At 43.2% G+C, this 288,358-nt stretch overlaps 4 protein-coding genes and 1 pseudogene across 9 annotated transcripts; 3 read left to right on the top strand and 2 right to left on the bottom strand.

Annotated features, from left to right (window-relative positions):
- The first annotated feature begins 14,383 nt into the window (after window positions 1-14,383).
- On the top strand, window positions 14,384-36,103 carry LOC137352693 (nectin-1-like). Of its 5 annotated transcripts, none has more exons than XM_068018414.1 (8): window positions 14,384-14,484; window positions 25,060-25,401; window positions 26,828-27,121; window positions 28,504-28,621; window positions 29,884-30,035; window positions 30,844-30,957; window positions 33,740-33,780; window positions 35,501-36,103. In XM_068018414.1, exons 2-8 carry the CDS (start codon window positions 25,203-25,205, stop codon window positions 35,615-35,617), a joined length of 1,035 nt encoding a protein of 344 aa, XP_067874515.1. In that variant the 5' UTR covers window positions 14,384-14,484; window positions 25,060-25,202; the 3' UTR covers window positions 35,618-36,103. The 5 variants fall into 5 exon arrangements, with proteins under 5 accessions (XP_067874515.1, XP_067874514.1, XP_067874512.1 ...); XM_068018413.1 differs by lacking the exon at window positions 14,384-14,484 and adding an exon at window positions 17,776-18,508 and having other exon boundaries at window positions 24,988-25,401; window positions 26,828-27,046; XM_068018411.1 differs by lacking the exon at window positions 14,384-14,484 and adding an exon at window positions 17,777-18,508 and having other exon boundaries at window positions 24,988-25,401.
- Window positions 36,104-50,515: 14,412 nt separating this feature from the next.
- Window positions 50,516-65,000, bottom strand: LOC137352911 (uncharacterized). Of its 2 annotated transcripts, XM_068018758.1 has the most exons (6): window positions 64,885-65,000; window positions 62,240-62,596; window positions 60,749-61,057; window positions 55,639-55,758; window positions 53,331-53,350; window positions 50,807-51,105 (listed from the first exon to the last, which is right to left on the bottom strand). In XM_068018758.1, the coding sequence occupies exons 1-6, from the start codon at window positions 64,934-64,936 to the stop codon at window positions 50,995-50,997; spliced, it is 969 nt and encodes a 322-aa protein (XP_067874859.1). In that variant the 5' UTR covers window positions 64,937-65,000; the 3' UTR covers window positions 50,807-50,994. The 2 variants fall into 2 exon arrangements, with proteins under 2 accessions (XP_067874860.1, XP_067874859.1); XM_068018759.1 differs by lacking the exons at window positions 53,331-53,350; window positions 55,639-55,758 and having other exon boundaries at window positions 50,516-50,887.
- A 30,945-nt stretch (window positions 65,001-95,945) lies between these two features.
- LOC137352839 (titin-like) lies at window positions 95,946-199,206 on the bottom strand. The gene is made up of 26 exons (XM_068018694.1): window positions 198,934-199,206; window positions 197,951-198,331; window positions 196,420-196,737; window positions 195,163-195,420; window positions 193,992-194,279; window positions 193,266-193,359; window positions 190,393-190,480; window positions 186,157-186,317; window positions 185,456-185,581; window positions 153,925-154,092; window positions 150,437-150,810; window positions 147,935-148,222; window positions 146,088-146,181; window positions 142,847-142,934; window positions 136,047-136,186; window positions 131,822-131,865; window positions 125,357-125,464; window positions 120,866-121,222; window positions 118,303-118,626; window positions 116,038-116,298; window positions 114,737-114,997; window positions 101,001-101,258; window positions 100,198-100,488; window positions 99,317-99,410; window positions 98,483-98,528; window positions 95,946-97,157 (listed from the first exon to the last, which is right to left on the bottom strand). Exons 1-26 carry the CDS (start codon window positions 198,974-198,976, stop codon window positions 96,942-96,944), a joined length of 5,169 nt encoding a protein of 1,722 aa, XP_067874795.1. The 5' UTR covers window positions 198,977-199,206; the 3' UTR covers window positions 95,946-96,941.
- Window positions 199,207-260,965: 61,759 nt separating this feature from the next.
- On the top strand, window positions 260,966-264,303 carry LOC137352840 (probable G-protein coupled receptor 139; annotated as a pseudogene).
- A 9,927-nt stretch (window positions 264,304-274,230) lies between these two features.
- LOC137352841 (probable G-protein coupled receptor 139) lies at window positions 274,231-278,912 on the top strand. The gene is made up of 2 exons (XM_068018695.1): window positions 274,231-274,306; window positions 278,014-278,912. The coding sequence occupies exons 1-2, from the start codon at window positions 274,231-274,233 to the stop codon at window positions 278,910-278,912; spliced, it is 975 nt and encodes a 324-aa protein (XP_067874796.1).
- The last annotated feature ends 9,446 nt before the right edge of the window (window positions 278,913-288,358 follow it).

Raw genomic sequence — 288,358 nt, forward strand, 5'->3', positions numbered from 1 at the left:
GTCCTGAGCTTGAAGCCCGTATAATTCCCGAATATTGCTGGTGTTTTGGGCAGTGCCGTGAATTTAAGGGTGAAATGAAATGTGCATCAATGCCCCGCAGCATTTCCAACATTGCAACGTTGATGACCACTTTACAATAAATTCATTGAGTGTCAAATACTTCTGTGAATCAGCAATGAAAAGGCTGAAATGGGAAGGTTTGTAATGGCTTGTTCTCATTCGCAAATAATGCTGGTGTTTCAGGCTGTGGACTGAATTTGACAGTGAAATGAAACACCTGGGGAGCATTTGAATTCAAATTTTCTATGATGGGAATGTGTATTTCTCTCTTTATCCTGCTGCAGGAGAGAGGATGTGGGTCACCAGTCTTTGTGTGTTTTTACAATGAGGCAGAAACAGATGTCGAGAGACACAGAGAAATCGCGGGAGAGAGAGAGAGAGACAGAAGGAAATGACAGGGTAAACACATCCACACTTCCCAGTCTCTGTCTATGTCGGGGGATGTATTTGCAAGATGGGGATTCACTGAGAGATTGTTTTCTGTCAGAGAGTCAGAGAAAGAGCCCTGGGCTCTTGCCGTGTTTTATTTCTGCTCATAAATGCTTTGCTTTGTTTGAATCAATTTTATTTCTCCTATTCCCAAGGAGAATCTTTTCGGAATCTGCAGCTGTGATGATGCCGAGGGAGAATCTTTTGGCTACATGGAATTCTCAGACAAGAGCTTTAACCAGAGAGGAAAATAATAATAAATATATATGTGTCATTGTCAAATTCATTTCCAGATACAGAAAGGACTGTGAGATTTCGGGGCTGATCGAAAAACAAAGTGCTGGAAATGCTCAATATTTCTGACACAGTTTTTATTTCAGATTTCCAGCATCCGCACTATTTTGATTTTGTGTTTTCCGGGGTCTGTGGATTTTTTTTACCACAAGGGAGGGGGCTGGAGGGCTCTCCGAAGGAAATTGTTTGGGAAGCGCTGCTCCAGAACAGTCAATGCAATCCCGTAGATCTCCCTCTCTCCATCTCTTGCTGCAACTTGTTCCCTGCACCTTCCTCCTTGTTCCTAGCTCTGTTTCTTCACATCTTTAAATCCCTATCTCTGTATCTCTCAACATCATTTCTATCTCTGCCTCTCTCTAGAGTCTCGCAGGTTTCCATTGTCACTCTTTTTGCGACTCTTTGCATCTTTATCTGTCTCTCTCTCTCTCTCTGTGCATTTCTTCTCTCAGTCACTTCCAAATCCCTGAATCTTTCCATCTCTGATCCTGCTTTCCTGCAAGATTATATCTGCATTTCCCTCCCCCCTGTCCTGGGACACCCCTCTATTCTGCAAACACATCTTACTTTGTATCTGTGCACCTCCAAATCTTTCTGTCTCTGCATATTTCTCTTTGTCTGGGATCTTTCTCAATATCTACATCACTGCTGCATTCTCTCTGTACACCTCCAGCTCTCTCTCTCTCTGTATGTCTCCATTTCTCTCTCTCTGCCCTTCTTGGTATTTCTGCCCTCTGTTCTCAGTTTCTCTCTCACTGTTTCCGGACTCCCTGCATGTCATTCTCCATCTCCCTTTCCATTTATTTCCCTCTCTTTGTTCTGTCCTAATCCCGGGATCTCTTTTCTGTGTCTCTGTCCCTCTGTCTGGGGGTGGATTTGAACTCGCTGCCTTGGTGTTGTACAGGACGATTGTGAAGTGGGATCCTGCTTTCCATCTCTGCCCAGTTTTGCTCCCATTGAGGTTAAAACAAGGGATAGATGCTGAACGGACAGCCGATTCACAACCACCCGAACAACCCTGGTTTGCACCATTGGCACCTAGTCCATGTCAAGCCCAGTGTTTCTTTGCCTCTGTATATCCGCTCCCTGACTGTCTCTGCCTGTCTCCTTGTGGCTCAATGGGGAGAGGGACAGATCAGCCATGATCTAACATTGGTGGGACAGGCTCAAAGGGCTGAATAGCCTCCTTCCATCCCTGTGCCAGTCAGTGTGTGTGTGTCTCCCTCTGTTTGATTCCCTGAAGCCGATGGGGAGAACAGGTGAAACACCTTTCTGCAGCTAGGGGAGTCTCTGAGGCTGGTATCTTCCTGTGTGTTAAAATCTCAGAATGCCAGTTAGTCTCTGGGGGCCCTTGCGCTACGCCCGGCCCTGTGTTTGCCCAGACATAAGTTAAAGGTGCCGGGGGGTTTGGGAGCCAGTTGATGGAATTCCAGTGGCTTATCCAGATCAGGAATTAAAGTGAATGAAAGACTGTCGGGAGACTGAGCCAAACCCAGGAAAGTGATGCAGGTGGGAATTACACGGGGGCGGGGGGGTGGGGGGGTGGTGGTCTGTTATGAGGGAGTTGATACAGGGTGGGAATTAGTATGGGGGGGCTTTTACAGCACAGTGAGGGTATTTAGAATGGGGGGAGTTTACAGTGGGGAGGCAGGGGGAGAATTAGAGGGCAATATTCACAAAGGAAATGAGTTACGTTAAAAATGAGAGAGGGGAGGATTCTCCAAGTTTAAAATCGGAGGGGGCAGTGGGGACTCTCCAGGTTTAAAATGGGAGGGGGTTGTGGGGATTCTCCAGTCCGTTAATGGGGGTTAGATGTGAGATTTCACAGGGAGGATAGGGCTATTTACATGGGGTATTGTTCACAGGAAGGGTATTAGTTGGGAGTCTGTCCCTGGGGGTATTTAGATGAGGGACTGTTCACAGATGGGGTATTTAGATGAGGGTCTGTTCACAGGAGGGGTATTTAGATGGGAATCTGTTCACAGGAGGGGTATTTAAATGGGAGTCTTGAGATGGGAGTCTGGTCACAGGAGGGGTATTAGATGAGGATCAGTTAACAGGGGGATATCAAATAGGGGTCTGTAGACCAGGGGTATTTAGATGGTGGGGGTGGGGGTGGGGTCTATTCATGGGCAGGATATATGCAGGTTGGAAAAATATCCCGGGGAAATTTGCAGCCGGGGGTGGGGACGGGGGGGGGGGTGCGGGTGGTGGCAGGATCAATTGCAGGGGGGATTTGGAGAATATATTCCGGGGGGCGGGATAAATTGCGGGGGGAGATAAATTGCGCAGGGGAGGAATAAATTGCGCGGGGGGGGGGGATAAATTGCGAGGGGGGATAAATTGCGAGGGGCGTGATTAATAGCGAGGGGAGATTAATTGCGAGCGGGGAATTAATTGCGTGGGTGGATTAATTGCGAGGGGGTCATTAATTGCGAGGGGGGATTAATTACGAGGGGGGGATTAATTGTGAGGGGGGAATTAATTGCGAGCAATTAATTGCGTGAGAATAGCAATGCATGGAATTGAAATCCAAATCATTATAGTCATTTTGAAGTAGGAATGACGGTCCTCATTCCTTAATGAAGTGGAAGAATGTGGCACTTTGGAGAAAATGGTTCCTTTCGAAGCAGATCAAATTCTTCTCCTGTGCCGAGTACTTTCTCTTCCGTTTCAATTTTCAGAGAGAAAAAGGCAAGTCACCCAAAAGAGCCACAGTGTGTGGTCAATTTCCACATGGAGTGGCATTTCACAAGTTGGTTTACACAATGACATTTGCAACATTGAACAGGCTTGAGGCCTATTCCTGTTCCCAAATTTATTGATGCTGCGATTTGCAGACCAGTAGGATGTAGGAAATAGATGTCAGGTTGAAATAACCCCTTAGTCATGTTACAAGATTCCATATTTTGTTAAAACTTCGAATCAATATTTATTTTAAAAATGAAATTCGTTTTCATGGCTATTGAAACATTTGGAGATAGCTGAACTTTATGGATGCTTTTGAAGAAAAAGGCCAGGCCAAAAAGAGGCTCCAGGTTTTGACCAGTAAACAAATACTGGAAACCTGGTGATTTCAAGAAACCACAGTGTGGATTTGAACTAAGAGCTACCCTTTGTTGTGACAACAGAGAATTTATGACCTGCTTGAGATCTGCTTGGAAAACTAGTTTCACTTTGAACTGTTAACAAATGCTGTTTTTGGACTAAAAGCAGACAGTTAGAATCTGCATCTGGACCTGGCAGGAGATCAAAAGAATGACCAGACAACTGTTACCTGCGTCTTTGAAGAATACCTGCTCTGGAAAAGCAAATGCTGGTATGAAGTGGCACTTTGCCTCCTGTAATTTTGAATATATCCTGAATGCTTGCAGAAACCTTGCACCTTTTAAAAAAAGGACTTTTGCATCGAATGTGTGTGAGAACTGACACCCCTGTTGCTGCATTCTGATGGGAGACCTATCTGAAGCCCCTGGAGTTGAATTTCTTTGAACACCTATCCAAAAACAAACTCATCATCAACTTCACCTGTAAATACTCAGAGCTGCATCCAACTATTAGACTTTGAGACACCTCGCCAAACCAAAGGACTTCCTTCCAGTTAGAGGCAGTCTAAGTTTTTTTTATTCCTCTTATTTCTTTGAAGTAGCTGTAAACAAAAATCTTTTTTCCCAGTTAACTGTTTTGTGGATATATGTGCATGTGTGTGAGGGCTTTGACATAAAAAGGGGGTTTAATATTTCGATTCGCATATATATTTGCTTCATTACTGGTTAAAACTTGGTTTTGTAATAAATGGTTAATTTTGTTGTTGATTAAAGAAACTTGGTTGGTGTGCTTTATTCTGGGAACAACTAGAGGATCTAATTGGCTGTTTTGGGAAGTGGGAAAAATTATTACTATGTTTCAGAGACATCTTGACAAATATATGAATAGGACGGGAATAGAGTGATATGGGCTCCGGAAGTGCAGAAGGTGTTAGTTTAGGCAGGCATCAAGTTCGGCGCAGGCTTGGAGGGCCGAATGGCCTGTTCCTGTACTGTACTGTTCTTTGTTCTTTGTTCTTTGTTTTTTGTTATGACCTGTTGAGCAGTGGGACTGAATTAATAGCGCACTCCTGCCGCCTCGGTGATAACAAATATGAGGAAGAAATGACATTCACAAGACGTCTTAATGTATAGATTTTTTTTTTGTCTGAGCTTGTCTGTAAAATAGCTAATGCAGTTGTAGAATGGATATTCGAACGTGTTTGCTGGACCAGGCCTTAACTGCCTGTTAAACGTTGCTTAATGTAGATTTACCAAGTGCGGAAAAGCAGAATAAAATCCTGCGATAATGTGGAATTTCAATAAAACTCACCAGACACTGCAGTGTGTTGAGTATGTGCATAAACCCTTTGAAAACCATTCAGTGTGGAAATAGAACTTCAGGGGCTATATAATGGAAAGTTACAACTTTGCTTTTTTTCATAAATTCTGCCCATTTCCGGCATTTATGTGTGAAACCATCCCTCCCTTGAAGTCAGACAATTGCAGTTAACCAGTTGCCCTATCGATTTAAAAGACATAACGGACAAGGATTACTTGAAACCATAAGTCAAAGACATGTTGGCAACCAGGGCACACGTCGCATCTGCTAAGGGCCACAGACTGGCTTTCACCTTTCTAAGATGTAATCGTAATCAGAACAGCTGAGTGGAAATTATGCCTTTTATCAAATTTGAAAAGAAAAATAGACAGAGAGAGAGAGAGAAAGGCAGGAGGCAGAGGCAAAAGACACACCAATCACGGCGAGAGGTCATTTACATGCCTTCCATGCAAACAGCAAAAGAGCTTATCAGGGAGATTGAAACATGGGAAGAGGGTGTTTTTTATATTCTTTCATGGGAGGTGGGCCTCGCTGGCTGGGTCAGCATTTATTGCCCTTGAGAAGGTGCTGGTGAGCTGCCTTCTTGAACCGCTGCAGTCCATGTGGGGTAGGTACACCCACAGTTAAGTTCGGAAGTGAGTTCCAGGATTTTGACCCAGCAACAGTGAAGGAACGGCGATATAGTTCCAAGTCAGGATAGTGTGTGACTTGGAGGGGAACTAGCAGGTGATGATGTTCCCATGCATTTGCTGCCCTTGTCCTTCTACGTTGGTTGAGGTCGCGGGTTTGGAAGGTGCTGTCTGAGGAGCCTTGGTGCGTTGCTGCAGTGCATCTTGTAGATGGTACACACTGCTGCCACTGTGCGTCGGTGGTGGAGGAAGGGAATGTTTGTGGATGGGGTGCCACTCATGCGGGCTGCTTTGTCCTGGATGGTGTCGAGCTTCTTGAGTGTTGTTGTAGCTGCACCCATCCAGGCAAGTGAAGAGTATTCCACCACACTCATGTCTTGTTCCTTGCAGATAGTGGATAGGCTTTCGGGAGTCTGGAGATGAGTTATTCGCCACAGGATTCCGAGCCTCAGACCTGTTCTTGCAGCTACGGTATTTAGATGGCTTGTCCAGTTCAGTTTCTAGTCAATGGTAGCCTCTCGGATGCTGTAGTGGGGGATTCAGCGATGGTAATGCTATTGAATGTCAAGGGGAGATGGTTAGATTCTCTCTTGTTGGAGATGTTCATTGCCTGGCACTTGTGTGGCGCGAATGTTACTTGCCACTTATCAGCCCAACGCTGGATATTGTCCAGGACTTGTTGCATTTCTACACAGACTGCTTCAGTAGCTGAGGGGTCGCGAATGGAGCTGAACATTGTGCAATCATCAGCGAACATCCCCACTTCTGACCTGATGATTGAAGGAAAGTCATTGGTGAAACATCTGAAGATGGTTGGGCCTAGGACACTACCCTGAGGAATTCCTGCACTGATGTCCTGGAGTGCAGATGATTGACCTCTAACAACCACAACCATCTCCCTTTGCATTCGGTATGACTTCAACCAGTGGAGAGTTTTCCCCCTGATTCCCATTGAATTCAGTTTTGCTATGGCTCCTTGATGCCAAACTAGGTTAAATGCTGCCTTGATTTGGGGGATAAGGGGGATTTGAGGAAGAACCTTTTTTACCCAGAGGGTGGTGACAGTCTAGAATGCACTGCCTGGGAGTGTGGTAGAGGCGGGTTGCCTCACATCCTTTAAAATGTGCCTGGATGAGCACTTGGCACGTCATAACATTCAAGGCTATGGGCCAAGGGCTGGCAAATGGGATGAGGTAGACAGGTCAAGTGTTTTTAATGCATCAGTTCAGACTTGATGGGCCGAAGGGCCTCTTCTGCACTGTATTAATCTGTGATTCTGTGATTCTGTGATTGATTTCAAGGGCAGTGACTCTCACCTCATCTCCAGAGTTCAGCTCTTTTGTCCATGCTTGAACCAAGGCTGTAATGAGGTCAGAAGCTGAGTAGCCCTGGTGGAACCCAAACTTAGCGTAACTGAGCAGGTTATTGCGAAGCAAATGCTGCTTGATGGCACAGTTGATGATATCTTCCATCGCTTTACTGATGATTGAGAGTAGGCTGATGGGTGGTAATTGGCCGGGTTGGACTTTTCCTGCGTTTTGTGTAGAGGACATACCTGGTCAATTTTCCACATTGCTGGGGAGATTCCAGTGTTGTCACTGCACTGGAACAGCTTGGATAGGGACGAGGCATGTTCTGGAGCACAGGTCTTCGGTACTATTGCCGGAATATTGTTAGGGCCCCAAGCCTTTGCAGTATCCAGTGCCTTCAGTCGTTTCTTGATATCACGTGGAGTGAACCGAATTGGCTGAAGTCTGGCATCTGTGATGCTGGGGACTTCAGGAGGAGTCCAAGATGGAGCATCAACTCGGCACTTCTGGCTGAAGATTGTTGCAAATGCTTCAGCCTTATCTTTCACACTGATGTGCTGGGCTGCCCCATCATTGAGTATGGGGATATTTGTGGAGCCACCTCCTCCGGTTAGTTGTTTAATTCTCCAGCACCATTCATGGCTGGATGTGGCAAGACTGCAGAACTTAGATCTGATCCGTTGGTTATGGGATCCCTTGGCTCTGTATTTTACATGCTGCTTATGCTGTTTGGCACGCATTTAATCCTTTGTTGCAGCATCTCCAGGTTGGCACCTCATTTTGAGGTATGCCTGATGCTGCTCCTGGCATGCCCTCCTCGTGAACCATGTTTGGTCTCCTGGCTTGATGGGAATGGTAGAGTGCGGGATATGCCAGGCCATGAGGTTATAGATTGTGGCTGAGTACAATTCTGCTGCTGCTGATGGCCCACAGTGCCTCATGGGTGCCCAGTTTTGTATTGCTATACCTTTTCGAAATCTTTCCCATTTGGCACGGTGATAGTGCAACACAACCCGATGGATGGTATCCTCAATGTGAAGGCGGGGCTTCGGCTCCACAAGGACTGTGCGGTGGTCACTCCTACCAATACTGTCATGCATCAGCGGCAGGCAGATTGGTGAGGACGAGGTCAAGTATGTTTTTCCTTCTTGTTGGTTCCATTACCACCTGCAGACCCAATCTGGCAGCTATGTCCTTCAGGATTCGGCCAGCAGTGGTGCTACCGAGCCATTCTCGGTGATGGACATTGAAGTCCCCCACCCAGATTACGTTCTGCGCCCTTGCCACCCTCAGTGCTTCCTCCAAGTGATGTTCAACATGGAGGAGTACGGACTCATCACCTGAGGGAGGGCGGTAGGTGATGATTAGCAGGAGGTTTCATTGCCCATGTTTGACCTGACGCGAGGTGACTTCATGGGCCCCTGAGGTGTTGAGGCCTCCCAGGGCAGGTCCCTCCCGTATACCACTGTGCTGCCACCTCTGCTAGGTCTGTGCTGCCGTTGGGACAGGACAGACATGGGCTGGTCATACACAACATAAAAGCAAAATACCGCGGATGCTGGAAATCTGAAACAAAAACAAGAAATGTTGGAATCACTCAGCAGGTCTGGCAGCATCTGTGGAATGAGAAGCAGAGTTAACGTTTCGGGTCAGTGACCCTTCTTCGGAACTGACAAATATTAGAAAAGTGACAGATTATAAACAAGTGAGGTGGGGGTGGGGCAAGAGATAATGGGGCTGGTCATGGTGGCGCTTGGGACGTTGTCTGCCATGTATGAGTATGTCAGGCTGTTGCTTGACGAGTCTATGGGTCAGCTCTCCCAACCTTGGCACACTCCCCCAGATATTAGCAAGGAGGACTTTGCTGGTTCGACAGGGCTGCATTTGCCATTGTAATTTCCCTTGCCTTGGTCGATGCCGGGTGGTCTGTACAGTTTCATTCCTTTTTAATTGACTTCGTAGCGGTTAGATGCAACAGAATGGCTTGTTCGGCCATTTCAGAGGGCATTTAAAAGTCAACAACATTGCTCTGGGTCTGGAGTCACATGTCGGCCAGACGAGGTAAGATTTCCTTCCCTGAAGGACATTCGTGAACCAGATGGGTTTTCAGAACTATCGACACTGGTTACATGGCCATCATTGGACTCGCTTTTAATTCCAAATTTATTAACTGAAGTCAAATTCCACCTTCTGCTGTGGTGGTACTGGAACCCATGTCCCCAGAGCAATACCCTGGGTTTCTGGGTTTCTGATCCAGTGAAGCACAGCACTACGCCACCGCCTGCCCTGATGCCGATGTGGTTGGAAGGACAAGGAGGGGCCCCCACATCCTAAAGCGTGAGAACATAAGAAAGAACAAGCAGATAATAAATTATAATTAATTTAATGTTCGTAAAAAATTTCAACCACGAAGATTTTGCAAGTTACTATTTGCAAAATCGCAAACTGCTCCCACCCTTCTAATAAAAGGTGAGAAAATCCTGCTATTCTTCCGAATTTACTGCTCCTCAGTTTAAAAATGTGTTTGCATCTATACGAGAAAACATGTATGCCTGCTTGTTGAATTGTATTGTCACAGTGGTGAGTTAGACTCGCTGTAATGTCCCTCCTCTATAAAATGACTCACTGTCTGCCAAAAAATGGAGTTGAGCCCATGTAAAAATAAAAGGAATAAAATAGCTACTAGCTACTGAAATAACACAGCTCTTTGCTTTCAGCAAACTGGGGATTATTTTCTTCTTGCTGGATGGAATATCAGTTGAAAGCCAGTGTTGATCTAGTTACAGTTCGTGGTCAAAAGAGGAAGCAGATGGTCTGCTGAAATAACAAGGAAAGACGTTGCTGACACAAGCAATTCAAGATAAATGACAGCTTTACCGGACTGAAATGAGGAAGGTCAATAGATCAGCCACAAGATGAAGCACGGGAAAATAATTCAGTTATTTTATTAAGATATAGGCTGATCACTCCCAAAAGCAGCTCAATGACTATCAGCGCCTGGGGCAAAGTATAAACTATGTTGAGATGTTTGCATATGGTGGCTGGTCCAATCTTCAGCAGTGTTCAGAAATGGTGCTTCTTAGATAACCCGGCCCTGTAACCTGACCATAATGAGCAAGGCGGAAAACAATATATTAACACCTCTGACATTGTGTGTTGTAGGCTCGGCTCATGCTGTCGTTGCTGGGGCCTGCCGCCCTGTGGTCCCCAATCTGTGAGCTGTTGTCTACGTTCTTCGGCGAGATGACCTTTAATGTGCATGACCCACCAGTTTAGATTAGTGCAGCAGTTTGACTGTAAATGTCACTGCCTCAGCTCTGGTGTTAAACCGCATTCTGAGTAGAAATAAAACGGCAGGGCTCTTAAAAAAACAAACAAACATTGCTCTTTGGTGGATTGTGGCACATTTTTCTCTGCTTCCTCTATGAAATTTGCAACGGTACTGGTAGCACTTGTGGAATAGAGCAAAATGGAATCAAATTTACAATGAGGTATTCTCTCTGAAGTGTCACTTGCGTCCGTTCCATTGGAAAATTGCAGATCGGTTTCCTCATTTTTCATCTGACTTTTTTGGCGTGCATTTCCTCTGCATGCATTGCTCTTCTCTCTGGTAAGTTTGCACATGATTTTCTGGGTGATGTGTTTATTTTCGAAGATACTTCTATCGTCTTCCTTCAAGCTTGAAAATTTAAGGGGCGTCTCCTGTCTTCAGCAGTCCAGAGGCCCGGGTCCTCCCAAAACGCTAGGATTATGGCAATTAAATATATTAAATAGGTGACCGCCCCTGCATCTTTCTGCACTGTCAGGGCTCATTTCTGACTTAATATCCCAAATTACGAGGCAGAAACGTTGACTGGCAGCGAAAATGTCCAAGCACCAAATAGAGAAATGTGATTGGCAGGTATTTCACCAATTCAAACAGCTAGAAATGATAAAATCGTACATCATCCTGCATTGAAGGAGGCCATTCGGTCCATCGGCTCTTAGCCCCAGGGCTCAGCTCTTTCCCCTCAGAAATTCAACTTTACACTTATTTATCCAATTCCCTTTTGAAAGTTTCTGCAGAATCTGCTTCCAATCCCCTTTCAGGCAGCACATTGCAAATCACAACAACTCACAGTGTAAATAACATTCCCTTCATCTCCCCCTCTGGTTATTTGACCAATTATCTTAAAGACGTACCCTCTGGTTAATGACCCTCCTGTGACTGGAAACAGTTTCTCTTTATTTGAAAAATCCTTCATAATCTTGAACACTTCTATTGAATCTCCCTTACCCTTCATTGTTTTCTGACGAAAACTATTGCAGGTTCTCCAGTCTCCCAACGTAATGGAAATCCATCTGGCACTGGTACCGACTAGAAAATCTGCACGATACCCGTTCCAAGGTCATGACAGTCATCCTAAAGTCCGGTCACAAGCATGGATGCAATATTGCAGCAGAGACCTAAACCGTGGTTAGGTTCAGAATAAAGTGTTTGTTTTTGTACAAGATGTCTGTCTTTATAAAGCTCGGGATCCCCAGGCTTATGAACAGCTTGATCTACTTGATCTGTCACCATCAAGGATTTGTCTGTGTACACCTCCAGCTCTCTCTCTTCCTGTACACGCTTTAAAATTATACCATTTAGATTATTATCGACTAACCTCATTCCTCCTTCCGAAATTCAACATCTCATGCTTCCCTTCCTTTAAATTAATGTGTCATGTGTCTGCTCATTTCATTGTGCTATCCTGGGTCTGGTACCATCCTGTTCACTGTTTACTGCATATTCGAGAGCTGTGTTAACTGTAAACGTTGAAATAACCCCCTGTGCCCAAGTCCAGGTCACTAATACATGCCAGAAACAGAAGTGGTACTAATACCAGCGCCTCACACTATATAGTTCCCTCCGCTCTCAAAAACAACCCTTTTTAACTTATCAGGTATTTTAGGAACCACACCACCTCTGAAAAAAAGTTCCTTATTTCCTGTTTGTCAATGTAAGGGGCATCTCATATACTGAGCAGTTCAGATTCGGGTCCCTTACAAAATGATGTGAATATGCATGTTTTAGGCAGATGGCAGTTCTCAGCATCATTCTGTCCTGTCCACGGTGACTTATAGATGTTACTATAAGGAGACACAAATATTGACTGGTAGCTAAAGTGGCCAATAACCAAGTAGAGAAGTGCAGCTGACAGACAGCTCATCATTTGAAACAACCAGAAATGTTTTCAGCCAGAATTAATCTGCCTTGCTGAAGGTACTTCGTTTAATAGCACAGCCTGTCTGTTCGTCTTTCTCTGGATCGATCTATCCATCTATCTATCTATCTATCTATCTATCTATCTATCTATCTATCTATCTATCTATCTATCTATCTATCTATCTATCTATCTATCTATCTATCTATCTATCTAACAATCTATACACCTATCATAACTTCTTGGAATCATATAGCACAATTGTAGGCCATTCCACGCATTGTACCTGTACTAGCTCATTGATAGAGCTTTCAATTCTCTTTCACCCTGGCCAAGTAGTGTTTTCAATTTCAAGTACATATCCATTTATTTCGGATTCAGTCTCTACTTTCACCACCCTCCAGGTGGTGCATTGCCGACCTTAACATGTTACTATATGAAAGGAATTCTCCACATCTCCCCGACTGATTGTATTGCCAATTCTCTTAAACCTGTCTCCTCTCATTCCCAAGCATCCTGCCACTGAAAACAACGCTTCCCAATCTACAATGTTAAAAGCCTTCAGCATTTTCACACTGCTATTCAATTTTCCCTTAATCTTGTCTGCTGGAAGGCGAAGAACCCCAGCTTCTCTGGTCTCTCCACATTAACTAAGTTGCTAATCCCTGGTATTACCCCAGTAAATCTCCTCCACACCCTCTCCAAGGCCTTGACATCCTTTTCAAAATTTTGTGCCCAGAACTGAACAGAATACTAAATCCAGGCTCAACCAATGAATTATGAAATTGTACCGCAGCTTGTTGGCTATTGTGCAACGTATATTTCCACTGAGAACGCATAGGATGTCCTATGCTTTGAAATGAACCTTCTCAACTTCTCCTGCCACCTTAGAAGATCTGTATGGGAGCGTCCTGGTCCCCCTGTTCCTGCCATCCCTTCAAAATTGTGCGATTTAGCTTGTATCTCCTCTCCTCCTTCTGCCTTTGACAATTCAACATCGCACACCTCTCTGCACTAAATTGTATCTGCCATGTGTCTGTCCACTTCACCCGGGTGGCAACTTCAAATTGAAGCCTGATGCAATCCTCATCATTGTTTACTATTTGCCCGAATTTTGTCTCTGCAGAAAACTTTGAAAATATGCATCTTTATGCAAGTCTAGGTCATTAGCATATATCAAAAGGAGCAGTGATCATAATGAACGCCTGGGAGACACCACTGCTCAGGTCCCGCCACTCTAAAAGGAAATGGTTCACCCCCACTCTCTGTCTTCGGCTTCTTAACTAATATCGCCCCCATGCTCCAAATATCCAACTGTATTTCAGGCGCGTTATGGAAATTTCTCTGATTCCTTACTTCCTGTTTGTCAATTTAAGGGGCATCTCCGATCTTGAGCAACCCAGAGTCAGTCCCTCGCAAAACGCTGCGAATATAAAATAGGAAAATATTTATTTTAAATATTTGGCGGTTTCCAACATCATTCCATGCTATCAAGACTTACTTGTGATAGCTATATGTCGCGAATAGCGAGGCGGGTCTTGATTAGCAGCTATTAACAGTTAATAGTAGCTGAAGAACCACAGAACTGTGATTGACAGCTATTTAGTCCATAAAATAGAACACGAGAATTTCTTTCAGCACGAATTAATCTTCTTTGTTTAAGTAGCACAGTTTACAATGTTTTTAAATCTGTCTGTATGTCTGTCCGTGTAACATCATAAAAGAACAGAATGTATTGAATAAACGTAATAGAAAAAAACAAGCTGACAAAATTAAACTCAATAACTTTAACGAACAAACCAAAGTCAAAATAAATTAAACATGAATTAACAGACAAATAACCGTCCATATGTATAATCACAAATTAGACCTTATATATTCGACACAACAAAGGTAAATTTCATGGATTTACTGGGCAGTCCACTGAGCATTTTGGAACCAGCTACATCCACAAAGTTCTGTAAAGCTCTGCGCTTCCTCAGGTGGATCTGCAGCTTCTGTCTTTCAAGATTCAGCCACTGCTTCTCATCCAACAGCAGTTCCCCATCAACCCAAGCTCCACGGGTACTGGTCTTCACCAAAAACAGCGCATTATTCCAGAACCTCCTCAGCTCTGCTCAGGACAGTTTTGATGGTGTGGATCCACCAATGTTACCTGAAGTAACTGAAACAGCTGCAGCCTTTTGTTTCGGAGGACCAGGGTACTGCTGGGTAAGGGAAAACTATTTATTTGGGCAGTTTTAAAATCATTTTCTTTTTTGCGAGGAGCAGCTTTGACAGAACGAGGTGTGGAGCGAACTTACAGCTGAGCGGTCAATTTCAGTGTAAGTTACAAGTTAATCCCCTTTTGTTTCGGAGGACCAGGGGACTGCTGGGTAAGGGAAAACTATTTATTTGGGCAGTTTTAAAATCATTTTCTTTTTGCGAGGAGCAGCTTTGACTGAACGAGGTGCGGAGCAAACTTACAGCTGAGCGGTCAATTTCCGTGTAAGTTACAAGTTAATCCCCTTTTGTTTCGGAGGACCAGGGGACTGCTGGGTCAGGGAAAACTATTTATTTGGGCAGTGGCAGTACCCGAGACACTACACGTGCAGTGTCTCCCACCCACCCTCCTCCTCTAACCAAAAAAAAGGACTCTGGTGTGTTGATAAGGTAAGCTTTTTATTTAAAAAGTTCAGTCCGTCGGATTGCTAAGCGAACAAGTTTTGACTTTTTTTTTTTGTTTGGTTTTTCAGTAGATTTTTTGGGAATCTAGAATAGTGGGAATGGAGGTAAAGGCAGTTGTAAGTTCCTCCTGCAGAATGTGGGAGGTAGGGGTCCCCAAGAGTGTCCCTGCTGACTGCATCTGCGGGAAGTGCACCCAACTCCAGCTCCTCGCAGACCGCGTTAGGGAACTGGAGCTGGAGCTGGATGAACTTCGGATCATTCGGGAGGCGGAGGGGATTATTGACAGGAGTTATAGGGAGGCAGTCACACCTCAGGTAAAAGAAGTAGGTAGATGGGTTACCGTCAGGGGAAGGAGAGGGAACCAGCAGGCAGTGCAGGGATCCCCTGTGGCCGTTTCCCTCAACAACAGGAATACCGTTTTGGATACTGTTGCGGGGGACGACTTACCAGGGGTAAGCAATGGGGTGCAGGTCTCTGGCACAGAGTCTGTCCCTGTTGCTCAGAAGGGAAAGGGGAAGAGGAGCAGAGCATTAGTCATTGGGGACTCCATAGTTAGGGGAACAGATAGGAGGTTCTGTGGGAACGAGAGAGACTCACGGTTGGTGTGTTGCCTCCCAGGTGCCAGGGTACGTGATGTCTCTGATCGTGTTTTTGGGATCCTTAAGGGGGAGGGGGAGCACCCCCAAGTCGTGGTCCACATAGGAACCAACGACATAGGTGGGAAGAGAAATGGCGATTTAAGACAGAAATTCAGGGAGCTAGGGTGGAAGCTTAGAGCGAGAACAACCAGAGTTGCTATCTCTGGGTTGTTGCCCGTGCCACGTGCTAGCGAAGAGAGAAATAGGGAGAGAGAGGAGTTGAACACGTGGCTGCAGGGATGGTGTAGGAGGGAGGTTTTTGGTTTCCTGGATAATTGGGGCTCTTTCTGGGGTAGGTGGGACCTCTACAAACAGGATGGTCTTCACCTGAAACAGAGGGATACCAATATCCTGGGGGGGAGATTTGTTCGTTATCTTCGGGGGGGTTTAAACTAAATCAGCAGGGGAATGGGAACCTAAATTGTAGTTCCAGCGTACAGGCTGTTGAGAGCAGTGAGGTAGGGGATAAAGTTACAGGGACGCAAGAGGGCACTGGCAAGCAAGAACTTTTTTTAAAGTGTGTCTACTTCAACGCCAGGAGCATCCAGAATAAGGTGGGTGATCTTGCAGCATGGGTTGGTACCTGGGATCCTGATGTTGTGGCCATTTCGGAGACATGGGTAGAGCAGGGGCAGGAATGGATGTTGCAGGTTCCGGGATTTAGATGTTTCAGAAAGAACAGAGAAGAGGGTAAAAGAGGGGGGGGGTGGCATTGTTAATCAAGGAAAGAATTACAGCGGCAGAAAGGACGTTTGAGAACTCGTCTACGGAGGTAGTATGGGCCGAGGTTAGAAACAGGAGAGGAGAGGTCACCCTGTTGGGAGTTTTCTATAGACCTCCGAATAGTTCCAGAGATGTAGCGGAAAGGATAGCGAAGATGATTCTCCACAGGAGCGTGAGTAACAGGGTAGTGGTTATGGGGGACTTTAACTTTCCAAATATTGACTGGAAATACAATAGTTCGAGTACTTTAGATGGGTCTGTTTTTGTCCAGTGTGTGCAGGAGGGTTTTCTGACACAGTATGTGGACAGGCCAACCAGGGGCGATGCCACATTGGATTTGGTACTGGGTAATGAACCCGGCCAGGTGTTAGATTTAGATGTAGGTGAGCACTTTGGCGATAGCGATCACAATTCGGTTAGGTTTACCTTAGCGATGGGCAGGGACAGGTATATACCGCAGGGCAAGAATTATAGCTGGGGGAAAGGAAATTATGAAGCGATTAGGCAAGATTTAGGATGTGTAGGATGGGGAAGGAAACTGCAGGGGATGGGCACAAACGAAATGTGGAGCTTATTCAAGGAGCAGCTAATGCGTGTCCTTGATAAGTATGTACCTGTCAGGCAGGGAGGAAGTTGTCGAGCGGGGGAGCCATGGTTTACTAAAGAAGTTGAGGCGCTTGTCAAGAGGAAGAAGGTGGCTTATGTTAGGATGAGACGTGAAGGCTCAGTTAGGGCGCTTGAGAGTTACAAGCTAGCCAGGACGGATCTAAAGGGAGGGCTAAGAAGAGCAAGGAGAGGACACGAGAAGTCATTGGCGGATAGGATCAAAGAAAACCCTAAGGCTTTCTATAGGTATATCAGGAATAAAAGAATGACTAGAGTTAGAACAGGGCCAATCAAGGATAGTAGTGGGAAGTTGTGCGTGGAATCAGAGGAGATGGGGGAAGCGTTAAATGAATATTTTTCGTCAGTATTTACAGTAGAGAAAGAAAATGTTGTCGAGGAGGTTACAGAGATACAGCCTACTAGGCTAGATGGGATTGAGATTCACAAGGAGGAGGTGTTAGCAATTTTGGAAAGTGTGAAAATAGATAGGTCCCCTGGGCCAGATGGGATTTATCCTATGATTCTCTGGGAAGCCAGGGAAGAGATTGCAGAGCCGTTGTTGTTGATCTTTATGTCGTCATTGTCGACAGGAGTAGTGCCGGAAGACTGGAGGAGAGCAAATGTTGTCCCCTTGTTCAAGAAGGGGAGTAGAGACAGCCCTGGTAATTATAGACCTGTGAGCCTTACTTCGATTGTGGGTAAAATGTTGGAAAAGGTTATAAGAGATAGGATTTATAATCATCAAAGCCACTGTTGGTCCAGTTACAGTTCGTGGTTAAAAAGGAAGCAGATGTTCTGTTGCAATAACAAGGACAGATCTTGCTGACACAAGCAACTCAAGATAAATAACAGCTTTACCGGACAGAAATGAGGAAGTTCGATAGGTCAGCTACAAGATGAAGCACCAGAAAATAATTCTGCCATTTTATTCAAATACAAGTTGTTCACTCCCAGAAGCAGTTCAAGGGCATCCAATGCCTGGGGGCAAGTATCAGCTGTGTTGAGATGTTGGCATATTGTGGTTGGCCCAATCTTCAGTGGAGTTTGGAATTGGCACTTTTTAGATGGACCCGGCCCTGTAAACTGACCATAATAAGCAGGGCGGCAGCCAATATCTTAACACCTTTAGCATTGCGTGTTGAAGGATCGGCTCATGCTGTCGTTGCTGGGGCCTGCAGCCCTGTAGTGTGCTCACTGGAGCCACCAGTATTAGGGCAGATGTCTAAGTTCTTCGGCGAGATGACCTTTGTTGTGCATGGCCCACCAGTTTAGATGAGTGCAGCATTCTTACTGTAAATGTCAGCCTCTCAGCTCTGGTGTGAAACCGCTCTCTGAGTAGAAATAAAACCGCAGGGCTGTTAGGGAAAAAAAAAATACTTAAAATGTGTTGCGGTACATGTTCCTCTGCTTCCTTTCTAAAATGTGCAACGGGGCTGATAACATTCGTGTAATGGAGCAGAATTGAATTAACTTTGCAAGGAACTATTCTCTCTGAAGTGTCATTTGCACCTCTTCCATTGGAGAATCGAATACCGGTTTTCTCATTTTTAACATGACTCCAGTGGCATGGATTTCTTCTGCATGCATTGCTCTTCTCTCTGGTAAGTTTGCACATGATTTTCTGTGTGATGCATTTATTTTAGAAGATATTTCTAACTTCTTACTTCAAGCTTAAAAATGAAAGGGGCGTCTCCTGTGTTCAACATTGCAGAGGCCCCGGTTCCCCCAAACCGCTAGGATTATGGTAGCAAAATATATTAAATAGGTGGCGGCATCTTGCAACTTTCTGTACTGTCAATACTCATTTCTGACTTAATATGTCCCCAATAGCGAGGCAGAAATGTTGACTGGCAGCGAAAATGTCCTTGCATCAAACAGAGAAATGTGATTGGCAGGTATTTCACAATTTCAAACAGCTACAAATGATAAAATCATACATCATCCAGCACAGAAGGAGGCCATTCAGTCCATCGGCTCTTCGTCCCAGGGTCCTGCGCTTTCGCCTTAGAAGTTCAACTTTCCAAGAATTTATCCAATTCCCTTTTGCAAGTTTCTGTTAAATTTGCTTTCAATCCCCCTTCAAGTAGCACATTCCAGATCACAACAAGTCACTGTGCAAATTACATTCCCATCATCTCCCCCGCTGGATCCATTGCCAATTGTCTTAAATATGTGCCCTCTGGTTACTGACCCTCATGCCACTAGAAACAATGTATCCTTACTTACCAAATCCTTCATAATCTTGAACTTCTGGCTTAAATCTCCCCTTAAACTTCATTGTTTTCGAACGATAACTATAACAATTTCTCCAATCTCCCCACATAATAGAAATCCGCCCGGCCCTGGTGCTAACTAGTAAATTAGCACTACACCAGCTCCAGGTTTGTGATCGTCATCCTAAAGTCTGGTCCCAAACATGGATACAATATTGCAGCTGAGACCTAACCAGTAATATATAAAGTTTCAGAATAAAGTGCTGTTTTTTGTACGAGATGTCTTTCTTTATAAAGCTCGGCATCCCTATGCTTATTAACAGCTTAATCAACTTGACCTGTCACCATCAAGGACTTGTCTGTGTACACCTCCAGCTCTCTTTCTGTATATGCTTTAAAATTATACCATTTTGATTATTATTGACTCACCTCATTCTTCCTTCCAAATTCAACATCTCATGCTTCCCTGCATTTAAATTAGTTTGTCATATGTCTGCCCATTTGACTAGTGTCATCCTGAGTCTGGTACCATCCTGTTCACTGTTTACTGCATATCCGAGCTCTGTGTTAACTGCAAACCTGATAATAATGCCCTGTGCCCATGTCCGGGTAATTAATATATTCCAAAACGAGCAGTGGTGCTAATGCCAGTGCCTCACTGAGACCATTATATACGACCCTCCACTCTGATAATCAATTCTTTACAACTGATCAGTTATTTTCGGAATCAAACCACCTCTAAAAAAGCGTTCCTTATTTCATTTTTGTCAATGTAAGGGGCATCTCATATACTGAGCAGTTCAGATTCGGGTCCCTTACAAAATAATGTGAATATACATGCTTTCGATGGATGGCAGTTCTCAGCATCATTCTGTCCTGTCCACGGTGAGTGATAGATGTTGCCAGTAACGAGTCAGAGGTATTGACCGGCAGCGACAGTGCCCAATCCCAAGTCGAGAAGCGTGGTCATAATTTGAAGCAACCCGAAATGTTTTCAGCCCGAATTAATCTTCCTTACTTAAGATAATTATTTAATAGCACAGCCCGTTCTTCAACTAACTAACTATCTATCTGTATATCTATCGATCTATCCCTCTCTCTCTCTCTCTCTATCTGTCATAAAATCTGAGCATCATGAAGCACATTAGTAGGCCATTCAGCGCATTGTGCCTGTACTAGCTCTTTGACAAAATTTTCAATTCTCTTTCACCCTGGCCAAGTCATGTTTTCCTTTTCAAGGATATATCCATGTAGTTCAGATTGAGGCTGCTTTCGCCACCCTTCAGGTAGTGCATTACGGACCTTAACAAGACACTGTATGAAAGGGATTCTCCACACCTCACTTACTGGTTCTTTTGCCAATTATGGGTTAAATCTGTCTCCTTTCATTATCGAACATCCCTCCACTGCAAACAGTTTCTCCCGATCTACTCTGATAAAAACCTTCAGCTTTAGAACACTGCTATTCAGTTTCCACTTAACTTTCTCTGCTGGAAGTAGAACAACACCAGCTTCTCTGGTCTTTCCACATGAACTGAAGTTACCTAACCCTTGTATTACCCTCGTAAATCTCCTCAGCATCCTTCCCAAAATTTGGTGCCCAGTCTGAACCAGTGAATTACGAAATTGCAGTGCAAGTTGTTGGCTTTTGTACACCGATATATTTCCACTCGTAAAGCAAATGATCCCGTATGTTTTTAAGTCAGCATTCTCAACTTTTCGAGCCAACTTACAAGGTCTGTTTATGAGAACCTCCGGGTCATTCAAAATTGTACCATTTAGTTTGTATCTCCTCTCCTCCTTCTGCCTTTGACAATTAAACATCGAACACCTCTCTGCACTCAATTGTACCGGCCATGTTTCTGCCCATTTCACCCATGTGCCAATTTCAACTTGAAGTCTGCTGCTATCCTGATCAGTATTTACTCCTTGTCAGAGTTTTGCATCAGCTGCAAACTTTGAAAATATGTCTCTGCATGTACGTCTATGTCATTAACATATTTCAAAAGGAGCAGTGATCCTAATGAACCCCTAGGCGACCCCTTTGTACAATTCCCGCCACACTGAAAAGCTACGGTTCACCACCGCTGTCTGCATTCGGCTTCTGAACCAATATCGTCCCATGTTCCAAATACCCCATTGTATTTGAGGTGCTTCATGCAAATGTCCCTGCTTCCTTTCTTCCTGTACGTCAGTTTAAGGGGCATCTCTGATCTTGAACAATCCAGAGTCAGTCCCTCAGAACACGCTGTGAATACGCAATTGGAAAATATTTACTTTAAATAGATGGCAATTCCCAACATCTTTCCATGCTGTCAAGGCTTACTTGCGACTGATAGATGTTGCGAATGAGGGGGTGGTATTTGATCAGCAGCTAAAGTGTTGAATCACCTCAGAAATGTGATTGGCAGCTATTCAATCCACGAAAACCACTGGAAATGCTTTCAGCACTAATTAATCTACTTTGCTTCAGGAGCGCACTTCACAATGTTGTTTTTCAGTCTATCTCATGTGTCTGTACGTGTGCCATTTCCCGATCTATCACTCAATCTATCTATGCATATTGTTATGATCCCGTGGATATTAACAGCACAAAAGAACAGAATTCATCGGAGCTATCAATAGAAAAAAAAAACAAGCGACAAGATTCAATTCAATAATGTTTATATTAACAAACAAACAAAAATAAAAAAATATCAAGGAGGAATTAACAGTCTATATATATAATTACAAATTACACCTAACTATTCGACACAACAAAGGTCGATCTCATGGATTTAGTGGGAAGTCCACTCTGCATTTTTGCACCAGTTACAGCCACAAAGTTCTCCAAAGCTCTGAGCTTCCTCAAGTAGATCTGCAACTTCTGCCTTTCAAGATTCAGCCACTGATTCTCATCCGACAGCAGTTCCCCTTCAACTCACACTCCTCGGGTATGGTCTTCACCAAAAACAGCGCCCTACTCCAGAACCTCCTCAGCTCTGCTCAGGACAGTCTTGATGGCATGGATCCACCAGAGTTACCTGTAGTAACTGAAACAGCTGCAGACACTCGTATATGACTAGCTCTTGGATTCAGCTTCCACTACCTTCACTCCGCATGCACACTGCAATCTTGTTATCTGAGCTTGGACAGCTCTGAGTCTGATTTATCTGGTTCTATCCAGTTCTGTGTCCCCTGAACCCTGAAGTTGCTGGTTTCCTTTTCAGTTAGGGACTAACACAACATCCTTTGTCTGAAAAGGCGATTCGGGATATCAATCCTGAACGGCCAAGTTCTAATTTTAAGATAGTGCCCTGATAGTGCAGATTCCCTCAGCACAGAAAATAGCTTTGCCTGCATCTAGACCACCGAATTCCAATATGGCCTGAAACATCTCCGTTGGATCACTGGTTCGCCTTTTGCATTCAGTGGAGTACAAGGCAGATTTACGCATCATGCCCTCGTAATTCAACCCTTGAACCACCGGTGGCACTTCAATAAATCTATGCTTACACCTCCCCCCACCCCCTCCAAGGCCAGTGTTTCCTTCGTGACGTGTGGTGTCCAGAATAAAATGGAATTCTGCAGTCTGACTAAAGCATATCTTTCTCCCCTTTGGCATTCCATCGTTCTTCAGATAAAAGCCTTTTTGATTGCATTTTAAACATTCGCATCAGTTTTTAGTGATTTATGGAGTTGGAGACCCAAATCCCTCAGCTCCTCCATGGTTTCCAGTCTCTCGCTATTTTTGTTTCTCTTGAATCCACTGTGGATTATCTCACACTTCCCCACAAAGCACTCCGTCTGTCTCGGTTTTGGCAGCTTCCTGAAACTGGCTTTACCGCATTGGAACTTTCTGCTTCAATCTACACGTTCTGATGATCCTACTGACTTATTGTCGCCTGCAAACGGGGAGCGACAACTCTCTCTATTCCTTCATTCATATCATTGTTGTATATGCTGAAAAGCTGAGACCCCAGTCCGGATCCCCGGGAACGCCACTTGTCATATCACCCAATCAGAGTACTTCCCCTTTATCCCTACTGTCTGTTTAGTATATCCCAACCAATTATGAACCCACGTCCTAAGGTTATCTCCAATTCAATGAGCTCTCATTCTTGCTATATATCTCATACACTCTTGTGCAGAACCTTATTTAATCTGCTTTGGAAGTAGATAGAGATAACGTTTACAGACATTCCCCTGACCTTTTTGTTCGTGACCGTTTCAAAATAAAATCTTAGTCAGGCATGGGCATCACATCCATCCATACCGACTCTCATTGTCAGCCTGTACTTGTTCAGATGCTCATCCACTCTGTCCCTAATGATAAATTCCGGTAACTTTCCTACAATTGAAATTAACCTGACAGATCTGCAGTTCCCTGGCATCTTGCTTCTTGCTGTCTTTAAAATGGAATTACATGTGAAATTATCCAGGGGGTGCCGGGCAAAAATTGAAGGACTTCATAAAATGATTGCAAGCATATTTTCAATTTCCCCGCCTCCTTTAATTAATATCTAATGGTTGGTCCTTTCAGCCCTCGAGGTTTCCCTACCTGACGACCCTTTATTTTCCCCTGTACCATTTTAAAGGTATATTAAGCCCACGAAGTTAGAGTCACACAGTCATATACAGCACAGAATCACAGAATTGTTACCATGCAGAAGGAGGAAATTTGGCCCAGCAAGTCCATTCCAGTTCTTCGTTTGTCCCCTGAACTGAGATTTTAGGTTCTCCTGAAGAAGTATGGAGTGTTCTTCCTCTATTGTGAAAAAAGGATACAAAGTAGGCACTTAACAAGTCTGAAATTTCTGTATTGTCCAATAGAGTTTATCCTGTCAATGTTTTTAATGGTTCTGTTTCCCCCTATTAGTTTCTTCATATATTTATTAAAACGAGTACTGTTAGTGTTGGTTCCCCTTTCAACTATTTGCTCATCGTCTCTCCAGAGTCCTCTTTATTTGCATCATTTTGTTGTTTGATTTATAGTTGGTCCCTACTGCTGAATTTCACTTGTTGGCATTTGTGTAAGCCTTTTGTTTCAGCTTGTTCTTTGGTACAGACCAAAGATAATGAGAAATAGAGCGTTACTTTGGTTACAACTTAATAGAAATAAAATGCAACCTAAAATCCAAGAGATACGAACGAGCCATGACAGAAAGTCATCGGAGCCAGCTAAGAGAAACTCGAGTAAAGTAAAATTAGAATGTTTATCCTACAAAGACAGATAAGCATTTTGAAACAATAGCACTTATTTCACAAAAAAAAAATGAAAACAATTCACCCAACGAAAAGTGGGTTCTTTCTTTGGCAACGGAGGAAGACAGGAATAGGAGGAGGCAATTCATCCCTTCTTGCCTCTTCCGACATTCAATTAGATCATAGTTGATCTGTAGTTTATCTCCATCAACCCGCCTTTATCCCCTGACTCAACCAAAGTGTATCGATTTCCATTGGTTACAAAACTAGAATTATCCAGGGTGCTGGCATCCATGAGTGCAACGCCATCTCAGTCCCTCGGGCTAAGTCTGCGCTATTGCGTCGACAATTTCATATGTGCTCCACCTGGTATTCCGTTCTATTGACGTCAATGGAGCAGAGTAACGGGCAGAGAGAATAATGGGCGCCCAATACAGTACTGCACTATTTAAGCCAGTGGCCAGCTTTTACCCAGGGCAGTGCCTTGTGCACAATGGGCAGGTAATCGCGAAAGTGCATCTGCACTTCCATGGTAGTTAAATGTGTCTGCTCAGGACTTTATGTGCTATTACTAATAGGTGCCTTTGATTTGGATTGGAAATATTTTAACTTCCTTTTTGTGGCCTAATCATCTGAAGAAGGGTCCATGACCTGAAACGTTAACTCTGCTTCTCTCTCCACAGATGCTGCCAGACCTGCTGATTATTTCCAGCATTTCTTGTTTTTTACGTCCACAACTCTTGTTGTTCTTGCAGTTCCGGCCAGTAGAAGTGTCGCAGTTAATGAGTCCCTCACTGCTATTGTTGGGAATGAGGTGCTGCTTCCGTGTCAGATACCAAACAACAACACAAAGTTGGTGCAACTGTCCTGGGAAAAATCTACTGAGGAGACGCCCTTGATGGTATATAACCCTCGGTTTGGGATAAATTTCACAAATGAAAACTATTCCAGACGAATAGTTTTCAGAAACCATTCTCTGCAGGATGCATCAATCATAATAAAGGCTTTGGATATACAGGATGAGGGAAATTACTCATGCCGTCTCACATTATTCCCTCAGGGAATAATCGCTAAAAGAGTTCATTTAAGGATTCTAGGTATGTATTATCAATGGAGCAGAGCTCATGTGAAGATTTCTCTGCAATGCAGTATCTAAGTGCAGAGGGAGTTGTGATGAATCTTGGTATTGTGCACCCGGGTACGAAATCATTTCCCCTGTAATTGGCATTTGTCATCAAAAACAACTGATGCATATTTTCAATTATTTATTGTAGGCACATCCTAACTTTTATTTGAAACACACAGCAGATAGTTATTATTTGGATTATCCATTATTATTTGCTTTGCGGTTTCAAGGTAAACATATATTCATTGGAACTAAGTTGTATCATATAAACCCTCCATCATCATTAGGTTCCCCTGTATTGGTATGGTGTGCTGTTCCTCTATTGTGTCAGATGTTATAATGTTCATCGCGTTGTTGACTAATCATAGCAATCAATCGCTATCAATTGGTCTGCATCTGACCCAGCATAAGGTGAGGAAACCCCTCAGTGTTGTAGCGATGTGCGGAACCATATGTCCAAAACCAGCTGTTCATCCCGATCATGGTACACTTATCCCATGCTGTGTCTCAAATTACTCATGTACTGTGTCACAGATGCGGTATTCCTACTTGTATTATTCAGCCTATTATAGCTCTTGGGTACACTTGGTCACTTTATTCCCCATCCACCATCTGTCCTCAATCGCTCGCCTTCGTGGCACCAACTTTTCACAGCTTCATTCCGCTGTGCCCGAGTATAACCTGCAGATCAAATACATTGACTTTCCCTTCCTGGCCAGAAGTGTCATCTCTCACCTCCAGTAAGGCCCAAATCTCCTTCTTCAGCCAAACACTCGGCCCAGGTTACACCTCCTACTAAGTGGCTCAGTCCAACACTAACGGTAACGCTCCTCATGGCTCTTGCTAAACGGGTAATCAAAGCAGCCAGTTTCAATTATGGGATTTCTCAGTCACAGCTGTATAACATAGTTGATCTTTCGTTTATTATTGCTGAATATCTCCACAAAGTCCATCTCAGGTGGCAGAATCTTCAGCTAACTCAGCTTTCAATTCGCTGCTACATTTCTAATCACCGTTACAAACTGCTCCGAACCGAATTCTCCGATGTTTGGTCCTTTCCCTTGAAGCCCATCGTCACGCCCATCTTGTGAAGAGATTTGACTTCTTGCACTATCTGCAGTGCATAAGTTCGAGGTGCATCTTACTAAAAGCAAAAAGCTTCTGATTTGAAAACAAATCACTTTTTCATATTATTCCTGCTCATTCCTTGCTTCCCTATTGCCTTCATCCCATTTTCCTTCCTTTTCCGCATTATTTCTTACTTCCATCCTCGCTGTCTTTCTATAATGTTATCCATTGTGCGGTTGGACCAATGGATTAATGTTTTAGTTTAATTAAACGCCGTTGACATAGTTGAAAAAGTGATTGATTTTTTAATTATTTGTCTTCCTCCCAAGCAATTCCCACAAACAGAGCGATACCCATTCTGACAAAAGCTGGTGCTTTGGTGATGCCAGTGGCTATTTGTACCTCAGCTAATGGGAATCCAGCAGCCAACATCACATGGATTTCTAATCTGCCTGGCAACTATACATCAGTCCAGATGGAAAACGACAATGGAACAATCACTGTTACCAGCCAATACAAAATGGCACCGAGTAGCTCCGATAATGGTCGTAAGCTGGCGTGTGTTATATCCCACTCGGCATTAAGCACCACAGAGAATCTCACTGTACAATTATCAATCCTCTGTAAGTGCAGAAGACAAACACAAATAAGAATGTGATCCAATTCTAAGCATAATATAGTCGAACAACAAGGTAGCCAAACAGGACAAGCATTGACATTAGCTCATTGAGTGAGTTGACATGTTCTAGATATCTATGATTACATTATTTCTGGGCGATTTACTGTGACTGTTTTTCATTGCCAGCCCTCTGTTTGTAAACTCCAACTGAATACATGTAATTATCCCGAAATCAATATATTCTTCAGGGGTCCAGATTCAATGAAGCTTGCATTATCTTCAGAATGTGACGATCAATTGACTTGTGTATCATAACACTGGGTCATTTTCACTTTGAACGATAACCCTGCTTGGGATGTAAAAGTTGCTATTTAAATGCTAGCTATTGTTAACTTGCAATATGGACGCATGAGCTGCCCATTGTGCGTCCTGTCCAATGTTGCTTTCGAGTGAAGTCACTGGATATGGCAAATTGCACAGCGGGTAACAATAAGCTGACAATTTCCCCAGTTTGTATGACCGCCCGATGCACGCTTTGTCACCATGTGGTTTTTGTTGAGGCACCACCTCAATAGGCGTGTGTGTGGCTTGACAGTGATAGGTTGAAATCTGCACAATTGTAGTTCAGGAAAACCTCTTATCTCGATATTACTTTTCACACTATTTGAACAGAGACGTTAACGTCATGCAAATAATGTGTTACTGCTCCTTTAAGCCTTCCACTGAGTGTTTGCAAGAAAGAGGCAGCAAAACAGGAAAACAGGATCCTGTTCTCATTCCACATGGAGGGTGACCGGATAGTGATCAGGAACAGCAACCTGATGGTAGACGTGACTGTCCGTTATCTGGGAGAGTTAATGTCAATTGTAATGTTCCTATAGTGCTGAGATCGTTAAAAAAAAGACTCAATGTTTGCAGACCAGGAACCAACTGGCATTTTCCTGGTTCCCATGGCTTAATTACCCAATGGGCACTCTATTACAGCCACCCAGGGCTACTGATATGAAGTTAAAAATATTAAAGCCGTTAACATAGTTAAATAAATATCTCAGGACTTTCGTGAATGGTTCTCCATTCACTTTGTGATTGTTAATAATGCTCATAGAGGTTACATGACCCCATTTCTGACTTCATTTCACAGAATATCCAGCAGATTCCTTGGTACAAGTAGAAATGTCGCATATTTCTTTGTTATTTTCTTTGATGTACACACGCAAGGCCCATCCAACGTTAAAGATAAACGATGTTTTCTGTATGTGGGTGGCCCATAGTTGGTATCTGCTTACTGTCATTGTGGTTATTTGCTTTAAATTTAAGTTAATTTAAACTGGATTATCTGATACGTTGGATGCACTGACTACATGAGCCCAACCATTTCCTCCATAGATCCACCGGAAGTGACTATAAAAGGGTATGATGGGAATTGGAGTGAAAATACAAGTGATGTTTCCCTCGAATGCGTCGCGAATGCCAATCCACCAGCAACAATGTACTCTTGGCAAGGGTAAATAAGTGTTGGATTTATTAAGGATTTCATTGTATACATTTCCAAAAAGGGTACAGATAATGGATGGCTCAGATAATTGTATAATTTCATCCCCTTTGTGATATGATTGTTTAACTGAAAAAAGAGCTATCAAAACTGTTATTGTTTATATATCAGTGTTGTTAAGGGAAATGTTTGCGAATATGTCCTGGAAACACAGCGAAAGTGAGATGAATCCTCACTGACAGGCACTGGATGCATATTCCAATGATCTTTAGGAAACCCACATTGAGAAACTGTGACATGTGAACAAATATACTGATGGATATATAGATTGACAGATCAGAGAGAGTTCATTTGTTAAATTAATATCGAAATACATTGGCGCATTAATATACAGCAATGTCAATTGAATTAACATCAAACAATCATCCTTCCATTGTTATAGCCCACTGTTTGGATTTCTGAAAAAAAAGAATTGGCAATAAACCTGAAATCATTTTCACCGCAGCGAAATGTGTTGTCTACAAAATACAACTGAACCTAAATAACCAGCTGTATGTTGGGGTGAGATTTTCCTTGACCGTTGCCAATTATGGACATCTTAAGCAAAGCGAGCCTTTCAAGTCAAGGGAAACTGTGTTATGAATGAATCTTCACTGCTTGTCAACATGGCACGAATGAAGAAAGGGAGATTTCGTGTGTGTAAGATAATCATGCATGCACTTTTATTTTGAACGACACATTGGGTGTAATTTTAATTTATCTGGCTCGCCAGGGAACTAATGTGTTTGGGCTGAACACAGGTTTTATACCCTGTCTGAGTGACCACTGTTCAAAACTATGGAGAGTAAAATAGAGTGGGATCTGAGCCCGCCAGTTTCCCGCCCTATGATTAGGTTAAAATTGCTCTAGCATTTCCTTCCAGGTCGCGCACAGAGTTTGGACCAAACAGCCAGGAAATTTTAACACTTATTTGGGGTAGTGGGGCGGGGGGCGGGGGGGGGGGGGGGGGGGCGTGGGTGGCGATGGGGAGTAGGTGGGGTGGTATGGGGTGATGGTTTGAAACGATCAATATAGAACTGGTTCCCCATTATACAGCACGCCTGATATTCCTTACCAATGCAGTCAGTGGAAGGTGCAATCCGCAGGAGCCTATCATGGATGGCTAACTCTATAAAGGCCAAAATTAAAACTACCCTCCTGTAGATAGTCACTTTGACATTTTCAAAATGTGGATTTACTAATATTATCTTCCTATGCAACTATCTGTTTCCAAGATTAGCAGAAGGACTACAGACTGAAAATGCAAAAATATACATAAAGAAAGTGAACAGTCTCATGAATGGAAACTGGACCTGTGAAGCGACCAATTCCGTTGGGATAGGAAAGGGTGAAGTGGAGATAATAATAAAAGAAGGCAGCAATGCAGGTACATGTTAATGAAGTGCAGTGAAAAGCGCCAGATTCATTCCGTTTTGTGAATTAAAGCACATGTAACGGCATTTGATAAAAGATTAGTCAAAAATGGTTCATTTGGCTAATGCATTCACTTTGGAACGTCTGGAGATCACGAAAGGTGCCATATAAATTCCAATGGTGAACGAGTCACACACTGGAACGGTAGGCTACCTTCATTTCCTTCATCTACTATTTCTCCATATTTACACTTCAATCGGTCTGGGTGTGGTTGCTTCATTTGTTGCTGTAATTCTTGGTCAGCCTGAATAATTAAGTATGTAACAATATGAAGGCCTTTTTCCGAAGGCCCTATATTTTGCCAAATGGGAGTAAAAGGCAGATTTTTCTGCTCGCATATCTTACATTACAGAGTTGCTTGGGCCTAGCGAGTACATGGTCACTGGGCCATTTTGAAAGCACACTGTAAGGATTTGCCTGCATCCCTTCAGACAAGGCAATCGAATCACATGAATTATATCATGCTGATCTAGCTGGCCTAATTATCAGGGCCAGTGTGAAACTAATGAATTAGGAGCTGAATCTTGAATTAATTATATTTCTGTTGTACTTCCACATTAATTCCTTCCGAATTGTTGTTCCCTTGTTCGAAGCAAATTACATCTCCCACCAAGAATGACAATCGACCAGAAGAGAGACGCAGTGATACAATATGTTTTGCCCACGCTAAATTCGATGAACTGACTGCATAACATGTCCCTCTGCTTCGATTCATGTTTTGAATTGCGTATTACGTAATCCTTTCAAATGTATTTCCCCAGATGACCCTGAAGATTTAAACACGATCCATATCACCATAATAATCGCTGTTATTGTGTGTGTTGTTGTAATCGTATTGGCCCTGACGTTAACATGGTGGAAGAGACGAACTCAAGGTATTTTTTTTTAGATTTAGAATTAGAACATTACAGCGCAGTACAGGCCCTTCGGCCCTCGATGTTGCGCCGACCTGTGAAACCATCTGACCGACACTATTCCATTTCCATCCATATGTCTATCCAATGACCACTTAAATGCCCTTAAAGTTGGCGAGTCTACTACTGTTGCAGGCAGGGCGTTCCACGCCCCTACTACTCTCTGAGTAAAGAAACTACCTCTCACATCTGTCCTATATCTTTCACCCCTCAACTTAAAGCTATGTCCCCTCGTGTTTGCCATCACCATCCGAGGAAAAAGACTCTCACTATCCACCCTATCTAACCCTCTGATTATCTTATATGTCTCTATTAAGTCACCTCTCCTCCTCCTTCTCTCTAACGAAAACAACCCCAAGTCCCTCAGCCTTTCCTTTATTGAAATGAAACAGTACAGAAACTAACTCTATTTACTGCATGGGAAGACAAGTAGCTCGAACCCAGTTTTTAACTGGCGTTTTTGCATTGGCCGCCTGTTACAAGCCGACTTTGATAGGCCTTGGAGCCAGGCTGTGTCAACTGCTGTTCAGTTAGTAGCACTTTCACCTCTGAGTCACCAGATTCCAGGTTCATCTCCCACTCCAGGGGCTTGAGCACAGCAATCGAGGCTGTATACTCCAGGACTGAGGGAGCACTGCACTGTCGGAGGTGCTGTCTTCCTGATGAGTCAATAAACTCTGCCTGTTTGGGTGGATGTAAAAGATCCCAAGGCACTATTTCGAAGAAAGGTGGAGCTTTCTCTGGTGTCCTGGTCAATATTTGTCCCTGAACCCGCTTCACAAAAAAGCAGTTTATCTTGTCATTAACACATTTCTGTTTGTGGGAGCTTGGTTATAATATTCCAAAATTCTCTGGATACAGGAAAGGTTCCAGTAGATTGGGGGAAAAGGGAGGCAGGCAGAAGGTAGCAAATTATAGACCAATTAGTTTAACATCTGTCGTTGGGAAATTGTTGGAACCCATTATTGAGGAAGTAATAGCAGGACATTTAGAAAGTCAAAACGCAATCCATCAGAGTCAGTATGGTTTTATGAAGGGTTAATCGTGTTTGACAAATTTGCTAGAGTTCTTCGAAGCTGTAACAAGCAAAGTGGATAATGGAGATCCTATAGATGTAATTTATATGGACTTTCAGAAGGCATTTGATAAGGTGCTGCACATAAGGTTAATACACAAGGTCAGTTCACATGGGGTTAGGGGCAATTTATTGGCTTGGATAGAGGACTGGCTAACCAACAGAAAACAGAGAGTCGGGATAATTGGTTCTTTTTCCAGTTGGGAAGATGTAAATGGTGGATTGTCACAGGGTTCGGTCTTCAAGCCTCATCTATTTACAATCTATATAAATGACTTGGATGCAGGGATAGAAAGTATTATAGCCAAATTTGCAGATGACACTAAAATAGGTGGGACAGTAAGTTGCAACAAAGAAATAAGAAATCTACAAATGGAAATGGATAGATTAGATAAATAGGCCAAAATTTGGCAGATGGATTTTAACGTAGATAAATGTGAGGTTATCCATTTTTGGTCGGAAGAATAGAAAGGCAAATTAATATTTAAATGGAGACAAACTTCAGAGTGCTTCGGGGCAGAGGGATCTGGATGCCCTCGTGCATGAATCACAGAAAACTAGTTTGCAGGTACAGCAGGTGATAAGGAAGGCAAATGAAATTTTGGAATTTATTGCGAAAGGAATAGAGTATAAAAGTAGGGAAGTGTTGCAGCAACTGTACAAGGCATTAGTGAGACAGCACCTGGAGTATTGCATAAAGTTTTGGTCCCCCTACTTGAGAAAGGATTTAATTGCATTGGAGGCAGTTCAGAGGAGGTTCACTACATTGATTGCAGAGAGATTGAGCAGGTTAGGCCTTTACTCTCTGAAGTTTAGAAGAATGAGAGGAGATCTAATTGATGTATATAAGATGATTGACGGGATTGACAAAGTAGACACAGAGAGTATGTTTCCTCTTGTGGAGCAATCTAGAACGAGAGTTCATATTTTTAGGATAAGGGGAAGCAGATTTGAAACAGAGATGAGGAGAAATTAGTTCTCTCAAAGGGTCTTGAATCTGTGCAATTCACTCACCCACAGTGCGGTGGATGCCGGGACATTGGGTAAATTTAAGGAGGAGATAGACCGATTTTTAATTAGAAATGGGTTGAAGGGTTATGGAGAACGGGCAGGAAAGTGGAGTTGAGGTCGAGATGAGATCAGCCATGATCGTATTGAATGGCGGAGCAGGCTCGGGGGGCTGAATTGCCTACTCTTGCTCCTAGTTCTTATGTTCTTGCTGTGTTCACGCTGGCTGCCGCCTGTTCGGCTTTATAACAGTGGCTACACATAAAAAAAGTACATTATAGCACTTTGAGATGTTCGGTGGCCGTGAAAGGCGCTACATAAATGCAAGTGTTCGCTTTGTTTCAATGGAATTAATTATCAGGCAGGGTGTGTAGTGACTGGTCAATCCGATACCCCTAGCTTGAAGCTTGCCTGAGATGAATGTTTACCCTGTATATCTGCAGGTTTGTGAAATCTTGGTGACTTTGACAGGGAATGAACGGTATTCATTCACAAAAAACCAACAGTTGTTAAGTAAACCTCAATTATCAAAGAAGGAATGGGGATAAAAGAGAGATTCGACACAAAGCACAACAGTATGAAATGCGAATATTTTGACTGTATCAGTTGGAAATTTATAGATTAATCACTTTAAGGCATGCTGTTCTTCCAATTTCACAGAAATAGGTGTTCACCAAGATGGCAACAGCTCCGAAACTCAGGTAAGTTAAATGCAACGTGTCTGTTGCCAGTTAAATTCTCAGCCATTGTTCCATTTGATTGGCACTTTTTGTTGTAGATTGTTATCAGAACTCCCGGATATTTAGCATCCACTGGAAGGAGGGCAGAAAGGAAAACCAGATGCGGAATCTGTGGGATTTTCTTTAGCCTACATTCAATGGAAGGAATAGCAAAAGGTTCTGTTACAGACTTATAATGGGCCCAAACAGTTTTATCCTCTGTGTGTTAATACAGTTAATACTTCACACACAAGTGAAAACGTCCAAAATATCCCCCAGTTTAGCATAACATTTCATACGGATGCACCTTCTCGGGTTAGAACGTGACTTTTTTAATTATAAGGGATGAGAAATGATTTATTATGTTGCTCAAGCTTTGTGTTAAGGGATTCTGATAGGAAAGGTAGTATGATTTCCCATTTCTCTTGTTCGCCCCTGGGTTCCTACAGTTAGATCTCGGGCTGAATTTTGCCAACTCTCCGACGTCGGCGGTCTGGCAGGGAGTGGGGGGCGGGGAGGGGGGGGCGGGCGGAAAATACTTCCGCGAGAGGCCCACTTGGGGCCTCGATGCCGGGAATGTCCCGTCCCATTTTACCGGCTGTGGCGAGGCCTCGAGGCAGCCCCCCAACCCCCTTTCCCACCGCCCCAGCTACTCAGTGGCCGAGCTTCATTCAGATATTTAAATGAATTTAAATCAATGAATTATCACCTTCCTTGACCCGATGGTCGTCCCACGTCGATATTCCGGTTGGTGGCCCGAAGTCCCTCACTTTCGGATCTCCACTGGGAGCTCCGAGGCGTGACTATGATGGGGAGGGGGGAGGAGTTAATGTTTCAAGGCGAAGTGGGTGGGGTGAGACAAAAACGACCACAGTTCTTTGAGGGGCTACTGGGAAGGGGTTGATAGCTAACGGAATAAATTTTCGGGACTGGAGTGCGGGAAGGTGGTGAGTGAAAATTTATTTTCTGGGGGGTGATAGGAACAAATAATGAACGGATTATTGTTTGTGGGGGAGGGGTTTGGAAGTGTTCATAAAATTTTATTTTTATTTATTTGTAAACATGTCATTTTAAAAACTAAAAAGCAACTGAAGAGCTTGAAGCCATTTAAAATAGCGCTGGCTCTTGCGTCGTGGCGTCGGAGGCCTTGCCGGGGTTGGTGCGCCCGCTCCCTGGGCGTCATCGAGGGCGGGTGCTCCTCCCGCTCCATGTTAATGAGCCTCTGGGGAAATATCGCGGCGGCTCCACAGCGCACCTGTCCCGCATTTGCCGTGCACATTTTGACGTTGGCCGCCGAGCAGGTCGGTGAGTTATTAAAATTCTGCCCCTCCAGTCGGAAACCAAAGGTCGAGATTTTCCCAGTGAAAGGCTTGTTGGAAAACTGAGTCCATTTATGTCAATGGATTGAAAGTCACTGACAGCGGTTTTCTGACAAGACACGCGACTTTCAGAAAATTCAGTCCATAACAAACCAATTACATGGACTGTGCATCTGTCCAATGAACGGAATATCGGGCGCTCCTGGGAGATTGCGCCCGTTTTGAACTGGCGCCAAGATGAAATTCTAGCCGGTTATTTGTCAATTTCAAGCAGTTGACCGATGTCCTCTGGGTTTCTGACATTTTTCTCCTATTATTTCAACTGACGTCTGCCCTTACTAGTCTGAAATGGAAGTTTGAAATCATACTTTCTCCCCCCACAGGCAGAACAAAGGATTGTTTATGCGGTGCTCGATTTTAGTGTACAGGCGAAGCACGTTTCTGCCCAAAGGGAAGAGGAGAGTACGGTTTACGCAGGTGTCAAGTACAGCCAGAATTAATTTCGCTTCATTTCCTCAAATAGAATAGACTTGAAAATGCTGTGCAACACTTGCGCAGTAAGGTCAAAGGTACCATGTGTTTTCATGTTAATGCTTGAGCATGCGATAATTCCAGTATCAACTCGCCTTGTTCATTCCGACTCCTGTGCCTCTGGCTATTGGATCGCCTGCGAAAAATGCAGGGAAATCGGACGAGTCTGAGCGAATCGCCTCATGACCTCGCAAACCACGGACACGAAATCAGTCCGAATTCACTTGGTGTTTGTCCTCAACTCCAGCTATTGTCAGGTCACAAGAATATAGTCCCAGGGACAAGCACATGAGCAAGAAAATGCCCACTACATGTGGGTTAATGTGATCTCAATAAATAAAAGCTGTGCCTTGCATCCGCTGCCATCTTGTAATCTGAACCTCAGGCACTGGTTTTGCTGCTTGCTATATGAAGCTGCTGAACAGAATGTAAAATAAATGATGGATTTTCGCAAATTCTCGAGCGCTCTTTAGATTCTCACATTGCCAAGGTGTGGGGAGGTGGGGGGGGGGGGCGGGGGGCGGGGGGCGGGGGGGAAGTGGTCTCCTAAAACAGTTGCTAGTGAAGGCACAGCAGTCAACACTCTGGCCATTACTACTTCCTGTTGAATTGGCTACAGCGCAAGAGGAATTTCAACTAAATATCTTTTTTTATCCAAAAGACGCTTATTGAAAATAAAAGAACGTTTTTGCGTTGGTCTGTTGTGGGATGAACTTAAGAGCAGACCACATTAAAAAGCTGTACCTGAAGGTCCCCGGAGCTTGACCACACATGACCAAGGAGTTGTGGGTGTCAACCGACAGAGTGAGATATGTTTAGATTGGCTGGTACAGTAACTGTCTGTATATATAAGGGTACATATATTATATATGTTCCAGTTAAGCTGAAAAAACAATGCTTGCTTTGGCTGTTAAACCAAAGGAGCAAGCAATATTACATGGTCCAGCTTTGATAGGTGGCCTATACTTTTGCTGAATGCGGTTGTTAGATTTCAAGAAGCCCGTTTTATTTTGTGAATATAATAGTGATGCTGGCATCTGGAACCTGCATTAATATTTTCAGCAACCAGTATCAAATTCCGAATGTATGATTCCCAGGATCAATGTTGTCATTGCGATTTAGTTTTGTGTAATTGCAGTGAGACAGGGACAGCAGAAGATGGAGATCATAGGATCATAGAACATTTACGGTACAGAAAGAGGCCATCTGGCCCATCATGTCTGTGCCAGCTGTAAAACGAGCCACCCAGCCTCATCCCATCTTCCAGCATTTGGTCCGTAGTCCTGCAGGTTATCACACTTGAGGTGCGTGTCCAGACACCTTTTAAATAAGTTGCGTGTTTCTGCCTCAACTACCCTTTCAGGCAATGAGTTCTAGACTCCCATGTGAATGGATATTTCCTCATCTCCCCTCTCATCTTTCCACCAATCACTTTTACTCTGTGCCACCTAGTCACTGACCTCTCTGCTAAGGTAAATAGGTCCTTCACATCCACTCTATCCAGGTCCCTCACTATTTTGTACATTACAATCAAATCGCCCCTCGGCCTTCTGAGTTCCAAGAAGAACAGCCCCAGCCCATCCAATCTTTCCTCAAAGCTGCGTCTTCCAGTCCCAACAACATCATTTCTGTAATGAGGTAACCAGAACTACTCACAGCACTTAATTTGTGGCCTAACCAATGACTTAGGCAGTTCCATAATAACCTCCCTGCTCTGACATTCTATACCTTGGCTAAGAAAGGAAAGGATTCCATATTATTTCTTAACCAAATTATCGACCTGTCAAAAGCCTTGCTAAAATCCATGTAGACCGCATCAACTGCACTACCCTCGTCAGTCTTCTTTGTTACTTCTTCAAAAATTCAATCAAGTTAGTCAGACAAGTTCTTCCCTTAACAAATCCGTCCTGACTATCCTTGATCAATCTGTGTTCTTCTAAGTGACAGTTCAACCTGTAATTATTCGGTGTATCCTTCGCTCCATTTTTGAACAAAGGTACAACGTTAGCAGTTCTCCAATCCTCCGAAACCAAACCTGCATCCAATGAGATGTGGCAAATGATGGACTGACCTTCTGCTTTTTTCTCTCTGGCTTCTTTTGACAGCCTGCAATACATTTCATGCGTCTCTGGCGATTTACCCACTTTCAAGGATTCTAATTCAATTGATATTTCCTCTCCCCCTATGCTTATCACAACCAATACTTCACACCCCTCTTCCTTGACTACAATATCTGCATCCTCTGCCTCTTTAATGAAGACAGACCAAAGTATTCATCAAGAGCATTGCCAACATCTTCTGCCCCAGCACAAATGTTACCTCTTTGGTCATTTATGAACCCTACCCCTTGCTTAGTTTTCTTCTTACTCCGAATGTATTGAAAAAAACACCTTTGGGTTCACCTTGATTTTGGTTGCTAATATTCTTTCATGCTCCCTCTTTGCTGTACTAATTTCATTTTTGATTCCACCTCTCCACTTTTTATATTTCTCTCGGCATCCTGTAGTATTGAGTTCACGGTGTCAGACGAAAGCTTTCCTTTTCTGCCTGATCTTACCCTGTGAGCCCCTTGACATCAATATGGCTCTCGAGTTGGCCGTCTCACCCTTTTTCTCAGAACCCCTTGAATCTCCCATTTGAATGCCTCCCACTGCTCAGACACTCTAGTACCTTCATGTAGCTGTCGCTGTCGCTTTCGCTAAATCACTCCTCTGCTTAGTAAACTTGGCTTTGCCCCAATTCAGGACTCTAACTCCTGTTCTATCTCTGTCCTTTTCCATAATTATGTTAAAACGATCTGAATAATGATCACAACCACCAAAATGCTATCCTACTACCACTCCTTCCACCTGCCCAACTTCATTTCCTAAAACTAAAGCTAAAATTGCACCCTCTTTTGTTGGACTTGCTACATTCTGGGCAAAAAATGTTCTCCTGAATGCACCTGAAGAATTTTGCTCCCTCAATCCCTTTCACATTGAAACTATCCCAGTTAATACTGAGGGAGTAAAAACCCTTACCATTACTGACCAATTGTTTATGCACTTCTCGGAGATTTGCCTACGTATCTGCTCTTCTTTGTCTGACACATCACCCTCCTTATATCTGTCAGTGATTCTTTGAGCAAAATTGTCACTGCCCCTTCTTTCCTATCACGACTGAAAGCCCTGTAACCAGGAACGTTAAGCTGCCATTCCTGTCCCTCGTTAAGCCACGTTTCTGTAATAGCTGTGATATCATGCTGCCACGTGTCTCTCTGTTCTCTCAGGTGATCTGCTTTGTTTGCTGTACTCCTTGCATTGAAGTAGATACCGTTGAGCTCTGCCAAACTCTTTATTTTCTAACCTTTGTTCCCTCTGTCTGCCAGACTCACCCACTAAGTTTCTGTCTTCCATTTTCATTTCCGATTTTGTCCCAACTGAGTCTACCCTCAGGTCCCCATCTCCCTGCCAAACTAGTTTAAACACTTCCCAACATCACTAGCAAAACGTGCCTCAAGGAACTCAGTCCCAGATCGGTTAAAGTGCAGGTCCCATCTCCCCCAGAGCTGGTCCCAATGTCCCAAGTATCTAAAGCCCTCCCTCCTGCACCAACCTTCCAGCCACGCATCCATCTGTCTTATCATTCTATTCCTATACTGTAATATTTCTATAGTGCAACTACCTGATGAGACCTTAAGAAATGCATGTGCCCTATTAATAACCCATTGGAAGTTAGTGGCACCTTCATGGAGACATTGCTGCGGCTCTTTCTGCCGACCGTGCATATGGAAACTAGTTACGTCCCATTTTTGGGGTTTATCAAGCAGATTTCTACAATAAAGGGATGAACACCTGCTTGAGGCACCGGCCCGGAAACGTACGTGAAGCTTTAACGGTTCCACAGTTAAACTGGTGTGGTTCACGTCAGTTTTACGCCCCACCTGCGGGGTGGGGGGGTGGAAGGCACCTCACTCATCCTGTGGGACATTTCCAGCAGGAAAAACAGATCAGTGTCTGATGGGTTGAGGGCTGGATCAGCAGCAGCGACTCCTGGCATTGTTCAGGGCTCTGCAGCCATTGCCTGTGCCCAGCAACATTCCCTTAACAGGCTCATGGTTTATGTCAGTGCCCAGCAGGGGCCCCCAATATTAACACCCTTAAAGGGTGAGTTACCAATGAATTGACAAGGAGAGCTAGCATGCTAATTTTAGGGATGGATAATAAATTCTGGCATTGCCAGGGACACTCACATCCCATGAGTGAACACAATCAAATCGGCACAGGGACCAATTTGGCAAGTGATTAGCGCACTGCATACACAGTAATGATCTGCTTCCGAAAGCTGGCAGCCAGTAAATTCTCCCCCACCATTCCAAGCGTGAAACTGCTTCAGTCGTCTTGTCACAGTGAATTCCGTTTATACCTAAGATCAAGTTCCTTATCGTGACTTCATTTCCTTTAGTACATTCAAAAAGCAAGACATATTTGAATTTATATGGCAGCTTTCACAACCAATGGACGTCTAAAAAGTGCTTCAGAACCCATGAAGTACTTTTGGAAGTGTAGTTATTGTTGTAGGAAACACAGCAGCCAGTACATGCAAAGCAAGATCCCACAAAGGGCATTGTGATGTTGACCAGAAAACCTGTTTTTGTGATGTCGACTGAGGGACATCTATTTCAGGACTCCAGGGAGAACTCTTTGCTCTTCTTCAAAATGGTAACAAGGGATATTTTACATCCAACCGAGCAAGTAGATGTGGCCGCAATGTAGCGTCCCATCTGAAAGACGGTGCCTCTGACAGTGCAGCACTCCCTCAGTACTGACCCTCTGCTAATGCAGCACTCATTCAGTACTGACCCTCTGACAGTGCAGCACTCCTTTGGCACTGGCCCTCCGACAGTGCAGACCTCCCTCAGTACTACCCCGTCGACACTGCAGCGCCTCCTCAGTACTGAACCTCCAGCAGTGCAGTGCTGCATCAGTAGTGAGTCTCGGACAGTGCAGCACTACCTCAGTACTGACCCTCCGACAGTGCAGCACTCCCTCACTTCTGCACTGGAGCGTTAGCCTGGATTTTTGTGCACCAGCCCTGGAGTGGGATTTGAACTCGAGCTCAACGGCGGGAGTGCTGCCAACTAAGCCACAGCTGACACACTCAGGCAGCATTGTGACATGCCCAGTTTAGTTCCGCTCAGCCCAGCTTTTTTCCCTTGACCCTGTAAATGAGTCCTCTTCAAATACATGTCCAATTGCCTTTTGAAAGTTCCTATTGAATCTGCTTCCAGTGATCGATGTAAATTGGATGAGTGAATGAAGTAACAGGGACTAAAATGATAAGCGGGCAGTGAGGGCAAGTGTGAGTGGAACAGGTTGCTCGTGTGGGAAGGTTAAATGCCGTCACAGTGTGGATGGGCCGAGTAGCCTGCTTCTGTATCGTACTGATACGTGCGTGAGTATTCCTCTGGATATCCAATGCTTTGGTGTGGTCCGTCACCCAAAGGGACACACAGCACTCCAGGTATGGACATTCAGCCTGTCCGGTCAATGCCGGCACCGCCCCCCCCCCCACCCCCCTTCGCTTGCAGGAACCTCCTCCACTGGCACACCCCGCAGGAACCAGGCACTGAGTCAAAAAGAGAAGCACACGTGCCGGCCATCCCTGCACCCGCTTGGAGCACGAGAGACATTTACCCTCCCCTCCCCTACCAATTAACCCCTCCCCCATTGCCCCTTCCCCATTCTCCCCTCCCCCTCCCATTTCCCCCTCTCGCTTTCTCCCTCCCCATTCCACTCTGCATTCCTCTCCCGACACTCCCTATCTCTTTTCTTCCTGCCCATTCATGTATCTGTCTAGACACATCTTAAAAGACTCCATCGTGCCCGCATCTACCACCTCCGCTGGCAACGCGTTCCAGGCACCCACCACCCTCTGCGTAAAGAACTTTCCACGCATATCCCCCCTAAACTTTTCCCCTTTCACTTTGAACTTGTGTCCTCTAGTAATTGAATCCCCCACTCTGGGAAAAAGCCTCTTGCTATCCACCCTGTCTATACCTCTCATGATTTTGTACACCTCAATCAAGTCCCCCCTCAACCTCCGTCTTTCTAATGAAAATAATCCTAATCTACTCAACCTCTCTTCATAGCTAGCGCCCTCCATACCAGGCAACATCCTGGTGAACCTCCTCTGCACCCTCTCCAAAGCATCCACATCCTTTTGATAATGTGGCGACCAGAACTGTACGCAGTATTCCAAATGTGGCCGAACCAAAGTCCTATGCAACTGTAACATGACCTGCCAACTCTTGTACTCAGTACTCCGTCCGATGAAGGAAAGCATGCCGTATGCCTTCTTGACCACTCTATTTACCTGCGTTGCCACCTTCAGGGAACAGTGGACCTGAACACCCAAATCTCTCTGGACATCAATTTTCCCCAGGACTTTTCCATTTACTGTATAGTTCACTCTTGAATTGGATCTTCCAAAATGCATCACCTCGCATTTGCCCTGATTGAACTCCATCTGCCATTTCTCTGCCCAACTCTCCAATCTATCTATATTCTGCTGTATTCTCTGACAGTCCCCTTCACTATCTGCTACTCCACCAATCTTAGTGTCGTCTGCAAACTTGCTAATCAGTCCACCTATACTTTCCTCCAAATCATTAATGTATATCACAAACAACAGTGGTCCCAGCACGGATCCCTGTGGAACACCACTGGTCACACGTCTCCATTTTGAGAAACTCCCTTCTACTGCTACTCTCTGTCTCCTGTTGCCCAGCCAGTTCTTTATCCATCTAGCTAGTACACCTTGGACCCCAAACGCCTTCACTTTCTACATCAGCTTGCCATGGGGAACCTTATCAAACGCCTTACTGAAGTCCATGTATATGACATCGACAGCCCTTCCCTCATCAATCAACTTTGTCACTTCCTCAAAGAATTCTATTAAGTTGGTAAGACATGACCTTCCCTGCAGAAAACCATGTTGCCTATCACTGATAAGCCTATTTTCTTCCAAATGGGAATGGATCCTATCCCTCAGTATCTTCTCCAGCAGCTTCCCTACCACTGACGTCAGGCTCACCGGTCTATAATTACCTGGATTGTCCCTGCTACCCTTCTTAAACAAGGGGACAACATTAGCAATTCTCCAGTCCTCCGGGACCTCACCGGGACCTCATGGATGCCTGTTGCTACACTGCCTGATGTGCTAAAGATCAAGGCGATTTTCTACTACCAAGTTCTGTCTTTCCGTTGAATATTCTCTGCATCCTTCCATGCATAAAGAACACATCAGGCACTTCAAAACAGGACAGTCATGAAATGCTTTGGCAATTTAACGGCTTCTAGATTTGACACTCTGTACACTTCTGCTGCACAGACATCCGGATAAAATTTTCCATCAACATAAGCTATCTGTACATCCCTGGATATATGTCAACTTTGTTACCTCGGCAGTGTAATTGGTCGGCAGTGCTCCAACAAGAAGAAAACTGTTCCTTAAGTAGTTACACGTTCTTTACAAAAATATAACTTATAATGTTGATTTTCCCATTATAGGTTGGCCACAGAATACAGCATTGTACCTAAAAATATTCACTTCAAAGCAGTTTATTTCTTATTGACAATGGACCACACATATGCTCCATTTTAACCATCTCCTGGCATTGGCATGAATAATGGCCAGACCATTTTCTGTTCAGGCTATGAAGCGTATGTACTCCCCATGTCTATTTGCTTGTCAACTTTAGCTTCAGCTCCGGACCAGAGCCCATCACTTCCATTTCCACTTTATTATTTTCTGCCCTCCATCAGTTTCTTTCCTCTCTGGTACTCTGCATTCTCAAATCCTAAATCCACCCCTTCAGTACTCTTGGACATTCCTACTCGTCAGCAGGCTTCTCAGGGTTGCCTCGCTCTGAGATAAGCCTACAGCTTCCCTCTGTGACTCTCTTGCCATTCTCTGAAGGACCCATTGATGCACACTGAAATCCCTCCGCACAAGCAGCATTATCAAATTGCCTACCCTATTCACTCACTGACATTCCCACTCAGTATCCATGCTTGGTGCTGATCTTGCCCGTTCCTCCCTATTTAGCTCACACTTCCCAGTGCTGAACCTGTGGACTCCGCCAGTGGTCCAATGATCACAGCCCCTCTCTTTATTTTGCTCCAGAAGGCTGTTTCACTCAGAAACAAAGCGTTTGGAATTCATGACCTTAAATCGGAATGATTACATCAGAATCATGGTCTTAATGGAATCCTGGCTGAAATATAATAACACCTTCCCCCTAACTGAGGCCCCTCTGTCTGTCTATACCTTTCACCACTTTCCTCACGCAGACCGTCAAAGTCGTGATGTGGCTGTTATAACCAAATCTCATCTTTATCAATCTCCTTACTCCTCTGGCTCTTTTCCCCTCCTTTGAGTACTCTTTCTTGTTCTGCCCCTTTGCCTCTAATTTAAAATTGTGTTCTTTACTGCCTGCCCAAATCCCATGCCAAATTTCTCAAAAAACTCTTCTCCCTCAGCAGCTTCTCATCCTCGGCGATTTTAACTTCTATCACAATCCATAAGGTACTCTCTCCGTTCAGATCACGGCCCTTCTTTCCTCCCTTCACGTCATCCAAACATTCATCGCCACCAGCCTGACCTTCTCATGTCACGTGGCCTTGCTTCCCCACAATATCATTCATGGATAAAGGCATCTATGATCCCTTCCTTGCCTTTCTCTCCACCTACATCCCACTTCCCCCTTCAAACCCTGCTTCCATCTGCATTTTCCCCTGGAACAATCTCTCCCTGGATTCACTTAGAAGTGCACTCTGAAATTTCCAATTGTCTATCCGTTGACCCTCCTTTCACTATGGCATTTCTGCAGCTATTGACCTGCTCAATTGCACCGTCACCTCCAGCTTCGGTGCAGTACTCCCCTAAGACAACCATTGCTCTCATTCACTCTGGCCGTTCCCTTTGTTCTAGCCTTCATGACCGATTCCTGATATATGAGGGACACAGACTTGAATAGTCTCGTGGACAAGTGGTTGAGCTATTCATCGACAGATGTGACTGAACCGCACCAAACTCTATTTGGCCCTGATTTATCTGTGGAAACAGTTCACGATTTATCCTGGCAAAGATAATCCCGGCTTTTTTTGCTCCACTGCAACCCGACATTTTAAAAGTCTGCTCCCACTCTCCTCCACTCTCACCTCCAACAACAAGTGCGAGGAGCTCGTGGATTACTTTCTCGCCAAGAGTGAGACTCACTGTTCAGTTGCCTCGATCACTTCCCTCCCTGCTCACAGCCAATCTGGGCGCACTTCATCTCAGGCTTGCACAGCCATCGCCCTGAATTTGTTTCCTTCTCTAGTTTCCCTCATATATCCCCTCATGCCATCTGCGAGCTCATCTTGACCATAAGGCTCACTTCCTGCTCTCTGATCCTATTCTCGCTAAACAAATGACTGCGTAATTTCCCTTCCTGGCTCCCATGTTAGCTCACATTGTTAATGGGACTATCTCCTCGAGCTCTGTACCTTCCTCCTTTAAATCAGCCATCATATCCCCTCTCCTCAAAAAAGAATAACCCTTCACCCATCCTCGCAAGCTTCCACACTATACCCAACCTTATTTCCTCTCCAAATTACTTGAAAGTTTTGTTACCTCCCAAATTAGTGCCCATCTTGTCCAGAACTCCAGGTTTGAATCCCTGCAATCAGATTGCTGCCACTTCCACAGTAAAGAAATGGTCCTTATTAAAGTCACAGATTAAACCATGTGTGACTACATCAAAAGTAATCTATTCCTTCCTCGACCTTCCCGAATTGTCTGCAGTCTCTGTCACAGTTGATCACACCATCTTCCTCCAACGTCTCTCCACTGTCATCTGGCTCGATAGTTTTATTTTTATCTATCTAATCCGAGCCACAGAATCGCCATCAGTGGTTTCTCTTCACATTCTCGCACAGTAGCCTCTGGCGACCCCCAAGAATCAATCCCTGGAATCCTCCTATTTCTGATGTACATTCTGCCACTGAGTGACATCATCAGAAAATACAATGTCAATTTCCATATGTACACTAGGAACACCAGGCTCTACCTCGTGACCACCTCACTCGGCCCTTCCACGGCTCTTTAATTATCAGACTGCTTATCCAACATCCAGTACTAATGAGCAGAATTTCCTCCAATTGGATGTTGTGAAGGGTTTCTCACCACAAACCTGGATCGCTCACTACCAATTCCATCCCTATCCCTGTCAATTGTTTAAGGCTGAACCAGACTGGTCACAGCTTTGGTGTCATTTTTGACCCCACGATGGCCTTTCAACCACATATCCGTGCTGTCACTAAGATCACCTATTCCAACTTCCACAACTTCGCCTGGTTCTGCCCCTGTCTCGACCCTTCTACTGTTGAAACCTTCATCCAAGCCTTTATAACCTTCAGTTTTGACTTGTCTAATGCATTCCTGGCCGGCCTCCCACATTCTCCCCTCTGTGAAATTGAGATCATCCAAAACTTTGCTGCCTATGTCCTAATTCGCTCCAAATGCTGTTCACCCATCATTCCAGTTCTGGCTAAGTGGCACAGGCTCCCAGAAAAACAATGCCTCAATTTTTAAATTGTTGTCCTCGTTTTATATCGCTCCAATCTTTGTAATTGCGTCCAGCCCTGAAACCCTCTGAGAGACCTGCATTCATCTAATTCAGGCTACCATTGGTGGCTGCACCTTAGAATTACTAGACCCTAAGCCTGGAACATCCTCCTTAAATCTCTCTTCCTCTCTACCTCGCGTTTGTACCTGAAGCCACGGCTTAAACCCTACCTCTTTGACCAAGCTTTTGATCATTTGCTCTATTATTTCCCAAGATGACCGTGTGACCTGTCTTTTACAAAACCACTGTGAAGTGCCTTGGGAGGTCTTATTACGTTAAAGCCGCTATATTCTTGCCGTTGTTCTTGCTGAAATCGTTAAGATGACGAATACCAGACACTAGGTATCTTTTTGTCTTTTCCGTTATGAAATTCTGGCACTCACAAGTCAGTTGTTGCAGTGGCTTGAATCAGGTATAATGCTCCTCCATCAAAGATTTCCAACTTGCAATTTGCCAATGAAGTTTTAAGGACAAGGAATAGATTCATGTTGGAATTTTGAGATGCTGTGCTCTCTGCTCCAACTTATCACAATACTGTCTCATTTGATGATATTGCTGAGATGCCTGTCGAAAGCAAATCAATATACAGCAGAAAGCAAGCAATCATCAAACTTAGAAAAATTCCAATACAACAGGATTCGAATTTTTTTTTAGAACATTACAGCGCAGTACAAGCCCTTCGGCCCTCGATGTTGCGCCGACCTGTGAAACCAAATGACCTACACTATTCCATTTTCATCCATATGTCTATCCAATGACCACTTAAATGCCCTTAAAGTTGGCGAGTCTACTACTGTTGCAGGCAGGGCATTCCACGCCCCTACTACTCTCTGAGTAAAGAAACTACCTCTAACATCTGTCCTATATCGATCACCCCTCAACTTAAAGCTATGTCCCCTCGTGTTTGCCATCACCATCCGAGGAAAAAGACTCTCACTATCCACCCTATCTAACCCTCTGATTATCTTATATGTCTCTATTAAGTCACCTCTCCTCCTCCTTCTCTCCAACGAAAACAACCTCAAGTGCCTCAGCCTTTCCTCGTAAGACCTTCCCTCCATACCAGGCAACATCCTAGTAAATCTCCTCTGCACCCTTTCCGAAGCTTCTACATCCTTCCTATAATTCGGTGACCAGAACTGCACGCAATACTCCAGGTGCGGTCTCACCAGAGTTTTGTACAGCTGCAGCATGACCTCGTGGCTCCGAAACTCGATCCCCCTATTAATAAAGGCTAACACACCATATGCCTTCTTAACAGCCCTATTAACCTGGGTAGCAACTTTCAGGGATTTATGTACCTGGACACCAAGATCTCTCTGTTCATCTACACTACCAAGAATCTTCCCGTCAGCCCAGTACTCTGCATTCCTGTTACTCCTTCCAAAGTGAATCACCTCACACTTTTCCGCATTAAACTCCATTTGCCATCTCTCAGCCCAGCTCTGCAGCCTAGCTATGTCCCTCTGTAACCTACAACATCCTTCGGCACTATCCACAACTCCACCAACCTTCGTGTCATCCGCAAATTTACTAACCCACCCTTCTACACCCTCTTCCAGGTCATTTATAAAAATGACAAACAGCAGTGCCCCCAAAACAGATCCTTGCGGTACACCACTAGTAACTAAACTCCAGGATGAACATTTGCCATCAACCAGCTAGCCAATTTCTGATCCAAAGCTCTAAATCACCTTCAACCCCATACTTCCGTATTTTCTGCAATAGCCTACCGTGGGGAACCTTATCAAACGCCTTACTGAAATCCATATACACCACATCCACTGCTTTACCCTCATCCACCTGTTTGGTCACCTTCTCGAAAAACTCAATATGGTTTGTGAGGCACCTATCCTTCACAAAACCGTGCTGACTATCGCTAATGAACTTATTCTTTTCAAGATGATTATAAATCCTGTCTCTTATAACCTTTTCCAACATTTTACCCACAACCGAAGTAAGGCTCACAGGTCTATAATTACCAGGGCTGTCTCTACTCCCCTTCTTGAACAAGGGGACAACATTTGCTATCCTCCAGTCTTCCGGCACTATTCCTGTCGACAATGACGACATAAAGATCAAGGACAAAGGCTCTGCAATCTCCTCCCTGGCTTCCCAGAGAATCTTAGGATAAATCCCATCTGGCCCAGGGGACTTATCTATTTTCACACTTTCCAAAATTGCTAACACCTCCTCCTTGTGAACCTCAATCCCATCTAGCCTAGTAGTCTGAATCTCAGTATTCTCCTCGACAACATTTTCTTTCTCTACTGTAAATCATGACGAAAAATATTCATTCAACGCTTCCTCTATCTCCTCCGATTCCACACACAACATCCCACTACTATCCTTGATTGGCCCTAATCTAACTCTAGTCATTCTTTTATTCCTGATATACCTATAGAAAGCCTTAGGGTTTTCCTTGATCCTATCCGCCAATGACTTCTCGTGTCCTCTCCTTGCTCTTCTTAGCTCTCCCTTTAGATCCTTCCTGGCTAGTTTGTAACTCTCAAGCGCCCTAACTGAGCCTTCTCGTCTCATCCTAACATAAGCCTTCTTCTTCCTCTTGACAAGCGCTTCAACTTCTTTAGTAAACCACGGCTCCCTCGCTCCACAACCTCCTCCCTGCCTCACAGGTTCATACTTATCAAGTCACGCAGTCGCTGCTCCTTGAATAAGCTCCACATTTTGATTGTGCCCATCCCCTGCAGTTTCCTTCCCCATCCTACGCCTCCCACATCTTGCCTAATCGCATCATAATTTCCTTTCCCCCAGCTATAATTCTAGCCCTGCGGTATATACCTGTCCCTGCCCATCGCTAAGGTAAACCTAACCGAATTGTGATCACTATCACCAAAGTGCTCACCTACATCTAAATCTAACACCTGGCCTGGTTCATTACCCAGTACCAAATCCAATGATGTCCCGACTCAAAGCACAGTCATTTCGACAATTCAGATAAGCAAATATTCAGGTAGATCACAGATGCGGTCTTACATTTTTGTGACTTGGTCGAAGTGAAAGAAAAAGGTCTTGATTTTGAAAACTTTCAACAGGCATTTGGGTGCATTCTTCCACTGCAACAGCTGTTTCACACTCAATGCTGCAAATAAATTTAAAGAAGCAGGATTTTTCATGCTCAGAATTTATTGAAAAGAACATAATATACGCTGCAATATTTTATTTCTCCAAACTCTATTCCACATGTATTTAACTATCTCTGCAATTAATTGTCAGAAAATGACCCTGAGGGATATTTTACCCTTTGCAACCAAGTTGATGTAAAATTACAATTGCACTACAAGATCATGCTGCAATTAAAGTCATAGTTACGACTTTTCCAATCGAGTGTCTACGAATTTGTAACATAAATCTCAGCTTCAATGGTTGGATATGTGGATAGTTAAATGCTAATATTGACTTTAATATACATATCAGGTTACATTACTGAATAAAATATGACAACACCTATCATGGTTTGTTCAAATAACTATAACTAATATCCCTGTTGATTCCCTAATTGTGTCACACGAGGCTGCACTCGGCCGTTAAAAATGCAATATGCTTGGGCTATAAGCATGGTGAAAATTGCTTCCCTGAATCTGAGATTTTGACATGAATGAGGAATATTCGGTCCTCTTGAATTTTCAGCGAATGGGCACACAAACAAATTTGATCATAAGCTACTGTAATTTTGCCTGGATTTAAGCAGTGGACTGCTGCATAATCTTTGCATCTGTGTGACTTGTTTGAATTTATGACGAAACTGTTCCACTGAATGTGTACTCTCGAGCAACATTTCTCAATTTCACACATTTTTTCAAAAATCTTTCTACTGTTACATTTCAAACCTTCATCGGAAATTCTGTCATTTCTGCAAACTTCCTGGTGGATGATATCAGGGGAGATGTCCACAAGATCGATTTAATCACCCAACCTCCGTTAATATTTAACTCATTTCCAAAAAATGCTGTATTCATTTTATTCTCTCTTTGGCCTCCTTGTCTCAAGAGACAATGGGTAAACGTCTAGGGTCTGCATCAGCGCTGTATCTCTAAATGAAATAAAATAAATCTAAAGGTCACGGTGGGCGCCAGAAAACCAGTAGAAACAGAACATTAATTATCCTGTCTGCATTTTAGGCTACCAGGTGACGCCAGTTGAGATAGAAAACAGCGTTTGCTATTTCGACACTGTCCTTCGCCTCGTTATTGCGATGACTGCCCTGATACAATAGTCTGTGCAGCAACCGACAGGTGGAAGGAAAAGCGACCAGGATAGGACTCCGATTAGAATTCAAGTGAGGAAAGTGAAACTGAATTAAATTGCTTGATTCCCTACGTTTGCAAAATCTGCAGGGAAGAGGAATAATTGTAGAAGACTTCAAATATATTGGTTTCAGGACATATTTAAAATTTCACTACAAATCATGATCATAGGAAGCCTTCTGTTTATTGTACAGTATAAACAACACAAAGCGGAGGAAGCAGATGGAGATTTCTCCCTGACAGCAGCAAAATCGCAAAGGCTTCTTTAGAGACAAGTTCCCACTTTGCAAAATTCAGCGCCCAATCAGCAATGACTCCGCCTATTTTACAATGAAATAGAGTTAATTCTAATTGGCCACAACTCTGAGAGATGTCCGATCCAAAGGCGCGCAAGCAATGTCAGACAGTAATCCAGTGCAACATTCGGCTAATTTGTTTTAATCTCGGCGTAGAGGATGGCTTCTTCTGATCGCTTAACACTTTTCCTGGCTTTTCCCAGTGCATACAGATTAATTGCTGCATAATTTTCCTCATTAATCTGCACCGAAGGAACAGGAAATTGAATTAAATATTCATCAATTCAGGAAACACTTTCTCGTTTACGAGGATTTATTTATTTGTTTCAACTTTTTAGCAAAATTATTAACATATTGCAAATGGAAAATCAACAAGTCAATCAAAGTATGTCGAGGACACTGATGTACTGACATATCTTTCTGGAAGCCAAACAGCAACTTAATATCATTGAATCATGGAGGAATACAGAATAGTCGGATGTCATTCGTCTAAATGTGTCTGTATCAGCTGCAAATTTGCCTTCAAATATTTATCCAATTCTCTTTCCAAAGGGTGAATGTTTATTCATGCATGGGATGTAGCGTCACCTCTTTGCCCTTTAGCAGCTGTTGGTGAGCTACCTTTTTGAACTGCTGCCATGTGGTTTAGGTACATGCACAGTACTGCTGGGACAGAGTTCCAGGATTTTGATCAATAGTGAAGAAACAGTGCAAAATTTCCAAGTCAAGATGGTGGGCGACTTGACGGGAGCGTGTAGTTGGTGGTGTTCCATGTAGCTGCTGACCTTATAGTTATAAGAAATTGTGGTTATGAAGGTGCTGACTAAGGAGCCTTGATGACTTGCTGCAGTGCATCTTGTAGATGTTACCTACTGCTGCTCTGTGCACAGGGGTGGAGGGAGTGAATGCTTAATGTGGTGGAAGAGGTGACAATCAAGTGGGTCTCTTTGTCCTGGATGGCATTGAGCTTCTCGGATGTTGTTGGAGCTGCATTCACCCAGGCAAGTGGAGAGTAGTCCATCATAATCCTGACTTGTGTCTTTTAGACGGTGGACAGGCTTTGAAGAGTCAGGATGTGAGTCACTTGCAGCAGAAATCCCACCCTCTGACCAGCTCTTATAGCCACAGCATTTATGTGGCCGACCCAGTTAAGTTTCTGGTCGATGGTAACCCCAGGATTTTGATAGTGGGGTCTCAGCAATGCTGAGGTAATGCTGCTGAATGTCCAGAGGAGATGTTTAAGTTCTCTCCTATTGGAGTTGGTAATTGCCTGGAACTTGTGCGGTACAAATGTTACTTGCCACTTCTCAGCCCAAGATTGAATGTTGTTCACGTCTTGCTGTATGTGGGCACTGACTACTTCATTAACAGAGGAGTTGTGAATGGAACTGAGCACTGTGTGGTCAGCAGTGAACATCTCACTCTGAACCATATGATGGAGGAAAGATAATTGATAGAACAGCTGAAGATGGTCGGACACTGCCGAGAAACTCTTGCAACGATGCCCTGTGCTTAGATGATTGGTTGTCAACAACCAGAACTATCATCCTTGGTGCAAAGTGTGACATCAGCCAATGGAGAGTTTCCCACCCAATTCCCATAAAATTCCATTTTACTCGAGTTCCTTGATGCCACACTGGCTCAAAAGCTGCCTTGTTGTTAAGGGCCGGCACTCACAGCTCACGTTTGAAATTAAGTAATGAGGTCTGGACCCAAGTGGTCCTGTTGGAACCCAAAGTGGGCATCTGTGAGCATCTTATTGTTGAGGAAGTGTCACTCGATAGCACTGTTGCTAGCACGAGACTGGTGATCAAGAGAAGAATACTGGGACTGTAATTGGCTGGATTGGATTTGTCCTGATATTTGTGGACTGTTTTCCCCATTGTGAGGTAGATGACAGTGTAGTAGCAGTATTGGGACAGCTTGACCAGAGACATAGTTTGTTGTGGAACACAAGTCTCCAACACTGCAGCTGGAATATTATCTCGGTGCCTAGCATTTACAGTATCCAGTGCACTCAGAGGTTTCCTGATATCCCTTGGAGTGAATTGAATTGACCGAAGGGAAACATAGTGATATCCAGGAAGAGACCAAGATAAATCATTGACTTGGCACCTCTGTCTGAAGGTTATTGCAAACACTCCACCCTTACCTTTTGCACCGATGTGCTGTGCTGGTATAAAATATTCAGGTTGAGAATTTATATTGCAAATTTTATGTGTTCTGAGTGGCGGGTGGTTGCTGGGATATAATCATGAGTTCTTTAGTTAACAATCATAACCATTTTGACCTGTCTTGCATTCTTGGTGGAGTTAATTCTTGTTTTAGGAGGTGGATGGGTGGTTAGATCGACACAACATTCCCCGATATGCCTTATTTCCAAGATCAATTATTTTCTTTTCCTTTCATTCTCGCTTCACCCCCACTTGCATGATTGATAGATCGGTCATAAAAACATAAAACTTACCTGAGCCGAATTTTGATCCGCTGTCGCAAAAGGAAAAGAAATAAATAAGTATTGGCAATATACTGTAACAAGATACAGAACCAGAACAGATTTAGATATTTCACCTTGTCTAACTCTAAACCAATATTCTGCACAGAAGGTATTGGGTTTATTTTTGGGGAAATAGAATTGAAAAGCAGAAAGGCTAAGTAAAATTTGTTTAGGAGCTTGGTTAGATCGTAATGTGCACGGTTCTTGTCTCCATTTAGAAATAAAAGATATGGAGGCAATGGAGAGTGTAGAAAAAGATTGAAAATGATAATACCAGAACCGAGAGCATGTACCTATCAGGAAAAATAGAATGGCCTTGAATATATTTCTTCGGATAGTGAAGGCTGAGAAGTGACCCAATTGATCTCTTCAATATTATGACATAATTTCATCCGACAGATGTAAAGAAGATGCTTCATCTGTGGGGGAATTTCCAACTGCAGGCCATCTACATGAAGTTGTCAACAACAAATTCAATGGGGTACGCAGGAGAAATTTCTTTACCAAAAGGCTGCTGAGCATGTGGAACTCCTGAGCACATGGAGTAGTGAGGTGAATGGTATAGATATATTTAAGGGGAATCTAGATATGCACACGAAGCATAAAGTTATATTGCGATATGCTATTGAGAGAGAGGTAGTAGGGTGGAATAGATCATTTGTCCAAATGGCCTGTTTTAGGGTTGCACATTCTATGTAATACTATCAATATTCTGAAAACTTTCAGTCCAATTCCATTTGTTTAGGTATTGGAATAATATTATAATGTTTTACATAAAATAACTGCACCAAGAGACTGACTGTCACATAAATCTCGAAACATTGCTGTTCCTGTTTTATAATGCCAAGTACAACCCTGTTTCTTCTTGGTTGCAATCTAAATGTTTGAGGATTGAAAGAGAGAGAAGCGTCATCCACATTGACAGCAGATACAATGAAAAAGATCTCTTTGTGTTTCAGAAAGGAAGAGCCCGATTACGTGATGGTGCAAGTAAGATCACAGTCAAGCGCAGTAGTTGATGTAATCAATGTGTGAGTTCATGTTCTCATCCGTGTCAACGGGGGAAAGCATTGAATCACTTCAACCAAAGGGGTGAAACATAGGGGCTGAGACATCATAGTGGTTATTGTCTCGTCTCCCTCTTGATCAACAGGATGTGCAGAGATCTGGAAAAGTGAGTAACTTTAACGTTGGGTGGTAGTCTGAAATGGTGATATCGAACTATGCAGATCATCAAATGGGCGGCGAAAATGGTATCATCCAAATCAAACTGACCGCCCGCGATGTTGCTCATCGTAACATCCAACTTAGAAGCAGGAAAAAGAGGAAACAGAATCCTCAATCTGAATAAACATCATGCTAACTCATCTCAAATTCAATGTATGATGTGTTTACATGATTTGGTCTTTTTTGTGCTTGTCAAAACTAAACTAAACCCAATTTCTTTATTTTACAGAACCCCACCATAAACTCTCCGGAATCTGGCAAAAACTAACAGTAAGTTTGAAATATGGAAGAAAGAGGAGATAAAATGGGCAGTCAGATGGCAGATGAAATTTAGGGTCGAGACATGTGAGAGATGCCTTTTGGTAGGAAGAATGAGGACAGCCAAGATGTGCAAAATTATAAAGGAGGTGCATGCACAGGGAGACCTGGGAGTATATGTACACAATTCTTTGAAATGGCAGGTCAAGCTGAGAAAAAATGTTTAAAAAGCAGATGCAGTCTTGCCTTTATGCATAGAAGACTAGACTGACAAACGAAGCACGTTCTGATAAACCTTTATTTAAAAATAACACTGGTTAAGCCACAGCTGGAGAACTGTGTCCAATATTGGGGACCACAACTATAGTAAGGATGTTAAGGCCTTGGAGAGGGTGCAGGGTGCAAGCCCCTTACAGAATTGAAGTGACAGGTAAAAGAAAATAGTCGGACTGTGAAAGTGTCTGCCGATTCTCTACCAGACCATTTCAAAAGATTGACACAGAAACTGTCATAATGTCCAGGACATCCACTTAACTAACAGAAGACGCTCCTCTGAATTGAGACACTTATTTAGCAGCTGGATTGTCTGAGCTCCGCGGAGAGCTGGGGATGAGTGAGAACGCAAATGGTTGACAGGAAAGAGAAAGCTTTTCACCTTATAGGAAATGATTGATCCAAGTGAACGGGAAGTCCAGAAGTGTGAACAGCCAGAAGCTTGAGTTCCAGCACTGAGTTGCAATACCTTTAAAGTTATGCAGCTATTGTATCTGTATGTGAGTTTTGCAACATTTACCTGTTGATTTGCATTTATTCTTGATCAGCAAACCTATTAGAAGCATGGCAAGAACAAACACTGTAACTCCAACTGCCGCACCTGTGATGGCTATGTTCCTCTTCATATTCTCAGGTGGAACTGCGAAAATACACACTCAGTGATAAAGTAAAGCAGAAGTTTCAACTAACTGTTCCTATCTAATGTTTATTAGATTAGAGATACAGCACTGAAACAGGCCCTTCGGCCCACCGAGTCTGTGCTGAACATCAACCTCCCATTCATATTAATCCTACACTAATCCCATATGCCTACCAAACATCCCCACCTGTCCTTATATTTCCCTACCACCTACCTATACTAGTGACAAAATATAATGGCCAATTTACCTATCAACCTGCAAGGCTTTTGGCTTGTGGGAGGAAACCGGAGCACCCGGAGAAAACCCACGCAGACACAGGGAGAACTTGCAAACTCCACAAAGGCAGTTGTTAAATGGATATAATGCGTGTACTAGTTAATTTTTGCAGGTATGTAAGCACATTTCATAAGTGTTAACTTTATTGTTTTGTCAGGGTTTTGGTTCTGCTTTTTACGTTCAAATTGAAGATTGAAGATGTCTTTGTGACCGGTTAAATGAGAAGTCACTGGGGTAGAGTTTAGTCTCCGCCATTTCTGGGCCCAGATCTCGCTCTGGATGAGTGGCACATACACAAAGAGAGCGGCCTGTTGTCAGTTTGAATTGGGCCTCAGTCATATAATTATTCAAGGCATGTTGGAGATAGCTTTCCATGTGGGATAGGGTGTAAAACGGTCTACATGGAATTAGCTGCCCATTGCACACAACTCTTGATTTTCTTTACCATTAAAGTCAATAAAAGGGGACACCTGGCTGGTTGCAAAATAGAAGTGAATTCAATATTGTTCGTTCTGCATCATTTATCACGGGTAATGTCCCCCACCTCAAAGACCGTCAGGATTTTCACTGCCAGGTACAATTAGCAAAAGGCAACATAAAGCAAAGAGAAAACGAGGATTTCACCTAATGTTCCAGTTGGTGAATTCCCTGTAATGATGGACGTCGGTGTAAGTTCTGCAGGAAACATTAAGAGGAGGAAAGGAATTTCAAGGAAATAGACACCCGTGATGAAAATTGGCACTATACTGATTGAAGCTATCTGTGTGGCATAACCGGCAACACGGTTGAAGCGTGTCATTCAGGGAGGACTTTGCCCAGATTAGCTTCCAGTGCTAAAGTACGTGGCTGTCTATTATTACTCTCTGGATGACTGTGGATGGGCGGTAATTGTGCATTCTACATCTGAAGAATCGAAAGATGAATCTATTTGCTATTGCTCCATTTTGCTTTGAAAGGGTGAACCCGAATCTCACTATCTGGTTCCAAGACAGGCCGTACCACAGAAAGGTGGACAATTGTGGGGTCTGATGGGATGAGAAACTGCAATCTGCTGTGGTCATTGTGGGTTACAATTTATATCAATTTATCTTCCTGTTGGTGTTTTCAATGTCTCCCAGGAAACGGATTTCACAGCTGTGGGACAGAAGATCTGATGTTACCAATGTTACCTACAGACTGGTTATGGTGAGCACGCTGAAACTGGTGACATGACCTGCCTTTTAGAACAGGCAACATTGGACCGAGAATGGCACAAAAGTATCCTGCAAAAAGAATCCCAATGGGAATCAAAAGGAATTGGTCCAGTTGTTGGAATTCCACCAGACACACAGCAGGTTGATGGAATCTGTCAAAGGTCAATCATCACAGCCCGGGATATCAGTGCGGGGATTTCTCAAAGCAACCTCCGTGGTCTATTTTCAGCCACTTCATTAATTATTTTCACTCTGTAATTAAGTCAGGAGTGGGCGTTTTCACTGTCGATTTTACAGTATTTAGTTCCAATAATGAAACAATCCATGTCTGCCTGCAACAGTCTGAACAACATCAGGACTTGATCAGACAAATGCAACATAGCTTTTACATCATATACTCCAAGAAGACCATCCATCTACCCTTGATCTTTAATTGGCGACATCATTGCCATTCGGCAATGAGGCCGTTCGGCGCAAAGGGTCTGTGCTGACCATCAACCACCCATTTATCCTAATCCTTCCGACAACTCACAACTCGTGGATCACATTTACCTGGAAGCAGAACTAGGCTGGTGCTATGAAGTCTATGGTCACAACAGAAAGACAGTGCAAACTTTTTAAAATTGAGATTCATTTAAATAAGCTGAATGGGACGTGAGTGGGGCTTTGTAGAATTTTTAATAGTTTAAATCAGAATGATTTTTTCTCATCTATAATCGCCTTGGCGTTTTGTGATAAACAGGTTGATTTCAAAGCTTTGACCATGTAGTTGTACAAAGCGGGGCATAACTCTATCCCTCCTCCCAAATCCATTTATTGACCACAGTAAGATCAAATTGTTCACTGCAAATGCACTTCCTCGGGTTTACCACGCCTGGACCAGCAAGAGCAGGTTTCTCAAAATGACTTTTGCGGGTGACAATAGAGAATAATTTTTTGTAGTTGTCCTTGAAACTTATCTCCAAGGTTTCCATCAATTTTGCCGACCGCTTTACTAGACTGACCTGTGTCAGATGTTACCTAAAAAGGGCAGCCCCATGGAAATTTGGGAGTCACAAATTATTATTTTTGTCTTTTTACAAACTTCCATCGGGGTGGTTAGTCATACAAACCGAGAAGATTTTACAGAGAACTGGAGGCTATTCTGAACAAAGAAAGTTGAGAGCAGATTTGATCCAAGTCAGAGAGCACTGAAACAGGCCCTTCAGCCCAAAGTGTCTGCGCTTACCATCAACCACCCATTTTAACTGCATTAATCCCATATTCCCTATCACATCCATGCAATTCTCCTCCCTGCATTAAGGGGATTTTATAATGGCCACTTTACCTATCAACCTGCAAGTTTCAGGCTGTGGGAGGAAATGAAAACACCTGGTAGAAACCCACGAGGTCACAGGGAGAACTGGCAAACTTCACACAGGCAGTACACAGAACCGAACTCGGGTCATTGGAGCTGTGAAGCTTCCGTGCTAACCACTGCCCCCACTGTGCCGCCCTAAAGAAGTGATTAGACTTATGAGGAGTCTGGACAGAGTCGATCAGGAGGAACTGTTCCCATTGGCAGAATGGTGAACAACCAGAGGACACAGATTTAAGTCCAATGACAGAAAAAAAATGGCAACAATTGGCTGTTTTATGCAATGACTGGTTAGGATATGGAATGCACTGAACCAGAGTCCGCTGGAGGCAGATTCCATCCTGCTTTCAAAAGGATATTGGATCATTATCTGAAGAGATAATTGATCGACACCCCACCTACCACCTTTAACATTCACTCCCTCTACAAACACTGACACACAATTGCAGCAGTGTGTACCATCTACAAGATGCACTGCAGCTACTCACCAAGCCAGCTTCGGCAGCACCTTCTGAACTTGTGACCTCCATCACCTAGAAGGAGGAGGGAAGCAGATGCGTGCGAGGTGCTGGTGGTGTGTATGCTGGTCAACCAGCAGGAGTCTTTAAACAAACAGTACTGCAGATCAGCACTTGCAGTAAAGGCTTGCTCGGGTCTGCAAAGGAAACCCGACCCGACCCCGACAGAACTACATCCGACTGAAACCCGACCCGGCCCAAGTCAATTCATTTTTAACCTGAACCCGACCTGACCCAAGCCTGACCCGGCCCGAGTTTTTTCACTTTTCTTTCCGTGCCCGACCCGAAAACCAGAATGTTCACTTTGCCCTACTTTCTTTTTTTCACGTTTTCAGTTTGTGCAGAAAAGCAACAAAACCTGCATTTGGACTTAAAAGGCTGTTTAAAAAAGATGAAGATCGGAGCCACGAAGTCAGTGATTGTTTGATCACGTCTGAAACAGAAACTCATGGAGTTGTGCCCAGACAGGTTGTGCCACACTGTACCCAGTATTGCTTAAAATAAACACAGCAATTGCCCGAAGGCTCAGAAAATATAATTATACATTACCTAGACTCCTGCTTTACAGGTTGAAATACTTACTGCGAGTTTATCCAGTGAGCAGCTGAGATGCATAGACCAGGAAGGTCCAGAGTGAATAATGATTATAGCATATAATACATTCATATGAAAAAAAATACAATGATCACTGTCAGGACTCTAGTCGACACAGATACAGTACTGAGCCTTCGGGCAATTGTGTTTATTGTAAGCAATACTGGTACTGTGTGGCACAACCTGTCTGGGCACAACTCCAAGAGTTTCTGTTTAACTAGTGACCAAAAAATCGCTGACTTTGTGGCTCCAATCTTCATCTTTTTAAACAACCTTTCAAGTCCAGTTACAGATTTTGTTGCTTATCTGCACAAACTGAAAAAGTGAAAATCGAAAGGTAGGTAAAGTGAACATTCAAATGATCGAAGAAGGGCCACTGACCCGAAACGTTAACTCTACTTCTCTTTCCACAGATGCTGCCAGACCTGCTGAGTGAATCCAGCATTTCTTGTTTTTGTTTCAGATATCCAGCATCCGCAGTATTTTGCTTTTATTCAAATGATCGAGTCGGGTTAGGTTGGATCAGGCGCGGGATAAAAATGGTAGGAGACGGGACGAGTCCGGTTCAGTCGTCTTTCTTTCCTGACCTTACCAGCCCTTTAGTGCGAACACCACCACTTGCAAGTTCCGTTACAAGCCACACACCATCCTGCCTTGGAACTCTAACGGCCTTCCTTCTCCATTACTGGGTCAATATCCTGGATCTCTCTTCCTAATAGAACTGTGGGTGTACCTACACTACATGGACTGCAGTGGTTCAGTAAGGCAGCTCATCACCACATTCTCAAGGGCAAATATGGATGGGCAATAAATGCTGGCCTAGCCAACGAAGCCTCCATCCTATGAAAGGAGACTAGAAAACGCAGGACGATAGGAACAAAAAAAAGTGGGGAAATGGGTCGAATTGAGTTGCTCTTGCTGAGAGCTGGCACACACACGATGTGCCTAATGGTCTCCTGTGCTATATATAACATTTCTATGATTCTTTGATTTTGGGACCAAATTGATGTCAAACATCACACGCAAATGGAAGTTTAAGATTCTGGCTAACCTGATATCTCCAAGAGAGAGTTATAAGAGCAAAATGACTTTCCATTCTTGTATCTGACAGTATACGTGTAACGTCCGGCATCACCTCGTTGAACATTGCTGATATTCAAACTCCTGAAATCAAACTTCCGCCGCTGGTCTTGATGAATCAGCTCGTTGTTCAACTTCCACTGAATTTCAATCTCTTTCCCAGTTATTACGTTGCTGTCAGTGCTCCAATCAATGCTGCTAAAATAAGACAGGTCAGAAATCTCACAGGTCAGGAACACGGAGCTCTCCAGGGGAATCGCACGGGCCGGAGTCACAGACACTGTGGGAAGAGGAGAACCAGTTAAACTGATAGAATGCGCCATGGATTAAACTGTGGCCTGGAAATTCGGTCACGCACAGTGGGCCGGTGCAGCTGCTGGGCCTGCCACACCTTATGGTCCAAAGCCCAACGTCATTCGAATGATTCACGTGCATGCACTGTTCAGCGGTATTGCCTGTGTTTTTAGTTGGAGAGAGAAACCAAATCACTGACGACCTTAAAGAGCATTTGCATCTCTTCAATGGGATGTGTTTTGTGGCCTGCTCACATGCTCGCCAGCCAAGAGTCAATCCCCTCGAAGTCAATTTCTACCCCAGTGAGTTTCGAGCAGAAGTGCTGAGGGGAAGGTTCCAGAAATGCAACTGATTTCCCATGGGAGCACAGAGTCATTTCGAGAACGGAAGGAGGTCATTCGCCCATACAGTCCATGCAGTCTCTCCACGAATCTCTGCTGTTAGTCCTATTCCCCGTTTGGATCCCAGTAGCCCTGCAAGACTATTTCTCTCAGGTGACCATCCAACCTCCTATTGAAATCATTGATTGTCCCTACTTCCACCACCCTTGTGGGCAGTCAGTTCCAGGTCATTACCACATGTTGTGTAATAAAGTGCTATCTCATATTCGCCCTGCATCTCTTGCCCAAAACATTCAATCTGTGTCCCCTAGTCCTTGTACCATGAGTTAATGGGGGCAGTTTTTTTCTCATCGAGCATATCTAAGCCTGTCATCATCGTATACAGTTCTATTAAATCTCCCTTCAATCTGCTTTGTTCTAAGGAGAACAAACTCAACTTTTTCAACTTAACCTTGCAGAAAATCCCTCATCGCTGGAATCATTCTGATAAATCTCCTCTTCACCCTCTCAAGAGCCCACACATCCTTCTTGAAGTGTAATGAACAGAACTGGACACAATACTCCAGTTGGCGACTAACCAAAGCTTTGTAAATATATTTCCACAAAATTTAGTGTTTACATTTAGGGTTTAGAAAGGGTTTTAGATGTGTGCAATAACTCTGGCCAGTGGCACTGTTTTAATGCTACTCTTTTCCACGAAACTAATGAACAAACATCTGGTATTTAATAAATTAGAGTCTAACAGAACATTGGTTAAAATAGGAAAAATGATGGAGCAGTTTGTGTCAGAGATATAACTGGACAATGACATGGTTTCAGTAACTTACCATTAATCACTATCAGACGAATTTCCATCCTCTGAATTAGGTCTTCTGGATACAAGAAACAGTAATAATTTCCAGCATATTCCATTGTCGCGTTAAAGTAAAGAGAATAATTCCCCATGGTGAAATCCTTTGGCTCTGCCAGTTTTATATTCGAGTATGTCGTGGAGTTACACTGATGCTTCTTCTTATCGATTGTGCAAAGTCTAGTCCCATGGTTTCCCGAGGCAGGTTCAAATATCCACTGGATCTCTTTAACTCCATGGGGAAGCGAGGAGGAACAAGGCAGTAAAACCAGGCTTGATCCGTTGGAAAGAGCCAGTTCTGTACTATCTACACCACGTCCATCCTCAGTGGTACCTATGTCGGAACAAAATATGTTACTAAACAGGACGGGACACGTCTGGATAAGTATTCAGCTTTACTCCTTAAATCCATTCCCAAACGAACGGCTCTATCTCTGTCCCCCGCCACCGTCAAAGGCTGAATCAGAACATTCACAATCATGGCGCCCTACTTAACTCCAAGCCGAGCTTCCGAGTCAATATCATCACCATCAACAAGTCTACCATAACGTCCACCACAGCAACATCGCCTGACCCTGCTCCAGCCTTAGCTTAACAGCTACTAAATAACTCAACCATGCATCTGTTCTCTCCATACTGGACAATTCCAATGCTCCCCTGGCCTGCCTGCAACTCTCATTTTTTTTTTTACAGCAATCTATGTTGTAGCAGCTGCGCTAAGCCCATTGATATGGCATTACTCTGTCCAACAACTAAACTGAATCATTAAACTATTAAAAACTTAGAAAACAGTTGAACGTTTAGTTAAAATAGTGAGTGAATTAATGTCGAACAAACAGGAGTAAACGTGACTGGTTAAACTTGACACAATAATTCCCAGCTTTCAAATTTTTCACAGTAGGCCTGACACCGACTCTGCCTTCCAGGGAGAGGCCTTTGATTTTTTTTTTGTTCTCACATATTTGGATCAATGCGCCGGCCCGCCTGCAAAGTGCTGCCCTTTTTGTGGAAAGATCCAAATTCCCAGAGCAAATTTGACATTGGCTGAAAATGTCACTTCCGTAAAACTGCTGTAGGATTGAGTTGATTTTATTATAGCACTGTTAGACCTTGTTGTCTTATCCTTAAGTATAACAGTTAAAATTGTATTTCATATGTAACATTACGACAAAGCATGATGTGAGCTAAAGTTCCGTACAATTCATGACATGCGGAGAAGCAATGGGAAGTGTTAATCCAGACCATGCAAAGACCGTTTATTTAAACGTCGTTAGACTGTGGATTACCCCAGGGATCCTGTTAGCGTTTTAATCAGAAAAGACTGTAAACATGTCCAGCGAAATAGCTGTGAAGCAGGGCAAGCACATATCAATCTCATGGAGTGGTCACTGTGGATGAATACACAGCAAGGACACACCAAGTTGCAGCCCCTGAATGACAATGACAATGACCTAAACAGGGCTTAAAGAACCATCATGGAAGGGAATTTAGGTAATGACTGACTAATCAGATGAACAGAAACAGGTTTCACCAAATATGGCACAGAACTAAGCGGGGAAAGGTACATAAATTTAGAAATTGTAAGACCCCAAAAGTGTGCAGCATCATCCAGAATAAGACAGAAGGTAGACTTCAATCAAAAGGCAAGGCGCCAAAGTTAGCCAAAGGTTGAGGACCGGTATTCCATCGTGAATACAAATGCTGACAACTGCCCTTTGTTAAGTATCACGATTTTGTGCTTATTGTGGAAAACGCAATAAAGCCTGTGAAGCCTGTGAAAGCACCCTCGTACCCGTGTCGGTTTGTAGCTCATCTGAACGGTAAGTCCCATTTAGATCTGATTTCCCAACTTAAAGTGTAATTCTGATTGACCTAAAACTTACAATGAAATTAAAGCAACTCCCAGACCTTCCACTTCCTTGACACAATCAGTTTCTTTTTCAGTAAATATTGCAGAGCCTCCCGGACTTGAGTCACTTAGCCCAGTGTGCTGCTTGTGAAATCCATGATGGGAACTGATGGCCATGACTAGGGGGAATAGAATCATAGAATGGTTTCAGCACAGAAGGAGGCCATTCAACCCGTTGTGTCTATGCCAGCTCTGTACAAGAGCGACTGATCTAGTTTCACTTTCCTGCCTTTTCCCTTTAGCGCTGCAAATTTATTCTCTTTAAATAATTATCCAGTTCCCTTTGATTCAATGCATCCACATATTAGTTAGCAGCCGTTGATAATATACTTAATGAAATAAAACTAGTAATCAAGGGGTCTAGGTGAGTGTGGGGTGTTGAAAGGTATTTGCCTCTCGGTGTATTAAAGGACACCATCTACATAGCCCCACAGTATTATCAAACTCACATTTTCACTCTTACTTGAGTTTGAAGTAGTAAAGAGAGGAATTCCATCCATTGTATTACATGTTGGTTAATACCGAACATGATGGGGATGAAATTTGACAGAGGCGGTGAGGTAAAACGGGCGGTATTGTATTCGGCACCCGTTCTCCTGTCCAGTATTGCACCCTCTGATTTCAATAGAAATTAGTCGCTCAAATCGAATTTCGCCCCCATTGGGTGCCACAACAAAAATAAAAATAAATGTCAAATTAGTTGTAAAGGTTACCTGAATTTAGAACGTGGAGAAAAACGGAAAGGCCAAGAATAAGACTCTTCATACTGTTGGCTGTTGAGTGTGGACTAAACGCAGAAAAATAGCCAAGTGTATCAGTTAGCAAAACAAGAAGCTGTTCTCGTTTCCGTTTCTGGGAAATTAAACAGACTTGACCATGTGATTATTGGTTAGAATTTCCTCAGTGACAAGGTAAAATCCAGAGGCAGTAATTTCCACATCCAAAGGCTGAAATTTAACTGGGGTACCCGGTGCGATGTCACGCATTTTGCATTCCCACCTGAGCCGATATTTACTTCCCAACACTTGGCTTTGGCATCACATGGTGTGGGAAAAATTCACACCGAATAATTCCTCGGCTATGACAATCTTCAACAGGAATAAGAAGAATAAACTCAAAAAGGCCGTTTTATCCGAGAACCTGCGGCTGGAGCCTTTGTTCTCTACCATAAGAACACAAGAATTAAGAACAGGAGTAGGTCATTCGGCCACTCGAGCCTGCTCCACCATTGAATAAGGTAATGGCTGATCTGGTTGCGGCCTGAAATCCACTTTCCTGTCTGCTCCCCAGAACCCTTGACTCCCTTTCCGATTAAAACTCTATCTAATTCAGCCTTGAATGTATTCAATGAGTCAGCCTTCACTGCTCTCTGGGGAAGAGAATTGCAAAGATTAACGACCCTAAAAAACAAAAATCCTCATTTAAGTCTTGAATGGAAGACCCCTAATTTTAAACTGCATCCCCTAGTTATAGACTCCCCCACAAGGGGAAACATCCTCTCACATCCACTCTGTCACGTCCCTCAGGAACTCATATGTTTCAATAAGATCACCGCTCATTCTTCTAAATTACAATGGGTAAAGGACCAAGCTGCTTAGCCTTTCTTCATAAGATCACCGCTTCATCCCAGGAATCAGTCGACTGAACCGTCTCTGAACTGCTTCTAATGCAGTGATATCCTTTCTTAAGTAAGGAGACTAAAATGGTACACAGTACTCCAGATGCAGTCTAACCAATGCCCTGTACAGCTGCAGCAACAGTTCCCCACTTTTATCCTCCATCCCCTTGGAATAATTGCTCACATTCCATTTGCCTTCCGAATCACTTTCTGTACCTGCATACTAATATTTTGTAATTCATATATGAGGATCCCTCTGTAACGTACAGTTCTGCAGTCTCCCTCCATTCAAGTCATATGCTGCTTTTCTATTGTTCCTGCCAAAGTGGACAAGTTCACATGTTCCCACATTGTACTCCACCTGACAAACTTTGCACTCACTTATCCAAATCCCTTTGTAGACACTTTATGCCCCTTTGACAGCTTACTTTCCTACCTACCTTTGCGTCATCAGCAACTTTAGCTACCGTACATTCGGTTCTTTCATCCAAGTCATTGATATAGATTTTAAACAGTTGAGGCCACAGCACTGATCATTGTGGAACTCCACAACTAAAAACTGGCCAACCATAAAATGACACATTTATCCCTACTCGCTGTTTTCTGTTAACTAACTAATTATCTAACCATGCCAATATGTTACCACCTGAGCACCGTGGTTGAAATATGAACTACGTAATTCATGGAATGGAGAAACTCACCCAACTTTCTTGGCATCATCTTCTAGCGACCCAACCTCTTCCACAAAGATGTTCAAAGGTCACAGGGTAATGTCACCCATGGAGCAATGAGTAACACTCTTATCTCTGTGCCAGAAGTTGGTGGATTCAAGTCTCAGTCCAGAGACTTCAGTTAAGGAAAGAACAACCTGAGTTTAAGATTGAGGATGTGCTGCAATGTCGAAGAGCTATCTTACAGATGAAACTTTAAACTGAGGCCCCATCTGTGCTCACAGATGGACATAAAATATCCCATGGCATGATTTCGAAGAAGAACAGACGAGTTCTTCTAGATCAACATTTTATTTTATCTGTCACTGAACGTCACTAAAACAGATTATTTAGACATTATCACATGCTGTTTGTGGGCTCTTGCTGTGCATAAATTGGCTGCCGTGTTTCCTGCATTACAACAGCAACTGCACTTCCAAAAGCGATTTTTTAAAACTTTCGAGGGATGTGGGCATCGCTGGCAATGCCAACATTTGTTACCCATCCATAACTGCCTTTGAGAAGGCAGTAGTGAGCTGCAGTCCATGTTGAAAAGCTGCAGTCCATGTGGCGTAGTTCAACTCACCGTGCTGTTAAGGAGAGAGTTCCGTGTGTTGACCCAGCAATGGTGAAGGAACGACAATAGAGTTCCACATCAGGATGATGTTTGGCTTGGAGGGGAACTTCCTGGTAGTGGTGTTCCCATGCATCTGTTGCCCTTGTCCTTCTAGGTGATAGAGATCGTGGATTTGTAAGATGCTGCTGACAGAGCGTTGGCGAGTTGCTGCAGTGTATCTTGTAGATGGTGCACACTGCTGCAACTGTGTGCCGGTGGTGGAGAGAGTGAATGTTGAAGGTGCTGCCTTGATGTCAAGGGCAGTCACTCTTACCTCGCCTCTTTTGATGATTTTTGTCCGAAATTGTACTGAGACCAAAAGCGGAGTGACACTTGCGGAACCCAAAGTGAGCATCAGTGAGCAGTTTATTGCTGAGTAAGTGTCGCTTGATAGCACTGTCGACAACAGCTTCCAACACTTTGTAAACTGGTTGGACAGTAATTGACCTCAATTAATTTATCCAGCTTTTTATGGACTGGACTCACCTGAGCAATTTTCCACATTGTAGGTTGGATGTCAGTGCTGTAGCTGTTGGCTCTGAGTTTGTAAGTGTAACTATTGCAGGCTGTTGTTTGACTAGACAGCTCTCCCAATTTTGGCACAAGTCCCTTTGCAGGGCTTTGCAGGGTCGTGTGTGGGGTATGTAGTTATCGTTTCGGTGCCCAGGTCAATGTCGTGTGTTCCATCCGGTTTTATTCTTTTACAACGTTTATGTCGCAGTTATCTATAACCGAATGGGCTCCTAGGCCATGTCACAGGGCAGCTGAGAGGCAAACACATTGCTGTGGGTCTGAAGTCACATGTTGGCCAGATCGGTGGATTTCCTTCCCTAAAGGGCATTAGTGAACGACATGCGTTGTTGCAACAATTCGGAGTTTCACAATCAACATATTTATTGATTAATTTAATTAAATTCACCCAAATCACAAGGATGTTGCCTGGTTTGGAGGGCTTGAGTTATAAAGAGAGAATGGGTAGGCTGGGTCTGTTTTCCCTGGAGCGAAGGAGGCTGAGAGGGGACATGATAGAGGTGTATAAAATTATGAGAGGGATAGATAGAGTAGATAGCCAGAGTCTGTTTCCCATGGTAGGGGTGACTAAAACTAGAGAGCATAGATTTAAGGTGAGAGGGAGAATGTTTCAAGGGGATCAAATGGGTACATTTTTCAGACAAAGAGTCGTGGGTATCTGGAATGAGCTGCCTGAGGAGATGGTGGAGGCAGGAATAGTAGCAACATTTAAGAGGCATCTGGACAGGTACTTGAATGAGCAAGGCATAGAGGGATATGGAATTAATGCAGGCAGGTGGGATTAGTTTAGATAGGCATTATGGTCGGCATGGACGTGGTGGGCCGAAGGGCCTGTTTCTATGCTGTACGACTCTATGATTCTAGCTGCTTGGTGGGCTTAGAACTCGGGTCCACCGAGCATTATTTGGGGCCTCTGCATTGCTAGCCCAGTAATATTATCACGACGCCAGCCGTTCCGACACAGGACATCAGGTGAACGTGAAGCACGCTAAGTAAATACAAATGATTTATTTCTTTGTCAGGTATGCAAATCCGGGCTTGATTATACATTTCATTAATCAACCAATGGAAACTATTTTGACTGGAAAACAGAGAGACCTTGTAGCATAAACAAGGATTCATGTCACATATACTCAGGGCAATTTTCAAAACAATTACTTGACAAGTTCCAGAACATGGCCCATGTTAGTAGAAGGATATCAGTCATTGCTTCTGAAATATGGTCACCCAGGGTAAATTAGATTGGGCTCCACTGGTATATGTCTAGCATGAGTTTGAACCAGAGGTCTGCCTCCATTTTTGCCACCTATCTGGCTGGATGCTGGCCAAAGCCAAGTGTTGATCGCCTATGTTTTATGCTCTATCACAAATATCACACAGCAGTCAGTGGAGGAAATTGGAGTATGTGTCCAATTCTCTACATTACGATGGCCACGACTCAAGAAAATTGCCGTGATGAGTTATTGCAGAGATGGGCAGAGAGTCACCAACAGGAGCAGCCCTGTGGGGCCGTAACTCCGGCCTAACACTCGGGAGACCTTGTCTAATTGTTGTACAGCTCAAAAAAAAACACCCTCAACGAATAAAGCCAGGAGGAGCGCCTGGCATCGACCGAGGCATCAGAGATCACAACAAATGCATAGCCAGTTCACCAAGTCCTCCTGATTAACATGCTGAGATGACACTTCCCTGATTTCAGTGAGACAGGGACACGAGCAGATGGAGATGGTGAGATGGGCATAACTGCAGTGAGACAGGGACACCAGCAGGTGCAGATGGTGAGAGGGGCAGTAACTGAGTACACTGAGACCAGGACATGAGCAGATGGAGATGGTGAGAGGGGCAAGAACTGCAGTGAGACAGGGACACCAGCAGGTGCAGATGGTGAGAGGGGCAGTAACTGAGCGAGACAGGGACACCAGCAGGGATTTAAGGTTCGCGAATTCGGCCCCATACCCCCTGGATAATTTCACATGTAATTCCATTTTGAAGACAGCAAGAACGAAGATGCCAGAAAACTCCTGATCTGTCAGGTTAATTTCAATTGGAGGGAAGTTACTGGAATTTATCATCAGGGACAGAGTGGATGAGCATCTGAACAAGTACAGGCTGATAATGAGAGTCAGTATGGATGGAAGTGCTGCCCATGTCTGACTAAGATTTTATTTTGAAACTGTGACTGACAAAAAGGTCAGGGAATGTCTATAAGCGTTATCTCTATATACTTCCAAAACACATTTGATAAGGTGCTGCACGTGGGTCAGAGACCCGAGGTTTGAAGAACAGATGGAGCAATTCAGACTCCTACTTTTATGATGTCAAGAGGTAGGAAAGGTGCCTATACGCACGGATAAGATTGATATTACCCCCATGTTGTAATCTTAGAACAATAATGAACAGCAAGATCTTTTTGAATATTTTAGGGGCATTTTCCTGGACAATTGTACTCTCAGTAGTAACAGCGTTGGTGCTTATGATTTGGATTCTGATCACAATGAAGGTACAGATGTATGTGTGGTTCAAAAATACTGAAAATCATGTGTTGGTTACAGATTTGAGATTAGTTTTGGCATCAGGATTTCTGCACATGTACATTGTAAATATAACCTGGAATGGCAAGAGTAGTGAGGCACCTCATGTACCGTATTGAAAGAAACTGATCTTTATTGCACTTTATGAAATGGCCAATTTGAATTTTTTTTAATGTATTTGTACAAACTGTTCCATAATTGTTGAAAACAATTATGAATAGAGCATATTTTTGGAATATAAATGTTCATAGTCCAAAATACAGTGCAATGGCGTCTGTTTTACTTCATATTATCAGGTGTCCTCAGGTTTTGTCAGTGTCAAGACCATCCATGCTGAAAGTACTACTTCTGTTAGCATTTGCAGGTTTATCTGCTGTATGTTCACACAATTCCTCATTTTGAACATATCATTTATGCTTGCGCAAGTTTGAGATAGTGGCAGTTGTGTACACTATCTCTTCACTGTGAGCTGGTTTTACTGATTGTGGGGTGACAAGACGAGCGTCTGTGTACTGTTCGTCACTCTGCAATGAAAGGAACTTGTGTTAGATGTGGAACTTTTGCAGACATGGAGCTAAACGCCATGTGATTATGCTCGCTACACCATAGCAAAAGTAAGAATTTACTCTGTGTTAAATTCTCAGGGATACGATCGCCTGTGCACGAAATGGGGCGTGGTGCGGGGGGGGGGGGGGGGTTGGTGCAATGCGGTAGGTGGACACCTGCCTCATCGGCTTGGACGAGGAGAAGGGCTTTGACAGGATATCGTACACCTACATGCTGGACGTGCTTTCCAAAATAGGGTTTGGGGATGGAATCCGCAATTGGATCAAACTGCTCTACACAAACATATATATTGTCATCTCAATTATTGGATGAGAATCGGAAAGTTTCCCGATCGAATCTGAAGTCAGACAGGGCTGCCCTCTCTGCAACAAAAACAAGAAATGCTGGATTCACTCAGCAGGTCTGGCAGCATCTGTGGAAAGAGAAGCAGAGTTAACGTTTCGGGTCAGTGACCCTTCTTCAGAACTGACAAATATTAGAAAAGTCACAGATTATAAACAAGTGAGGTGGGGGTTGGGCAAGAGATAACGAAGGAGAAGGTGCAGATTGGACCAGGCCGCATAGCTGACCAAAAGGTCACGGAGCAAAGGCAAACAATATGTTAATGGTGTGTTGAAAGACAAAGCATTAGTACAGATTAGGTGTGAATATACTGAATATTGAACATCAGCAAGTGCAAACCTGAAGAAAAACAACCTGAAAAAAACAATGGGTAAGCAAACTGAACAAACTAAGATGAAATGAAATAAATGCAAAAAAAGATTGTAAAAAATGTAAAAAGGAATGCAAAAAAAAAGGAAGAAAGAAAAAGAAGAAAAAATAACTAAAAATGACTAAAAATGAAAGTAAAGTGGGGGGCTGTCATGCTCTGAAATTATTGAACTCAATGTTCAGTCCGGCAGGCTGTAGTGTGCCTAATCGGTAGATGAGATGCTGTTTCTCGAGCTTGCGTTGATGTTCACTGGAACACTGCAGCAATCCCAGGACAGAGATGTGAGCATGAGAGCAGGGGGGAGTGTTGAAATGGCAAGCAACCGGAAGCTCAGGGTCCTGCTTGTGGACTGAGCGGAGATGTTCCGCAAAGCGGTCACCCAGTCTGCGCTTGGTCTCCCCAATGTAGAGGAGACCACACTGTGAGCAGCGAATACAGTATACTACATTGAAAGAAGTACAAGTAAATCGCTGCTTCACCTGAAAGGAGTGTTTGGGGCCTGGGATAGTGAGGAGAGAGGAGGTAAATGGGCAGGTATTACACCTCCTGCGATTGCAAGGGAAGGTGCCCTGGGACGGGGACGAGGTGGTGGGGGTAATGGAGGAGTGGACCAGGGTGTCGCGGAGGGAAGGATCCTCTCTGTCCTCTCTGCCTCGTGTTATTTGTTTGCTGCATCAAACATTTTGCTGAGTCCATCAGGAAGGATGCGGGCATAAGAGGGACAACAATCCCATGCAACAGAGGTATTCACGTCAAAGCCTCCCTGCACATGGACAACGTCACCGCTTTGTGCTTGGATCCGCTGTCTGTTCGCAGATTGATGAACATCTGTGGCCATATCGAACTGGCCTCGGGAACCAAAGTTAGCCACGGCAAGAGCGAGGCCATGTTCTTTGGGAACTGGGCTGACCGATCCTTTGTCCCCTTCACCGTCAGGTCAGACTGCCTGACGGTGCTGGGACTATGGTTCGGAGGGGCTGGGACTGTGCTAAAACCTGAAAAGAGCAAGTAGCCAAGATGAAACGGAAACTGAGCATGTGGGAACGAAATGGAACAATATAAAGTCAGTACAGAGGCAGGGAAAGGGACAGAGCATAGGAAAGAACAAAAGGGAAGGTTTGTGATAGTGTGGAAGGAAGGGCAGGTTAAATGGCAAAAAGGATGATGGTGCAAGGTAAAAGCGAATGGTAATGGGACAACAACAAAAGATGGCTCGAGAGGATTTGGAAATGACAATAAGCAAAAACATTACCAACAGCTGCTGCCTGAAAAAATGGGAGCAGTGAGTGTGATCTGATAATTTTCTTTTCGGACAGCTGCAGTTGGTGAGGATTCTGCTATTGCCATTTACAAGTCCTCAAACTGATCGTTTGCTTTTTTTAATTGTCCCATTGCAGCATCATCCATTTTGTCCGGTAATCTCTGCTGTCTTCCACCCTATAACACTGCTTCCTTTCTGTTCCGTCCTCCAATTCCACTATACTTGCTTAAAACCTGTTATGTCTCCCACTGTTTTCAGTTCTGACGAAAGGTGATCGACATGAACCATTAACTTTGTCCCTCTCTCCTCAGACGCTGTGTGACCTGCTGAATATTCCCCGCTTTCATTTCAGATTTCAAGCACTCGCCGGATTTTGCTTTTGCTCTTATTGAAGAAGTATGGTTTCAGAAGGAACGTGAACTGGAAACTACTTCCGAAGACCATTCCCCAGCCCACTACATGCAGAATCTGTCAACTGTTTTTTTACATTTTCATAACAGGTGGGCGTCATTGGCAAGACAAGCAACTGTTTATTGCCAATTGGCATTTGCCCTGGCGGAGATAGCGCTGAGCGGCCTACTTCAATATAACTTAATGGATTGCTTTAACATTTCAGAGAGCAATCAGCTGCATTGCAGTAGATCTGGATTCAGTTATAGGTCAGACTTGCTAAGGATTTCCTTCCCTTCAAGCCATTCATGAGCCAGATGAGTTTTTACGACATTCTGATCATTTTGTGGTCAGCATTACTGATGTTAGCTTTTTACTGGAGATTTATTAAATGAATGGAATTGAAAGTCCCTAAGTAGTGGGATTTGAACTCTTACGGATGATTCGTTAGTTGAGGCTTACGGATTATCAAGCGAATAACATAACCACTGTATTACCATACATCCACAGTCAGGCGATCAACTTGAGGCTGGTCCTGCTTAGAAAGGCCACCAAAATTCTGAAACTATAATTTATCTGCTGGGTTTTGCCTGATATTTCAGTTGCTGCTTGAAAACATGTCAATTATTCTGCAATTGTCACTGCTTCTCTGCATCACTTACCTCAGTGTTTAATGCATTCAGCACCGGACTGTAAATCACCGCATCACCAGACCAGTCCATGACAGATGTCGCCTCTCTGACTTTCTTCCTGGAGAATAACAAATACAAATGGCATGTTGCTCATAATTAGATGGCATGTTTGCTTCATGCATAACATGCCTGTTAGATGAAGGGCAACAGGAGGTCACGAAATTCTTGTGCTTCTTACTTCTCGTTATTAGCAAAGACCAGATTCGAAAGCAAATATTTACAATTTCAACTGCTAACAGTTCAAATGGACCTTGCTGCTATATCAATGGCACTTGCTCATGGTGTGGTGCTGTTTGGTCTAGGTGAAATTTGATTATGCTAACGAAAGGACATGGGAGGTTCAATAATATCCGAATACCTTTTTAAATAGCAGATGGCCGAGTTTCACCGTGCAAATACATTCCTCCCTATTACTACGTAGATGCCTTCAATCCATTGGATTTGAAATGCGGAATAAATCCCTTATTTTGTATCTCTGAAAGATGTATTATAATATTATTTATCCTGTAATTTGCTTCTTCAGTCGTCTCGTGCTACATGAGACTTAAAATATCCACTTTGTACACAGGGAAACAAACCCCAATAACGGAAGAGGAAGAATGTACAATCAGTCCATTTAATCACCAAATAATATTATTCTGTGATTGTTGCTGAAGGATAGAAGTCACTGGTCAGGGGGCAGCTGTCCCTTCTGCATTCCTCACTAGTTCAGGCAGATGCTCGCTGTTCACATGGATGGTTAGTTACATTAGTTTTTGATTTACAGCCTTTCTGATGTAGGGTCATCTTTAAAGCACCATTGTATGCAGTCAGGAAACTCACATACCTTTGTATCATCACCTTCACCACGACTGCGATTAGAACAATAAGCCCAGTGGCTGCTCCCCCTGTTACGAATACAGGTGTCCAGGACTTCTTTCCTAAAATGTTGGGAAATATTGTTGCATTTTAGGACATTGGAGTTAAAACATTCATCTTGTAATAACATTCCTGAGCATGGAAAGCAAATGTCCTTGATCTTGGAACCACCGAGCTCCTTTCAAACCTCAGTGCCGAATCTTGCATTGAGTGAATGTATTCTGTGTTGTGCCTTGGGGCAAATATGAATTAAAGAATAGAAGATTCAATATAAGTCCTGGCGTACAATTCACATCAGGAAAATTGAGCGCACACTGACGTTGTATATTTGGCAAATGAGCGAGTATTATCACATCAGAATACATGCCAGCGAACATAACAGATGCACCCGAAAAAGCTATAATCTATGCAGATAAGTCAATTTATTTAGATTAATAGAAACGAGTTTTACATAGTCAGATGGGCCTGAACAAGATGGAAGTGAGCATGTAGTTTGTACACAATGCGGTATCAGATTGCGAAAAGAAATCAGACCTTTGAAAGGGTTTATTTTCATTCTATACATATATATATATATATATATATATATATATATATATATATATATATAGATGATTGGTTATGTCTTGTGTCCAGATAACTTCATCTTACTTGACAAATATAAATTCAGCACCTTTCAGAAGACTGAAATTTAACATGGGTAATGCTGATCACTCCATTCAGTTGGTCATTGTCCATTGGTGAAAAATGTATCTTGTATTAATTAGAGATAGATTCAGAATTGACCCCTTGAATAGAGTTGTTTTTTTCTGACACGCATACTATTCAGTTAGTGACTGCATAGTAATTGACAACTACTTCATAGTATTCAATAGAATTAAACATGTACCCGCAGAGTGGAGCTGGTATTTGCTGACACAATCTCCGTGCTTGTTGGTTGCAACACATGAAATGAGGTTTCCAGTTTCAGTTGGTTGATCCAGTCTCAGGGAGCTCTGTAGCAGGTACCTATTCACCCCCCAGGAGCTGATTTCCACATCTGATCTCATCTTAGTGATGATTCTCCCGTTGAGGCCCCACGTAATGTTTGCAGGTGGATTAGCTCAGATCCTGCAGGTACAATTAGTCCAATATGCAGAGCTGGTGCAGTTTGGACCGGCTACAATTATGGGTTTATCTGTAAAAAAAAAAAGCAAGAAGAAATGATTCCATCTAACAGTTGCAGTGTCTAAGTACAATTAACTTAGTTGTTTAACTATCCATAATGGTCCTGGTATATTTTTCTTTTAAATAGGAAACAGCCGATACTGCAACAGTAATGGCTTATTATATCTTCACTTCTAAGAGGTTAGCACTTAGACACCATTTCATATCGAATGCAATGAATGTTCGTCCCACCCTTCTCTTGACAGATGTTATCAGATTCATCAGATGGGTGAATTGCAGAATGCTAATTATCTATTGGCACCAGTATGGCTGCAGGAACTGCCGGAAACATGCCAAAGGTGACACATGACCGCCTACGGGGTTCCGCTCCGGATTTTCTGTTAGGGTTTACTCCCTTAGCCTTGGTCTCTCCCGAGACGCCCACAAGGCAGTGGGGTTGTTGGGGCCCCTACACAGGTGTAGGATGGTGCCGGTGGGAGGAGGGGATGCAAGGGGGAGGGGTAGAGGGAGGGGGTGGGGGGGGGTGCAGGGGAAGGGGGTGCGGGGTGAAGATGGTGCGAGGGGGGGCGGGCTGGGACGGGGTTGTGAGGGGGTGAGCTGAGAGGGTGGAGCAGGGAAGGGGACGGGGGTGGGGGGGGTGGAAGGGGGGTAAAGGGGGGGGAGGGGGGGTGGAATCTGGTGCAGGTAATAAGCCATTTCCTCAGTGCCCACCATCGACGTCCGGAAAGCTCATCCACGTCCTTCGGGAGGTGAAGCATCATTTGGCAGACTTAGAGGTGATTACATTTGCTAAGGGTTTTTTTTTTGCAGTGGTTTAAATAAAGGCATGCAGCATTGCCGACAGTGCGCTGCAGATGCTCTCCGAGCCATCTCCCGCGGGCGCTTTGAAGTTGCGGCCGGGGGGGCCGTTCGTGGATGTTTTGGGTGTTCGGGGCACCTTTTCACAGGACTTCTCTCGGGTCCCGCAGCTCCTTCTTCACCTCAATGGACTTACCGCATGCCGTGGCTGCAGACACTCTGGACTGTGAAGACAGCAGGATCGGAGATTAAAGTATCGGCAGCTGTGCTCGTCAGTTTCATCCGGATCAATTTCATTGAGAAAACAAAGAGCAGGTGTGGCTGGGGGAGGGCAGTGGGCCCAGGTAACATACACTAAACTAACTGTTAACTTTTAGATAGGGCTAAAATGAACTGATTTAAAGAGCCAGGGGAATTTAAACAATTTAAGAGGGCAGATTGGGGGAGAAAACGTTAGGGGTGGGAGCAGATGGCCATGGATAGAGTTGAACAGCAAGGGAGCTTCCTAGGGAGCTTCCAGCCCAGGAGCCATCTTAAGTTAAGACTGGGCAACTCTCAACCTCCATAAATTTGCCCAGGCATGCGCCATGGAGAGGTCACTCCATAGTTGCCTCACAGCGACTGAAACAACACGGAAGGCAGCAGTTACGGGTTATAAGTCCAGATAAATTGGCGTAGAAACTGGGCGCCACGAGTTGCCTTTGTCGGTGGGAGAGGTCATTGCACCTCACTGGACAGCTACCGCCCGCCTCAAACCGGGCAGCCCCCGGTCAATAAGGTTCTGTCCCGCCACAGTCTGCCTGCTTCAATGGGTGCTTGGAGCTCAGGGTCATTGCCCGAAAGTTGGACTGATACACCGCACCAAACAACATGAAAAAAGGAAAGAAGGTACCAGCCCTTCGCTTTGCAAGCTGGAACGTCAGAACTATGTGTCCTGGCCTGTCGGAAGACCTTACACAAATCAACGATTCTCGGAAGACCGCCATCATTAACAACGAGCTCAGTAGACTCAATGTGGACATTGCAGCACTTCAGGAGACTCGCCTCCCCGCGAGTGGCTCTCTAGCAGAGCAAGACTACACCTTCTTCTGGCAGGGCAGGGATCCTGAAGAACCAAGACAGCATGGAGTGGGCTTCGCCATCAGAAACTCCTTGCTCAGCATGATAGAGCCTCCCTCAAATGGCTCGGAACGCATACTGTCCATCCGACTGCTCACCACCTCTGGTCCAGTACACCTACTCAGCATCTATGCTCCAACACTCTGTTCCGCACCTGAAGCTAAAGACCAGTTCTATGAACAACTCCATAACATCATTAGCAGCATCCCCAACACCGAACACCTATTCCTGCTGGGGGACTTTAATGCCAGGGTTGGGGCCGACCATGACTCATGGCCCTCCTGCCTTGGGCGCTATGGCGTTGGAAGGATGAATGAGAACGGGCAGAGACTGCTTGAGTTGTGTACCTATCATAACCTCTGCATCACCAACTCGTTCTTTCACACTAAACCCTGTCACCAGGTTTCATGGAGGCACCCAAGATCACGTCGTTGGCACCATCTAGACCTCATTGTCACAAGGCGAGCCGCCTTAAACAGTGTTCAAATCACACGCAGCTTCCACAGTGCGGACTGCGACACCGACCACTCCCTGGTGTGCAGCAAGGTTAGACTCAGACCAAAGAAGTTGCATCATTCCAAGCAGAAGGGCCACCCGCGCATCAACACGAGCAGAATTTCTCACCCACAGCTGTTACAAAAATTTCTAAATTCACTTGTAACAGCCCTTCAAAACACTCCCACAGGGGATGCTGAGACCAAGTGGGCCCACATCAGAGACGCCATCTATGAGTCAGCTTTGACCACCTACGGCAAAAGTGCGAAGAGAAATGCAGACTGGTTTCAATCTCATAATGAAGAGCTGGAACCTGTCATAGCCGCTAAGCGCATTGCACTTTTGAACTACAAGAAAGCCCCCAGCGATTTAACATCCGCAGCACTTAAAGCAGCCAGAAGTACTGCACAAAGAACAGCTAGGCGTTGCGCAAACGACTACTGGCAACACCTATGCAGTCATATTCAGCTGGCCTCAGACACCGGAAACATCAGAGGAATGTATGATGGCATGAAGAGAGCTCTTGGGCCAACCATCAAGAAGATCACCCCCCTCAAATCTAAATCGGGGGACATAATCACTGACCAACGCAAACAGATGGACCGCTGGGTTGAGCACTACCTAGAACTGTACTCCAGGGAGAATGCTGTCACTGAGACTGCCCTCAATGCAGCCCAGCCTCTACCAGTCATGGATGAGCTGGACATACAGCCAACCAAATCGGAACTCAGTGATGCCATTGATTCCCTAGCCAGCGGAAAAGCCCCTGGGAAGGACAGCATTACCCCTGAAATAATCAAGAGTGCCAAGCCTGCTATACTCTCAGCACTACATGAACTGCTATGCCTGTGCTGGGACGAGGGAGCAGTACCCCAGGACATGCGCGATGCCAACATCATCACCCTCTATAAAAACAAAGGTGACCGCGGTGACTGCAACAACTACCGTGGAATCTCCCTGCTCAGTATAGTGGGGAAAGTCTTTGCTCGAGTCGCTCTGAACAGGCTCCAGAAGCTGGCCGAGCGCGTCTACCCTGAGGCACAGTGTGGCTTTCGTGCAGAGAGATCGACTATTGACATGCTGTTCTCCCTTCGTCAGATACAGGAGAAATGCCGTGAACAACAGATGCCCCTCTACATTGCTTTCATTGATCTCACCAAAGCCTTTGACCTCGTCAGCAGACGTGGTCTCTTCAGACTACTAGAAAAGATCGGATGTCCACCAAAGCTACTAAGTATCATCACCTCATTCCATGACAATATGAAAGGCACAATTCAACATGGTGGCTCCTCATCAGAGCCCTTTCCTATCCTGAGTGGTGTGAAACAGGGCTGTGTTCTCGCACCCACACTTTTTGGGATTTTCTTCTCCCTGCTGCTTTCACATGCGTTCAAATCCTCTGAAGAAGGAATTTTCCTCCACACAAGATCAGGGGGCAGGTTGTTCAACCTTGCCCGTCTAAGAGCGAAGTCCAAAGTACGGAAAGTCCTCATCAGAGAACTCCTCTTTGCTGACGATGCTGATTTAACATCTCACACTGAAGAATGCCTGCAGAGTCTCATCGACAGGTTTGCGTCTGCCTGCAATGAATTTGGCCTAACCATCAGCCTCAAGAAAACGAACATCATGGGGCAGGACGTCAGAAATGCTCCATCCATCAATATTGGCGACCACGCTCTGGAAGTGGTTCAAGAGTTCACCTACCTAGGCTCAACTATCACCAGTAACCTGTCTCTAGATGCAGAAATCAACAAGCGCATGGGTAAGGCTTCCACTGCTATGTCCAGACTGGCCAAGAGAGTGTGGGAAAATGGCGCACTGACACGGAACACAAAAGTCCGAGTGTATCAGGCCTGTGTCCTCAGTACCTTGCTCTACGGCAGCGAGGCCTGGACAACGTATGCCAGCCAAGAGCGGCGTCTCAATTCATTCCATCTTCGCTGCCTTCGGAGAATACTTGGCATCAGGTGGCAGGACTGTATCTCCAACACAGAAGTCCTTGAAGCGGCCAACACCCCCAGCTTATACACACTACTGAGTCAGCGGCGCTTGAGATGGCTTGGCCATGTGAGCCGCATGGAAGATGGCAGGATCCCCAAAGACACATTGTACAGCGAGCTCGCCACTGGTATCAGACCCACCGGCCGTCCATGTCTCCGTTATAAAGACGTCTGCAAACGCGACATGAAATCGTGTGACATTGATCACAAGTCGTGGGAGTCAGTTGCCAGCATTCGCCAGAGCTGGCGGGCAGCCATAAAGACAGGGCTAAATTGTGGCGAGTCGAAGAGACTTAGTAGTTGGCAGGAAAAAAGACAGAGGCGCAAGGGGAGAGCCAACTGTGCAACAGCCCCAACAAACAAATTTCTCTGCAGCACCTGTGGAAGAGCCTGTCACTCCAGAATTGGCCTTTATAGCCACTCCAGGCGCTGCTTCACACTGACCACCTCCAGGCGCGTATCCATTGTCTCTCGAGATAAGGAGGCCCAAAAGAAAAAGAAAGAAGAAATTATCTATAATATGCCCACCAATGTGTCTTATCCGCCAGTGTTTTAAAAGGTCAATTAATTTTACAGCTTCCCTAGTTTTGGTCTTTTAAGCATATTCCTTTGTCAGCTAACAGACTCCAGTTCAAAAAGTCGACACTCTGAATATTACATGACTAACTCAACATTGACACATATCTTGTGGATGTTTTGAGTTCATTAAGAACAGCCAGCACGGATTTGTAAAGGTAGCAGACAAGGTTGTTGAGGGGTAAGCAACAGATGTTGTCTTTTTGGATGTAAAGAAAGTGTTCAACAAAGTGCCACATTAAAGGCTGATTAACAAAATTGAGGCTCATGGAATAGGAGGGCCAGTGTCAGCCTGGATTAAAAAAAATAGAGCTGAAGCACAGAAAACAGCGAGTCGTGGTAAATGGTTGTTTTTCAGACTGGAGGATGGTAGACAGTGATGATCCCCAGGTTCAATGCGCGGACAACCGCTTTCTTCTATATACATATGACTTTGATATTGTAATATAGAGTGAAATTTCAAAATTTGCCAATGATACCAAATTGGAAGGTATGGCAGACAGTGAGGATGATACCAGTCATCTGCAATAGGACGCAGATAGGCGAGCAGAATGGATAGACAAGTGGCAGATGGAATTTAACACAGAGAAGTGTGAGGCAGTGCACTTTGGCAGAAGGGATAGGGAGTGGCGATATGGACGAAATGGAACAGTTCTCAATTGTGTACAGCGATCGCGGGCCCTGGGGATTCATGTGCATCGATCTTTAAAAGTGGCAGAACATATTGAGAGAGTATTTAACAGAGCATAAAGGATCTTGGGCTTTCTAAACTCTGGTATTGAGTACAAAAGTAGGGAAATTATGCCAAACCTTTATAAAGCTCAGATTAGCCCAGGACTAGAGTTTGCATCCACTTCTGGCCAGTACACGTTAGGAAGGATGTAAGGATCCTTCGGAGTCTGCAGAGGAGATTTACTGGAATGGTTCCAGGGATGGGGGATTTTAGGTACAATGTTAGTTTGGAGAAGATGGGGTTGTTCTCCTTGGAGCAAAGGTGATTGAGAGGAGATTTAATAGATGTGTACAAGATGGTGAGAGGTTTAGATACTGTAGACAAACTAAAGCTGTGCCTATTAGCTGATGGTACAAGGACTAGAGGAAGCATATTTAAAATTTTGGGCGAGGTGCATGGGGGTGAGGAAGAACGATTTACGTAGCGAGTGGTAATGACCTGGAACTCGCTGCCTACAGGGTGAGGGAAGAGGAGAAGATGAATGGATTCAAAATTGGATAGACACTTGAAAGAAATAAACTTGCAGAGCTACAGGGATAGATTAGAGGAATGGGGCTGAGAGGATTGCTCCACAAAGAGCCGGCATGGACTCGATGGGCCGAATTTCCTCCCTTCGTGCTCTAATAACTCAATGACATATACCAGAGGTTGGGTTTTCACCACTTCATCAGATAGTATTCGGAAAATTTATGCTCATCAAAATGCAGGAGGTAAATTCTGAGGAATGGATGATTGTTTACTTCAGACCAGCAGCATTACTTGTGAACTATTCAATGCGGAGTAAATATGCTTCTGTCCCAACCTCATAAAGGTACTGCCCGGTGAATGTATTCCATATTGAGCTATGTTCCACTCCTAGCTTTCTCACTGAGATGACCAGGTCAATTTCCATTATTGAAGCCATGCAGGTTGGTTTGCGCTCTGTCTGCAGGAAGGGTCCTGAAATTTTCACTGTCCTCGCCTTATTCTCATTGGAGCCTTCCAGCAAGTGTGCACATGGAAACTGTAAATTAATGCAGAACTCATGAAATGTAAGGCAAATATCCAATTCAGAAATGCATGCAGACTTACACTGCACAGAAATCTGTGTGGAGCTGTTTACTGTGCCCTGGTTATTTTTAGCCACACACCAATATTCACCATCATCTTCAGAACTGATGTTGTGGATAAACTGCTTTAGTTCGCCAGTGGAAGATCTGCTCAACTCTTCACCATTTTTCACCCATCTTAAACTGAGCGGTGGTTTTGCCCTGGCCGTGCAGTATAATAATGAGGAGCTGCCTTCCACCGCTACTATAGAGGAATTAACGCTTGGTTTTTCCAGTCCACCTAAAACAGGCATAAAGGTAAAATATGAATGACGATTCAGCATGATTTAACTCCTAATGTAGTCATTATATTGGGTAGCAGGTCGTTTCTGAATTACAATCTTCAATTGTTTACTGTCTCAGAGTTTAAATGTACAATTAAAACGTATTTGGTTTGCGCATTTGCCCCTGTTCTTCCCATTTTTCTGCTTATTGGCATCGGTACATTAATACTAGTCGCAAATTCAGGCCAGTTCTGAAGCCCAACCAGAGATGAGATCTGATGTTATAGAAGTGACTAGCTTTAGATCATACTTCGCCATATCATTTGCTATAACCATTGATTACCAACTAAACTCAAAGCGTCGCTGCACGTTCTTAGAATGAAAATAACAATCACACAAACCAATCTCCTGGACTCGGCAGCACTGACGTGGGAACAGGACAGCCAGGTGAGATTCGGAGTCTTGCTCATATGGAGGATAAACAGCATCACGGACTGGTTGGGCCGAATGACCTGTTTTACTGCTGGAATTCTGATATATCTCTGTGTTTAGAATATGACCCATTGCGTTTGTCATCAGAAACTTGCTACCCTGAGTTTCAACTACCCTTAAAAGTTCAGCCGAGGAAATAACAACATTTGTCCACTTTATGCTTGGTTCATTCAGATTGAAGCATTGGGAAGACAATGTACCAAAGAAACAAAATCAAAACTCACTTAAAACAGAAAGACGGACTTCATAACAGTGAGTGCGATACTTAGAATAAATCCAACTGGAGAAAATTTCCACGATGAATTGATAGGTACCCTCAGCACTCTTCCTAATATATTTTATCTGGAGGGAGCATTGCCCTTTTGCAAGGTTGCCCTTGAGCTCAGCTCGCCCACGATAGTTAGAGTGCTGCCTGGATGAGTTTTTCGAATCATAGGTGGTGATGCCACGGGGATTATCGGACCAGGGCCCTTCTTTAACCACCTGCCGTGCAGGTTGGTGACATAGTCTATATTATTAAATGTACACGGGATCTCTGCATCCGAACCCAACGCTGCCGACACAACTTCTGGCATCACCACAGAGAACTGAACCCTGCAAATAACTGAGAACAAAAATACACAACTTTTAAAAATGCATTCAAAATCCTCTGCAACATCTTTAATAGCTATAAAAACATTATTTAATTGAGAAATAATCACCCATCGCAATTGTAATTCATGTCTCATTCAATGCATTTTCACATCAAGTTAAATACTAATTAAATACCAACCACACCTATAGAAATGTTTATTGGAAGACCTATTCGATCACTCTTTATGGGCTAATCATATGCAAATCTAATTCTCATCTAGAAACTGAATTCATGTTCACTGAAAAGCAAGTGAATGTCCAATTCAAATCCTTCTTATATATACATTAAAATTACAGTTAATTAAAATGAACGTTCAATATCCATTGCTGCTCACTTGAATTACTCAATAAATATGTATTGGCATTTTATAAATGTGCACTGCAATACTAATTAAATTTAATTTAAAAGATCAATATTCAAATATTGTTTGAATAGGTAACAAAAGGCAATAAAACATGTGTAAATCATGCGTTAATCACTCATGTAATTCCTGCTCACCAGTTTTAAATCTGTTACCACAAATCAATTCTATTATGCACTGTCCTGTTCACTTACCAAAAGATATAAATAAAGTGTTGTGGAAATTACTACAACCATAAGAAAGTTACCTTCTGCTAGTGTCATGAGGGAAACAAACACGCAAATCCACATGGCTGGAAACAATTGTCGATTTCCCTGTCAAAATGACGAACCAGTTTTGTAATGAAGTTCATTCAATTTCTGCATTCTTCTTTCCAGTCACTTCGTGTATTCCTTTGTTAGTCATCATCAGAGTCTGGGAAAAGTCAGGGATTCAGTACTGTGCTTACCCATGCAGCTTGTCTGGCTGGTGAGGTGGACTGCAGCATATTTTACACATGCAACGTCTGTCACCGACTCTTATTGAATGTGATGGCACGCTTTATCTAACAGTTGCAAAATAATATTTAATACAGAAATAGCATATATCTGTCTATGTCAAACACAAACATTCAAAATGTGCCGTTATATACGAACATTGCAAATTGGAATCTGCATTAGTGGGGCACCGCCCACGCTTGCAGACAGCTCTAACTCCCATTTTGCTCACTTTTAACTTTCTGGCAGCTAATCCTAGATGAAAGTTGTAGACTTGTGACCACAGTTAATTTTGAGCAGTTGGTAGCCGTGTGGTTTCGAGACCTTGGTTAATTTGTGCTCTGGTACCCATTTATGACGTCAGAGATAGGAGATGCTTGACATTAACAGTATTCATTGTGGTAAACGGCCTGTTTTCTCATTAATATAACTCAGTATATTCACAATTGAGCTCACCAAATTTTGCGAAATTAACCGAAATTTTACTCTATTTGTTACAGGGCTTCTCTTTCAAGTCTCGGTTTGAGGTCAGGCATGTGCAAAATGGTTTACTGGGCTAATACCTGGAATGGGCGGGTTGTCTTCTGAGGAAAGTTTGGACAGGCTGTCTCCTATCCCTTTTGTGCTGAATTGTGCACATTCCACACCATATCTCAGTCTCAGAACAAATAGTCATTGCATTCCTTTTCTCGTGGAGTAGAAACCAAGGACCAATGAGAAAAGGTACATTCTACACAAATTCCATTTGGCCCGTTGTTCGTCATCTTTTGCACTAAAGTTTATTTGAATGTCCAAAATGGAAAACATGTGCGATTTCATTAGAAAGAATATCAGTGTCATTTCAAATGTGATCTCCAGTTATTAATGGTGAAAAGGACAGAAATATCAAATGCAACTGATGCTGAGACAGAACTAGGTATGCAAGCTGCAATAGCCCGTGGGGAGAGATTTCAAAAACCCCAATGAACTATATTTCAATTTTAAAGCTAGCAAGGGCAAGAACAGAAATCATCCGTGTCATGGAGAACTTGTATTCTATTTGCATTTTATAAAGAAATTGACTGAATGAAACATTGACATATTGTACGTTGTCAGGAGTCGAAATGCCTCAGTTCTCAAACCAGAAGCTCCTCAGACCCGGTTGCATTGGTTTGTCACTTCCATTTCAATTGAATGGATAAATCCAGTGCGTAATGAATGAAATCTACCTCGTGACCTGCATCCTGGTGTGATACCAGACCCGCTGTTCTCATCTTGACCAAACCAGCAAGGTCATTGGTAACTATTGCAGTCCATACTGAATGCAGGATGTCTGTATACTATAGTGGGAAGGTTCCCTCTTTGTGTTCGTGACGATGTACAATTCCATTGAACTTGTGACACTGAAACTGGCCATTCTGATCAACTTGCCTTTACCGGTGTTTATTCTCCCCATGAGCCTCTTCCTGCTCCTTTTCATTTCAGCAGATCAGCATAACCTTAGATTCCTTTCTCTACCATTTACTTACGTAGCTTCCCTTTAAATGCATCGATACGCCTCAAGTACTGTTTGTGCCAACGAGTTTCACATTGTCACAACTCTCTGGGGAAAGAAGTTGACACAGGGAATATTTGTTGTGAATATTCCCAGTGGTCTCATCATTTCTACTTTTGCTTTACGCTATTACACTTCTGTCATGTGATCTGCTCGTGCTCTCCAACTGATCAGTCACAGCCTATTCCATCTTTATTAAATCTTTTTCCTTTTCCAGCCCACGCCCCTCAGCACCATCTCATTTTTTCCTCCCTTCCTCTGCTCCACTTCCTCACCTACCCTTCCCTTCTTCCCTCGCTCCATTCTTCCATTTCCTAGCACATCCAGTCCCCTCCCCATCTCCTTCGCTTGCTACCCACTCCTCCCAACTTTCTCTTCCCCCCCCCCCCCCTCAGCCCCATTCTGAATTATTTAAGCACGGATATAAACCCAACTGTGCGGATTTGAAAGGTTATAGGTCTGAGGTAATACTGGACAAGTTGGGGCTCTTGTGTCTTTTATGCTAGAACAATTTCTGGAATTAAATCAGTACCTGTTTTGCATCGGATCACCTTATAGGACAAATATTCTGTTTGTGGGCTTCCCCACGTCCAAATATCCCAGTAACCTTCCCCTTTTCCATCCTACTCTACCTACTCCTCATACGCCTCACCTCCTCTCCATTCGCCATTCGACCAAAGGAGCCCCCGCTCACATAATTGGCCCTGCCTGCAGGTCACAATTCCATGCTTCAGCAGAATGCGTCCATCTCGATGTGTACATCATATTGAGCCCAGAATCCGGGGGCGCACCGTCACCTCGTTGTCACAGAATTCCAACCTTATTCATCAATGTCTACAACGACCAGCTAAACAATGACACCTGACGTTGTTGTGCCTCTCTCTTGGCTGCTGTAAATACTTTAAATTCCACATCATCTCATTTTATTCATTTGAAACAGTGTCCACCTTCTATTAACTACTGGTCGCAGGTCTCAGGTTCCACGTAGAGATCAAAACTTTCAATTCAAATCATATAAAGAGTGGTTTATACTGCAGTGCGACGGAGGTAAGTGTCGCCCGGTGAGGTCTCACTAGATGTGGAGAGGGTTGCACGGAATAATCATGTGGAACAGAGTTTTAAACAGTTTCGTGGTTTGCCACGCTGCTCTGGAAGAATCTGTGTTTCACAGCATTCTGGAGTGAGAATACTGGCAACCCTTCTTCCATTATTTGAAGGAACAGCTCCTCAATTTCCGGCTACACTTCATGGCCGCCTGCTGTAGTATGGAGGCGGAAAGTCAAGGAACTCCTCAGGGGTCTGCTCCTGGGACTTGCCAAGATGTTCATTAACAAGTCCAGACAACTAGCCGTCAAGGGCACCACTCAGTTGGTCTATATGCCCCTTCGCTGCGCCCATATCAACACCCGAGTGCCCATAGAGGTGGAACGTGTGGCATCTACAGGTATATTGAGGCTTTCCAACACCAGTGGGCACTAAAAGGACTGGAACACACAGTCAACCCGGCCAATAAGGTTATCATTGAGCAACATTTTTTTTCTTTACTCCAACTTGTGATTGATTGTGCATGCACCTTTCAAAAAAAAGTAACAAATTTCTTCACCAGACTGGGATGGCGGGATTGTCCTACGAGGAGACATTGCAGAGATTGGGCTTGTATTCTCGAAAGTGTGGAAGAACGAGAGATGATCTCGTTGAAACATACAAAATTCTTACAGGGCTCAGCAGGGTTGATGGAGAAATGACGTTTCCCCTGGCTGGGGAGTCTAGAACCAGGAGACACAGTCCCAGAATAAAGAGTAGGCCATTTAGGACTGAGAACAGGATGAATTTCTTCACTCAGAGGGTTGTGAATCTTTAGAATTATCTAGCACAGAGGGCTGTGGAGACTCAGTCATTGAGTCTTTTCAAGATAGAGATCATTAGATTTCCACAAATTAAAGGTATCAAAGGATATGGGGATAGTGCGGGAAAACAGCTTTGAGGTAGACGCTCAGTCATGGTGCAGTTAACTGGCGAAACAGGCTCGAGGGGCCGAATGGCCTACTTCTGCTTCTATTTTCTATGTTCCTATGTTTCGATGTGAATGTGAGTGGTGACGCATCACCCTTACTGACCAATCAGAAGAGAAGGAATGTCCCATTTCCTTGGAAAACTACCCCTTTTTGGGATACTGCGGATATGCCTCTGTTCCACTTACAAATCGATTCTGATCCATTAGGCAGCTCAGTCGCACTAATTTACGTTCGCGCCTTTGAAAGGCTTGCGCTGAAAGCTGAACATACCTTCAACTCTTCAATACTGACCCAGTGTCCAACACAAGCTGGGTGTGTTTTGCCGATTGCAGCCTTGTGTAAACATCATTTGTAAATTGAGTGAGATAAGGATAGAGAGAGAGAGAATGGGAGAAGGCAACGAGAGAGAGTAAAGAGAAGTTACAGTGAGCAGCAAGTGGTAAAATACAAGTGGATAAAGAAAAGGTAATAATAAATTAACTTGCGAAAACAAAGCCTGTCATGAGGGTAGGTAAGCAGAAGTTTTATTATTTCATAGAGAAACTCAGTGAAGAAGGGATGCATAGGGATGAAGCTAAGACAAATCAAGCCGTTAGGTGAGGACAGACTAGGGCTTTGAATATCTGTAGAGTAGAAGAGGAAGGGAATTGAGGGAAGGCAGTATGGAAGGGCTTCACTGGTTTGAGATCATGTGAAAAGTTCGAACTAGAGCGGGAGATTATATGAAAAATGTTGAATTGAACGTAATGAGGATATAGGGAGTGAGAGAGACCTGTAAAAGAATCATTTACTAACTAAGGTGGCTCAACTGCCCGTTTCTGCAACATATTCTGAATCATTCAGAAATACCCTGCATTAGCGGTTATACTATAGGCCCAGTCCATTGCACACTAGAATATCTGATCTCATTGTGGTTTGGGCTGCAGTTGACTGCTGGAATATGTTATGTGTGGGAATAGACCTTTTCCCAATGCATAGAGTCTGTAAAAAGAACCAAATGTGTTTTGATATGTTTGAAAATAACTAATACAACCCAACATAGGCAATCCTTTTCGAAATATATGTTTATATATACATATATATATATATAAAACACACATACACACACCCATTGTGTGAAAATGCTACATAAAATGAAATGCACCACCAGTCGGTCAGCATTTGAAAGTAAACAGAGAGTTTGTGATCCATTTATTTCAATATATTTATACCATGTTTTAAAAAGGAGAGAGGGAACATTTGGGATAAAATGATAAAGGTTTGTTAATATCCTCGCAAACAGCAACATCTATGTGGAGAACCCGAAGAAATAAAGTAAGAACTTGCATTTATTTAGCTCTTTTCGCGACTTTTGGGCGCTCCACAGCCATACACGTACTTACTCAAATGGAATGGCTGTTGTAATGTAGAAAATATGGCAGCCACCATACGCACAGCATGCTCCCACAAACAGCAATGTGATAATATCCAGATTTTTAGTGATGTTGCTGGAGATGCAAACATTGACCAGGCCACTCGAGAGAGAACCTCTGTTCTTCTCCAAAATAGCAGCCAAGAGATAGTTTGGGCCCACCTGAGAAATGAGGCAGGGTTTCGGTTTAATCTTTCATTTCTAAACGGCAACTCCAACAGTGCAGCACTCCCTAAGTACGACATTGGGTGTGTCCGACCAGATTTTGCACTTGTGTCTTTCTGGTGGGACTTGCACTCACAACCTTCTGACTAAAAGACAATAGGGCTCCGGTTGATATCATATTTTCTAATAGTCTTCTGGGAAGCAGTTCATAAGGGATTGATCCCCATTCGGTAATGTGCAGCTTTGTAGTCCCGTCAAGCCTTTTTCTTGTTTGCTTATCGTTCGTTTTCAATTCTGATGACCTATTTAGCCAAAATATTCACTAATATATTTGAATATATTTTCCTCAAAGAAAGAAACTGAGCTGTACTGTCTTTGCAGCACTCTTTGGTTTTCAACACGGGTTTCGATACCGGGGATGTCCAAGCTCTTCATCTCTCTCGCATAGCCACCATACCCCTCTCCATGTTCGTATGGAGTTAACTGGGACAATGAATTCTTTTTGCTTCGTTGAAAAGCACAAGTATGAATAGAATGTCCAAAAGAAGGTAATGTGAGGCTATTACATCTGGACATTACCATAGATTTCCTCATGAAAGTGGAACGGAGGTCAGGTGTAGATTTGTGAAACAGAAAAAGGGGGATTGAGTTCTACAAAGCGGAAGGGGCTCATTTGTGGTCCTTCACTCTGGCGAATAATGTAAGGTAACGCTTTAATATGATCTATAAATTAAGGTATCGATTGATCGACCTTGGCTCAATGGTAGAAGTGACATTGGCTGCTATTCTTCCAACTGGTCTGAACTTAATATCGTCGTAAATGTGTCTAATTGAAGGTGGACAATGACGACTGAGAGTCTGGATGGATCCCGGATTTGTGTACACTGATCAATTTGAGGGGATTTGCTATTGCAGGTAAAAATATCCATATTGTTTCCTGGCACTCTGATCTAAAACCCAAAGATACGTTCACGACTCCCAGATCCAGCAATGCAATCAGAAAAAAATCAGAAACGGGTGATTACAGCAACTCAGTTATAACTGAGTTAATTTCAGCAGATCTCATATCGCTGGAGCTTCAATATAACCAGTTAAAGTAATTTCTGAAAACGGAGGATCAGCCCTGTGAAAATGTTAACTGACAAATTCTTTTTTTATCTTTGACATTTCAGATACGTGTTGTGCCCCTCCTTACTGAAGGTGATAAACCCACATGTCTGCAGACAGAGGCTACTGAACTAACCACAGCTGTACAGCACAAACATTCATAGTTTAATTGTTGATAAATAGCTACATATGTGGGAGTTTTGAGTGGAGGTGTCTAAAATTGATGTAGAAGTTTATTTTTAGAGATTGCAATTTAAAATGCCAGCGCCTGTCCTGCAACTATATAAATAGTGAAGGGGACTGCCCATATCGCTGGTCGGGCGTGTTTAGTCATAATTGTTAGCCTTTAACTGTGGGCCACACACTGATGTACATTGTCATATTTGAACTATCCCAGATTGGTCATTGACAGCTGAGGAATGCCGAAAACTGTATGAACTATCACGGTCCATTAAATCGTTGAATGATGAAGCACAGAAGGGGGCCATTCGATCCTTCTCGCCTGTGCCAGGCTTCAGTAGATCTCGAATTAATCCCACTTTCTTGTTCCTTTCCCACAGTCCTGTAATTTTATCTCGCCTTCAAGTATTCATCCAATTCAGTTTTGAATGTTAACAATAAATCCGCGTCCACCACCCTTTCTGGTAGTGCATTCTAGATTATAACAACTTGCTGTGTACAAAATGGTTCCTTATGTCACCTCCAGCTCTTTTGCCAATCAATTTAAAACCAAGTCCTCTAGCTACTGTCCCTTCTGTCAGTGAAAATACTTTTCCTTGGTTACTGTATCAAAACCATTCTTAAACTTCCCTGCTCCAAGGAGAATAATCTGAACATCTCGAGTCTTTCCACATAACTGAAGTTCCTGATCAGTGCGATAATGATGGTAAATTTCTGCTGTAACCCTCCAATGTTTTGAGGTCCTTAATATAGTGTGTGGTGAAAATTGAGCACAAGACTGCAGCTGAGGCCAAACTGGTGATTTATAAAAGTTTGGTAAACGTCCTTGCTTTCATAATGTATTACCCTATTAATAAATCCAAGAATCCCAGACCCATTGTAACAGCATTCTCAACGTGTCATGCAACCTTCAAGAATGTGCGTTCTTTCGTCCCCCACCCCCAGTCGCTCTGTTCCTGCACTCCCTTTCAATTTGTTCCATTTACATCTGCTTATTCTTCCTTGCAAAATGGACCACTACACATTTCCCTGTGTTAAATGTCATCATGTCTGCTCATTTTACCAGTCTCTCTAGATCCTCATGAAATCTGTTACCAGCCTTCTCATTGTTTACTGCATGTAAGAGTTTCGTATCACCGTCAAACTTCTTAAAATATGCCTTGTATAGTTTTCAGTTCGCTAACACCGTTTTTTCTGTCCCTTTGGCAATTTTGCATCCATAATATCACTTACACTTTAACCCCATGGTCTTTAATTTTGCTAGCATGTATATTATGTAGGTACTTTTTCAAACGCACTGGCGTAGTAATAATGTCATTGAACTAGTATTCCGTAACCCAGTCTCCCATGTAACATTGGTTCGAATCCCACCACGGCAGATGGTGAAATTTGAATTCAATTAATAAATCTGGAATTAAAAGCTAGTATACTGGTAACCATTGTCAACTGCTGCTCAAAACCTATCTGGTTCTCCAATGTCCTCTAGGGAAGGAAATCTGCTGTTCATATCTGGTCTGGGCTACATGTGACTCCAAAGCCACGGTAATGTAGTTGACTCTAATATTATCTAGCCAGCCAGTCAGTTCAAGGGTAATCAGGGATGGGCTACAAATGCTGGCCTAGCCAGGGATGCCTAGATCCCACAAAACGAATAAAAAAACATTGTGTAGTCCATATTCATAATATTAACCACACTGCCGTCATCATCTCTGTCCTTTACTTCATCAAAGAGCTCTGCCAAGTTAAACAAATAGGATTTGGTTTTAACAATTCCGTGTTGACTTTCATTTACAAAATAACACTCTGCCAAATGTAAATTAACTTTGCCAGATTATTGTCTTTAAAAGTCCCCCCACCACTGATGTTAGGCTGACTGGCCTGTAGTTGTTGAGTTTATCTCGCGCCCCTCTTTAAACAGTTATGTAACATTTGCAGTCCTCAAGTCCTCCGACATCAGCCCCATATCCAAGGAAGTTTGGTAAAATTGTGACGGGAGCCTCTGCAATTTCCACCCTTACTTCCCTTAGAAACCTGGGATGCATCTACTTTATAGACCGACAACCTCTCACAACGTCCTCTTTATCTTTTTCATCCTGTCCGATATTGTTGATGTCTCCTCCTTTACTGTGACATTCGTAGCATCCTCTTCCCCAATGACGACAGATGCATGGTACCAATTAATACCCCAGCCATGCTCTCAGCCTCCACACCATCTCTTTTTTGATCCCTATTGGCCCACCCTTCTTTTGACTACCCTTGTCTTCTTTATGTGATATAAAGGACGTTTGGGTTTCATTTTATGCGAGATGTTAATCTATTCTCCTACTGTATCTTTGTCTCTCTTATTCTGTGCTTCGACATCTCCTGTACTTTCTATATTCAGCATGATTCTGCACTGTATTATTAAAATTAATATTGTCATATGCCTCACCTTTCCATCTCACTTAAACCTCGATATCTTTAGCCGTCCAGGGAGATCCAGATCTAATACCCTTACTCTCCCTCTCGTGTGAATGTGCCTACTTTTCATCGGTACCATCTCCTCTTTGGAGGAATTACATTGTTTAAATACTGAATTGCCTATTGATTTTTTGATTCCAGTCCAGCTGGGTCAGATCCATTTTTCATTAATTAAATGAACCCTCCTCTTGTTAAGTGTTCTTATTGTTGACTTCACTTTCCCACAACTATTATGAATTTTCTAATGTTATGAGTAATGTTTCCCCAAGGGGCTCCCACTGCAAGATGTTCCCCGACCCCTACTCATGCCCCAGAAAGATACAGCACTGACCACGTACTCGTCGCATTGGAAATGTAATGGTCAAGGATTTTCTCTTGTACACATTTCAGAAATTGATGTCCCACTTTTCCCTTTCCACTGCTACTAACCCAGCTTATAATGGGGATATTGAAGTTCCCCATGAACATTATTCTGTATTTCCTGCATTGTTCTGTAATTCTGCACATCCACTTCTCTATCACCTTCCCAATTGTTGGTGGACTATGGTACACACCCAGTGGCGTCAGAACACCTCTATTTTTCCTGAGTTCTAACCGAATCGACCATTTTTGGTCACTGAAGTGCTTGATCTCTCTCCAGTTCGATCATAGTTTATTTGATCAGTACTGGCACCCCAACCTCCTTTCATCATTCTCTATCTTTCCTGAAAGCATTGCAGTCGGAAATATTCTGTTTTATGCCTCCATCTCTTTCAGCCAATTTTCTGTTACCGCCACGATATCAGAATCCCATGTGGCGATTTTTTTTTTATGCATTCATGTGATGTGGGCGTCGCTGGCCAGATCCACATTTATTGCCCATATCTAATTGCCCTTGAGATGGCAAGCTGCCTTCTTGAACCGCTGCAGTCCATGTGGGGTGTGTACACCCACAGTGTTGTTGAGAAGGGAGTTCTAGGATTTTGACCCAGCGACAGTGCCTAGGCCGATACCGGGTGGTACGTTCGGTTTCATTCCTTTTCATTGACTTTGTAGTGGTTAGATACAACTGAGTGGCTTGCGAGGCCATTTCAGAGTGCATGTAAGAGTCAACCACATTGGCGTGGGTCTGGAGTCACACCAGGTAAGGTAAGACCAGGTAAGGACAGCAGATTTCCTTCCCTAAAGGACATTAGTGATCCAGATGGGTTTTTACAACAATCAACAGTGGTTTGATGGCGATCATTAGACTAGCTTTCTAATTCGATATTTATTAATTGAATTCAAATACCACCTTTTGCTGTGGTGGGATTTGAACCCACGTCTCCTGAGCCATACCCTGGATCTTTGGGTTACTGGTCCATTGACAATGCCACTACGCCACCGCCTCCCCTTAACTAATGCTTGCAGCTCACCAATTCTATTGACCCCACTACACACAATTTCGTATGTGCACCCTGAACCCATTGCCGACTGCTTCATTCCCGCCTCCTGTCTGGTGCGTCCTATTTCTGAACTATTCTTTATTCTCGTGCTATGTGTCACTTCCAATTCTCTGTCTGTGTACCTTGTTTCTCCTATCTAAATGAGTTCATACCCTCTTCCATAGTCCTGGTTAATTTCCCGCCAGGTCATCGGTACCAGCTCCTTTGAGGTACAACTCGTCCACCTTGAAAATGTCCCTCCTGCCGCAGGACCGGTCCCAATGACCCAGGAATCTGACCCCCCCAACCCAAACAGCATTTCTGCACTTTTGTGTGTACCCTCCACCCTCCCCCCCCCACCCCAGTACGTTATTTGCCCCACAGCGCTGTGGACATACTTTAGACAGAATTTATCCAAGGTTTTGTCACCCTCACCACCATTCAGTCCTGAAAACCGGTTTGAGAGGGCCTCATTCCTTCAAGGTTCCTGTAGCGTTGATTCTTATTACCCTTACTGATAGCCACAGACTTACTGTTTTCCCTAGCTGTCTGCAAATGCAGGATGACTACAGACTGGTCCATCTGCTCAAAACAATTCTAAAACTCCCATATGTCTTGCAATTACTCCAGCCACTCTTCAAGGTGGGATAGCCTGAGCTCGAACGAGGAATTGGAGGCACTTCCTGCACAAATGGACAGCAACATCCCCATATCCTGATTTAATGAGCTCCAAAATCCAGCATATCGCCCAACAGTATAAACCAGAAAGGTGATACATCAGGGCTTTTGTTTGTCGCTTTGACGCTGTGAAAAGCCTCCCAGCATGTAATGGACTACACCTATTTCCATATGATATTTAGCAGGAGTTGAAATATTCACCAACAATTTCTGTTAAGAGCGATTTCGATCTTCTGCCAAAAAACGAGGCAATCAGTTCCAGAAAATGTACACGTTTAGTTCTTTGTACATTCGTGAAGTGTATATTTTATTTCCTGATCTATGTTAAAAGGCTGGTTTTATATTTACTGTTCTTTAACAGGCTTTGTTTGAATTTTTAAAGGAATTTAAAGAGGTTTAGTGAACATTTCGCCAGTTTATTTAGATATACCATGGAATATGTTAATGGGTGTTCAAAGACTAACATTGTATCAGATCCTTGCTTTATAGTCTTATCTTCAACCTTTACTTCGGAGATTACCAAGAAGGAAACTGTTTTCCAATGGAAGAAGGACGAATGCACTGACCCACAACCCACCCATAGAGCGTGAATGCTTTCCGCCTTTACCCAGATTTATTTACTCTCTTTCTCTTCAGAAGACGCTGAAACGTGTTGGCGCATTTTTCACGCCTTCTGCTTTGAGCTTTGACAATCAATATTCACAGTCAATAGAAGGTTGTGATGAGTTAGTTGTTTTCATCTAAGGCATTGTTGCCACTGGATACATAACAGAATGGGGCTCTTGGCTTTTCCCTGCCCTGCAGCGTCAAGTATAACAATCCTACCACAGCTTTAAGTGAGATCAGCAATAATTCAAATTGCCCCATACAGAATTGGGTCAATGAGATGGTTTGATCAGATACGGAGCCATGTGATGAACAGGGTTTGATCCAAAGTATCAATCGTTTCTTATCACTATTCACTACTCCATGAAAGCGGCCATGTGAACATCCAAAGCGGAGAGGACCAGGTTAGGGGCAAACTGGCCTCGTGCTTAACCTCACGATGAAGATTCGCATCGACAAAGTTGAAGATCCAGACAAGCAGTGGAGGAACCCGTCCTCAGTTAAGGATTCAAGTTATTCCTGCTTTTAATAGTTCCTTCTTTTCGAGAAAGAAACCGAAGCATTACGATTCAGAAAAGGCTGTCTCTGTATGTTCTGGTCCTTTTGAGCTAAATTTAAGATTTGCATATTCACTCATGTCCTTGCAACGCACATATCCATCCCCTGAATGAATAGCTGCAAAGTTCACACTGGCGTAATGAATTTCTTCGTTCTGCTCAGTCGAGTTGGATATCACTTCTCTGCCCTCATTGTCTGGCTCATTCTCAACGTGTTCCGCCTGCAACAGAAAGAACAAATGGGACAGATGCACCAGAAAAGGCGGTACACATTCACAAGGAACACATACTAGAGCTACACAACTTGAACTTGATGTCGATACACAGGGCACGTTGCACAAATGCCTGAATGACACGTAGTGCGATGCATAAAGAACACGCAGTACTGAGAGAGCAAGATGAATTTCCGCCTCTATTGGAATAGAACCAGTGTTGCGAAACATAAAATTCACAGAGGGAAAGTCTTCCTTACGTCTGCACACTTTGTGTTAGCTACATGTCATTATCGTTATCCTGGCGAGTGCAGATGCAGGTATATTTTCTGGCTACTGCCAGTAGGTGGCACGGCGGCTCCACTGGACTTGACGCGATCAAACAATCCTCACACAGGAGATCTATTGCGATGCATCACTAAACTGACTGGTCTTCAATGTAGCCTTAGAGTTCAGAACATATTGGAGTAGAAATCTATCAGGAATGGATAGATTGTTCATATTCTTCATCACCCCTCTTCATATTCAATTCCATTGCAATGCGATATGACCAGTTTTACACGACCGCCTCAGTTCTGCTCTCGGGTTTTATTTATTTATTTAGAGATACAGCATTGAAACAGGCCCTTCGGCCCACCGAGTCTGTGCCAAACAACAACCACCCATTTATGCTAACACTACAGTAATCCCATATTTCCTATCACCTCCCTACACTAGGGGCAATTTTCAACGGCCAATTTACCTATCACCTGCAAGTCTTTGGATGTGAGAGGAAACCGGAGCACCCGGCGAAAACCCACGCAGACACAGGGAGAACTTGCAAACTCCGCACAGGCAGTACCCAGAATTGAACCCGGGTCCCTGGAGCTGTGAGGCTGCGGTGCTAACCACTGCACCACTATGCCGCCCAACTGTTTTCAATTGTTCCCTGGAATCCAGTGGATATTGCTAATGCATGCACACTGGGTGCCAGTGGGCTACATGCTCAAAGTGTGCCTGAAACGAGGATGTTGAACAGTTGGGAAGGGATCACTCGACAGGGATTAGGCACCGGAGCACTGGCAGTTTTATTCAGTCTCGATGCTATTCATAGAGCAGCCACTGCTAGTTTGGCAAAGACCTGTGATTGAGCCTCTTAGACCAGGTGTAAGCTCAGACCACAAGGAGTTCTCTCTGATAAAAACAGAGCGGGAATTTTAAAAGTCCTAGTCAATCCATTTGTTGCACATCACTTTGAGAAGTCTTGCTGATGCGAAAGGCGCTACATAAATGTACTAATTTCACACGGACACATCAGTGAGACCTGTTTCACTGAAGCTCCATTCATTAATTACCTTCTCTGTTCTCGAGTATCGTAGCACATCGTTACAGCGTTTTCTCCTGATAAAGACAGAGTGAAATAAATTTAAATTGCATGTATTCATTGAGTTGGTTGCTGATTAACACTCCCTGTAAACTTAATGATAGCATTTTTTTTAAAAGCACAAAGAGAAGATTGATTTCCTCTTTCATTGTTTGCATTGAAAACTGAATCTGCTCTATTGGCCCAGTAACAATTTCACTGGAAACGAAAACGAGCAGAAAACTTCTAACTTTCCACTGGGGTACAAAGTGTCCGTGCGGTAGTTTCAAGTGGGCGATAGCCAATCACTAGTTCGTGTTGCACTCGACTTTCTTTTTTCATTTAAAGCTGCCTATTGGCTATCGCCCGTTTTGTGCTACCACTCGAAATCCCTTTATAGCGACTTTTCTACCATTGGAAGCAACGTGCAACTTGAGTGAAATCAACATGACTACCAGCCCAGAATGAAAATTTCACACCAATGTGTTAAGCATTTGTGAGCGAATATTCACACTGTTTCCCTTTGGACCAATGACTTAAAAAGGCCTGTGGGCAAAGGTCAATTCTCATCTGTACAGCTGACCAAACAGTTGAGCAAGGGCACAGGTAATAGATAAAACAAAGAGGTTTTATCCGTTCTGTGTTACATTCTGCCTCAAAGGTACATCCCTCTCTGTAGCGTGCAGGAGGTCGAAAAATATCGATCATCTGTTAATTATTGACAATTTAACATAGCATTTCCCCAATTGAATCCCACTAACAGGCATTGAATTAATTGATTGCAGGTAAGTTACAACAACAACTACAATTGAGAAACGTCACTTACTTTCTGAACTTCATGGCCACACAGATGACAACCAAAACAATAGTGATCAGACCTGCTGCTCCGATTCCTACAATCAATTTCCAGTCTGGTCTTCCTAAATATCAGAACATGATGTTAGACAGAAAACATTGAACTGCAGCTGGCAATAATAAGTAGTAATTCCCATTTTGAGAGCAACTTTACTATATTTAAAAATATCTCTAAAGTTTGTAAACTGTATACAATCATGTAAGATTATATATAGCATTCTGTTGCTTTAGTATTATGTCCTATAATATTTCTAAATACCATATATAACGACAGGACCTGCCAAAACCCCAACCTCCAGCCACCGCGAAGGACAAGGTTTTCCAGCTGCATGTGAACATCACCTCCAAGTTTCTGTTCACCACCCTGATTGGGCACATCGCTCCGCTCCTTCATTCTTGATCTAACAGCACTATGGGAGCACCTTCAGCACACTGAACTACAGCCATTCTAGAAGAAGGCCCAGCATCACCTTCTCAAGGGCAAGTAGGGCTGAACAATAAATGCCGGTCTTTCCTGTGACGCTCAGCTCCGTAGTTTAAATGAAAATATAAACCTGACTCTCCTTTTGGGGATCACTTATGCCATCTCTGGACATATTTTCTGAACACACGTTACTGCCGTGGAGCTTGGCCTGTCACATGCACACAGTGTGAAATTCCAGGAGGAAATTCTAGGGAGCTTTTTAAAGGATGGCTACGTCGACTTGTGCATTTTACACTGTTGGTCAAAGTTATTATTATTGCCTTGGTTGTTTCATTTTTAAGGCAAAAAGCAGACGATTATCAGTGAAAAAGACGGTATGTCATCTATCCCTTTGTAAGTTTACTCACTGAAATACAAGCAATAGTTACCTGGTAAATCGAGTTGCAAGCTGGAGAAAGTGACACCGTGTTTGTTTGCTCCATAACAAGATACATTGTGGTCAAGTCCCAGCTCCTTGCTCAGTGTCAATTTGCTTAGTATTAGATTGCCGTCCATTACTGAAGAAGCGACTCCAACATCTGGACTGTTCCCTGTGATGTTTTTACCATTCAGGCTCCATATAACATGCTGTACTGGCGGGTTTCCCTTCACTATACAGACACAGTTGATGTTATTTTGCGATCTGGAGCAGTTTGCCGGTTCTACCATCCGTGGGGGATCTACAATACAGGTAAATACAAAAATCATCCTCAACTCAACTAACAGCGGTTTGACTCGGGGACAAAATAACTGTTGACACAGAACAATGTGCACTGTAAGTATATTTTAAGCATGCTTTGTCCAACACATGAGTTTCTGACAAGAGACTTTGAGGAAGGCATTAGCTGACCCGTGACTATTGACGACAATAATAGTAAATACGTGATATTTCCTCTCATTGTTCTTCATTAATGGCTGTGTAAATATGGCGCATTGATGCACCTGGCAACTATGTGTTGGGAACACTTTGTGAGAATTTCTGGTTTCAGTTTTCTGAGGAATCCATCACCTTTCACATGGGCTTCCATTGTCAATATTAATGATTTCTAGGTGAGACGTAGCTCTGGGAAGACAAGCAAACTACACCGAGCGGAGCCTGTAATGTACTTGAAAGCCAATGGAGGGAAGGTAGCTGCAGCTGTATTAACATGAAGTAACTTCACCCTAAGCTGAACGTCTTTGCTATACTTACATTCTACAGAAATCTGTATGGAGCTGTTTGCAGTGCCCAAGCTATTTTCAGCCATGCACCAAAAGTTTCCGTCTTCATTCAAACTAATGTTATTAAATACCACTTTCAGTTCACTGGAGAAAGATTTGTTGATCTCTTCACCATTTCGCACCCAGCTTAAACTCACTGGTGGGTTTCCCTGGCCCTTGCAATATATGAATAAAGATTGTCCTTCCAACGCTACGATAGAAGAATTGACCATTGGCTTCCACGGTGCATCTGAAACAGACCCAGATTTCAACAATTATAAAATGTATTATAATGAAAATCACTAGCATTATAATCATTGAGGTAGTGACTGTTAGAACTTCTGCAAACACCAAACAACCCGCCACAGTGCAACGATCCAGTACTTTGAATGCCATAAATGTTCAATCAATTTGTTCACCATTGTTTGATCTAGATGGAAATCACAGAATCCAGATTTGTTGCAGCTGTACTTTTGGAAAGAATCCAGAGCAGAATATTGAGGAGTTGTGTCATTAATGGCTTCAAATCAATTCAGTAAATTAAATATGTTTAACTGAAACATGTATTACCAACAAATTTCTTTGCGAATGCTGACTACTTTTTTCCATTCCTGCCATAGTTCGGGCGGACGCTGACGTAGTGGTATTGTCACTGGACTAGTGACCCAGAGACCTCGGGCATTGCTCTGGGGCATGCGTTCGAATGCCACCACAGCATAAGTAGAATTTGAATTCAATTAATAACAATCTGGAATTAAAAAGCTAGTACAATTGTTATAAAGATCCATTTGGTTCAATAATGTCCTTTAGAGAAGGATATCTGCTGTCCTTACCTGGTCTGGAGGATATATGTGACTCCAGACCCATAGTAATGCGGTTGACTCTTAAATGCCCTCCGAAATGGCTGAACAAGCCTGCTTCTCTCTCCACAGATGCTGCCAGAACTGCTAAGTAGTTCCAGCATTTCTTATTTGTATTTGCAGCAAGCCACTCAGTTGTCTCTAACTGCTACAAAGTCAATAAGGAATGAAAGCGGACAGATCACCCAGCATCGAACTACGCAGCAGAAACGACAATGGCATACCCAGCCGTGCCGTCTCTGCAAAGTCCTCCTTACTAACATCTGGGGGCTTACACACAAGTTGGGAGAACTGTCCCAAAGACTCGTCAAGCAACAGCCTGACATCATCATCCTCATGGAATCTTACCGACAATCTCTGACACACTGCCATTACCATCCCTGGGTCTGTCCTGTCCCAATGGCCGGACAGAGCCAACAAAGGTGGAGGCACAGTGGTATGCAGTCAGGAGGGAGTTGCCCTGCGAGTCCTCAACTTCGTGCCAGATCCCATGAAGTCTCATGGGTGGGGGACCAAAATGTCCATCACCAAGAGTGGCTCGGTAGCACAACGACTGACCGAACGGCCAGATTACTAATGGACACAGCTGCGAGACTGGGTCTGCAGCGGGTGGTGAGGGAACTAACAAGAGGGAAAAACATAGCTGACCTCACCCTCATCACTCTGCCTGATACAGGTGCATCTTTCCATGACAGTATTGGTAGTTTGACTACCGCACAGTCACGGTGGAGACAAAAACTGGCCTTCACATTGAGGATACCTTCCATCGTGTTGCATGGCATGACCATCGTGCTAAATGGGATAAATGTTGAACAAATCTAGCAATGCCAAACTGGGCATCCATGAGGCACTGTCGGCTGTCATCAGCAGCAGCCGTGAATGGTGGTGGGCAATTAAACAACTAACTAGAGGTGATGACTCCACAAATATCCCATCCTGAATGATGGAGGAGCCCAGAACATCTGTGCAAAAATAAGGCTGAAGCATTTGCACCAATCTTCAGCCAGAAGTGCCGAGTTGCTGATCGAACTCGACCTCTTTCTGAAGTCCCCAGCATCACAGATGCCAGTCTTCAGCCAACTGGACTCCGCGCGATATCAAAAAACGACTGAAGGCATTGGATATCACTAAGGCTATGGCCGTGACAACATTTCGGCAATACTGCTTAAGACATGTGCTTTCGAACATGCTGTGCCCCTAGCCAAGCAGTTCCAGTACAGCTGCAACAGTGGCACCTACCCGGCAATGTGGAAAATTGACCAGGCATTTCCTTGTAGGCAGATGGCTAACAGCTAAGCATCTGCAGAGCATGAAGGGAAAAATAGCCATCCTTACACAAGGGTGAGAACCGTGAGAAATGAACCATGCCGGATAAGCAGTGCGTGGAATTGGATATGCTACGGATGAGACTGCTAGTCAAGGTTCAGAAAACAAGAACAAGGCCAGACGATGTATTTTGTTTAGCTTTGCAACTAACACTGACTCCAATCATGGATGCACGTGACTAAGGACATTCGTGAGGCTGGGAACAACTGTATAAAAAGGCGAGGCTAGGAACCCCGAAAGGAAGACGACCTGCAGGACCATCGTGGAGGGAAACCAGTTCGGGATTCTGTGAACAGAATGCATCAGAGGGAGACTGATCAACTCACCTCGCAACAGGTAGTATTTAAGTGCAAGCCGTGAGTCTTGCGACTTACTGTAACAAGTAACAAGTAGGTTAACAAGTGAAATAACGAGTAGCTAAGTGATTTAAGTATCAGTAAATGTGTTTATACGAAGTATCTCGCGCATGTGTCTTTTGTCTGCCACGTCGGTTGACACCCCAGTTTGAGGGTCAACATTTTAGCGACCCTCGGATCACCTTAAAGTCACACCATGTCCGACCAAAGACGTGCCAGACAAACGGCAAAATGATGGATGCCTGTCCTGAGTGGGCGAAGGAGCACCGGGGGTATCTAAAGCGTAAATGGCCCAAGTGGGTCAAATATGCTGATAAAAGTTTTGAGGTTCCGTGACCCATTGGACAGAACCACTGAGAAGAGGCTACGAAAGAACAAGTGAAGCACGACTCTAAGCTTAGTAAGGCTACAGCAATAGTCAGTTGTATGAGGGAATTGTGTGAAAAGAAAATCGAGAATGGTAGGTTAAAAGCAGAACTCGAGGGGACCAAACTCCGGTTAGACGTCTCCAGGCGGGAGACAGATAATTTGAGGAAAAGGGCGTGTGAGGAGGAGTGTAAAGCACAAACGTACGTTACTCATACGAGTTAGTTTCAAACTCAATTTGAACAGGCTCACCAGGAGAATCAGAGAGAGAGAGAGCAGTGCAGGAGAAAGAGACAGCTAATAAGGCGGTGTCCGACTTAAATGAAAAATGATACAATTTGCAGGCGGCCCCTAATTACACTGCACCAGTCCCACTGGCAAGGGCAGTGTAAAGGCGTCGAACACTGTAAGTGTCAGTGAGAAATAGATAGATAAAAATGTCAACTTGCTGCCAACCGAGGTATGATATGTGCTTTTCGGGAAACACAAGGGAACGATAATGACGATGTGGATGGGGGCAGTCTGGATGAATCAGTCCTTCGGCATGGATAACGTGAAGGAGAAGGAGAACGTGATTGGGGCTGGGTCGATCCACCACCACAATACATCATCAAGTAGCTGGTCCCTGCTGCAACGCCTGAGACGATACCAATGAACAAAACAACGACGACCAGAGATGCGTCTGATGAAAACGGAAGAACTTCTTATCGTACTCCCCTTACTGTGGCGCAATTGTTGGAAATAGCCAAGAAGATAACGCCCCTGGAGCCGGGACAGGACGCTTAGGAGTTCTTTAGTCATTGTCATAGACTTGGGACGTACATGGCTTAGATGCAGGGGAAGAGCAAAAATTAGTTCTTCTGTGTTTGGGGAAAACGATCCTCATTGCTTTGCCTGAGAATAGAGCTAATGGGGAAGGGACCTTCGAGGAAACCAAAACCGCCATTCTGTCTGCTATGGGATATGACAAAGGGCACCCCGTTGATTTACTACGTAAGTGCAGGCAGCGCAAGGGGGAACACCCAACGGCATTCCCCAGTAGATTGTGAGTCCATTTCAACGATGTCTTGGGCCAGGCCTTAACTGGGCAGAATTGGAAGCCCCTAAGAGAACCCGGTGTGTCAGAACGTTCGTCCCCCATGCCACTGAAAGCAATACAAAAGCATGTGAACTTTTGACACAGTGGACAGTGGCCAAACTGAAGAGTGGGCAGTTAGGCGCATGACCATCGCCTGGGAAAGGGAGGCACAGGAGAATGCAAGGCAGGGGTCTAAAGAAAGACGAATGAACCAGGTTAAAAATCAGAGCCAGGCCCTGGATGGAAAAATGAAGGTCGGGGGAGCGAGGGGGGCTGGGAAATAAGAATTTCCGGTAACCTTCACCCCGTATGCTGCCCCAGTTGGTAGAGACTTAAATCAAAATCAAAATATCTATCCTGGCCAATGTTGTAATTGCAGTAAAATGGGCCATTATGTTAGAGAGTTCCAGAAACCATCCACCGACATCCCCAAGGTCAGGGACCCGCTCTAAATCATTTTCCCCCACCACCTCCACCACTGGAGGGACCTTGGGAAAAGAGACAGACATCCGCCCATATGGACTCAGTCATGGAGACAGACTGTCCCAACCTTCTGCAGCCTCAGTACCCTTCCCAAAATCCGAGTGCATGATGGTGTCAGACCTCTGCAGTATGGGTGTGTAGCGCCAAATGGGATGGTGTGGAACGACGTCTGGTGGAAGGTGAGGTCGGGGGCACCCCACCGAATGTCTACGGGATACTGGACGTTCTGACACCACCCTTAACACATCCAAAGGAATAGATCCGTCATGGTGTACTAAACGGGCCATCTTTTCGAGTGGTTTCACCGGCCACTCAGAGGAGAGATTTGAAACTAGCCGCTTAGAATTTAGACTTGGAAATTTGATCTGCGATCACCCGGCTATATGAGTAAAACTACACCCTGAAGCAGAGCATATCCTCGGCTCTGACCTAATGAGGAAGTGTATTTTGTCGTTTCATCCAGTGAATTGCAGTATTTGGCTTTTGGGTGAAGTAGCAGAGGCGCTGGTAGATGTCTCCACTGGGGTGTACACCGAAAGAATTTGCACAAACGGGAACTTTGGGTTAAACCTACGGATATGTCTGACGATCCAGAGATGCAAGAAATTATTGGCAAGCATATATCCGCCTTTGCAACCCACAAACACGACTGTGGTTGGATGATAGATGAAGTGGTCACAGACGGCCCTGATCCAAAGGCACAGAAACAATATGGGTTTCCCAAGCAAGCAGAGAGCTAAATTGTAAAGGTGATAACAAGTCTGTTACAGCAGGGAGTGTTGCGCCCTGTAGCAGCAACAAATAACTCACCAATTTGGCCGGTTAGGTAACCAGATGGTTCTTGGTGACTGGCGATCGATTACCGGTGGTTAAATAAGATCTCGTCGCTGACCAACCCCGAGACTATGATGAAGTAAGCTCCACAGGCCCGGTATTTTAGCGTTCTAGATATTAGTAATGGATTTTGGTCCATTCCTTTGAAACAGGAGTGTCAATACAAATTCGCTTTTACATTTCAAGGCCAGCAATACACTTGGACCTCTTTGCCTCAAGGATTTCATAACTCTCCAACGATCTCTCATCATGCATTAGCGCAGGGACTCATCAGTTTTTCTCGAGCTGAATGTTTAATTCAATAGGTTGATGATCTCCTCCTCCAAACAGACACTAAAGGGGAACATCCCCAGCTCCTCAGTGAATTGTTAGCCCTCCTTACTTCCTTGGTACTCAAGGTTAACCCTAAAAGGCCCAGATTATGAAATCCCAAGTTGCATACTTAAGAACTACGTAAACTATGGTAAGCGGGAAATTGAGACTAAACGTATTGAGGCAATATTGCAATTACCCCTGCCCAGGAACGTGAAATCCCTCAGATCTTTTTTTGGACTTGTCAGATATTGGTGGAACCATATCGATGGCTTTGCCACCAAAGCCTCCCCACTGTCAGAGCTCCGAAAGAAAGATGCCCCATGACTGTGGAATGAACAACGCACTCAGGCTATTCTGGAACTGAAGCAAGCCCGAACCAAGGCTCTGGCCTTGAAAGTGTCAAATCCAGCCAGCCCCTGTGCTCTGGAGGTTGCCAAAACGGATTCTACCATCTCAGCGGTCCTCTTGCAGGAGTGCCAGGGAGACTCAGACCAGTCGCGTATGCATCCTGACTTCAAACCTCTGTAGAGCAAGGGTTTTATGCCTGTGAGTGACATCTTCTGGCGGTTTTCTGGGCGGTACAGTATTTTGGGTACATAATTGGACAGACCCCTTAATGGTCCTCACACAGCAGACACCCATTCAGCTGTTGCTGGATGGACAGATCATGGACGGTAACATTAGACAAAATGGTATAGCCCGACGGACTCTGATGTTGCAGGGTCGGCATATTGTCGTCAAGCGGATCAAAGCACCCACTTTTCTCACTGACAATCTCAGTTATAGCGGTAAGCCAAATGAATAACAGGTCTTGACAGTGCATAATCCCAAGGGACCATATTTGCCAAATAAAAAAGAGTGGGATGTGAACCTGGCAATCAGGCGCTAAACTAAATTCTTTATGGGTCCTCCATAGTAGAGGATGGACAGAGCAAAACAGGATGTGGCATCTATTCAGTAGAGTATCAAGGTACACCGCTAGCAGAGATAGTTTTAAAACAGCCAGCTAAAATGTGAGCTCAGACTGCCGAGTTAGCAGCGGCAGCGTATGTGGTCAGCCACCATGGCAGATTTCCCCCACCAGTAGATTTATATTTGGACAGCATGCATGAATGCAACAGTTTGACTAATTTCCTGCCCTTGTGGGAAGCAAGAGGATTTGTATCAGCGGACGGCAAATCTCTACCATCTGCGCCCCTCTTAAAACACATTATACATTCAGCCCAAGGACAAGAATATGGTATAATAAAAGTGAAAGCACACCATAAATCTTCCCCAACTGGGAACATACGAGCAGACGAATTGGTAAAGCAAGGCGCCCGAGACGGGGAGCCAACTCCCAGTGGATGAGCAAGTAAACACAGTCACTGTCAATCAGACTAGGGCTGAGGACCTTTTACAGGCCCAAGGTATGGATAATGATTGAAAACAAATCCGAGATGGATCATTCCCTGCATCATGTAACAAATGGAGAGCTAAGATACACATTTAGGACATACTGGTCCTTATGGACGGGCGGTACATGGTGCCAACCCAAGACCGCAATCAGGTAATATACCAATGCCATGATATCCAGGGGCACCAAGGAGTAGAAACTACAATGGAGCGAATTAAAAGCTTGCGTTGGTGGCCTAACATTGACAGGGATGTAAATCACTATGTGGACAATTGTTCGGTGTGTGCCCAAAATAATCCTGATCATTATGCCAACAAGGGAAATCTTCGACACACGAGAACAGTAAATGGATCTTGGGCAAACTTACAAATAGATTATATAGGCCCTATGCCACCACGCAAGGGGGGATATAAGTACATCCTGGCCATCATTGACACTTTCAGTAAGTGGGTCAAAGCCTTCCCCACTAGAACTAATGCGGCTAAAATAACGGCCGACATACTGGTGCAGCAAGTATTTACCAGAAGGGGACTCCCGCGCAGTGTTGAGTCCGACCAGGGTACCCATTTTACCGCCCAGGTCATGCAAAATGTAATGGCCCTTTTGGGCATAAATGAGAAATTCCACATAGCTTAACATCTGCAATCTAGTGGTATAGTAGAAAAGATAAATAGAACCTTGAAAGGCATGATCCAGAAGACCGTCCAACAGAAAAATTCAACATGGAATGTGGTCCTACCCTTTGCCGTAATGCTGAGATCAAGCTCAACAGGTTTTCCCCCATGTTCTGATGGTAGGCCGTCCCATGAGAGGAATTGAAACCCTCCTGGGACTCGACCTGTCCCATCCTGTACTAACAGCTCTCAGTCATGAGAAAGCCATGCAACAGTTATTGGACAATGTCTAGGCTGCACAAACGGCCACCACGGTCAAAATGGGATGGAAGAAGAAATGTACTGAGGCATATTTCGACGGCAAGGTGAAGCCTGTCGAATATGAAATAGGAGAGAAAGTTATGCTCCAGGTCCACCAGCCGGGCACATTTCTGTCCCCTAAGTATTTCGGCCTCCACTCCATCGTGGGCAAAGCAAGTCCCTCGCTGTACAAAGTCCTAATGAACTCTGGGAAGACCGGATGTTATCGTGTAAACCAATTAAAATTGGTCAGCAAACAGAATAACCACCAGCAACATGTATTGCTGGACGCTTGCGAAGCATCATCTCCGGTCCCTATCCCTCTGCCATTGCCACAAGTGCCGCAAGTGGAGCAAGCTATAGGGAACGTTCAAGGGACCCAACAACAACAACCACCCCTGAATCGGGTCCACAGGTGAACAAGGCCTATCCAGATACCGATCTCCCCGACCTGGACTCGCTTATGGGGGAACAGGCGTTTAAATCGCCTGGGTGATGAAATTGAAATTAGCCAGGTTATTTGGCTATAATAAGAAACTGTAAATAAGAGCTGAAATTACTTTGTGTTTTACAGATTACAAGTGATTCGAAATGAAGCTGTTAATCGTGTTTGTGATGTGTGGACTGCTAAATACCAACGAACCAAGGTCTGACACGGCCCGCACTTTCAGAGAAAAGCTATATGGAAAGGTCGTAAAATTCGGAGAACACAAAGTGGTACCAACTCGTGATAGAAACATAGAAATTAGAAGCAGGAGCAGGCCATTCGGCCCTTCGAGTCTGCTTCGCCATTCATTATGATAATAGCTGATCATCCAACTCAGTAACCTGTTCCCGCTTCTGCCCCATATTCTTTGATCCCTATAGAAAATTATGCATTGGAAAGTAAGGAGCATCCATATCATGGGCCAATCCTGGGGCCATAACTGGATGGTGAGGCACCTGGTTCAGTATTCAACAGGTGTGTTGGCATTTAATTTGAACTAGCAATTAGTGTCCCATTGAACAGACAAGTGTGTATTAACTATCTCTCAGCATTTCCCAGTCTGATGTTCATTGAAGTGTCGGCTCAGGGCGACCAGATTCAGGATGAGCCTGGGAACCATAATACCTTGTCAATTGCCAACACCTCAACTAGTTGTATGCGTCTAGGGGGTGGGGGGTGGGGTGGGGTAGTGTTTACCAAATGCGGATGTGCTGACCCCACGTCAGATCAGAAGAAACAGGATCAAACCTTGAACTCATCTCAACAGTCTAAGTGTGAAAGCACAATAACAAAAATCCAGTCGGAATGGTTACTGGAACCAGCCTCCCTGACGACCATAGCCGCTGCCACTACCATTCTGGCCATATTCCAAATGATGAATACAATCAACATAGAAACACCAAGAAACCCTGAAACGTGTCCCCATCTGGTGGACAGAGTGAATATAACATGGACCCAAGTGGCAGAATGGTGTCCAACCCAGATTAAGAATTTTTGCACCCAATTAACCCAAAGATTAGTCGAATGTGAGGTATGGAATGAGAAGACGTCAGAACCTGAAATCAAAAGCTGAAGGAAAAGGAGTATAGTCAATGATGTTGCAGCAGCCTGTGGGAATGGAATGTCCACTATTAACATCCTCGATTTAGAAAGTTTGGATAGTAAACTCAAAATCTTGACCCAGAAAATTAAGCAAGTCCCATGTGAGTTGAATGATAATGATAACCGAGATGCTGAAGATGGGTTGGCTGAAAAGCTGGCTGAAATCCAAATAGTTAAAATATTGGAGAAGCAGGCTAAAGCTATTAAACAAATTCTTAGGGGAAAATCGGACGACAATGCCAGACAGCAATATAGAACTCTGTGTAGTATCTATGGCAGTTGGATGTTAGAACAGCTATGGGAAAACCTTGAGTAGGCAAACCAAGGGACAGTTCCCTCTTTGATAAGTGACAAGCAATTAAAAAAAAGCTTGACCATTAGGGAAATGCACTCAGTGATATCAGGCTGTCAGCTTCGACATCTGACCAGGGTATGGCTCAATACGAATTGTGGAGGAACCATGGGCAAGGCTTTGGGCATGGTACTAGGACTCCCAATAGTCGCTACGTGTGGGATGGGGCTAAACGTCTCTCAGGTGGAAAATATAGGTATCATTAAACTAGGAATCTGGATGAGTTACAAGGATGTCCTGCCTTACACTGTGGAAAAGGAAGGGAAAATGATGGGTACCACACTGACCAAATGCCACCAAATAGACAAGATAGTTGTCTGCACCTACCCCATATACCTCAGTGAGTAAGCCCTATGTGGATTCAGACCAGACAGAGATCTGAATTGTACCCTGGAAGCCAGAGCCCACAAGATTGATTTTAAGTGGTCACTTAAAAGGGAAAAGGGGAGTATTGTGTTACCACCTCATTAAAGGAATACAAATATGGCATCCAGACTTGCCTGCTTGCACCACCCTTTGCTTTAAAGGCCAACTACCAGCCAGGATAGGCCAAATCGAGCTGGTCGGTAAACGTAAGAGGGAAGAAACTATGATTAATGTCACGGAAGAAATTAAACAGAGTTTAGAAAGGTATTTTGAAAATTGCAAAACGAACAGTAGACTTTTACCTCAGGATTTGCAACGGATCAAGAAACAGTTAGCTAAAACCCACCAGACATTTGTCAAAGACATTCAGAAAGCCGAGGAAACTGGGCAAAAGATTGAAATGATTAAAGTAACCAACAGTTGGGACGATATTTTGAATTGGGATACCAACATAGAGATACATCCATGGATACGAATTGCTTCCTACATGGTAATTATTGGTATGATTGTGATGTTGGTGGATCAAATGTATAATATGATAATGTTGAAACGTTGGAAAGTTGAAATGGAAGGGAAGTTGAAATAGACTGGCATGTGTGAAAACGTGAACGAATGATAGATATGAGTAAATGTAACACGGCCTGGACTTGAATATCTGCTGTTGCGAGGTGGGGTATGATCTGGGCGCATTTATGATCCAATTCGCTAATGCTTAATGGATCAAAGGGTGGACTGTAGCTGGATGGCTAACAGCTAAGCATCTGCAGAGCATGAAGGGAAAAATAGCCAGCCTTGCACAAGCACGAGAACTGTGAGAAACGAACCCCGCTGAATAAGCTGTGTGTGAGATAAGATGTGCTGCAGATGAGACTGCTGGACGAGGACAGAAAGCAAGTATAAGGAGAGCACATGTATTTTGGTTTGATTTGCAACTAACACTAACTCCAGGTCATGGATGTACATGACTAAGGACATTCTCGGGGCTGGGAACATCTGGATAAAAAGAGGAGGCTAGGAGCCCCGAAAAGAAGAAGACTGCAGGGCCATCGTGGAGGGTAACCAGGTCAGGAGTCAGTGAAGAGAACCCATCGAAGGGAGACTGATCACCTCGCCACGCAATGGATAGTATTTAAGTCCAAGCCGTGAGTCTTGTGATTTATTGTAACAAGTAACAAGTAGTTTCACAAGTGAAATAACGAGTACCTAAGCGATTTAAGTATCAATGAAAGTGTTTCTACGAAGTATCTCGTGCAGGTGTCTTTTGTCCGCCAGGTCAGTTGACACCCTAGTTTGAGGATCAACATCCTGTACACAAAACACAGGACATGTCCAACCCATCCAAGTGCCAGCCCATCAGTCTACTCTCAATTATCAGTGAAGTGATGGAAGGTGTCGACAATGCTATCAAATGGCACTTGCTCAACAATAACCTGCTCAGAGATGCTTAGATTGTGTTCAGCCAGTGCCACTCAGCTCCTGTACTCTTTACAGCCTTGGTTCAAACATGGACAAAAGAGCTGAACTCAAGACGTGAGGTGAGAGTGACTGCCCTTGACATCAAGGCAGCATTTGACCGAGTATGACATCAAGGAGCCCGAGCAAAACTGACGTCAATGGGAATCTGTGGGGAAAATCTCTGCTGCTTGGAATCTTACCAAGCGATAAGGAAGATGGCTGTGGTTGTTGGAGATCAATAATCTCAGTCCCAGGTTATCACCGCAGGAATCTCACAGGGTAGTGTCCTAGGCCCAACCACCTTCAGCTGCTTCATCATGACCTTCTTTCAATCATAAGGACAGAAGTGGGGATGGTCACAGATGATTGCATAGTGTTCAGCACCATTCGCAATTCCTCATATACTGAAGCAGTCCATGTAGAAATGCAACAAAACCTGGACAATATCCAAGCTTGGGCTGATAAGTGGAACGTAACATTCACGCCACACAAGTGGCAAGCAATGACCATCTCCAACAAGAGAGAATCTAAATATATCCCCTTGACATTCAATGACTTTATGATCACTGAATCCCCACTATCAACATCCTGGGGGTTACCATTGACCAGAAACTGAACTGGAATAGCCATATAAATACCGTGTTTACAAGAGCAGGTAAGAGGCAAGGAATACGGCGGCGGGTAACTCACCTCCTCACTCCCCAAAGCCTGTCCACCATCTACAAGGCACTAGTCAGTGGTGTGATGGAATACTTTCCACTTGTCTGGATGGGTGCAGCTCCAACAACACGCACGAAGCTCGACACCATCCAGGACAAAGGAGCCCACTTGTTTGGCACTCCATTTACAAACATTCACTCCCTCCACCACCGACGCACAGTGGCAGCATCGTGTGCCATTTACAAGACGTACTGCAGCAACGCACCTAGTCTCCTTCGACAGCACCTTCCAAACCCGCGACCTGTACCAGCTAGAAGGACAAGGGCAGCAGATGCCTGGGAACTTCACCACCTGCAATTTCCCCTCCAAGCCACACACCATCTTGATTTCGAACTATATCTCCGTTCGTTCACTGTTGCTGGGTCAAAATCCTGCAACTCCCTTCCTAACAGCACTGTAGCTGTACCTAGCCAACATGGACTACACCGATTCAAGAAGGCAGCTCACCACCACTCTCTCAATGGCAATTAGGGATGGGCAATATATGCTGGCCTCGCCAGCGATGCCCACATCCCAGGAACGAATATTTAAAAACTTATAATTACTCTTCCGTATCAAAGTCGTGTCATTCAGTTTTCTGTATCGTATAGCACTTATAGTTCAATGACCTCCTACAGAGCATTGTATTCCAGTTGAAAGATTTGTTCCACGGCACTACATTCAGATCTGTACCCACTGTGAAGCGTTGCAGGGAAAGTTACTGTTCATGTGCAAGGGAGCAGAGTTCCACATCGCATTCACATCTGCCTCACTGTGATGCCTTTCAGCACACCGTGCTGTTGGAAACATCTGAAGTAACAGTTCATTCTTACTCATGCATTGTCCATGCATTTGTATAAGTTGCCTCCCTGTTTGCCTGTCTTTCCTATCCTTTCTTGAATCAGTTGCAATCTAGAGGATGTCCGACATCGCTGCCAAAGATTGTTATGATCTCCTTGTAACTACTCTCTCTGGAAGCAAATATTCTATGTATGGACCGAGTTAATTTCTCACCCTCTCCCCCTTCAGTCAGTTAAATCGACAAATTAATTTGTAGATCTGAATGCTAAAGTTTTGTTGGGAATTGAACAGAAATGCAAGTAATTATTGAAATAATTCCTCTTTCAAGGAAAATCCAATGACTCGTAAAGATAATATGTCCAAGAAATTGCTGTTTGTTCTAATAGTACACGAGTGCTTGAATCGTTAGTACGAATATTTTGAGCAGATATTTTAATGGATGAATTGGAACTTAAGGATTCAGAGATGAATATCGTGAAAAGACACTTATTAGTCATCGTGCGTGGTTACAAAGAAGAAAAATAGGGTTTCAGACTTACATTCCACAGTGATGTTCATCCAACTGCTCACAGTACCATGTTTATTTCTTGCCTCGCACTGGTAATATCCATCATCCGCATATTTGATGTCAGCAAACATCTTTGTCACAACGTTTCCTGAATAGGAGTTGCTAATGGGCGCACCATCTTTCATCCATTGTAATCGAGATTCTGGTTTACTCTGCGTGATGCAGTATATCAGGAGGGAACTGCCCTCTCTTACTGTCAACGAGGAATTGATCTGTGGTTTTGAGGGTGAATCTGTCAAAGGGAAATAAAATCTTGAAGAAGAACTATGCTTATGGTATTTCGGTGTATTCCTTCACATTATATATCACAGTTTGGTTTCATCTGCAAATACGGGAACTTTTGTGATAGTGCAAAATGAGTGATCGTGAATTGGACCCCATTTGACAACTGCTCGATTTCCATTCCATTCAAGAGTGCGAAATGGAACGCCCATTCAATTTTACTTGCTCTGTGTCATAGGTGAAGTGCAATTTTCCCCCTTTTCCCCCAGTTCCTTATTTGTACATGTGATAAATCGCAGTGTCCCCAGCGTGGATCTCTGAATGACATCATGTCCTAATTCCTGTCAGTCTTAGACATTTCTATTGTTCAGACATATTCAACGCTACCTTGCCCATGGCATTACATGCCCTTTCTGTTGTAGGGAGCCTGTTATCTACTTAACAATTTGACAGGCAATGTGAAGACTGGTAATTATATGTCTGTGTGTGAATAAATATGGCAAGTAGCCATGAAGGGCTGAAGGGTCAATTGGGCTCCCAAACCCCATGGTGCAGAGGGTGCACGCACTTCCATAAAACTGAAGTATCATGCCGTCTGTCATCTCAGAATTCAGGCCTCCGGTTACAACTCTCTGAAGCTATCAGGAGCAAGTTCCAGCTCTACACTAAAAGGTACCACCACACCAAAAGCTGCAGCCACTTATGTTGCCATGCTGCTACTAGCATACATTACTAGTTTTCTTCTCAGTGGAAAATAAGGATTCATTAAAATTATAGGGGGTGAAAGTGAAACTTGAGGTAGCTACTTCGGGACTCCAGCAAGAGGACACCACTCTGAACATGCCTTACATTATAGTCAACAGAAACCAAAATCAGGCGGGTGCAAAATGGGCGTCTGCTGCGCTCTTTTTTCACCCATGCGTTTGATAATTCATTTGGTATAAGACGCAATATTGTAATTCGCAATATATATTTTCATTCACTTCTGAAAAAAAATATGAAAACCAACGCAATATTTCTTTCCAAGCATTGATAGAATGCTATACTCACATTCTACAGTAATGTTTATGGAGCTCACTGATGTCCCGTGTTTATTTGCAGCATAACAGAAATATTGCCCTTCATCCTCAAAAGTAATGCTGGAAAATTCTGCCGTCAAAACATTGTTTAAGGACGAATTGCTAAGAATGATACCGTCCTTTACCAATTCTAACCAGGACTCGGGGTTACTGTTTGTTGAACAGCGAATGAATGCAGATCTACCCAACAATATCACAGATGGCGAAGTGGGTACAGGCTCCGTTGGTGGATCTGCAAAAGAGGAGTGTAGCAGATCAAGGTTCATATATTTGGACGGTTATGGGCACGTTCATTTGCACTGCTTTGATGAACACATTTTTTCAAGATGTCATTAGCTGCCGCGTGATATTCAGCAATAAATGAAGTAGTGTGAAAATTTTTACTTTGGTAAGAAGAATGGAAAAATAAATCTTTTTTTTTAATAGGTGAGAGACGAGGAACTGTTGGGATTCAAAGTGATTTGGTGTCTTTGTACACGAATCACAGGAAATTACCATGCAGGTACAACAAACAGTTAGGAAGGAAAATTTTGCATTAGTCTATATTGCAAGGGGTGGCCGCATAAGAGCAAGGAAGTCTTCTGACAATGATCTAGGGTTTTGGTGAGGTCGCATCTAGTGTACTGTATATATGTGCCTTAGATGGGGTGCAACAAAGGTTCAGTGGATTGGTTCCTGGGGTGAGAGGCTGTCCAGTGATGAAAGACTGAGTAAATTAAGAATGAACCTATATTCTCGAGTTAAGAAAAATAGGAAGTGTTCTTGGTGAAACGTATACAATTCTTACATGACTTGACACGGCAGAAGCTGAGAGGTTGTTTCGCCTGGCTGGAATGTCTAGAACTAGGCAGCATAGCATCAATATAAGGGACCGGCCATTTAGGACTGAGATGAGGGGAGATTTCTTCACTCAAAGGGTTATGACTCCTAGGAATTCTCCATCCCCAAGGGCTGTGAAGGCTCAGTCATTGAATATATTCAAGACTGAAATCGATAGAGTTTTGACTCAATGTGACACAAGGGTTATTGAGATAAGGCGGGAAAGTGGATTTGATTTCGAAGTTCATCAATGACTTGATTAAATGACTGAGTAGGTTCGAAGGGCAATATGGCTCTTCTTTCTTATGTCCTTAGTTTTCTCCTAATTGTGAGCAGAGGTCAGAGAAGCGAGCTTTCAAACTCTGAAATCAGAATACTCAAGCATCTTTAGTCTGAAAGTTGAAGTATTCTGATAGTTTGTGAACCTTGAATTACAAGTTAACCTGCAATGGATGTCAAACTAAGATTGTATTGCATATTACGCAGCGCTAAGCAACAGAATAAATCGTCTTTCCATTTTAACTCATTATAGGTGCGGCACTTCAATATTGTCCTGTAAAGCTTCAGAAAGTGGTATATAAATGCAAACTGTTTATTCAGTTTGCGTTCATCATTATTACTTTCCTCCTTCTCTCCTTTCTTTCTTCCCGCAACTCTGTTGCATCCTTAAAAAAAAGTTAGCAGATCGAATACAATATAGCCATAGAATATTAGATTCTATCCCTTTCAAATTTAGCAACAGGGTAAGGGCACCTAACAATCTGGAAGTATGCCTATTCTCAAACAGTGCTAGTGAGTAGTTGAACCTGCCAGTTTGATTGCAATAACAGGAACGAATGTTCTGGTAATAACATGATGATACCATCAACTACTGCTTGCAAGCAACTGCTCCAGCCATGGCTGCCGTTTTCAGCACTCATGTTTGGCTGCCTATGGCTATGTTGCCTTTGTTAGTTTCCTTGAAGACAATGTGCTAAACTATTTGCCGCTAAACTGCTAGCTCTTCCATTATGTTGTCGACTGCAGCCAGTGTTGGAGAAGCATATTTTTCCTGCTCTCACTAGGCACTTATCATTATCTGAATTAATCCATCGGAATACTTACTCATAGAGCTCCTTTGTCGTTATTCTTAGTGGAATTGGCAGGAAAACTCAGCTGGTAATGCAATTGCTATCTGCTGACTGCAATTGGCCTTCCACATATATTAGTGTCAGGTTGCAGAATCCTGAATACAGCTCTAAATGACACAAAGTACAGGGAAGTGCAAGCAGCTGCATTTTCAATAATAAGATTATTTTGTTCCTAATTATTTCCTCCTGCCTACAGATGCAGAGGATGAATTTCAATGTCCTGCTAAAGTACTTGCATTCCCAAGCTGAAATGCCTTTCGCCGTCCAAGCAGACAGCCAATACTTACACTGAATGTCCAAAGTAACCATTTGCCGAATCCCGTGTGAGTGTTCGTTCAACAGAATCTCACAGCCAAGCATTTTCCCGTCATGGTGACGCAAGGCTGTGAATGTCAGCACAGCGGAAACTTCCTGTGATCCTTTCCAATCCGGATGATCAAAACCCGTGTCGATGTCTTTCGATTTACTGTCCGAAAGTGCAGCGCCAAAATCGGTGCCGTTAATCCACTTTAAATCAATTTTGGCATCAGGACAGCTCTGAATGAGTGAGCATGTTACAGTCACTAAGTTTCCAGCAGTGATTTCTTCTGATACTGATATATTGGGCTTTTCTAAAAGATGAGAAGTAAAATACATGTTACTGTTTATTTTCATGGAATTGTACTAATCTATAATAATGAATAGGACATGTGGGGAAATAGCGCCTTGATCCACTTTATCAATGTGCAAGGATTGTGTTTGCGTGTGTCGGAGGAGGGGATGGGGCATGGGGATGGGAGGGGGAGGGGTAGGGTATTGGAGTGGGGGTGGGGCGCGTGCTGCAGATTTCTACTCCTACCAAAAATCCTAAACAAGATATTGTGCCAACCTTAGGTGCAGTTACTCGAGGAAAAAGTACTGCTTTGCATAAATAAATGCAAAATACTGCGGATTCTGGAAATCTGTAATCAAAACAGAAAGGGTTGGAAAAACTGAGCAGGGCTGGCAGAAACTGCAGCGGGAGAACTCTGAGTGCTGAAGAAGGGTCACTGACCTGTAACGTTAACTCTGCTTCTCTCTCCACAGATGCTGCCAGACCTGCTGGGATTTTCCAGCACTTTCTGTTTTTATTTCTGCTTTGCTTGGAAGGTCATGGACACACGATAATCAGAAGTAATGTTACTGCAATGTTTCTGAACTTAGTGACAACATGGCTGTGGCAGCAACTCTTACTGTTCTCTTTCTAAACTCACCCACACAATACAGCCATTGGAATATCACATCTCCAATATTTTGTTGACTTCATTCCTGGGGATTGGGTGAGGTCGTAGTGCAATGAATTCAAAATGATGATTAATTCAGCGTAACAGAGAGACATAAGAATGTTATTAGGCCAGTCCACCCTTCAAGCCCATTCGAACCCCCGGAACCTCGGGGGGGGGGGGGGGGGGAAGACTCCATCCTTCCGCAGCTATAAGTGAAATGTAGGAAGGCTATTTGAGTCCTTTTTACATTGGAGGGACTCACCTCACAAAGCTGCCTTAACTTGAGGTAAATTGTGAAGATCACTCGGTTGGTGCGATGACAGAGGGAAATTATTGCATTTTTTGTATTCTCATGTGATGTGAGTATCGTTGGCTAGGCCAGCATTTGTTGTTCATCCCCAATTGCCCTTAAAAAAGTGGTTATGAGCTGCCTTCTTGAACCGCTACAGTCCATGTGGTGTAGATACACCTACAGTACTGTTCGGGGGGAGTTACAGGTATTTAACCCAGTGACAGTAATGGAATGGCGATCTAATTTCAATTTAGGCGATTCGCATTTTAGCTTGGATGCACACATAGCTGTGTTGGTGAAGAGGACCAACTAATCTGTGTCTCATCATTGCTACAACTGATCGGCAATATTTCTCGTTAACACTTTGCGACTGAAATCGAACGTATTGCTTTGCACAACATAGACATCCGCCATCAGATGAGAAGGCCAATCCTCCTAACTGCTTACTGCCACGTTGTTGGAATTCGGGGCAACAGAATCAATTAAACCCTTATTCTCAAGCTTTGAAATGATTCGAATTGAAAACCTTAAATGGTGAGAGTGGTTATATCGTAGTCAGTATAATTGCGATTTTGCATATCTAAAGTCTGAGCGTTAAGTGTAGCAGCACTACAATAGCTATATCATGTGAACTGAACGTCTATCAATTGCTATTTTCTTTATTAGTTATAGTCTCTTTTTTATTCTCGCTGCTGTCCAATCTAACCAAGCTTTGATTTGGTGAGCAGAAGCCACTTAAATCAACTCACCAAGTCTTCTTAGTCAGCACCATCCATACCCGTGACCTCTGCCACCTGGAAGGACAAGAGCAGCAGATGCAGGGGAACACCACCACCTGCAAGTTCCCCTTCAAGCCACACACCATCCTGACTTGGAACTATATCACCGTTCCTTCACTGCCCCTGTATCAAAATCCTGGAACTCCCTTCCGAACAGCACTGTGGATGCACCTACACCACACGGACTGCAGCGGTTCAAGAAGGCAGCTCACCACAACCTTCTCAAGGGCACTTAGGGATGGATAATAAATGCTGGCCTGGCCAGCGACGCCCACATTCCCTGAACGAATGAAATTAAGTGCACGCGGTAGTGTAGTATCTTTGTTACAGGATTAGTAATTCAGAATGAAATTTAGAGAATTCAGATTCATAAAACAATATCTTGTAGCAAGTGTGGAAGAAAGCCTACCAGTATCAATGCATAGGTAGAAACGGGAATTACATAGCGGCCCTGCTACTGGCGCACGAATCTTGAAAATTACACTTTCTCAATTGGAAAACATCACCGAATAAAACGTGAGAAATGAACACTCACCAACAACGGAAAGAAACACTGGGTCAGTGGGACTTCTTTTTCCATCAACTGTTGCTGTGATGTAATATTCACCTTGATCTTCATTCCTGATGGCAGATATCCACAAGGAGCAATCGTTTGGATTTTCAGATGACATCATTCCACTGCGAGTTTGATAAGCAACGTCAACCGATAGTATATCTTTTGCATTGTAGATGATGGTGACACCTGGATCATTGGGATTAGACCCTCCCTTTAACCACATCCAATTCTTGCCAACCAATGGATGATGAAAATTACATGGAATTATCACACAGGAACCAATCAACACCGACAGTCTTTGAGGCATCTGCACAGACCATTTTCTGTCAAGAGCAGCTGAAGAAATAAATTTGAACCATGAAAAGCTTTAAAGGACAGAAACGTGTCACTCCAGTGTAAAATTGGACTTGTGCATCGAGCGTACAACCCGCCCGATTTTAACTTCCATTACAAATACCATTCCTGTGGTTTCTTTCACAGGTGGCCAATGTGCCACTTTTATGTCGAGGTGCAAGTTGAAATTTGACCGCCCTTGTCTTTATAAACAAGAACAAAGAACAAAGATAATTACAGCACAGGAACAGGCTCTTCGGCCCTCCAAGCCTGCGCCGATCCAGATCCTCTCTCTAAACATGTCGCCTACTTTCTAAGGTTCTGTATCTCTTTTCTTCCTGCCCATTCATGTATCTGTCTAGATACATCTTAAAAGACTCCATCGTGCCCGCATCTACCACCTCCGCTGGCAATGCGTTCCAGGTGCCCACCACCCTCTGCGTAAAGAACTTTCCATGCATATCCCCTCTAAACTTTTCCCCTTTCACTTTGAACTCGTGTCCTCTAGTAATTGAAACCCCCACTCTGGGAAAAAGCCTCTTGCTATCCACCCTGTCTATACCTCTCATGATTTTGTACACCTCAATCAGGTCCCCCCTCAACCTCCGTCTTTCTAATGAAAATAATCCTAATCTGCTCAACCTCTCTTCATAGCTAGCGCCCTCCATACCAGGCAACATCCTGGTGAACCTCCTCTGCACCCTCTCCAAAGCATCCACATCCTTTTGATAATGTGGCGACCAGAACTGTACGCAGTATTCCAAATGTGGCCGAACCAAAGTCCTATACAACTGTAACATGACCTGCCAACTCTTGTACTCAATGCCCCGTCCGATGAAGGAAAGCATGCCGTATGCCTTCTTGACCACTCTATTTACCTGCGTTGCCACCTTCAGGGAACAGTGGACCTGAACACCCAAATCTCTCTGTACATCAATTTTCCCCAGGACTTTTCCATTTACTGTATAGTTCACTCTTGAATTGGATCTTCCAAAATGCATCACCTCGCATTTGCCCTGATTGAACTCCATCTGCCATTTCTCTGCCCAACTCTCCAATCTATCTATATTCTGCTGTATTCTCTGACAGTCCCCTTCACTATCTGCTACTCCACCAATCTTAGTGTCGTCTGCAAATTTGCTAATCAGTCCACCTATACTTTCCTCCAAATCATTAATGTATATCACAAACAACAGTGGTCCCAGCACGGATCCCTGTGGAACACCACTGGTCACACGTCTCCATTTTGAGAAACTCCCTTCTACTGCTACTCTCTGTCTCCTGTTTCCCGGCCAGTTCTTTATCCATCTAGCTAGTACACCTTGGACCCCAAGCGCCTTCACTTTCTCCATCAGCCTGCCATGGGGAACCTTATCAAACGCCTTACTGAAGTCCATGTATATGACATCGACAGCCCTTCCCTCATCAATCAACTTTGTCACTTCCTCAAAGAATTCTATTAAGTTGGTAAGACATGACCTTCCCTGCACAAAACCATGTTGCCTATCACTGATGAGCCCATTTTCTTCCAAATGGGAATAGATCCTATCCCTCAGTATCTTCTCCAGCAGCTTCCCTACCACTGACGTCAGGCTCACCGGTCTATAATTACCTGGATTATCCCTGCTACCCTTCTTAAACAAGGGGACAACATTAGCAATTCTCCAGTCCTCCGGGACCTCACCCGTGTTTAAGGATGCTGCAAAGATATCTGTTAAGGCCCCAGCTATTTCCTCTCTCGCTTCCCTCAGTAACCTGGGATAGATCCCATCCGGACCTGGGGATTAGTCCACCTTAATGCCCTTTAGAATACCCAACACTTCCTCCCTCCTTATGCCGACTTGACCTAGAGTAATCAAACATCTGTTCCTAACCTCAACATCCGTCATGTCCCTCTCCTCGGTGAATACCGATGCAAAGTACTCGTTTAGAATCTCACCCATTTTCTCTGAGTCCAAGCATAACATTCCTCCTTTGTCCTTTAGTGGGCCAATCCTTTCTCTCGTTACCCTCTTTCTCCTTATATATGAATAAAAGGCTTTGGGATTTTCCTTAACCCTGTTTGCTAAAGATATTTCATGACCCCTTTTAGCCCTCTTAATTCCTCGTTTCAGATTGGTCCTACATTCCCGATATTCTTTCAAAGCTTCGTCTTTCATCAGCCGCCTCGACCTTATGTATGCTTCCTTTTTCCTCTTAGCTACTCTCACAATTTCACCTGTCACCCATGGTTCCCTAATCTTGCCATTTCTATCCCTCATTTTCACAGGAACATGTCTCTCCTGCACGCTAATCAACCCCTCTTTAAAAGCCTCCCACATATCACATGTGGATTTACCTTCAAACAGCTGCTCCCAATCTACATTTCCCAGCTCCTGCCGAATTTTGGTATAGTTGACCTTCCCCCAATTTAGCACTCTTCCTTTAGGACCACTCTCGTCTTTGTCCATGAGTATTTTAAAGCTTACGGAATTGTGATCACTATTCCCAAAGTAGTCCCCTACTGAAACTTCAACAACCTGGCCGGGCTCATTCCCCAACACCAGGTCCAGTATGGCCCCTTCCCGAGTTGGACTATTTACATACTGCTCTAGAAAACCCTCCTGGATGCTCCTTACAAATTCTGCTCCATCTGGACCTCTAACACTAAGCGAATCCCAGTCAATGTTGGGAAGATTAAAATTTCCTATCACCACCACCCTGTTGCTCCTACATCTTTCCATAATCTGTTTACATATTTGTACCTCTATCTCACGCTCACTGTTGGGAGGCCTGTAGTACAGCGTCAACATTGTTACCGCACCCTTCCTATTTCTGAGTTCTGTCCATATTGCCTCACTGCTCGAGTCCTCCATAGTGCCCTCCTTCAGCACAGCTGTGATATCCTCTTTGACCAGTAATGCAACTCCTCCACCCCTTTTACCTCCCTCTCTATCCCGCCTGAAGCATCGATATCCTGGGATATTTAGTTGCCAATCATGCCCTTCCCTCAACCAAGTCTCAGTAATAGCAATAACATCATACTCCCAGGTACTAATCCAAGCCCTAAGTTCATCTGCCTTACCTACTACACTTCTTGCATTAAAACAAATGCACCTCAGACCACCAGTCCCTTTATATTCATCATCTGCTCCCTGCCTGCTCTTCCCCTCAGTCACACTGACTTCATTATCTAGTTCCTTACAGGCTTTTGTTACTACCTCCTTACTGTCAACTGACCTCAATTGGTTCCCATCCCCCTGCCACATTAGTTTAAACCCTCCCCAACAGCGTTAGCAAAAGCACCTCCAAGTTCATTGGTTCCAGTCCGGCCCAGGTGTAGACCGTCCAATTTGTAATAGTCCCACCTCCCCCAGAACCGGTCCCAATGTCCCAAAAATCTGAACCCCTCCTTCCTGCACCATCTCTCAAGCCACGCATTCATCCTGACTATTTCTTTCATGTTAAATGTAACTGTTAAAAGAATCCTGGATGTATGTTAGTAAAAGATGGACAATCACCGTGCAAAAAGGTTCGGAAGTAATTTTTCAAGAAATATGGCGGTTTTAACAACAACCTGAATTTACACAGGAACTGTGCAGTCTAAAACGACTTATCCCACATCACAGACCTGGGGTTCTATTTTTAACTTGCCCTTGCTCCAAGTGAGTTTTGGAAAAGACAGATATTGGTGAACGTACAAAGCATGACAAGAATAATTGCTACTGTCGATAAAACCTCCACCTAAACCCTATCGCCAAGCTCTGCCACCTCTGACACACATTAAACACTATTCACTGCGGTCTAACAAGCAGCCAAATCGGGTAAAGATTATCGACAAAGTAACGGGAAATTCGGCCGAGGCGGTTGTTTAATCCACCTTGGAAACACACACCTGGGAGAGGGAGAATAGCGAGGCCCTATCCGGCACAGTGAGTCGATAGCAACTTTCTCCCAAAGGCCAGAGAGTTTTCACCGGCTTTCATCCCATAATCCACCGAATAAACGGCGGGGAATTGATAAATGACCCCAACCATGAAACTGTAACCGGACTGTTGAAATAGTACCACTGCCCCTGCAACCCCCACCCCCACCACCCTCACCCCCGCCATTACTTCTGCTCGGTTGGTTTTTCGGAAGAAAATATCAGTAATTTACCTTCAGCAAACTGCAGGACGGCGAAGAAACCAATTCCCAAGAAGTTCATGGATTTCAGAATCCGACAAGAGTTTGTTCTCTTGCCCCTGATTTTGATATCACGGGGTCAGGCTGGGGAGATGACCAACGTGTCCGAGGTGACAGACGGTCAACCAGTTTGTACAATGTCAGTTCACTCTCTATGGACCGTGAACTGATGGTGCCTCCTCTAAATGCCGCAAAACTTCCCCCATACATACAACAGCGTCTATTGAGGAAATGTGCCAAGGGGGGATTGAAATGCAGAAGTGTGCCTGTAATTCCCCTTCCACTGTTGTTCTGGCAGTCGAAGTGCTGAGAAAGCAGTTCTGACTTCCTTTTTCACTGAGTCATGTGCCACATGCGCGGTGTAAATCTCAGGGAATATCCTCTTTCTACATTAATCTTCAAAATGATTTATGAAAGATATGTCAGGAATTCTGAAAGCCGAGTTTAGAAAACATGCAACAAATCAGCTTTATTTCCCTCTGGTACACTCGCTTTCACAAGCACGCCAAGTCTCTATTTCTAGTTGTGCTCTTTGTTGTGAAACCACCAATATTCAAATTGCCAACCGCTGCGTCTCAGCGTCTCGCAATAACTCAGTGCAAGCAATATTGCTGACATGACACACACCAACTGTTTGATTAGATTCCATCTCAGAACACACTTTCGGATATTTGTTATTCCACAGATGACCACCGAAACGGCGTATTAGGCCTGTAATTCACTCCTGCAAATACGTTATTCTATAAATAAACCACTCCAACTCTGAGATTACACTTCTGCCTGTAATTCACTCCGGGATATCTGTCACACTGTATATAATCCACCTGTACCCTCGATTAGATCCTAGCCTGTCGATGGCTTCCAGTATCTGTTACTAAGATCATAAGAAATAGGAGAAGGCCTCGACCATTTGGTCCTTCGAATCTGCTCGGTCATTCACTCAGATCGGCTGATCGTTTGCCTCAACTGCACCATTCTGCACTATCCCCATATCCTTTTATCTCTAGCATTCAAAAATATGTCGATCCCTGCCTTGAATATGCTCAACGACTGAGAATCTGGGATAGAGGGTTGCAAAGTTTCACAACTCATACTGAAAAGTAATTCTCACCTCAGCTCACTCTGAAATGGCTGATCCCCTATTCTGAAACTGTAACCCCAAGTTCCAGACTCACTGGCCAGGAGAATCATCCTCCCAGTATGTACACTAGCAAGCCCCTTAAGCATTTTATGTTACAATGAAATCTTTTAAATAGAGGCCTTCTATTCTCTCCTAACAGGTCAATCCACTCATCACAAGAATCAGTATAGCGAACATCTGATCCACTCCCTCTAAGCCACCTTGATCTTGCCTTCGCTAAGAAAATCAGAGCTGTATACAGTACCCTTGGTGTACTCTCACTAAAGCTCTGTACACTTGCTGTTAGACTTCTTTACTCTCATATTCCAATCCATTTATAATAAAGGCTAAGGTGTCATTGGCCTTCCTAAATGCTTGCTGTACCTACATGGTAACTTTCTGTGATTCCAACCTTTCTATGTTGGCTGGGATGGGGGTCGGGTTTACTCGTGGGGCACATTACAATTTTTGTTTTACATCGGGGGCTGGTGCGACAATTTCGGTAAGATAAAGGCATTAAAAACGTATCTTACTAAGAATCAAAGCAACTACAAATGTGTACTTTTGTGAAGAAGCTTTAAATGAGAATATTAATTCTTAGACTTACTTTCTCGTCACTATATTGGATACTGATTTGCTGAGACACCTGGCACATTTTTTTGCTTGCACAAGTAGTCCATGTTTGTCTGCACGCTTGATGTCGCGATGCAGAGTATACTGGATATACTGCAGAGTATATTAGAACATTAGAACATTACAGCGCAGTACAGGCCCTTCGGCCCTCGATGTTGCGCCGACCATCTGACCTACACTATTCCATTTTCATCCATATGTCTATCCAATGACCACTTAAATGCCCTTAAAGTTGGCGAGTCTACTACTGTTGCAGGCAGGGCGTTCCCTCTCACTCCTCTCCACCACCTCTCTCTCTCCATCTCTCACTCCTCTCCACCACCTCTCTCTCTCCATCTCTCTCTCCTCCCACCTCTTTCTCTCCCCCTCTCTCTGCCCTCTTTCTCTCCCTCCTCTCTCTTCCCATTCTCTCTCCCCCACCTCTGTCTCCACCTTTCTCTTTCTCCCCCTCTATTTCCCCTCTCTCTTTACCCACTCTCTCCCCCATCTCTTTCTCTACCCTCTCTACCTCTCTCTTGCTCCCTCTCTCTCTCTCTCTCTCCCCCTGTCTCTCTCGATCTCTCTCTCTCTCTCTCTGACAATTGCAGGGAGAGGGGGCGCTTAGCACAGAAGCTTAAGAGTGCAACTGGAAAAACTATCTGGGTTTGTGCTTGGTCAGTTCTTTTTATACGTTGACAGCAGGAACAGTGCTTTCCCAACTTCGACAGTTACGGGGCTTTCCGATGGCTTCTGACTTGTTTTTGTAATAGCCTACTCTTGAAAAGCCTGTCTGGAAGTCTCTCATCTCTGATATACATCCACGGGCCGGATGGAAACCTTTGTGTCGCAGAATCCCGGCCCATGGGCCATATGCTGGACAATCCTGGTGTACAGGGACAACCAGCGTCCTGTCAATAGCAGAATGTCGCAGTGGCTTAAAATTACCTCCTTTTCTATTGTTTCAACCGAAGTGAATAACTTCACATTATTTTCCATCTGTCACGTTCTTGCCCATTCACATAATCTGGTTATTAGTATTTTCTTCTTTGCTTCTTTCTCATAGCTTACTTTCCCAACTTCGTATCATCTGCAATATTGGTACCAAACTCATGGTTCCCTCACATATGTCAAAGATATAGATTTAAAATAGCTGAGGACCAAGCAATGATCTTTACGGTACACTACCAGTTACGGCCTGGCAACCCAAAAAGACCTATTTATTTCTACTCTTAACTTTCTGTACGTCAACTAATTCTCAATCCACAGTAATATTTTGCTCCGAATTCCGTGGGCCCGAATTTTGTGTTATAAGGTTTTGTGTTTCACCTTATCGAAATCTTTTTGAAAATAGAACTAAACAATATCCACAGCCCTCTTATCAGTTCGGCTTGTCAGAACTTAATAAACCGGAACTGATATGTCCAACACATCAGCAGAGCTGGGCTGAGAGATGGCAAATGGAGTTTAATGTGGAAAAGTGTGAGGTGATTCACTTTGGAAGGAGTAACAGGAATGCAGAGTACTGGGCTAATGGGAAAATTCTTGGTAGTGTAGATGAACAGAGAGATCTTGGTGTCCAGGTACATAAATCCCTGAAAGTTGCTATCCAGGTTAATAGGGCTGTTAAGAAGGCATATGGTGTGCTAGCTTTTAATAGTAGGGGGATCAAGTTTCGGAGTCACGAGGTCATCCTGCAGCTGTACAAATCTCTGGTGAGACTGCACCTGGAGTATTGCGTGCAGTTCTGGTCACCGCATTATAGGAAGGATGTGGAAGCTTTGGAAAGGGTGCAGAGGAGATTTACTAGGATGTTGCCTGGTATGGAGGGAAGGTCTTACGAGGAATGGCTGAGGGACTTGTGGTTGTTTTCGTTGGAGAGAAGGAGGAGGAGAGGTGACTTAATAGAGACATACAAGATAATCAGAGGGTTAGATAGGGTGGATAGTGAGAGTCTTATTCCTCGGATGGTGATGGCAAACACGAGGGGACATAGCTTGAAGTTGAGGGGTGATAGGTATAGGACAGATGTCAGAGGTAGTTTCTTTACTCAGAGAGTAGTAGGGGCGTGGAACGCCCTGCCTGCAACAGTAGTAGACTCGCCAACTTTAAGGGCATTTAAGTGGTCATTGGATAGACATATGGATGAAAATGGAATAGTGTAGGTCAGATGGTTTCACAGGTCGGCGTAACATCGAGGGCCGAAGGGCCTGTACTGCGCTGTAATGTTCTAATTCTAATTTCTCTTTGATAACTCCCTGTTGACTCTAACCAATCATGTTATGATTTTCCGAGTTCCCTGTTACTATATCCTTAATAATAGATTCTAGCATTTCCCGACTGCTAATGTCAGGCCAACTGGATTATCGTTCCCTGATTTCTCTCTCCCTCGTTTTTTGAATAGTGGGTTAACATTTGTCGCCCTCTAATCCGCGATGACCATTCTAAAACCCCTGGTACTATAGTTATATATATTTTTTTCCAGACTGGTTTTAAGTCTGGAAATCTTTGTGAATTGCATTTCTCAGACAATTGTATTTAAAATGACTTTAGTTTATGACATTCAATAACACAAATTAAAGACTTAATTCTCTGCCCAAAGGAAACCCAGGAGTAGATGGTAAAGTCCATTCATATTTCAGTTGTGGTGGTTGCCAAAGTGGTTTGAAATGTATATTTATTTAGAGATACAGCGCTGAAATAGGCCCTTCGGCCCACCGAGCCTGTGCTGACCAACAACCACCCATTTATACTAATACCACATTAATCCCATATTCCCGGCCACATCCCCACCAGTTACCTACATTAGGGGCAATTTACAATGGCCAATTTACTGATCAACCTGTAAGTTTTTGGCTGTGGGAGGAAACCAGAGCACCCGTCAAAAGCCCACGCCATCACAGGGAGAACTTGCAAACTCCGCACACGCAGTACTGAGGACTGAAGCCGGGTCGCTGGATATATGAGGTTGCAGTGTTAACCACTGTGCTACTGTGCCACCCAATTCTATGATTTGAGTAACAGTTATGCGAATTAAAATTAAGCTGTAAAGGAATACTAAAGTCTCATTTTATACATAACACATGCTTAAAATATAATTTATGAACTTGTTTGTTTTAACTTTGCAAGTGCACACTTGGAAGAATAGCTGCAGTGCCCTTCTCCGACCACCTTGGTTGTAAGCATGTTGATGATTTGTCTTAACTTAAAAAAAAAGAAGTAGATTTGCCCGGTTATTGAAAGAGAAATAAACATCTACCCTGGAATTCCATGATGGGATTGTTTTTGCAGAAAGTCATGCTGTAGCTGTAGCTGTAGATGTACATTATGAAAGCTCCCAAATTATGGTTGAAAGTGAGTGCCATTGACCACATCAATGGATCTTGTGCGCATGATCTACTAGGACTTATGAGATAAGCCAAAACGCAGGAGCCAACTTAGTTAATTGTAATTATTGAATGTGTGAGATTCTAACTGATACTCAGATTATCCTAGTTTTGATAATGCAGTGTTTCAAATGCAAACATTAAAAATGAAAATGCAAAGAACCAACATTTATTGTATCTAGTCTAGACGTTAATTGCCATTGTGCACACTGTTTTTTTCTTCATATATGTGGATCGTGGGGGGGGGGGTGGTGGAGAGGGGAGGCGGTGAATAATCACCACGAGCCATCCAAGTATAAATTCTAAATCTTCCATAGTAATGAATTAAAACATCTGGGCATATTAATCTGCTATTGCAGTGTTAACCACTGTGCTATTAGTCAACTTAATAGCTTGTGTTCCAGTATTTCTCTGATCTCAAAGGGCTGGTGTTCTGTTCCATAGGATGAATAGAGAACTGGGATTAGTTTAGCGATACAGCACTGAAACAGACCCTTCGGCCTACCGAATCTGTGCCGACCATCAACCACCCATTGATACTAATCCTACACTCCTACCACATCCCCACCTGTCCCTATATTTTCCCTACCACCTACCTATACTAGGGGCAATTTATAATGGCCAATTTACCTACCTAACTACAAGTCTTGGCTTGTGGGAGGAAACCGGAGCACCCGGAAAAAATTTCCAGGGAGAACTTGCAAACTCCACACAAGCAGCACCCAGAATTGAAACCGGGTCGCTGGAGCTGTGAGGCTGCGGTGCGAACCACTGCGCCACTGTGCCGCTTGGGTATTTCTACAAACGTCGGTTTGTGTCAAAAACATTTTGAAGGCATTAAACAGCGTAGCATTATTAATGCATTATTTTCCCATCAAATATAAATAATTTCAAGCAATGGCTACAGAAGGATCATTGATTTTCTAAAGCAATTTTTGCCCCATTACTTGCCAACTGATTGTTTCACAGTAGCAGACAAGTAACATTTCAGAGAGAAAGGTATAGAAGGTAAGTTTCTTCATAGGTAACATGTGGTCCATGTCATCGCCTGGACAGGTGTTCCACTGCCCGGGCAGCAGGGCATTGGAGAAGAAATTTACATTGACCCAGGGTTTTTATGTTTTTTTGCCACTCCTAGTAGATTTATATGCGATTTAGGGAGGGGGAAGAAGTCTTTAGCCACGATGGTCCAGCCATCTTGGTGTGGTCTTGATGGACCAGCCAGCCTTCCTGTGTCATTTACGTAAGTTTGTAAGCTAGAAATTTCCCTCTTTGTCTCGTCAAATTGGACAGGGACCAGAATGCAACAATTGCTTCAAGTACCTCCTTCCTCAATATTGTAGACGAAGAAGTAAGTAGCAGAGGATCTAAAACAGACAAAATTTGGTTATGCATTCTGATTGCACATGTCTGGGTTCCAGAACTGTCTGCAAGAGTAGTGTGCATGGCTCATCCTCACGTTTGTTGACTTATCTTGTCTACCTTAGGAACCCCAGGAGAGTTTGGGGACTCTCTGACACAGCACTGTTGATGCAGATTTCCCAATTACAATACTAATTGCCCTTCCCATTAGCTGCTGGTATTGTTTTCTTTTTCATTTACAATGTTTTTTCCTGTTTAATAGTATATTTCTGGTAGGTCGGGCATGGAAATAAATTAAAGGACTCGGGCCTGGGTCGAATTCGGGTTGGCTGTTGTGGGGTCTGGCCCAGGTCGTGTTTTAATTTTATACCGGGACAGTCTTTACTCCAGCCCACCCTTTTCCATTTTCTTCTCTATTCCTTTCTCAACCACTCTGTTTATTTTTACCCGAAAGATCGTCCTGCTCTACAGCCATAACCTTTCTCTTACTGCTTTTGAATTGACCGTTTCCTGAATCGCCCAACCACTCTTTTCATTAATTTGATGACCTAACTATTGCCCTAGTTATTTGATTTACTGGGATACTGATAGCAGGCTGTGTAAGTGATGCCAATTCCAACAAAATAGCTCTCTCTTCCCCGACCTGGTGCCAGGGCTCCATGAATCAAAACCCCTGCCACCAACACCGCTCATTCTGCCATGCATATAGACTTCTAATCTTGTTGCCTGAAAGCAATTTCAGGAAATAGTAACCCAGAGATTATTACCTGTGAGGTTTTGCATTTTCATATGGACCCCAAACTCCAAAAAAGCATTCTCAGCAGAACGTCATTCCTCGTTTTCCCGGCGTTGGTTCATAGGTGGAGCAAGACAACTGGATTCCTTACCAGATCATCATCACCCACCTCTACCCCACCATACTCCAAGTTCCTCTCCAATAGCAAGAAGGTGTACTTCACCCTGGCATCAAGAAGGTAACAAAATCTTTGGAAGTCATGGTCTGAGTTACAGAGAACAGTATCTATCTCCTGACCATACTGTCCCCTACCGCGACAGCAATGCTTTTCAGACCCGCCACTTTAATGGCCGTGGTGCCGTGATCAGTTTGTTTATTCACCGTGCAGCATTTACACTCGTCCGTACAGGCAGCAATAATCTTGTATCTCTTGCATTAAGGCAAATGCCAAGTCTCATGAGTTGTGTGACAGCCTCTGGATCACCTTGTCCAGGGGACTCTGCCCCTCCCTGATGCTCCAAAAATTCCTGCACCTCAGACTTCAGCTCAACAACACATGCAGCAGGTGTGGTTGTTTGGGATTGAGATGTAGTCTGCAGACTGCCATATGATGTAGTTCCAATCCTGCACTACCACCCCTGTCAAGCCTTAATTTAGTTAATTGAAGTTCATGTATTTAGTTTGAAAGTTATTTACGTTATTTGAGCAATTACTTGATCGAGTTTATGTTAGTAGTTACTTCTTCTTTACATTTCAGCTATGACCTACACTTACCTATCAATTCTCCACACATAAACAATGCAAACTCCTGGACTGGATGCATTAGCGAATTGATTTAATATGTGATCTGCTGGAATCTATTTTCTATTTAACTGGGAATACAAATTAGAGATAATACTCAATATTCATTGATGCTGTCAATGCACACAGCACTCAGGGCATCATTGGTCTTATTTACTCCTACAACAGTCCAAGTACAATAGCTCTTCTGCACATAGTTGATCTTTGAAATGCTTCACGCCTTTTTGATCTCTCTCCGAAGTACTGTCAGGTTAGTGTTGTATTTAATATGCCCCATTCTGATATTTTCACTCGCTGCCGACACTAACCTGCATGCACTGTTCTGACTCTCCATATCAACATCTTACAGCTTTGAAGAGGACGAGGCTCCAGCGCATAACAATGAATTAGTTTCTAATTGGTGTATGCAGGTGAGGCCGGCATCTGTTATCTCATTTTGAAGTTCCAGTGCCCATCTGACACAATAGTAGATTCCATTCAGTCTTTTCCCTGAAAATAGTTTATTAATGGGTTAATAATAAGCCACAAGTTTTGGAATAGTTTGTTGCTGGTTCCGCATTTCCAACGTGCAGCTGTCCAGAATTTCCTGTATCACCAAAATTAGAATCGGTGAGCTTGCAGTTTCGTTACCGTCACCCAGACAAAGTTCTTCTCTTTGGTTCACTGAGGTTTTTTTTTGCATGATAAAAAAAAAAATACCAGCTTTGATAGGCATTGCATGACAGCAGTTTACAAATACAGGATTGGCTTTGAAATGGCACTATTGCATGAATAATTTGCTTACCTTACAATAACACTGTGCGATAACATACAAATGCTAAACTGGCCTTGAAATGACACTGTCTGTCATTATTCCACAGCATGAAATGGAAATCTGATAGTCAGTACAAACAAGAGGCTAGAAACGTAATTGTGTCAGAATGTTCCAGTCAACAGGGAAGGAACTGAGCTCGCCATTGACCTCGAAAACAATCTGCCGACAAACAGTCAGCTAGCTCTAGAGAACAACATCCTTTTTTAAAATAAAAGCAAAATACTGCAGATGCTGGAAATCTGAAATAAAAGCAAGAAATGCTGGAACCGCTCAGCAGGTCTGGCAGCATCTGTGAAAAGAGAAGCAGAGTTAACGTTTCGGGTCAGTGACCCTTCTTCGGAACTGACAAATATAAGAAAAGTCACAGGTTATAAGCAAGTGAGGTGGGGGTGGGGCAAGAGATAACAAAGGAGGTCCAGATTGGACCAGGCCACATAGCTGACCAAAAGGTCACGGAGCAAAGGCAAACAATATGTTAATGGTGTGTTGAAAGACAAAGCATTAGTACAGATTAAGTGTCAATGCACCTAATTTTTTTTAATGTATTTTCCGTTCGTGGGATGTGAGCGTCGCTGGCTAGGCCAGCATGACATTCTCATTCCTAATTCTCCTCGAGAAGATGGTGGTGTGCTGTCGTCTTGAGCCGGCAGTCCATTTGGTGTAGGTACACAAACATTGTATCTGCTGCTCTTGTCCTTCTAGGTGATAGAGGTCGTGGGTTTGGAAGGTGGTCTCTAAGAAGCCTTGTTGCATTGCTGCAGTGCATCTTGTAGATGGTACACACTGCTGCCACTATGATCTGTGGTAAAGAGAGTGAATGTTTAAAGTAGTGAGTAGAGTGCCGATCAAGTGGGTTGCTTTGTCCTGGATGGTGTCAAGCTTCTCGAGTGTTGTTGGAGCTGCACCCATCCAGGCAAGTGGAGAGTATTCCATCACATCCTGACTTGTGCCTTGCAGATGGTGGATAGGTATTGGGAAGTCAGGAGGTGAGTTACTCGCCATGGAATTCCCAGCCTCTGGACTGATATTGCCACAGTATTTACGTTGCGATTCCAGTTCAGTTTCTGGTTAATGGTAACCCCCAAGATGTTGATAGCGGGTGATTCAGCGATAGTAATGCCGTAGAATATCATGGGGAGATGGTTAGATTCTCTCTTGTTTGAAATGGTCATCGCCTGACACTTTGGTGGTACAAACGTTACTTGCCACTTCTCAGCTTAAGTCCGTATGCTGTGCAGGTCTTGCTGAATCTGGACACGGACTGTATCAGTATCTGAGGAGTCATGAATGGTGATGAACATTGTGCAATCATCAGCAATCATTCCCACTTCTGACCTTATAACCGAGGGAAGGTCATTAATGAAGCAACTGAAGAAATTTGGGCCGAGGACACTATCCTGAGAGACTCCTGCAGTAATGTCCTGGGACTGAGATGATGGACCTTCAACAACCACAACCATCTTCCTTTGCTTGAGGTATGTCTCTAACCAGTGAAGAGTTATCGCCCTGGTTCCCATTGACCCCAGTTTTGCTTGAGCTCTTTGATGCCATACTCGGCCAAATGCTGCCTTGATGTCAAGGACAGTCACTCTCACCTCAGCTCTCGAGTTCAATTCTTTTGCCCATATTTGGACCAAGGCTGTAATGACGTCAGGAGCTGAGTGGCCCTGGCGGAACCCAAATTGAGCGTCAGTGAGCAGGTTATTGCTGAGCAATTTCCGCTTGACAGCACTGTCGATGACCTCTTCCATCACTTTACTGATGATTGAGATTAGACTGATATGGCGGTAATTGGCCGAGTTGGATTTGTCCCGCTTTTTGTGCACAGTACATACCTGGGCAATTTTCCACATTGCAGGGTAGATGCCAGTGTTGGAACAACTTGGTTTAGGATTGTGACTAGTTCTGGAGAACACTTCTTCAGTACTATTGGCATAATGTTGTGAGGGCCTTTCGCCTTTTCAGTATCCAGTGCCTTCAGCAATTTATTGATATCACATGGAGTGAATCAAATTGGCTGAAGACTGGCATCTGTGATGCTGGGGACCTCTGGAGGAGGCCGAGATGGATAATTCTCTTGCCAATTCTGGCTGAAGATGGTTGCAATTTCTTCAGCCTTTACGTTGCACTGTTGTGATAGGCTCCCTCATCATTGTGGATGCGGAGAATTGTGGAGCCACCTTCTCCTGTTAGCCATGTAATTGCCCTCCACCATTCACGATTCTGAGAGCAACAAGTTGGAAAGGGGAATAGAAACCGAGAGGAAAACTCATTCTGGAAAACAGGCTGCAGGATACAGACAGCTCAATTTTTACAATCCATTATTATCATTTTTCACCATCTCTATTATGAGATGGTATGGTGCTGAAGGGGTGGTTAAGGGTTGGATGAATTACACTGCAGAAAATAAGGCAAGCGGACAACGGTTAAGAAGATCGTGTTAGGTGGCAGAGATTGCAGCATTATGGCAGTGCAGCCCTAATAGGACAGGAAGAGGGCATTCGGAAGTTGAAGAAATAGGCGATGAGACTGGATTGGGGAACTGAGGTCGCTTAACTGTTGAGGAAGAGATGGGACAAGAACTGCTGTGGAGACATTTTCCTACAATTTTCAAATCAAGATAAAGAGATTAGTGACTGTTTTCCCACATCAACTCATACAATACAAAGCGTATTGAAACAGCAGAAGAAAAATAACAAAAATATAGCAAATCAGCAGGGGCGAGATGAAAGTGGAAAACTTAATGGTGATAAGCACAAAAGATCAGAGAACGAGAGAGAGAGAAGTGGAAAATTAATGGACAGAGCAAAATGGAAAGCGGATGCGTGTTGAGGAAGGTAAGAGCGGTCATGCTCTTTGATTGACCACACGTGGTGTGACATAAATGTTGAATCAGTAAATAGTATAACATGCATTTGATGCAATTCCAGTCAATCATTCTCACAATAAATTGCTGTGCCTTGATTTCCAATGGAAACTGTCTGTGCAAACTGATCAAAATGTAATTCCGCCCTCCCGGATGTTGACGCACTGTAGCTCCACAAAAAGACGGAAATATGAATTTATTACTGAAATATAGAAATCGCTAATATAACCAATACAACATGAAGCGTATTCATTCACAATTTCCCGAATACCCTCCAAAGAGGGAACTTTGCACTTGACAGCTGCGCTGGTTGGGTTAGGCTTTCAGTTAGGGCTCAAATGTAATTGTTGCACCAATAGTCTGCTTCTTAGAAGTTACACATTGATTGATATGAGGAAACTTTTAAAATGCGTCTGCTAGTTACTGTGCACTGAACACAATGTACATACACGGAACAGCCTCCAGAACAAGCACAATCATGCAATATCGGAGGGGACAGGGTCAGTTTTCTGCATGAAGCCTTATTGGGCCGAATTACATCTTGAACAAGCTTAAACGACCACGGAAAACTTGAGCATTACTCTGGATGTAGCTAAATGTGTTTTAAAATGTTAGCATCGCTTGCTCTGGTGCGGCCGATTCATCCCAGATTTCACTGTTATAACTTACAGAAACAAGCAGAAAATTGTATGTTCTTCTGAATCAGCCAGCAAAAGACTAATACGCCCTGCGAATTGTGGCCCACACACACAATCGGGTTCAAATCAACTGCGCCCAAATAATTGGTAACTTGTCTGACTCTCGAAGTGTAATTTGTCCCCGTGCATAATTCCGATAAATTGGGACGACATTTTGAGGCGCAGCTGCAAATACAATTGTTTTTTTGGTGCTTTAGTGCAAGTTTTTTTTAAATTTGCAGCCTCGTCCCCAGTTGTGAGGGTTCATATTGTGGGCATTTCATTGCAGCAGGCTTTCAGACAAGGTCATGTTAGAACTTGTTTGTAAATCAGTTATTATCACAGAATAAAGAACAATGTTAAAGAATTGCATTTTAATTGCATAACTAAATTTGTGAATGTCAATCAAAGTATATTCCATATATTTTTTGCAAGAAGTTTACTTTCATGTGCCTCATTGCAATGTCTGTTTTACTTCATAACATCAGGTGTATTAAGGCTGGCGGGCAGCCATAAACACAGGGCTATATTGTGGCGAGTCGAAGAGACTTAGTAGTTGGCAGGAAAAAAGACAGAGGCGCAAGGGGAGAGCCAACTGTGCAACAGCCCCAACAAACAAATTTCTCTGCAGCACCTGTGGAAGAGCCTGTTACTCCAGAATTGGCCTTTATAGCCACTCCAGGCGCTGCTTCACAAACCACTGACCACCTCCAGGCGCGTATCCATTGTCTCTCGAGATAAGGAGGCCCAAAAGAAATTAAGATATTGCCAATTTCAAGACCATCGGACTTTATGGTACAACTTCTGTAGGCTTTCATTTATACGAGATTGCAGCATATTCGCAGGTCTCCTCATTTTTGATGTGTCGTTGATTTTTATGGAAGTCTGAAATATTGATAGTTGCGGACACATTATTCTGAGCTGTTTTTCTCGGGTGTGAGGCACCTGAACCCGCGTCTGTATATTGATCCTGACTCTGCAAGGGAAGGTATTTTTGTTAGTTTTTGCAGATAGTGAGCTGAACGTGATTTGAGTATGTTGTTTGCACCAGAAGAAATCTAACGATTTAATCTCAGCTCAGTTTTCCAATATCACTGATCCATGAGATGGGGGAGGTGACTTTTTATGCCACGATATATCAGGACAAGCAGATAAAGCTATTATAAAGCATATGGGATTGCTGGCTTTATGAGTAACTTGAGAGAATGCGAAAGTAAAGAAATGTTGCCAAACCTTTATAAATCAGTGATTAGCTCTCAGTTGCAGTGTTGCAGGATCTCACGGTTAAATAAAGATGCCAAAACCTCGGAGAGGTGCTGATTAGATTAACACGAATGGTACCAGGGGTACAGGACTTCAGTTCAGTGGTGATACGGGAGAAGCAGCGATTGTTGTCCTTGGAGCAAACACAGATAAGGGGAACATTTGAAATGGAGATCATTTACTGGGTTGTGCAAACAGAGTTGTGGACACTGGGGCCAATTGGATAGCTCTGTCAAAGATCCAACACCGACATGATAGACTGAATTCCCTCCATCTGTGATGTATGATTTTTCGTTTTAAAGAGACTCAACACTGCAATGCAATGGATAACTATTAATGTATACCGAACGTTCTGGAAAAATGCAGCAAGCAGTACATTTGAAGAATGGAGAGTTCATCTGTTTTAGATCGTGTTCATTGGGAGAGAAATGTTTGCAAGGGCAGAGGCAGCAATTGCTTCTCTCTGCGGAACTGAACAATGAGGTTAGTAGCCAGAAGGCCAGCTTGACTGAGTCCTGCGAAACAGAGTGCTTAACTCGGGAATATGGTAAGTTTGGGAATTTCAATGGTAGATCTTTTTCCCTAATATAGTCCTGTTTGTATTTATAATTTAACTTAACTTAAACGTTACATTGTAGTTCTTTCAGTTTTAGTCTGTAATAAAGAAGCTGCCTGTTAGTGCCAGCCACATAGTTAGATAATTAGGTAGCTAGTGAGAACTGGTTCCCCAGTCAGCAGGGGCTGACTCAGGTTGCTAGAATTCCAACCAGTGCAAGTACAAAAGGTTTTGCCAATGCAAGAAGGAAGCAGCCCGAAGTTCAGCTCCACTGAGTCCTGCGAGATGAAGTGCTTAACTCAGGAATCTGGGACAGTAGTTTAAACTGGTACCGGGACGATATAAGTATTATATTATAATTTACAACTTAACTCGTTAAACTACTTAATCTAGCTACAAATTAATATTGAGTGATGTTTCTAAACTTGAAACCTAACTATTTAAATAAAACAGAATAAACATGCAAGGCAGGAGCACGTGGGAGCTGGTGGACACCAGTGTGAGCTGCAGCAGCCACGTCTGCAGTAAGTGTCCCGCTCAAGGAACTTTGGGTCAGAGTTGTGGAACTGGAGTTGTGCTTCGGATACAGAGATGCATCAGGGAGGGCGAAAGTTACCTGGACACATTGTTCCAGGAGGCAGTCACACCCCTTAGGTTACTTACTTAAGATTCGGTCCGTGGCCAGTCACAGGAGGGTGCGATTGTGAGTGAGGTAGGTATGGGATCCAGAAGGGAGCAATGGAGTAGCCTCAGACCTTGCACTTTTCCAACAGGGTTGAGGTTCTTGCAGCTTGCGTGGACTATAGCAGGGACTGCAGGGAAGATGAGCAAACTGACCACCTTATCGTGGTGCTGGAGGCCATTCAAGTGAGGTGAATAAAAAGGAATGTGGCAGTTGTAGCGGAAAATTATTTCGGGGGATAGAAACTGTTCTCTGCAGCCATGATCGTGAGTCTCAAAGGCTGTATTGTCTGCCAGGTGCCAGGGTTAAGAATGGAGGGGAGACGGTGGCAGGGTGATAAAGGCACTGCACTAATAAGCCAGAGGCCCAGGTTAATGCCCTGGGGACACGCGTTCAAATCCCACCACGACTGCTGTTGGAATTTAAATTCAATAATCAATCTGGAATTGAAAGCTCGTCTCAGTAATGGTGCTATGAAACTATCATCGATTGTTGAAAAACACATCTGGTTCACTAATGTCCTTTAGGGAAGGAAATCTGCCATCCTCACCTGGTCTGGCTTACATGGGACTACACTCCCACAGCAATGTGGTTGACTCTTAACTGCACTCTGAAATGGCCAAGCAAGCCATTCAATTGTCAAGGGAAATTTGGGACGGGCAACACATGCTGGCTATGACAGCAACATCCCCATCCCACGAATGAATAAAAAAAGGACATTTAGAAAAACATAATGCAATCTGGAAGAGTCAACATGGGTCTATGAAAGAAAAATTCTGCTTGAAAAATTATTAACCGTTTTTTGAGGAGAGAACAAGTTGGGTGGATAACAGGAAGCTGGTTGATGTAATGTATTTGGATTTCCAACAAGAATTTGATGAAGTGGCATATAAAAGGTTAAAACATAAGAAAGAAGCTCATAGTTTGGGGGTAATATATTACCATGGGTAGAGGATTGGCTAAGTAACAGGAAACAAAGAGTAGGGATAAATGGGGCATTTTCAGTTTGGCCAACTGTAACTAGTGGGGTGTCACAGCGATCTGTGCAGGGCCCTCAAATATTTTTGATCTATATTAATGATTTGTATGAAGGGACCGAGTGTACTGCAGCCAAATTTGCGGATGATACAAAGATAGGTAGGATGGCCAGTTGTTAGGAAGACAAAAAGTGCCTGCAAATAGATATAGATCGGTTAATTGAGTGGGCATAACTTTGGCAGATGGAGGATAATGTGGGAAAGTGTAAGGTTGCCCACTTTGAAGGCAAGAATAGAAAAAAGGAATATTATTTACATGGAGAGAGATTATAGAAAGCTGCAGTGCAGAGGGATCTGGGTGTCCTTGTACCTGAATCACAAAATGTTAGCATGCAGGTATAGCAATTAACTAGCATTTATTGCAAGGGTGATGAGTATAAAAGTAGGAATGTTTTGCTACAACTGTTTGGGCATTGGTGAGACTGCACCTAGAGTACTGCGTACAAATTTGGTCTTCTTACCTAATGAGTAAGCTGTTCAGGGAAGGTTCACGAGGCTGTTTCCAAGGAATAAGATGTTGTCTTATGAGGAAAGATTGATCAAATTGGACCTATACTCATTGGAGTTTAGAAGAATGAGAGGTGATCTTATTAAAACGTACAGGATTCTGAGCAGGCGTGACAAGATAGATACTGAGGTGATATTTCCCTTCATGGGGGAATCGAGAACTCGGGAGTGCAGTTTCAAGTATCTTACTTTTATGACGGAAATGAGGAGGAATTCCTTCTCTCAGAGGGTTGTTAATCTTTGGAATTCTCTTCCCCAGAGAGCACTGGAGGCTGGGTCATTGAATATATTCAAGGCTGAGTTAGACAGATTTTTGGTTTACAAGGAAATCTAAGGTTATGGGACAGGCAGAAAAGTGGGGTTAAGGTCACAGTCAGGTCAGCCATGACATTTTGAATGGTGGTTCAGCTTCGAGGGGCCGAACGGTCTACTCCTGCTTCTCTTGTTTTTTTCTTATGCTTGGCTCCTCAGAAAGAAGCAGAAGGAGCAGCATTTTGAGGCTTATCCAAAGGACGGGATCTCCAGCAATGCAGCACTCACTCAATGCTGCATTGAATTTTCAGCCTCGATTTTATGTTTCAAAGCTGGAGCGACGCTTGAAGGCAAATTCTGCAGACTGGAAGTTGAGGGATAACTTAGCCATATAGACACGAAGATGCCAGTGGAAATTGCATATAATTGAGAGTAATGTGCATCCCTTCTGGGACATCTGAAACCTTCTGAGACCACGTTGAGCATTTAATCTTGAGGCATATTGTCAAAGGGAAGGGAGTAAAATGAGTTGCGGGCTAACATTCTGTTTGAACCAGTTTGTTTAGCGTAGAATCGCCCACGTGAGTAATACTCGTTAATTGAATTTAACAGGTCACTAACTACAGAGGCCATAGAAATACTTCACACTTAGTGACTACTCTTCTCTTCAGAATAGCAGCGACCACGTTTCTGAAACTCCCATTCATCTGTTGTGTTTTGTCTTTCATGTGTCACTTGCTGGTTGAAAAGAGACCAAATATCCCATAATTGTCATTGCAACTCTGCATCACTTACCCCAGCGTTTAACACGATCTGCACTGTACTGTAAATCACCGCATCACTATCCCTTTCTGAGACACATGCAGTATCAGTACGCTTCTTCCTAAATAATAAAACATAAAAATGATGGGCTTCCTATTATTAACTTGGATATTTATTTAATGTATACTGTAACTGTACGAAGAAGAACATCAGTAAATCAGGACAGACTTGTGCCTTTTGCATTTCCTAATTAGCACCGACCAGCTCCAATACCGGATTCTTTTCAATGAATACCTGCCCAGATTTCAAAAGCGATCTGTCTACTTTTCCAATGAAGCCCGCGAAAGGCGAGGTGCTGTCTGCTGCAGATGAAATAAATTGTGCTAACGAACGGGTATAGGAGGCTCATCCAATAATTTAACATTGTCACAGTGACGCACAGGGTGGCACAGTGGCGCAGTGGTTAGCACCGCAGTCACACAGCTCCAGGGACCCGGGTTCAATTCTGGGTACTGCCTGTGCGAAGTTTGCTCCCTCTGTGACTGTGTGGGTTTTCACCTGGTGCTACGGTTTCCTCCCACTACCAAAACACTTGCAGGTGATAGGTAAATTGGCTATTGTAAATTACCCCTAGTGTAGCTAGGTGGTCGAGAACATGGGAGGAATATGGGATTACTGCAGGGTTAGAAGAATTGGTGGTTCTTGGTCGGCACATACTCGGTGGGCCGAATGGCCTGTTTCAGTAATGTATCTCCAAATAAATACAATAATAAAATAAATGCAAATCTTGCTAAATAGCAGGTGGAAATGTTTCAGCGAGAAAACACATTCCCTGCTCTAAGTAAGAAATATACACATAGAGAATCATCGAGAAGCAGCAGAGATGGAAGCCATTCGGCCCACTGCGTAATGAGCCAGCTCTCTTGAGTCCCACTCGGAACTCTTGACCCGAATCCCTGCACCTTTTTCTTTCAAGAATTTATCCCACTCCTTTTCAAAGGCTACTACTGAATCTACATCCACCACCCTATCAGGCATTGCATTCCAAATTGTAAGCACCGGTTTCCTTACAATTCTTTCCCCGTCTTGTCTCTGACACTTTACCACTCACCTTAAATCTGCACCCTCTCATGAACGACGTTTCAATCATTGGAAACAGTTTATCTTTATTTATTGTAACAAAACCTGTAAAGATTTGAAACAAATAAATCAAATCTCTTCTCAAGCTTCTCTGCTATAAAGACATGAACCCGAGTATTTCCAAACTATCATTGTAACGGTAATCACTCATCCCAGGAACCATTCTAGTAAATCTTTTTTGTACCGTGTCCAAAACATTCCCGTACTTCTGCAAGTGTGTTTTCTACAATTGGTCAGAAAACTGTAGTTAGGGTCGACACTGTTTTTCCTTGGGTTTAGCATAACATCCTTGATTTTGTACTCTGTGCCTCTATTTATAAAGCCCAGGCAGGATCCCTCTTCATTAAGGGCTTTGTAAACCTATCCTACCACATTGGAAGATCTGTGCACAAACACCACCAGTTCACTCTGTTTTTGCACAACCTCAAAACTGCCGACATGAGGAGTCACGTCATTGATTTCAATAGCAAACATTGAGTGTGGTTTGTCGAAGGATACATTTGATTGGCAGCACATTGTAAACCAAACAGAGTAATTTGAATAAACTTGGAGCCAGTCACCTTTTTGAAGGTCATTTTCAGTGTGGCAATGTAAAAGCAGGGAGTCTGCCTAGAGTATTCAAACAGAGCTAGTCAGGCCAAATAGTTTCATTCACTTTTAGGAATAGGTTAGCAAACCCAACAAAATTGATTGTTTCCTCGTACTTTCGCATATCAGTCGCACCCAATTTTGAAATATAATCTTCTGCTCCTGGAGTCAAACACACTTAACAACTACGGCAAACATCTGTCTCTCGTTACTTCTACTATTTTCTTATTATTTCACTGTCTGATGGAATCGCTTGATCGTTAGAGGTTGAGTGTCATTCCAGTATATTGTTATGCTGAGACCTTAACATGACAAAGAGACTTACACGGGGGTGCCCGATAAAAGCAGCCGCTGAAACAAACTGAACAGCATTCTGTGCCCGTTTTTCAGGAATGCTACACATTTTCTGTAGAATGCAGGGGTAGTGAAAACACTCGCCGGGCAGAAGTCGCAGTGAACACAAGTTCAAAAATGGCCACTTTAAACAGGTATTAAAAAAAAACTCACGACAATTTCAGCTATTTGGCTTGACGAACTCCCTTCTCCTGAAAAGCTCCAGACAGACTCCCTGCTTTGAAATGGTCAGGCTGATAATTACCTTGACAGAGGTGACCGGCTCCATGTTGATTGAAATTACTGTTTGCTCAGTTTACAATGTGCTGCCAGTGAAAGCTTTCCTTCAGGAAGAATGCAAAGACAGTCTGATCCTGGCATTTACTAACAGAACACTGTAATCGATGCTGGGAGATACGAGAACATCGATAGTGTGCAATGGCCACACTTCCACTTCCCGCCCACCGTCCTCTACTTTCACAACACTGCTCCAGTTCCCACAGATGGTCACTTTTATCAGGGGGTTGTTATTTAAACGGCCTTTATTGGCTGAGCCATAGCATATAAGAGCATGGAGGTAATGATGGAGCTGGATAAAACGCTAGTTCGGCCACAGCTGGAGTACTGTGTACAGTTCTGTTCACCAGACTATAAGATGGATGTGATTGCACTGGAGAGGGTGTAAAGGAGAGTCATCAGGATGTTGCCTGGGCTGGAGGATTTCAGCTATGAGAAGAGATTGGAAAGGCGAAGGTTGTTTTCCTTAGAGCAGAGATGGCTGAGGGAGGACCTGATTGTTGTGCACTAAATTATGAGGGGCATTGATAGGATCGATAGGAATAAACATTTTCCCTTAATGGCGGGATCAATAACCAGGGGGCATCGATTTAAGGTAAGGGACAGGACGTTTACAGGGGATTTGACGATATGTTTCACCCAGTAGGAGTTTGAAATCTGGAACATACTACCTGAAGGGGAGGTAGAGGCAGGAACCCTCACAACATTTAAGAAGTATTTAGATGTTCACCTAGAACACCATAGCATGCAAGACTACAGGCTGAGTGCTGGAAAATGGGATTAGAATAGATAGGTGCTTGATGGCTGGCACAGACACGATGGACCGAAGGGCCTGTTTCAGTGCATAATAACTCTATGACTCTATGTGGAAATCCACTTTAAGACTCAAGTTTATGCTATTTAGAAACACACATACATTTGTATCTTCACCATGAGCACGATTGCAGTTAAAATAACAAGTCCAGAGGCCCCTCCTCCTGTTATGCAGATGTTTGTCCAAGAGATTAGACCTAAAATATTGGAAAACACGTTGATGTATATTCGCATATTGGGTTCAGAATATCAACTGTGGAAACATATTTGAGTCCAAAGAAGGAAGTTTCCTTTATATTTGGATCATAAAGCTAATGGAAACTGAGGTACTCCATTTGTCCCTGTCTGCTGATTCTTCTTTAAAAACTATATATTTCTAACTTGCTCTCAGTCATCAAATAACAAAAAGAACAAAGAACAGTACAGCACAGGAGCAGGCCATTCGTACCTCCAAGCCTGCGCCGATCTTGATTCCTGCCTAAACTAAAACCTTCTGCACTTCCGGGGTCAGTATCCCTCTATTCCCATCCTATTCATGTATTTGTCAAGATACCTCAAACGTCTCCATGGTACCTGCTTCCACCACCTCCCCCAGCAACAGGTTCCAGGCACTCACCACCATCTGTGTAAAAAACATGCCTCGCACATCCCCTCTAAACGTTGCCCCTCTCACCTTAATCCTATGTCCACTAGTAACTGACTCTTCCACCCTGGGAGAAAGCTTCTGACTATCCACTCTGTCCATGCCACTTATAACTTTGTAAACCTCTATCATGTCGCCCCTCCACCTCCGTCGTTCCAGTGAAAACAATCCGAGTTTATCCAACCACTCCTCATAGCTACTGCCCTCCAGACCAGGCAAAATCTTGGTAAACCTCCTCTGTACCCTCTCCAAAGCCTCCACGTCCTTCTGGTAGTGTGGCAACCAGAATTGCACACAATATTTTAAGTGTGGCCTAACTAAAGTTCTGTACAGCTGCAGCATGACTTGCGAATTTTTATACTCTATGCCCTGACCAATGAAGGCAAGCATGCCGTATGCCACCTTGACTACCTTATCCACCTGCGTTGCCACTTTCAGTGAACTGTGGACCTGTACGCCCAGATCTCTCTGCCTGTCAATACTCCTAAGGATTCTGCCATTTACTGTATACTTCCCACCTGCATTAGACCTTCCAAAATACATTACCTCACATTTGTCCCGTTTACACTCCATCTGCCATTTCTCTGCCCAAGTCTCCAACCAATCTATATCCTGCTGCATATTCTGACAATCCTCATCACTGTCCGCAACACCAGGAACCTGTGTGTCATTCGCAAACTTACTAATCAGACCAGCTACATTTTCCTTCAAATCATTCATAGATACTACAAACAGCAAAGGTCCCAGAACTGATCCCTGCGGAACACCACTAGTCACATCCCTCCTTTCAGAAATGCACCCTTCCACTGCTACCCTCTGTCTTCTATGGGCGAGCCAATTCTGTATCCATCTTGCCAGCTCCCCTCTGCTCCCGGTTTACAATAGATAATTAAATGTTCATGATGTACAAATCACAACTGACAAATTAAGGGTTTGCAAACTTACACTTTTGAAAAACTATGGACATACTTTAATTGGAATGCAGGCCCGCCAAAACTATCAGTTACAGATGAAAGGTCTGTAATATATGAAAATAATTGAATTTTGCTTAGATGAACAAATATCTGTTATATGTACTCAAATTAATCTGAACAAGATATAATAAGCATGCACATACAAAAGGCTAGAATGCAGTTTACTGCTTGACCATTCAGTTGGAGACTGAACAGTGATAAAATGAACTCTTGACACTAATTAGAGACAAATTCAGTATTAACCTGCTGACTCTAACACCGTTCAGTTAATGACTGACCAGTGATGACCAGCTCCCGTATAGTGTTCAAATTGCAGAGAAATGAAACACCTACCCTCAGAGTGGAGCTGGTATGTGCTGACACAATCACCGTGCCTGTTTGCTGCAGCACATGAAATCGTGTTTCCAGTTCCAGTTGAGTGAATCAGTCTCAGGGAGCTCTGCATGTGGTAAGTATTCATCGCCCAGGAGAAGACTTCCATATATGACGTGTTCCCAGTGATAATTTTCCCATTGAGGTCCCATGTAATATTAGCTGGTGGATTGCCTCTGATCTGGCAGCTACAAATTGTCTCATTCTCAGACCAAGTGCAGGTCGGGCCTGCTATTATTGTGGGTTTATCTGAAAAATAAATGATTACCTTAACAGCCATAGTCTCCAAAGACAAATACATTCAGTTTTTGAACTGACCATAATGGTGCCAGCAGCTTCTATTTTAAAATGAAATAAGTTAAGATAGCTTATGACATTTACACTTAAAACAGGGTAGCACGTTAGTTACAGCTTCATGTTGAATCCAGTGAGTGTTCAGTGCAACAATGCTTTCACAAACAAATGTTGTCGGCTTTTCCTCAGATGGAGGGGATTTGGGTGTTATTGTGTAGAACGCATCCAAAATAAGTCTGACGTGTCAGTGTTTTAAATGTCAATCCATTTTATTTCTATTGCTATTTTCTTTACTATGTTCTTCCTTTGTTGGGAACTTTGAACTATTCTTCTCTAGACGCTCAGTTAACATGACAACATTTTATTTAAACTTCTTTAAATATGACGTTGTTAGCTCAACATTCGTTCAACGAACAGAGTCTGAGTTAGCAACTTTTCATTCGATTTTAATTTTGGAGTATTAGTGCACATCAAAGTGCGCAATGCCAGTTCTAAAGGGTGTAAACTGTTTAATCCAGGCTGCAATATACTTCTGAACAATTAGATGCAGGGTAAAGCACACAACCCACTTCACAAACCACTGACCACCTCCAGGCACTTACCCAATGTCTCCTGAGACAAGGAGACCAAAGCTAAAAACACCCAGTAAATCTGCCTCTCTCCTAATTAGAATAGTGCAAAAGGCTGAATTTATGTCACACTGTGCCATCGGCAAATCTTGCCATCCTAACCCAGAGGGTCATTTTTTTCTCCTGCATTTCCCATGGATTTATTTTTTAGATAAATGCGCAAAGAAGAGAGGATGTTTACCAAATGCATCGGTTCTTTCGAGCAAGCAGGTGACAAAAAGTTGGGTTTTAATTGAGCGTTCATGAAATGGAAATTAAGGAAGTCATACACACTTACATTGTACAGAAATCTGTGTGGAACTGTTAGCGCTGCTTTGTTCATTTTCAGCCACGCACCAATATTCACCGTCATCTTCAGAACTGATGCTGTGGATTAGCTGTTTTAGTTCACCAATGGAAGATCTGCTGATCTCCTTACCATTTTTCACCCACGTTAAATTGAACGGAGGTTTCCACCTTGCCATGCAATATAATAATAGTGAGTTACCTTCCACCGCTACTGCAGACGAATTGACTTTTGGGTTTTACAGTCCATCTGAAACAGGCATGAATGTAAATCGTTATATTACAAGAACGCACACGAATTAGGAGCAGCAGTCGGCCATTCGGCCCCGAGAGCCTGCTCCACCATTCAATAAGATCATGGCTGATCTGATTGTGGCCTCAACTCCACTTTCTTGCATGCTCCCTCTAACCCTTGTGGATAAAGCAGTTAACTAAGTCAGCCTTGAATATATTCAATGAGGCAGCCTCCACCTCTCTCCGGGGAAAAGAATTTCACAGTCTAACGATCCTCTGAAAGGATTTCTCCTTTTATTAGTCTTAAACGAGAGGTCCCTAACAGTTAAACTGCATCCCCTAGATCTCGACTCCCTCACAAGGGGAATCATCTTCTCAGCATGCACCCTGTGAAGTCCCCTCAGGATCCATGTGTTTCAATAAGATCACCTCCCATTCTTCTAAAATCCAATGGGTTTCGACTCAACCTGCTCAACCATTCTTCATTTTACTGGGTAAGAGGACGAGTATAAATCAGTTTAAAGTTATAACATTTCTTTTTTTTTTCCTGAGAAGTTCCTCCTCTCCTCTCCGTTTTGTCTGTTTGGCGTTGTACATACAGTGACACTGGTACCTTATTCACCCCAATTCTGATGGCCAACGAGAGCTGAAATCGGGCTTCAAATCAGAGACCAGCTTCAGGCCATTACTCAGCATGGCCGTTTATTTGTGTCACTTTCTGACTGACTAAACTCAGAATGACACTAAAAGGCCTTGGTTTAAGAATTAATAAATTAATAATCCAAATTGTTAAAGCTCCAGAATTGTTCTACGGGTCTGTCTCTTCCTCATAGAGTGCGACTGAGCTCCATTCCTCTTCATTGATTATCAGATTAAACTCTCACAGTACAGGGGCGAATGGTACCTCGATTCATTCTTTAATATGGTACCAAATCCGTAACACAATGATTGTGATGGAAATACAAATATTGAACGAGTTGGACATCAAATTATGTCTATGAATTTTGTAACAAACACTTACATTTAATCTGCAAGTTAAGGCTTTGTGTTGAAGAGGTTTGGAAGCCATCAATTATAAGTGTGCATCCCAGAATGCTTCCGTGATGAGTAAATGATGGAGTGAAGGTGAGCACGGATGAAACTCTCCGAGAATATGACCAATTGTTGATTATTTCTGCACCTTCTTTAGTATCCCATGCAAGAGGAAGGGGCGCACTGTAATGAATCCACTTCACTTTCAGGTTGCTATTCGGGCAGCTGTCGGTGATTGAACAGGTCAGTCGTGCAGTTCGTGCAGCAATCAGGTCGTCGTAACCTGAAATACCTGGCGTTTCTATAAGAGCAGGAGATAAGGTGTATATCAGGTTCATTTCAATCTTAAAACTGGGAAGTGATCTGCACCAAGTAAATCTGAAAAACAATCTTTTAAAAATCATACTTCATTATTTTCTGTCAGTTATGTCTTACGAGTGAGTTCATTGTTCTGAATTATTCCTTTGCGTAATAAATTAGTCAATGCCTCATCCAGGAATACATAGCTCCACTTAATTAATCATTGCTTGTTTCAACACCTGCATTATTCAGGTGGTGGAGCTGATAGGTGGAGACAAGTGGAACAGCTTTGCAAACTGCAGGTTGAATCCGCATTATCTCCATTAATATCACGAATATTTAATCTACTCATGTGCTTCCTTTTGACTTTTTGACCAGCTTTTACCAGTCTCATGCTTGCTAATGCAGATTCAGACAAACCCCAGAATCTGTTGCAAAGAACAATCACAATACAAAGATGATACTGAAGAAATGAATAGACCAGATAAAGGACGGGAAACATCGTCTTGTGCCAGAAATCTATACCTGGCCCTTCTCGCTCCACTCGAAAGGAAGGCCACAGGGCGGTTTGGTGTGGGTCTGGCTGGTATGAGGTAGTATAAATACATACAAAGCCCCAAAACTGGGGCAGATGTGAGAGTAAAATAGATTTGGGGATAATTTAATAAAAGTCCTTAAACTTATGAAGTAGCTGGGTCAACGGAAATAGAATCAGCCTGTGGTAGGATTTGAATTGCCATCAAAACTGGCATTCCCAATCAGCCGCCCATTCGCGCAATCCCCGATTTCAATGACAATAATAACCTGCTGGCTTTTGTATTGTACATTAGCCCTACAACCCGGGTTTCACGTTCGGTCAACACGTTGCAAATAAATTCTCAATTGGACATTTAGGAATAGGTTAGAAAGTTAAACGGGAATTGAAATTTCTATGGGAAATGAGCACGCACATGCGATTAGGAATGTTGTTCATGTGGAGGATAAACAACAACACGGACTGGCTGAGTGGAAACGTCAGTTTTACTGCTGTCATTTCTCTATATTTATGTCTTTAGGATATGGAGCACTGCGCCTGTTATCGCTACCCAGTCAAAGAACAAAGAACAGTACAGCAGAGGAACAGACCATTCGGCCCTCTAAGCCTGCGCCGATCTTGATGCCTGCCTAAACTTCCAGGGACCGTATCCCTCTATTCCCATCCTATTCATGTATTTGTCAAGATGTCTCTTAAACGTCATTATCGTACCTGCTTCCACCACCTCCCTCGGTAGCAAGTTCCACGCACTCACCACCCTTTGCGCAAAGAACTTACCTCGCACATCCTCTCAAAACTTTGCCCCTCTCACCTTAAACCTATGTCCCCTAGTAACTGACTCTTCCACCCTGGGAAAAAGCTTCTGACTATCCACTCAGTCTATGCCACTCATAACTTTGTAAACCTTATCATGTCGCCCCTCCACCTCCGTCGTTCCAGTGAAAACAATCCGAGTTTATCCAACCACTCCTCATAGCTAATGCTATCCAGACCAGGCAACATCCTGGTAAACCTCTTCTGTACCCTCTCCAAAACCTCCACGTCCTTCTGGTAGTGTGGCGACCAGAATTGCACGCAATATTCTAAGTGTGCCCTAACTAAAGTTCTTTACAACTGCAGCATGACTTGCCATTTTTTATACTCTATTCCCCAACCAATGAAGGCAAGCATGCCGTTTGCCTTCTTGACTACCTTATCCACCTGCGTTGCCACTTTCAGTGACCTGTGGACCTGTATGCCCAGATCTCCCTGCTTGTCAATACTGCTAAGGATTCTGCCATATACTGTATACTTCCCACCTGCATTAGACCTTCCAAAATACATTACCTCACATTTGTCCAGATTAAACTCCATCTGCCATTTCTCCGCCCAAGTCTCCAACCGATCTATATTCTGCTGTATATTCTGACAATCCTCATCACTGTCCACAACACCACGAACCTTTGTGTCGTCCGCAAACTTATTGATCAGACCAGCTACATTTTCCTCCAAATCATTTATATATACTACAAAGAGCAAAGGTCCCAGCACTGATCCCTGCGGAACACCACTAGTCACATCCCTCCATTCAGAAAAGTCATCCTGTGTTTCAAGATCCTTCTGAGTTCGACCACAGACATTGCAATATCTGCCCACTTTTCACGTCATTTAATTTATATTGAACCAATGGAGAGAAAATGTGCAAAAGGAACAAAGAGAACATTCACCTGAAACAGAAAGAAAGACATGGGACTGCTCCTCGTGATATTGCAAAATATTCCAGCCAGAAGATATTTCCAGGATGAACTGATATGTGCCATGATCGCTCTTCTTAATATTCTTTATCAGGAGGGAGCATTGATTTGTTGCAAGGTTTCCCTTGAACTCAGCTCTCCTAACATAGTTAGAATGCTGACTGCGTGAATGTTTTGAATCATAGATAATGGATATGCCTTGTTCACCAGCACCAGTGCCCAACTTCATCTACATCCCGTTTAGTCTGGATCTCTGCACATGAACCCAACACCGCTGGGACAACTTTTGGCATCGCGACAGAGCATTGAGCAACACAAATAACTGAGAAAAAAATAGACTCCCTTTAATCATCCATTCAAAATCGATTGCAACATCTTAAACTTTAACATATTTCTTAATTGACAGATCAAATCTCTACAGCAATTTAAATATCAGTTACGGCATTTTTCAAATCAAGGCAAAATACTTATAAAACACCAATCACGACATCTACTAAATTGCAGGATGAAATACCTGTTGGATAGGAGATTTATGAATTAATAATATGCAGATTCAATATTCTTCTTAAAACCGAATATGTGTGCACTAACGAGGAATTGAATGCTCCAAAATGCTCCTTAAATATTCATTTAAGCATTGATCACAACCTGCATTAAATTGCTTTGAATTGCGCAATAAATATGAACTAAAATGCTTTTAGTTGAGCACCACAATACTCATTTAATATAATTGAAAAGCCCTGGACTTCAATGTTATTTGAAAAGGCAAAAATCAATCATTCAAGAAATTACCATTCCACTAGTTTTGAAATCAATAACCAGAAATCATTTACATTCTGTGCTTCCTATTCTTTTCCAATAAAACATAAATGACCTGCTGTAAGAATTGTGAAAACATCAGAAATGTACCTTGTGTCAAGGTCATGAGAGAAACAAACACGCAACTCCTCATGGCTGGAGCAATTGCCGATTTCGTTGTCAAAATTATGAGAACTTATTTCACTATTCAGAATATTCACGTTTCTGCATTCCTCTTGCCAGTCACATCTTTGTATTTCTTGACTAATCAACTTCAGACTGTTTGGGAATTCAGATATTCGGAGCTTACCGAACTGTGCTTACTCACTCAGCTCCGTTGACGAGGTCGGCAGTTTGCGCATCTTGTCCGTGTATTGCGTGTGCCCCAATGTTATTGAGTATAATGCTGTGGTATATCTAACAGTCGCTAAAGAATGCACGGTTCAGAAACAACATATCTCTCTTTCGCTCAAACATACACGCACCAAATGTACTGTTATTTAGGAAACCAATATGTTGAAAACCGAATCCGAACGGTGCAGCCCAAGCATGCAGGCAGCTCTGAATCACATTTCACACACATTTAGCTTTCTGGATGCTAATACGAGTTGAATGTTTCAGATATGTCACTGCAGTTAATGTGGCTATTACATCGTGTAGACTTGTGGTTTCTGCATCTTCCTTAGTTAGCGCTACAATGCGCATCTGCTTTGTCAGAAATAGGAATTGCTTAACCCTCTGTGCAGCAGCCACTATCCCCAATTTAATTAACTCTTGACCATCACGCACAAGTGCCGTCATGTGGCTGAAATAATACAAAATTAAACCAATTGTAGCAGTGTTTTTTTCACATTTCGGTGCAAGGTCTGGTACTTTTTATTGATCTTGAGTTATGGTAGTAAATGCAAGTGCCGCTTGCAAGTGTTTGAATGAACAGCCCCCGAGAAGCTGATCAATATGGGAAGATCCTGGATAAATAGCAATTATGAACCATTCACCTCTAACATCACTTGAGCGGAAGTGGAACGAAATTGACATGGGTTCAGGTCCGAACCATTTATTCCAATTGTGAATGAAAGGCCCGAATCGTAAAAAAGAGCCTAATTAGCCACAGTCAGGGTTCAGTGGTTTTATTAACTGAGCTCAACGGAAGTGAACATTTCTCTGGGATATTTTATTCTGAGCCCAGGCCTCCCGCCCGTTTCCCACCCGGGTGTAAAAGTGAAAATTCGCCTCGGATTATATTTGGTACTATGCCGAATAATTATTTTTAGCATTAGAATACGGGTTTTTTTTCTGAAAACAATGACACTGGTGCAACAGGTCATGGCAAGCAGTTCATTGAATTATTAAACTGAACCACAAATATTGTCAAGTTCGCCTAAGTCCATGTGTCTTCTGGTTCATCACAGATGATTCGGATTGCTCATTCGGCAGCTGGTTGGAGTCGATGCTATAAGTAACCAGGTGTGTTTGATGTTGTGGACACTTCTTTTCACCACAAACAAATGCATATCACTTTTTGCATGATGCTGACACGATTCCTCATGAGAAAAAAACATTATTTCCATTAAAGGCATCATTGTAAATTGGTGATAAAAGAGGCGCTAAATGGGGAGATTCTAGTTGATTTCAGTGCTTTGCTCACTGATCCTGGATTTTGCACCGTGATAAGAGGAAATGAAAGAATGTTTGCCCTGATCACTAAGTAGCAGCACTGCACTATGCAGTAAAAAACAGTGAGATGGTTATTTGCGTGCAGGAGAATGATAATTCAGAAAATCATGGAAAATAATGGCAGCACACACAATAGCAGTGGCTATGATTAAGTTACGGTTAGAAGCAGTCATGTGTTACAATTGGAACAGCAATTTATGCAAAGTTTAAAGCTGCTCAGCAGGCTGTTTACCAATCCACTCGTGCAACGAGAATCGACCCACATAGATACCAGAGGATTCTTCAAACTGGATCTGCAGTGTCCCTAACGCGCATAGATGAGAAGTAATGTCCCCAACATTTCTACACTCTCTCTCCTATGGGGACTAGAGGGAAAACTTCCACACTGCTCCGCCCATAAATAGATTAGAAAAAAACCTCGAAATTTTTGCAGTCGTTACCACAAAGAGACGAGAGGAAATATTTCCATTCTATTCGTATTGGCACTCATACTTTTTAAAAATTCGTTCATGGGAGGTGGGCGTCGCTGACAAGGCCAGCATTTGTTGCCCATCCCTAATTAACCTTGATAACTGGGTGACTTACAAGGCCATTTCAGAGTCAACCACATTGCAGATGTCCTTCCATCAAGGGCATTAGTGAACGAGATGGGTTTGTACAACAGTCGATGGTAGTTTCATGGCACAAATACAAAGACTAACTTTCAGTTCCGGATTGATTACTTGGATGTATTCCTTAAATTTAAATTACACCAGCTGTTGTGGTCGAATTTGAAACCAGATCCATAGCATTAGCTTCGGACTCGAGGTTACTAGATCAGTGACAATAGCACTGGGCCACCGGCTCCCCTACAGAACAGCACAAATATCTCCATTAAATGTACAGTGTCTGTACTAAACACTGTCAGTCACTGAAACTGACAAAAAAACTAGTCTAATATAAAAGCAAAATACTGCAGATGCTGGAAATCTGAAATGAAAACAAAATGCGCTGGAAAGACTCAGTAGATCCAGCAATATCTGTGGGGAGAGAAGCAGAGTTAACGTTTCAGGTTTGTGACCTTTCATCAGAACTCAAATAAACGAGTCTAATCTGTATAAATCGATATTGAACAGGTGGGAAGTGTAAAACTGGGGAAATCACACATATATCAGGATAGGAGAGATTTACAGCACCGATGATATCTTAAATGAACGTTGGCATACGTCTGCACAAAACAATGGAGATTGCCGTGGAATAATTTCATCAATGCATAACGGCAGATTAACAAATAATGTTGGCATGGCAACGCCACTGGTTCATTTGCTTTCCCCTCCTGAATTCCGTCATTTACTTTAACTTGAACTGAAATGAAAACCTGTGAAACACTGAAGTGTTAAGGAAAATCCCAGCGGGAATAACATCGTGACAGCAGCATGAAAATTCAAGGTTCAGCTTGTCGAGCCACTCATAAAAGAAAAAGTTAATTGTAACCCAAAACAATAAGCCGATGGTTGGGTTATAGGAATTGGTCTAATCTAAATAAATTATCAATAACATGAGCCCCTTTATGAACCGTGATGACGCTTACTCTCTGTTATGACTCACTTGTTGTATGCCCAGTGCTGCTCCTGGCATGCCCTCCTTCACCCTTCATTGAACGAGCGTTGGTCACCCGGCTTGATAGTACTGGTAGAATAGGGTATACGCTGGTCAATGAGGTTACAGATTGTGGTTGAGTGCAATTCTGCTGCTGCTGATGGCCCAATGCACCTCATGGATGCCCAAATTTAAGTTGCTGGATCTGTTTGAACTCTATCCCATTTAGCACGCTGGTAGTGCCACACAACACGATGGAGGGTATCCTCAATGTGAAGACAGGACTCCGTCTCAACAAGGATTTTGCGGTGGTCACTCTTACTAATAATGTCATGGGCAGATGCATCTGCGACAGATTGGTGATACTGAGTTCAAGTAGGTTTTTCCCTCCTCTTGGTTCCCTCACCACCTGCCAAAGACCCATTCTCGCAGCAATATCCTTTATGACTTGGCCAGCTCGCTCAGTCGTGATGCTATCGAGCCATGTTGGTTTTGGTCATGAATGTCCCCGACCCAGAGTACATTCTGTGCCCTTGCCACATGCAGTGCTTCTTCCAGTTCGTATTCAACAAGGAGCAGCACTGATACATCAGCCGGGTGGGTTGGCGGTGGGGTGGTGGTGGTGGGTGGGGCATGGGGCTGGTGGTGCGGTGGGAGCGGTGTTAGGTGGTAATCAGCGGAAGATTTCATTTCCCATGTTTCACCTGATGTCATGAGACTTCATGGAGTCCCAGAGAAACTCTTTCCTTATTGCATACCACTGTGCTTCCACCTCTGGTGGGTCTATCATGCTGGTGCCTAGGTTGATGCTGGGTAGTCCATCTGGTTTCATTAGTTTTCTTGCACTTTGTGGCAGTTTAGAACAACTGAGTGGCTTACTCGGTCATTTCAGAGTGCAGTTAAGAGTCAAACACATTGTTGTCGGTATGGAGTCACATGTAGGCCAGACCTGGTTAGGACTGCTGAATTTCTTCTGTGAATCACATTAGTGACCCAGATAGGCTTTTGCAACAGGCGACAATGGTTTCATGATCACGATAACACTATATTTTGATTCCAGATTTATTAATTTAATTCAAATTTCACCATCTGCCATGGTGCCATCCCCAGAGCATTAGCCAGGGCATCTGGATTACTAACCCAGTAACATTACTACTGCGGCACTGCCTCCCATCAGCTTTAAAACCAATAACCAAAGTCATTTATATTATGTTCTTCCTGTTTCCCCCTCACTGTTGCAAAGATTGTAAAAAAACATAACAGATTTATTCCTGTCAGTGTCATGATAGAAATAGACATGCAACTCCATGTGGCTGAAAACTGCTGCCCATTTCACTATCAAAATGATGAACCATTTCCTAATTAAGGCCATTCAGCTTTCTGCATTTTCTCTGGGTCGTCGCATCTTGGATTTCTTTACTAACTCGGATTTTGTGAGGGAAGCATGGGGGTAGAATGCTAAACAGCGAACTGTCCCATCATTACCCCTCTGAAACTGGCTGCAACTTCTGAATGTAGAACACGCACAGATCAGCCAGAAGTCCTGAAGTTGAGGCTTTTCCTTCAGGAGTCCTCCACAGACTCTGCTGTGATTTTATTTTACACCTTTTTTCCCTTGTTGTGAAAACCCTTTCATATGATTGGCTGCATGGACAGCTTGATAACATCACTCCAGCTCCACGCTGCAAATGCCCCGTAAAGAATGGTGCAATCAGTTGCATTACCACTGCACAGAATCTGAGGCAGAACAGCACCGCCCACGCATATGGACGCTTCTGACTCACATTTCACACGTATTTAGCTTTCTGGTAGCTAATATGAGATGCATGTTGGAGAGTCGAAACGACACTTAATTTAGGTTCTGCAATCTGTACACGGGTAACTATCACACCTTAGTCTTGCAATATGCATCTTTCACGTCAGAGATCGACCCTGTAGTATAGCAGTTTTTTCCCGCGAATTGATTTAACTCTTTACCTTCACACTCAAGCACGCTTTTTTGGTTCTAAAGTGAACAAATATTTTATCCATTTTTCAATATTTGTGTATGAGGTCGGGTATGTAAGAGACAGATGCCTGAGTGGTAATGTTAATTGATTTGTAATTCAGAGGCTCGGACTAAAGCTGAGGAGACACGAGTTCAAGTCCCAGCATGACAGCTGGTGGAATTTGAATTCAATGAATTATTAAAGAATGCAATGAAAAAACAGAAACTCATCTCAGTAATGGTGACCAGGAAGCAAATGGATTTTCATAACAACCCTCTAGTTCAATAATGTCCTTTAGGGAATAAAATATGGCGTCCTTAACCCCTTTGGCCTTCATGTGACGCCAGACCCACAGTAATCCAGTTGACTCTTAACTGCCCTCTGAAATAGCTGAGCAAGTCACTCAATTGTTTCAAATGACTGTAGAAAGGTCAAAGCAGAATAAAAGCGGATGGATCACCTGGCATCGACCTAGACTCTGGACATGACAAAGCCAGTTCCTGCCCAGTCGACACTGCAAAGTCCTCCTTACGAGCGTCTGGGGACTTGTCCCAAAATTGGAAGAGCTGTGACACAGATTAGTCAATCAAAAGCCTGACATAGTCATGTTCACTGAATCATACCTTACAGGCAATCTCCAAGATACCACTATCATCATCCCTGAGTATGTTTTCTCCCAGCAGCAGGGCAGACCCAACAAAGGTGGCAGCAGTTGGGAGGGAATTGCACTGTGACTTATCTCATTGTCTCTGGATTTCATGAAGTCTCATGGTATCAAGCCAACCATGGGCAAGGAAACCTCCAGCTTATTAGCACCTACCACCCATCACCACACCTCCACTACCCCACGCCCCCGCCCCCCCCCCAACTTCCAGCTGATGAATTTGTACTCCTCCATGTCGAACATCACTTTGAAGAAGCACCGATAGTAGTAAGGGCACAAAATGTACTCTGCTTGGGGGACTTCAAAGCTAATGACCAAAGTGGCTCGGTAAAACCACGACTGCCCATGTTGGCCAAGTCCTGAAGGCTATATCTGCTAGACTGTGTTTGTGGCAGGTGGTGAGAGAAACAACAAGAGGGAAGCAACCTACATGACCTCGCCCTCACCGATCTACCTGTGACAGATGCATCTGTCCATGACAGAATTGGTAGGAGTGACCACTGCACAGTTCTTGTAGAGGCGATGTCCCATCTTCACCTTGAGGATACCCTCTATCGTGTTGCGTGGCACTACCACTCTGATAAATGGGGCAGAATCAGAACTGATCAAGCCCCTCAAAACTGGTTATCCATGAAGGCCATCAGCAGCAGAATCGTATTCCACCACAATCTGCAACCTTATGGCTCAGCATATCCCTCACTCTACCATTACCATTTAGCCGGTGGACCAACCCTGCTTCAATGAAGAGTGCAAGAGAACATGTCAGGAGCAGCATAGAGCATAGCTAAGAATTATTTGCCAAACTGGTGAATCTGCAAAGCAACATGTGATAGACAGGGCTAAGCGATCCCACAACCAACAGATCAAAGCTCTGCAGCCCTGCCACATCCAGTCATGAATGGTGGTGGACAAATTCAAAACTAAAGGTTGGAGGAGACTTCACAAACATCCCCATTCCCATCAGCAGCAGTTGATGATTATCTCGGTATGCGTTCCTGGGAACAGCGCATAGAGCACAGACTCCTGTGTTATGGAGCTTCTCAGGATGAACCTTGGCAAAAACCATTGTATCTCTTTCCACACCTACTTTGCAAAGACATTCCAGAAGGAGGTGGACGACGGTGTCTTCCTCACCACAGCCGCCTCGAGGGCAGCGTGCAGAGGCACTGACACTCCTGGCATGCAGGAAGGATTTGTTGGGGAGGGAGCTTCACACCACCAGCCAAGCTACTCCGTTTTGCTTGTTTGAACGTTCTGGCAATGATTTATTCTGCTAAATGAGTTGACAATCTGTTCAGGGAACCATCTGACAGGATCTACCATCTACTTATCCCGTAGGGTCTTGAGGACATTCTGTGCATTCCACTGCCTGATGGATTGGTGGTCAAAGGTGTTTTTCTGCACAAACCTTTCCACGAGGGACAACTAAATGCAGTGTGTAGCGGCAATGTGGCCATAACCATCCTTTGCAGCACGCGGGACAGATAGAACCTCAGCATGTAGTGACAGTCTGAAAAGGCAGAGAAGCTTTATCTTGGAATGTGAAATGTAGTTCCTGTCCTGCAACTGCAGAGCTGTTGATGCGGAGGGGGAGGGGTGGGGGGTGTTAATGCATTTCCTGTCCGGTAACTGCAGAGCTGCTGAAGGGGAGAGGAGGTGAGATTAATGTAGTTCCTGTCCTATAACTGCAGAGCTGCTGATAGAGTGGGGAGGTGGGAAGGGGCGGGGCGGGGGGTGGGGGGGATGTTAATGCAGTTCCTGTCCTGTAACTGCTGAGCTGCTGCTGATGGGAATGTAGCTCATTCATTCTCTGTTCGAGAGTCTTTGTAACTGTTGATATCATCATATCCAGTAACTGTAGGTCCCACATTTTGCTCCCACCTTTATATTGACTCTGTTCTAGATTGCTGGTAGTTATGGTCTATGACAGTGAAGGATAGGAGCAGAGGGCACAAGCTGTGCAAGGTAACATGATTCCCAATATGGGTGTCCAGCAGGGGACCTCCCAATACCCCAATTCAATTAGCATCGCTAAGCAACATGCTACCAACCAGCGGAATCCAGAACAATGTTTAACATTATATCCGATAGTTGCTCTTTATTTCTACATGGTGAAGCTTCTGTAATGATGAAGATTGTGAAGTTTGCTTCTTCCATCCTGATAGTTAGCAAAGGTATAATATTCTTTCTAATCATTTCAGACTGAAGCGATTTCCAGCTTGTGGAAAACTAACAAAGTACGTATTGATAGAAGTAGCATATTGATAGTGAGTGATTTGTAAATTTGCGACGAAGTTATTTCATGTCTATTACACTCCAAGCTTTATTCTGAATTTTGTTCGCAGTTACTGAATAATTAATGAGCATTATCGGTGTCTGAATTGAAATTTGAATGGAATTTAATGAGTTTCATCAATTTAATGGTTAGTGATATTGGTGGATGTTCAAAGAGTAAGTTCACAGTATTTAGTTGGGAACTTAGGGACTATTTTAATTGGCATAATATTGGAGATTTCAGTGATGGTTAATCAAAACTTCTTCATCAGTTGTCCAGAGTTCACGATGGGCTGTGAAGACATACCAGGGAAGGTCTCGGCTCAAAACGATTCATGTATCGAAATCCCTTGTACATTTTATCATGCCACTAATGGCCGCAATCCATAGATTATGTGGTTAACGGGGAGTCCTGAAGGGGTGCTGGGGTGGGAGGGCGGGAGGGGGGGTGGGGGGGGGGGGGAACGGTATTGTGTACGATTCCAGAGATGCATACACTGTAAACACTAAATATAAAGGGAGAACTGAATTAAACGGCGACGTTACAAAGAAACAACGTTCCTTACTGATCAAGGATATCAGGAAGAGTGAAGAAGGTGACTATTAGTTGGCACTGAGGATGACCAATACCCCATAATACTACAGATCGATACACTGCCCCAACTCTTACAGCTCTTTCTATTCTAGTTAGGGTTTGGTTTTCTTTTGCTTCTTTGGTGTTTTTCCCATCTCCTCAATGTCTTTTGATTTAAGCCTAAAATAACAATATATTATCCTATCTTTAATCCTATCTCTGCTCCTATCCTCAGGTTTCAGCAGCAGTGCTGGTCCATTGAGTAATATCCAGATGTGTGTTACATTTTCACTTGGACAGAAATGCATTGCTGACATTCTGAATAGCTTCAGGAACTCGCTGAGCTGTTCAGTTAAGAAGTGCAACACTCAATGTTTTATTGAACCATACAGACCAATAGGTCAAAATTCCCTCCTGACTGGCAGCACATCCATCAGGAAAGATTTGTGTTCCAAATGAAGCTATCGACTGACATGGGAAATGCATAAGAGGGATTTCCTGGGTCGAATCACCGACAGGTTTCCATATCATAAAGAAAAATATGCATTCACAAAGCGCCTTTCACGACCTCTTGAACTCTCAAAATACTTCATTATTAATGAAATTGCGATATCAGCAATAAAGTCTGAGGAGTGGGATTTGAACTGAAAATATTCTGATTCAGGAGCCAGACTTTTATTTCGAAGTGGGGCCATTTGGGAGACTCATTGGCTTTCCACAGCCACCGTATCAAACCCAGATAGAATTCTTATTAATAGAAAGTAAAGTGGACTTTACAAACCACCAAAGGGTTGCTGGATTCCTTTGAAGGAAATCCATGATTATTAATCTGGTTCTTCCAAGGAAAGGCGAAGCTTTATTGGAGGAACAGAATCTCATCCTTGCTGGAAGTACACACAGATGGATGTGACTTTATTTCCAATCAGACAGATTCAGCAGATTGTGTGTTTCTCTCGAAACTGTCAAAGCGCACAAATCACAAAGGGCGAATGTCTTTAGTTTTAATTTCATTTGAACGTTGCACATATAAAGCTAAACTTAAAATATTTCTCCCGACTTTACACAGGACACAAAATAAAGCCTGAGTGATAGCCGGTCTCAGTTCATGTAAAGGGAAACCAGTTCAAACGCTGTCCTGTTCTTGTTTATTGAGACTCCCCATTACATTAATAAACTACAGCAAGTATGTGTACAGAGATTGATTTGGGATGACTTTATAGTTCTCCATCCCATGATCACACGGGTCAGAGACTTGAGTTTTTAAGAAAGGATAGAACAATTCAGACTGCTACTTTTATGACATCAATAGGTAGGAAACGTGCCTATACTCACAGATAAGATTTATATTACTCCCATGTTGTAATATTAGAACAATAATGAACATCAAGATCTTTTTGAATATTTTAGGAACATTTCCCTGGAAAATTGTCATCTCAGTAGTAACAGCGTCAGCGCTTATCATTCTGATTCTGATCACAATGACGGTACAGAGGTATGTGTGGTTCATAAGTACATAAAATCACATGTTGGTTACAGATTTCAAATGGGTTTTGACATCAGGAGTTCTGCATATGTACATTGTAAATATAACCTGGAATGGCAAGAGTAGTGAGGCACCTCATGTATTGTATTGAAAGAAACTGATCTTTATTGCACTTTATGAAGTGTCCAATTTGAATAGTTTTGTAATGTATTTGTACAAACTGTTGCGTAATTTAAAAAAAATGGATAAAGCATATTTTTGGAAGAGAAATTCTCATAGTCCTTATTATAGCACAAAGGCGTCTTAAGGTATTGTCAGTGCCAAGACCACCCACGCTGAAAGCATTATCTGTGTTAACATTCACTTATGTTTATTTGCTGTATGTTCACAGGCCTGCTCATTTTGAACAAATTATTCATGTTTGCAGAAGTTTGAGGTAGTGACAGTTGTGTACACAATTTCTTCATTGTCACTATTGGTTTTACCGATAGTGGGGTGACAAGACTAGCGTCTGTGTATTGTTCGTCACTCTGTAACGAAAGGAACTTGTGTTAGATCTGGAACTATTGCAGATGTGGAGCTAAACGCCATGTGAGCATGCTCGCTACACCACATCAAAAGTAAGAATTTAATCTGCGTTACATTTTCAGCTATACGATCGCCTATGTACGGGGTGGGGCGCCGGGCGGGGGCGGGGAGAGGGTGGGGGGGTGTTGTGTAGTTGCGGCAGGTGTGCACCTGCTTCATCGGCTTGGACCAGGAAAAGGCCTTTGGCATGATATCACACACCTACATGCTTTCCAAAATGGGGTTTGTGGAGGGAATCTGTAATTAGATCCAAGTTCTCCACACAAACATCAGTAACCCAGTCTCAATCAATGGTTGGGAATCGGAACGTTTCCCAATCAAATCTGGAGACAGACAGGGCTGTCCTCTCTCCCCTGTCCTGTATTGTTTGCTGTATTGAACCGTTTGCGGAAGCTATCAGTAAGGATGCAGGCATAAGAGGGCGAACAATCCCAGGCAGGGAAGGCACTCAGGTCAAAGTCTCCCTGTACATGGACAACGTCACCATTTTCTGCTTGGATCCGCTGTCTGTTCGCATCTGCAGATGAGCATCAGCGACCATTTCGAACTGGCCTTGGGAGCCAAAGTAAATCACAGCAAGAGCAAGGCCATGTTCTTTGGGACCTGTGCTGACCGATACTTTGTTCCCTTCACCGTCAGCTCAGACTACCTGAATGTGCTGGGGATATGGTTCGGAGCGGCTGGGGCGAGTGCCAAAACCTGGAAAGAGCAAGCAGACATGGTGAAACGAAAATTGAGCATGTGGGGACAAGATGTAAAACTATAAAGTCTGTACAGAGGCAGAGAAAGGGGCGGAGAGTAGCAAATAACAAAAGGGAAGGTTTGTGTTAGGGTGGAAGGAAGGAGAGGTTAAATGGCAAAGGGGATGATGGTGCAAGGTAAAAGGGAATGGAAATGGGACAACAACAAAAGATGGCTCGTGAGGATTTGGAAATGACAATAAGCAGAAACATTACCAACATCTGGTGTCTGAAAGAATGGGGGCAGTGACTATGATCAGACAGGTTTTCGGACAGCTGCTGTTGGTACGGATTCAGCCATTGCCATTTACACCTCCTCAAACTGATCGTTTGTTTCTTTATTTGTCCCATTGCAGCATCATCCATTTTGTCGTTTGATCTATCCAGCCTCCCACCCTATCACAAAGCTCCCTTTTTGTTCCTTCCTCCACTTCCACTGCACTTGTTTAAAACCTGTTATAACTCCCACTTTTTCAGTTCTGATGAAAGGTGATCGATCTGAACCGTTAACTTTTCTCCATTCTCTGCAGATGCTGTGTGACCTGCTGAATATTCCCTGCTTTTATTTCAGATGTCAAGCAACCGCCGGAATTTGCTTCTGTTCTTTTTGAATAAGTATGGTTTCAGAAGGAACGTGAACTGGAAACTACTTCCGAAGACCATTCCCCAGCCCACTACATGCAGAATCTGACCACTGATTTTTTTACATTTTCATAGTATTTGGGCGTCATTGGCAAGAAAAGCAAGCGTTTATTACCAATTGCCCTTGCGGAGATGGCGCTGAGATGCCTAATTTAATATAACTAAATGGACTGTTTACCATTTCGGAGAGCAATCAGCCACATTGCTGTCGATCTGGATGCAGTTATAGGTCAGATTTGCTTTGGATCTCCTTCCCTTAAGGCCATTCATGAACCAGATGAGCTTGTACGACAATCCAATAGTTGTGTGGTCAGCATTACTGATGTTAGCTTTTAATTGCAAATGTATTAAATGAATGGAATTGAAATTCGCAACGTAGTGGGATTTGAACTCATACCGATGGCTTGTCAGTTTAGGCCTCCTTATTGCCGACCGAATAACATAACCACTGTGTTACCATACATCCTCAGTCAGTGATCACCTTGAGGAGGCTACCTCTGCTGAGAAAGGCCATCAAGATTCTGAAACTATAATTTATCTATTGTGTTTTGCCTGATATTTCAGTTGCTGGTTGAAAACATGCAAATTATTCTGCAATTGTCACTTGCTTCTCGGCATTACTTACCTCACTGTTTAGTGCATTCAGCACCGTACTGTAAATCACCGCATCACCGGACCATTCCATGACACATGCAGCCTTGGTGACTTTCTTCCTGGAGAATAACAAATACAAATGACATATTTCTCATAATAAGATGAAATGTTTGCTTCATGCATAACATGCCTGTTAGATGAAGGGCGTCAGGAGGTCACGAGAGTCTTGTGCTTCTTACTTTTCGTTATTAGCAAAGACCAGATTCGAGAGCAAATATTTACAATTTCAGCTGCAAACATTTCAAAATGGACCTTGCTGCTTTATCAATGGCACTTTTTCATGGTGTGATGCTGTTTGGTCTCGGTGAAATTTGATTGTGTGGAGTTTGCAAGTTCTCCCTGTGTCTGCGTGGGTTTCCTCCGGGTGCTCCGGTTTCCTCCCATATGCCAAAGACTTGCAGGTTGATAGGTTAATTGGCCATTATAAATTACCCCTAGTATAGGTAGGTGGTAGTGAAATATAGGGACTGGTGGGGATGTGGGAGGAATATGGGATTAGTGTAGGATTAGTATAAATGCGTGGTTGATGGTCGGCACAGACTCGGTGGACGGAAGGGCCAGTTTCAGTGCTGTATCTCGAAACTAAACTAAACGGGTATGGGAGGTTCATTTAATATCCTAACACCTATTTAATTAGCAGATGGCCGAATTTCAATGTGCAAACATTTTCCCCACTAGTACCAGTTCAGGCAGTTGTTCTCTGTTTACATGGGTGATTAGTTACATTAGTTTTTGAGTTACAGTCTTTCTGATGTATGGTCATCTTTAAAGCTCCATCTTATGTAGTCTGGAAACTCACATACCTTTGTATCATCACCTTCACCACGACTGCGATTGGAACAATTAGCCCAGCGGCTGCACCCCCTGTTCTGAAGACAATTGCCCAGCACTTCTTTGCTAAAATGTTGTAAAAATGTTATTGCACGCTAGGAAATTTGGGTTAAAACATCCACTTTGGAAACATATTTCTGAGTGTGGAAAGCTAATTTCCTTTATCTTAGAACCAGAAACCTAACGACAAATTAAGGACTCCTTTCAATCGTCAGTGTTGAATCTTGCATTGGACGAATTTATTCTGTGCTGTGCCTTGGTGCAAATATAAATTAAAGAATAGAAGATTTACTTTACGTTCAGGTGTACAATCTACATCTGGAAAATTAAGCGCACACTGACGTTGTAGACTTGCCAAAACAACGAGTATTATTGAATCAGAAAACATGCCAGCGAACATTCAAAATATTTTTTAAAAATATGATTGGTCACCTCTTTTGTTCAGATAACTTCATCTTTCCTGACAAATATAAATGCAGCAAGTTTCAGAAGACTGAAAGTAAACATGGGTGATGCCGATCACTCCATTCAGTTGGTCATTGGCCACTGAAGGAAAATGCACGTTGTACTAATTAGAGATAGAATCAGGATTGACCCCCTGAATAGAGCTGATATTTCTGACCACTAATACTGTTCAGTTAGTGACTGCGCAGTAATGGATAACTCCTTCATAGTATTCAATAGAATTAAACACGTACTCTTAGAGTGGAGCTGGTATTTGCTGACACAGTCTCCGTGTTTGTTGGCTGTAACACATGAAATGAGGTTTCCAGTTCCAATTGGTTGCGCCAGTCTCAGAGAGCTCTGTACCAGGTACCTATTCACCGTTCAGGAGCTGATTTCCACAACTGACCTGATCTCAGTGATGATTCTTCCATTGTGTCACCACGTAATGTTTGCAGGTGGATTAGCTCTGATCCTGCAGGTACAATTAGTCAAATTTTCAGAGCTTGTGCAGGTCGGACCGGCTACTATTCTGGTTTCATCTTAAAAAGAAATGATTATATCTAACAGTTGCAGTGTCTAAGTACAATCAATTTAGTTGTTGAACTAACCATAATGGTCCTGGTAGATTTTTCTTGTAAATAGGAAACAGCCAATACTGCACCAGCTTAATGGTTTATTATATTTTCATTTGTAACAGGTTAGCACTTAGATACCATTTCATATCGAATCCAATGAATATTCATTCCACCCATACTTCTCTTGACAGATGTTGTGGGAATTCATCAGATGGGGGAATTGCAAAGTGCTAATTATCTATAATAGCCCACCAATGTGTCTTACCTGCCAGTGTTTTAAAGGTCAATTAATTTTAATAGTTTCTTTACTTTTGCTCTTTTAGCAAATTCCTCTGTCAGCTAACAGACGGCCAGTTTAAAAAAGCAATTCCTCACTAACTCAACATTAATACTTATCTTGCAGAGGCTTGAGTTAATTAAGGACAGCCAGCACGGATTTGTAAAAGTAGCAGACAAGATTGTTGAAGGGGAAGCAATGGATGTTGCCTTCCTGGATTTAAAGAACGCGTTCGCCAAAGTGAAAAGGCTGATTAACAAAATTGAGGCTCATGGAATAGCAGGGCCAGCGTCAACCTGGATTTAAAGAAAAATGAGCTTAAGCACAAAAACAGCGAGTCATGGTAAATGGTTGTTTTTCAGACTGGAGGATGGTAGAAATTAATGATCCCCGAAGTCCAATGCGTGGGCAACTGCTTTACTTGTATATGCATAGAAAAAGGAGATTGTAATACAGATTTAAATTTCAAAATTTGCCAATGATACCAAATTGGAAGGTATTGCAGACAGTAAGAATGATACATATCGACTGCAACAGGACACAGATCGGCGAACAGAATGGGTAGACAAGTGGTAGATAGAATTTAATACAGAGAAGTGTGAGGCTCTGCATTTTGGCAGAAGGGATAGGGATTAGCGATATGGACTAAATGGCACAGTTCTTAAGTGTGTTTAGGATCGAGGAACCTGAGGATTCCTGGGCATCGATCTTTGAAGGTGGTAGAACATATTGGGAGAGTAGTTAACAAAACATATAGGGTCTTGGGCTTTCTAAATAGAGGTGAGTCCAAAAGCAGGGAAGGTATGCTCAACCTTTATAAAGTTCTGAAAGTCCAGAACTAGAGTTTGCATCCAGTTCTGGTCACTACACTTTTGGAAGAATGTGATGATCCTTGAGAGTCTGAAGAGGATATTTACCGGAATGGTTCTGGTGATGAGGGATTTTAGCTACAATGTTAGTTTGGAGAAGCTGGGGTTGTTCTCCCTGGAGCAAAAGTGATTGAGGGGAGATTTGATAGAGATGTACAAGATGGTGAGAGGTTTTTATAAGGTAGGCAAACCGAAGCTGTGCCCATTAGCTGATGGTGCAAGGACTAGAGGACGCATATTTAAGACTTTGGGCGAGATACAGGGGGATGTGAGGAAGACCTTTTTTACCAAGCGTGTGGTAATGACCTGGAATTCGCTGTCGACAGGGTGAGGGAAGAGGAGAAGATGAATGCATTCAAAATTGGATGGCCACTTGAAGGAAATAAACTTGCAGAGTTACAGGGATAGAGTGGAGGAATGTGACTGACTGGATTGATCCACAGAGAGCCGGCATGGATCGATGGGCCTAATGGCCTCCTTTGGTGCTGTAATGACTCTATGACTCTCTGACATATATCAGAGGTTGGGTTGCCACCACTTTATCAGATACTATACGGAAATTTTATGCTCATCAATATATGGGAGGCAAATTGTAAGGAATGGAAGGTTGTTCACTTCAGACCATCAGTATTACTTGTGAACTATTCGATGCAGAGTAAATATGCGATTCCAGATTGAGCCATGTTCTACTCCTAGCTTTCTCAGTGAGATGGCCAGGTCAATTTCCATGATTGAAGACATCCAGGTTGGTTTGCGCTCTATCTGCAGGAACGGTCCCAGCACTGTCACTGTCCTTGCCTCATTCACATTGCAGCCTCACAGTAAGTGTACAAGGAAAAGTTGGAATTTAATGCAGAACTCATGCAATGAGAGGCAATTATCCAACTTAGAAATTAATGCAGACTTGCACTGTACAGAAATCTGTGTGGAGCTGTTTACTGTGCCCAGATAATTTTTAGCCACACACCAATATTAACCGTCATCTTCAGAACTGATGTTGTGGATAAACTGCTTTAGTTCACCAGTCGAAGATCTGCTTAACTCTTCACCATCTTAAACTGACCGGTGTTTTTGCCTTGGCCGTGCAGAAGAATAACGAGGAGCTGCTTTCCACCACTACTATGGAGGAATTCACTCAAGAAGCTTGACACTCAAGAAGCTTGACACTTGAATTGATGCTTGTTTTTTCCAGTCTACCTAAAACAGGCGTAAAGGGAAAATATGAAAGACGGATAAGCATGATTTAGCTCCTGATGAAGTCATTATATTCGGTAAGATGTCGTGTCTGAATTACAAACTACAACCGTTAACTGTCTTCAAGTTTCAGTTTAAAATTAAACCATAATTTGTTTTACCATTTACCCCATTTCTTTCCATTTTGTTTGCTTATTGGCATCAGTCTATTAACACTAGCCCTACATTCAGGCCAGTTATGAAGCCCAACCCGAGATGAGATCTGATGTTATAGAAGCGACTAGCTTTAGATCCTATTTCGCCGTTTCATTTGCTATAACCATTGATTACCGATTGAACTCAGAGTATCACTGGAAGTCCTTAGAATTAAAATAACAATCACACAAACCAAACTACTGGACTCCGCAGCACTGATGTAGGAACTGGACAGCCAGGTGAGATTAAGAGTATTGCTCATATGGAGGATAAACAGTATCAGGGACTGTTTTTCTGCTGGAATTCCTAGAAATCTCTGTGTTTCGAATATGAACCATTGCGTTTATCATCAGTACCTCTCCACCCTGTGTTTCAGCTATCCTTAAAGTTCAGCCAAGGAAATAACAACATTTGTCAACTTTCTGCTTGGTTCATTCAGAATGAAGCACTGGAATGACAATTTACCAAAGATACAAACTAAAAACTCACTTCAAACAGAAAGACAGACTTCAGACCGGTGAGTGCGATTCTTAGAATAAATCCAGCTAAAATTCTTTATCTGGAGGGAGCATTGCCCTTTTGCAAGGCTGCCCCTGAGCTCAGCTCAACCACAATAGTTAAAGTGTTGCCTGGTTGGGCCATTCGAATCATAGATGGTGAAGCATTATTAGGATTATCAGGACCAGGGCCCCTCTTTAACCACCTGCCATGCAGGTTGCTGATATAGTCTATATTATTAAACGTACACGGGAACTCTGCATCTGAACCCAACGCTACCGACACAACTTCAGGCATCACCGCAGAGAACTGAGCCCTGCAAATAACTGAGAGAGAACAAAAATACACAGCCTTTAAGAATACATTCAAAGTCCAGTGCAACATATTTAATAGCTAGGAAAACATTTTTAATTGACAAATAATCGCCCATCACAATTGTAATTTATGTATCCTTTAATGCATTTTTGGATCAAGTAAAATATTAATGAAATACCAACTGCACCTATAGAAATGTTTATTGGAATGCCTATTCGATCACTTTTTATGGGCCAATCATATATAAATCTAATCCTCATCTAGAAACAGAATTTGTGTTCACTGAAAAGCAAGTGAATGTCCAATTAAAATCCTCCTTAAGTATACATTAAAATTACAGTTAATTAAAATGAACGTTCAATATCCATTGCTGCTCACTAGAATTACTCAATAAACATGTATTAGTATTTCATAAATGTGCATTGCAATACTAATTAAATTTAATTTGAAAAAAGAATCAATACTCAAATATTATTTGAATAGGCAACAAAAGGCGATAAAACATGTGTAAATCTTGCGCTAATCACTCGTGTAATTGCTGCTCACCAGTTTTAAAATCAGTTACCACAAATCAATTCTGTGACGCACTGTCCTGCTCAGTTCCCAAATGATATAAATCCAGTGTTGTAGAAATTATTAAAACAGAAGAAATTTACCCTCTGTCAGTGTCATGAGTGAAACAAACATGGCTGGAAACAATTGTCGATTTCCCTGTCAAAATGAGGAGCCAATTTTGTCATGAAGTTCATTCAATTTCTGCATTCTTCTTTCCAGTCACTTATTGTATTCCTTTGTTAGCCATCATCAGAGTCTGGGGGAGTCAGGTATTTGGGCTGATGCAGCTTGTCTGGCAGCATATTTTACACAGGTGCTGTCTGTCACCAAGTCTTACTGAATATGACGTTATATTTTATCTAACAGCTACGAAAGAGTATTCAATACAGAAACATTATATTTTCGTCTATGTCAAACATATACATACATAATGTGCCGCTATACATGAATATCACATTTTGGAATCTGCATTAGTAGGGCACCGCCCACGCTTGCAGAGAACTCTGACTCACATGTAACACATACTCAGCTCGTTGACAGCTAATCCGAGATGAATGTTGTAGATTTGTGATTACAGTTAATTTGCTGCATTTGGTAGCCATGCGGTTTCGAGACCTTGGTTAATTTGTGCTCCAGTGCCCATTTAACATCAGAGATAGGAGCTGTTTGACATTAACCATTGTCATTGTGGTAAACGGCCTGTTTTCTCATTAATATAACTCAATATATTCACAAGTGAGCTCGCCAAATTTTGCAAAATTAACCAAATCTTTACACTATTTGCTACAGGGCTTCTTTGTCAAATTTTGGTACGAGGTCAAGCATGTGTAAAATGGTTTACTGGACTAACACCTGGAATGGTGGTGGGGGGGGGGCGGGGGGTGCTTGTCTTACGATGAAAGATTGGACAGGCTGGGCTTTATTAGCCAGAGTTTATAAGAGTAAGAGGCAACTTGATTGAAGCATAAAGGATTATGAGGAATCTTGATGGCTGGGTTGTGGAAAGGATGTTTCCTCTTGTGGGAGAATCTAGAACTAGGGGTCACTGTTTCAAAATATGGGATCGCTGATTTAAGGCAGAGATGAGAAGAATTGTTTATCTCTCAGAGGATCATGAGACTTTGGAACTCTCTTCCTCAAAAGGCAGTGAAATATTTTTAAGGCCGAGGTAGATAGATGGGCATTAAACAAGTAATTAGGAGAGTGAAGAGGAGGAACAGTGGTGGGCAAGATAAAGGAAAATCCCAAGGCGTCTTATAAGTATAAAGTATAAGTATAAGGATAACCAGGGAAAGAGTAGGGCCCCATAGGGACCAAAGTGGCAATCTGTGTGTGGAGCTGGAGGACATAGGTGAGGTTTTAAATGGTTACATTTCATCGGTGTACACTGTGGAGAAGGACGATGTTGGTCTAGAGATTAGGGAGGGGGATTGTGATATACTTGAACATATAAGAAAGGAATGAAATATTCCGTGTTTTAGGGGGCCTAAAAGTGGATAAACCCCCAGGCCCAAATGAGATGTATCCCAGGCTGTTATGTGAGGCAAGGGAGGACATAGCAGGGGCTTTGACACAAATTTTCAAATCCTCTCTGGCCACAAGAGAGGTACCAGAGGACTGGAAGACAGCGAATGTGGTACCATTATTCAAGAAGGGTAGTAGGGATAAACCAGGTAATTACAGGCCGGTGAGTCGAACATCTGTGGTTGGGAAAATATTGGAAAAAAATCTGAGGGACAGGATCAGTCTCCACATGGAGAGGCAGGGATTAATCAAAGATAGTCCACATGGCTTTGTCAGGGGGAGATCGTGTCTAACGAACTTGACTGAATTTTTCAAGGAGGTGACCAGCTATGTCGATGAGGGTCAAGGAGTAGATGTAATCTACATGGATATCGGTAAGGCTTTTGATAAGGTCCTGCATGGGAGATTGGTTAAGACAGTAAGAGCCCATGGGATCCAGGACAATTTGACAAATTGGATCCAAAATTGGCTTAGTGGTAGGAGGCAGAGTGTAATGGTCGAGGGCTGTTTTTGCGATTGGAAGCCTGTGACTAGTGGTGTACCACCGGGGTCGGTGCTGGGACCCTTGCTGTTTGTAGCGTACATTAATGATTTAGACGTGAATATAACAGGTATGATCGGTAACTTCGCAGATGACACAAAAATTGGTGGTGTTGTAAATAGTGAGGAGGAAATCCTTAGATTACAGTGAGATATAGATGGGCTGGTCAGATGGGCAGAGCAGTGGCAAATGAAATTTAATACTGAAAAGTGAGAGGTAATGCATTTTGGGAGGACAAACAAGGCAAGGGAATACACAATGGATGGTAGGACCCTAGGAAGTACAGAAAGTCATTAGGACTTTGGTTACTTGTCCATAGATCACTGAAGGCAGCAGCACAGGTAGATGAGGTGGTTAGGAAGGCATTTGGGATACTTGCCTTTATTAGCCGACGCATAGAATATAAGAGCAGGGAGGTTATGATGGAGCTATAAGACCACAGCTGGATAGTTGTGTACAGTTCTGGTCACCATATTATAGGAAGGATGTATTTGCACTGGAGAAAGTGCAGACCAGATTCACCAGGATGTTGCCTGGGCTGGAGCATTTCAGCTATGAAGAGAGACTGAAAAGGCTAGGGTTGTTTTCCTTGTAGCAAAGAAGGCTGAGGGGGGACATGATTGAGGTGTAGAAGATTATGAGGGGCACTGACAAGTTATATATGAGGAAACATTTTCCCTTAGCGGAGGGAACAAGAACCAGGGGGCATAGATTTACGGTAAGGGGCAGGAGATTTAGGAGGGATTTGAGGAAACACTTTTTCACCCAGAGGGTGGTTGGATTCTGGAACACACTGCCTGAAGAGGCAGTGAAGGCGGGAAACCTCATAACATTTAAGAAGTATTTAGATGAGCACTTTGAAACGCCATAGCATACAGGGCTACGGATCAAGTGCAGGAATATGGGATTAGAATAGGTGGGTGCTGTATGGCTGGCATAGACACGATGGGCCGAAGGGACTGTTTATGTGCTGTATAACTCTATGACTGTAAAGGGACAGGAGTGCACAGTTAACGCAGTCAATAAGGTTACCATTTAACAACATTTTTCTTTTTATTTACTCCAATTTGTGATTGTGCCTGCACCTTTCAAAAAAATTAACACATTTCTTCACCAGACTGCTTCCTGGGTTAGCGGAATTGCCCAATGAGGAGAAATTGAGGAGGCTGGGCCGATATCCTCCAGAGTTTAGAAGAATGAGAGGCAATCTCATTGAAACATACAACATTCTTACAGGCTTGACAGTGTTGATGCAGCAAGGATCTTTTCCCTGGCTCGGGAGACCAGAACAAGGGAACACAGTCTCAGAATAAGGGGCAGTCTTTTTAGGACTGAGATGAGGAGGAATCTCTTCACCGAGAGAGCAATGAATCTTTGGAATTCTCTACCATAGAGGTCTGTGAAGGTCAGTCATTGAGTGTTTTCAGGGCAGAGATCAATATATTTCCACATATTAAAGCTTCAAGGGATGGTGAGGGAAATTGGCATCGAGGTAGAAGATCAGTCATGGTCCAGTTGAATGGCGAAAAAGGCTCGTGGAGCCGAATGGCCTCCTCCTCCACCGAGCCCCTATAATCCTATGTTTCTATGTCATGTGAATTTGTATGGTTGCGCGTCACCCTTACTTACCAATCAGAACTGGAAGAGTGGCCCATTTCCTTGAAAAACAAAACACTTCTTTTTGGGATATTGTGCAGATGCCCCTGTTCCACTCACAAATCGATTTTGATCGATTAGGCTGCTCAGTTGCACTGTTTTACGGGTGAGTTGACGTTCGGGCCTTTAAAAGTCTTGAACTGAAAGCTGAACGCACCTTCAGCTCTTGAAAACTGACGCAGTGTCCAACACAAGCTGAGTGTGTTTTGCCGATTGCAGCCTTATGTAAACATCTTTAAAAAACTGAGTGATCTGGAGAGGGGGGAGAGAGAGAAATGGCGAAGGCAACGAGAGACAGTAAATAGAAGTCACAGTGAACAGCAAGTGATTAAATACAAGTGGATAAAGAAACGCTGGTAATACATCAACTTGCAAAAACGAAGCATGTCACGAGGGTCAGTAAGCAGAAGTTTTATTCTTTCATAGAGAAACTCAATGAAGAAGGGACGCATAGCGATGCAACTGAAATCAACAGGTCGGTTAGGGCAGGCTAGGGCCCTGAATATCTATCGAGTAGAAGAGGAAGGGAATTGAGGGAAGGGAGTATCGAAGGGCTTCACTGGTTTGAGATCTTGTGAGAAGATCGAGCTGGAGAAGGAGATTATATGAAAAATGTTGAATTCAACGTAATAATGATACAGGGTTGAGAGAAATCTGTTAAACATCGTTTACTGACTAAGGCAGCTCAAACGCCCATTTCTGCAATATATTGTGAATTATTCAGAAATACTCTGCATTAGCGGTTATACTGCAGGCCCAGTCCATTGCACACTAGAATATCTGATCTCATTGTCTTTTGCGCTGCAGTTGACTGCTGGAGGTAGGTGCTGGAATATGTTGTGTGTGGGAGTGTTGCCAATGCTTGGAGTCTGACAAAAGAAGCCAATGTGTTTTCATATGTTTGAAAATAGCTATTACAATCCTTGCATAGGCAATACTTTTCCAAAATATGTGTTTCATATATATATATATATATTTCAGTACAAATGTTGTAAATGCTGAAATACACGACCAGTCGGGCAACATTTGAAAGTAAACAAAGAGCTTGTGGTCCATTTATTTCGATATATTTATATCAAGTTTTAAATAGGAGAGAGGGAATATTTGGGATAAAATGTTGAAGGTTTGTTAATATCCTCACAAACAGCAGCATCGACATGGAGAACCCGAAGAAAGAATGGAGGAACTTGCATGTATTTAGTGCTTTTCGCGACTTTAGGGTGTTCCACAGCCGTACACGTACTTATTAAAATGGAGTCGCTATTGGAATGCAGAAAAGGTAGCAGCCAGCATGCGCACAGCAAGCTCCCACAACAGCAATGTGATAATATCCAGACTTTTAATGATGTTGCTGGAGATACAAACATTGACCAGGCCACTCACGAGAGACCCTCTGTTCTTCTGCTAAATAGCAGCCATGAGATAGTTTGAGACCACCTGAGAAAGGAGGCAGGGACTCGGTTTAACCTTTCATTTCTAAATGGCACCTCTGACAGTGCAGCACTCCCTCAGTACGACATTGGGAGTGTCCAACTAGATTTTACACATGAGCCTTTGGAATTGGACTTGTACTCACAACCTTCTGACTCAAAGACAATGATATTGATAAGGCAATGATATTATATGTTCTTATTGTTTTCTGGTAACTAGTTAGTTACTGACGTCGGTAGTGGGGAATATTCGAGAGTCCCTTCTCAAAGATTTTACAGCAAAGCACTTGGAGAACAGTGGTAGAATCGGACAGAGTCAGCATGAATTTACGAAAGGGAAATCATGCTTGACAAATCTACTAGAATTCTTCGTGGATGTAACTAATGGAGTTGATGAGGGGGAGCGAGTGGATGGTTTTATTTGGACTTTCAAAAGGCTTTCGACAAAGTCCCACATAAGAGATTAGCATGTAAAGTGAAAGCGCATGGGAATTGGGGGTAGTGTATTGCGATGGATACAAAATTGGTTGGCAGACAGGAAACAAAGAATAGGAATAAAGGTGTCTTTTTCCAAATGGTAGGCAGTGACTAGTGGGGTACCACAGTGATCGGTGCTAGGACCCAGCTATTCACAATATGAGTGAATGATTTAGATGAGAGACCTAAACGTAATATCTCCAAATTTGCAGATGACACAAAACTGAGTGGGAGGGTGAGTTGTGAGGAAGAATGCAGAGAGGCTTCAAGGTGATTTGGATAAGCTGGGTGTGTGGGCAAATGCATGACAGATGCAGTACAATGTGGATAAATGTGAGGTTATCCACTTTGGTAGCAAAAGCAGGAAGGCACATTATTATCCGAATGGCTATAAACTGAGAGAGGGGAATATGCAACGAGACCTGAGCATTCTCGTACACCAATTGCTGAAGGTAAGCATGCAGGTGCAACAGGCGGGAAAAAAGGCAAATAGTATGTTGGCCTTCATAACGAGAGGATTCGAGTACAGAAGCAGGTATGTCTTGTTGCAATTATACAGGGCCTTGGTGAAGCCACAACTGGAATATTGTGTGCTGCTTTTTCTCCTTATCTGAGGAAGGATGTTCTTGCTGCGGAGGGAGTGCAGCGAAGGTTTGTCAGACTGATTCCTGGGATGGCGGGACTGACGTATGAGGAGAGGTTGAGTCGGTTAGGATTATATTCGCCGGAGTTCAGAGAAATTTCTTCATCCAGAGAGTGGTGAACCTATGGAATTCTTTACCACAGAAAGCAGTTGAGTCTAAAATATTGTATGTTCTCAAGAACGAGTTATATATATATCTCTGGGGCAAAAGGGGTCAAAGGATATGGGGAGAAAGTGGGAACTGAGTTCAATTATGAGCCATGATCATAATGAATGGCGGAACAGGCTCGGTGGGCCGAATGACCTACTCCTGTTCCAATTTTCTCTCTTTCTGTTGTTAATAAGGGATTGATCCTGTAATTTGCGCCTTTGTAGTCCTGTCAAGTCTTTTCTCTTGTTTGTTTGTCGTTTGTTTTCAATTATGATGAACTATTTAGCCAAAATATTTCGTAATGTATTTGAATATATTTCCCTCACAGCAAGTGACTGAGCTGTTCTATCTTTGCAGCATTCTTTAGTTTTCTTCATGGTTTGGGGTACCCGGGATGTCCAGGAGTCTTTATCTCTCCCGCCTAGCTGTCATGCTCCTTTTCTTGTGCGTATGGAGTTAATTGGGACACTGAATTCTGTTTGCTGTGTTGAAAAGCCCAGCAAGTATGAATAGACTGTCCAAAAGAAGGTAACGTGAGGACGTGCCATAAAATCATGGATTTCCTCATGAAAGTGGAACGGAAGTCAGGTGCAGATTTGTGAAACAGAAAAAGGGAGATAGAGTTCTGCAAACCGGAAGACGCTCATTTCAGGTTCTTCACTCTGGTGAATAATGTAAGGTAATGCTTTAATATGATCGATATCGTAAGGTATCGATTGATCGTTAAACTTGGCTGAATGGCAGAAGTGACATAGGCTGCCTATCTTCCAACAAGTCTGCACTTAACATCATCCTTAATGTGTCAAATTGAAGGTGGGCAATGATGACTGAGAGCCCGGATAGATCCCGGATTTGTGCACACTGGTCAGTTTGAGGGGATTTGCTTTTGCAGATAAAATATTCATATTGTTTCCTGGCAATCTAATCTAAAACCCGAAGACACGTTCATGACTCCTAGATCCACCAATGCAATCAGAAAAATCGGAAACGGGTGATTGTAGCAACTCAGCTACAACTGAATTAGTTTCAGCAGATCTCATATCGCTGGAGTTTAAATATTAAAATTTAAAGCAATTTCTTAAGATGGTAGATCAGCCCCGTGGAAATGTTAACTGACAAATTCTTTTTTTATCTTTGACATTTCAGATACGTGTTGTGCCCCTCATTACTGAAGGTGGTAAACCCACATGTCTGCAGACAGAGACTACTGAACTAACCACAGCTGTACAGCACAAACATTCATAGTTTAATTGTTGATAAATATGTGGGAGTTGTGAGTGGAGGTGTCAAAAGTTGGTGCAGAAGTTTATTTTTAGAGATTGTAATGTAAAATGCCATCGTCTGTCTTGTAACTATATAAAGAGTGAAGGGGGCTGGCAATAACTCTGGTCAGGCGTGTTCAGTCATAACTGTTAGCCTTTAACTGTGGGCCACACACTGATATACATTGTCATATTTGAACTATCCTAGATTGGTCAGTGACAGCAGAGAAATGCTGAAAACTGTACTAACTATCATGGTCCATTAAATCGTTGAATGATGGAACACAGAAGGAGGCCATTCGATCATTCTCGCCTGTGCTGTGCTTCGGTTGATCTCGAATTAATCCCACTTTCTTGTACCTTTCCCATAGTCCTGTAATTATTTTCGTCTTTAAGTATTCATCCAAGTCAGCTTTGAATGCGAGCAATAAATCCGCTTCCACCACCCTTTCGCATAGTGCCTTCTACATTGCAACAAATTGCTGTCTAAAAAATTGTTCCTTCTGTCACTTCCAACTCTTTTGCCAATCAATTAATAACCAAGTCCTATAGCTACCGTGCCTTCTGCAACTGAAAAGGCTGTTCCTCGTTTACTGTATCAAAACTATTCTTAACCTTCCCTGCTCCAAGGAGAATAATCCGAACGTCTCGAGTCTTTCCACAAAACTGAATTTCTTGATCAGTGGTATAATGATTGCAATTTTATTCTGTAACCCTTTAATGTTTTGAGGTCCTTTCTGCAGCGTGTGGTCAGAATTGAACACAATATTGCAGCTGAGGCCAGCCCGGTGATTTATAAAAGTTTGGTAAACTTCCTTGCTTTTGTACTCTATCCCCCTATTAATAAATCCAAGAATCCCCGAACCATTTTAACGGCATTCTCAACGTGTCTTGCAACCTTCAAGCGTGTGTGTTCTTAAGCCCTAGGTCACTCTGTTCCTGCACTCCCTTTCAAATGATTCCAATTACATCTGCTTATTCTTCCTTGCCGAATGGACCACTTCACATTCCCCTGTGTTAAATGTCATCTGCCACATGTCCTCTCATTTTACCAGTCTGTCTGGATCCTCATTTCGTCTGTTACTAGACGTCTCATTGTTTACTGTATGTCAGAGATTCGTATCCTCGTCAAACACCTTTAAAATATGCCTTGTATAATTTTCAGGTATTTAATATACATACATATGGATAACAGCAGTGGATCTAATAACAAACCCTGGTGAAATCCACTGTGTACATCCGTCCTGTCGAAAACAAATGTTCGCTAACACCATCTGTTTCTGTCCTTTCTGCAGTTTTGCATCCATAATATCGCTTACCCTTTAACCCCATGGCCTTTAATTTTACTAACACGTATATTATGTGGGTACTTTGTCAAACACGCAGGTGTAGTAATAATGCCGTTGAACTAGTAATCCGGAGCCCAGGTCAATGGTCTGGTAACATGGGTCCGAATCCCACCACGACAGATGGTGAAATTTGAATTCAATTAAGAAATCTGGAATTTAAAGCTAGTCTAATGGTAACCATTGTTGATTGCTGTTAAAAACCTATCTGGTTCACCAATGTACTTTTGGGAAGGACATCTGCTGTCCTTACCGGGTCTGGCTTGCATGTGACTCCAGACTCACAGCAATGTAGTTGACTCTGAAATGATCTAGCAAGCCACTCAGTTCAAGGGCAATTAGGAATGGGCAATAAATGCGGGTTTGGCCAGAGACGCCCACATCCCACAAAACGAATAAAAAGCACTGTGGAAGTCCTTATGCATAACATGAGCTACACTACCCTCATAAACTCTCTCCTTTACTTCATCAAAGAGCTCTGCCAAGTTAACCAAACACGATTTGGCTTGAACAAATCCGTGTTGACTTTCATTTTCCAAATGCCAATTAACTTTGCCAGATTATTGTCCCTAAAAGTTTCCCCACCACCGATGTTAGGCTGACTGGCATGTCGTTGCTGACTTTATCTAGCGCCCCACTTTAAACAGCTATGTAACATTTGCAGTATTCAAGTCCTCTGACATCAGCCCCAGATACAAGGACGATTGATAAAATTGTGACTAGAGCCTCCCCAATTTCCACCCTTACTTCCCTCAGAAACCGAGGATCCATCTACTTTATAGACTGACAACCTTTAACAACGTCCCCTTTATCTTTTTTATCCAGTCCACTATTGTTGATGTCTCCTCCTTCACTGTGATATTCGTAGCATCCTCTTCCCCAATGGCAGCAGATGCATGGTACACAGTTAGTATCCCAGCCATGCTCTCTGCCTCCACACTATCTCCTTTTTTTATCCTTGATGGGGAGCCATGGAAACTCCCAATGGGTGAGCAAGTAAACACAGTCACTGTCAATCAGAGTAAGGCTGAGGACCTTTTGCAGGCCCAATGTATGGATAATGATTTAAAACAAATCCGAGATGTAGCATTCCCTGCATCAGAGAACAAATACAGGTTAAGGATGTACTCCTCCTTAAGGACCGGTGGTACGTGGTACCAACCCAAGACCCCAATCAGGTAATATACCAATGCCATGATATCCAGGGGCACCAAGGAATAGAAACAACCACAGAGCGAATTAAAAGCTCGTGTTCGTGGACTAACGTTGGCAGGGATGTGGACAATTGTTTGGTGTTTGCCCAAAATAATACTGATCATTATGCCAACAAGGGACAGCTTAGACACACCAGACCAGTAAATAGACCCCGGACAAACTTACAAACAGATTATATAGCCCTATGACATCATGCAAGGGGGGATATAAGTACATCCTGGTCTTCATTGACACTTTTTGTAAGAGGGTCAAAGCCTTCCCCACCAGAACTAATATGGCTAAAATAATGGCCGACATACTGGTGCAGCAAGTATTTACCAGAAGGGGACTCCCGCGCAGTACTAAGTCCGACCAGGGTACCCATTTTACTGCCCAGGTCATGCAAAATGTAATGGCCGTATTGGGCATAAATCAGAAATTCCACATAGCTTACCATCTGCAATCTAGTGGTATAGTAGAAAGGATGAATAATACCCTGAAAGGCATGATCCAGAAGGCCATCCATCAGAAAAATTCGACATGGAATGTGGTCCTACCCTTTGTCCTTACAGAACATAGAACAGAGAACATAGAACAGTACAGCACAGTACTGGCCCTTCGGCCCACGATGTTGTGCCGAACCTTTAACCTACTCTAAGATCAAACTAACTACCTACCCTTCATTCTACTATCATCCAAGTACCTATCCAAGAGTCGCTTAAATGTCCATAACGTATCTGCTTCTACAACCACCACTGGCAGTGCATTCCACGCACCCAACACTCTCTGTGTAAATAACCTACCTTTGACATCTCCCCAAAACCTTCCCCCAATCACCTTCCTCCACCCCCTGGTGATAGCCCTTTCCACCCTGGGAAAAAGTCCCTGGCTATCCACTCTATCTATGCCTCTCATCATCTTGTACCCCTCTATCAAGTCACCTCTCATCCTTCTTCACTCCAATGAGAAAAGCCCTAGCTCCCTCAATCTTTCTTCGTAAGACATGCCCTCCAATCCAGGCAGCATCCTGGTAAATCTCCTCTGCACCCTCTCTAAAGTTTCCACATCCTTCCTATAATGAGGCGACCAGAACTGAACACAATATTCCAAGTGTGGTCGAACCAGGGCTTTATCGAGCTGCATCATAACCTCGCGGCTCTTAAACTCAATCCCCCTGTTAATGAAAGCCAGCACACCATACTCCTTCTTAACAACCCTATCAACTTGGGTGGCAGCTTTGAGCGATCGATGGACATGGACCCCAAGATCCCTCTGTTCCTCCACACTACCAGGAATCCTGTCTTTCAGCCTGTATTCTGCATTCAAGTTCGACCTTCCAAAATGAATCACTTCACACTTTTCAGGTTGACCTCCATCTGCCACTTCTCAGCCCAGCTCTGCATCCTGTCAATGTCCCGTTGCAACCGACAACAGCCTTCCACACTATCCACAACTCCAGCAAACTTTGTGTCATCAGCGAACCTGCTAACCCAGCCTTCCACTTCCTCATCCAAGTTATTTATACAAATCACAAAGAGCAGAGGTCCCAGAACAGATGCTTGTGGTGCACCCCTGGTCACTGAGCTCCATTCTGAATACTTTCCATCTACAACCACCCTCTGACTTCTATGTATCCAGACAGCCAACTTTCCACGAATCCCATGCCTCCTTACTTTCTGAATGAGGCTACCATGGGGAACCTTATCAAACTAAATGCTGGTACATAACACTCAACAGGTTTTACCCCTCATGTCCTGATGGCAGGACGTCCCATGAGAGGAATTGAAGCCCTCCTGGGACTCGGCAGAAAATAAGGCAAGCGTACAATTGTTAAGAAGATCGTGTTAGGTGGCAGAGGTTGCAGAATTATGGCAGTGCAGCAATGATAGGACAGGAAGAGGGCATTAGGAAGTTGAAGAAATAGGCAATAAGACTGGATTGGGGGACTGAGGTCGCTTAACTGTTGAGGAACAGATGGGACGAGAACTGCTGTGGAGATATTTTACTACAATTTTCAGATCAAGATAAAGAGATTGGTGACTGTTTTCCCACATCAACTCAAACAATACAAAGCGCTTTGAAGCAGCAGAAGAAAAATAACAAAAATATAGCGAATCAACAGGGGCTAGATGAAAGTGGAAAACTTAATGGTGATAAGTACAAAAGATCAGAGAACGAAAGAATGAGAGAGAGAGAGAAGTGGAAGATGAATGGAGAGAGCAAAATGGAAAGCGGATGCTTGTTGAGAAAGGTAAGAGCGGTCATGCTCTTTGACTGACCACACGTGGTGTGATATAAATATTGAATAAGAAAATAGTATAATATGCATTTGATGCAATTCCAGTCAATCATTTTCACAATAAATTGTTGTGCCTTGATTTACAATGTTAACTGTCTGTAATTCCACCCTCCCGGATGTTGACGCACTGTAGCTCCACAAAAAAACGGAAATATGAATTTATTACTGAAATATAGAAATCGCTAACATAACCAATACAACATGAAGCGTATTCATTCACAATTTCCCGAATACCCTCCAAAGAGGGAACTTTGTGCTTGACAGCTGCGCTGGTTGGGTTCAGCTTTAGGTTAGGGCTAAAACTTAATTGCTGCACCAATATTCTGCTTCGTAGAAATTACACATTGGTTGATATGAAGAAACTTTTAAAATGCGTCTGCTGGTTACTGGACGCTGAACACAATGTACATACACGGAACAGCCTCCAGAACATGCGCAATCATGCAATATCGGAGGGGACTGCGCCAGTTTTCTGCATGAAGCCTTATTGGGCCGAATTACATCTTGAACAAGCTTAAACGATCACGGACAACATAAGCATTACTCTGGATGTAGCTGAATGGGTTGTAAAATGTTAGCATTGTTTGCTCCGGTGCGGCCGATTCATCCCAGATATCACTGTTATAACTTACAGAAACAAGCAGAAAAGTGTATGTTCTTCTGAATCAGCCAAAAAAAGACTAATACGCCCTTCGAATTGTGGCCCACACACACAGTCGGGTTCAAATCAACTGCGCCCAAATAATTGGTAACTTGTCTGACTCTCGAAGTGTAATTTGTCCCTGCGCATAATTCCTTTAAATTGGGACGACATGTTGAGGCGCAGCTGCAAATACAATTGTTTTCTTGGTGCTTTAGCGCAAGTTTTTTTTAAATTTGCAGCCTCGTCCCCAGTTGTGAGGATTCATATTGTGGGCATTTCATTGCAGCAGGCTTTCTGACAAGGTCATGTTAGAACTTGTTTGTAAATCAGTTATTATCACAGAATAAAGAACAATGTTAAAGAATTGCATTTTAATTGCATAACTAAATTTGTGAATGTCAATCAAAGTATATTCCATATATTTTTTGCAAGAAGTTCACTTTCATGTGCCTCATTGCAATGCAAATGCAATGTCTGTTTTACTTCATAACATCACGTGTATTAAGGTATTGCCAATTTCAAGACCATCGGACTTTACCGGAGAAATTATGTTAGCCTTCATTTATACGAGATTGCAGCATATTCGCAGGTCTCCTCATTTTTCATGTGTCGTTGATTTTTATGGAAGTCTGAAATATTGATAGTTGCGGACACTTTATTCTGAGCTGTTTTTCTCGGGCGTGGGGCGCCTGAACCAGCGTCTGTATATTGATCGTGACTCTGTAACGGAAGGTATTTTTGTTAGATATTGCAGAAAGGGAGCGGAACGCGATTTGAGTATGTTGTTTGCACCAGAAGAAATCTAAGGATTTAATCTCAGCTCAGCTTTCCAATATCACTGATCCATGAGATGGGGGTTGTGACGTTTTTATGCAAGAAACAAAGAACTTGCAACGATATATAAGGACAAGCTGATAAAGCTATGATAAAGCATATGGGATTGCTGGCTTTATGAGTAACATAAGAGAAATAAAAGTAAGGAAATTTTGCTCAACCTTTATAACTCAGCGATTAGCTCTCAGTTGCAGTGTTGTGAGAGGTGCAGAGGAGATTAACACGAATGGTACCAGGGCTACAGGACTTCAGTCCATCAGTGATTTGGGAGAAGCAGCGATGGTTGTCCTTGGAGCAGACACAGATAAGGGAAACTTTTGAAATGGAGAACATTTACTGTGTTGTTCAAACAGAGTTGTGGACACTGGGGCTAATTGTATTGCACTGTCAAAGATCCAACACCGACTTGATAGACTGAATTCTCTCCGTCTGTGATGTATGATTTTATATTTTAAAGAGACTCAACACTGCAATGCAATGGATAACTTTTAATGTATACCGACCATTCTGGAAAAATGCAGCAAGCAGTACATTTGAAGAATGGAGAGTAAATCTGTTTTAGATCGTGTTCATTGGGAGATAAATGTTTGCAAGGGCAGAGGCAGAAATTGCTTCTCTCTGCGTAACTGAACAATGAGGTTAATAGCCAGAAGGGCAGCTTGACTGAGTCCTGCGAAACAGAGTGCTTAACTCGAGAATATGGTAAGTTTGGGAATTTCAATGGTTGATCTTTTTCTATAATATAGTCATGTTTGCATTTATAATTTAACTTAACTTGAACGTTAAATTGTAGTTTCTTGCAGTTTTAGTCTGTAATAAAGAAGCTGCCTTTTGGTGTCAGGTACATAGTTGTTATATGGTAGCTAGTGAGAACTGGTTCCCCAGTCAGCAGGGGCTGACTCAGGTCTCTAGAATTCCAACTAGTGTAAATACAAGAGGTTTTGCCGATGCAAGAAGGAAGTACCCCGAATTCCAGCCCGTCTGAGTCCTGCGAGACGAAGTGCTTAACTCAGGAATCTGGGACAGTAGTTTAAACTGGTACCGGGGCGATATAAGTATTGCATTATAATTTACAAATTAACGCTTTAAGCTACTCAATCTCGCTACAAATTATCACTGAGTGATGTTTCTGAACTTGAAACCTAACTAATTAAATACAACGCAATAAATATGCAAGGTAGGTGATGTGTTTCGGTTGTAGCATGTGGGAGCTGGTGGACACCTGTGTGAGCTACAGCAGCCACGTCTGCAGTAAGTGTCCCGCTCAAGGAACTTTGGGTCAGAGTTGAGGAACTGGAGTTGTGCTTCGGATACTGGGTTACATCTGGGAGGGAGAAAGTTACCTGGACACTTTGTTCCAGGAGGCAGTCACACCCCTTAGGTTAGTTACTTAAGATTCGGTCCGTGGTCAGGCATAGGAGGGTGTGATTGTGAGTGCGGTAGGTATGGGTATCCAAAAGGGAGCAATGGAGTAGCCTCAGCCCTTGCACTTGTCCAACAGGGTTGAGGTTCTTGCAGCTTGCGTGGACTATAGTAGGGACTGCAGGAAGGATAAGCAAACTGACCACAGCATCGTGGTGCTGGAGGCCATTCCAGTGAGGCGAATAAAAAGGAATGTAGCAGCTGTAGCGGAAAACTACTTAGGGGATAGAAACTGTTCTCTGCAGCCAAGATCGTGAGTCCCAGGCTGTGTTGTCTGCCAGGTGCCAGGACCGAGGGGAGACGGTGGCAGGGTGATAAAGACACTGCACTAATAAGCCAGAGGCCCAGGTTAATGCCTGGGGACACGGGATCTAATCCCACCGTGAATGCTGTTGGAATTTAAATTCCATAATCAATCTGAAATTGAAAGCTAGTCTCAGTAATGGTGCTACGAATCTATCATCGATTGTTGCAAAACCCATCTGGTTCACTAATGTCTTATAGGGAAGTAAATCTGCCGTCCTCACCTGGTCTGGCTTACTTGGGACTACACTCCCACAGCAATGTTGTTGACTCTTAACTGCGCTCCGAAATGGCCAAGCAAGCCATTCAATTGTCAAGGGAAATTTGGGACGGGCAACACATGCTGGCCATGCCAGCGACAACCCCATCCCATGAAAGAATTAAAAAAAGGACAGTTAGAAAATCATAATGCAATGCGGAAGAGTCAACATGGTTTTATGAATGAAAAATCGTGCTTGAAAAATTATTAAAGTTTTTTGAGAAGAGAACAAGCGGGGTGGATAACAGGAAGCTGGTAGATGTAGTGTATTTGGATTTCCAAAAAGCATTTGATGAAGTGGCGTATAAAAGGTTAGAACATAAGATAAAAGATCATGGTTTGGGGGTAATATATTAGCATGGATAGAGGATTGGCTAAGTAACAGGAAACAGAGAGTAGGGATATATGGGGCATTTTCAGTTTGGCCAACTGTAACTCGTGGGGTGTCACAGCGATCTGTGCTGGGCCCTCAATTATTTTTGATCTATATCAATGACTTTGATGAAGGGACCGAGTGTACTGCAGCCAAATTTGCGGATGATACAAAGATAGGTAGGATGGCCAATTGTCAGGAAGACAAAACGTGCCTGCAAGTAGATATAGATCGGTTAAGTGAGTGGGAAAAACTTTGGCAGATGGAGGATAGTGTGGGAAAGTGTACCGTTGCCCACTTTGATGGGAAGAAAAGAAAAACAGCATATTATTTACATGGAGAGTGATTATAGAAAGCTGCATTGCAGAGGGATCTGGGTGCCCATGTATATGAATGACAAAATGTTAGCATGCAGGTATAGGAATTAATTAACATTTATTGCAAGGGTGATGAGTAAAAAAGTAGGAATGTTTTGATACAACTGTTTAGGCATTGGTGAGACTGCACCTAGAGGACTGCGTACAGATTTGGTCTTCTTACCTAACGAGTAAGCTGTTCAGGGAAGGTTCACGAGGCTGATTCCAAGGAATAAGATGTTGTCTTATGAGGAAAGATTGATCAGATTGGACCTATACTCATTGGCGTTTAGAAGAATGAGAGGTGATCTTATTAAAACATACAGGATTCTGAGGAGGCATGACAGGATAGATGCTGTGATGATATTTCCCTTCATGGGGAATCTAGAACTCGGGAGCACAGTTTCAAGTATCTTACTTTTATGACGGAAATGAGGAGGAATTTCTTCTCTCAAAGGGTTTTTAATCTTTGGAATTCTCTTCCCCAGAGAGCAGTGGATGCTGGGTCATTGAATATATTCAATGCTGAGTTGGACAGACTTTTGGTTCACAAGGAAATCTAAGGTTATGGGGCAGGCAGAAAAGTGGGGTTAAGGTCACAGTCAGGTCAGCCATGATCTTATTGAATGTTGGATCAGGTTTGAGGGGTCGAACGGTCTACTACTGCTTCTATTGTTTTTTTCTTATGTTTAAGCAAGAAGCAAAAGGAGCACATTTTGAGGCTCATCCAAAGGACGGGATCTCCAGCAATACAGCACTCAATCAATGCTGCATTGTATTTTCTGCCTAGATTTTATGTTTCAAAGCTGGAGCGAAGCTTGAAGGCAAATTCTGCAGACTGTAAGTTGAGGGACAACTTAGCCATATAGACACGAAGATGCCAGTGGAAATTGCATATAATTGTGAGTAATGTGCATCCCTTCTGGGACCTCTGAAACCTTCTGAGACCACGTTGAGCATTTAACCTTGAGGCAAAATGTCAAAGGGAAGGGATTAAAATGAGTTGTGGCTAACATTCTGTTTGAACCAGTTTGTTTAGTGTAGAATCGCCCACGTGAGTAACAGGTCACTAACTACAGAGGCCATAGAAATACTTCACACTTCGTGACTACTCTTCTCTTCAGAATAGCAGCGACCACGTTTCTGAAACTCCCATTCATCTGTTGTGTTTTGCTTTGCATGTGTTACTTGCTGGTTGAAAAGAGACCAAACATCCCATAATTGTCATTGCAGCTCTGCATCACTTACCCCAGCGTTTGACACGATCTGCACTGTACTGTAAACCACCGCATCACCATCCCTTTCTGAGACACATGCAGTATCAGTACGCTTCTTCCTAAATAATAACACATAAAAATGATGGGCTTCCTATTATTAACTTGGATATTTATTTAATGTATACTGTAACTTAAGAAGAAGGACATCAGTCAATCAGGACAGACTTGTGCCTTTTACGTTTCCTAACTAGCACCGACCAGCTCCAATACCGGATTCTTTTCAATGAATACCTGTCCAGATTTCAAAAGCGATCTGTCTACTTTTCCTATGAAGCCCGCGAAAGGCGAGGTGCTGTCTGCTGCAGATGAAATAAATTGTGCTAACGAACGGGTATAGGAGGCTCATTCAATAATTTAGCATCTTGCTAAATAGCAGGTGGAAGCGTTTCAGCGGGAAAACACATTCCCCTCTGCTAGTATGTTGATGGGAGAAATATATACATAGAATGATAGAGAAGCAGCAGAGATGGAGGCCATTCGGCCCACTGCGTAATGAACCAGCTCTCTTGAATCCCACTCCGAACACTTGACCCAAATCCCTGCATATTTTTCTTTCAAGAATTTATCCCAATCCTTTTCAAAGGCTACTACTGAATCTGTATCCACCACCCTTTCAGGCATTGCATTCCAAATTGTAAGCACTGGTTACCTTACAATTCTTTCCTCGTCTTATCTCTGACACTTTACTACTCACCTTAAATCTGCAATCTCTCATGAACGACGTTTCAACCATTGGAAACAGTTTATCTTTATTTATTGTATCTAAACCTGTCATGATTTGAAACAAATAAATCAAATATCTTCTCAAGCTACTGTGCTATAAAGACAAGAACCCGAGTATTTCCAAACTATCATTGTAACGGTTATCACTCATCCCAGGAACCATTCTAGTAAATCATTTTTTGTACCGTGTCCAAAACATTCCCGTACTTCTGCAAGTGTGGTTTCTGCAATTGGGCAGAATACTGTAGTTGGGGTCGACACAGTTTTTCTATGGGTTTAGCATAACATCCTTGATTTTGTACTCTGTGCCGCTATTTATAAAGCCCAGGCAGGATCCCTCTTCATTAAGGGCTTTGTAAACCTATCCAGCCACATTAGAAGATCTGTGCACAAACACCGCCAGTTCACTCTGTTTTTGCACAACCTCAAAACTGCCGACATGAGGAGTCACGTCATTGATTTCAATAGCAAACATCGAGTGTGGTTTGTCGAACGATACATTTGATTGGCAGCACATTGTAAACCAAACAGAGTAATTTGAATTAACTTGGAGCCAGTCACTTTTTTGAAGGTCATTTTCAGTCCGGCAATTTAAAAGCAGGGAGTCTGTCTCGAGTATTCAAAGAGAGCTAGTCAGGCCAAATAGTTTAATTCACTTTTAAGAATAGGTTAGCAAACCCAACAGAATTGATTATTTCATCATACTTTCGCATATCAGTCGCACCCAATTTTGAAATATAATCTTCTACTCCTGGAGTCAAACACACTTAACAACTACGGAAAACATATGTCTCTCGTTACTTCTACTATTTTCTTATTATTTCACTGTCTGATGGAATCGCTTGATCGTTAGAGGTTGAGTGTCATTCTAGTATATTGTTATGCTGAGACCTTAACATGACAAGGAGACTTACACGGGGGTGCCCGATAAAAGCAGCCGCTGAAACAAACTGAACAGCATTCTGTGCCCGTTCTTCAGGAATGCTACACACTTTCTGTAGAATGCAGGGGTGGTGAAAACACTCGCCGGGACAGAAGTCGCTGTCATCACAAGTTCAAAAATGGCCTCTTTAAACAGGTATTAAAAAAAAACTCACGACAATTTCAGCTATTTGGCTTGACGAGCTATCTTCTTAAAAGCTCTGGAGAGACTCCCTGCTTTGAAATGATCAGGCTGATAATTACCTTGACAAAGGTGACCGGCTCCAAGTTGATTGAAATTACTGTTTACTCTGTTCACAATGTGCTTCCAGTGAAAGCTTTCCTTCAGGAAGAATGCAAAGACAGTCTGATCCTGGCATTTACTATCAGAACACTGTAATCGATGCTGGGAGATGTGAGACAATCGATAGTGTGCAGTGGCCACACTTCCACTTCCCGCACACCATCTTCTACTTTCACAACACTGCTCCAACTCCCACAGATGGTCACATTTATCAGGGGGTTGTTATTTAAGTGGCCTTTATTAGCTGAGACATAGAATATAGGAGCATGGAGGTAATGATGGAGCTGTATAAGACGCTAGTTAGGCCACAGCTGGAGTACTGTGTACAGTTCTAGTCGCCACACTAATTGCACTGCAGGAGGTGCAGAGGCGATTCACCAGGATGTTGCCTGGGCTGCAGCATTTTAGCTATGAAGAGAGATTGGATAGGCTAAGGTTGTTTTCCTTGGAGCAGAGAAGGCTGAGGGGAGACCTAATTGAGGTATGCAAAATTATTAGCGTCTTTGATCGGATAGTTAGGAAGAAACGCTTTCCCTTAAAAGAGGGAATCAATAACCAAGGGGCATAGATTTACGTTAAGGTGCAGGAGGTTCACAGGGGATTTGACGATTTTTTTCACCCAGTAGTTAGTTGGAATCTGAAACACACTACCTGAAGTTGTGGGAAAGGCTGGAACCCTCGCAACATTTAAGAACTTTTGAGATATGCCCTTGATACGCCACAGCATACAAGGTTCCGGGCCAAGTACTGGAAAATGGGATTAGAATGGATAGGTGTTTGATGGCCGGCACAGACACGATGGGCCGAAGGGCCTGTGTGTCTGCTGTATAACTCTATAACTCTCTGTGGAAATCCCCTTTAAATCTCTAGTTTATGCAATTTAGAAACACACATACTTTTGTATCTTCACCATGAGCACGATTGCAGTTAAAATAACAAGTCCACAGGCCCCTCCTCCTATTATGCAGATGTTTGTCCGAGAGATCAGACCTAAAATGTTGGAAAATACATTGATGTATATTAGCATATTGGGTTCAAAATATCTACTGTGGAAACATATTTGAGTCCAAAGAAGGATGCTTCCTTTATATTTGGATCGCAAAGCTAATGGAGACTGAGGTACTCCACTTGTCCCTGTCTGCTGATTTTTCTTTGAAAACTCCATATTTTGAACTTGCTCACTGGCTTAGGTTTACAATAAATAATTAAAGGTTCATGATGTGCAACTCACAACTGACAAATTAATGGTCTACAAACTTTCACTTTGAAAAACTGTGGACATACTTTAATTAGAATGTAGACCCGCCAACACTATCAGTTACAGACGAAAGGTCTATAATATATGAAAATAATGGAATTTCGCTTAGTTTAACAAATATCTGTTATATGTACTCAACTTAATCTGAACAAGATAAAGAAAGCATGCACATACAAAAAGCTAGAATGCAGTTAACCGCCGGACCATTCTGTATGAGACTCAACAGAGACAGAGTGAACTCTTGACACTAATTAGGGACAAATTCAGTCTTAACCTGCTGACTCTAACACCGTTCAGTTAATGACTGACCAGTGATGACCAACTCCCGTATAGTGTTCAAATTGCAGAGAAATTAAACACGTACCCTCAGAGTGGAGCTGGGATGTGCTGATACAATCACCGTGCTTGTTTGCTGCAGCACATGAAATCGTGCTTCCAGTTCCAGCTGAGTGAATCAGTCTCAGGGAGCTCTGCATGTGGTAACTATTCACCACCCAGGAGAAGACTTCCACATCTGACGTGTTCCCAGTGATAATTTTCCCATTGAGGTCCCATGTAATATTAGCCAGTGGATTGCTTCTTATCTGGCAGCTACAAATTGTCCCATTCTCAGACCTAGTGCAGGTCGGGCCTGCCACTATTGTGGGTTTATCTGAAAAATAAATGATTACTTTCACAACCACAGTCTCCAAAGACAAATACATTCAGTTTTTGAACTGACCATAATGGTTTCAGCAGCTACTATTTTAACATGAAATAATTTAAGATAGATTATGACATTTACATTTAAAATAGGGTAGCACGTTAGTTACAGCTTCATGTTGAATCCAGTGAGTGTTCAGTGCAACCATACTTTTACAGAGAAATATTGTGGGGCTTCCTCTGATGGAGGGAATTTGGGTGCTATTGTGCATAATTCATCTACAATATGACTGACATGTCAGTGTTTTAAAATGTCCATCCATTTTATTTTTATTTCCTTCACTGGATGTATTATGTTCTTCCTTTGTTGTGATATTTAAAATATTCTTCTACAGACGCCCAGTTAACATGGCGACATTTTAAAAGACTAATTCTTTAAATATGACGTTGTTAGCTCAACATTAGTACAACGAACAGAGTCTGAGTTAGCAGCTTTTTTGTTCGATTTTAATTTTGGATAATTTTTGTGCATCAAAGTGCGCAATGTCAGTTCTCAAGGTTGCAAACTGTTTAAACCATGCTTCAATATTACTTCTGAACAATTAGATGTAGGGTAAAGCACCCAGAAAATCTGCCTATCTCCTAATTAGAATCGTGCAAACGGCTACTTTTATGTCACACTGTGCCATCGGCAAATCTTGCCATCCTAACCGAGACGGTCATTTTTTTCTCCAGTATTTCCTATGGAGTATTTTTTAAAGCTAAATGAGCAAGGAAGAGAGGTGATATCCCAAACGCATGTCACATCTGCTCTTTAGAGCAAGCAGGTGACAGAAAGTTGGGTTTTAATCGAGCGTTCATGAAATTAAATTAAGGAAGTCATACACACTTACATTGTACAGAAATCTGTGTGGAGCTGTTAGCGCTGCTTTGTTCATTTTCAGCCATGCACCAATATTCACCGTCATCTTCAGAACTAATATTGTGGAATAGCTGTTTTAGTTCACCAGTGGAAGATCTACCGATCTTTTTACCATTTTTCACCCATGCTAAATTGAACGGAGGTTTCCAACGTGCCATGCAATATAATGATAGTGAGTTGCCTTCCATTGCTACTATAGACAAATTGACTTTTGGGTTTTCCAGTCCATCTGAAACAGGCATTAATTTAAATTGTTATGTTACAAGAACGCACAAGAATTAGGAGCAGAAGTAGGCCATTCGGCCCTTGGAGCCTGCTCCAGCCATTCGATCAGGTCATGGCTGATCTGATTGAGGCCTCAACTCCACCTCCTTGCCTGCCCCCCATGACCCTTGTGGATCAAACATTGAACTAACGCAGCCTTGAATGTATTCAATGATGTAGCCTCCACTTCCCTCCGGGGAAGAGAATTCCACAATCTAACGATCGTCTGAGAGAAAGGATTTCTCCTTATCTTAGTCTTAAACGAGAGGCCCCTAATATTTCAACCGTGTTCCCTAGTTCTAGACTCCCTCACAAGGGGAAACACCCTCTCAGCATGTACCCTGTGAAGTCCCCTCAGGATCTTTTGTGTTTCAATAAGATCACCTCCCATTCTTCTAAACTCCAATGGGTATCGACTCAACCTGCTCAACCGTTCTTCATTTCATTAGGTAAAAAGAGGACGAGTATGAATCACAGTTTAAAGCTATAGAATGACTTTTTTCCCTGAGAAGTTGCTCCTCCCTTTTTGTCTCCACTTTTGTAGTGATACTGGTACCTTATTCAGGCCCATTCCGAAGGCCAACGAGAGCTGAAATCGGGCTTCAAATCAGAGACCAGCTTCTGTCTCCTACTCCTACTCCTACTCATTTGTGTCACCTTATGGTTGACTAAACTCACAACGACGCTGGAAGGCCTTCGTTTAAGAATTAACAATCAAATAATCCAAACTCTTAAAGGCTCCAGAATTGTTTTCCGGGTCTGACTCATCCTTACAGAGTGAGACTGAGCGCCATTCCGCTTCATCGATTATCGGCATAAATTCTCACAGTACAGGGGCGGATGGTAACTCGATGCATTCTGTGATAGGGTACCAAATCTTTAATAAATTAATTGTGATGGAAATACAAATATTGAACTAGTTGGCCGACAAATTATATCTATTAATTTTGGAACAAACACTTACATTTAACCTGCAAGGTAAGGGCTTGTGTTGAAGAAGAAGAAGATTGGAAGCCATCAATTATAATTGTGCATCCCAGAATGTTTCCGTGTTGAGCAAATGATGGAGTGAAGGTGAGCACGGATGAAACTCTCCGAGAATGTGACCAATTGTTGATTATTTCTGCACCATCATTAGTATCCCATGCAAGAGGAAGGGGTGCACTGTAATGAATCCACTTCACGTTCAGGTTGCTATTCGGGCAGCTGTCGGTGATTGAACAGGTCAGTCGTGCAGTTCGTGCAGCAATCAGTTCGGCATAACCTGAAATACTTGGCTTTTCTATGAGAACAGGAGATAAGGTGCATGTCAGGTTCATTTCAATCTTAAAACTGGGAAGTGATCTGCCCCGAGTACATCTCGGAAAGCATCTTTTTAAAGTCACATTTCATTATTTTCTGTCAGTTATGTCTTATGAGTGAGTTAGCTGTTCTGAATTATTCCTTTGAAGTATGAAGTAGTAATGCCTCATCCAGCAATATATAGCTCCACTTAATGAATCATTACATGTTTCATCAACTGCATTATTCAGGTGGTGGAGCTGATTTGGTGGAGACAAGTGGAACAGCTTTGCAAACTGCAGTTAGAATCAGCATTACCTCCATTAATATCACGAATATTTAATCTACTCATTTGCCTCCTTTCTATTTTTTGACCAGCTCTTCCTAGTGTGATGGTGATTTCGGCAGATAGAGACAAATCCAAGAATCTGTTGCAAAGAACAGTCACTATACAAAGGTGATGCTCAAGAAATGAATAGACCAGAAAAAAAAACGACGGGTAACATCGTCTTGTGCCAGACAACTAGACCTGGTCATTCTCGCTCCAATCTATAGCAAGGCTACAGAGCGTATTGGTGTGGGTCTGGCTCCTTTGAGGAAGTTTACAAAGCCTTAAAACTGGGACAGATATTAGAGTAAAATAGAGTTTGGGATAATTTAACATAAGTGCTTAAACTTATGAAGTAGCTGGATCAACGGAGATAGAATCAGACTGTGATAGAATTTGAATTGCCGTCAAAACTGGCAGTCCCGATCAGCCACCCATTCCAGCAATCCCCGATTTCAATGTAAATAATGACCTGCTGGCTTTTATATTATACATTCGACCAACAACCCCGGTTTCACGTTCAGTCACCATGTTGCAAATAAATTATGAATTGAACATTTAGGAATAGGTTGGAATGGTCAAAATGAATTGGAACTTCTATGTGAAATGAGCAGGCACATGCGATTAGGAATGTTGTTCATGTGGAGGATAAACAACAACACGGACTGGCTGAGTTCAAACGCTATTTTTACTGCTGTCATTTCTCTATGTTTATGTATTTATGATATGCACCACTGCACTGTTATCGCTACCCAGTCATCCCGTGTTTCAAAAATCTTCTTTACTCGGCCACAGACTTTGCAATATTTGCCTACTTTTCACGTCATTTGATTTATATTGATCCAATGGAGAGAAAATGTGCAAAAGGAACAAAGAGAGCATTCACCTGAAACAGAAAGAGAAACAGGGGACAGCTCCCTGCGATATTTTCTAATAGGCCAGCCCCAAGGCATTTCCAGGATGAATTGATATGTGCCGCGATCGCTCTTCTTGATATTCTTTATCAGGAGGGAGCATTGATTTGTTGCAAGGTTGCCCTTGAACTCAGCTCTTCCGACATAGTTAGAATGCTGATGGTGTGGATCTTTCGAATCATAAATAATGGAGCCGCCGTGTTCACCAGGACCAGCGCCCCACTTCAACCATCTCCCGTTTAGTCTGTTGTTGTAGACTGGATTTTCAAACGTACACCGGATCTCTGCACATGAACCCAACACCGCTGGCAGAACCTTTGGAATCGTCACAGAACATTGAGCACTACAAATCACTGAGAAAAAAATAGACTCCCTTTAATTTTTCATTAAAAATGGATTGCAACATCTTAAACATTCATTAACAGATTTCCTAATTGACAAAACACATCTCAACAGCAAGTTAAGTATCAGTTAAGGCCTTTTTCAAATCAAGGCAAAATATTCATAAAACATGAATCACAACACCTACTAAATTGTGCGATGGAATACCTGTTTGATAGAAGATTTATGAACCAATAATATGCAGATTCAATATTCATCTAAAAACCGAATACGTACGCACTAACGAGGAAGTGAATGCCCGAAAATGCTCATTAAATATTAATTGAAGCATTGATCAAAACCTGCATTAAATTGTTTCAATTGATCAATAAATATGAATTAAAATGCTTTCAGTTGTGCACCGCCATGCTCATTAAATACAATTTGAAAAGCCCTGGACCTCAAAGTTAATTGAATAGGCAAAAACAATACAGCAATAAATCATTCAAGAAATTACCATTCCACCAGGTTAAAAATCAATAACCAGAAATCATTTATATTGTGTGAATCCTGTTCTTTTCCTATAAAATATAAATAACCCGCTGTAGGAATTATAAAAACATCAGAAATGTACCTTGTGTCAAGGTCATGAGGGAAGCAAACACGCAACTCCTCATGGCTGGAGCAATTGCCAATTTCACTGTCAAAATAATGAGAACTTATTTCACTATTCAGAATATTCACGTTTCTGCATTGCTCTTGCCAGTCACATCTTTGTATTTCTTGACTAATCAGCTTCAGACTGTCTGGGAATTCAGGTGTTCAGAGCTTACCGAACTGTGCTTACTTACTCAGCTTCGTTAGCGAGGTAGGCAGCTTACCCCACTATTATTGAGTATTTTGGTGCGTTTAACAGTTGTTAAAGAATGTTCGGTTCAGAAACAAATATCTCCTCTCCCCCCTCCCCCAGCTCAAACACACAGGCACTAAGTGAAACAAATGTATTGGAAGCTGCATCTGAACGGTGCCGCCCACGCATGCAGACACCTCTGAATCACATTTCGCACATATTTAGCCATCTGGATACTAATACGAGTTGAATTCTGCAGTTCTGTCACTTCAGTTAATGTGGCTGCTGCAGCGCATAGACTTGTGGTTTCCTCATCCTCGTTAGTTAGTGCTACATCGTGCCTCTGCATCGTCAGAACTAGGAATCATTTAACGCTGTGTTAAGCTGCCTCTTTCCCCAGTTGAATTAACTCTTTACAAGCGCCGTCATTTGGCTGAAATAATCCAAAATTCTACCAAATGTTGCAGTGTTTTTTTTTTCAATGTCGATGCAAGTTCTGGGACGTGTTAAATGATCTTGGGTTATTGTGGTAAATGAAAGTTCTGCTGGAAAATATACAGATGACCGTGTTTGAATCAATAGGCCCCGAGAAGCTGATCAATGTGGGAAGATCCTGGATGATAGCAATTCTGAACCATTCACCTGGGCGGAATTGGAATGAAATTGACATGGGTTCAAGTCGAAACCATTTATTCCAATTGTGGGGGATAGGCCCGGATTTTTATCAAAAGCCAGATTCGCCAGTGTTAGGGGTCAGTGGATTTATTAACTGAGCTCAATGGAAGTGAACATTTCCCTGGATGTTTTCTTCTGAGCCGAGGCCTCCCGTCCATTTCCCACCCGGGTGTAAAAGTAAAAATCCGCCCCGGATTAAATTTGGTATTATTCCGAATATTTATTTTTAGCCTTAGAATACAGGTTTTTTTATGAAAGCGATGACACTGGTAGAACAGGTCATGGCAAACAGTTCACTGAATTATTAAACTGAAGCACAAATATTGTCCAGTCTGCCTTTAGTCCATGTGTCTTCTGGATCATGCCAGATGATTCGGAATGTTCATTCAGCTGCTGGTTGGAGTCGATGCTATAAGTAACCGGGTGTGTTTGATGTTGATGACTCACTTTTTCACCAAAAACAAATGCATATCAATTTTTGCATGATACTGATTCGATTCCTCATGAAAGAAAAAACAATATTTCTACTGAAAACATCATTGAAAATAGGTGATTAAAGAGGCGCTAAATTCTAGCTGATTTCGGTGCTTTTCTCACTAGTCCTTGATTTTGCTCCATGATGAGAAGAAACGAAGGAATGTTTTCCCTTATCGCTAAGTACCAAGAACATCAATCTGCGCTATGCAATGAAAAACAGCGAGATGGTTATTTGCGTGCAAGAGAACTGTAAGTTAGAAAGAGATGAACGCGTCATGGAAAAATGGCAGCACACAATAATAGCACCTATGATCAATTTACAGTTAGATGCAGTCACGTGCCCCAATTGGAACAGCAGTTTATGCAAAGTTTAAGGCTGCTTAGGAGGCTGTTTAACAATTTACACACGCAGCGAGAATCGACCCACATAGATAGCAGAGGGATTCTTCAAACTAACCTACAGTGTCCCTAACGCGCATGGATGAGGAGTTATGTCCTCAATATTTCTGCACTCTCTCTCCAAAGGAGGCTAGAGGGAAACCTTTCACAGTGCTTCGACCGTAAATAGATTAGAAAAAAACTTCGAAATATTTGCAGTCCCCAGCACATCGAGACTCGAGGAAATATTTCCATTTTATTCATATTGGCACCCTCACTTTTTCAAATTATTTCATGCGATGTGGGCTTCGCTGACAGGGTCAGCATTTGTTGCCCATTCCCAATTACCCTTGAGAACTGTTTGACTTGCTAGGCCATTTCAGAGGCCAGTTAAGGACCAAGCACATTGCAGATGTCCTTCCATCAAGGACATTAGTGAACCAGATGGGTTTGTACAACAAACGGTGATAGTTTCATGGCATAATTAGTGAGACTAGCTTTCAATTCCATATCGATTATTTGAACTTATTAATTACATTTATATTCTGCCAGCTGTAGTGTTTTGAACCCATGTCAACAACATTCGTTCAGATCTCGGGATTACTAGCTCAGTGACATTAGCACTATGCCACCGTCTCCCCTCATGACTCACACCAAATCTCTCCAATATATGCACACTGTCTACACTAAACATTGTCATCACTGATGCTGTCAAAAAACTAGTCTAATATAAAAGCAAAATACTGAAGATGCTGGGAATGTGAAATAACAACAAAAAGTGCTGGAAGTAATCAGCAGGTCTGGCAGCATCTGTGCAGAGAGAAGCAGAGTTAACGTTTCAGTTCAGCGAACATTCATCAGAACTCAAATAAACTCATCTAATCTGTTTAAATCGATATTGAACAAGTGGGCAGCGTAAAACTGGGAGAATCACACATAACGTAGGATAGTATAGATTTACAGCATTGATGTTATCTTAAATGAACGTTGGCATTCTGTCTGTACGAAACAATGGAGATTCCTGTGGAATAATTTCATCAATGCACAAGGGCAGGTGAATAAATAATGTTGGCATGGCAACGCCACTGGCTCATCTACTTTCCCCTCCTGAATTCCATCATTTTCTTCAACTGTACCTCAAATGAAAACTTCTGAAACACTGAAATGTTAAGGTGAATCCCAGCGTGAATAACATTACTGCCTCTGTGACGGCAGCATGAAAAGTCACGGTTCAGCCACTCATAAATGGGAAGGTTAATTATCATCCAAAGCTTTAAGCCGATGGTGGCGTCATAGGAATTGGTCTAAACTAAACAAATTACCAATAACATGACCCCATTTATTAACCAGGAGGACCCCTCATTTCTGTTATGAGTCAATTGCTGCATGCCCTCCTGCACTATTCATTGAACCAGAGTTGGTCCCCTGGCTTGATGGTAATGGTAGAATGAGAGATATGCTGGGCCATGAGATCACAGATTGTGGTTGAGTACAGTTCTGCTGCTGCTGATGGCCCATAGCGCATCATGGATGCCCCATTTTAAGTTACTGGATGTGATTGAAATCTATCCCATTTAACACAATAGTGCTGCCACACAACACGATGGAAATATCCTCAATGTGAAGACAAGACTTCATCTCCACAAGGATTGTGCAGTGCTCACTCCTACCAATAGTGTCAGGGACAGATGCATCTGTGACAGATTGGTGAGGATGAGGTCAAGTAGGTTTTTCCTTCTTATTGGTTCCCTTACCACCTGCCAAAGACCCTATCTAGCATCTATGGCCTTTAGGACTGGCCAGCTCGGTTAGTAGTGGTGCTACCGAGCCACTATTGGTGATGGACATGAAGGTCCCCCACGCAGAGAACATTCTGTGCCCTTGCCACACTCAGTGCTCCTTCTAGTCGGTATTCAACATGGAGAAGCACTGATTCATGGGGTCAGAGGGCGGAAGTGGTGGGTGGTGATCAGCAGGAGGCTTCATTTCCCATGTTACACCTGATGTCATGAAACTTCATGGTGTCCCAGAGTCACTCTTTCCCTATTGTATACCACTGTGTTGCCACCGCCGATGGGCCTGTCCTGCTGGTGCCGGGGTTGATGCTGAATAGTCCATCTGGTTTCATTCCTTTTGTTACACTTTGCAGCAGTTTAATGCACCTGAGTGGCTAGCTAGGCCATTTCAGAGGGCAGTTAAGGGTCAACCACATGGCTGTGGGTCTGGAGTCACATGTCGGCCAGACCAGATAAGGAATGCAAATTTTCTTCTCTAAATGACATTAGTGACCCAGATAGACTTTCACAACAATCGACAATGGTTTCATGGCCATCATTGCACCAGCTTTTAATTCCAGATTTATTAACAAAAATTAAATTTCACCATCTGCCCTGGCGCCGTCCGCAGAGCATTAGCCTAGGCATCTAGATTACTAGTTTAGTGACATGACCACTACGCCACTGCCTCCCATTAGCTTAAAAATCAATAATCAAATCATTTATATTCGGTACTTCCTGTTTCCCCCCACCCCCACTGTTGCAAAGATTGTAAAAAGCATAGCTGGCTTACTCCTGTCAGTGTGCTGAGAGAAACAAACATGCAACTCCATGTGGCTGGACACTGCTGCCAAATTCACTATCAAAATGATGAACCACTTCATAATTAAGGCCATTCTGCTTTCTGCATTTTCTGGGCAGTCACATCTTGAATTACTTTACTGGCTCGGATTTTGTGAGGGAAGGGTGGGGGTGGAATGTTAAACAGTGAACTGTCCCATCATTACTCCTCTGAAACTGACTGCAACTTCTGAATGTACTGCATGCACAGATCAGCCAGAGGCCCTGATGTTGGGGCCTGTCCTTCAGGAGTTCACTGCAGGTGATTATATTTTACACTTTTTTTCCCTTTTTGTGAAAACCTTTTCATATGGTTGCCTACTTATAGAGTCATAGAGTCTGCATAGAAACAGGCCATTCGGCCCACCACATTCATGCCGACCATGATGCCTATCGATAGTAATCCCACCAGCCTGTATCAATTCAATTGCTTGGACATCTTGATAACATCACTCCAGCTCCACGCTGCAAATGCCCAGTAAAGAATGGTGCTATCAGTTGTATTACCACTGCACGGAATCTGAGACAGAGCAGCATCGCCCACGCGTGTGGATGCCTCTGACTCACATTCCACGCATATTTAGCTTTCTGGCAGCTCATCCGAGCTGTATCTTAGAGAATCGAAACTGCACTTAGTTTAGGTTCTGCAATCTGTACATGGTTGATGATCACACCTTCGTTAATTAGTCTTGCAATATGCATTGTTCACGTCAGAGATCGACCCTGTAGTATAACAGGTTTTTTTTCTAATTGAGTTAACTCTTTACATTCACACTCAAAAACACTCTGTTTTCTTGTTCTAAAGTTAGCCAACATTTTATCAATTTTTCAAAATTTTGGTATGAGGTCGGGTATGTGAGAGACAAGTGACTTCATGGTAATGTCAATGACCTTATAATCCAGAGACTCGGACGTAAGATGCGGAAAAACGAGTTCAAATTCCTACACTGTAGCTGGTGGAATTTGAATTGAATGAACTAATAAAGAATGTAATCAAAATAAAACTCGCCTGAGTAATAGTGACCAGAAAACTAATGGATTGTCATAGGAACCCTTCTAGTTCACGAATGTCCTTTTGGGAAGAATATATGGCGTCCTGAACAGCTCTGGCCTACATGTGACACCAGACCCACAGTAATCTGGTTGACTCTTACCTGCCTTCTGAAATTGCCTAGCAAGCCACTCAGCTGTACCAAATCGTTACAGAAAAGTCGAAGCAGAATAAAAACGGACGGACCACCTGGCATCGACCTAAACACTGGAAATGACAAATCCGCTCCCTGCCCAGTCGACACTGCAAAGTCCTTCTTATTTACATCTGGGGACTTGTGCCAAACTTGGGAGAGCTGTGACACGGATTAGTCGATCAACCTCCGAACATAATCACGCTCTCTGAATCATACCTTACAGGCAATCTCCAAGATACCACCATCATCTTCCCTGAGAATGTTTTGTCCCAGCAGCATGACAGATCCACCAAAGTTGGGAGGCAGTTGTGAGTTCTCAACATGGTCTCTGGATTTCATGACGACTCATCGTTTCAAGCTAAACATGGACAAGGAAACCTCCAGCTGATTTGCACCTACCACCCACCGCCACCACTCGCCCAACCCACCCCTCCCACTCCCCGCCACCCCCTCGCCCGCCCTGACTGATGAATTAGTACTCCTCCAGGTGGAACATCACTTTGAAGAAGCACTGACTGTAGTAAGGGCACAGAATGTACCTGCTTGGGGAACTTCGAAGCCCATGATCAAAGTGACTCAGTAACGCCGAGTCCTGAAGGCTGTATCTGCTTGACTGGTCTGCGGCAGGTGATGAGAACATCAAGAAGAGGGAAAGAACTACTTGACTTCGCCCTCACCAATCTACCTGCGGCAGATGCATCTGTCCATGACAGTATTAGTAGGAGTGACAACTGCACAGTCCTTGTGGAGGAGAAGTCCAGTCTTCACATTGCGGATACCCTCCATCTTGTTGCGTGTCACTACCACTGTGCTAAATTGGATAGATTCAGAACAGATCAGGTACCTCAAAACTGAGTATCCACAATGTGCCGTGGGCCATCAGCAGCAGAATTGTATTCCACCACAATCTACAACCTTATGGCCCGGCATTACCATCTAACCGGTGGACCAACACTGGTTCAATGAAGAGTGCAAGAGGGAATGCCAGGAGCAGGACCGGGCATACCTAAGAATGAGTTGCCAAACTGGTGAAGCTACGAAGTAACATGTGATAGACAGGGCTAAGCGATCCCACAACCAACAGATTAAAGCTCTGCAGTCCTGCCACATCCATTCATGAATTGTGGTGGACATATTCACAACTAAAGGGAGGATGAGACATCACAAACACCCCCATCCTGAACGGTGGAGAGGCCCAGCACGCCAGTGCAAAAGGCAACACTGATACATTTGCAACCATCAGCAGCCAGAAGCGTCAAGTGTACCTCGGCCTCTTCCTGAAGTTCCCAGCATCACAAATGCCAGTCGTCACCCAAGTCGATTCACTCCACGTGATATCAAGAAACGACTGGAGGCACTGAATACTGCAAAGGCTGTGGGCCCTGACCACATCCCGATTGTAGTATGGAAAATGTATGCTGCAGAACTACCTGAGTCCCTAGCCAAGCTATCCCAGTACAGTTACAACAATGGCATTACACGATAGTGTGGAAAATTGCCCAAGTATGTCCTGCCTATAAAAGCAGGACAAATCCACTCCGGTCAATTACAGCTCCATCAGTCTACTTACAATCACCAGCAAAGTGATTGAAGGTGTCGTCAAAAGTGCTGCCTGCCGGCACTTAAACAGCAATAACCGGCTCACGTGTGCTCAGTTTGGTTAAGCCAGGGTCACTCAGCTCCATACAACATTACAGGATTGCTCCAAACATGAACAGAAGAGCTGAATTTAAGAGGTGCACTGAGCGTGACTGCCCTTGACATCAAGGCAGCATTTCCTTGAATGTGGCCTCAAGGAGCTTGAGCAAAATTGAAGTTAATGGGAATTGGGGAGTTGGATGGGGGGATGACTCCACTGGTTGGAGGCATAGGTCATGCAAAGAAAGATGATTGTGGTTGTTGGAGGCCAATCATCTTAGTCGCAGGATATCACTGCAGGAGTTTCGCAGGGTAGTGCCCTCAGCCTAACCATTTCCAACTGCTTCATCAATAACTTTCCTTCAATCATAAGGTCAGAAATGGGGATGTTCGCTGATGATTGTACAATGTTCAGCAACATTCGTTACTCCTCAGATACTGAAGGACCTGGACAACATTGAAGCTTGGGATGATATGTGGCAATAACATTCACACATCACAAGTGCCAGGTAATGGCCATTTCCAACAAGGGAGAATCAATTAGTTAGGCCACACTTCGAATATTGCATGCAATTCTGGTCGCCACACTACCAGAAGGAATTGGAGGCTTTGGAGAGGGTAGAGAGGATGTTTACCAGGATGCTGCCTGGTCTGGAGGGCATTAGCTATGAGGAGAGGTTGGAAAAACTCGGATTGTTTTCACTGGAACGACGGAGGTGGAGGAGCGACATGGTAGAGGTTTACAAAGTTATGAGCAGCATGGACAGAGTGGATCGTCAGAAGCTTTTTCCCAGGGTGGAAGAGTCAGTTACGAGGGAACATAGGTTTAAGGTGCGAGGGGCAAAGTTTAGAGGGGATGTGCGAGGCAAGTTTTTTACACAGAGGGTGTTGAGTGTCTGGTACTTGCTGCCAGGGGAGGTGGTGGAAGCAGATACGATAGCGACGTTTAAGAGACATCTTGACAAATATATGAATAGGAAGGGAATAGAGGGATATGGGCCATGGAAGTGCACAAGTTGTTAGTTTAGGCAGGCATCAAGATCTGCGCAGGCTTGGAGGGCCGAATGGCCTGTTCCTGTGCTGTACTATTCTTTGTTCTTTGTTCATTGTTAACCATCGCTCCTTAACTTTCAATGGCGTTACCATCGCTGAATCCCCCACCGTCAACATCCTTGGGGTTACTATTAACCAGAAACTTAACTGGACCAGCCATAGAAATATTGTGAATACAAAAGCTGCTCAGAGATTGGGAATCATGTGGTTAGTAACTCACAGCCTGGCTCCCACAGCTTGTCCACCATTTGCAAGGCACAAGTCAGGAGTTTGATGGAATACTCTCCACTTGTCTGGATTGGTGCAGCTCCAACAACACTGCAGAAAGTTGACACCAACAAGGAGAAAGGAGCATGCTTGAATGTCACCCCATCCACCACCATCAACATTCACTCCCTCCACCACCGATGAACACTGGCAGCAGTGTAGAACATCGACAAGATGCACTGCAGCAACTCACCAAGATTCCTCAGACAGCACCTTCCAAACACGCGACCTCAACCATCTAGAAGGACAAGGACAGCAGTCACATGGACACACCACCACCTGCATGTCCTCCTCCAATTCGCATACTATCCTGACGGAGAACGAAATCGTCGTTCATGACCATCACTGGGTCAAAATCCTTGCTAACAGCACTGTGGGTGTACCTACATCACATTTACTACAGCGTTTGAAGAAGGCCGTTCACCACCACCTTGTCAAGGACAATTAGGGATGGGAAATAAATACTTTTGCCTTACCAGCGACGCTCACATCCCAGGAACGAAGTAAAAAACGTACCAAGTAAGCTTGAAGTTTTTGTATTAAATACAGCTGAAAAAATAAAATTGATTGAAAGAGCAAGTCCCGCCAAACTGATCAATGTGGTGAAATCTTGAATATATTGCACTTCTCAACCATTCAACTGGAATTACGAGGAATTAAATTAACGTGGGCTCAAGCCCGAAACATTTCTTCCAATTGCGGATAAAAGTATAGGATATTGGAAAATAATTAAACGGAGTTAGTCTTTAGTTGATGAATTAATTGTATTCAACAGAACGAAACATAGGGCAGGATGTTTTATACTGGTTCAGGCTCTTCCGCGCTTTTTTCAACTGGTTTTATCACGAGATGCCAGGTGGCTTGAAATTGATCTGAATTCAATAAAATACAGGGCAGAGATTTAAATCTAAGCTGATGTGTTGTTATTGTTTGCTCAGGATTTGGATGTTTCTGCTGAACTGGTTGCAAAACGTACGTGTTTGTACACTCACAAATGCCTATCTATTCTTGTGAAATCCCTCTAGTCGCTGTATGTACAAACAGTGTAAATGCATCATGAACATTGCATCTGGGTTTTATTTATTCTGTTAAGGAAACCAATCAGAAGAAAGCTCGCTGCAGTTTGTCCCTGCAGACAGCATCCATCCTCGAAAGTAGCTCATTCCTTCTTAATGATAAGCTAGCTTTGATCTTTTGACTAACATTTGGACCTAATGTAATGTAAGCATCACGGTAGCAATATTGACGACTTAAACTGAACCATTAACAACTGACGGTTCTGATGAAAGGCCATCGTTCTGAAAAGCTTATCCTCATTGCTTCTACACGGATGCTGTCTGACTTGCTGTGTATTTCCAGCATGTTCTCGTTTTGTGTCACTAAGCATCTTACTGAAACAGTTACATTTTTCGCAGTCATGTTGTTTTGATGGTCTCCACATGAGAATACTGGGCGCTGAGCATTTGATCTGCTCTGGAGATACAATCGCCTTTGCTGATTTTGGGCAACTGGTATGAGATGAATGTTGGAGACCGTAATTGCACTTTTCTTGGTTGCTGCAGTCTGTAGGTGTGTATTTCATCATCAACTCACCAAGGCTCCCTATACAGCACCTTCAAAACCCACGATCTCTACTTTCTAGAAGGACACGGGCAGTAGGCACATGGGAACATCACCACATGCAAGTTCACTTTCAAGTCACACACCATCCTGACTGGAACCAGAGCACCATGACTTCACTGTCGCTGGGTCAAAATCCTGGAACTCCCTTCCCAACAGCACTCTGGCAATGCCTACCCCATATGGACTGTAGCAGTTTAAGAAGGTGGCTCACCACAATGTTCTCAAGGACAATTCGGCATGTGCAATAAAACCGGGCCTCACCAGTGACGTGCTCGTCGCAAGAACGATTATAAATTGTCACTTCAAGCCTGCGCCGCCGTTCAATAAGATCATGGCTGATCTTCTCGCTCAACTCCATCTCCCCACAATGTTTAAATAGACGTTGAAGGATAATTATCAGGGTAAAATGATTGCAATTACCTGTTAAGTTGGATACGGAAACGACCACAGGTTCTAATCACCGAATCACAGTATTGTTACAGCGCAGAATGTTGAGCCCATCGTATCCGCAGATTCAGCCCATCGTATCTGCACTGGAAGTTGTAATTCATTGCTGTATTGGTCTTGATTGTACAAGGGCGTATAAGATTCTATGCAATTCTTAATTCGAGCTCAAAAACCATGCACAGGGGAATAAAGTTCCAATTAATTGTGAAATTAGGCTTCCTTTCCAATGCATAGTGGACTATCATTACAGTTAATTGCTAAATTGGGTTTGATAACCAGGACACTGCGCACAACTTTGCAGTTATTTGCTGAATTGGAAAATGCTAACCAATATACAGGTGATTAAAGTTGTAGTTAATGTTCAATTTCATACAGCGAATGCACTGAGTCATGAAATTATTAATTGCTAAATTGGTCTTGATAACGTCTGCACTGGATAAAAATTTACAACTAACTGTTATTTTGACATAATATCACATAGATAAAGGAATAATGTTATAGTTTATTGTCTCCACTTAATAACCAATGCCTGGTGGTGTTTGGTTATTATTAAGAGGTAATTTGATGCTGATAACCAATTCACAGGGCATAAAGTTACAGTGATTTAATAAATTAAGTTTGATAACCAATACACAGTAGAATAAAGTTACTGTAAATTTTAAAATTGAATTTGATAACCAATACACAAGGTGATTTCCAAATATACGATTGTTAACTTGGGTGTAATACCTCATACACAGGTTTCAACATGACAGTTAATTGTTATTGTTGGAGAATTTTCTGAGCTTTGCTAATTATTACTTAACTTTGTAGAAATAGAAAAACAGGACGCAGCTTGTAGCTAGCCTAACCAATGGTCAGGAAATGTAGGCAGAGCAACTGACCACAATCAACTGGCTTAAGAATTGACAGAGCTCATGATGGATTTTGGGGAAGTGAACGCAGACTGTTCGTTGCTGACTCTTCTGCTTTTATCATGTTTGTGCAACCTAGCCAGAAGTAACGGCCAAATATAGTACCTGGAGTGTGTATGTTAAATAGGGAACAATAGCTTGTTATGCTGGAACTAACGCTCTACTGACCTCGGACTCTGCATGGTGCACAGTCACGGAGGCGGTGTTGTGATCATCTTGTGGGCGTTTATCAAATTATGAAATTGTTAGCTCTGCCTCTTTTATACTATATAAGTCCACGGCGATCTGTAGCTCTTGGGAGTAGCACTGGACCGCCTTTCGGTAAGGTGTGGTCCCCATGATATCATGCAATAAAGTGTTTGATTCTCAACTTCTGAGTCCGGAGAATTTGTTCAACAATTGGGCACAATCTGGATTTTCTCCAACAGTTATATTGGAATTTTAAACAATATTTCCAGGTTGTAAGGGGCGTCCTTTCATTTCGTGAATACTTAATGGGGAAGCCCATACCTGGAGGAATTTTTAAAGACAAAAATGGATTCAAATAAGTGATATTTATTTCAGAAGGTTGGTCTGACTGTTGAAGTAATTTAGAAGGATTGAAAAAAAACATTTTCATTGTTTTAATGTCAGTAATTATTAAAAACCAGATTTTTCAGACTTTTCATTATTTTAATGTAGATGACTTTTTAAACCAATCCGATAAATCTTGTAAAAAGTTCAACATGAAGACATTTAAAAGCACTGGTAAATCTCGTTTAACAAGTCATTTATATCAAAGTCAGATAAACCTTGTTAAAAAAATCTACTACATTTTAGGATGATTTATTGGACTTTTTCAATGCTTCAGTGTATATCACTTTTTACACAAGATTTAATTGGCTTTTTCAAAGCATGCATCAATAGTAAAATAAAAGCAAAATACTGCGGATGCTGGAAATCTGAAATAAAAACAAGAAATGCTGGAACCACTCAGCAGGTCTGGCAGCATCTGTGGAATGAGAAGCAGAGTTAACGTTTCGGTTCAGTGACTATTCTTCAGAAGAAGGGAAGAAGTTCCGAAGAAGGGTCACTGACATGAAACGTTAACTCTGCTTCTCTTTCCACAGATGCTGCCAGACCTGCTGAGTGATTCCAGCATTTCTTGTTTTTATTTCATGCATCAATAATATTCTGGTCACAATTATTGCAGTTCTTAAAATATATATATTTTTAAAATTTTGTGAAATGATTACTTCCAAAGAAATCGGAGATAATCCGTTGCTCCAATATCGTTTCAATGACGCACATGGTTTATAAAGTTTGTGTGGTGCAGTGACTGGAAGCCACACCCATGCCTGCCTGCCGGCTTTCCAAATCTGCAGGCAATCAGATTCAGCCTGCAGCCTCAGGAACTCACCCTCTGTCAGTGCAAGAATGTATGCAAAGGTGGTAATCTTCCAGCAATAGAGAGCTGGAAAGCTCTAGGTTCTAAGGCCGGACTATGTTCAGTTAGCTGCTCCAAACCAGAGTGGTGCTGAACTGCACTGTACAGAAAAGACACAGGAAGCCTGTGATAGCTGATTTCACCCACCGTGTTAATGTGATACAAATAGAAAACTAACACACACAGGCTCCCTCTCTACCCTGCGCTGTTAGCTAATTGTATCTGGCATGGAACATGGACAGCAACAGAGTCAAAAGGCAAATATTGCAACCAAGACCTGTGCTGAGTTAACTGATATCACCTTGTGTGATAATGTGCTGCAGATAGCAGCAAGGGTCCAGGTTCCATCCGAAGCCTGTTTTCAGTTAATGATCACAAATTTAGCAACCTGACAACGAAAGTGGACCATCCATCTCTTTTAGATGATTCAGTTTTGTCACCTTTCTTCTGTCACCTGTAATAGCCATGCCGGACAAAGATCTTTCAATCTCAGTTTTAACATTTTCAGTTGGCATAGCCTCAAGAGTGTTTGTGGGATTCAAAGGAATGCAAACCAAAGCTGTGCAACCAGTTCTCTCTATTAGACCCTCTTTGTCTGGGATTATTCTGGTAAATCTATGCTGTGCTCCCCTCCAAGACAGTTCTGTCCTTCCTGAGGTGCATGGCCAAAACTGAACACAATACTACAAATAACATCTCATGAGAGATTTCGATCACTGTAATATAACTGCCACCATTTTGTATCCCAGCCCCATGAGGAGGTAGGACAGCAAAAGGAGGTGGATGCATATTTCAGGAAGAAGGAAACAAAACGCAGGCAAAAAGTCAGGGTTTTGAGAGTAAGACTTTCAGAGAGCAGTAGAGGCATGGTGGGTCGAATAACTTCCTATGGTGCTGTAAAGGGCCACAATTATTAAATGAAGTTCTTGTTCAGGAAGGTACTCTAAGCATATGATGATTCTGTTCAAAGGATTTTGCCTCTCACTTAGAAATATCTATTTGACTATTCCATGTGCACCTAAAGCAGATTGTATTTTCCAAAATAAAGATTTCCCTGGATTTTTCCAATCACAATCCACGACTTTTTGATGATGTTTACTGAGACTGTCAAAATATAGTCCAGTAATCGGAGATTGTGGAAGGTTATGCTTCTGAACTATATGTTATTAATCGTGCATGCAGAAGAACACAGGCCTTGGTTAAGGAAATTCCAATGTGCTGACATTCAGTCCCTTCGCCTGTTGATCATAATATCAAATGAACAATACCCAGGAGGGATCAATGGATGTTAATTTGAAAGCATTATGTGGACAGTCAAGCAATTTCATCAGCCCCGCCATCACTTTGTGGATAACTCAGCTAAATCAACACACTCCAAAGATAGAATCTGGGATTGAGAACCATTCTGAATCATTGTTTGTATCACCTTTCAATTGTACGTTCATAAGCAAAGTAACCAAAATAGTAATGGATCCTTTTGGCGTTTTCCATAATAACTTTTAATCATTTCAGTTGTAAAGATTAGAATTTTAAAAAAAACTCGCTCAGTTTGTTTGTGCAAATGCCTGGAATTAATATCAGTAATGAAGATACCTAATTGTCTCTCTGGAGGCTTCCATGATCTATATATTGACTGTACCACAAACCATGTGTTGATACAGTTGAGACATAATCTTTTCGGCCACAAAATGCATGAGCCAGCAACTGGTCTAGTGTATGCAATTTTCTATCCAACTCTTGCCGCTGTTGGTGTCCCAGGTAAGTTGCGACTTTGTCAGCCGTGCAAACTTGTCTTAAAGTGTATTAATAATCTTGTTGTGTATCTGGTGGATGTGTTTTCTAAATTGTCACATATTCTGAGGTAAATGCTCAAGGTCTAAGTTACCCTCTGTTCATATTATATCTTCAATATAATATTGAATGAAAGTATGGTTATTTCATCTCTGGTGCAGACTGCATTTTTCAACTAACCTGTTATCCGACGTCCAAAATGAACTGTTCATCACATTATAAACCTATGTTGATTGCTGCTACATTTTGCTTAAAATTCAATTACATGTAGATCAACAGCTCAAAGTCCAAATATAGCAATATTGAACTTCGAGAATAAATTATTGTTTTCCTTTCTCTTATCCTGCTCAAGATTCCATAAGCTTCGTGAGCTAATTCTCGTCCTCTTCTTCATATGCCACGTGATAGGGATATTTGACAGACTTCTAAGCACGGAAGTGATTTCACTCATTGAACAGGTCCTCAATAGAACATCCACTTACACACTTTCGACTTGTGATGGAGAACATTGGCTGTGTTACTTCCTCCACTGGCATTCCTGAGTCTGGCTGCGTTACCTACATCAACATTTATGAGATCAACGGGAAAATGAGACGAGGAAGTATCCTAAATGTCATTGTTTGTGCAGCTCAGTATGAAACAATACATTGTACTGGCCCATGAACCCATCAATACAGCCCAGGTGCATTAATCTTGCGTGCAAAGCAATCTATCTTGAGGACATACTGCGACATAAAAGTTCTGCTTATTAATTGTAAAGGGGTCAGTGAAATGCAGCGCACGAAAAGTTTTAAAGTTGTTGCATGACATCTCCATAAATAATAATAGTTGTATTATAGGAATAAGCAACAATGTGTTCTCTGAGTATTAGAGTAAACGATAGAGCATTGAACAAACTCAATTGTTTTTATTGATGCTTGTGACGTTTTCCAATAGATAAGGCGATGGTTCCAATTTGACACATTCTTCTAATGCCGACTGTATTGATTTAAGTCAGACACCCCGTGAATTTAATTTGCAACATTAATATATTTTTTTAAACTACTGTTTGCATTTATTTTCGGAATGTTCAATCTCAACATAAACTAAATTGGTTAGTTTGCTTAATACTGTAATTAGTACCACCTGATTTAAAATGATAATATGTAACATTGTAGATCAGATAAACTAACTATGTTGTTCCTACATTCCTTTGCTTCATATGGTAGAGAAATCATTGGCAAATGTTCCATCACACCTTTTGAATTGGTAGAAGGTAAATTCCTCAACGACTTGTCGGACTGAAGTAGATTGTTGAGTTGGAGAGGGGAGAAGCCAAGGAGAGCTCCTGTCACGAGGATTAGGGTTCTAAAATAGAAGTTGGTGGACGGGGAGTCAGCGTAGGCCAGCGAATACAGGTGTCTCGGGTGAATGGGCTTGATTCGAATTAGGACATCGGTAGCAGTATTTTAAATCAACGTTTCCTTATGGAGGGTATAAGATGGGAAATCATCCAGTATACCATTGAAATAGTCTGGAGTGGAATTAACAAAAGCTCGATGGAGGATTTCAGTAGCAAATAAATTCAGGTGGGGCAGAAATAGGTAATATAACGGAAATGGGATGTAATGGATCTTGATAATGTAAAAGGAGATCATCTGAGAAGCTCAACATACTGTCAAAGTGCCAACAGAGGTCATAAAAAGTCTGTATCACCCTGTGGCAGTGGCAAGTGAAACGGATAAAATCAATTTCTGAGCAACAGAGTTTGTGCCAGGATGAAATCAACGGCTTCAATCTTCCAAATGTTGCTTTAGCGCAAAGTTGACTTGATATCTGGCAAAACGTCTGCCAATACAGTCAACCAATATTACATGACCAATAATATATTTCATTGATTTAATGACTTACCTATTCTCCAGAAAAGTCACAGGCTCTTCCTTACTATGCCAGTCATGAATTTGTTATTCTTTAAGGAAGTTCAATCATTTGGATTCCCAGGCATTATCTCAAAGCATCATATTGTTATTTCACATCAGCTATGCTTCGCTAATGCTGTCACTAATGCTTGCTCCTCTATTATTACCCTTGCTATTCCCTGTTTTATAAGTTGGACGAACCAGGTCTTCTGGCCACAAAACCACAAGAGCGAGTCTTTGCTGCTTCTAAAAATCCTTCGATTCTGGAGAGAAGTGTTGGTCAGTTCGTGGCCATTTCCTCATTCCAAGAATTTTTTTTGCCTTATCTGATGTTTCAATAGCTTTTGCGAAGCAACAATCCGAAGTCAATCGGTTTATTAATTCTGCCACGTTACAGATTGCATGCTTTCTTGTGGCATTTAGGTGTCTGCTCTTTATGACAATTCCTGCTTTTATTTTGCAGTTCCAGTTTGAAGAAGCATTATTTGTACTGTTAATCTGAAACTCGCTTTCTACATTGATGTCTTCTGTATTTTATTCAATTAAGTGATGTATTGTTGATTGTTTTTGCTATTGTTACTTAGTTGACCATTATATATTCTAGCTAAAGTTATGGCATTCAAGTTAGAATTCATTACTTGTTTTCATCTTTGTTTAAAATATAATTCCAGTTCATTTGAAATTCGAATGTCTCATTTCCTGGTTATATTGGCTTCTTCTTTTGTTTTATTCGTTCATGAGATGTGGGCGTCGCTGAATAGGCCAGCATTTATTGTTCATTCCTAATTACCCTTGAGAAGGTGATGGTGAGCCACCTTCTTGAATCGCGGCAGTTCATGTGGGGTAGGTACACCAACAGTGCATTTTGGAAGGGAGTTCCAGGATTTTGACCCAGCGTCAGTGAAGGAACAGCAATGTAATTCCAAGTCAGGATGCAGTGTGGCTTGGAGGGGAATTTGTTGAGGGTGGTGTTCCATGCATCTGGTGCCCCTGTCCTTCTAGGTGGCAGAGGTAGCTGGTATAGAAGGTGCTGTCGAAGAAGCCTTGTTGTGTTGCTGCAGTACATCTTGTAGATGGTACACACTGCTGCTACTGTGCGTGGAGGCAGTGAATGTTTGTTTCTGGGGTGCCAACAAAGTGGGTTGCTTTGTCTGGATTGTGTCGTGTTTCTTGAGTGTTTCTGTAGCTGCTCTCATCCAGGCAAGTGGGGAGTATTCCATCACACTCCTGACTTTATGCCTTTGGGGAGTTAGGAGGCGAGTTACTCGCCGCAGGATTCCCTGCCTCTGACATGTTCTTGTAGCCACAGTATTTATTTGGCTACTCCAGTTCAGTTTCTGGTAATCTCCAGGATGTTGATAGTAGGTGATTCCGCGATTCTAATGCCTTTGAATGTCGTGTGGGCATGGTAAGATTCTCTCCTGTTGGAGATGATGACAGCCTGGCACTAGTGTGGTGTTGACGTTGCTTACCACTTATCAGCCAAAGCCTGAATATTGTCGAGGTCTTGTTGCATTTCCACACGGACTGCTCCAGTATCTGAGGAGTCACGAATGGTGCTGAACATCGCGCAATCATTAGCAAAACATCCCCACTTCTAGCGTTATGTTTGTTGGAAGGTCATTGATGAATCAACTAAAGATGGCTGGGTCGAGGACACAACACTGAGAAACTCCTGCAGTGATCTCCTGCAACTGAGATGATTGACCTCCAACAACCACAATCAGCTTCCTTTGTGCCAGTACGACGCCAAGCAGTGGAGAGTTTCCCCCTGATTCCCATTGACTCCAATTTTGATACCATACGCAGTCAAATACTGCCATGATGTAAAGGGCAGCCACTTTTACCTGACTTCTTGATTTCAGCCCTTTTATCCATGTTTGAACCAAGGCTACAAAGAGGTAAGAAGCTGAGTGGCCTTGGCGGAACCTAAACTGAGCATCATTGTGTAGGTTATTCCTCAGCAGTTGCTGCTTGATAGAACTGTCGGTGACTCCTTCCATCACTTTACTGATGATTGATAGTAGACTGATGGGATAGCAATTGGCAGGATTGCACTTGTTCTGCATATTGTGTACAGGACATACCTGTGCAATTATCCAAATTGCCGGGTAGGTGTCAGTGTTGTAGCTGTACGAGGACAGCTTGTCTCGGGGCGCAGAATGTTCTGGAACACAGGTCTTCAATATTGTTGCCGGAATGATGACAAGGCCCAGAGCCTTTGCAGTATCCAATGCCTTCAGTCTTTTTTTGATATCATGTGGAGTGAGTCAATTTGCTGAAGACTGTCGCCGATGATCCTGGGAACTTCAGGAGAAGACTGCGATGGATCATCCACTTGGCACTTCTGTCTGAAGCTGGCTGCAAATGCTTCACCCGTATCTTCCACACTTATGTGCTGTGTTCCCCCATCATTGAGGATCGGGATATTTGTGGAGCCACCTTATCCAGTGAATTACTGAATTGTCCACCACCATTTAGAACTGGATGTGGCAGGACTGCAGAGCTTAGATGTGATCCGTTGGTTATGGGATCGTTTAGCTATGTTTATCGCATGCTGCTTACGCTGTTTAGCATGCAAGTAGTCCTGGGTTGTGGCTTCATCAGGTTGGCACCTCATTTTGAGGTATGCCTGGTGCCGCTCCTGGCATGCCCTCCTGCACTCTTCATTGAAACAGGGTTAGTACTCCAGCATGATGGCAATGGTAGAGTGGGACATATGCCAAGCCATGAGTTTGCAGATTGCGTTTCAATACAATTCTGCTGCTGTTCATGGCCGACAACACCTTATAGATGCCCAGTTTGCATTGCTAGATCTGTTGAAAATTTATCCGAATTAGCAGTGCGATTGCACCAACGAACACAAAGCGGTGCATCATTAATTTGAAGATGGGAATTTGTCTCCACTAGCACTGTGCAGTGGTCACTCCTACCAATACTGTTAGGGACAGATGCATCTGCGGCAGGCAGATTGGTGAGGATAAGGTCAAGTATGCTTTTACCTTTTGTTGGTTCCCTCACCATCCTGCGCAGACACAGTCCAGCAGCTATGTCCTTTAGCACTCAGCCAGATCTGTGAGTAGTGGTGCTACTTCGCCACTGTTGGTGATGAGCATTTAAGTCCCCCACCTAAAGTACATTCTGTGGCCTGGCCATCCACAGTGCTTCTGCTAAGTGCTTTTCAGCATGGAGGAATACTTATTCATCAGCCAAGGGAGGGCAGTAGGTGGAAATCAGCTGGAGGTTTCCTTGCCGATGTTTGACCTGATGCCATGAGACTTCATTGGGTCTGGAGTCGATGTTGAGGACTCCAGGGCAACTCCTCCCCACTGTCTACCTCTTTGCCACCACCTGTGCTGCGTCTGTCCTGCCATTGGGACAGGCCATACCCGGGGACACGTTCTTTCAGGTATGATTCCATGATTATGACAATATCAGGCTGTTGCGTGATGCGCTGGCAAAGCACACGCCCCAGAGGTTTGTAAGGAGGACTTTGCAGTGTCGAAGGCCTGTTGTTTATCGCTTTAGCTTCCAGTCTGACGGTCTATCAGTTTCATTCCTTACTGGCTTTTCTGTGGTTAAATACACCTGAGCGGTTTGCTAGGGCATTTCAGTTGCTGTTCTCCCTTCGTCAGATACAGGACAAATGCCACGAACAACAAATGCCCCTCTACAATGCTTTCATTGATCTCACCAAAGCCTTTGACCTCGTCAGCAGACGTGGTCTCTTCAGATTACTAGAAAAGATTGGATGTCCACCAAAGCTACTAAGTATCATCACCTCATTCCATGACAATAAGAAAGGCACAATTGAACATGGTGGCTCCTCATCAGACCCCTTTCCCATCCTGAGTGGGGTGAAACAGGGCTGTGTTCTCGCACCCACACTTTTTGGGATTTTCTTCTCCCTGCTGCTCTCACATGCGTTCAAGTCCTCAGAAGAAGGAATTTTAATCCACACAAGATCAGGGGGCAGGTTGTTCAACCTTGCCCATCAAGAGCGAAGTCCAAAGTATGGAAAGTCCTCATCAGGGAACTCCTCTTTGCTGACTATGCTGCTTTAACATCTCACACTGAAGAGTGCCTGCAGAGTCTCATCGACAGGTTTGCAGCTGCCTGCAATGAATTTGGCCTAACCATCAGCCTCAAGAAAATGAACATCATGGGGCAGGACGTCAGAAATGCTCCATCCATCAATATTGGCGACCACGCTCTGGAAGTGGTTTAAGAGTTCACCTACCTAGGCTCAACTATCACCAGTAACCTGTCTCTAGATGCAGAAATCAACAAGCGCATGGGAAAGGCTTCCACTGCTATGTCCAGACTGGCCAAGAGAGTGTGGGAAAATGGCTCTCTGAAACAGAACACAAAAGTCCGTGTGTATCACGCCTGTGCCCTCAGTACCTTGCTATATGGCAGCGAGGCCTGGACAATGTACATCAGCCAAGAGCGATGTCTCAATTCATTCCATCTTCGCTGCCTCCGGAGAATACTTGGCATCAGCAGGCAGGACCGTATCTCCAACACAGACGTCCTCGAGGCGGCCAGCATCCCCAATTTATACACACTACTGAGTCAGCGGCGCTTGAGATGGCTTGGCCATGTGAGCCGCATGGAAGATGGCAGGATCCCCAAAGACACATTGTACAGCGAGCTCGCCAGTGGTATCAGACCCATCGGCCGTCCATGTCTCTGCTTTAAAGACGTCTGCAAACGCGACATGAAATCCTGTGACATTGATCACAAGTCATGGGAGTCAGTTGCCAGCGTTCACCAGAGCTGGCGGACAGCCATAAAGGCGGGGCTGAAGTGTGGCGAATCGAAGAGACTTAGCAGTTGGCAGGAAAAAAGACAGAGGCGCAAGGGAAGAGCCAACTGTGTAACAGCCCCGACAAGCAAATTTTTCTGCAGCACCTGTGGAAGAGCCTGTCACTCTAGAATTGGCCTTTATAGCCACTCCAGGCGCAGCTCCACACACCACTGACCACCTCCAGGCGCTTTCCCATTGTCTCTCGCGATAAGGAGGCCAAAGATGGATTGCTGGGGCATTTCAGTCTCAACCACATTATTGTGGCTCTGGCGTCACACGTTGGCCAGTCAAGCATGACAGATTTCCTTTTCTGAAGTACATGAGTGAATTAGATGAGTATTTATAACAATCGACAATGGTTTCATCGCCATCATTAGGCTAGGTTTTAATTCCAGATTTATTTATTGAATTCATTTCGAGCCCACGTCCAGAGAGCAATATCCTGAGTTTCTGGATTGCGAGCCCAGTGACAATACCGCTCCACCACCACCGCCTCTAACGCTTGCACATAGCATGTTACATTAACACAGACCATTTTTATTTATTTTCCAATTGTTATAAATTGTCATGTAGAAACTATAGAATACATATTAATGCTCAAAACTTTGTTATCTTGTGGGATGTAGTAGGAAGGGGCAGAGTTTGAAATTGTGCGATATTGTATAACGGGGGATAATGAGGCAGTCGTGGTTTTACATCACCTCTGATTTTTGTTCTCATTATCTTTAATACAGATTGCTGTAAAACCAGCTGGCAATCTCTATCACCATTTTGCATTATCATGCAAAGTCAAGCTCTATCCCAATTTCTAATGTGGACACACTCTGGTTCTTTGCATTAATGCATGCCAATAACATATTTTGTTTTCCATACTTACCTGCAGTTAATCTCGTTGCAATTGTGATCCTGGCCCGGGGTAAATGCGGTCTCTCCAAATGCATCACCTACTACCTGGTGTCCATGGCAGCGGCGGATCTGCTGGTTGTTATCACTGCCGTTATACTCAATCGGATCATTGACATTTACTTTCCCGGAAATTATCTGTTGCTTACTCCGGTATGTCAGACAAAAACCGCTCTGGCATATTTATCCAATGATCTTTCTGTCTGGTTTACCGTCACATTCACATTTGACCGGTTTATAGCCATTTGTTGCCAGAAGTTGAAAAGTAAATATTGCACCAAGGAAATGGCAGCTGCAATCATAGGCATGGTGCTTGTTCTGAGCTGTTTACAAAACATTCCATGGTACTTTGCATATGAACCTCTGTACATAAGTAACGGATTGCCCTGGTATTGCAGATTTAGGTCCATTTTTTATACCTCACCCCTCTGGATAGCGTTTTCTTATTTCGACTCCATCACAACACCTTTTCTGCCATTTTTTATTATTTTGTTCCTCAATGCTCTGACGGTAAGATATATATTAGTGGCCAGCAGAGTCCGCAGGGCACTGAGAGGCAACACCAGCTCTGCAAATAATCCTGATCCTGAGATGCAGAACAGAAAGAAATCCATAACTTTACTTTTCAGCATATCCGCCAATTTTATACTGTTATGGCTGACGTTCACAATCCATTACGTGTATTATCGAAGTACCAAAACATATTCTTACACAGGCTATGATGATCCTGTTTATATCTTTCAAGAGACCGGATATATGCTTCTACTTTTGAGTTGCTGCACGAACACATTTATTTATGCAGTGACCCAGGCTAAATTCAGAGAAGAGTTAAAGAAAATGGTGACATATCCAGTGAATCAGATTTGCTCAGCAATTTTATTTCAATAAGCAGAGCAACTCAGGATGTGCTATAACTACAATTTAATTTTGCACTTCAGAACAGAAGAAAAGGGAAAGGACGAGGCCATATGAACAGTCCACCATTCAATAAGATCATGGTGGACTTTCAATGACAACTCCGCTTTCATGCACTATCACAATATCCCTTGATTCCACCCATTGAGCGCTGGGAAGCCCTAGGTTCTAACACTGGACTATGTTGAGATAGCTGTTCCAAAGCAGAGTGGGATTGATCCACACTGAACAGAAACGGCACGGGTGGCCTGTGATAGCTGATTTCATCCACTGTGTTAATGAGGTGCATAGAGAGAGCAAAGAGCACAGGCTTCATCCCCACCTTGTGATGTCAGCTCATATTATCTGGCAAGGCACTCAGACACTAACAGAGTAAGAGGGCAAATATTGCAACCATGGCCTGTGCTGACTTAGCTGATCTCACCTTGTGTGGTACTTTGCTACAGAAAGCAATAACGGCCTTCCCAGGTTCCATCCAAGGTCTGCTCTCAGTTATCTGCTCTCAAACTTAGTAACACATCAACAACAGTAGACCTATCATCTCTTCTTTTTCACTACCGTTTGTGTACAGAAGTCCACACTGATATCATCCCTTCCTAATCTGAGCTTCAAGTTAAGGTTCCAATATTCTGGAATCCCACACGAGATGAAATTGTTTCTCTATATACATTATTAGCTCCTGTAATGATCTAGAAAACATATTTGCATCAGCACTCAAACTGCCAAACTTAGTGGACTGCTACCCTAATTTGTACAACATGTTCTCCTCCTTTTCGACTGGTATCATTCTAGTAAGTCTGCCCTGTAAAACCCTCAAAGTTAATTATATCCTTCCTGAGTTGCAGTGCCCAGAACGGAACACATTAGTTTTAATGGCCTCAAGCGAGGGCTCTCTGCCACTGTAATATAACTTGCGCCATTTTGTACCCCTGCCCCACGAGGAGGGCAGCAAATGGAAGTGGATACATATGTCAGGACCCAAAAAAAACGTAGGAAAAATGACGAGGTTATGAGTGTAAGACTTGTTGAGAGCAGTAAAGAAGTGATGGGTCAAATAGCTTCCGAAGGTGCAATGAAGGGCCAAAATGTTTTAATGTATTCATTAATCAGTAAAGTATTCTCGGTAGATGATGACTTTGTCTGAACAATTTTGCCCCTCATTTAAAAATAACCATTTTAATATTCCATGTGCACCTCAAAGAGATTGCATTTTAGAAAATAAAGCTTTTTCTGGACTTCTCCAGCAGCAATCGATGTCCCTTTTCTGATGTTTACTGGGAGCATTAAAGTTTTTAGTCTAGGAATGAGCCTATTATGGAAAATTATGTTTCTTAACTGTACTTTATTCGTAGCAAATATGGGAGAGCACCTGCTAAGCCTTGGGTAATGCAATTCCGAAGCAATGTGCTTACCTTCAGTACCTTCGCACATTTATCACAATGACACAACCCTGGAGCGATCAATGGATATTAATTTGGAAGAATTACTTGGGCCTACTTTCAATCTGTCCAGCTTGTGGACTGGCTAGCAATTTCAACAGTCCTGCTATCGCTCCATGGATAACTCAACTAAATCAACACGCTCCAGAGATCGAATCTGGCCTTCAGAACTATTGTGAAACATTGCTTGCATCACCTTTCAATTCTATTTTTCGAAATAATGCAACTAAAAGAGCAATTGGTCCTTTGGGTGTTTCCCAGAAGCATCGTGTAATAACCTTTCACAACGTTCAGTCAAAAACATTGGAATAAAAACAACTCAATCAGTTTGTGCAAATGCATGGAACTAACATCAGTAAAACATTACCTAATTGGCTCACTGGTGGATTCCATGATCTATATATTGACTGCCACAAACCATGTGTTGAAACAGTTGAGACATAGTCACTTCTGAAAGAAAATGCATGAGCCAGCAACTGGTTTAGTATATACAATTTACTATCCGATTCTTGCTGCTGTTGGCGTGCCAGGTAAGCTGTGACCTTGCCAGCCGTGCAAACCTATCTTTAACTGTTTCAATAATCTTGCTGTGCATCTGGTGGATGTGCTTTCTAAATAGTCACATATTCTGATGCAACCACTCAAGGACTAAGTTAACCTATGTTTATAATAATGAAGTTATGGCAATCACATCTCTGGCACAGACTGGATTTTGTCAAGCATTTTCTTCAAATAACCTATTATCCCGCGACCAAAATGAAGCATTCATCAAATTATAAACTTGACTTGAAAGGTGTTCCATTTCGCTGAAGCTTCCATTGGTTGTAGATCGATATCCAAATTCCAAATAGAGCAATATTGAAATTTGTGAAGAAATTATTGTTTTCACTTATCTTCTCCTGCTCAGTTTCTCTAAGCTCTGTTAGCCTTTGTATGACTGACCTCTTCTTCTTATTTCACATGATAGGGAGATTTAACAGACTTTTAAAGACAGAGATGATTTCACTGATTAGACAGTCCCTCACTAAAACATCCACTTACAAGCGTTCTCCTCGTAATGAAGAACATTGGCTGTGTTACTTCCTGTACCAGCACTCCTGAGTCTGGTTGCATTACCGACATCACAACCTCTGAGATCAACGGACTGATGAGACGAGGAAGTAGCCTCGATTTCCCTGTTCATGTAGCTTAGTATGAAACAAGACATTATACTTGTCCACGATCACACCAATACAGCTCAGGAGCATTAAGCTTACTTACAATGCAATTTATCTTGAGGGCATTATACAACACATATGTTCTGCTCATCATTTGTAAGGAAGCAATGATATGCAGCGCATGTGAAGTTTTAAAGTTGTTGCATGACATCCTCCAAAAAATAATAATAATAGCGGCACAGTGGTGCAGTGGTTAGCACTGCAGACTCACAGCTCCAGGGACCCGGGTTCGATTCTGGGTACTGCGTGTGCGGAGTTTGCAAGTTCTCCCTGTGTCTGCGTGGGTTTCCTCCGGGTGCTCCGGTTTCCTCCCATATGCCAAAGACTTGCAGGTTGATAGGTTAATTGGCCATCATAAATTGCCCCTAGTATAGGTTGGTGGTAGGGAAATATATAGGGACAGGTGGGGATGTGATAGGAATACGGGATTAGTGTAGGATTAGTATAAATGGGTGGTTGATGGTCGGCACAGACTCGGTGGGCCGAAGGGCCTGTTTCAGTGCTGTATCTCTAAACTAAACTAAAGCTGTATTATGAGAATGAGCAACGTTGTGTTATTAGAGTTTGAGTATGCATCAGCGCATTGCGGTTTCTTGTATTGGTGAAAGTGATTTTTTTTCAAAAGATAAGTGATGGTTAAACATTGAAACATAGCCCTAATGGCATCTGGGTTGATTTAAGGCAGGTACCCAGTGAATTCAATTTATAACATAAATATTTAAACAACTGATGTTTGGATTTATAATCTGACTGATATTTTCAGTGGCATTTTCGTGAAGTGCAATTTCATAAGAAACAGGAGCAGGAATAGAACATTCAGCCCCTCAAGCCTGCCCCGCCATTCAATAAGATCATGGCTGATCTGTCCCAGGGCTCAACTCCTCTTTTGGGCCTGCTCCGCAAAACCCTCAACATCGCACGATTTCAGAAATCTATCTATCTCCTCCTTCAATACGTTTAGTGATCTGGCCTCCACTACACTCTGAGGCAGAGGATTCCAGAGAATTCATCACACAGTTAACTTGATTATTTCACTTAATAATGAAATGAATATCACCTGAATTAAATAGATATGCAGTTATTGTCAAGCAAGGGATTTTAACATTGAGCTGTAACATAGTAGATGACCAAAATTAAATACGTTGTTCTTAAGTTCCTTTATCTAATATGTTAGAGAAACCATGAGCAAATGTTCTATTACACGTTTTGTTCTTCCAGTAAAATAGTGATCAAAGTAGGTAGAGATTAATATCTAACACAATCAACAAAGCGACATGCAGTTATACAACTTTAACTCGGAAAATGTATTCACCTTCTTCAAAGATACAGAGAAATGCAGACAATGAAGAAAAGAAGGCAAAATAGGTGAGGAACAAAACACATGATATCTTTTGAGAACCATCAATATGTTTCAGGGAAAAACGGAAATGTATCGGTAGAGGGTTCAATGGCCTCGGGCCTAAATGCCTGAAATGCACTGCTGCTAATGATGTGCTGATGGACAAGGGGTCAGAATTGGTCGAAGGTAAGTTCCTCAAAGTCGTGTTGGACTGGAGTAGATTGCTGAGTTAGAGATGGGAGTAGACATGGAGAGCTCTGACCACGGAGATTAGAATTCAAAATTAGAGGCTTGTGGACGGGGAGTCAACTTTCCTCCTTCCAACAATTTATTCATGCCTTATCTGATGTTTCTATAACCTTTCTGAATCAACAATACGAACTCAATCGTTTTTTGCATTCTGCCACATGAAGGGTCCCATGCTTTAGTGGGGAAGCCAATTGTCTGTTCTGCATGACATTTCCTGCTTTTACTGGACAGTTCCAGTTTCAATATTTATTAGTGAGAGACAGTATGTTTTTGTGGCGGTCGTGTCTTACTAATTTGAGGAAGTGACGAAGATGATTGATGAGGGAAGGGCGGTGAATGTTGTCTATCTGGACTTTAGTAAAGCTTTTGACAAGGTCCCACATGGCAGACTGGTGCAAAAGGTGAAGTCACATGGGATCAGAGGTGAGCTGGCAAGATGGATACAGAACTGGCTCAGTCACAGAAGACAGAGGGTAACAGTGGATGTGTGTTTTTCTGAATGGAGGGATGTGACTGGTGGTGTTCCGCAGGGATCAGTGCTGGGACCTTTGCCGTTTGTAGTATATATAAACGATTTGGTGGCAAATGTAGCTGGTCTGATTAGTAAGTTTGCAGATGACACAAAGTTTGGTGGAGTTGCGGATAATGATGAGGATTGTCAGAGGATACAGCAGGATATAGATCGGTTGGAGACATGGGCGGAGAAATGGCAGCTGGAGTTTAATCCAGACAAATGTGAGGTAATGCATTTTGGAAGGTCTAATGCAGGTGGGAGGTATACAGCAAATGGCAGAACCCTTAGGAGCATTGACAGACAGACAGATCTGGGCGTACAGGTCCACAGGCCACTGAAAGTGGCAACGCAGGTGGATAAGGTAGTCAAGAAGGCATACGGCATGCTTGCCTTCATCGGTCGGGGCATAGAGGATAAAAATTGGCAAGTCATGTTGCAGCTGTACAGAACCTTAGTTAAGCCACACTTCGAATATTGCGTGCAATTCTGGTCGCCACACTACCAGAAGGACGTGGAGGCTTTGGAGAGGGTACAGAGGAGGTTTCCAAGGATGTTTCCTGGTCTGGAGGGCATTAGCTATGAGGAGAGGTTGGAAAAACTCGGATTGTTTTCACTGGAACGACGGAGGTGGAGGGGCGACATGATAGAGGTTTACAAAGTTATGAGCGGCATGGACAGAGTGGGTAGTCAGAAGCTTTTTCCCAGCGAGGAAGAGTCAGTTACTAGGGGACATAGGTTTAAGCTGAGAGGGGCAAAGTTTAGAGGGGATGTGCGAGGCAAGTTTTTTACACAGGGGGTGGTGAGTGCCTGGAACTTGCTGCCAGGGGAGGTGATGGAAGCAGATACGATAGCGACGTTTAAGAGACATCTTGACAAACATATGAAAAGGAAGGGAATAGAGGGATATGGGCCCCGGAAGTGCAGAAGTTGTTCGTTTAGGCAGGCATCAAGATCGGCGCAGGCTTGGAGGGCCGAATGGCCTTTTCCTGTGCTGTACTGTTCTTTGTTCTTTGTTTGTTCTTATTATCTTAAGTGTTAATCTGAAGCTCGCTTTCTACTGAGTTGAGTTTTGTACTTGATTGAATTAAATGCTTGATTCTGATTTGTTGCTAAATTTATTCCTTATTTAAAGATTATTTTTTCGAACTAAATTTGTGCCATTCAATTTAAAATTCATTACTTGTTTTTATTTTCTTTTAAAATTAATCTAGTCCATTTGCAATATGCAATTGTCATTAAAATAAAATCAAAATACAGCCGATTCCGGATATCTGAAATCAAAATAAGAAATGCTGGAAATACTCAGCAGGTCTGGCAGCATCTGTGGGGGGAGAAGCAAAGTTAATATTTAATGTCAGTGACCCTTCATCCGAACTGGCAAATGTTAGAAATGTAATATGGTTTCAGCAAATAAAGCGGAGGTGGGGTAAGAGATAACAGAAGGCAGGGTTTTGATAAGACACGGTCACAGAAAATAACTGATCAGAAGGTCATGCAGCAAAGACAAACGGTATGTTATTGCTGTGTTGAAAGACAAAGCATTAGTGCAGAGAGGGTGTTAATGGACAGAAAACTGCACTAAGCTTCGTCTTTCAACAGACCATTAACATACCGTTTGCCTTTGCTTCATGACCTTCTGGTCAGTTACTCTCTGTGACGCTGTCCTATCAACACCTTGCCTTTTGTTATCTTTTGGCCCACCCCCCCCCCCTCCTTTATTTGCTAAAACCTATTACATTTCTAACCTTTGCCAGTTATGATGAAGGGTCACTGACCTGAAACGTTAACTCTGTTTCTCCCTCCTCAGATGCTTCCAGACCTGCTGAGTATTTCCAGCATTTCTTGTAACCCATATGTCATTGCCTGGTTCGAATGGCTTCCTGTTATGACTTCGAAATATCATGCTACTTAAACCCAGACCGTCTAAATTTGTATTTGAGTTCTAAAAGTCATAATTTGAAATATGTATTCCATATGATATACTCAAAAAAGTGCTTCCTTGCGGGATGAAGTCGCACAGGACAGATGTAGAAATTGTGTGATAGTGAACAATGAGGGATAATGAGACGTCAATGGTTTTACCCCGCTTCTGATGTTTATTCCTCTTGTCTATAATGTAGAGAGAAATATATATTTTAAAAAACTGGTAACTCCCTATCACCATTTTACATGAGTGGAAATTGAAGGTCCAGCTGGATTTCTGATGTGGACAAACTCTGGTTCTTTGCATTAATGTATGCCAATAACACATTTTCTTTTCTACTGTTCCATTCAGTTAATCTCGTGGCAATTGTGATCCTGGTCCGGGGAAAGTGCGGTCTCTCCAACTGTACCATCTACTACCTGGTGGCTATGGCAGCGGCGGATCTGCTGGTAGCTATCACAACTGTAATACTCAATCGGATCATTGCCATTTCCTTTGCTGGAAATTATCTGTTGCTTACACCAGTATGTCGGGCAAAGACCGTCCTAGTTTACATAACCAGAGATATTTCCGTCTGGTTCACTGTCGCATTCACCTTTGACCGCTTTATAGCCATTTGTTTCCAGAAACTCAAAATAAAATATTGCACTAAGGAAACTGCAGCTGCAATTATAGGCATGGTGCTTGTTCTGAGCTGTTTAGATAACATCCCCTGATACTTTGTATATGAGCCTCTGTACATAAATAATGGATTGCCCTGGTATTGTCGGATCAGGTCTGTCTTTTATACCTCACCCCTATGGCAATCATTTTCTTATTTCAGCTCCATAACGGTTCCTTTTCTACCATTTGCCATTATTTTGCTTCTCAATATTTTGACAGTAAGGTATATTTTAGTGGCCAACAGAGCCCGGAGGGCACTGCGAGGCAACACCAGCTCTGCAAATAATGCTGATCCTGAGATGGAGAACAGGAAGAAATCTGTAATTTTACTCTTCAGTATATCCACCAATTTTATACTGTTGTGGCTGACGCACACGACACATTATATGTATTACCGAATTACTAACAGGTATTCACACACAGGTTATGAAGATCCTGTTTATATCTTTCAAGAGACCGGATATATGCTCTTACTTTTGAGTTGCTGCACGAACACCTTTATTTATGCAGTGACCCAGGCAAAATTCAGAGAAGAATTAAAGAAAATGGTGACATATCCAATCAATCAGATTCGCTCAGCATTTATGTTTTGCTGAGGAAAGAAGGACTTGCTAAAATAACAATTTAATTTTGAACTTAAGAACAAAAGAAGCAGGATTAGGTCTTGTGAACAATCGAATATGCTCCACCATTCAATAAGTCCATGTCAGATCATTTTTCTCAACTCCATTGTCATGCCTGATCACAGTATTCCTTTATTCTGTTCGTGCCCCCAAAACATATCGATCTCGGTCTTGAATATACTCAACAACTAAGCATCCATTCTCAAGCACAGAACAAATGGGATGTTCCAGTCAATCCCTCCTGTTAGTGCAGCTGTCTTATCCCAGGCAGCAATCCAGTGAATCTTTATTCCACCATAGCTGAGGCAAGTACATCCTTAACTACGGAGGCCAAAACTGGAGACAGTACCCCAGATGTGATCTCATCAAAGCCATGTATAATTGTACCAAGACTTTCAGGCTCTTATACAACAAATACGTTACAATAAATGCCAAAAAAACCATTTGCTTTCCTAATTGTTTGCTGTTCCCGCATGTTATTTTCCTGGGATTTGTATACAAGAACACCGAATCCCTCTGAATATCAATGTTTGTTAATTTTAACATTTAAATAATATCCTGCGTTTTGATTCTTCCCATTGAAGAGGATATTTTCATATTTCTTTACACTATATTCCATTTCCACCTTTAGAAAACAAAACCATGTCACCTTTGGTTCTTTTGCCATTGCATAAATTGGTGCCTATCGTTCTTGACCCTTCTGTCACCTGAAGCAGTTTCTCCCTATCTATTCTGTCCAGACCTCTCATGATTTTGAACACCTCCATCAAATCTACACTCAACCTTATATTTTCTAAGGAGAACAGCCCCAGCTTCTCCAATGTATCCATGTAACTCATCCCTGGAACCATTCTGGTGAAACTTTTCTGCATTCACTCCAATAACTTCTCAACCATCCTGAAGTGTGGTGCCCAAAATTGTACACAATATTCAAGTTGAGGCCAAATCAGTGCTTGGCAAATCTTTACCGTAATTTCCTTGCTTTTGTACACCATGCCTCTATTTATACTGCACAGGATACCGCATGCCTTCTTAGTCACATTCTCATTCTGCCCTGCCACCGTCAAGGATGTGTGCATTTTCCCCCAGGACCCTATGCTTCTCCGCATCCTTTAGAATTATATCCTTTATTTTATATTGCCTTTCAACATTCTTTCACAAAAATGTATCCATTCACATTTCTCTGCAGTACATTCCATCTGCCCATTCCTTCAACTATGTCCTGTTGAAGTCTGTGACTATCCTCCACACAGTTCACAACACTTTCAAGTTTTGTGTTGTCTGTAAGTTTTGAAAGTGTACCCTGCACACCGACTCTCGGTCATTTTTGTGAATACAAAGAGCAGTGGCCCTAATACTGATCCCTGGGGAATCCCACTGTATACCTTCCTTCTGTACAAGGAGCAATGTTCACCATTACTCTCTGTTTCCTGTCACTCAGCCAGCTTCATAACCATGCTACCTTTTATTCCATGAGCTTTAACTTTGCTGACAACCCTGTTAAGTGGACATTTATCAAAGCCTTTTTTGGAAGTTCACGTAAACTACATTAACCACAATAATCCTCCTGGATACTCTCTGTTACCTAATCGAGAAACTCAATCAAGTCAGTTAAATATGATGTGCCCATACGGACCCCATGTTGGTTTCCTTAATTAATCCAAATTTGTCCAAGTTGCTGTTAATCTTGACCCAGATCATCGTTTCTAAAAGATATCCCATCACTGATGTTAAACTGGCTGACCTGTAGTTGCTGAGCTTACCATTGCAGCCTGTTCTGAACTAGGGTGTGGAATTTACAATTCTCCATTCCACTGACAGTGCTCCTGTATCCAAAGTGGATTGTTGGTCAGTGCCTCCATAATTTCCACCCTGACTTCTGTAAGTATCTTCGAATGCATCTCATCTGGGCTTGATGACATATCTACTTCAAGTGTAGTCAATCTTTCTGATACGTCCTTTTCATCAAATTTTAGCCCATCCAGTGTCTCAATAATCTTCTACTTCACTATGACTTTGGCAGCATCGTCTACCTTGGTAAAGACGAATACAAGGTACTGGTTCAGTACCTCAGGCATGCCCTCTACCTCCATGCACAAATCCCTTTTTGGTGCCTAATCATTCCCACTCCTCTTTTTATTACCACATTACGACTTATATGCCTATAGAAAACCTTTGATTTCCTTTTATGTTAGCTTCCAGACACTTCTCATACTCTCTCTTTGTTTCTCTTATGACTTTTCTCAACTCCTCACTGAACTTCCTATATTCAGCCTACATCTCACTTGTATTATCCACCTGGCATCTATCATACGCACCAGACCTACACTTCAAATGCCTTATCTGAATCTCTATCCCTTTCATCATCCAGAGAGCTCTGGCTTTGTTGGTCCTCCCATTCCACCTCATGGATGGGAACCATCTCCTTTTTATAGACAGCTCATTCGTCCATTACGATTTTGCTACCAATCTTTTATTCCAATTTATCTGGGCCAGGTGCATTCTCACCGCATTAAAACTGGTCCTCCGGCTCATTTTTACGCTGGGTTGCTCCCTGCCGTTTTCCATAGCGAACCTGAACCTGATGATACTATGATCACTTTCTCCTAAATATTTCCCTACTGACACTTGACCCTGTTGAACCATCTCATTCCCTCAGAAAGCACTCCTATCATCTGCGTTGTGGTTTTTAGCTTCAGCCGGAACAGCAACGACCTCAGCTTCATTCCAGTCGCATTTGCGACTGGGCCACACACACTTCGAAGAAAATGCCCAGTATCCATCCCTGCCCTGTCGTGCTAGTTCTTCTTAGCTGGACTGATAACGAGGCACATAACAAGCTCCAAACTCCACAGAAAAGGGCCAAAATATGCCCATGGTCTGTGACGTGATGTTTGACCTCACCCAGTATAGCAGGGAGCTCGGCACAGAGCAGGAAGGGATTACATTCCATCTGTCCTGTGCTGAGCTTGCTAATCGCAGACAGCGTGGTGCAGCGTTACACAGTTTTTTTATTCTTTCACGGGATGTGGGTGTCGCTGGCTAGCCAAATATTTACTGCCCATCCCTAATTGCCATTGGTGGTGAGCCACCTTCTTGAACAGCTCCTGTCCATGTGGTGTAGGTAAAGCTACAGTGCTGCTAGGAAGGGAGTTCCAGGATTTTGACCCAGCGACAGCGAAGGAACAGTGACATAGTTCTAAGTCAGAGTGGTTTGTGTCTTGGAGTGGAACTTGCAGGTGGTGTTATTTCCACTGCTGCCTTTGTGCATCGGTGGCAAAGGGAATGAATGTTGATGGTAGATAGGATTCCAGTCAAACCAGCTGCTTTGTCCTGGATGGTGTTCAACTTCTGGTGTTATTGGACCTGCATTTGTCCAAGCAACTGGAAAGTATTCCATCAAAGTCCAACCATGTGCCTTGTAGATGGTGGACAGGATTTAGGGAGTCAGAAGATGAGTTACTCGCCGCAGAATTCCCAGCCTCTGATTAGCTCTTGTAGCCAGAATACGTACATGCCTGGTCCATTTCTGTTTCTGCTCAATGGTAACCCGAGGATGTTCGGAAAGAATATTCAGCAATAGTAATGCCACTTAATGTCAAAGGAGATGATCGGATTCTCTCTTGCTGGTGTTGGTCATTGACTGGCACTTGCATGGCTCGAAGTTTACTGGCCACTCATCAGCCCAAGCCGGACTACTATCCAAGCCTTGCTGCATATGGACACCGATTGCTTCAGTATCTGAGGAGTTGCGAATGGTGCTGAACATTGTGCAATCAGCGAACCTCCTGACTTCTGACAATGTGATGGTGGGAAGGTCATTGAGGAAGCAGCTGAGAAAGGTGGGGCTTAGACAATACCCTGAGGAACTCCTGCAGTGACGTCCGGGAAATGAGATGATTGACTCCAACAACCACAACCATCTTTGTAAGTATGGCTGGAACCAGTTGCGAGTACACCCCCCCCCCGCCCCCATCCCCTCCACCACTGATACTCATTGACTTCAATTTGGCTAGGGTTCCTGGATGCCACACTCGGTCAAATGCTGTCTTGAATTCAAGAGCAATCACTCTCACCTCACCTCTTGATTTCAGCTCTTTTTTCCCATGGGTTAAAGCTGCATTGAGGTCAACAGAGGAGTAGGTGGCTTAGCGGTATTATCACTGGACTGGTAACCCAGAGACCCAGGGTATCGATCTGGAGACATGGGTTCGAATCCCAGCACAGCAGAAGGTGTAATTTGAACTTAATTAATAAATCTGGAATTTTAAAAAAGCTGGTCTAATGATGGCCATGAAACTATTGCCAATTGTTGGGAAAACCGATCTGGTTCACTAATGTCCTTTAGGGAAGGAAATCTGCTCTCCTGACCTGGGTTGGCCTACATGTGACTCCAGACCCACAGCAATGTGGTTAACACTTACATGCCCTCTGAAATGGCCCAGCAAGACACTCAGTTGTACTAATCGCGATGAAGTCAATAAAAAGGAATGAAACAGGACGGACCAACCGGCATCGACCTAGGCACCGGAAATGACAATGGCAAACCCAGCCCTGTCGACCCTGTCAAGTCCTCCTTACCAATTTGGGGCTTGTGCCAAAGTTGGGAGTGCTGTCCCACAGACTAGCCAAGCAACAGCCTGACATAGTCATACTCACAGAATTACACCTTGCAGACCATGTCCCAGACACTGCAATCACTATCCCTGGGTATGTCCTGTTCCACCGGGAGGACAGACCCAGAAGAGGTGGCGGGACAATGGTCTACAGTAGGTAGGGAGTTGCCCTGGGAGTCTTCAACATCGACTCTGGACCCCATGAAATTTTATGGCATCAGGTCAAACATGGACAAGGTAACCTCCCGCTGATTACCACCTACCGCCCTCCGACAGCTGATGACTCAGTACTCCTCCATGCTGAACACCACTTGGAGGAAGCACTGAGGGTGGCAAGAGTACAAAATGTACTCTGGGTGGGGGCATTCAATGTCCATCACCAAGAGTAGCTCGGTAGCACCACGACTGACCAAGCAGGCCGAGTGCTAAAGGACATAGCTGGTAGACTGGGTCTGCGGCAGGTGATGAGGGAACCAACACGAGGGAAAAACAAACCTGATCTTGTCCTCACCAAACTGCTAGCCACAGATGCTTCTGTCCATGACAGTATTGCTAGGATTGACCACCACACAGTCCTTGTGGATCGAAGTCCCACCTTCACGTTGAGGATACCGTCCATCGAGTTGTGTGGCACTATCACCGTGCTAAATGGGATAGATTTCGAACAGATCCAGCAATGCAAACCTGGGTATCCATGAGGCGTTGTGGGCCATCAGCAGCAGCAGAATTGCACTCTACCACAATCTGTAACCTCATGGCCCGGCATATCCCCCACTATACCATTACCATCAAGCCAAGAGACCAACCCTGGTTCAATGAAGAGTGCAGGAGGGCTGCCAGGAGCAGCACCAGGCACACCTCAAAATGAGGTGTCAATCTGTTGAAGCTACAACACAGGACTACTTGCATGCCAAACTGAATAAGCAGCATGCTATGGTGCTAAGCGATCCCATAACCAACAGATTAGATCTAAACTCTGCAGTCCTGCCACATCCAGTCGTCAATGGTAGTGGACAGTTAAACAACTAACTGGAGTTCGGAAGAAGGGTCACTGACCCGAAATGTTAACTCTGCTTCTCTTTCCACAGATGCTACCAGACCTGCTGAGTGGTTCCAGCATTTCTTATTTTTATTTCAGATTTCCAGCATCCGCAGTATTTTGCTTTTATTAACTAACTGGAGGAGGCGGCTCCACAAATATCCCCATCCTCACTGTTGGGGAAGCCCAGCACTTCATGCAAAAGATAAGGCAGAAGTACTTTCAACAATGTTCAGCCAGAAGTGCCGTGTTGATGATCAATTTCGGCCCCCTCCTGAAGTCCCCAACATCACAGATACCAGACTTCAGGCAATTTGATTCACTTTGCATGATATCAAGAAACGACTTAAGGCACTGGATAGTGCAATTGCTATGGGTCCTGACAACATTCTGGCAATAGTATTGAAGACCTGTGCTCCAGAACTTGCTGCACCCCTAGCCAAGCTGTTCCAATATAGCTGCAACATTTACCTAACATTTGTGGCATCTAACCGGCAAGTTCGAAAATTGCCCAGGTATGTCCTGTACACAAAAAGCAGGACAAGTTCAACCCGGCCAATTACCGCCCCATCAGTCAACTCTCAATCATCAGTAATGTGATGGAAAGCATCATCAACAGTGCCATCAAGCAGTACTTGCTTAGCAATAACTGCTCAGTGACGCTCCGTTTGGGTTCCGTCAGGGCCACTCAGCTCCTGACCTCATTGCAGCCTTGGTTCAAACATGGAAAAAATGAGCTGAACTCAAGAAGTGAGGTGAGAGTGACTGCCCTTGACATCAAGGCAGCAGCTGACCGAGTATGGCATCAAGGAGCCCTAGCAAAGCCGGAGTCAATGGGAATCAGTGGGAAAAATCTCTGTTGGTTGGATTCATACCTAGTGCAAAGGTTATTGGAGGTCAATCATCTGAGCTCCAGGACATCACTGCAGGAGTTCCTCAGGGTAGTGCCCTTAGCACAACCATCTTCAGCTGCTTCATCAATGACCTTCCTTCAATCATAAGGTCAGAAGTGGGGATGTTCGCTGATGATTGCACAATGTTCAGCACCATCCGTGACTCCTCAGATACTGAAGCAGTCCCTGTATAAATCGAGAAAGACCTGGACAATATCCAGGCTTCGGCTGATAAGTGGCAAGTAACATTTGTGCCACACAAGTGCCAGGCAATGACCATCTACAACAAGAGAGAATCTAACCATCTCCCCTTGACGTTCAATGGCAAGACGATCGCTCAATACCCTAATATCAACATCCTAGGGGCTACCATTGACTAGAAACTGAACTGGAGTAGCCATATAAACACCGTGGCTGCAACAGCAGGTCAGAGGCTAGAAGTCCTGCGGCGAGTAACTCACCTCCTGACTCCCCAAATCATGCTCACCATCTGCAAGGCACAAGTCAGGAGTGTGATGGAATGCTATCCACTTGCCTGGATGGGTGCAGCTCCAACAACACTCAAGAAGCTCGACACCATCCAGGACAAAGCAGCCCGCTTGATTGGCCCACCATCCACAAACATTCACTCCCTCCACCACCGTCGCACAGTGGCAACAGTGTGTACCATCTACGAGATGTACTGCAGGAATGCACCAAGCCTCCTTAAACAGCACCTTCCAAACCCACGACCTCTACCACCTCGAAGGACAAGCGCAGCAGATGCATGGGAACACCACCACCTGCAAGTTCCCGTCCAAGTCACACACCATCCTGACTTGGAACTGGATCACCATTCCTTCAGTGTCCCTGGGTCAAAATCCTGGAACTCCCTTCCTAACAGCACTGTGGGTGTACCTACCTCACATGGACTTCAGCGGTTCAAGAAGGAAGCTCAGCACCACCTTCGCAAGGGCAATTAGGGATGGGCAATAAATGCTTACATCAATAGTGACGCCCACATCCCATGAATGAATAAATAAAAACTCTGAGTGGACTTGACGAAATCCAAAAAGAGCCTCAGGGAGCAGGCTCTTGCTGAACAAGTACCACTTTATAGCACTGTCAACGAAACCTTCCATCACTTTTCTGAGAGTAGACAGTTGGGTCGGTAATTGACTGGGTTGTATCTGTTCATTTTTGTGCGCCTGACATACCTGGGAAATTTTCCATGTTGTCAGACAGAGGGTAGAGTTGTAGGTTGGAACGAGACACGGTCTGTGCTGAGTTTGCTAATATTACCCTATATGGTACTGAGCCCCAAGCAGAGAAAGAACTGCCCAAGTTCCAGTCCACCTGGTTCCATTCGCTCATCACACTTGGCATGTAATTGGCCTCATTGGAGCAAGATCGATTGAGACCTTGACAGTAGGGCCAGGAGAGAAATCCGTAAAGTTGACATTGGGTTGTCAGGCCCACACATTCCCGTCTTCAGGTGATTTTGACAGAGGTGGGTGAAAAATAGTAGAGGCCATCCACCCGGAAACAGCGTGTATGCAATAATAAGGGGATGGGGGAAGCATTTGCAACAATCTTCAGCCAGAAGTGCCGAGTTGATGATCTAGCTCGGCCTCCACCTGAAGTGCCCAGCATCACAGATGCCAGACCTCAGCCAATTCAATTCACTCCGCGTGATATCAAGAAACGACTGAAGGCACTGGATACTGCAAAAGCTATGTGCACTGACAATATTCCGGCAATAGTACTGAAGGTCTGTGCTCCAGAAAATGCCATGCCCCTAGCGAAGCTGTTCCAGTACAGCTACAGCACTGGCATCTACCCTGCAATATGGAAAATTGCCCAGGTATTTCCTGTACACAAAAAGCAGGACAAGTCCAACTCGACCAATTACCGCCTCATCAGCCTACTGTCAATCATCAGTAAAGTGATGGAATGTGTCAGCAACAATGCCATCAAGCGGCACTTGCTTAGCAATAACCTGCTCAGTGCCATTCAGTTTTTGTTCCACCAGGGCCACTCAGACCCTGACCTCATTGCAGCCTTGGTTCAAACATTTACAAAAGAGCTGAACTCCAGAGGTGAGGTGAGAGTGACTGCACTTGACATCAAGGCAGCATTTGACTGAATATGGCATCAAGGAGCCCTAGCAAAACCGAGGTTATGCGAATCAGGGAGAAAACCCTCCGCTGGCTGGGGCCATTCCTTGCGCAAAGAAAGATGGTTGTGGTTGTTGGAGGTCAGTCATCTGAGCTCCAGGACATCACTGTATGGTTTCCTCAGGGTAGTGTCCTCGGCCCAACCATCTTCAGCTGCTTCATCAATGACCTTTCTTCAATCATAATGTCAGGAGTGGGGATGTTCGCTGATGATTGCACAATGTTCAGCAACATTCGTGACTCCTCAGATACTGAAGTAGTCCATGTAGAAATGCAGCAAGACCTGGACAATATCCAGGCTTGGACTGTTAAATGGCAAGTAACATTCGCGCCACACAAGTGCCAGGCAATGACCATCTCCAACAAGGGATAATCTAACCACCTCCCCTTGACATTCAACGGCATTACCATCGCTGAATCCCCCACTATCAATATCCTAGGGGCTACCATTGACCAGAAACTGAACTGGAGTAGCCATATAAATACCGTGGCTACAAGAGCAGGTCAGAGGTTAGGAATCCTGAGGCGAGTCACTCACCTCCTGACTCCCCAAAACCTGTCCACCATCTACAAGGCACAAGTCAGGAGTGTGATGGAATTCTCTCCACTTGCCTGGATGGGTGCAGCTCCAACAACACTCAAGAAGCTCAACACCAGCGAGTACAAAGCAGCCGCTTGATTGGCACCCCATCTACAAATATTCACTCCCTCCACCACTGACGCACAGTGGCAGCAGTGTGTACCATCTGCAAGATGCACTGCAGCAATGCACCAAGGCTCCTTAGATAGCACCTTCCAAACCCACGACCTCTACCAACTAGAAGGACAAGGGCAGCAAATACATGGAACATCACCACCTGCAAGTTCCCGTCCAAGTTGCACACCACCCTGACTTGGAACTATATCGCCGTTCCTTCAGTGTCACTTTGTCAAAATCCTGGAACTCCCTTCCTAACAGCACTGTGGGTGTACCTACCCCAAATGGACTGCATCGGTTCAAGAAGGCAGCTCACCACCACCTTCTCAAGGGCAATTAGGAATGGGCAATAAATGCTGGACTGGCCAGTGACGCCCACATCCCATGAATGAGTAATAAAAAAAATGGATTGGTTGTTTGCTAGTGTCAAAAGGGTTACTGACAAAAACACACCGATTGCACCACTATATCGCGTAGCTGATGAAACCACCCACCTTCGACTGCAAAAACGATGTTAACTGCAGTTTCACGTCCCAAATCTTCATCTTGTATTGACTGCCAAAGATGTGGTAGGTGAGTCGGAGGTGGCTGCAAGTATGGACATTATCCTTTTGTTGCATATTGCAAAACATTCTAAATAATTCATAAATAACTGTACGTTTGTGCATGTGTATGTATTTGAGAGGGAAAGATGTTGTTCTGTATTCAACTTTTTAGTAAATGTTAGATATCCCAGGCCATCATAGTCAATAGCAGTTGGTTACACGGAGTGCTTATGTACGGCATGCTACCAGCCTGTCTCAGTGACGTAGCTGAATAAATAAACAAAGTTCAAAACAATCGATTGGCACCGAATACTTCACCTCCCCAGTCGTTTGATGTGATTAGCAAAGAATTTCAAGATGCGAGAAGCAAGAATATTACCGAAACAGATTTGGCCTTTATCGTGAAAGAGTTCCTTTCAGAAAGTACAGGACAATTCCCAATAATTATAAGTTTTGGTCAGTTTTTCAAACTAGTGAAATAGGAATGTCATGACTGGCTAACGGATTTTATTAGATGCTCTATCGTGTTTTCATTCCTGTTGAAAGAGTATATAAATATTGGGCGGTTCAAATTCCATTTAATGAATATTTCAATGCACATTTAGTGTTGTATTTAGTATTCCCTGTGCAGTCTCCTGTGACGGACCCGGATGTGGGCGCCCTTGCTGCTCCTGACATGTAGGGCGGGAACAAGTCAATCATGCTGTGGGCAAGAAATCATAATAATAGAGATGCGGGTCCCGTCCAGTTCTGTGATGGGGATGTGAGTCGAGGCTCTGCATGCAGTGTCAGTTGACTCCAAAGCAGTTGCTGGTGCCACTTTAAAGCCCTACAAACCCTGCTTGCATTGCTGCCTTTGAGTTATATGCTGTTCACTGTTGAAACTGTTATTAGCGTGACTCCTGAACACCCACCCCGCCACCTCCCCCACCCCTACAATACTCGGATGCCGCGGTATGGCATAGGCAAGACACTGGGTGGCCCCAATGTTCAACAAAGCCTCGCTGGAAATTCTCCCCAGGCCACAACGGAAAGGTGAGAGGCCCTCTTCCCCAGGGATGGCAAGAAGAGATCCTCCCATCTGACCGAGCAAGCCTCGATGGAGATTGCAGAGGAGGTAAGCAGCCGTGGAGTTCCCGCCTGAACATGGATGCACGGCAGGAAGAGTGTGAACGACCTCCTTCAGTTTGCCAAAGTGAGTGTTCAATACTACTCTCCTTTTGCGGATAACATGTGGCTACACGGGAGGCAGCACAACATGGAGAGGGCGGCATCACTAAGACTCTGGAAAAGTGGGATAGGCAACACTACATCCTTCCAGTTGCATGGCTGCATCTCAGCCACAGGCCACTAACCTACCAACCTCACCTCCATTACTTACTCTGAGAGCTGACAAGAGGATGAGCCATATAGGAAACCCTAGTAGGGCACTAGCGGCTGCCACTAGCAAAACTGTCCTGTAGCTCTTGCTGTAAAGTATTACTATCTCCCTCTTTCCACTGGAAATTCAAATGAGCCCATACCAACACACCTCGTGGACTGGTGGAGAAATTGCAGACATACAGCCTGTCTCCGCAACTGACACTGAAGCAGTGGACTTAGCGGGGACACAGGGCAGCCATTCAATAGCGGATGGTGAGTCTCCATGCAAGAGAGTGAGAATTGTCTTCAATCGACATCCAAAACATACACTTCTATAGATCCATATCATGCACGAACATCATGAAGAGATTGGCACAGCCTAACCCACCCATATTTGTGTTCTCTCAAGCTGGTCAGCTTCCATGGGAAACTCCATCCGAAGGGGGACAGCAGTCAACCTATGAGGAGGAGCAGTCAGAGGCTGTAGTGTTACATGACTCTCCTGTACTTTGCACCAGTGCAGATACGTTCATCTTCGTAGGTTTATGATGGGCTTTAGAGTCAGTGTCACAAGCTTGTAAGAGAACCACACACACGCCTGAGCAACTGACTGGGACTGCTGAGGCCTCTGACAGTCACAGACTTATGGGTGCTCAGGCCCATTCTGAGCTGCAGGCTGATGGCAAGCCTTTGGTTTTGATAGCACAGGACATACTGGAGTGGCAAAGCGAGGTGAGGCAACATCTAACAGAGATACTAGAGATAATGTGCTGTCCTGCATGGATGATGGAGGATACATCCATGCCAAGAGTGCTGCCATGTCTCGGCATGTAAGTGCATGGCTTCCTCCATGGTGAGGTTGGCGATCCTCATATAGACCCAGATCCCACAGATGCTGCAGACATAAACATCATTGCCTTGGACATGAGCTCAATGCAGCGTGACAAGGCGAGAGAATAACGAGGTGCCTGGACTCTTCTCCAGCTCCTCATCCTTTTCTGTCAGTAGGGTGGTTCAAGTGAGCCTTTAAGGGGAAAATAGAGCGTGCCTCCACATATGGGGGCATACCTCAGGGCACTCTGTGTATAGATTCCTCAGTCCCTCTGCCAGTGAGCCCAGCACCAATTGCCGCGATGCCTGAGGAGAATCCTGAGCTTGTACAGGAGACCGTCAGGCAGCTGAGGTCCCCCAGGCCTCAGAGAGCCAGAGGGCGATCATTGAAGTCACCACAGGCCAAGGGGCAGCCTGATCATCAGCCTGCCTCCAACCCAGTTTCTAGTGCAGTGGTCACACCACATAGAAGCACCCAAAAATATATAAAAGAAATGACCTAGACAGACTTGGGGGTTTCACGGCTGTTTGACATTTGCCATTTGTTTTGTGGGATGAAGTTGTTTGGTAATTGAAGTTATCATTGATTGTGGAAAATGCTAATTTTTCAAGCCTTAATTGTAATATGCTGATTTCACCCTTCTCTCTTAATTGGCTGCCAGGTAGGGACAGCCCTCCTTTGGTAAGCATCTGACATGGGCCACAGCACGTGAGTAAGCTGGGCGTGAGGCACAAAGCTCATATGGAAAGGAGGCAACAGACTGAATGCTTTTAAATATGTCGTTATTGCTTGCAATCTTCGAGGCATGATGGTGTCTGGAAGCGGGTAAGTATAAGACTGTCTCTTGTCTCCTCATCCCATTGCTTGATGTATCGGGCCTCTGGTGAAAGGGTTTAAACATCCGGAACTGCCTGCTCATTATCTGCTGCTGCATCCCCCTCACAGTTGAGGACTGGTGGTTGGACTGGAGGGCCTCACCCCTCTGCAGGGTCAGATTGTGCAGAGCACAGATGACCACCACGACACGTAAATCCCTCATTGGAGCATGCTGCAGTAATATATCACATTGATCCAGACACTGGAGTTATATATTTAGCTGCCCAAAGGCCTGTTCAATCGTCGCTTAGGTGAACCCATGGCAAGTGTTGCTCCTCTCCTCTGTTGCAGTGCGAGGGTTCCTCACAGATGTCAGTAGATATGTATTACATGGGTAGCGCTTGCCTCCGAGAATCCATCCCTTATGTAAAGCAGGGACCTGAAAAACTGTGGCACTTGGAACTATCTAATTATGTAGGCATCATGGCTGCTTCCTGAAAAACGGGCACACAACTGCAGGAAATACATTCGGTGGTCTCAGACCAGTTGAACATTGATGGAATGAAATCCATGTTTATAAAGTTGGCTGGCTGGTCCATTGGTGTCTTCATGGTCACATGCACACACTCAATCATACCTTGTCTCTGGGAATCCAGCAATGGCCCCAAAGCTGATTGCCCTCTGCCTGATTGTCAGCATTGGTCTGGTAGTTCACATAGTCATTGAAAAGGGCATTGGTCACCTCCCTGAAGCAGTACTGCACTGCTGCCTGAGAGACCTCAAATATGACCCTGGCGATCGCTGAAAAGATCCAGATGCATAAAAGTTAAGTGCCTCTCTGATAGTCAGGGCCACTGGCATTGGGTGACCACTGAGTCCCATAGGACATAAGTTGTCCTGCAGCGACGGTCTCTCTGAAAAGCCACAGTCTTCACTGGCAATGTCACTTGGACATTCAGATGTAGCACTGATGCGAGGCCAGTAAACTCTCAGATGCAGGTGTGCTCTTCTTGGCATGGCCGGCTGCTGTTGTGCATGTCGTGGAGGTCCACGGGAAATGGAATGGGGTTCACAAAGATAGGCGCATGAGACCCATGCCAGGTGATCAGTAGGCCTCCAAACCACTATCGTTGCAAAGATGAAGTTGCCTTGGCATCTTCACCATTACTACCTCTCTTGGATTATGCACTGATAACCCTCAGTATCCAAACCTCTCACCCGATAGTATGGCAGCCCAGATCTCTCACCCAGAAGTATGGTCACCGAAACGTCTCACCCGATAATATGGCCAACCGACCTTCTACCCACCAGTTTGGGCACCTGACTCTCCCATGCAATAGTATGGCCACCCGTTCAGCTGACACAACATTATGGCTGCAAGTACAGATGACCCAACTGCATGGCCACCCTTGCCAAACACCTGACGCCCAGCCCAACCTGCCTTGCCAGCTGAAACCAAGTCCACCTGCGCTGACAACCTGAGACCGTGCCCACCTGGTACTGCCACCCAGACCAAGACCACACGTGCAGAACACCCGAGACCAAGCCCACCTATGCAGAGTGCACAGCACGCAGGCCGACAGAGGATATTCACTCTCCCCTTTCCCCGTATCTATTGAAGGTCATGGCTGCCTACCCATCAGATTAGTTAGTCCTCACCTCGGTGCCAGCACCTTTCAATGGCTGGGAATCCAAAGGCACTTGAGGGCCTCCTGTCGTTCACTTAATCCCAAGCCCCCCGATTGATTTGCCATAATTTGCAGGCAAATGTCTTAAAAGTGACTGTTCCAGAATTTAAATGGCAGTCCCATCACGAACACATATTTACATCAACACTCAAACGGCCTTACTAAGTAGAATGCTAGACTAATTTGCGCAGCCTGTTATCTTCCTTTTGACTGGTATAATTCTAGTAAATCTGCCCTGCACAACCCTCAAGGTCCCTTCTGTCCTTCCAGAGGTGCGGTGCCCAGAAGGGACCACATTAGTGTAAATGATCTCAAGCGAGACCTCTCTATCACTGTAATATTTTGTACCCCTGCCCCATGAGGAGGGCAGCAAAAAGAAGTGGATACATATATCAGGAAGCAGAAAAGAAAACGTAGGAAAAATGTCAAGGTTATGAGTATAAGACTTTCAGAGAGCAGTAGAGAAGTGGTGGGTCAAATAGTTTCCTGTGGTGCAATAAAGGGCCAAAATGTTTTAATGAATTTCTTGATCAGTAAAGTCTTCTCTGTAGATGATGACTTTGTCTGAACAATTTTGCCCCTCATTTAAAAATAACTATTTTAATCGTCCGTGTGCACTGCAAAGAGATTGCATTTTCGATAATAAAGCTTTCTCTGAACTTCTCCACCAGCAATCTATGTCCTTTCTCTGATGCTTACTGGGAACATTAAAGCTTTTTGTCTAGGAATGAACCGATTATGGAAAACAATGTTTCTTAACTGTACCTTATTCATCACAAATCTGTAACACCACATGCTAAGCCTTAGGTAAGGCAATTCCGAAGTAATGTGCATATATTCAGTACCTTCACACCTTTATCATAATGACAAATTAACACTACCCAGGAGGGGACAATGGATGTTAATTTGGAAGCATTACATGGGCCTACTTTTAATCTGAACAGTTTGTGGGCTAACAGGCAATTTCAACAGTCCCACTATCGTTCTGTGGATAACTCAACTAAATCAACAGACTCCAGAGATCGAATATGGGCTTGAGAACTATTGTAAAACATTGCTTGTATCATCTTTCAATTGTATTTTCTTAAGCAATGTAACGAAAAGAGTAATTGGTCCTTTGGGTGTTTCCAATCCAAATCCGTGTAATAACCTTTAACACCGTTCAGTCAAAAACATTGGAACAAAAACAACTCATTCAGTTTGTGCAAATGCATGGAACGAACATCAGTGAAACGTTACCTAATTGTCTCAATGGAGGTTTCCATGATGTATATATTGACTGCCACACATCATGTGTTGAGACAGTTGAGACATAATCACTTCAAAGAGAAAATGCATGAGCCAGCAACTGGTCTAGTGTATGCAATTTACTATCCTATTCTTGCCGCTATTGGAGTACCAGGTAAGCTGTAAACTTGACAGCCGTGCAAACCTGTCTTAAACCGTTTCAATGCTCTTGCTGTGCATATGATAGAAGTGTTTTCAAAATAGTCACATATTCTGAGGCAACCACCCAAGGACTATGTTAACCTCTGTTTATACTAATGAAATTATGGTTATCTCAACTCTGGCACAGACTGGATTTTTTGAAGCACTTTCTTCAACTAACTTATTATCTCACATCCAAAATGAAACATTCATCTAATTACAAATGTGAGTTGATAGGTGCTCCATTTCGCTTAAGCAACATCCAAATTCCACGTAGCGCAATATTGAACCTTGCAAATAAATTATTGCTTTCCGACATCTTCTCCTGCTCGGTTTCTCTTGTCTCTGTCAGCCTTTGTATGCCCGAACACTTCTGCATATGCCACGTGATGGAGAGATATAACAGACTTTTAACACTGAGGCGACTTCAGCCATTAGACAGGTCCTCACTAAAACATCCACTCACAAGCTTTCTACTCGTGATGAAGAACATTGTCTGTGTTACTTCCTCTACCAGCATTCCAGAGTCGGTTGCATTCCCTACATCACAAACTCTGAGATCAACGGACTGATGAGACGAGAAAGCATCCTACAGTTCCCTGCTTGTGCAGCAGAGTATGAAACAAGGTATTGTACGTGCCCACGATCCCACCAACACAGCTCAGGAGCATTAAGCTTGCCTGCAATGCAATCTATCTTGAGGGCAAAATACAACACAAGTTCTGTTTATCATTTGTAATGGAGCAGTGAAATACAGCACATGTGAAGTTTTAAAGCTGTGCATGACATCCTCCAAAATAATAATAGGTGGACTATGAGAAGGAGCAACCTTGCGTTATTAGGATTCGAGTAAGCAACAGAGCTTTGAGTAAACTCAGTTGCTTGTATTGGTGTAAGTGATTTTTTCAAAAGATAAGAGATAGTTAAATATTGATAAGTAGTTCTAATGCCAGCTGGATTGATATAAGTCAGATACCCAGTGAATTTAATTTATAACATAAATATTTAAATATCTGATATTCGGATTTATAACTTCACTGATATTTTCATGGTGTTTTTGTTAAGTGCAAATTCATCACACAGCTAAATTGATTATTTCGCTTAATAATGGGATGAATATCGTATGAATTGAAAAGATATGTAGTTATCATTATGAGCAAATTATTTTAAGATTGAGCTGTAACATAGTAGATTGCCAAAATTACATATGTTGTTCTTAAAATCTTTAATCTGATAAGTCAGAGAAGCCATAAGCAAAAGTTCTATTACACCCTTTATTCTTCCAGTAAAATAATGATCAAAGTAGTTTGAGATTAATATCTAACATAATCAACAGTAAAAACTTGCAATTATACGACATTAATTATAAAAATGTATTCACCTGTTTCAAAGATACAGAGAAACGTAGAAAATGAGGAAAAGAAGGATAATTAGGCGTGGAACAAAACACATGGTGAATGAGGTATCTTTTTAGAGCCATCAAAAAGTTTCAGGGAAAAAAATGAAAAGGGTTAGGTGGAGGGTTCCAGGGCCTAGGGGCTAAATAACTGAAATGCACGGCTGCCAATGATGGGGCGATGGACAAGGGGTCCGAATTGGCCGAAGAAATGGACTAGATTGCTGAGTTTGAGAGGAGAGAAAACATGGAAAACTCTGACCACGGAGATTGGAAATCCAAAACAGAGGTTGGTGGACAGGGAATCAGAGTACGTCAGTGATTACAGGTGTATTGGATGAACGGGACCTCATGCAAATTCTGAGATAGGAAGCAGAATTTTGAATGAGCATTAGCAAATGGAGGATAGAAGGGTTTATATATGTATAGATACACAGACACATTTAGTCAAAAATGTGTTGCTCTGCGGTAAGCAGCAGCAAAGGGTAGATAGAGAAATTGTGTGACAGAGAAAAATGAGGGATAATAAGATGGCAACGGTTTGACATCACTTCTGATGTTTTTTTCTGTTGTATTTAATGGAGAGAGAAGTAAAAAAAACACAACTGGAAACTCCCTATCACCATTTTACATTAGTGGAAAGTGAAGATCTAGCCGGATTTCTGATATGGACAAACTCTGGTTCTTTGCATTAATGTATGATAATAACATCTTTTGTTTTCTACTCTTCCCTACAGTTAATCTCGTGGCAATTGCGATTCTGGTCCGGGGAAAGTGTGGTCTCTCCAAATGTACTATCTACTACTTGGTGGCCATGGCAGTGGCGGATCTGTTGGTTGTTATCACCAGTGTTATACTCAATCGGATCATTGCCATTTCCTTTCCTGGAAATTATCTGTTGCTTACACCAGTATGTCGGGCAAAAACCGTCCTAGTTTATGTAACCAGAGATATTTCTGTCTGGTTCACTGTCGCATTCACTGTTGACCGCTTTATAGCCATTTGTTTCCAGAAAATCAAAACAAAATATTGCATCAGGGAAACTGCAGCTGCAATTATAGGCATGGTGGTTGTTCTGAGCTGTTTAGAAAACATCCCCTGGTACTTTGTATATGAACCTCTGTACATAAATTACGAATTACCCTGGTATTGCCGGATCAGATCAATCTTCTATACATCACCTCTATGGCAAGCATTTTCTTATTTCAGCTCCATAACGGTTCCTTATCTACCATTTTTCATTATTTTGCTTCTCAACATTTTGACAGTAAGATATATTTTCGTGGCCAGCAGCGTCCGCAGGGCACTACGAGGCAACAACAGCTCTGCAAATAATCCTGATCCTGAGATGGAGAACAGGAAGAAATCCATCATTTTACTCTTCAGCATATCAGCCAATTATATACTGTTATGGCTGACGCATGCAATCCATTACGTGTATTATCGAATGACTAATAATTATTCATACACAGGCTATGATGATCCTGTTTATATCTTTCAAGAGACCGGATATATGCTTCAACTTTTGAGCTGCTGCACGAATACATTTATTTATGCAGTGACCCAGGCTAAATTCAGAGAAGAGTTAAAGAAAATGTTGACATACCCAGTGAAAAAGATTTGCTCAGCATCTTTGATTTGATAAGTAAAGGTGGAATTGCTACGATTACAATTTAATTTTGAACTGAAAACAAAAGAAGCAGGATTAGGTCATGTGGACAATCGAACATGCTCCACATAAGTTCATGGCGGATAGTTTTCTCAACTCCATTTTCATGCCCTATCACAGTATCCCTTTACTCTGTTCGTGCCCCAAAACGTATCGATCTTGGTCTTGAATATACTCAACAACTGAGCATCCATTCTAAAGCACAGAACAAGTGGGTTTTCTCCAGTCACTCCATCCTGTTCGTACAGCTCTCTCATCCCAGGCCGCAATCCAATGAATCTTTATTCCACATTAGCTGAGGCACGGACATCCTTAGCTATGGAGACCAAAACTGCAAACAGTACTCCAGATGTGATCTCATCAAAACCATGTATATTTATACCAAGACTTGCTAGCTCTTATAATACAAATACGTTACAACAATGGCCAATAATGGGCGGCACAGTGGTGCGGTGGTTAGCACCGCAGCCTCACAGCTCCAGCGACCTGGGTTCAATTATGGGTACTGCCTGTGTGGAGTTTGCAAGTTCTCCCTGTGTCTGCGTGGGTTTTCTCCGGGTGCTCCGATTTCCTCCCACAGCCAAAAGACTTGCATGTTGGTAGGTAAATTGACCTTTATAAATTGCCCCTAGTATAAGTAGGTGGTGTGGGGATGTGGTAGGAATATGGGATTAGTGTAGGATTAATATAAATGGGTGGTTGATGGTCGGCACAGATTCGGTGGGCCGAAGGGCCTGTTTCAGTGCTGTTTCTCTAAAAAAAAACAAAAGAAAAAAAAACATTTGCTTTCCTAATTATGTTTTGCATCCGCATGCAATTTTCCTTGGATTTCCGTAGAAGAACATCGAATTCCTCTGGATACTAACGTTTGTTAATTTTATCATTTAAATAATACAGTGCGTTTTGATTATTCCTATCAAAGTGGACATTTTCATATTTCCTTGCACTAAATTCAATTTTCCAAACCCTTGCCCACTCATCTAATCTGTCTATAACAATTTGCACTCTCTTTGCATCCTTCTCAGATCTTACGTTTCCCACCAGCTTTGTATCGTCAGAAAACTTGATAGATCACATTCAGTCCCCTCATCTATATCATTGCTGCATATTGTAAACAGTTGAGGCCCAAGCCCTGATCTTTGCAGCACCCACGAATTCCAACATGCCAACCAAAAACAGCATGTTTAATCTAACTTTCCATTTTCTGTCTGTTACATAAACCTCAACCCGTGGTTATATGCTGTCACCGATCCCATGAACTTGAAGATTTTGCAACACCCTCTTGTGTGGTAGCTTGTTGAATACTTTTGAAAATCCAAGTATATTCCATTCACTGTTCCTCTCAATGCTACCCTGCTAGCTTCACCATCTAAAAGCTCCAATATCATTGTCAAACACGATGTGCCCTGTCTCCATGTCCCTCCTGATAAATTTCATTTTTTGGCCCACCGGTGAACTCAGATTAACGCTACCTGCCTGTTTTCTTCCTCACATGTTTATTGTCTGGCGGGGTTGCATTAGTTATGAACTATAAAGAATTCCCTTCTCATCGCTCTCGACCAATCAGCAGCTTTCGACATACCATCCTCATCCAAGGCCTCTGTTCCATCTTCCAGCAGAGTGAAACGTCCTCAGCTTGGTTCCATTCTTATCTAGCTAAGCCTAGCCATCAAATCACCAACAATGGTTTCACTTCCCACTCTCTGTCTGCTCCCTCTGGAGTTCCTCAGGATCTATTCTTGACCCCCTTCTGTCTTGATGATTTATATGCTACTCTTCGGCGGTAGCATATACAAGAACGCATCAGGTTCCACATATATTCGGATTACACACAGCTCTATCTCACCAGAACCTTCCTCGATCCTTGTACGTCTTTGATGTGTCACAATACCTGCCCAACATCCAATATTAGATGAGGAGAAATTTTCTCTGACTAAATATTGGGAAAACTGAAACATTTTCTTTCGTTTCCAATCGATTCCAATCATCTCTCAGCTCATCTGCTGCTGACACCCGACCCATGCCTTTGTTACTGTTAGACCTCACTATTCTAATGCGATAATGGATGGCTCCTTTATTCCACGCTACATAAAATTGTGTTCATCCAAATCTCTCTGAGCTGTGTCTTAACTTGCTCCAAATTTAATTCATGTATCACACCTATGCTTGCTGACATTCTGTGTCTCTGCCTCCGTCATTGCCTTCATCTTAAAATCCCCATCCATTCTTTTCAAATCCCTCCAGGAACTCACCTCTCCCGACCTGTGTTTCCTCCAGCAGCCCCACAAACCTTCGAGGTCTCAGCACAGCTTCAATTCTGCTCTCCTCTACATCCCAATACCAATATGGTATTGAGCCTCAAGCAGAGAAGGAACTGCCCAGGGTCCATTCCAGCCTTTTCCATTCGCTCATCACACTTGTCATGTTATTTGGGCCACATTTCAGCAAGATCTTATGAGACCCACAGAGTAGGGCCAGGCGATAAATCTGTCAAGTTGTCATTGGGTTGTCAGGCCCGCGCATTTCCGCCTTCAGGCGATTTTGACACAGGTGGGTGAACAATAGGTTTCGCCATCCACCCGGCAGCAGCACGTATCCAATAATGAGCAAATAACCAGATAATTAGGAGAATGGGGAGAACTCCACTCGGACCTTTTGGCAAAGGAGTGGCCTCCCACTGAACGCTGATCCTGGCAGCTCAGTGTAGGTGGTCAGTCAGTGGCAGACAGGATGGCCAGAGGAACCATAAAAAACATGCCCCAATCACAAGGCCACAAGTTGAAGAAGCCCAATGCACAGGTCAAGCAAATCCACCAGAGGCATTTCATTTCCACTCCAAGTGACCTACCAGCTTCAGCCCTCAAAATGTTGAACTGTATTGCATGCAATTGAGGACGCCTCCAAGGTGAGGCACGCTGTCACTCTTCTTGCTGCCAGAGAAGTGCCCACCTCTCCCATCTTAATACAGCAGGCACTCTGGTTGGGTGTGCAGCCTCAGGGGAACCTGCCCGCCATTTTTAATGGGATGAGGCTCCCGGAGGTGGCCTCTTACCAACACACTGACAGTCGGGGATGCAACACGCATTTGGCCCCAGTGAAAGAATATATTCAAAAATACAAAAATGTCCTGTCCATCGAAAGCTGGGAAACAGTCGTTTCTCACACTGGACAATGTTGACTTAGCAGAACCAAACCAGAGTGTGACTGAGCCACAATGAACAGAAAGGGCAGAAGAAGCTTGTGACAGCTGATTTCACCCACTGCGTTCATATAGTAAACAGAGAGAGCAAAGAGCACAGTCTCCATCCCCACACCGTGCTGTTAGCTCATTGTATCTGGCATGGCACTCAGACACTGACAGAGTAAAAGGGCAAATATTGAAACCAAGGCCTGTGCTGAGTCAACTGATCTCAGCTGGTGTGATACTGTGTTGCAGAAAGCAAGAAGGGCACAGGTACCACCCGAGGTCTGTTTTCAGTCATCTGATCTCAAACATAACAACGTAGCAACAGAAGTAGACCATTCACCTCTTCTGGACTGTTTAATTAAATCTGTACCTTAATGCCATTTTGCTGCCATGTTTCTGCAATCTGCAATGCCCGTGCCTAACAAAAACCTTTCAATCTCAGTTTTAACATTTTCAGTTGACATCGCCTCAACAGTGTTTGAATGTGAATGCCCCGAGTTTGACTACACTTCGTGTGCAGAGGTCATCCCTGATATCACCCTTTCCGAACTCTAACATTAACTTGATGCTCCAATATTCCGCAATCACACAATCGAGGTGGATACAGAACTGGCTCGGTCAAAGAAGACAGCGGGTATCAGTGGATGGGTGTTTTTCTGAATGGAGGGATGTGACTAGTGGTGTTCCGCAGGGATCAGTGCTGGGACCTTTGATGTTTGTAGAATATATAAATGATTTGGAGGAAAATGTAGCTGGTCTGATTAGTAAGTTTGCGGACGACATAAAGCTTGGTGGAGTTCCGGATAATGATGAGGATTGTCAGAGGATTCAGCAGGATTTAGATCGGTTGGAGACTTGGGCGGAGAAATGGCAGATGGAGTTTAATCCAGACAAATGTGAGGTAATGCATTTTGGAAGGTCTAATGTAGGTGGGAGGTATACAGTAAATGGCAGAACCTTTAAGAGTATTGACAGGCAGAGAGATCTGGGCATACAGGTCCACAGGTGGCAACGCAGGTGGATAAGGTGGTCAAGAAGGCATACGGCATGCTTGCCTTCATCGGTCGGGGCATAGAGTATAAAAATTGGCAAGTCATGTTGCAGCTGTACAGAACCTTAGTTCGGCCACACTTAAAATATTGCGTGCAATTCTGGTCGCCACACGACCAGAAGGACGTGGAGGCTTTGGAGAGGGTACAGAGGAGGTTTACCAGGATGTTGCCTGGTCTGGAGGGCATTAGCTATAAGGAGAGGTTGGAAAAACTCGGATTGTTTTCACTGAAACGACGGAGGTGGAGGGGCGACATGATAGAGGTTTACAAAGTTATGAGCGGCATGGACAGAGTGGATAGTCAGAAGCTTTTTCCCAGGATGGATGAGTCAGTTACTCGGGGACATAGGTTTAAGCTGAGGGGTGCAATGTTTAGAGGGGATGTGCGAGGCAAGTTTTTTACACAGAGGGTGGTGAGTGCATGGAACGTGCTGCCAGGGGAGGTGGTGGAAGCAGATACGATAGCGACGTTTAAGAGACAGCTTGACAAATACATGAATAGGAAGGGAATAGAGGGATATGGGCCCCGGAAGTGCAGAAGGTGTTAGTTTAGGCAGGCATCAAGATCGGCGCAGGCTTGGAGGGCCGAATGGCCTGTTCCTGTGCTGTACTGTTCTTTGTTCTTTGTTTGTTCTAGAGGAAATTGTTTCTCTCTATATATTATTCACCCATTTCGTCATTTCAAACACCTTATATACATCACCACTCAATCGTCCATACTCAAAGGAATGCAAGCTGGATCTGTGCAACCTGTTTTCTTTATTCAAACTTTTTTGTCTGGGATAATTCTAGTATATCTGTGCTGTACTCCGCTCCAAGACCATCATATTGTTCCTGGTGTTCAGTGCCCAAAACTGAATGCAGTATTTTAAATGACCTCTAACGAGAGATTTCTATCACTGTAATATAACTTGCACCATTTTGCATCTCATTCTCATGAGGAGGTAGGACAGCAAAAGGAAATGGATATATATCTCAGAAAAAAGAAAAGAAAAGATAGGCAAAATGTCATAGTTATGAGTGTGATATTTACAGACAGCAGTAGAGAACTGATCGGTCGAATAGCTTCCTATGGTGCTGTAAAGGGCCACAATTTTATATGAAGTTCTTATTCAGTAAGGTACTGGAAGCATATGTGTTTTTTTTTTGTTTAAAGGCTTTTGCCTCTCACTTAGAAATATCTATTTTAATATTCCATGTGCATCTAAAACAGATTTATCCTGTTGCAATCCATGTCCCTTTACTGATGGTTCTCGAGATTATTAAAGTTTATAGGTCAGGAATGGGCCGATTGTGCAGTTATGCTTTCAACTGTACCTTATTAATTGAGCAAAAGGAAAAGCTTGAGCTAAGCCTTGGGTAAGGTTATTCAGCAGCGTTATACTAACATTCAGTTCTTTCACCTATTGACCATAATATCAAATAACCACTATCGATGGATATTAAATTGGAAGCACGGCATGCATTTATTTTCAACCTGTCCAGCTTGTGGACTGTCAGACAATTTCTTCAGCCCCATGATCTCTCTGTGTATAACTCAGCTAACTCAACACACTCCCGAGATCGATTCTGGGCTTGAGAGCCATTGTGAAACATTGCTTGTACCATCTTTCAATTGTATTTTCAGAGGCAATTTAACCAAAATAGCAATTAGTCATTTGTTTTTCTTCTCTCCCACAGGAACAGAACACGCAATACCCTTCAAACATGTTCATTTGTAAACATTAGAATAAAAACAACTTGTTCAGTTTGTTAGTGCAAATGTCCAATATTAATATCAATTGTCTCCCGTGGAGGTTTCCATGATCTATATATTGACAGTATCGCAAACCATGTGTTGATACAGTTGAGACGCAATCTCTTCAGACACAAAATGCATGAACCAGCAACAGGTCTAGTGTATGCAACTTACTATCAAATGTTTGCCGCTGTTGGTGTCCCAGGTAAGTCATAAAGTTGCCAGCCATGCAAACCTGTCTTAAGCATTTTGAATAATCTTGCCGTGTTTCTGGTATATGTATTTTCTAAATAGTCACATATTCTAAGCTAAACTCTCAAGGTCTACGTTATCCTCTGTTGAAATAAAATATTCAATTTAATATTTTTAGTAGGCAGGGCATACTTGGGCAATTTCCACATTATCTTGTAGATGCCATTGTTGTAGCTGCACTGGGACAGGTTGGCTCGGGCTCACGTCGTTCTGGAGCATACATTTTCCATCGTACAATCGGGATGTGGTCAGGGCCCATCGCCTTTGCAGTATTCTGTGTCTTCAGTCGTTTCTTGATATCACCTGAAATCAACTTGGGTGATGACTGGCATTTGTGATGCTGGGGACTTCAGCAGGAGGCCGAGATACACTTGGCACATTTGGCTGACGATGGTTGCAAATGTGTCAGCCTCGTCTTTTGCACTGGCGTGCTGGGCGCCTCCATCATTCAAAATGGGTGTGTTTGTGAAGTGGCCTCCTCCCATTAGTTGTGAATATGTCCACCACCATTCATGGCTGGATGTGACGGGAATTCAGATCTTTAACCTGTTGGTTGTGGGCTCGCTTAGCCCTGTCCATCACATGTTGTTTCATGGCTTCACCAGTTTGGCAACTCAAACTTAGGTATGCAAGGTCCGGCTCCTGGCATTCTCTCTTGCACTCTTCATTGAACCAGCGTTGGTCCAATGACTCGATGGTAATGCTCGATGGAGGGATTGTCGGGCCATAAGGTTACAGATTGTGGTGGAATACGATTCTCTGCTGATGGCCCACGGCACATCATGGATATCCAGTTTTGAGGTGCTTGATCTGTCTTGAATCTACCCCATTTTGCACAGTGGTACTGACACGCAACAAGATGGAGGATATCCTCGTTGTGAAGATGGGACTTTGCCTCCAAAAGGATTGTGCAGTGCTCACTGCTACCAATACTGTCATGGAAAGACGCATCTGTCACAGGTAGATTGGTGAGGGCCAGGTCAAGTAGGGTTTTTTCCCTCTTGTTGATTTTCTCACCACATTCAGCAGACACAGTCAAGCAGATACTGCCTTCAGGACTCGACAAGCACCGTGAATAGTCGTGTTACCGAGCCACTTTGGTCATGGGCTTTGAAGTCCCCCAAGCAGGGTACATTCTATGCTCTTACTACTGTCGGTGCTTCTTCAAAGTGATGTTCCACATGGAGGAGTACTAATTCATCATCTGGGGCGGGACAGGTTGTGACGCGGGGGGTGTGGGTGGGGAGGGATGCCGGTGTGTGGCAGGTGCGAATCATCTAGATGTTTGGTTGTCCATGTTTGGCTTGATGTCATGAGACTTCATGAAATCCAGAGACCATGTTGAGAACGCGCAACACAATTCCCTCCCAACTGCTGCCACCTTTGGTGGTACTGCCCTGCTTCTGGGACAAAACATACTCAGGGAAGATGAAGGTGGTATCTTGGGGATTTCCTGTAAGGGGTGATTCAGAGAGCATGACTATGTTAGGATGTTGATCGACTAATTTGTGTCACAGCTCTCCCAAGTTTGGCACAATTCCCAGATGTTTGTACGAAGGAATTTGCAGTGTCGATGGGGCAGAGAGCAGATTTGTCATTTCCAGTCTCTAGGCCGATGCCAGGTTGTCCGTCCATTTATATTCTGCTTCGACTTCTCTGTAGCAATTTGAACCAGAGGGTTCTTATGACAATCCATAAGTTTTCTGGTCACTTTTAATGAGATGAGTTTTTTTTATCGCATTCTTTATTAATTCATCGAATTCAAATTCCACCAGCTGTAGTGATGGGATTTGAACTCGTGTCTCCGCAGCTTTCGTCCGAGCCTCTGGATTACAAGTCCATTAACATTACCACGAAGATACCTGACTCTTACATCCCCGACCTCATACCCAAATTTTTTAAAATGTTGGTTCACTTTAGAACATAAAAAGTATTTGAGTGTGAATGTAAAGAGTTAACTCAATTAGAAAAAAAACTGTTACACTACAGGGTCAATCTCTGACGTGAAAGACGCATATTGCAAGGCTAATTAACGACGGTGTGATAGTCACCCGTGCAGAGCTTGCAGAACCTAAACAAAGTATAGTTTTGACTCTCCAAGATGCATCTCGCATTCGCTGCCAGAGAGCCAAATATGTGTGAAATGTGCATCAGAAGCGTCCACATACGTGGGCGGTGCTATTTTTGTCTCAGATTCCGTGCAGTGGTAATGCCACTGATTGCACCATTCTTTACTGGGCAATTGCAGCGTGGAGCTGGTATGATGTCATCAAGCTGTCCAAAAAGGCAACCATATGAAAGGGTTTTCGCAACAAGGAAAACCAAAAGTCTAAAATATAATCACAGCGGAACCTGCAGCGAACCCCTGAAGGTCAGGCCCCAACATCAGGGCCTCTGACTGATCTGTGCATGCGCTACATTCAGACGTTGCTGTCAGTTTCAGAGGGATAATGATGGGACAGTTCACTGGTTAACATTTCAGCCCCACCCTCCCTCACAAAATCTGAGCCAGTAAAGAAATCCAAGATGTGACTGCCCAGAAAATGCAGAAAACTGACTGGCCTTAATTATGAAGTGGTTCATCATTTTGATGGTGAAATGAGCAGCAGTGTCCAGCCAGATGGAGTTGCATGTTTGTTTCTCTCGTCACACTGACAGGAGTAAATCTGTTACCTTTTCACAATTTTTTCAACAATGGGGGAAAAACAGGAAGTACCTAATGTAAATGATTTGGTTATTGATTTTAAAGCTGATGGGAGGCAGTGGCATAGTGGTAATGTCACTAAACTAGTAATCTCGATGCCTAGGCTAATTCTCTGGGGACGGCGCCATAGCAGATGTTGATATTTTAATTTAGTTAATAAATCTGCAATGAAAAGCTGCTGCAATGGTGGCCATCAAACCATTGTCGATTGCTGTGAAAATCTATCTGCGTCATTAATGTCATTTGGAGAAGAAAATCTGCCGTCCATACCTGGTCTGGCCGACATGTGTCTCCAGACTCACAGCAATGTTCACCCTTAAATGCCCTCTGAAATGGCCTAGCAGGCCACTCAGGTGTATTAAACTGCTGCAAAGTGTAAGAAAAGGAATGAAACCAGATGGACTACTCCGCATCAACCCCAGCACCAGCAGGACAGGCCCATCGGCGGTGGCAACACAGTGGTATACAATAGGGAAAGAGTTACTCTGGGACGCCATGAAGTCTCATGACATTAGGTAAAAGATGGGAAATGAAACATCATGCTGATTACCACCTACGTACCCCACACCCCACCCCCCCACAAATATGCATTTGTCCACGTGTATTCCTTGTTGCAGAGCAGAGAAGGTAAAGGGAAGCAGAGATGGAGGCATTCAAATGCCAAGGGCCTTTGATATGGTAAAGAAGAAGAAACTGTTTCCACTGGCAGGAAGATCCATAACCAGAGGAAATAGATTTCAAATAATTTTGTAAAGGACCAGAGGAGAGATGAGGGAAGAAATAACCAGCGAGTTGTTATGAAAGGCATGCACGGCCTGAAAAGGAACAGATTCAATAGTAACTTTCAAAAAAGACTTGGTTAGATATTTAAAAAGGAAAATGCTTGCAGGGCTATGTGGGAAGGCAAAGGAAATGGAACGAATTAAATATCCTTTTCAAAGGTCCGATGAGCCGAATGGGCTCCCTCTGTGCTGTAACTTTGCAAGGACAGATTTGTCTCTACTTTGTGGCAATACTAGCTTTTGGCTTTTATTGGTTATATCGGGAGGCATGGTTCTTAAATTGTAATGTTTCCAAATGGTTAGAGGTCACAGACACAGAACATGCCGATTTAGTCCCTTTGCTCTTTCATTTGAAAAGAGGCCTGTAATCTAAACTCTTGCCTGGAAAGACTGTAGATCTACTAATTTGTGGCATGCAGTCAAGGATGTGAGTTACACATCTATGGAAGCAAGAACAGCACAGTTAAATTAATGTTGAATAATAACTATGCAGTGCTGCTAAGAAACATGCAATTTCGCACCTAGAAGGGAAGAGGAAAAGTTACTTCAGAATTCGAATAGTGCATATCTTGCAAACCGAACTGGAAACTGTAATGTGTTTGAATTCATCGGCTAAAACTCGCAATGTTTTCTTGTGACTACTGCTTGCAAGTGTATGTGGAATTATGTTAATGCTTAATAAATTCGTGATACCAGGGATTCAGTGTGCAACTCCGATTAATTTGAGAACTAAATTATCAGTAAGAAATAGTCAACCCACAATCTGCACTCTCGAAGCGTGCAATTTGCCGATGTGTCATAGACAGAGAGGTAAGGGTCGGAGTCTGAATTGTATGACAGCTAGGAGCTTATTGAGGGATAGAAAGAGTTCGACAATGAGAACTCTGAGTAAGGTAGAGATCGACAATGGGATTTCCTTGAGTGATGCAGAGAGTTGAACAGCATGAGTTCATTTAGTGATCCATAGCTTTGAACAAAGGGAGCCCATTGAATGACGCAGAGATACGGAAAATGTGAACTCAGAGAATGATGTATCATGTTGGACCAGGCTTAATAGACCGAATGGCCTATTGTTACTTCTAATTCATATGTTTGTATGTAATGCTGAACACTGGGCTCTGACCATGATTAGCTGATCACAATGAGGCAGACCACAGTGCGAATGACCACGCCATAAGTGGCCACATGGCGACTGAGCACAGGGGAATGACCATAAAGAGACTGTGCAGAGACTGATCACTGTGGGGGTTGGTGGGGATAGGCTGGTGGGGGGAGACTAGCCACACTGAGAGACTCACTGCAGAACTACTGTCAGCAGAGGATTACTGACCAGGCTGTTGTCATGGTATATTGCTTCTTGGTGAATTCTGAGGATTTAACTCTGTGAGGGATTCAGTGAAACAATCCCAGATAGCATTCCCGATTCAAGTCGTGCTCGACAATAATCCCCAACCATAATCATGAGAACAGATTAACTGTTCATCATGACTTTGCTGTGGGAACTTCTGCGGACACTGAATGTCGTGTTTTTTTACATTACAACAGCGACAATTATTTAAAAATATTGCATCGGCTGTAAACCCCGTCCTGTGGGCATGATAGATGCTTCTGCAAAGCAAGCCCTTGCTTTCTTTTATCTTTAGCACCGAGAGTGTATCCTAGAAGTCAGCTTGCATTAACAAGGAACAGAGAATGAAACATGAAATAAATACAGCCTCTTTCCGAATAAAACTCAGTAAAGCGATATTATTACAAAGTATATTTGTGGTTTTTACACAGTGCAAAGTCAAGTTAAACTCTCCCCTAGACCCGAGTCTGGTTGCTGCGTTCACTGCAGCTGGTATGAGACCCTTGAGCTCCCTGCCTCACTGTGGGATTCTCCTGGGTATATTTTAAGAGCTGCTTCAAACTCCTGACCTCTGTGTTTCAGAGTATGCAGCTGTCTCCAGCTCCAGTACACGTCACTGTCTCTCTCCGAGGATGGGAGGTTTGGCATGCTTACTGGTACAGGGCATGTTGTCACATTCTCTATCAGGGATCGGTGTGGCTGGGATGTGACTGGAAGATAGTCACTAAATGAGTTGGTTCCTCTTTAAACTTTCGTTGCCTGGAAATGTGTTGGCACGTGTGTATGGTCTGGTTGTGAGAGTGCACGTGTGTGTGTGAGCCTGTGTGCCTGTAGGTACGACTATTTATGTCGACATGCTATCATATGGGTGAGTAAATGTATATGTCTAATTGTGGTCATGAACGCATGCTATATGAGTGTGAGTGCGTGCGTGCGTTGTTGTCTATGTGCGTATTTATGTGTCTGTGCATTATGTGTGTTACTGTGCATTTTTGCTCTGTTTGTGTTCCTGCCTTTGTTTTACTTATACGTTCGTGGGATGTGGGCATCGCTGGCTCGGCCAGAATTTATTGCCCATCCCTAATTGCCCAAGTGTGTGGGGGTGGGGCAGTCTCTGTCTGCCGACAGACAGATGGAACTGTTAAAGGGGAAGAAAATACAGGAATTACAAAGCCTGACTAAGTCCACTACATTGAAAGCAATAGAAGCTCCCAAAGTAATTGAAAGAATTGGTGAGTCGGATCTCATTGAGCGAGAGGCAGAGTTAGGCACTGTGAGCTCATTGATGGAGGGGCAGAATTTGGCTCATAAAAACAGAACATATTGGAAATACCAAGCAGGTCAGCAGCATCCGTGGGAAGAGACAAAGAATTAATGTTTCAGCTGATGATCTTTCGGCAGAACTAGGAAATATTAGAGGTGATAGGTTTTAAGCAAGTATCCTGGGAGGAACATGGAAAGGAGGAAGAACAAAAGGTCTGTGATAGGTGGAAGATGGGAATGCGCTGGTCAATGAGAGGCCATTTGAGTGAGGGAGAAGACGATGGCGACTCATTATGTGAATTAGAAATCTGGTTAATGAGAGATCATTGGCTGATGTAGAGTGATGGTTAACGGGTGCTCATTGAGCAGTGAGTTAATTCGAACTCATTGATGAAGGGGACAATTGAACAATACGAAAGCATTGAGTGATAAAAAGAATTGGTCAATGCAAGCTCATTGAGCAATGGAGAATGTTGAGCAATGGGAACGCTCTGAAGGAGACAGTTCAGCAATTACTGAGTGATAGGTGAGTTCCACAATGAGTTCATTCAATGGGAGAGTCAGGAAAGGTATGTTTTTTGAGATCTGGAGTTGGCGATAATAATACGAACTCATTGAGTGACTAGTAGAGAATTAGACAGTTGAAGGTCTATTTGTGATAGAGTGTTGGGCATATGGGAAATCATTGAGCGATGGAGAGTGTTGGAAAGCTGGATCTCACTGAAGGATAGAAAGAGTTCTTCAATGAGAGCTCTGAGTAAGGGAGTGATCGACAATGGAATGTTAGTGAGTGATGCAGAGATTTGGAAAATGAGAGCTCAAAGAGTGATGTATCATGTTGGACAATATGAACACAATGGGTTATTGACCCATTGGGAGCTTGTTGAGTGATGGAAACAGTCGTAAAATTACTTCTCATTCAGTGACAGTTGGAAAATTGGAAGTGCAGCGAGTAAGTAGGAGCAGGTTGGACAGTGGGAGCTCATTGATTGAGTGTTGAGCAATGGACAATGGAGAGGATGCGACAATACTAAAGGGCACGTTGAGTGACTGACTGTGTGATGGACACTGGTCGTTCGTTCAGTAAAGGAGAGAATTTAAATAAACGAGAGCTCGTTGAGTGAAATAGGGAGTTAGTAAATAGGACATCATTGCGTGATGGAAAACGTCCGATAATGGGACCCCACTGATGATGGAGTGAGTTATACAATGGAAGCTCATAAATTGATGGAGAGATTTGGGCTATGGCAGTTCACTGGTGATTGTCAGAACTGGTTAATGGTTACACATTGAGTGAGAGACTTGGGAACGGGAAACTATTTGGGTGATACAGAGCGAGTTGAATAATGAGAACACGTTGAATAAGTGACAGAGATTTCGACAACAGGAGTCCATTGAGTGATGCAGAGAGTTGGTCAATAGGAGTTGAATGACTGATGCAGAGTGTTGGACAACTGAAACTCATGCTTGATGTTGACAATTGCACAGTGGAAGCTCATTGATTGAGTGTTGGACAATGATACAGACAGTTAAACAATAGGAAATCATTGAGTGACTGTGTGAGCTTTTGATAATGGGAGCTCATTGAGTAAGGGGGAGAGTTAGACCACTGCAGCTCAGTTAACGATGCAGTGAGTTAGACAATAGGAATTCATTGAGTAACTGGGGAAGGATGGATAATCGAAACTCATTGAGTGAGCGGGGAGATGATCAATGGTAGCTCATGTGGCTTTTCCTCGCCAGCATCCATAGATTCCCTTGCCTCCTCTCCTATTCTTTCTACGTTTGGTGCCATCCTACTTCACATGATGTGACTGTAATTAGTAACCATCATCTCTTTCTTTCCTTCTCTGGCAGCGAACATAATGACCACAGTGATTCTGTCCTGAGGGAGCTGCGGCATCTCTAGATGTATAGGCCGGTACCTGGTGTCCGTGGCAGTGGCAACCTTGCTGGTCATCATTGAAGTACGTGGGAACCCTCGACTTCCCCTTCTCATTCCTTAACCATTACTATGTGTGCAGCCTCAACTGCATTATGAATGCTGCATTGGTGGATTGCTCGGTCTGGCTCACCGTGGCCTTCGCCCTGATCGGTTTTATGGCCATTTGTTGCCAGAGGCTGAAAGTTCGGTACTGAACAGAGAGAACGGCGGCACGAGTCATAATGACACTGCATGGTAAGCAAATTGAGAAATATTCCACGCCATTTCACCGACGAACCCATTCACTCACGTGGTCCTTACAATGGGTGCACACTTCGCAAAATGTGTACAAAATCACTGTGGTCTGTTACAGTCTTAACCCCTCTCATTCCCAATGTTTGTAACTTGCTGCTCAATGCTCTGACCGTCAGACACATTGTCATGGCCAGTCAGGTCTGCAAGGCATTCCGAAGTCAAGGTAATGATGTGAAACAAGTTGACCTTGAGATGGAGAACCGGCGAAGGTCCATCATCCTGCTCTTTTCCATGTCGGGCAGCTTCGTCGTGCTGTGGATGACCAGAGTGATGGACATTGTGTGTCAGGAAATAATGCTGGACATGAGTCCGAATTTAATAGTCACAAAGGTCAGGGACATGTTGATGTATCTGAACTCCTGCACCAACACCTGCATTTATGCTCTCACCCAGGCTAAATTCAGAGAGGAGATGAAACGTGTTGTGACACATCCCATTCATCTGTTACTGAAGTTCATCAAAGAATGAAAACCGACACGGTTAACTTATCGACTCCACGAAAGGCACTGCCCAGGAGTCTGGGGTTGCGGTCAAAGCAGTGATAAAACGCCAGGATTCAGCCAAACTCATTCCAGCTAAATGCAGTGTTTAATGTTGATAAAACAGTTGTGGAAAAGTGAGCCGGTGTGTGAAAGGGGCAGGTCGAGGTAACAGAGGGGACAAGAGCAGGTAAAGCTGGGATGTTCAGGAATAATCTTTACTGGAGCAATTCCACTCCTTTTAATTCTGCTAATGTCTTATTACCATCGACATCATCCAACACTTCCATCTTTCCGCTACCTAAATTGAACAAATCAGGAATGTGCTAGAAGACACTCCATTTGCCGGAATGAGTGCAACTGAAATCACGGTTTGGACATTGACAAGGGTGTTATGCTAGATGGACACAGCTCATGGGAGAAAGAGGAGGAGCAATTTGTGGAAGAGGAGGAGGAGGAGTATGTAGAACATAGAGGTGCCCCGGCTGCACAGGGATGGACAGATCATGCGGGCAATATACTAAGCGAAAGAAAGCAAAGGCTTTGGTAAAGGAACAACACAGGAGGTTAACCACAAAGGGACACGATAATTTGGGTCATATTGATTTGATTTAAGTGACCGGGATTCCTGAAATCACGTGACTGGCCAGCACGTAGAGGCAGGGAACACCGGACAGGGTTAAAACGGGGATAATAAAGTAGGTATGTCGGTTAACAGGACTAGGGGTAGTCCTTTACCGAAAGGGGGGATTGTAGAAGGAAAAAATTGTGGCTGCTGCAACTAAATAAATACACACATATACATATATATATATATATATATATATATATATATATATATAAAAGATGAAAGTATAGACACATATTGTTACAAAATGGAGTATTTACCCAAGGCATTGTGGGGCAGGTTAGTTAGCTTGCAGCCTTGAGCACGGTACTGCTTAGCACAGGCAATTAGCCTGACCAAGGAGGGCCCCTCACATCAGTGTACAAGACAGCTGCTTTGTGTAACTGCAGACTGCAGGAAGCAATCAGGGATGCAAGCTTGATAAAGGTAGTAGGATTCATTGTGAAGACTCAAGGATAGTTGATAAGGGGGTCTGGGAAACATCACAAGATGATCAAGGGGTATGCTAAGCTGATCACGTAGCCACATGATGCCTAATGAGTAATCTAATTGGTAATATGTGTCATGTATGTAATCAATAACCGGTATGATTGGATCATGTCCAGCCAGGATGGGCTGAGTAACTGTCTGAAAAAGGTATAAGTGTGGATGATTTTCCTTTGTTCAGTGGAGAGGCATCTGGACATCCCAGTGACCTTCTCCCCGCTGGCGTAACTCAATAAACTGTTTGACATTGGAGCAGACCTGAGTGTCGAGTGATTCTTCTAGATTCATTCCCGCCAACAGAGAGCATTTGGGTGATAGTCATCACAACTCCTTGACCTTTACTATAGTCATGGAGAGGGACAGGAGCAGACGGGATGGGAAAATATTTAATTCGGGGAGGGGAATTACAAGGCTATTAGGCAGGAACTGGGGAGCATAAATTGGAAACAGATGTTCTCAGGGAAATGCACGACAGAAGTCTGGAGGTTGCTTATGGAGCACTTGCTGCGACTGCTGGATAGGTTTGGCCCCATGAGGCAAGAAGGGATGGTAGGGTGAAGGAACCTTGGATGGCAAGAGATGTGGAACAGCTAGTCAAGAGGAAGAAGGAAGCAAGGATCAGACAGGGCTCTAGAGGGTTACAAGGTAGCCAGGAAGGAACTGAAAATGGACTTAGGAGAGCTAGAAGGGGACATGAAAAAGTCTTGGCGGGTAGGATTAAGGAAAATCGCAAGGCGTTCTACACTTATGTGAGGAACAAGAGGATGGTCAGAGTGAGGGTAGGGACGATCAGGGATAGTGGAGGGAACTTGTGCCTGGAGTCCGAGGAGGTAGGGGATGTCCTAAATGAATACTTTGCTTCAGTATTCACCAGTGAGAGGAACCTGGTCGAATGTGAGGACAGCGTGAAACAGGCTGATATGATCGAACAGGTAGATGTTAAGAGGATGTGCTGGAAATTTTGAAAGACATGAGACAGATAAGTCCCCAAAGCCAGATGGGATATACCCAAGGATATCACGGGAAGCGAGGGAAGAGATTGCCGCGCCTTTGGCGATGATCTTTGCGTCCTCACTGTCCACTGGAGTAGTACCAGATGATTGGAGGGTGGAAAATGTTATTCCCTTGTTCAAGAGAGAGAATAGGGAAAACCCTGGGAATTATAGACAAGTAAGTCTTACGTCGGTAGTGGGCAAATTATTGGAGAGGATTCTGAGAGACAGGATTTATCATTATTTGGAAAAGCATAGTTTGATTAGAGACAGTCAGCACGGCTTTGTGAGGTGCAAGTCATGCCTCACAAGCCTTATTGAATTCTTTGAAGATGTGACAAAACACATTGATGAAGGAAGAGCAGTGGATGTGGTGCATATGCATTTTAGCAAGGCGTTTGATAAGGTTCCCCATGGTAGGCTCATTCAGAAAGTAAGGAGGCATGGGATACAGGGAAATTTGGCTGTCTGGATACAGAATTGGCTGGCCCATAGAAGACAGAGGGTGGTAGGAGATGGAAAGTATTCAGCCTGGAGCTCGGTGACCAGTGGTGTTCCGCAGGGATCTGTTCTGGGACCTCTGGTGTTTGTGATTTTTATCAATGACTTTGTTGAGGAAGTGGAAGGCTGGGTTAGCAAGTTTGCCGATGACACGAACGTTGTTGTAGTTGTGGATTGTGTGGAAGGCTGTTGTAGGTTGCAACGGGACATTGACAGGATGCAGAGCTGGGCTGAGAAGTGGCAGATGGAGTTCAACCTGGAAAAGTGTGAAGTGATTCATTTTGGAAGGTCGAATTTGAATGCGGAATACAGGCTTAAAGACAGGATTCTTGGTAGTGTGGAGGAACAGAGGGATCTTGGGGTCCATGTCCATAGATCGCTCAAAGTTGCCACCCAAGTTGATAGGGTTGTTAAGAAGGCGTATGGTGTGTTGGCTTTCATTAACAGGGGGACTGAGTTTAAGAGCCGCGAGGTTATGCTGCAGCTCTATAAAGCCCTGGTTGGACCACACTTGGAATATTGTGTTCAGTTCTGGTTGCCTCTTTATAGGAAGGATGTGGAAGCTTTAGAGAGGGTGCAGAGGAGATTTACCAGGATGCTGCCTGGACTGGAGGGCATGTCTTACGAAGGGCCTGTACTGTGCTGCACTGTTCTATGTTCTCTGTTGATTCGAATCACGGCACCAAGCTGCCGTCCCCATATTACATGGGAAGAGGCAGGATATTCGGCGCAGTTAGAGAGTTTTTGACAGTTGAGCAGCAGTTGCTGTGGCCCTATATTAAGCACCCCAGCACCTGCTTCATTGAGAACTGTCAAAGAGTACTTAGGGGACTGCTGAAGAGTGAGGCTACTGTTAATCTGGCAGCAAAGCAGAAAGTGGTGCAGAAACCCAGTAGGTCAGGCAACTTCTGTGGAGAGAGAAGCAGAGATAACTTGTCCAGGTTCACACACCTGAAAGTTAACTTCGCTTCTCTCCCCACAGATGCTGCCAGGAGTTCTGAGTGACCCCAGCACTTTCTGCTTTGCTGCCACAGACCGAACTTGCTGGGTCCCAGAGTCCTGTGAAGTTATGATCCTCTTCTTTCACTCAAGTACAACATTCCTTCTTGGAGGCGTGCTGCACCCGGGTGAATAATCTTAAATTTGACCATTCCAGGATGTGTGACTTCAATAGACAATAAAAGGTATTACAGAGGTTTGCAGAGGACTCATTGAGGCAAATGGGAATGCACGGGTGACACAGTAATGTAAATACGTCTTTCACGAAATGTTCCTCGCCAACATGTGTGTACTTTTCTTTGTGTGAATAATATGTGCAAGCTTGTAGCGCCAGTGTTACATCCCTTTGCATCGTTGACCCTTCAGGAGAGCCAACGTATGCAATAACATCATTGTCATACCACCATTACTCATGAGCGTTTCCAAGGATGCAGTGACATGCACATTGGCTCCATCAGCTGCTGCCTCTAATAGGGGTGTTGCCGATGTGGACTGGTGCACAACAGGTGAGCGGGGGTGATGTGTGGCTTACAGATCTGATGTTGGTTCCTATGGAGCAGTCAGCCTTTGTCTGATAAGCCACTTCTGTACATCCTGACCTCACTGCTAGCCCTGCGTGTGGAGCCTGGGTACCATCTGCCCTTCCATGCGTCTTTGATGTTGTAGGTACTCAGCGTGCTCATAGTGTGAGGAGGAATCCCGCTGACGTCTCTCTCATCAGTCAGGCCTGGTCCCTATAGGGTGCATCTTTGTTCACAGCAGCAAAGAAAGGAGCTGGCCTTTTCAGCCCTTATTACAGGGCATCACCCTTTCCATGCAGGCATTGGAGGCGCTCTTTCAGCATGCCGATCTCCTGTTCAATGGTGGCTCATGTAGCTCAGTGGCTGGAATTGTATCTCTCCTCTGCAGCAGTGGTGGAATCTCTCTCCGGTGTTGGGTGCCACGTCTGCAAAGGATAGCCCTGAACCCCAAGAAGCCACCCCTCCAGCTCTGGACGTTCAGTGAATAGCGGTGGCAGCTGGGACTGGCGCAAGACATAGTTGCATGACAGCTGCCTCAGAAGTGGTCACACATTCTCTGCTAGCATCTGCGGTATTCACATGCCAGCCTCAACTAGACTGAGAGGGCTCCTTTAATTGTGACGTCTGCAGGTGGTAGCTTGGCAGTAGGCCTGATAGCCACATGAGTGCAGTCTATGAACATTACAACCTATGGATCTCTGGCAATGCTGCCTGAACCAATGGCCCTATGGTCCCGAATCAGACATCTTCACTCGCCCTCCGGTGCAGGGCATTGGTGACCTCCCTGATCAGCGGTGCACTGCTGACTGTGTGACCACACAAAAGTCTCTGGTGGGCCCCTAATAGGCTATAGAGGTGTCAGCCTTGAGAACCGCTGCCACTGTGAGTTACAAAGGCATGGATGTCCACCGGAGCCCATGGGCTGCAGGTCATCCATGAGCAGGGGACAGAAACGTGTCATATCGTCTCTATATTCGCAATCCCCGCTGACACTGGTGGTCTGACATCCGATGGCATGTGATGTGGGGCCTGTAGAGGCACAGCAAATATATTGGAGACCTCCCCTTGGGGGCTTCTGCTCGCAACCAGTGGCCTTCATGTAGAACGCACCTGCCTGTTGGTATTGCCTCTGGTGCATATGGATCCTCACATGTAGAGGATCACACAATTTATAATGCGCCATACCTATTACCATGTGATTAAAAAAAGTTAAACCCTGCATGTGTTTGATGGTTCCTACCAGGACATGGATTGGTGTTGACACGTACATCAACTGCTTTTCTGGATCGACTAGATGGCGTTCCATGACATTGTGCATTGTGGCCATCACTCAGAGTGGCACAGCATGATCACGTGAAGATCATACCAGCTGAACCGATTGCCCCCACCATCCATCTCCCTTAATGCTCCTTTCCTTTATGGCACCCTTCCCACACACAGGTTGCCTAGTGTGACATTTCCCCCTCACAAACACACGGCATACACTGTTAACGGAGGGATGGTACACGGTACCTCCCTTCATGCCAGCACAGCTTTCCCACCGGTATCCCCAGACGCCCTCCATTTCAGAATACAGAGTGAGACCCCTGAATATTTCCCCTCCCTCCTCCCTTTAAGAATGCTGAGAGAGACCTCTGAATGACAGAACTTACCATCGGTGGCGACAGCCCCTGCCTCTGTGTACTCACCTACTTGTCAAATCGTAAAAGGGACGGTATGTGTCGGCCGCACGTACAGCTAAAAATCCTGAAGTGTCAGTGGAAGGGTGGCGGGCCGTATACTCAGTAAAGGTAAGTACTCTTTACCATATACTAATTGTGGTGCGGGCAGCGTGCGGCGGGGGAGGGGTGGTGGGGGCACCATAGTCCCGCCGCCGCCAGAAAGATGCGGCAGGCTCTTCTCCACATCGCGGGTCGAGGCGGGCCTCTTCCCGCAGCATTTTACCATCCTACGCACTGTGACCCGCGATGACGAGGGGCCGGTGAAATTCAACTCACTGGGCTCGATTTTATCAGGGCGCTGTGTGAGTGGCAGCTTTCCTACACACAGCCCCCGCAATATTATGCCGATATTATGCGGCGAGACTGATTTTAAAAAGGGGCGGAGCGGCCGCTGCTAATGACGTAGAGTGGGCGGCCGCCTTGTCTCTGGGGACGACGTTTTTGTTTTCGTCTCTGGGGACGACGTCCCCACCGCCTATGGCATCGGCGTCATTTTTAAAGGGCTTTAAGCCCTTCGCACAAATTTATTTTTTTAAAGATTTGTTATACTTAATATGTTTTCAATTAATAAATAGTAGATGGGGGCCCATCCCCAACCGCCCCGTTCCCGCCCTCTGCTCATTTCTCTTCTCTATATTTACAAAGCTTACCATGTTCCCCAGCTACCTTCTAACTTTTGCCCTTCAACCCCTTCCCACCATCCCCACAGTGAATAAAAATTGTTTTCCCCTCTACCTACCTTTCTCCCCATGAAAACTCTATTCCACCCCTTCCCACCAGGTTCTCTGTGAGAACTCTGTATGGAGTATATTCTCTATTCTGTTCGCGTATATTCTCAGTTTAAACAATTATAGATGCTTTCTGCAGCAGTAGTGATGAAACTCACCCCCTGCCCACCCCACTGCACTCAGACCATTCCCCATCTCCCCGCCCCAAACACTCCTTAATTCTAAGTTCTAAAAGGCCTTTTATGTTTCGGCTTCCAAATACGTTGCAATTGTATTCATCAATTTATAAAACCACCGTAAGAAAGACACGTGGCCTTTGTTTGGAGGTCAGGAAAGAATTAATTCTTCAATGATATTACTGACATATTACTGATGTGTGTGCCTCTGATTCATTCTTAGACACGGAGTCAACAGATAGCATTTGTTGAAAGCAAATAAACATGAACATAGTCACGACCAAACGGCGAGATTATAAATTATCCTTCGTCACAGCAGATGCACATGTTACAGCGGAATCCATCCAATACACTGCACAAAGGTCTTGGCCTTAAAATTGGTAAAATGGCCATTGCATCTCCTCCTCCATAACCCTCATTCTACTTTCAGTTTACATTCTCTCGTCTATGGTATCGAGTTGTAGAGAAAAAGCAGAGAATTTATTTGGATCAACCTGCAGCTCAACGAGGCATGGCCCCAAAACACGATATTGAGTGCCCAGCGATTGTGAAGATAAATATGCGCGAGCCCGGTCTATATGCAGGCTGCACACATCCTGTTCAAATTATTTCAATTTTAGACTTTTTGAAATGCAGCAATAATGCTTAGAAATGTCGATATGTAATAATTTCGCGAAAAATTGTCCAACTGTCCAACAAGGGCCGAAGGGCCTGTACTGCGCTGTAATGTTCTATGTTCTATGTTCTGAGGCAGAGAATATTGGGACTAATACCTCACACACAATGTTGCTGGAGGAGGAAATGCTTGCCAAGGTAACGCATGAGATAATTGTTGCACATAAATGTTGTTTCTGTCCTGGATGTTGTTGATATATTCCATCTCTATGGTAATCACTGTGACAGACAACAAGTGAAACGGCCTTTGTGCCGCAACGGAAAATGGGCGATAACCCCTCCGTATCTTGTGTAAGACTCCGGCTGATTTCTCTTTGCATTAATGTCAATGGAAATGAACATCGAGTGGAGATCAAAACCGGCGACCGATTGATGAATGTAAACCCCATTGACGCTAATAGCTTCTCATGTGCTGTACACGCGATATCCATTGGTTTACTCTTGGGTTTCACTGCTTCCTCTGCCCCTTCATTATTCATATCTATAGGAAGCAGGGAGCCAGTTTACAATTGTACAGAGACCACGTTTATCAATAACCCTTCTTCATTTCCATTGAGTTCATACCTAAATGGCCATCGACATCTCTTCCAATTAGAGAGAAAGAGCTAGTGATGTGTAGGTTGAGCGGCACCACTCCTCAAGAGTGGAACAAGGCGAGAAGGTGGGCTTCCATAAACTGCTGCAGCCAACACGGGAATTGAACTCGTGCTGTTAGCGTTTCCCTGTATCACAGGGTAGCTCTCTAGCCAACAGAGCTAACCAACCTGCGCAAGCACCCAAAACCGTGGAGTTCTGATATGTTCTTCAAATCATTGTAATTCTGTTTGGCGGATCCAAACACCCACATGTATATTAACATGATTCCGTTAAATTCCTCTGTGGAACCTTTAAGCAAAGGCTAAATGTGGCTAACCTTGAACGTTCTGCTTAAAGTTGAGCTCAGCTTCATCTCAGATGGAGGATCTTATTGAGAAGGATTATCATACAAGAACTCAGTATAAAAGATATGCTCTATAGTTTTGGTAAAAATGCGCATGTCCAAAGTTTTACTGGGCGCTTGAAGTTATCTGATACCAACTCGCTCTCTCTCTCATTCACATACACAGACAAACATACACAGAAGTATAACCAGGCACATAAATGCATTGATAATATTTATTGATATAGTTGCATCACTGAATATATCATGACATCACATCTTGTTGTTTGTTAAAATAACTGTAACGCATGTCCCTCATGATTACCTAATTGTGTCACGAGAGGCTTCTCTCAAATATATATTGGGGAATCTGCAAGTTATTCATGAAGACTTGTCGGAGCCTGTGCAGTTTGCACGAATAGAGACAATCATATCTGACAGAAAATGCATGAACCACCAAATGGTCTGGTGTATGCTATTTGCTATCCGATTCTTGCAGTGGTCGGTGTTCCAGGTGAGTGATTATACTAACAGATTGCTCATTGCAGGTTTAATTTATGATCGATCTTGCAAACTATCTTTTTGTGAAAGACCGACTTCGATGTGCTTGCTACAGTTTTCACACTACAGTCCTCCTTTATTTTGTTCAGACTACAATGTATCATAATGGAAATACAGTTATTTTAAGTAATCGATTTAATGAAATGTTTTGCTCCTCCAATATGGACAAATGTCTGGTCCACGCATGGATTTGCAATCTCGTATCCAGCTGTTTGCAATGCATGTATTCAAATAATTACATTTGTACTCTTGCAAATAATGACAACTGTGTTAAATATGATGGAAGTAATTTCTAATGTCTGTGAAACGCGGTGTGTAACATAAGGAATTACATTCAAGAAATTTCTTTTCTGAAATAGTTGAGTTAACCTTCTAAGTTCTTGTTGCATACTTGAGTAAATTGATTCGCATTTTGCAATTAAACTAAAACACTCATTTCAAATTATTGCTCTGGAATAAAATGCAATCACGTTTGAAATCAACGGAATCATGTCCAGATATTTCAGCTTCTTGGTTTGACTATGGGTTCACCTTAAAATAGTGTTAACAACAAACCCCCTTCGCACAAGATTCTTTCTCAAGTGTTTCAGGCATTTACGGTTGCCTTGCAGGAAGCAAGAGTGTTGATTGACGTGAAAATCTAAAGTATTTGGAAAGCGGAGTAGTCAATTCAGCTCCTGGAATTTATTCAGTTTTTGAATGACATCATGCCTCCTCTGCTCCTCAAAACCATTTTTCTGCCATGGCTCCACATGCAATCCCTTACCTAAAATAAATCAAAAAATTCAGACTTATTTGCTGCACTTTGTGGGAAAAGATTACAGCTGATGATAACATGAGCGCAAATGAAATTGAAGTCTCGGAAAGGACTTTTCAATCTTGGTTTTATAACCGATTATCAGACTATGCCTTACGGTGGGAGGTGTTCTAGCAGTCCGCGTTAATTGAGTAGATTTGGAGCTCAAGGATTTTTAACTAACAGAGCATTAATATTGCTGGAATTGCGTCCATGTATCTTGAAATATTCCTCTTAGTATCTGATCGACAGTATCAGGCGATGGGTAAGAGGTCCGAATTAGAAGGAGGTAAAATTGTCTTAGGCTTGCAGAACTGAAATAAATGGATAAGTTAGCGAAGGGCAAGACCACAGGCGATCTAAACGTGGAGATTAGAACTGCTGGTGGGCTGAGAAGCTACGTATGTCAGTGGACACAGGTGTGGTGGGTGAACGGGACTTGGTAAGAATTGGGATATGGAAATCAGAGTTTTGGATGAGCAGGTAACCGATGGGAGGCTAGCCAGTAAAGCACTGATATAATCCAGACTGGAGGTAGAAAAGCATGGTGGAATATTTCAGGAGCAGATAGGGGCAGGAATGGGCAATATTCTGGAGGTGCGAAGACACGAATTTTGGTATTAGAAATGAAATGATGTCCCAGGCTGAACTCACGGTCAGAGAGATCACTAATGTTGCAAATAGCCTGATTCTTCTTGGAAAATGGCTAGGGTGGGAGACAGATTAGGTGTTTGAGGAACAGAGTTTGTTCTAGACCGAAAATAATAGCTTATTTATTGACAATTGTGCGTCATCCAGCACTGGATATCTGTTCAAACGTCTGTCAATATGGTCATCCTACATTGTAAGGCCAAAGACATATTCGCTTGATTCAACAAGTTATCTATTATCCAGGTAAGTGACAGGACATGTAATCATCCCTTCCATTACTTGTTAATTATGAAGTATATTTTTAAAAGGATCTCAATTATATAGATCCCCAGACATTGCCTCAAGTCACCCAAAGTAATATCACATCAGTTACTCTTAGCTCTGTTCATTAACCTCCACTCACTCTTTACTATCCTTCCTATTTCCTGTGTTGTAAGTTTCCCAAACTAGTTCTTCTGGCCATAGGGCCACAAGAACTATTTTTTGCCAATTTGAATAATCGGTGATGTGCCAAATGCCTTCGGGTCTAGACAGCAGTGTTGGTCAGTTAGCAGCTCGTTCTTGTCCCCAATATCATCCTGCCGTATCTGATGCTTCAACAGCCTTTATGAAGCCACATCATTTAATCAGTTTAGTTAATCTGCCGCACTACGGTTCTCATGCTTTAGCGGGGAATCCAGGTGTCCGTCGTAAAATTAACAACTGCAGGAAGCAATTTATGGATCATTATTTATCAGTTACTTTGTTAATCTGAAACTCTTACTGAGTTGTATTTTGTAGTATATTTAAATAATTTCTTGCTCTTCAAGTTGTTGGTTATTGGAAATTATTCACCATGGAGTCACAGAATGTTTACGACACAGAAAGAGGCCACTTGGTCCATGGTGTTTGTGTCAGCTGGAAAAAAAAACTAGCCACCCAGCCAAATCACACTTTCCGGCATTTGGTCCATAGCCCTCCAGATAACAGCACTTCAGGTGCGCATCCAGGCACCTGTGAAATGAGATGAGGGTTCCTACCTCTACAAAACCCTTTCAGGAGTGAGGTCCAGACCTCCAGACCCCCACGACCCTCTAGGTGAAAATATGTTTTCACATCTCCACTCTAATCCTTCTACCAACCACTTTAAATCTACGCCCCTAGTCACTGACGCCTCTGCTAAGGTAAATAGGTCCTTCCCATCCACTCACAATTTTACACACCTCAATCAAATCTTCTCTCAGCCTCCTCTGTTCCAAGGTGAACGCCCCCCCCCCCCCCAGCCTATCCAATCTTTCCTCATAGCTGCAATTTTCCAGTCCTGGCAACATCCTCTGTACTCTAATGCAATTACAGCATTTCTCTAATGAGCTGATCAGACTGCACACAGTATTCAAGTTGTGGCTTAACTAATGATTTATCTAGTTCCAGCATAACCTCCCTATTCTTATATTCCACGTCTCGGCTAAGGAAGTAAAGGATTCCAGATGCCTTCTTAACCATCTGATCGATCTGTCCTGCTACCTTCAAGGATCTGTGGCCATTCACTCCAAGTCACTCACTTCCTCTACCTCTCAGTATCCTCACATTTACTGTATCTTTCTTTATCTCTTTTGACCTCCACAAATGCATCACCTCACATTTATCTGGGTTAGGTTCTATTTGCCACTTTTCCACCCACCTGCCGAGTCCAGTGCTGCCTTCTCCTGCAGTCCACAGCTATCCTCCTCGCTATCAACTACGCAGAAAATGTTTTGTGTCGTCTGAAAATTTCTTGATCACTACCCCTACATTTACATTCTAATCGTTAAAATAAAAAGCAGGGGACCGAGTACTCAGCCCTGCAAAACCCCACTGGAAGCAGCCCTCCAGACACAAAAACACCCCTCAAAATCACCCTTTGTTTCCTGCCACTGAGCCAATTTTGTAGCCAGCTTGCTACGTTTCTTTGACTCCCATTGGCTTTTATTTGTTAAACAGTTTGCCATGTTGGGACGTGTCAAAAGCCTTGCTACAATCCATGTAGACCACATCAACTGCGCTACCCACATCAATCCTCCTTGTTACTTCTTCAAAATATTCAATCAAGTTAGTCAGACACAGCATTCCCTGAACAAATCCATGCTGACTATCCTTGATCAATCCATGCCTTTCGAAGTGACAGTTTATCCTGTCTCTCAGAATTGATTCCAACAAGATTCCCACTACTGAATTTAGACCGACTGGCCTGTAATTGGTTGGTCTATCTCGCCTTCCCTTTTTAAACACAGATATAACGTTAGCAGTTCTCCAATCCTCCAGCACCACACTTGTATGCAGTGAGGAGTGGAAAATGATGCTCAGACCTTCTGCTATTTCCTCCCTGGCCCTCGAACAGCCTTGGGTACATTTCAGACAGCCCTGGTGATTTATACATTTTCAAGGATGCTAATCCCCTTATTAATTCTCTTCCTATGTTTATCACATCCAATGCATCGCACTCCTTCTCCTTAACTACAATATCTGCATTGTTCCCCTCTTTTGTGAAGACAGACGCAAAGTATTCATTGAGAGCCAGACCCACATCTTCTGCCTCCACTCCCACATTACATTTTTGGTCTTTTCTGGGTCCTACTCTTCCCTTAGTTATTCTGTTGCTCTTAATGTATTGATAAATAACTTTGGGGATTCATTGATCTTACTTGACAGTATCCTTTTGTAGACTTTCTTTGCTTTCCAAATTTCCTTTTTTATTTCACTTTCTATACTCCTCTCAGCTTTCTGCAAAATTCAGTTCTCAGTGTCTGACATAAGCTTTCCGTTTCTACCTTATCATAAGATGTAAGTTCTTTGACACCCAGAGGGCTCTAGATTTGGCCGTTCCACCCTTTATCTTAATGCATTTTAACGTATTCAATAAAGAAAATATTGGTGGGTTTCATATTTATTTCAGAGCTTATTTATAGCTTGTTAGCAATAACTGCCTTTAAGTTCCGGATAAGACTTGCTTCTTATGATTTCAACTATCAATTTACATTAACCCAGACCATTTAAAAGTTAATATGATTTCTAAATGTTATAATTCGAAAACTACATTCACTTGAAAATGTATTCTCTTGCGGGATGCAGTAACAAAGAAGTAGATATTGACATGCACAATGATGTAAAACCAGTGATAGTCAGTTGGCAGCATGTTTTACATTGCTCCTGATTTTTTATTTCCATTGACGTTGATGGAGGGAGATGTAAAACAGCCACTCTACTCGCCACCGCCTTTTTGCATTATCACACAAAGTCAATATCAATCCAATATCTGATGTGTACACATACTGCTTCTTTTCATTAAAGTATGCCAATAATTCTCTTGCTCCCTATCCTTCCCTACAGTTAATATCTTGGCGATTGCGATCCTGTCCCGGGGAAAGTGCGGTCTTTCGAAATGTGTCAGCTACTACCTGGTGGCTATGGCAACGGCGGATCTACTGGTTGTCATCATTGTCGTCATACTGCAACGAATCATTGACATTTACTTCCCCGGAACCTATCTGTCGCTGACTCCGATATGTAGCATAAAAACTGCCCTGGTTTATACAACCAGAGACCTGTCTGTCTGGTTAACCGTCACATTCACTTTTGACCGCTTTATATCCATTTGTTGGCAGAAGCTGAAAACTAAATATTGCACAAAAGAAACAGCATCTGCCGTTGTCGGCACGGTGTTAGCTCTGAGTTGTTTAAAAAACATCCCGCTTTACTTTTTATATGAACCTCTGTACATAATTAACAAATTGCCCTGGTTTTGCCGGATGAGATCAAGCTTTCATACTTCACCCCTTTGGCTAGTATTTTATAGTCTCGACTGCATAGTGACCCCTTTTCTGCCATTTTACGTTATTTTGCTGCTCAATGCCCTGACAGTGAGATATATATTAGTGGCCAGCAGAGCCCGCAGGATATTGCGGGGCAACACCAGCTCTGTAAATAATCCTGACCCTGAGATGGAGAACAGGAGAAAATCAATAGTTTTGCTGTTCAGTATATCTGGCAATTTCATACTGTTATGGCTGACGTACACGATCCATTACATGTATGCTCGAATCACTGATAATAATACTTACACAAGTTATAATGATCCACTTTACATCCTTCAAGAAACCGGATATGTTCTTCTTTTATTGAGCTGCTGCACCAACACTTTTATTTATGCAGTGACCCAGACTAAATTCAGAGAGGAGTCAAAGAAGATGGTGAAATATCCAGTGAATCAGATTGTTAAGATCTTTTAGATAAGCAGAATAACTACGGAGTTGCTAAAACACAATTTTGTGTTAAGTGCAGAAGAAGTAGCAGCAGGTAATGGCCATGTGGCCTTTACAAACCTGTTTCATTATTCAATAAATTTATAGCTGAAGCTCTCGATTAAATCCACTTACCCGCCCTAGCTCAATATGCCTTGACTCCCTTAGTGTCCAACAACCTATCAATCTATCTGTAGAAAACATTGAACCGCTGCATATCCATAACCCTCTCAGAGAGGCAGAATTCCAAAGAATCATCACTCTGCGGCGAAAAAACAAAAACCTTCTCTTCTCAGTCCTAAATGGCAAAGCACTTTGAACGAGACTCTGATCGCTGGTCCTAGATGCCGAAGCATCTAACAGTCGCTCAGCATCTACGCTGTCAAACCTTTAAGAAGTTTATATATTTCAATGACATCACCTCCCATTCTTCTAAATCCTGCAGGATTCAGACAAAGTTGATAAGCATTCTGCTTATTCAGACAAAGTTGTCATCCAGGAATCAGTACAGTGAATCTTCATTACATCAGCTCCAAGGTAGATCTATCCTTCCTTCGGAAAGTTGACAAAAGAAACTGTACACAATACTCCAGGTGTGCTCTCACAAAATCCCGATATAATTGCAGAAAAATATCCTTACTATTATACTCAAACCCCCCTTGCAAAGAGGTTAACAAAGCATTTGCTTTCCTGATTGTTTGTACACGGACACCCAAATGCTTATGAATGGAAACGTTTATTTGCGATGGAATATAGGTATAATAGGCTTAATTGGATAGAATTTAGGGATAGTTAATATATTATACCATTTAGAATTAGAGATTGAATAAATGGTCAGTTTTCAAGACCCAGTGACATCTCCCTTTAAGAAGGTAGAATTACAAATGTCAAGGTATTTCAAGGTCCCTGTTACAATGCAATGTGAACCAGACTCAACTTTGAAGTTAGGAAATCCATTTCAGCGTCTCTGTTGCCAGGGAATTGGAGGATAAACACATATTGAAATATCCTGTGTGACATGAGTAAGAGGTAGCTATAAACTTTATTATTTTATGAGACTGGTGATGTCAACAAATTGGCTCAAAAGGTTGCTTACAAGTACCATACCAACACAGTTATAGCCAACAAAACAATAAATGGAATAATACTTGCAGGAATAAGAGGTCAAGTGAACACAATTCTAAATATTTTGACAAGATAAATGCTCACAACGTCAAGAGCAGGGGAATTCCAGTGAAACATTAAGTGGAGATGTTTGTAAAATGTCAGATGAAACCTCAGAAGCAGTATAAATAGGAACGTTTCTGAAGCAAAAATTAGAAGTGTTGAATCCTCAGCAATACCTCTCACATTATGGCTTGTTCGGGGAATTTAAGGTAAAAGTTTACTTTAAATTTTGATGGATGTTCTAAGATATTTCTCTGCAACATTGACAAGGTTGAACTTTTGAATTCTATGTTATAAATAGGATTATGTGTTATATTTCATAGTAATGTTTGATATTGTGATATAGTTATCCACTTAAAAGTGTATTACATGTTCAATTCTTAAATAAAGATATAAAAACTGATAATTCGTCTCATGTAGTATTCTGTATACAACTACAAGAACCTCCTCTCTGTGTCTCTTTAAGTGGAGAGATATGTATTGAAGAGCGTTTCCCAGACCCTTATAATATCTGGGATAATAATGACTTAGCCATAATTATTTTTAAAAAGACTATCCAAAAGATGGTAATATTCACTTTTAGATTTTTTTCTTTGAGGGGAAACTACTTCAGTTCTTTGGACCCAAATAAGGGTCTATAAGAATTTGTCTGGTTTGAACTAAATAAAGGGAGATTCATAGGGATGTACTCCTGATTTGGTTTAGTCCGTATAAGGGAATAAAGTCATTTATTTCGTATTATGCCTTTGTTTATCAATCGTTCACCTTTAAAAACTATTCTGCTTTCAATTCTTCCTGCCAAAGTGGATATTTTCACATTTCGTTTTTTTAATACTTCATCTGCCACCTTCTTGCCCATTCACTTTACCTGTCTATATCCCTTTGTAGACTATTTGCGTCCTCCTCACATTTCACTTTATCGCTTAGTTCTGTATTGTGGGAAAACTAAGATAAATTACACGTCCAATTCATTGTTATAGTTGGAAATAACTGAGGACCAAGCAATGATCTTTACGACACCCCATTAGTTACAACCTGCCAAGCTGAAAATGACCTATTTACTCCTACTGTCTGTTTATCTAACTGCTAACCAATTTCCAATCCATGATAATATTTCATCCACAATCCCAGGAGGATGATGCCTCTACAGAAGACTCATGTGTGGCAACTTTGAAATGTATTTGAACACTCCAATATGCACAATTACTGTTCCCCCGTATCAACTCTGCTAGTTACACCCTCAAGAAACTCCGCTAGATTCTAAGTAACCTATTAACGCGTTCCTAATGATAACTTCCATCATTTCCACTTCAATTGATGTCGGACCAACTGCTATATAGTTCCCTAGTTTCTGACTTCTGTCTTCCTTGGGCAGCACGGTAGAATGCAATCCAGTTCTTTCCAATGGACCGTTGTAGAATCTAGGCAACTCTGGAAGATCAAAGCTGATACATCCAAAATCTCTGCAGCCACTTCTTTTAAAATCTTGGCACGTAAGCCATCAGATCCAGGAGATTCATTGGCTGTTAGTCCCAGCAATTCCTCCAGTAACTTTCTTAACTAATAACAATGACTTTAAATTCCTTGGTCTAGTTTGAATCTTGATTTCCCACTCTCTTCAGTATGTTTTTTGTGTCTTCTACTGTGAAGATATAGGCACAATAAGTGTTGAATGTATACTATTTCTTCCCTCCCCACTATAATGTCTTCCGTTTCTGCCTCAAAGCAGCATAGGTTTACCAAAGCTAGTCTCTTCCTTTTTACAGACATATAGAAACTCTTGTAGAAATGCTTACAATCTGGTTTTACACTCATTGCTAGTTTATTATCTTGTTATATTTTCTCCCTCTATTAACTTTGTTCATTTTGCTGATTTCTAAAATCTTCACAATCCTCAGACTTACTACCTTTTTCACAACATTGTAATCCTCTTCTCTTAATCAAATACTATCCTTAACTTCTCTAGCCTAATTTCTCATAAACATTTTGTTCCTCAAAGAAATGTATATTCGTTGAATATGAGCAATTGTTTATTTAAATGTCCTTCATTGATTTTTGAATGTCATAACATGAAATTGAAATTTTCCAATCTACGTTCTCCAACTCGCTCCTCATACCTACCGACTCGGCTTTGTTTACATTTAATATTCTAGTTTCGTGCTCAACCCTCAAACTCAATATGGTATTATGTCATATTGTTATCACTCTCCCTCAGACGATCTTTTACTATAAGGTTACAAATTAACCTTGTCTGACGACACAATACTTGTCTTAAATAACCTGCCCCATAGTTGGCTGCTTGACGTATTATTCTTTCAATATGTCTCAAATGAATTCAATGAACTCTTTCTCCAAGATACTTGTGACAATTTGTTTTGTCAAATCTGTATAAAGATTCGCCATATTTATTGCATAACCCTAGTTATATGCTCCTTGAGTTTTTTGGTTTATACTCAGACCAACATTATAACCACCATTCGGGGTCTATAAACAACTCCCACAAATGTTTCCTAACCTTTGTTATTTTTTAGTTGCACACATACTGATTCGACAGCCTGATTGCACAGGAACATAGGAACATCGGAGCAAGAGTAAACCATTCAGCCCATCGAGCCTGCCCCACCGTTGGATCTGATCATGGCTGGTCATCAACTTCAATGCCTTTTTCCCACACTATCCTCATTTCAGCTTCTGTCATTTCTATTTAGAAATCTGTCAATCTCTGCTTTAAACATACCCAATCTTCCAGAGCCCTCTGGGGTAGTGAATTCCAAAGATTCACAACTCTCTGAGGAAAGGGAATTCTCCTCATCTCTGTCCTAAATATCTCCCCCTCATTTATATATTGTGTCCCCTGGTTTTAGAACTAATAAGTTTCAGCCCGTTTACAAGGCTTTTCTGTATGATTTTAGCAGGCTCTTTGCAGTTCCATGTACATCGATTCAAGTTAAAGGGCAGGGGCAGATGTCAATTTCAGGAAATAAGGAAACTCACTTAACCACTGACTTCTTATTTAATTACAAGGCTGAACATGACATAGTTCAGTGAAATAGAAGCAAATCTTTGTTTAATATGTTCATGTTGTAAAGGATATTAAAGGTTGTCAACACAAAGATCAAAGATTCAAACAGTGAGTATTAATAATAATACTAACAAATCATTCGCCTGTTTAATAAGATGTGTTTTATTTTGTGGGATTTCTACCTACTTACATTCTCAATACTTAAGCATTTCCAAATACAATTATTGACAAATGTCTAGTTACACAGTTTGCAGTTGCCTGCCGTGGCTTTTACACTGTCCTTCATATGAACATATCCGAGTTATGTACCTTACATGAAACTTGGTAAGTTTCAAGGCTAGGGCTCCAGGCAAGGGGTGAGGGATCATAGTATCATAGGAACTAGGAGCAGAAGTAGGCCATTTGCCCCGTTGTGCCTGCTCCACCATTCAACCATGACTGATCATGTACCTCGACACCATTTTCCACACAATCCCCATATCCCTTGATGTCATTAGGATTCAGTAATCTATCGATTTCTGTTTTGAACATGATCAAAGATTGAGCTTCCACAGCCTTCTGGGGTACAGAATTCCAAAGATTCAGCACCCTCTGAATGAAGGGATTCCTTCACATCTCAGTCTTAAAGGACCCGTTCCTTATTCTGAAACTATGTCCCCTGGTTCTAGACTCACCAGCCAGAGGAAACATCCTATCTACATCCACTTTGTCACACCCAGTAAGAATTTTGTAGGTTTCATTGAAGTCACCTCTGATTCTTCAAAACTCCAGAGAATACAGACCCAGTTTCTGTAATCTCACATCATCAAACAATCCCACCATCCAAGGTGAACCTGCGTTGTACTCCCTCTATGGCATGCATATCCTTTCTTAGAGAAGGGAACCAAAAACAGTACACCATACTCCAGGTACGGTCTCAGCAAGGCTCAACACAATTGCAGCAAGGCATCTTTACTTCTGTACTAAAACTGCCTTGCAGCATAGGCCAACATACCATTTGCCCTCCTAAATGCTTGCTGCACCTGCATACTAGATTTTAGTGACTCATGAACAAGGACACCCAAGTCCCTTTGGACATCAGCACTTCCCAAGCTCTCACCATTTAAGAAATACTCTGTATTTCTGTTTTTTCACGACAAAAGTGGATAACTTCACAGTAATTCACATTATATTCCATCTGACATCTTCTTGCTCATTTACTTAGCCTGTCCAAATCCCCTTGAAGCCTCCTTGTATCCTCCTCACAATTATCATTCCCACCTAGTTTTGTGTCATCAGCAAATTTGGAAATATTGCAATTCGTCCCCACATCCAAATCATTTATGTAGATTGTGTTCAGCTGTGACCCCAGCAATGATTCTTGCAGTACCCCACCAGTAACATTCTGCCATCCTGAAAATGACCCGTTTATTCCTAATCTCTGTTTGCTGCCCTTTAAACAATTCTCTATCTATACTAATATATTACTCCCAATCCCTTGTGCTGTAATTTTGTTTACTAACCTCCTGTGTGGAACCTTATCAAAAGCTTTCTGAAAATCCAAATACACCACATCCACTGGTTTTCCTTTATTTATGCTCCATGTAATATCCTCAAAAGTCTGTAATAGGTTTGTAAAACATAATATCCTTTTCATAAATCGATGTTAAATCTACCAAACCATATCATTATTTTCTAACTGTCTAGTTGTCACATGCTTGATAAGGGATCCTAACATTTTCCCTACTTCTGATGTCAAACTAATAGGTCTTCAGTTCCCCGTTTTCTCTCTTCCTCCTTTCCTAAATAGTGGGGTTACATTTGCAGTTTCCAGTGTGCAGAAATCTTTCCACAATCCATAAAATTTTGAAAGATAACCACCAATGCATCCATTATCTCTATATCTACCTCCTTTAACACTCTATGATGTAGCTTACCTGGTCCAAGGATTTATCAATCCGCAATCCAGTTAATTTTTCTAGTACTATCTCTTTATTGAGAATAATTTCTCTCAGTTCCATATTTTCACAAGTCCTTTGGTTGCCTAGCATCTGGGAGAATTTCCGTAGCTTCTACCATGAAGACAGACACAAAGTAGTTGTTTACTTTCTCCGCCATTTCCCCACTCTCCTTCATAAATTCTCCTGTCACTGCCTGTAATAGACACACATTTGTCCTTGCGAATCTTTTCCCTTTCACAAGCCTAAACAAGATTTTACCATCTGCCTTTATGCTTCTCGTTAGGTCACATTCGTATTATCTTTTTTCTCTCTTTAGACATCCTTTGCTGGATTCTAAATTGCTCCCAATCGTTGGGCCTACCACTTTTCCTGACAATCTTATAAGCTACTTCGTCGTTGTACTGAGCCCACTGAGAACAGGAGGTATCTTACAATCATAACGATTTTGTGCTGCTAGCTGATCTCAGGCGGTATGGTTCCAGGTTCCTACCGCCGGCTATGCTGCGTCAATTGATCCCAGCTGGTGTGGTAGTGATAGCCAAACAGAGCATGGAACGTGCAATGTGATATTCGGCTTCATAGATAGAGGTATTGAATACAAAATGAGGGAAGTTATGCTGAACCTTTATCAAGCTCTGGTTAGGCCACGAGTAGAGCATTATGTCCAATTTTGATCACTACACTTTCAGAATAATGCTTGAAACGGTACAGAAGAGATTTACCAGAATAGTCCTCGGAATTATAGTTGCAAGGTTAGGTTGGAGAAGCTGGTGTTGTTCGCCTTGGAGAAAAGGAAGTTGAGGGGAAACTTGATTGACGTGTGGAAGATTCTGACAGGTTTCGAAGAGGTAGACAAATAAAAGTTATTTCCATTATCTGAGTGTATAATGTAGGTTTATGGTTTTGGATAAGAGAGGGGTTGTGAGGAAGAACGTTTTATGACACAAATGGTAATGACCTGGAACTCACTGCCGACGAGGGTGATGGAAGTGGAGATGGTGAATGATTTCAAAAAGAAATTGGATGGGGCCTTGAGGAAAATCAGCTTACCGGATTCTAGGGGCAAGCTGGTGAATAGGACTGATTGGGTTACTCTACAGAGAGCCGGCATGGACACGATGAGCTGAATGGCTTTCGTGTGTGCCGTTTTGCCTCGATGACTCTATGACTCCTGAATGTAATTGCCATGTGTTTGCCTCCTTGTTGCAGAGTCACCTCGTCATGGAAGCTGTTCAATTAATAATCATTATTTTACATTTTTCACCATTGTAATAGTCTATTGTCACTGTTGGTGGCCCATTGCAAATTAGAATTTACTTCACAATTGCTTTTCAACTTGCATTCATATTATACATTCACTGACCTAGCAACAGGTATTAAAACTTTATTCTGTTTTGGTTATATAGAGGAATGCAGGTTTATGTTTGTGTTGACAAATTATGTTTTTGCAGTGTTTGTTTGTCACAAGTAGGGGGATGCCTTCTTCTTGTTCTCCCAGTTCTGCTTTGTAACTGATATCAACAACTGATTATGTATATATGGAATTATTCCTGACCTTAATCAATAACAGAACAGCGATTTATGATTTCAGTTAACGTTTCAGGTCTGTGACCTTTCATCAGATCTGTGTTATAATGAAAGTTTACAGGCCTGAAACGTTAATTCTCTCCACAGATGCTGCCTGACCTGCTGAACATTTCCAGCACATTCTGTTTCTATTTCAGATTTCTAGCATCTGCAGCATTTTGCGTTTAGGGTTTTATGATGATCGTGTTTTAAATCTTTGGATACTTAATTAGTCAGATTTTATTTAATAAATGAAGTAAGAACAAACACCTTTACAATGGGTTTGCAGATTCAATGTTGTGGTTCTTAACTTTGTAAGATACTGTAAAACGTGTAATACAACCGGGTTTCGATTCGCCATCACGAATTTCACACTACCATACAAAGTCAACATGTAAGAGGGATATATTGGACTTCCTGTGATCTTGTTAAAAAAGTGATATGGAATTGGAAGCCTGTTCTACACTTTACATTCATTGGGTCATACAAAGTCACATTTACCCACTCACCATCCCCTCTCCACAATCATGTAGCAAATCTCATTAATATTTAGCAATCGGAGAGGAAATCCTGAGAGGGTTAAATCTTGATTTTGACAATAGTCAGACAAACTGATGACAAAGCTTGGAGTCGTTTCCTCTGAAATCAGTTTGACCATTAATTGCCTACACTTTCTAATTATTCCAGCGAATTTGGTGTTCATGATGATTCTGGCCCAGTGGAAGTACATTCGCTCCAAATGTATCACGTAACAGCTGGTATCCATGCCTGGAGCGGATCTGCTGTTTGTTCTCACTAGTGTAATATTGAATCCAATAATTAGAGTTCATTTTCCAGCCAGATTTCTGTCTATTACGCCAGTGTATCGCCTCAAGACTGTGCTACTGCCTACCCCCCAAGGCAGTTCTGTCTGTTTAACTGTCGCTTTTACCTTTGATCATTGAGTACGTTGCCAGAAGCCGAAAATCAAATACTGCACCAAAAGAATTGTGTTTGCTGTTAAAGGTTTGGTATGTGTAGTGATCTGTTTACGAAGCATCCATGGGACTGAGTATTTAAAATCCTGTATTTTCTGTATTTTAGAGTCTGTCACTCTGGACTTGGCCTTTATAGCCACTCTAGGTGCTGCTTCACAAACCACTGACCAGCTCCCCGTGCTTACCCATTGTCTCTCGAGTCAAGGAGGCCAAAGAAGAAAAGAAAGAAGAAACATTTTATTAACAATGTATCCTGCAGCGCCGGACGAATTCAGAATGCAGCAGTCCTCTCAAAGGCAGAGCTCCCAAATGTGTTGACAATAATCAAACAGATTTGGCATCGATGGATGGACACGTTCGCTGAATGGAAGATGGACACAAACCAAAGGACCTCCTGTATGTTGAGATAGCCCGGGCCAGGCGACCAGTGGGGTGCCCAAAGCTCCACATCAAGGATGCTTGTAAATGTGACATGAAGGTCCTAAACGTCAACTATCGCGCCTGGAAGTCACGAGCTGGCAAAAGAGGGAAATGGAGACACACCCTGTGAACTAGTGTGTACTACCACGACGACTAGTGACAACAACAGCTTCGCAATAGGCGCTAACGTCAGAAAGAACAACGCATGATATTACTTCGCAGCTTCACGTGGAGCACTTGCGGCAGAACCTGCCTCTCAATGATTGGCCTTGACAGCCACCAGCAAAGGTATACTAAGAGAGGCCACCTCACCTAAATGGGTTGTTTGCTGTGCGTTCATCA

Source organism: Heterodontus francisci, chromosome 39 (assembly GCF_036365525.1).
Source record: "Heterodontus francisci isolate sHetFra1 chromosome 39, sHetFra1.hap1, whole genome shotgun sequence".
NCBI classification, from domain to species: domain Eukaryota; kingdom Metazoa; phylum Chordata; class Chondrichthyes; order Heterodontiformes; family Heterodontidae; genus Heterodontus; species Heterodontus francisci.

What these genes read in the sequence shown, in the direction of transcription:
- LOC137352693 (XM_068018411.1), top strand. Translation starts at nt 18,460, where the DNA reads ATGACTCCAGTGGCATGGATTTCTTCTGCATGCATTGCTCTTCTCTCT. An exon ending in AGTTCATTTAAGGATTCTAG is followed by an intron (nt 25,402 to 26,827) that starts GTATGTATTATC and finishes CTTCCTCCCAAG; the next exon opens with CAATTCCCACAAACAGAGCG. An exon ending in ACAATGTACTCTTGGCAAGG is followed by an intron (nt 28,622 to 29,883) that starts GTAAATAAGTGT and finishes TCTGTTTCCAAG; the next exon opens with ATTAGCAGAAGGACTACAGA.
- LOC137352841 (XM_068018695.1), top strand. Translation starts at nt 274,231, where the DNA reads ATGTATCTTGAAATATTCCTCTTAGTATCTGATCGACAGTATCAGGCG. An exon ending in GAGGTCCGAATTAGAAGGAG is followed by an intron (nt 274,307 to 278,013) that starts GTAAAATTGTCT and finishes CCTTCCCTACAG; the next exon opens with TTAATATCTTGGCGATTGCG.
- LOC137352911 (XM_068018758.1), bottom strand. Translation starts at nt 64,936, where the DNA reads ATGAAGAGTCTTATTCTTGGCCTTTCCGTTTTTCTCCACGTTCTAAAT. An exon ending in TCTCCACGTTCTAAATTCAG is followed by an intron (nt 62,597 to 64,884) that starts GTAACCTTTACA and finishes GTTCCGACATAG; the next exon opens with GTACCACTGAGGATGGACGT. An exon ending in CTCTCTCTTGGAGATATCAG is followed by an intron (nt 55,759 to 60,748) that starts GTTAGCCAGAAT and finishes GTATTTTCGCAG; the next exon opens with TTCCACCTGAGAATATGAAG.
- LOC137352839 (XM_068018694.1), bottom strand. Translation starts at nt 198,976, where the DNA reads ATGAGGAGTTGCGTGTTTGCTTCCCTCATGACCTTGACACAAG. An exon ending in CCTTACCTTGCAGGTTAAAT is followed by an intron (nt 195,421 to 196,419) that starts GTAAGTGTTTGT and finishes TGCCTGTTTCAG; the next exon opens with ATGGACTGGAAAACCCAAAA. An exon ending in GCTGCAATCTCGTATAAATG is followed by an intron (nt 185,582 to 186,156) that starts AAGGCTAACATA and finishes TGTTTCTGTAAG; the next exon opens with TTATAACAGTGATATCTGGG.